The sequence below is a fragment of the Alligator mississippiensis genome, chromosome 4, assembly GCF_030867095.1.
Source record: "Alligator mississippiensis isolate rAllMis1 chromosome 4, rAllMis1, whole genome shotgun sequence".
In the NCBI taxonomy this organism is placed as follows: Eukaryota; Metazoa; Chordata; order Crocodylia; family Alligatoridae; genus Alligator; species Alligator mississippiensis.
Window position 1 is genome coordinate 253684867 of NC_081827.1, and position 267034 is coordinate 253951900.

Here is a 267034-nt window from a genome sequence, read left to right on the forward strand (position 1 = left end):
CCCTTGAGGAGCAACCGCTCGTCCTGAGCTCCCCTGCCCTGGGGTCGTGGTCCCTTAGGGCCTCACCGACAACCCTCCTGAGCTTGTCACAGTCGGCTTTCCTGAAGTCAAGGACTTCTGCATTGCTGACTGACTTGCCAGCTTTATGGCGGATGGTGAAGGTGATCAGCTCATGGTTGTTGTCACCCAGCTTCCCTTCGATCATTAGGTCACTGATTAAGTCATCCATTGCTGCCAGTACCAGGTCAAGCAGTGCTTTACCTCTCGTTGGCCCGTAGACTTTCTGCGTCAGATAGAGCTCGTCTACGTGCACGAGGAAGCTTTGCAACTGTTTGGATTTCGCCGAGCTCTGCTCCCACGAGACGTCCGGGTAGTTGAAGTCCCCCGTGACAACCGTGCACCGGGAGCATGCGGCCTCGGCCAATTCCCTGGTGAATTCCTGGTCAAGCTTTCGATCCTGGGTGGGAGGTCTGTAGTAGACCCCCACCATTGTGTCCCCTGTGCCATGTTCCCCACAGATTTTCACCCAGAGGGTCTCCAGTGGTCCACCCTGGGTGCTGGCTTGCAGGGACACGTAGCTCTCCTTCACATCGAGAGCTACCCCCCCCCTTTTGTCCCCTCGATCCCTCCTGTACAGGGTACAGCCATCTATACCCGTGGTCCAGCCATGGGTGGAGTTCCTCCAGGTCTCCGTTATCCGGGTGACCACCAGGATCTGGGGGAACGGCTGTTCACCAGAGCGCCCCAAGGGTTGACAAGATCAAACGGTCACAAACTCCTCCATGAGCGTTTCAGGCTGGACTTAAGGAAGAACTTCTTTACTGTCCGAGAGACCAGGGTCTGGAATAGCCTGCCGCCGGAGGCGGTTCAAGCACCCACTTTGAACGCCTTCAAGACACATTTGGATGCTTATCTTGCTGGGATCCCGTGACCCCAGCTGATTTCCTGCCCCTGGGGCAGGGGGCTGGACTCGATGATCCTCTGGGGTCCCTTCCAGCCCGAATGTCTATGAAATCTATGAAAAAGAGATAGTATCAAAGCGACAAGAAATGACAGAGAAGATTGGAAATGACACAAAAGCAGAGACATCTGAATAAGGGGCCCATCTATGCATGTGCTTTAATGTGCATTAGCCTATTTTAATGTACATTAAAGCATCACTTAAAAAAGGGCTATTTAGTTAATGTGCATTAAAATAGGCTAATGCGCATTAAGCATCACTTAAAAATCGTGCTATTTCATTCATCATATAAAGACAGGCTAACGTGCATTTTATTAGTACCACACAATGGAGGGACTAGATTTAATGTGCATTAGCTAAAGCACGTTAATGCACATGTAGACGTGACCAAGGGACCCAAACAAGAACTGAGCCAGTAAGGACTAAGAATGAAGAGAAACTAAGATCACTTAAGGCATTTTTACATGTGCTCGGGGATGTGGCAAGGGGTGCTTTAATTAGTGAGCCACTCTAATTAAAAGCACCCGTGTGCCTCGTGTATGAGCATCCCTGTGCATCCCCGCGCTGAAAAAATGGCAGTGGGGCGCTCATCGAACGTGTTTTATTTCAAAGTGCTCCACCGCCTTTTTTCAGCACGGGGACACTGATGCATGGGACGCTGATGCATAGGCGGCAGAAGGCAGGGGCTAATGAGACTCAGCCCCCCCAGAGTGCCAGCCTGCAAGGGGCTGCAGGGAGTGAGAGGAGGGTGGTCCGAGGCAAGGGGCACCACGGGCACGTGCGCGGGCACACTTGCACGTGGCAGCCAGGCAGCACGGTGGAGAGCACCTCCCTGCAGGCAAGTCTATGTGTGGGGGGCATAGGTGATGTTGGGGGGAGGCAGACTGAGGCGGTGGCGACTCGCACCATGGCCCCGTGGTGAGGGATGGAGTGAGGCAGGGTTGGGGGTGCTGCCTAGCTCGGTTGGTGCCTAGGGCCAGGGCAGCAATGTGTGACCAGGGGTCCAGCTGGGCAGGGGGATGGAGCCACGGGCGGCTCATCAGGTGGGGGGAGGCTAGCAAGGGGGGGTTTCCCCGCTGCCCCGCTCACTCCCAGGGAGGGGGTCAGTGGCCCTAGGCAAGGCTTCGGGAGGGCATGGGGGCAAGCCTGGCCGGTGCCCACCCCCACCCTTACTCCTCCCACTGCTGGCAGCATGGGGACAGCAGTGGGGACAGCCAAAAGGGCCAGGGGGAGCTCTGATTTCCTATGATGAAAAAAACAAAATATATAGGTAATTAGGATGTATATTGTACTGACTGAGGCACTGGTAGGCTTCCAAATTGCTTTAAACTCATAAACATATCAATAAAACATGGTATTCAACTGAAACCTATCTATATAGTGGGGTCTCACTTCAGTCATGGAAACAAAGTGGATTTTTAACTTTTACAATCTTTTCTCCAATGCCTGATGAAGGGTGTTGCATGCCAGCACCCAAAGCATTAAGCAGCACCTTGAACAGCACCAGGCCCAGGACAGACCCGTGGGACTCCGCTCAAAACCGCCTGCCATTCTGCCATGCACCCGCTAATAAATTACCATTTGCACACGCTCAGCCACCCCAAATCATTTTTTCTCCCTCTGCCTATGCACGGGAGGCTGCCGGAGCGCATCCATTTCCATGCTCCAGCAGACTTGATTAATCCCCCAGGTCGATTAATTGAGTCTGCTCCATGCACCCACCATGCTCCCCCCCAGCCCTGTGGAAATACAGACAAACTCAGGAATGAGCTTGTGCAGGAAGAGGAAAGGGAGGGGGAAGGCAACAATGCCCGGGTCAAGCGGGGGCCGTGCAAGCAGCGTCTCCATGAAAATCAGGCATGGACACCCCCTTCCACGGGCTCTGCCAGGCAGATGGGGCTGTGGGGGTCTCATGCAGACCCCACCCAGCCGCCTGCTCCCACCAGTTCCCCTGAGGGGACCTTGAGCCGGACAAAATCCTTTGGCAGCTGGATCCGGCCCCTGAGCCGCATTTTGCCCATCCTCTGCCTCAGGCCCTGCCCCAGTCCCAGCCTCCAGCCCTCCCCGAGCCCCAGGCAGGGCCTACATGTGGGGTCCAGCTCCTGGCTGCCTTGCACCTGGTCAGCCACCCACAGGTGGCTGCTCATCGCGCCGGGTGGGCAGAAGGCACCTGGACACCTGGGCTCCCCTGTGTGTCTAGGACGGCAGTGGACACTTGGACGCCTGGGCTCGCTCCCAGTTCTGGGCCCACGGCCTAACTCCCCCACTCCCAGTGGCCCATTCCTGATGAAGAAGCAGGATCAGGCCGCCTGGGCAGGTCTCTGCTTGACCCACGAAGCCTGCCAAGTAACACCCCCTCTGAAGCCTGCACGTTGCCGATAAGGAATATCCAGTTTTCCCCATGGACCGTAACCATTGTCAAACATGAAGAACAGCATCAGAAACTCCCATGGAGGGAAATCTGAATTTTTTTAATACATCACAAGCATGGGACTGAATTCGAGGACGGGGGGGGGACGGCACTTCAGGATTTGACTCCTTGGGTCAAGTTTAAACCATGTTAAAAATTACATGATGGTTCTTCCTCGTTGGTTTTTAATATGAGGAAGCGACGTGTTGGGGGACTGGGCAACAGCAGGGGTGGACAGCGGCACTGGTGCGCATCAGGCAGCAGCATGGGTTGGGAATTGGGTGGGGGGCAGGTGACTGGGGGGCTTGTAGCAGGTTGTGGATCAGGGGACAGGTGTCAGGGTGCAAGCATGGGGGCAAGTGTGGGGGAGCAAAGGGCAGCGGTCAGGGTACGTGCCTGCCCCCCCCACGGTGGAAGACAGATTTAGGACAGCCCTCCAATGATCTGATTCTATACATGGAAAATTACGGCAGATTCTAGAATTACAGATTGCTCTAATTGTCCATGTATGGAATCTACCCATTTGGGGTGGTCGGCCTACATTCAGAGTCATTGTGGAGTCAGGAGATACAGCATAGATTGCAAAAACAAATTATCCTTATCGAGGGGCAGCAGGGGAGGTCGTGCTCAGGGGCAACCAGCACGGGTTCACCAGAGGCAGGTCCTGTCAGACCAACCTGGTGCCTCCTACGACCAGGTCACAAACCCTTGGCCACGGATGTCGCGGTGGAAGCTGCAGGTGTGTCTGCCGGGCACAACCGCCTGGGCAGCACCACCGATCGTGCGGGCCCCGCTTGGCCCAGGAGCCGCCGAGGGAAGGAGCTCGGCCGTTAGCCCGTCCATCGGGGTGCGCTCCCGGCCCAGCTGTGGCCAGGGGTGACCAGCTGGGAGCAGGCACGGAGCGCACGGCAGGTCCCCCCCGTTTTGTGGCGTGTGCAGGACAGGCCGGGTGAGGGGAGCAGGACGGTTCTGGCACCGTAGGGCGCTCTCCACCCCACCCCGCGCGCGAGGCTGCAGTGCGGTTGTCCGTGTGGGGGCCCCTGCCACCCCCTGGGCTGTCTTCCTTCCTCCCAGCTTGGCATGGCTCTTCCTCAGGGCTGGCATCTCCCCACACCATCCTTCCCCGGGGGGCGAGGGAGGCAGGCACAGGCGCTGGCGCAGGGGGTCCTGGCCCCGGCCCCCATGTCCTCTACACCTTCATTACCCCCCCCCCCCCCAGGCCCGGGCTCGGCTGTTCCCCCGGGGCATCCCCGCCAGGGGCCGCTGCCCGCTGCGCCCGCTCCCATTGGCCAGGCCTGGGCCTCCGCTTTCCAAAGGGGCGTGGTTTCGCGTGGGATACACCGCGTTCCGAGGGGGCGTGGCCGGCGGCCCCCCACGGCGTTCTAAAGGGCTGATACATCGCGTTCCCACGGGGCGTGGCCGGCGCGGGATACATCGCGTTCCAAAGGGGCGTGGCCGGCGCGGGATAACCTGGGGGGGGCCATGGCGGGCCCGGGGCTGCGGGCGTTGCGCGCGCTGTGCGGGGCGGGCGCCGCGTGGCTGCGCTGGGGCCGGGGCCGGTGCGGGGCCGGCGGGCGCCTGGCGGCGCGGGCGCTCATGGCCCTGGCGGGGCCGCTGCTGTTCCGCCTCGGGTGAGTGCGGGGGCGCGGGCGGCGGTTCCCCCCTCCCCCGGTGCGGGGAGCCCGGCCCGGCCCCGCGGCGGCAGCGACCCCCGGAGGGAGGGGGCATTGCTCATCGCGGGGAAACTGAGGCTCCCTGCGGGACCTGCGCCGGGCAGCGAGGGGTTAACACGCCCCCCCCCCCCCCCCAGCCGCATCCACCTGCCCCTCCTCCCCCGGCCTGACCTGCTTATTGCAGCTTAATCAGGGAGCCCTAATTAGCTCGAATTACCAGGCTGGGCCCAGCCCCCGCCCTCCTCCTGCCACACACCAGAGCTCCCAGTTGGCAGTGGGGGGTCGGGGGGGCTTCGGTGTAGATGAGCCCCCTCCCCCCAGCTTGGCAGGGGCAAGGCCCAGTGCTTCCCTGGCAGGCTGGATGGTGCCCAGTGCTGGCATGGGGCCGGGCTGGACCGTGCCAGGCAGGGGTGCTCCTCCCTCCTTCCTGACCCACAGCCCTGCCGGAGCCCCTCACTCCTGACCCCCCAGCCCCTGGGGGCCCTCGAGAGGGGTCAACCCCCCCCAGGCCCTGGCGAGGGGACTTCAGGACACAGCAAAGCATTCCCGGGGCTTGTGCTGAGCTCTGCTCCAGGCCCGGAGTCCTGCCCCCGCCTGGCATGTGACCCCAGCGGGTCACGAGGTCGCTGGAGCTGGTCACCTGGGACATGGGAAGCACACGCAGGAGCGCACACACGTGTGCACCAGCCCTGGATGTACATATCCCCCCCACGCACACGAGTACCCCCCTGCAGTGGTCTAGCATGGTCCCCTCTGAAACCTGCCTGCTGGCTACCGGTCCCCCCAACCCAGTGCATTCTGGGATGTCTCCTCCACCAGGCCCTGCCTACTCCACCCACCCATTGCAGGGGAGACTGAGGCACAGAGAGAGTTGATAGAGGGGCTTTTCCTTAAGGCTGCAAAGCTGGGGCAGGGAACCCAGGAGTCCAGGCCTCCAGTCCAGCTCTAGGCCCCCAGTGAACCACAGCCCCAAGCACTGGGAGCTGCTGGGCAGAGCTGCTGGCTCGCTGGCATGGTTCCCTTTGTGGGAGGGGAGGGGCGGGGAGGGCCAGGACTCCTGGGTTCCCTCCCCTTGGGCCTCAGTTTCCCCTAAGCCTCCACCCAGGAGCAGCTGGAGATATGCAGATGGATCTTAATGTAGGCAAATGAGATGTAGCCAGGGGCTCCCTGCCAGCACCCTGAGCCAAGCCCCAGGCCGGGCAGGGAAGGAGTTAATGTAGCGTGACCTCCTTCCCCTTTTGGGAGGCCAGAGGGGAACTGAGGCCACTGGACCAGGCGGTGAAGGGGGAGGGGGTAGCCTGGTGTGCAAGAGACGCACAAATAGCATGTCACAAATAGCGTGTCCTCAGCAGAGAAGGGGCAGGGGGGATCCAGGGGTGGAAGCGGGGACCCAGGCGGTGCCCCTCACTCCCAACCCACAGCCCCTCCCCCTGCCCCCCCAGCCCTGGCAGCCCCCTCTGGCTGGGTAATGGGGGAGCTGCCCCCCCCCAGTGACACTGCTCTCCCCCCCCAGGTACACCCTCTATGCCCACACCCGCCTCGGCTACCTCTTCTACAAGCGCCAGGTGCGCAAGGCGCGGGAGCGCTACCCCCACGGCCACTCTGTGCCCCAGCCCGTGGCCTTCCCAGGTGAGTCCCACCCCCAGCCCCTCACCACCTTCCCAGGCGAGTCCTGAGCCCCCTCTGCTCCCTGCTGCCCAGGGGATAAAAGCCTCTTACTGCTACTGAGGGGGGAGCAGCTGGTGCCTGGACCCTGGATTCAACCCAGGGGCCCTGGGGTGGGCTTGGGGGTCTGGGTGCAGCCCCAGGTTGGAGGGGGCCTTGGCCTGTGGTGCCCTTCTGGGGGTGCAGGGCAGGGCCAGACTTGGGCAGGGGAAGAGGGGGGCATCTCAGGACTCCTGGATTTCCTGCCAGGTGTGAAGATCCTGCCGGTGCCAGTGCTGGCCAACAACTACAGCTACCTGGTCATCGACACGGGGTCTCGGTGTGCGGCCGTTGTGGACCCCGCTGACCCTCGCGCCGTGCAGGTGAGACCTGCCCAGCCCCAGGGCAGGGGCAGATCAGGGGGGTGGGGGTCCCCATCCCCCTGCTGCAGCTTTGATTCATGGGGGGGAGCTCTAGGCTGTTGCCCCTTCTCCAGGGGGGAGATAAGAAGGTGCCCAGATACCAGGGCGATGGAGTCCTCAGGAGGAATGGGCTGCATGGGGCAGGTATTTGCCCACGGGGGGTGGGTAGATCTACCTAGGGCCCCACCCAAGGGTCTTTTGTTAGGGGGGCTGGGTGGAGAAGGGGTATCAGGGCTAGGCCCCAGTCCCTGGAGGTTCCTCAGTGGTTGGCACCCAACCCCCTGCTGCCCCAGCAAAGGAGACTCCCCTTTGGCTTCAGCACTATAGGGCCTAGGACAAACAGCCACTATCCCAATCCCCCCCCCTCCCCTCCCCACTTCATGGGTGCAGGGTCCCTGAGGCCCCTTTGTGCCCAGCCCTGGGGAGGGGGGAGTCTGGCTTGTGGGGAAGGGACACTGGCTGGGTGCTGCCACCTCCCCCTGGGGCAAGGATTGCCCTTGCTCCCCTGACCCTGCCCCCTTTCCCTCCCGCAGGCTGCCATCGAGCAGGAGGGAGTGACCCTGGATGCCATCCTGTGCACCCACAAGCACTGGTGAGGGGCACCTGGGGGGCAGGGGGCTGCGGTTTGGGAGTCCGGGGCACAGACGGGAGTGGGAGGGGGCGCAAAAGCCACTGTTTTTGGTTGTGGTACATGGCAGATAAGGGCTGGGGGGGCAGGCAGAGCAACCTGCACAGGCAGTCCTGACAGTGGGGGTGGGGGGCTGATACAGCCCCAATCCTGCCCAGCCCCTGCCTGGCTGGGTGCCCCCTCTGGGGGTACAATACAGGCTGGGGGACACAGGTTGGCTGGGCAGAGCCAGCCTCGCCCCCATGGCCCTGAGGCAGTGGAGGTGGGGGTGAGGGGCAGAACAGGGCAGAAAGATCCCCTGGGAAATGGGAGCTGTGCCCTGAGCCAGGGGGTGATGTCACAGGTTGGGGATCGGGGCGGGGGGGCCAGGCACTGACTGTCAGGTCCGTCACCCGCAGGGACCACAGCGGGGGCAACGCGGAGCTGTGCCGGCGCCACGGCTCCTGCCGGGTCTATGGCAGCGCTGCTGACGCCGTGCCCCAGCTCACCCAGTGAGTGTTGGCAGGGGGGCGCAGGGGCTGGGTTTCAACCCCACCCTCCGTCTGAGGAGCAGAGCTGAGATCTGTCGGCCTCCTTGCATGTGTGGCCACAGGCAGCTTGGGGGGGGGGGGGGGTCAGGAGTGGGTTCACCCCCCTCACCCCCTTCCCCCCCCCTTTGCCCACCCAGCCCGGTGCTGGACGGGGCACGCATTGGTGTGGGTGAGCTGTGCTTCACAGCCCGGCACACACCTGGGCACACGGTGGGACACGTGATCTACGTGCTGGATGGCAACCCCCCTGCTGCTCCCCCCTGCCTCTTCTCCGGGGACCTGCTCTTCCTCTCCGGCTGTGGTGAGTCGGGGCCCTCAGACCCCCGGGAGCCTGTGGGCGCCCACAGCAGGGTGGGGGGGGCACCAGGTGTGCAGGGGACCCTGAAGACTATGACCCCCTTGGCAGGGCGCATCTTTGAGGGCACCCCGGAGACTATGCTGGCATCGCTGGACACGGCCGCTGCGCTGGGTGAGGACACGCTGCTGTGGCCCGGTGAGTCTGGGGGTGGGGGGGACAGAGGCCCCGGGCATCTGGGCTCCTGGGGGCCGGGGCAGGAGCCCAGGTGTCCGGACCACCCTGACGCCCGTGTGTGGCCAGGCCACGAGTACGCGCTGGAGTGCCTGGGCTTCGCCAGCCTGCTGGACGCTGACAACCCGCACCTGGAGCAGAAGCTGCGCTGGGCCGGGCAGCAGCGCCTGGAGCGCCGCAGCACGGTGAGGGGGGCCGGGGGGGCCAGAGGCTGCCAGGTTCCACCCCAGAGGCAGCCCCTGACCCTTGCCCCCTTTGACCCCACAGTGCCCATCCACACTGGGAGAGGAGTGCGCCTACAACCCCTTCCTGCGCACGCAGAGCCCCGAGGTGCAGGCGGCGCTGGGGCTGCGGCGCCGCGGGAGCGAGGACAGCACCGCCTTCCGCGCCCGGGTGCTGGGCGAGCTGCGGCGTCGCAAGGACCACTACCGGGCCCCCTAGCGCTGCTGTGGGGGGGGCAGGGGCAACCCCCCCTCCCCCTCCAGGCCTAGCTGCTTCCTGCAAGGACTCTGACCTTTGACCCTGCAGGCTGCCCCTTGGGAGACCCCCCCACAGCTGTGTGTGGGGTCTCCTGGGGGTTCCCCCCCCCAAACCAACCTGGCTGCTACAGGCCCAGCCCCCCTCTGTGCTGCTGGGCTCTGGGGCTCCATGTGGCAGCTAGGGGGGGTTTGGGCCGGGTGGGGGGGGGGGGGGGGGCTGATTGGCTCTACTCCGCTCCCCCTGCAGGGCTGCTGGGGGGGTGGATGGTGCTCATCCCTGGGGCGTTGCAATGCTAATAAACGGACAGGTTTTACGCCAGGCTCAGAGTGGTGCACAGGCCCCCGAGCCCCCCGCCCATGGGTGCCCCTCACTCCCACCCGAAGTCCAGGGTGGGAACTGGGGCAAAGACCCCCCCCCCCCCTTTGAAGCCTCCATGGGAGGCCCACGGTGCTGCCTGGGCTCAGGCGCCCCCGTTGTACCCCCCCCCCCGCCCACCTCTGTGTTTCGCGTGGGAGCGGCACAAGCTGCTTCGTTGCTCCTGGCCCTTTAAGAGGCGGGGCCCGCGCGGTTGCCAGGCGACGGTTGGATACACTGTTGCCGGCGGCTGTTAGGTGCGTGGGGCCGAGGCCACGTGGGCCGATCGCGGGGCCCGGGGTCTCGCGTGGGGGGGCTGTGGGGGGTGGGAGCAGCCCGGGCCTTTGGGGGTCTCGCGTGGAGTGCATTTCAGGGGCAGTGGAGGAGGGTGGTGGGCGTCTCGCGTGGGGCCCCGCGGCCCGGGCTGACCCCGCGTGTCCCGCAGGGATGGAGGCCGCGCCGGGCCCGGGGCAGAAGGTGGCCGCGCCGAGCCGGGCCGCCCTGGAGCTCCTGGCACTGCTCGGTGGGTGCCGCCCCACGCGTGACCCTGCCCCCGCGGGCTGCTGCGTCCTTGCCGGGTGTCGTCACGCAGATACACGTCACGGCAGCACCTTGTCCTGCAGGGCGACCCCCCCCCCTCGAAGAAGAGCATGCTGGGAGACAGGGTCTGGCAGGGGTGGGGGTGCCGGGAGGGGGCTAGGAGCTGGCCAAGCTGCCCCTCCTAGCATGCACCGCGGCAGCGTGGGAGTCTGGGGGGTGGGGTCTCTCAGGGGAAGGATTTTCCCACTGGGGAAACTGAGGCAGGGAGCAGGGTGGTGTGGCCAGGACAGGGACCCAGGAGACCACCCCCTGGCAATGGCAGAGCCTTCCAGTTCCCCGAGTAGAGCTGGGGGGGGGGTGTCTGGGCAACCCACCACCCCGGGGGGTCCCATGCCCAGGTCAGGGACCAGTTCCCCCTCCCCGCGCCGTGCCTCAGTTTCCCCGGGGGGTGCAGTGCCGTGAGCCCTTGGCGGGCCGGGCAGTGAGCAGGCCTCGGCCCCCCAGACCCGGCGGAGCTGGGGCCCTGCCTGTTCGCGGAGACGCTGGCACTGGTGGATCTGGGTGGGCGCCCGTGCGGGGAGCTGCAGCTCTCGGCCCAGCTGGGCTCCTACGGGCACCCGGACGGGCGGGACGAGGCCTGTGTGCTGGTGCGGGCCAGGAGCCAGGCCAGCGTGGACGGCGCGCCCTGCGGCACCTCCCTGCACGGTGGGTCTGCTCACGGGACCCCCGCCTTGGGCCTGGGATGTGCCCCCATCAGAGACACCCCATGCCCCTGGGGTCCCCCCCCAAAGGGCTGGCACAGCCAGCTGGTGCCCCTCTGGCCATCCCCTGGGCCCTGCACTGTGGTGGTGGAATTTCCCAGCATGCACCAGCCCTGTACCCCCCCAGTTTCCATCATGCACTATCCCCGTGCCCCCCAGACCCCAGCATCACAGCTGTGGAATTTCCCAGCATGCACCAGCCCTGTACCCCCCCAGTTCCCATCATGCACTATCCCCGTGCCCCCCAGACCCCAGCATCCTAGCTGTGGAATTTCCCAGCATGCACCAGCCCTGTACCCCTCCCAGATCTCGTGGCTGTGGCATTTCCTAGCATGCACCATCCCCGTGCCCCCCTAGTTCCCATCATGCACCATCCCCGTGCCCCCCAGGCCCCAGCATCACAGCTGCGGAGTTTCCCCCGTGCCTCCTTCCCCAGAGGGTCCTTTCTGCCCCCCGGGACCAGGAGCAAGAGGCTAGGCAGTTGGGTGGGGGTGGGGGGTACCCCGCCTGGTGCCCCTGCTTACTGCCCCAGGCACAGGCAGGCCGGGCCCCCCCTGACCGTGGCCCCGTCCCCCCCCAGCCTTCGTGTCCAAGAAGCTGGAGACCCTGGAGCAGCACCAGCACGAGTACGTGAAGGTGAGTGCCCCCCCTGCACCTCCTTCCTGACCCCGCTGCAGTGCCCAGAAGCATGCGGGTGGGGGAGAACCCCTGCCCCCCCACGGCTGTGCCCGGCCCCTTCACCCACTGTCCCCATGCAGCTGCCTGGGCACCCCATGGACAAGACGACGCAGCTGGTGCAGCGCGGGGGCAAGATCCTCATCAGCTGCACCACGGTGGAGGGAGAGGTGAGGGGACCCCCCGGTGCTGCCCCAGAGCGAGGAGCACTGGGGGTCCCCACTCAGCTCTGCCCCCCCAGCAGGAGCGGCAGAGCCAGCGCTGGGAGGAGCTGCCGGCTGCGCGGGGGCTGGTGTCGGAGGGCGCCGCCGTGCTTCTGGGGCGCGTGCTGGCTCGGCGCCGTGCCGTGCCCCCCAGCACCGTCTTCCTGGCTCTGGATCCTGAGGGCCACTTCTGCCCGGCTACCTATGTGAGTCCGGGCACCGGTGGGGGTGGGATTGGGGGGCCCCGGGGGCCTAGCCTGGCTCCGGACACCGGCACTGCCCTGCCCGATGCCCCCCCAGAGCGTGCTGGGCACACAGTGGCAGCAGGTGGGCGCGGAGGAAGCCGAGGTCTTCGTGCTGGAGCGCGCCGTGGGTGCCACCGTGCCCCTGACCTGGCAGGACAGCTTCCTCCCCGATGGGTATGTGCCCCCTCCCACAGGGAACCCAGGCAGCTGGGGCCTGCTGTGCCCCCAGGGGTGGGGGTCCCAGGAGGATTAACCCCTCACCCCCCAGGCATCTGGCCCGCCGCATCCAGGTGGGCTGCCCCACCACCGCCCTGCTGCTGGACAAGCTGCCGCCGCTGGAGCAGGGTGAGCCGCCCACGCGTCCTAGACCCCGTATTGCCAGCAGCGCGTCCCCTTTCCTGGAGGCAGCTAGGGAGGGGGGGAGCAATCCTGCCTGACCCCACTCTGGCCCCCAGAGCCCACCGAGGCCCCCCTGGCCTGGGGGAAGCAGCCCCTGGCATGGGAGGACGATGCACAGCTCCGCTCGCAGTTCCTGGACAGGAAGGTGAGCTTGAGCAGGCCCACCCCAGAGCCAGTCGCAGGGGCATGGGGAGGGGGCGGGGGGCAGGCTGGTGTGGAGCTGATGGCTGTGCACACGCAGGAGGAGCTGCAGGCCTCGCACGCCGCCTACGTGCGGCGCCACCCCGAGCTGCCCGCGCTGCTGGGGGACTTCCTGCAGGCCCTGCTGCTGCGCCAGCCCCCGGACCCCCCCACCTTTGCCGCCACCTTCTTCGCCCCCTTTGCCACCCGGCGCCCCCCATCACCCCCCTTCCGCAGCGCCTGCCCACCCAGCCCGCCCTAACGGGCTCGAGGACCCCAGTTCTGCTGCCCTGGTGCATTGTGGGTATGTCCCCCCCAGGGTATCCTGAGACCCTGGGGTGGAGGAGGGGGTAGAGGGGCCTGCTGGGCTGTCAGCGCCCCCCCCCCCCCCCCCACTTACTGCCTGGTTAATTAATAAAAGCCTTGAACTAATTTACAAGTGCCACTTTGTGTGCACCAGTGCCTGGTGGGCATAGGGGAAACTGAGGCAGGTGTGAGACCCAGGCATGGGCATGACCCCTGCTGCCTCTGCTGGGCACGGGGGAAACTGAGGCAGGCCTGAGGCCAAGCGTGGACCCAGAAGCATGTGGGGAGTGCTTTCCAGCCTGAAGCTTGAGCCCCCCTGGACATCTGCAGCCCCTCACTGCTGGAGATGGAGCCGGGGGGGGGGTGTTTGAGCCCCGCCTTACCCTGCTCAGGCCCCAGGGTTGAGGCCTGGGCCTGTTCCCCCACCCCCCCACCCCGGAGGAGCTCCCAGTTCCCGGAACATGTTGCAATAACGGACATCCCGGCGGGGGGGGAATGGCACTGCTCGGGTGCCTGTGCCTGGCCCCACCCCTAGGACTGGGACTGGGGTAAGGTGCACACCCCCCCTCCGCCAAGCCAGCCGGACACATGGAGAAACTGAGGCAGGAGTCAATGACCACTGGCTTCACCCCTCTTCCCCCATCCAAGCGTGGAGGCTCAGCCAAGGGACCCTGGACTGCAGGCTCAGGCAGGGCTGCTGCCTGTTGGGAGTGGGGGGGGTCACCAGGCCCAACTGCCCCTCCCACCTTGCTGCCTCTTCACAGCAGCTGCAATCGGGGAAACTGAGGCACGTGGCACACTGCCCCCAAGCCTGCGCCCTGCTGACTTCTGGGGCTGCCGCTGCCTCAGTTTCTCCACCAGGCTGGAGGGCAAAGCCCCCTGGGATTGGCTGCCCCCACTTCCCCGCCCCTGCTCCACACGCGGTGTCCCCCCCTGCACCCAAGCGGCACCACACGTGTCCTGGCTTGTCCTGTGTGGGCCCATTAGCGTCCCCGGGAGCGTCCAACACGGTGTCCTGGGCCTGGGCCCCATGCAGGGGGCCGCCTTGGCGTGTGCAGGGGGTGTGGGTGCAAGGGTGCACACATGAGCTGCTGTGTATGTGGGGGGGTTGTGCATGCATGTGAGCATGTGCAGGTGTGCACAGGCATGTCTGTGTGGGTGTGTGCATGTACAAATTCATGTACATTTTGTGTGCATGCAGATGCGTGTGCATGCACATGCAAACCTGTGTGCAAGTGTGTGTGTGCCTGCATGTGTGAAAGGATGTATGCACAAGTGTGTGTGCCTGTGCATGCAGATGGGTGTGAGTGCACGTGTGTGTGTGTGTGCGCCAAGCACATGCCAAGCTGTGCATGAGCCTGGGGGTGCACAGGTGTGTGTGCAACATATCTATGTGAACCTGTGCACAAGCGTGGGGTGTGAGCTCATGTGTGCATGCACGCCCAAGTGTGGACGTATGAGTCTGCATGTGCACGTCCAAGTGCATGCGAACATGAGGTCATCGTGCAGCTCTTATCCAGCCCCCCCTCCCACCCCCACCCCCAGCTTCCAGGGCCCCTCTGAGCCCCAATCCTACAGCTGGGCTGGGGCTGAGACCCCCCAAAACTCATTGTATGGGCAAGAGCCACCCAGGTGTGTCCCCCGCCCCCCCCCCCCCCCCGCCCCGCTGGAGAGATGGGGGGGCCCCTGTGGAGTCCAGGAAGGAGCACTTCCTCTTCGTGCTCCAGGCGGCCACAGGATCCCAGATCAAGGCCGGATCGGGTCCCGGAGCCCCCATGGCGACACCGCAGCCGGGTGAGACTCCCAGAGACCCTGCCCATGGGGATACACATGGGGGGGGTCTAATGCCCCCCACCCTGCCAGGGGGTCCCTGCCCCTGCCTAGACTCGCCCCCATTGAGGCCCCCCTGGCGCTGGTAATGGGGGGGCAGGACCCCTCCAGCCCAATGCCCCCCCAGCCCAATCCACAGGCCACAACGACTTCCTGTGACCACAAGTTCCTGTCTCCGGTGAGGGGCGGGGGGCAGGAGCCCTGGCACCCTCAGGCTGGGGGCCCGGGTCAACCCTTGACTGGCTGGGTGGGGGAGGGGAGACCTGTGACCCCCCCTCCACCAGGAGACAGCCAAGACACCTGGGTTCTTGTCCCCGCTTGCCCAGACGCCGCCTTGCCTCAGTTTCCCCGGCAGCGCAGGGCCCCCTAATACTGCCCCCCCCACCGCCCCGGACTTGGTTGGAGGCTCTGATCTGAGCCCAGCTTTGCCCCCCAGCCCAAGGCTGGCATTGGACAATGCCCCGGGACCCGGCACGGAGCTGCGAGGCCGGGGGCTGCCCTATCCCCCCTGAGGAGCGCGGGGCCGTGGGGGGCACCTACCTGGAGGAGCGGATCCCCATTCCTCGGGGGGACAAGGTGAGTCGGTGCTGGGCCAGGGGGGTGGGGGGCAGCTTCATCTCACAGGCCTCAGGGACACATGGGTTTTCGCCCTTCTCCTGCCTCAGTATTCCCTGGTGGGTAATGTAATGGGATCAGCCCAGGCTGCGCATTAGGGGCTGGAAGGTCCTGGCACTGGCGGGGGGGGGGGGGCAGACGCCCTATGAGGCCTACCCAGGGGCTTCCCGGCCCTGCCTGGGGAAACTGAGGCAGAGGGTGGGCTGCCCTAAATGCAGCTGGGGACCCTGCTCGGGGTCTGGGGGGGTCTCCCCCCTGGCTCTGCTCCATGCAGCTGGGGGGAGCAAAAGCCCCCTCTCCCCAGCTCCTGGGCTCCACCTCTGTTTTGCAACCCACCTGGGGAGGGGGGGATTTGAAACCAGCAGGGCCCTGGCACTTCCTGGGTGGGGGGCATGGAGGGCACCCCTGTCTGGGGCCGGGGGGGAGGTCCCCCTGCCCTTGCGGTCCGTGCTGCTGCCAGGACTCAGATCCAGGAGAAAGACCCTGGCTGGGGGGCATCTGCCCCCCCAGCCGCACCTTCCCACACATGGCCTGGGAGCTTCCTGGGGGGGAAAGGCTGGGGTGAGGGGTGCTGGGCCCTGGGGTTCCTCCCCCCGGCCCTCCTGGCAGGCTTAACCAGGGCGGGAAGGACTCAAGTGTGTGACAGGCGGGAAGGGGAAGTGGGCAGAGGGGCCCCTCCCGGGCTGGGGGGAAGGGAGGCCGGGGCCAGGGGGAGGGGGAGGTCACCCATGGAGCTGCCCCCCCAGTTTAGTATTGGGTGGGTTGCAGCCCCTGAGCTGGGCAGGGCTGGGGGTCTTCGTTGGCCCAGCCCTGCTCCTTGTAGCGGAGCAAGAAGAGGGGGCAAGAAAGTGGGGCAGGAGGAGAATTTACCCCTCTGATGCCCCCCGTGCCCCCCACCTCCAGCCCGGCTTCAGCCTGCGCAAGCTATGGGCCTTCACAGGCCCTGGGTTCCTCATGAGCATCGCCTACCTGGACCCCGGCAACATCGAGTCGGACCTGCAGTGCGGGGCCGTGGCCGGCTTCCAGGTAGGCACCGGGGCTGTGGGGGGGGGCCTAGAGGGACTGCGGGCACCAAGGATTGGGGGGCTGCAGGCTGTGGGTGCCATTGGGGGAGCTGTCTTGGGCGGGGGGTGGGCTGTGCTTGGCACTGGACAAACCACTGCCCGAGGCATGGGGGGAACGACTCCCCCCTGAGCTCTGCCCCCCCTGGCAGCTGCTGTGGGTGCTGCTGTGGGCCACGATCCTGGGCCTGTTGTGCCAGCGCCTGGCCATCCGCCTTGGCGTCGTCACTGGCAAGGACCTGGGCGAGATCTGCTACCTCTACTACCCCAAGGTGAGCTGGGGGGTGGGAGGCTGCCCCCCCACAGACCAGGGGGCACAGGGGTCTCAGGCATGATACTGGTGCATGCCCACAGGTGCCCCGCGTGCTGCTGTGGGTCACCATTGAGCTGGCCATCATCGGGTCTGACATGCAAGAGGTGATCGGGACGGCCATCGCATTCAGCCTGCTCTCGGCCGGACGGTAATGCACCCACCCTGTGGTGACACGCATGGACAGGGGGACACGCATGTCCAGGCCAGGCTGAACCCCACCTCTGCACCCTCTCCCTTCACAGCATCCCCCTCTGGGGTGGGGTCCTTATCACCATCATCGATACCCTCTTCTTCCTCTTCTTGGATAAATATGGTGAGTTCCCGGGGGGGTGCAGCTGGATCCAGCCCTCCACCTACTGCGGAGGGGGTCCCCAGACCCCCTCACGCTTCCCTGTATTGCACCCAGGCAGAGCCCCCAGTGGGGGCAGCCCATGGGACCATGGCTGCCCCTGGACTCCCCCCTGTTCCCCCCAGGTCTGCGGAAGTTGGAAGCCTTCTTTGGCCTCCTCATCACCATCATGGCTGTGACCTTCGGCTATGAGGTAAGTGACCCCCCCCCACCCCAGGCCTGTCCTCCCTGCTCCCCTTAGCCACGATCTGGGGCGCGAGTGGCTTCCAGGAGCTGGGTGGAGGGCATTCGGGGGTTCAGGGCTCCCAGGCTCACCTGTGCCCCTCCCCCTTCTGGCAGTATGTGGTGGTGCGACCGTCCCAGGAGGCCGTGCTCCGGGGCATCTTTGTGCCCTACTGCAGGGGCTGTGGGCGCGAGGAGCTGCTGCAGGCTGTGGGCATCGTAGGTGCCATCATCATGCCCCACAACATCTACCTGCACTCGTCCCTAGTCAAGGTGAGCCCCCAGCTCTGGTCAAGGTGAGCCCCTGTCCCAGTCCTAGTGATACCCTTGCCCTGGTCATGGTGAGACACCACCCTAGTCACTGTGAAACCCCTGCCCAGATCATGGTGAGACCCCTACCCTAGTCATGGTCAGACCCCTGTTCCAGTAATGGTGAGACCCCGGCCAGGGTCATGGTGAGACTCCTGCCTATGCCCCCCGGCCTGCAATGCAGTCTCCAGCCACTCTGAGGGCCACTGTGGTACCCCCGCTTCAGTCACTAAGGGCTACTGCCACAGCCCTGACCTAGCCAGCAAGAGGCACTGCCCCAGGCTTGTGGAAGACTAGTGCTGGCTGATGGTGCCTGCTCTGTGCCCCTCCAGTCCCGCACCGTGGACCGGACACAGCAACAGGAGGTGAGGGAGGCCAATGGGTACTTCCTGCTGGAGTCGTGCCTGGCGCTGGGCATCTCCTTCCTCATCAACCTCTTCGTCATGGCTGTCTTTGGCCAGGCCTTCTACCACCGCAGCAACCGCGATGTGGTGAGCACCAACCCCTGTCTGGCCTTGACACACTCTCCTAGGGGGTCCCAGCCCCCTCCTGACCTCCACCCTCTTCTGACCTGCCCCCACCCATTGCAGCACGACGTGTGCGTCAACAGTAGCGTCAGCCAATACGCCAATATCTTCCCTGCGGACAACAGCACCGTGTCTGTGGACCTCTACCAGGGGGTGAGTGCTGGGGGATGGGGTGGGGCAATAGGAAGGGCTTGCACTGACTCCTCCCTTCCACCCCAGGGCGTCATCCTGGGCTGCTACTTTGGGGCAGCCGCCCTCTACATCTGGGCCGTGGGGATCCTGGCAGCCGGGCAGAGCTCGACCATGACCGGTACCTACGCGGGGCAGTTTGTCATGGAGGTGAGCTGCAGGGGCGGGGGGTCCAGTGCCTGTACTTCCGCAGGGTTGTCCCAGCCCCATGGAGGCCTTGGGAGAGGTGGGAGCCCCAGTGGCAGTCAAGGAAAGCCTGGCAGAAGCATCAGCAGGGAGGCGGATAAACAAGATACATCATTAGGTTTCAGAGTCAACAGCCTGATGGTGGGGGCAGGTTAAGCCCTACTCATTGGGGCAGGTGGTGGGTGCCTGGATGGGCCTGCCTGAGCAAACCTGCCCCCCACCCCCAAGGGCTGAGTCACGTCAGGGCAGCCTCCCCCATGAGCCCCAGGGCATTAACTCTGGACTCTAATGATGGCTGCGGCCACAGACGAGAAAGGAGTTTGGGGCTGATCGTAGTGGCAGGTGGCAGCTGCTCTGGGGCTGGAGCCGGAGCTGAGGGGTTGTGAGCAGGGCTTGAGGCCACAACCCCTCCCTGGATCTTGCCCCCACCCCCGCAGAGGCAGCCACAACCCAATCATCGAACCGCTAAACCACGGGCTCCAGGGCCCTTGCACAAGGGAGCAGAGTTCATGCACTTCATTTACATAATTTGCATAACTGAATCTTGTAATGAGCGGTTCCCTGGGTCCCGCTGACACCTGGTGGCTGCTCAGTGCAGCTGCAGCCACCCAGTGCCCCCCACTCCTGACCCGCAGCCCCCGCCTCCCCCAGCCCTGGGCCTGGAAGATAAGTGGGCACCTGAACCGCCTGGTGGGGGCAGGGTGTCCAGGCCCCAATCCTGCCCCCAGACTTGGGCAGGGGGGGGTCCCAGCCTCGCCCTGACACCTGCCCCAACCCCGCAGGGCTTCCTGCAGCTGCGCTGGTCCCGCTTCACCCGCGTCCTCTTCACCCGCTCGTGCGCCATCGTCCCCACTGTGCTCGTCGCCGCCTTCCAGGACGTGCAGCATCTGACGGGCATGAACGACCTGCTCAACGTGCTGCAGAGCATCCTGGTGCGGGCAGCGCTGCCCCCCGCCCGCGCCCCTGGCCCCCCTGTGCCCCTCACTCCTGCCCCACAGCCCCCAGTGCCCCTCACTCCTGCCCTGCGGCTCCCAGTGCCCCTCACCCCCAGCCCACAGCGCCCCTCATTCCTGCCCCATGACCCCTGGTACTCCTCAGCCCTAACCTGCAGGCCCTGGCCCTGCCAGTGCCCCTCACCCCCAACCCGCAGCTCCCCAGCCCTGCTGGTGACCCTCACTTCTGCCACCGCAGTCCTGGTGCCTCTCACCCTGCCCTGTAGCCCATCCCCCCCAACCCTACCAGTGCCCCTCACCCTGTCCTGTGCCCCCAGCTGCCCTTCGCGGTGCTGCCCGTCCTGACCTTCACCAGCCTCCGGCCGCTCATGAACAACTTCACCAATGGCATGTGAGTGGGGGGCAAGGGGGGGACCCGAGCAGGGCCCTGGGAACACGTCCCTGCATCCCACCTGCATGCTCCCGGCCGGGGGTCCAGCAGGTTTGCAGGGGCGGGCCTCCCTTCCCTGCCCTTGACCCTGGCCCTGCCCTTGACCCCCACCAGGCCAGGGAAGCTGGTGATGGCACTGATCACACTGCTGGTCTGTGCCATCAACCTCTACTTCGTGGTGGATTTCCTGCCCTCGCTGGGCAGTGTCGCCTACTGGGTGCCCGCGGGTGTCGTGCTGGCCGCCTACGCCGCCTTCGTCATCTACCTGGTACAGGGGGGGCTGAGGGGGCGCAGCGGGGGGCACTGGGGGCCCGTCTCACTGCCTCCCCTTGCCCCCCCAGCTCTGGACCTGCTGCATCGCGCACGGAGCCTCCTGCCTGGCCCGCGGCCCCCACGCGCGCTTCGCCTACGGCCTCCACGATGGCCCCCCCCGCACTGCCAGCCCACGAGCCGCGGAGACAGCGGGCCGGCAAGGATGGGGTTAACAGCTGGGGTGCCACCCCCCCATGGAGTGACACCCCCCAGGCTGCCGGTGCCCCCCACTCCCGACCCACAGCCCCTGCCCCCCAGCCCCGGTGCCCCTCACTCCCGACCCACAGCCCCTGCCCCCCCCAGCCCCAGTGCCCCTCACTCCCGACCCACAGCCCCTACCCCCCCCAGCTCTGGTGCCCCCGCCCCCCCAGGCCTGGTGCCCCCCACTCCCGACCCGCAGCCCCTGCCCCCCAGCCCGGCCCGTGCCTGCAGGGCTGGATCCTGCCCCTGGGATCAGGTCCCTTGCACTCGGCGCTGGAGCAGCCGCAGCCTAAGTGAATTAGCGGCCCCGAGGGGGCAATTAGCGGCCCCGAGGGGGCAATTAGCAGCCCGGGACTCTCCCCGCGCCGGGCGGGGGCTGTGCAGGGCCCACGCGTGTGCAGCCCAGCGCGCTGTGAGCAAGCAGCGGAGGGGGGACCGGAGTCCGGCACGGCAATAAACCGGGTGAAACTGCCCCGCGGCCCCGAGTTTCCTGGGGGGGTCACGCGTGGGCCTGGCCCTGCCCCCTCCGCGCGGGGGGCACTTGGGAGACGCTCCCTAGGCACTTTCAAGGCCGCCTCTACCGCCCGGGGGGGGGGGGGTAAAGGGGCCCCTCCCGGAACCCGGGCCTTAAAGGAGCAATGCACGGGGTGGGCCCCACAGCGGCTGAGCCCCCCCAACCTGCCCCTAGCCCCCCCGGACCCGCGAGGGGCTCCCCGGGAAGTGCATCTGGGAGGGGAAACTGAGTCACGAGTGGCGGGAGATAGGGCTGCCCCGGCTCTAGATCTGGACCCTGACTGGGTGGGGGTCTGGTGCTGGGGGGGAAGGGGGTGCTGTTCTCACCCCGGGGCAGAAAGGGCAAGGTCTCTCCTGCAGCACTTGGGAGATGGATCCATATACATCCTGCACGGGGGGGGGGGGCGGGGGTCCAAGCCTCTGATGGGGGTCGCAGTGACCGGCTCGGGGCCAGGGAGGGCTTCCACCCAGGGTCTCCGTGGGCACATCTAGCACCGGGTTCCCGAGGGGATGCAGCCCCCAGGGGCGGACCTCGGGGGTGCAGCACATCCAGCAGCGGCTGCGCCGGCTCAGCCCCGGGTCCGTCCTGCCCCATCTCCCGTGCCCCGGGGCAGAGCGGAGCTGGCGGGCGAGTGCCCGGGGCCGAGCAGGGCTTTCCCCTGTTGCTCCAGCACGGAGGGTCCCGCAGGGCTGGTGCAGAGGCCGTGCCCCTCGCTCCCTGCCCCAGCGCTCCCCGTGCCCCTTTCCTCCCCACACGTGTCCAGTCCCCGGTGGATCCGGCTGCACTCTCAGCTCCGCCACGTCTGGGGCCACAAGTCCCCCTTGAACGCCCCGTGGGGGGACAGGACGGCCTGGGTCTGGTTGGCAGCTGCCCGTGCCGGGATCCCCGCTCTGTCTGGGCAGAGACGGGCAGGAATAAACCCCGGGGACTTTCTCCTCCCCGTTCAGTGCGGTGCAAACCCTGCTCCTGTCCCCTCCGGCGTCTCTCCTAGGCCTGGCCTCGGTCTCTGCTCCTAGCAAGCCCCTCTGCAGCCCCCGGCCTCCTTGCTGTCCTGCTCCGCACCTTCTCCAGCTCTCCTCTCTCCTCCCGGGGCCGCGGGCACCCGAGCCGGGCACCGGGTTCAAGGCGTCGATGCCCCGTGGGTTTCTGAAGGGACCTTGTGATGTTCCCGTTGTGTTTCCCCCCCAGTTTTCTCCTGTGGGAGGGGGGAGGCGCTGGCACCATGGTATTGTTTAAGATCAAAGCAAAACCAGTATAACTGGTGGCGTGTGCACCCTTGGCGGGACGACAGACTCAGAGACGACCAGGGCTGGCAGGGACCTCGGGAGTCACATCCAGTCCAGCCCCTGCTCCAAGCAGGACCAGCCCCAAATGCACCATCCCAGACAAGGTTGTGTCTACGCGGGTCTTCAACACCTCCCAGGATGGAGACTCCCCCACCGCTCTGGGGGCCCTGTCCCAGTGCTGCACCGCCCTCCTCGGGAGAGAGCTTTTCCCAATACCCAGCCTCAACGTCCCTTGCTGCAGCTGGAGCCCATTGCTCCACTGAGAGCAGCCCAGCTCCATGCTCTTTGCAGCCCCCCGGCAGGGAGGTGAAGGCTGCTGTTCACCCCCTCTCCCCTCCCCCCTCCCAGAGCTCCGCCGGGGGTTGCCAAACACCCTGGACTGAACGTAACCCGCGCCCCCCGTCCCACAGCCGACGGGGGCCTGAGCACACCGGGAGGACATGTGGCCCGCTGCCCCCAGCCCAGCAGCGCCAGGCCCTGCCCTCGCAGCTCACACACTAAGAGGCAGGGAAACTGAGGCACGGAGCAATGTGGCTTGCACCCCACAGGACCTGGCGGGGGCGGAGCCTGCGACTCCTGCCCCCGCCCCGCCTCGCCCCGCGTTGGACTACATCTCCCATGATGCACCAGGAGCGCGCGCCACGTGACCACCTCCCCGTGCATCATGGGAGATGGAGTTTGCACTGGTCGCACAGCGTGGTGGGGTGGGGGGCTAGAAAGCCCCGTTTTCCCCCCAGCAGCCGGGGGACCTCGGCCTGGGGCAAGGCATGGAGCTTGGGCTGCACCGGGCTCTGATGCGCCCCAGAAGCAGCTGCATGTCGGGCTGGGGCCCCTGTTACGCGCCGCTCCCCCCAGAAGCAGCTGCACGGAGGCATCGCCCTTTTAAGGGGCCCCGGGAAGCGGCGGCGGCTGCGGGGCTGGCTCCGGCCGCTCCATGTTGGAGCAAACTTTCCGCCGCCGCCCGGGCCCCACGCGCGACCCGAGCCCACGCGCGGCCGGGCCCATGGACGGCGCCGGGGTCATCGCCCAGCTCAGCCGCGACGAGCCCGGGCCCCGCCCGCCGCGCCGGGGTAGCGCCGCGCCCCCGACCCCCCCCACGCGCGTCCCGGGCCGGGAGCGGGGGCCCACGCGTGTCGCCGCCGGCGGGGCGGGGCGGGGCGGGGCGGGCGTGCCCCCGCGCGGGTGGCCCGCGGGCTCGGGGCGGGGGGCTGCGGGGTGGGAGTGCGGGGCACGAGTGGGCAGGGAGCGACGTGCGGCGGTCTGAGCCCGGAGGGGGCCGCCCGCGCCCGGGCAAGCGGGGACACGGAGCAGTGAGGGGAGCCCCCGGGCAGGGGGCTCGGGGGGGGTCCTAGCCCCTGCTGCCCCCGGTGTGGGGGGGCAGATGCAGCCCAGCCCCCGCCTGGGCTGCGGCCGCGGCTCCGCACCCACGGGGTGCTGAGTGTGCCCGGGCCCGGCGGGGGGCTGCGGGTCGGGAGTGGGGGCACGGGGCTGATGTTCCCCCCTTCCCCGCCGCAGGGGCCCCGGGGCTGGCGCTGGGGCAGAAGCCACGGGGCAGGGGGCTGCTGCGGTCGCTGTTCTGCTGCCTGTGCCAGGGGGACCCCGAGCCGCCGCCCCGCGCCCCCCTGCTGCCACCCGACGAGCCCGGCGCCAAGGTCAGGAGCGTGGGGCGGGGGCACAGGGCAGGGATGCCCCGGCCGCCTCTGGGACCCCGGCTGCCCCCAGCCCCCTGCGCCCAGCTCTGGGGCGCGGCGCAGGGCGGAAGGGGCCGTGGGGGGCAGGGGGCAGGCGGTGGAGCCCTGACCCCTGTCCCTGCCCCGCAGGCGGACGGCCGGACCCTGCTACCCGAGGTGCAGCCGCAGGACGCGGGGAAGCTCTGTGCCGTCATCGACCTGGATGAGACCTTGGTGCACAGCTCCTTCAAGGTGGGCGGCCAGGCCTAGACCCCCGGGGCCCTCCCTCGTGCAGGGACCTCCTCCCACCTCCCTGGGCCCCCCCAAGTCCAGCCCCTGCCCCCCAGACCTGGGATCACTCCCTCTTGCTCCATGACTGCTCCCAAAAACTACCCCCCCAACCCTCCAGGATCCTGGACCCCCTCCCACCTGCCCCGGGGCCCAGGACCTCCCTCGTGCAAGCCCAGGTACCCTCTGCCACTGCCCTGGGACCCCCCACTCAAGGCCCAGGACCCCAACCCCCGGCTCTAGGGCCCCCTAAGCCCTCCAGTAACTGGGGACCCCCCAAGACCCAGGCCCCCCCCTTTCCAAGCCCAGAGACCCCCTCCCCCTGCCTGCCTGGCCTCTGCCCCTGGCACTCCCCTGTGCGCCCCCCGCCCCCCCGGGATGCCTCAGGGGAGGGGGCTGGAGGCATCATAGCGGCTGGGGGGGGCTGTGACCTCCCCCCTGACCGCCCCCATCATCCTGCCCTGCAGCCCGTGAGCAACGCGGACTTCATCATCCCCGTGGAGATCGATGGCGTCATTCATCAGGTGAGGGGGGACACCCGAGGGGGGGGTACAGCCCCACACGCACACCCTTGGGGGCCAGTAGGGGGTGCTGTGAGCCTGAGCCCAGCTGCGGGGGTCCGGGGCTGTTCAGGGCAGGGGGGTCATGGGTGCACGGGGGTCTGGAGGCCGAGGGGGCTGCGGCTGTGGAGTGGGGGTCCAGGGGATGGAGGGTCCTGGGTGTGTGGGGGGTCTGGTGAGATGGGGGTGAATCCAGGCTGGGGGGACAGGTGGTGCCCGCGGGGGGGTCACGGTTCAAGTACTGCAGGACAGGCTGTGTGCCCTCGACTGCTTGGGCCCGGAGCTGCCCGCAGCAGCACATGGGCTGGGCCCACCCCTGGGGGTCCCAGCACAGCGCCTGCCCCACTGGGCTCAGTGTGGGGGTCCGTGCCCCCTGCTTACCCCCCTCCCCCCCCCGCCCCCAGGTCTACGTGCTCAAGCGGCCGCACGTGGACGAGTTCCTGCAGCGCATGGGGCAGCTCTTCGAGTGCGTGCTCTTCACCGCCAGCCTGGCCAAGGTGAGCCCCCGGGACCCCTCCCCAGCCCCCTGGTGCTACAGGGGGAAACTGAGGCACGGCGGGGCCCTCCTGCATGGACCCAGGCTCCTGCTTTAGGTCTAACCACTAACCTGCACTCCCTTCCCCAAGCCTGGGATAGGACCCAGGCATCCGGGCTCCCCCCGGCGCTAACTGCTAGACCTCGCTCCCCTCTGGTCAGCAATAGATCACACCCGCAGTGCCCCCAGACCTCCCCCAGGTTTCCCAGAATGCTTTGCTGCCGTTCCCACTGTTGGGGGGGGGGGTCCCAAGGGGTTGGGACCCCCTGCCCCGTGACCTCTGCCCCCGTGCCCTCTGCCCCCAGTACGCCGACCCCGTGGCCGACCTGCTGGACAAGCGCGGCGCCTTCCGGGCCCGGCTCTTCCGGGAGTCCTGCGTCTTCCACCGCGGCAACTACGTGAAGGACCTGAGCCGGCTCGGGCGCGACCTGCGGCGCGTGCTCATCGTGGACAACTCGCCCGCGTCCTACGTCTTCCACCCCAACAACGCCGTACGTGCGGGGGCTGCGGGGCGGGGGCGAGGGGCACTGGCAGGGCTGGGGGGAGCAGCTGGCCTGACCCGCCCCCCGTGGCCGTGCCCGCAGGTGCCCGTGGCTTCGTGGTTCGACAACATGGCAGACACGGAGCTCCTGGACCTGCTGCCGTTCTTCGAGGGGCTGAGCCGCGTGGACGACGTGTACTCCGTGCTGCGGCAGCACCGGACTAGCAGCTAGTGCCCGCGGGGCTGCGCCGGTGCCCCCCCAGCCCGTGTGCTAGGGCCAGGACATGCCCGGCCACGCGTGGCACCACGGACACGGACCAATGGACACAGCCTGGGCCTGAGGCCTGGCCCCCATCGTGGCCTGCAATGCATTCTGGGAGTGGAGCCTCCCCCCCAGCTCCCAGGGTCCTGCCAGTGGGGGGCTCTGGTCTGGTGCTGTGAGGAGCGCCCCCTGCTGCCTGCCCCGGTGCTGCCCCACGGGGGGGGTCTTTGCCCTCCCTCTGCCTCTATCAGTGCCTTCTCCCGCCCCCCGGACCCTCGTGCTGCCAAGACTGCCTTGGGTGCCAGCCCCCCTGCCCCATGGCGGGGCTTCTGGGGGGGCCTCATCTGCCTTATCCCCCCTTAATGCCCCCCTTGTCCTGCCCCCCTTAGGGGCTGTGGATGTCGTGCCTGGGGCGGGGGCGGGCGGGGGGGCCGGTCTGAGGCCCCCACCCTGGCCAGCCACCTCCGGTCCTGATCCTGATCCTGCCCCCCCTCTGCAAGCTCAGCACTTTGTAACAGGTTGGGGTGGGTATCCCAGCACGCAACAGCCTGCCTGGACCAGGAGCTGCTGAGCATGCTGGGAAATGCGGTCCCCGCCCCACGTCCTTGTATGTTGGCTGCGTCTGGGGGGAGACGTGGCCGAGCCCAAGTGCCTTTGTGCGAGCGCGTAACGGGGAGGGAAAGAAACCAGCCGAGAACCAGCCGAGCCGCGTGCCTTCCTTCGCCTCGTGTGTGAGAGCGTGTGCGTGTGAGAAAGCACATGTATGTAGGTGAGGGGGTGAGAGCATGTTTGTGATCATGCATGTGTGCAAGGAGCGAGCATGTTTGTGACTACATGCATGAGCGTAAGGGAGTGCATGTGTACGGTGTGAGTTGTGTGTGTGGCTACATGCATGAGTGAGCATGTATGTATGGGGGAGGGGGTTGAGCATGAGTGTGCATGTGCACATACCTGTGTCTGAGACTCCGTGCATGGGTGTGAGAGTGAGTGCAAGCGGGAGGAGGATGAGTGTGAGTGTCCACAAAAGTACATGGTCTCACACACGCGTGTGTGGCTACATACATGTGTGTGAGAGGAGTGAATGTGCATGACTACTTGCATGGGTGTGAGAGTGAGTGAACACATTGTGGGGTAAGTGTGCACATGTGAGACCATGCATGCATGTGAGAGGTGACTACATGATCACATGCACAGGCTTGAGCGTGCATGTGTGAGGGGGGACATACTGCATATGTGTCAGAGTATGTGTGCATGAGATGGGTGAGTGTATGTCCATACACGTATGTGTGTACGTGTGCAGAGCCCCTGCTGGCATGTCCACCCCCACACACGTGTGTGTGCCTGCCTGTGTGTGCAGGGCAGGACACTTGCATGCACCAATGGGGCCTGGGCCGGGCCCAGCCGCGCTGCAGCGAAGGAGGTGGCCGTGGCACTGGGGTGCAAACCCGGCCTGTGGCCTCCGAGGCTGTGTGAACACGCGTGTCCCTGGCTCTGCCTCGAGGGCCAGACCCTGGAGATGAGCAAGCATCGGGGAGATCCACCCGGCTGCAGCCAGTCCTGGGGCCAAGATGGAGCAGGCCGGTGTCACCCGTCTCTCCTCGAGGGGCTCTGGGTTGGCGACCCCACGAGCCACGCTGGAGCTGGCCCTGGCACCCGGCGTCGAAGCTGCCGCAGCCTCTCCTGCAGCCTGCTCTGGGTCCCGGGGCGCAGGAAGGACATGCGGAGACCGGACGATGCTAAGGGGTGGGGGGACCGGGGACAGGACGGGTGGTGATGGGGCTGCAGGAGAGGAGGCCGTGGGGGGAGTTGGTCCCAGGCACCGCGGCCCCACGGAGATGAGAGGACGGAGAAGGGGTTTTCTCGCTGGCCGCAGGGGAGAAATGGCCTCAGGATGCAGAAGGGGAAACTGAGGCAGGAGGCGAGCAGGGGACCGGGCTACAGGAGGTCGAGGAGGTAGGTCTTAGGCTGACAGCAAAGCCAGGCCGGTAGGGATGTGTGTGCATGTCTTGGGTGGGCTGCTGGTGGAGACGCTGCTTGTGTGTGTGTGTGTACAGCTGTATGGGTGAAAGAGTGTGTGTGTGAGAGTGTGTGGACGTGTACGTGTGGAGACGCTGCATATGTGTGACTGCATGGGTGAGTGTGTGTGTGCATGTGCATGTCTCAGGGCAGGCTGCTGACAGACTGTGTGCACATGTTTGTGTGTGTGCATGATGAGTGTGTGTGTGAGTGAATACATGTGTGGAGACACTACACGTGTGTGACTGCATGGGTTAGGGAGTGTGTGTGCATATGCATGTCTCAGGGCAGGCTGCTAGCCTGCTTGTGCATTTGTGTACACACACATGTATGTCTGTGTGCAAGCATGCAAATAGGGGTGAGTGTGTGTGTGTGGGGGGGGAGGAGTGCATGTGATACACATGGTGTGGAGACGCTGTGCACATGTGTATAACTGCATGGGTTAGGGAGTGTGTGCGCCTCTGTGTGGGAAGGGGGATGAGTGCAAACACGTGCAGGGAGACCGTGTGTGCACATGATCTGGGTGTGAGATGGCAAAGAGTGCATATGTGTGTGGAGTGGGGGGAAGGAGGGTGAGTCTGTGTGCAAACATGTCCATGTATGGAAGCACTGTGTGTGCACGTGTGTGGGGGGGGGGAAGGGGCAGTGAGTCTGTCTGAACATGCACGTGTCGAGGCACTGTATGTGACTGCACAGGTGCGAGTGAGTGAACGTACATGTATGTGCATGTGGGAAGTAGGGGTGAATGTGCAAACATACACGTGTGGGCACACTGCGTGCACAGGTGAGAGGGCCCGTGCATGTGGGAAGGAGGCTGAGCCTGTGTGTGAACACAGATGTAGCTCACGTGTGTACCTGCGTGTGCACAGACCCTGCGGCCCCCTTGTGGGGCATGTCCTGCCGGGGCTGGGGGAGGGCAGGACCTGCCCCCCCCGGCTGTAACCACTGGGCTCCCTGGTCTCTCTGAGCTGGGAGAGAAACCAGGGGGCCGGCTGGGCCCCCACCCCCACCCTGTCCCGCCACAGTGGGGTGCTGCACGCTGCAGCTGGGGAAACCGAGGCACAGGGACACAGAAAAGGGACCCAGGCATCCTGTTGGGGGCCCACCCCCCCTTCCAGCCCCCTGCACAGCCAGGGGCGGAACCCAGGTGGGGGGGGGCAGTCCAGACAGCCCCTTCCCTGGGGCTTTGGCCTGCTGCTACCTCCCCACCCCCCTGCAGCTTTGGCAGCTGCTTCCTCACTAATGAGCGCTGCCCTAATTGCTGGAAGCTCATTAGTGCAGGGGGAGTGGGCGCTGTGCAGTGGGGCAGGGATAATGCCTCCCCCCACCCACCCCAGGCAGTGCCCAGCTGCAGCCGCCAGCGCCCGGGCACCACGTCTGCGCCAGGTGAGGTTTGGGAGAGTGCTGGGGGGGCAGGGGGGGCGTGGCCCAGCTGGTTGGGGCAGGATGGGGTGGGGGGGCGGATCCAGCCCCTCACCCCAGGGGGCTGGCGGTGTTGCTGCATCCAGAGCTGCTTGGGTGCTGGGGGGGCACACTCGGGAGCACTGAAAACCTGGGACACGTGCACGTGTGCTTGGGTAGGCATACATGCGCATGCACGTGTGTGTGTGTGCGCGTGAGCGCATGGGCAGGCATGTGTGTGCTTGTGCCTGCGTGGGTGCTCGTGCCCACATGCCCATGTGTGAGAGCATGTGTGCGCATGTGCACGTGGGTGCCTGCATGTGAACGTGCAGCTCCGAGCTGGCACCTGGCGGATCCTGCCTGGAGCAGGGCGCTGGGACTCCCCCAGACTTTGGAGCCGTAGGGCAAGCGGCGCTGGCACTGCCCTGACACAGCAGCCCAGATAACACAAGGGCAGAGACTGGGGCTGCTGGGAGATAAGGGGAAACTGAGGCTGCGTGCAGGGGGTGCTGTGCAGCCCTCAACAGGGGCAAGAGCTTGGCCTTGGAGCCTGCAGCCGCCCTTGCTATTTGGAGGCGCTTTCCCAGGGTTTAGCTATGGTCGGTACCCTGTGGTCTCGCCACACATGCTAATTACATGCAAATGTTACTGGCATTGCCAGGGCATGGACAGAGCCCGGACTCGGGGAGTCGGGCATCCCCCAGAGCCTGCCCGTCTGTGCTGCGGGCGGTGCCAGGGCCGGGTGGGGCCGGGGGGTGGGGGGAGCAAAGGTTGTGCCTCGCACGAGCATCTAGTGCACGGCTGTGCCCGTCTCTGCGTGGCACCCGCGACCGCACAGCTGCACTCAGCCAGGTAGGAGTGGGACCCCCCAACGGCCACCCCCTGCCCGGGCACCTGATGCCAGGAGGGGGTGGGCATCGGGCTGAGGAGCTGCTGGACCCCCCTCCAGGAGCTGGGAGGGTGGATTTGGGGCTCCCCCCTGAACCATGGGGTAGGGGCCAGGTTGGTGGGGGCAGGTGCGTGACCCTCCGGGCATGGGTCACTAATTAAAGCGCCCTCCACGTGACCACATACGTGTGTGCCCATGGCAGTTTGCGTGGGTGAGGACCTGTGTGGGTCACAGGTGTGGACGGGCTGCACGGTTCTGCACACGGAAGAGGCACCGACATGTCTGCTCGGGGGCGGAGGGGCACACGCATGTGTTTGCGTGGGCATGCGTGGGCACTCCCGGCCGGGGCTAACGATGCTAATGGTCCCTGCAGGCCCCGTGCCCCCCGCTGCCCCCCACCATGGTGCAGCTGGACCCCAAGGTCACCCGCACCCTCGGCAAGACCAAGCCAGGCCTGCAGATCTGGAGGATTGAGGTGGGGTCTCGGGGGGTTGGGGTGAGGGTCTGGCCTTGCTGCCTGGGCTGGGGTCTCCCACTACTGGAGCCCAGGGCTGCAGCAGGGTTGGGGGGTCAGCCTGGGGGGGGGACGGACCATGGGGACCCCCCCAACTCAGCACCCCCTTCTCCCCCCAGAACATGAAGATGGTGCCGGTGCCGTCCCAGTCCTACGGCAGCTTCTACGAAGGCGACTGCTACGTGGTGCTCGCGGTAGGAGCCGGTGGGGGGGCTGGGACGTGGCCTCTCAGCCCAGAGGAAGGGGTCCCCCAGGGTTGGGGGATCCCCACAGAGCTGGGGGGCTGGAGGGGCCATGGCAGGGGCAGGCCGGGCGTGCGGGGGCACGAGGGGGTAATGGCACGCATCTCCCCTGACGGTGCCCCCCACCCCGGCAGACACGGGAGACAGGCGGGGTCCAGAGCCACGCGCTGCACTTCTGGCTGGGCCGCGCGGCATCGCTGGACGAGCAGGGCGCGGCCGCCATGTACACGGTGCAGCTGGACGAGGAGCTGGGCCGCACCGCCGTGCAGCACCGCCAGGCCCAGGGCGCCGAGAGCGAGGCCTTCCGCGCCTGCTTCCCCCGCGGCATCGTGTGCGTGGGGCGGGGGGACCCCTGCACCAGGGGCGTGGGAGGGGGGGTGGGGGTCTCCCCGGGGCTGCGGAAGGGATCGGTCCCCCCTGCAGCCCGAAGGGGGGGGGAGTTAACCCCTTGCTGGCCCTGGTCTAACGCCCCCACCCCGTGCAGGTACCGGAAGGGCGGCGTGGCCTCGGGCATGCGGCACGTGGAGACCAACACGCACCAGGTTCGGCGCCTGCTGCACGTCAAGGGCCAGAGGCGCGTGGCAGCCGGCGAGGTGGGTCCGGGGCGAGCTGGGCCCACGTGTCCTCAGCCCCGTTCTGCAGTGGCAGGAGGACCCGAGGGGAGTCCCCCCTCCCCTGCCCCCAGCCCAGGGTTTAACCCGCGGCCCGTGTCTCAGGTGGAGCTGAGCTGGGAGAGCTTCAACCTGGGCGATGTCTTCCTCCTCGACCTGGGCCAAGTCCTCGTGCAGTGGAACGGGCCCCAGAGCAACCGGCGCGAGCGCCTGCGGGTACTGCACCCCCCCGCCCCTCGGTCCTGCCCCGCAGCCCCTGCCGCGATGCCATACCCCCTCCCTGGGCTGACGAGACCCCTGGGCTTTCCCGTGGGGCAGGCAATGACCCTGGCCAAGGAGATCCGGGACCAGGAGCGTGGCGGCCGTGCCGTCGTGGGCGTCGTGGACGGCGAGGATGAGGCCGCGTCCCCGGATCTCATGCGGGTGATGACCGAGGTGCTGGGCGAGTGCAAGACACTCGCACCCGCCACCCCTGACACCATGGTTGACAAGGCCCTGGCCACCTCGCTCAAGCTCTATCAGTGAGTCCCAGGTCGGGAGTGGGGGTAATGGCAGGCGTGGGGGGCAGGGGGCTGCGGGTCGGGAGTGGGGGCAATGGCAGGTGTGGGGGGCAGGGGGCTGCAGGTCAGGAGTGGGGGGCAATGGCAGGCGTGTGGGGCAGGGGGCTGCGGGTCGGGAGTGGGGGCAATGGCAGGCGTGGGGGGGGCCTGGCTGCCAGACCGCTGGTCCACTCCACGGGTTGGGCAGCCCCCTCTTAAAGGGCCGGCGTCCCCTTGCTGCCAGACCCCTGGTCCACTCCACTGGGTGGGCAGCCCCCTCTTAAAGGGCCAGCGTCCCCTTGCTGCGCTGAGTGTGCCCCTCTCGCCTGGGCAGCGTGTCCGACGCCGAAGGGAACCTCCTGGTGCAGGAAGTCGCCGTCCGGCCCCTGACCCAAGACATGCTGAGCCATGACGTACGTGCCCCCCTAGTCCCTCTGAGAGCCCCCCACCCTTTCCCTGCCCGGGGCCTGATTCTGATGGTGCTAGGGTCTCTGCCCCCCAGGACTGCTACATCCTGGACCAGGGCGGCAGCAGGATCTTCGTGTGGAAGGGGAAGAACGCCAGCCAGCAGGAGCGGGAGCAGGCCATAAGCAGGGCTGTGGTAAGATGGGGGGAGGCCCTGGGGGGCCTGGAGCAAGGACCCTCCTTGTGCCCTCCTAGCATATGAGGGGGGCAGGTCCCCTCACTCCCGACCTGCAGCCCCTGCCCCACACCTGGCCGTGTCCCCCCCCCAGGGCTTCCTGAAGGCCAAGGGCTACCCAGAGACCACATCCGTGGAGATACAGAACGATGGGGCCGAGTCGCCCGTCTTCAAGCAGCTTTTCCAGGGCTGGACGGAGCCGCAGCAGAGCCGTGGCCTGGGCCAGACCCACGCCCGTGGCTCCGTGGGTAAGCAGGGGGCATGGGGGGGTCTCCTCTTTTCAGAGGGCACTGTGATAAGGGGAGGCACCCCTTGCTGGTGCCCCTCACTCCCGACCCGCAGCCCCTGGGGTCCCCCTGCCAAACCCCATCCCATGGTGGTCCAGCCAGCATTGGGGGGGGGGGGTCTGGAGGGTCCCCCCACCGCAGCCTCAGCCCCCTGCCCTGCCCCGCAGCCAAGGTGGAGCAGGTGAAGTTCGACGCCACGACACTGCACGCCCAGCCCCAGGTGGCCGCGCGGACCCGCATGGTGGATGACGGCTCCGGCGAGGTCCAGGTAGGTGCCGTGGGGCCCTTGCCCAGTGCCGGGGGGTCGGCTGGGGGTGCGGGGAGGCCCACGGGGATCTCACCCCATGCCCGGCCCCCCAGGTGTGGCGAGTGGAGGAGCGGGAGCTGGTGCCCGTGGAGCGGCGCTGGCTGGGCCACTTCTACGGCGCCGACTGCTACCTGGTGCTCTACACCTACCAGGCGGGCGGCCGCCCCCATCGCATCCTCTACATCTGGCAGGTGAGTGGCTGCCCCGAGACCCCCTGTTCCTGGCCGGCTACGGGGCACCGCGAGCCTTCCCTGGCTCTCTCACCGGGGAAACTGAGGCACCGTGCAACACTCTGTCCCCCCTGGGACCCCAAGTCCAGGCTGGCGCTGTGGGGGGCTGGAGGGGGCTGTGTGGCCATCCCAGCTCTGAGACACCCCCTTCTCCCAGGGCCGCCACGCCAGCCCGGACGAGCTGGCCGCCTCGGCGTACCAGGCGGTGATCCTGGACCAGGAGTACGGGGGGGAGCCCGTGCAAGTGCGCGTGCCCATGGGCAAGGAGCCCCTGCACCTGCTGGCCGTCTTCAAGGGCAAGATGGTCGTGTACGCCGTAAGTACGGAGCGGGCCGGCTCCCGGTGGGCTGCAAGGGGGTCCGGCTTGAGCCCACGTGGCTAACAAGATGCCTCGGCTGTGCCCTGGGGCGGGCAGCGGCAACCCCAAGGATGCCTGAGCATGGCAGTGCCCCTCTCTGGCTATGGGGAATATGGGGAAACTGAGGCACAGAGCGATGCTGAGGTGGTGAGGTCACCCAGAGAGCTGGTGGACGTGGAGGCTGGGACCCCGCAGTGCCGGGACCGGGAACCCCCCTCCGACCCCTCCATCCCCTCAGGGCGGCACCTCCCGGGCCGGAGGCACGGAGGCGGCGGCAGCCACGCGGCTCTTCCACGTGCACGGCGCCAGCGAGACCAGCACGAAAGCCATCGAGGTGCCCGCTCGCGCCGCTGCCCTCAACTCCAACGACGTCTTCGTGCTCAAGACCCCGGCCTGCTGCTACCTCTGGTACGGCAAGGTAGGTACAGCGAGACCCAGCGGGGCAAGGGGTCTTTGGGCAGCCGGTGTCCCCGCGGTGCCTGCAGCCGCCGCGCGCTCTGTCTCCGGCAGGGCTGCAGCGGGGACGAGCGGGAGATGGGCAAGATGGTGACCGACCTCATCACCAAGACGGAGAAGCTGGTGGTGGCCGAAGGGCAGGAGCCCCCCGCGTTCTGGGCCGCCCTGGGTGGGAAAGCCCCCTACGCCAGCAGCAAGAGGTACCCCCTGCCCTCCGTCCCTGGGACCCTGCCGGAGCCGCCCACCGTGCAGCCCAGAAAGACCCCACAGGGAGCGGCCGTTGGGAGGATTTTTTATGGTTACGGCGTCACGGCCATCCCGCCAGGCTCGGTCCAGCCAGGTGTGGGGCCGGGATGCAGGGGCAGAGGGTTGGAGTAGCATGGGACCGGGAGGGAGGTCTGGGGGTTACATCTAGTCCAGCTGTGCACCTGAGGCAGGATCAGGCCCGCCCCAACCATGCCAGACACATCCATAGTCGTAGGATCCCAGCGCCACCTTGATGGCACCTGCAATGCTTCACGGTCGGTCGTGTCTGCCCCCGAGTTCACAGGCCTGGACCGGTGTGCTGGTTTCTACCTAGACCTGGCGGGGCAGGAGGTAGAGGAGGGACGTCCCTGGGCTGGGCTGGCAGAGGAAAGGCGGAGGAACGTGGAGAGCTTGAACAAGGAGAGAGCGGCGTTCACGCCTGGGAGTGGAGAAAGATTAGCAGGAACCCGGGAGATGACACTGAGCCACCGAGTCAGTGCTGCCTGGATAGAAATGCAGCTGCGTCTAGGGGGGCAGGGATCAAAGCGGGGGTCCCCTGGGCAACGCAGCCGCAGGAGGGGGGTCCCCACGCCCCCTCCCCAACCCACCTCCCGGCAGGTTGCAGGAGGAGACACCGTCCGTCACCCCCCGCCTCTTTGAGTGCTCCAACCAGACGGGCACCTTCGTGGCCACGGAGATCATGGACTTCAACCAGGATGACCTGGAGGAGGACGACGTCTTCCTGCTGGACACCTGGGACCAGGTACGGAGCAGAGGGGCTAATTAAGCCTCCCTTAATGAGGTCCCCAGAGCAGCAAGAGGCTGGCCAGGGCAGGATGGGGACCCAGGCCCTCCCTGCATCTCCATGCCCCCAGCTGAGCCAGTAGCCTGAGCCATGGGGTCCCGTGTCCAGAAAGGCCCCGATCCTGCCCTGTGCCCAGCCCCCCGGCTCCGGGCAGGTCTGGAGAGCCTGTTTGTGGCGCAGGTTTTCTTCTGGATCGGGAAGGAGGCGAACGCGAGCGAGCAGGAGGCGGCAGCGGTGATGGCCCAGGAGTACCTGAGCTCCCACCCCAGTGGGCGCGACCCCCAGACCCCCATCGTGGTGGTGAGGCAGGGCCACGAGCCCCCCACCTTCACCGGCTGGTTCCTGGCCTGGGACCCCCTCAAGTGGCAGGTGAGTGATGGGCCGGGTAGGGGCCCCCCTCTCTGCCCGGCCCTGGCCCCGGCAGTGCACACCAGAGATTCAGAGTCCAGATGTTGAGGATCTTAAACCCCGATTCACCACCTGCCCCGGCTATTTAACCCCCCCTGGCAGCTCTGGAGGCAAGGGCCGGGTCCCGTGGGTGGGGTGGACAGGGGCGCCGACTCTCAGGTGGAGCCAGTGGTGGGGGGCAGCCTTGAGGGCAGGGGTGCCACAAATCTGCCCTGATCCCCTTCCCCACCCGATCCACTGCTCTGGGTTCTGCTACCTGCAGGGGCTCCCTGCCCCATCGGCTGCTCTGCTTTCTGCTCCCTACCCAATCTGTTGCTCAGCTTTCTTCTCCCTGCCTTGTGCTCCCTGCCCCATCCCCGGCTCTGCTTTCTGTTCCCCGCCCCACTGTCTATTCAATGTGCTGCTTGGCTTCCTGCTTCTTGCCCCCTGCCCCATCCTCTGCTCTACTTTCTGCCCCCTGTACTATCAGCTGCTCTGCTTTCTGCTCCCTGCCCTGCTCTTTCTCTTTAATCTTCTGCTCTTCTTTCTGCTCCCTGCCCTGTGCTTTCTACCCAATCTGCTCTTTGCTCTCTGCCCCCATGCCCAGCCTCGGGGCACTGCTGTGCTGGAAGGAGATGGATGAGCTCCTGGACCTCAGCTGCCCCTGAGCGCACCGGACGCGCCTGAGCCCTGGTCTCCGTCTCTCTCCCCGACAGGACAAGAAGTCGTATGAGGAGCTGAGGGCTGAGCTTCAAGACAACAAAAACTTTAGCCTTGTCACAGCGGTAAGTGCCCAGGTGCCCCGGGGCAGGTAGACAGCAGCACTACGGCACCGTGGGCTGATCGAGGAGTTTGCAAACCCATCGCCACTGCAACCACTGCCAAAGAGCAAACTTCATGGGCATCTGCCTGAATTGGCTGCATCACACCTTGCGCTTAAACTCACAACTCAGCAAAAAATGATCAAACGATGTGACCTCATTAGTCCTGGAGTCGTTAGAAGCAGACGGATGTCTCTCTTCAGATTCAGGAAACACCTTGTAGCCATCTGAAGCATCTGGGCAGGGCCTCGGTGCTCTGCAGAAAGTGGTTTCTGCGCCTGGGTTCAGGTTTCTAGCTGGGGTTCAAAGCAGTCTGCAGGGCTGTGGAAGAGGAGCTGCGGGACCAGGAGCTGCGAGCAGGCAGCGGGGGTGCAGAAGAAAGGGTAGCTTGATTAGTGGAACCGTTAATGAGGAGAGAGGGTTGTTAAAGTCTGTGGGGCGAAGAGGTTAGCAGGAATCGGGGAGAGAATGGCAAGAGAAAACGTACTTTGATTAGTGACATTGTTAACAAGGGAGATGGTCGTTAACGCCTGTGGGGTGAGGAGATGAGCAGGAACCAGGGAGCTGATAATGAGCTGCGAAGTCCATCGACTCCCTCTGCACTGCCTGAATAAAAATGCCCCTCTCCGCCAGGCAGCTGGTTTTAGATGATGGAGCAGTAGTCCAAGTGGGGGGGTGGGGGGATGCCCAGATGCCCCCAGCTGGGCCCAGCAGGGGCAGATCCAGGGGGGTGAAGTAGTGCAGTTACCCCCGCTTCTGCCTGCTTTGCTTCCTGCTCCATCCAAAGTTTTCTAACCAACTGCCTGGCAGTGGTAGTGGCACTTCTATTCAGGCAGCACCAAGGACCTCCATGGACTTTGCAGCTCATCTTAATAGACCCGATTCCTGCTAATCTCTTCACTCCCCAGGTGTTACCCACCCTCTCTCCTTGCGCGAGCCTTTTGGCTGCCCCGCTGGCTGCTGCTGGCAAGGGAGCTCCTATGTTGCAGTCAGGAGGGAGAAGCAAGAGCTCAGGGGTTGGACACGATGACCTCCCGAGGTCCTTCCAACCCACATTTTCTATGATCCTGCGGATGTAATAACTCACATCAGCTTTAACTTGGCAAGACAATTGGACACGGCTTTAATTGTCAAGAGGCTCAAGAAGGCAGGACATCGTCTTATGAACCTGCACGAGCTGCACGGCTGCTTCTAACCATCCCAGCCTATTGGTTTCTTTGTCCCTGGAGAAAAATAGGTGCCGGGGGGTGTGTGACGATGCCTCACATTAGCTGCACCCCCTGCTTTTCAGAGTCCTAGATCTGCCCATGCCTGGATGGGACCAGCCGTGCCCCTTGGGCGTGCTGGGGGGGTGGTCTGGGGAAGCCAAGCTGCAGCCTCATGTGACCCCCCTGCCTCTTCGCTGTCTCCCAGGGGCTCACGGGAAAGCAGGAGGTTTTCACGACCAAGACCACGCTGAACTCGGGGACCCTGCAGACCTTCCCCCTGGAGGACCTGCTGAACAAGGCCGTGGAGGATCTGCCCCGGGGAGTAGACCCCAGCAGGAAGGAGGTGAGAGGGGGGCTCAGGGGCCATGCCCACACGTGCGTGTGCGTGTGCATGTGTAGGAGGTGGTGAGGGGCTCACTGTGTGCAGGAGAAGGGGAGAGGGATGTGTGCACATATGTGGGCAATGCACCTAGGAGGTGAAGGGAGAGGGGGAACATGCACATGTGTGTGTACGGGGGCACATGCGTGCGTGTGTATGTGTGTGAGGAGAGAGGAGAGGGTCCTGGTGTGCATGCAGGAGGTGGATGTGGTAGGTAGTGAGGGAGGCACAGTGGGTGTGTGCACGTGCTCTGTGTGCACATGTAGGTGAGAGGGACTTAGGGGTGTGTATGTGGAAGATGGTGAGGGGTTGTGTGTGTTGGGGTGAGGTGGTGAGAGGAGCTTGGTGTGTGGGTACACACGTGTGTGTAAAAGGTGAGAGGCTCTGTGTGTGGGGGAGGGAAGGTGGAGAGAGGAGCTCATGGCATGTACACATGCATGCGTGTGTGTGTGTAGAAGGTGAGAGGGGCTTAGTATATGTGTGTGTAGAAGAGGGTGAGTGACTTGGTGTGTGGGTGTGTGCACACGTGCGTGTAGAAGGTGGTGAGGGGCTGTGTATGTGTTTGTGTGGGGAAAGTGGTGAGAGAAACTCAGTGTGCGTGTTCATACATATACACGTGTGTGTGTGTAGGTGGTGGTGAGACAGGCTCAGTGTACATGTACACGTGTGTGTGTGTGTAGAAAATGAGTGGAGCTTGCTGTGCATATACACGTGTGTGTGGGGGGGTGAGAAGGGCTTGGTGTGTATACACACATGTCTGCATAGAAGTGGGTGAGGGGCTTGGTGTGCATGCAGAAGGAGGTGAGAGAGGGCTTGGTGCGTGCACATGCACAGGCATGTGCATCGGACCCCGCCTCTCCCCTCCATCCCCTGGTACGAGCTCTGCAGCCTCCCGGCTCACACAGCCCCCAGCGCCCACCCTTAACCCCGCTCTGCCCGCAGGAGCACCTGAGTGACCGGGACTTCCAGGCCGTGTTCGGGATGTCCTGGGGCGCCTTCTCCCTGCTGCCGCTCTGGAAGAGGCAGAAGCTCAAGAAGGATAAGGGGCTCTTCTGAGGCGGTGCCAGCCCGAGCGCTTGGGGACACCGGCGTGGGGGGGCTCTGGCCTATGCCCCCCCCACGGCCCTCAGGGCAGCCACCACCTCGCCCAGGTGCTACCCAATAAATCCAGTGCACAGAGCACGGCTTCTGCCTCCTCGCTCCCGGTGATCTCAGCTGCTGCCCCCGGTCCCCATGATCTCAGCCATGTTCCTGCCCCCGTCCTGGTGATCTCCACGGTGTCGCACTAGTCCAGGTGATCTCAGCCGTGTCCCCCAGCTGTGAGACTTCAGGGGAGAAGTTTTGGCTTGCCCAGACTGCATTTGCACAGGACCCGCGGCTGGTGGGGGATCCTGGGTCGGGCAGAGGGGGGAGGGCTGGGCTGGGCTGGGCTGGGCAGGATGTCTGTGGTGGGGGCTGCTATGGCCTGTCCTGGGGGGCTTGCAGTGGCGCAGCTCGAAGCGCAGGGAAGGCGGGAGTGTGAATCCTCACCCCAGCCCCGTCCCCAAGGGGCTGCAGGATCTGCAGTGTCCACGTTTGCTTGTGCGGGTGTGCACGTCCCCGTCATGCGTGTACCCGTAAGTGGTTGTGTGTCCATGCATGTCTGTGCATGTCCATGTGTGGGGCTGTGTGCATTCGTGTCTGTGCTTGTCCATGTTCAGGCATGTCCACATCTGTGTGTGCATCCATACGTGCTCATCTCTGCGCGTGTCTGTGTCCACACATATAAATGTATTTGTGTAGGTGTCCATGCATGGGCACACATTTCTGTGTATGGATCCATGCACATCCAAGTGTGCCCATGCTTGTGTGCGTCCATACCGGTCTCACCACGTCTGTGAAACAGGTTTGAGAAGCTGCGCTGAGCGCCCTAGAAGCAAGCTCTGTGCTGTAGCAAGGTGCGGCGTGGGATAGGCCTGGGCCTGGCGAGGTGCCGCGGGTTCCCAGCTGCCCGTGCCAAAGGTCGGGGCCCCGTATGGCTGCTGCAATCGCTGTTATCTGCAGAGGCCTCATAAAAGCCCTGTGCAAATATTTGCGGGGCTGAAGGTGCTAGGCTGGGGGAGGAATCGGGGCAGGGGTTGAAGTGCAGCTGGTGCTTCCTCGCTGCCCTTGACCCCACTGTCCGATAGGCTGGTGGGGTGGGACCCAGGGCAGGCTGTGTGCTTGACCAGCACATACAAGAGGCCTGACCCTGCCCCAAGCAGCTTGTAGCTCCAGCCCTGCCAGCAGCTGCAAGAGGCTGAGCTGTCGCCTGGTACCCATGTGGGACAGGTACCGTGCCCCACGAGCATCAGACTAGCCCAGAGGGAAGGAAGGAGGCACCATGGCAGCTGGTGCGGATGGTTTCTCTTTCCCCAGTTGCACCACGTGTCAGTAAACAGCAGCTGGCAATCCCCATGTGGACGCCCCATGGGTTTAAGGGACCTTGTGATGCTTTTATTTTGTGTGTTCACAATTCCCTTCTTCACCCTTCACCTGCTCTTTGCCTTTTCGCTGGCTGCTGAGCACAGAGCTGATGCATTTAGTGATGCGGCCACCACAACTCCCTCATCTCTTGGCTAATGGCCAATGTAGAGCCCACGAGGAAGGGACCAGCTTTTCCATCCTAATGCTGAAATGGCAGGGGGGGCAGCAACAAGTGGAGCCTTAATGAACCCCCCCACCCAATGTCATAATTGGGCAACGAGAACAGGTACTGCAATAAAATCAGAGCATGAGGGTGGGAAAGGACCGCAGGTGATCACAGTCCAACCCCCTGCTCAAAGTCGGACCAGCCCCAAGTGGCTCCCAGCCAAGGCTTTGTCCAAACACATCCAAGGATGGAGAGTCCCCATCTCTCTGGGTCAGCTGCAACGGTTGCAGCTGTCAGGATTTCGGCACTGATGTAACAACAGCCGGCGGGTGCCAGGTGGGACTGGAGCGTGCCGTGGCTCTACCGCAGCTGGCACCCACGGCATTGCACCGAAGCTCGCTGAAAGATGCAGTAAGTTCATTCCCGGGTGACGGACTGACGATACCAGCCGCTTCCTCCAGGTCCCAGGCTAAGGAACAAGAGTGCACTGAGCACACAAGTGTTGGGGGCCCTGTTCTCCCAGCCCACCCCCACCACCTGCATGGGGCAGGGGAAATGGAGACGTGGGAGCATGGGAGGGTTAATAAAGAGGTTTTAATTCCACAAAAGAAATCTTATCTACACAGTTTAAAAACGGGGAGGAGAGGGCAAACCTCTAAAGATCCCAGTGGAACAGATCTGTTAAAACACAGAGAGAAGTGCTGCTCCACGGGAAGAAGGGAAGGGCCCCAACGGTGGTCACGTGGCCTCCCCTTGACACACGCACGTGGCCAGACATGTGCCCACAACCCTGAGAGCCACCGAGCCGGGTGGCAGGCAGGTTCTCTGGTAAGGCCCCCACTGGATCCTGTCTTTGGTGATTGGTTACTAGCCCCAATTAAATTGGTTTAGAAAAGGAAGTGATGAGCCCTGTTGCTCCCCTGGTCCTGCCCAGTGCCCCCGGCCTTGCCACGGGCCCTCAATGTCCGTACGAAGGTAACGCGGGCTAACCCGCCATTTCTCCCGTTAGCTGTAGCAGCCCTGTTAAACCCCTCGTGGGAAGGGAAAGGTCCTCTCCCCCGCTAGGTAGGATGGGATGAAAGCCCAGCTAGGGAAGACGCATTCTTCCAGCACAGACCGTATCTCTCTGGCCAGTCTTGCCCTGCACGCACCTCTCCGATGGGCCCAGCAGCAATTCTGCTTTTCCCACCCCGATACAAGCACAGCTATCGCACAAAGCAAATGTAAGGAAGAGGGGAAACTGAGATCAATGGAAAGCTGACAAAAGGTGAGGGGAAGGCAAGAGCCCCCGTGCTGCCCTTCCAGACTGAACTGTCGCTGGACCAAACCCACCAGGCTCTGGGGTGAGTAAGGGTCTGAGCGAGGACGCTCTGAGTGATGGGTAATGTGCCCTGCACTGGACCCTCGCTAGCCAGACACACCCATGAGCCCTACTGGCATCGCTGTATTACCCCACAAAAGTCTCCTGCTTCCCAGCTTGCTTGGCAAGAGCTTCTACTAAAAGCATGAGGCCGAGAGAATCGGAGCCGCCCCGTGGCATTGCTAGCTACAAACCAGACTGACTATAAGGCCACAGGGGGCTAAAGCTGAGCGATATCAAGTTACTGCAATGAGACAGGCAGCATGGGAGGCGCACGGTGAAGGATGCTGGGGACATCTGGGCGTCGATCGCACCAGCAAGCTCCAGAGGGCAAGGTCACCGGCTCACAGGAGCTTGTTCACTGCCTGCTACCGACAACACGGGTGAGCATGTAGTCTTCGCTCCAACAGGGAAACCTGGCCGCAAGCTCCCCCTTTGCACCAAGCCCAAGCTGTGCTCACTAGGGGGGCGTTTGGCTAGCACCGGGCTCCCCAGGGGTATTTACACATGGATGGATCCGGGGAGCTGCATGCTTAGACCCGAGGGAACTAAGTTCCCTGCTCAGTTCGTTGGTGGACCTGTTACTTCTAGCACCGCCGCCGGCTGTGACTGGGGGAAAACCCGGAGGAAGGGGTGAGTCACGGTGGAGAACAGTGACTGCTCTAACACTACGCTCCCCACCTTTTGCTCTGGGCCTCTACAACAAAGTCCTCTGGGAACTGCCCCCTCCCCAGTTCGATGCACCTTCATTTCAACAACAGAAAATGTGAACGGTTTATAACACGCTGTGCGCGGCCGGAACTGCATCGTCTTAAGGGCAAAGCTTTGCCATGCATGTCGCAGGTCCGCATCTAAGCCCACTTACTGCAAGACCAGCACCTAGCAAGACTTCCCGCTTCTTTGGTTGCGGTTAGCCTTCCACTCAGAAGCTCCGTGGACTCCGGATGATCCCTATCTGATGCCCACTGTCATCAGAGACACATCTGCTTAGCTCTAGGTATTTTATTCCTGAGAAACTCCTCATGGTAGTTTTAAAACAGAACATCCTTGATAGCAAAGAAAGGTGGAAAAAAATAAAACCCTTTCAACATCTGTAACCAGTTAATCCAATTGCAAAGAGGCAGAATTAGGGGCAAAACTCAATCAACTTCTCCAGTTGCTAATAACAATTCATTTGGGAGAAACCCCCCAAAAAAACAAACGGCAAACAAACAAAAAACCCAGCAGCTGAAGGAAAATCGGCCCAAGTTAAATAAAAGATGGTTTGAAGGTGCTAATAAGAATCAAATTGTGGGATGTTTTACTGAAACCGGCTATAAAACGAGCTTCGTGTTACTGAAGTCAACTAGGAAAATAGAAGAGGTAAAACACGTGTGCCCTGAAATCTCTTCTTAACCTTGAAGTTTCCAAAGCTTCTCAATGGAGCTGGGTTAAAGCAGCTGAATGCTCCAGACTCCTTAAAGCCCAATAGATTTATAGCTACCCTGAAAGCACATCTCTCTCTGGGCAGTTCTGGGGGTCTGGAAGGTCAGTTTGAAACCTTGGCTCAGTCTAACGGAGCGATCCAAGGATAATCTTGTCGACGGGCTTTCTTCACTCGTTCTGTTTGAGATGACACAAAGAGACAAAGCTTTGCGTGTGCAGACTCTGAAGGGGCCGGGCCAGAACGACAGTTCCTGGCGTGCGACGACACATGGCCGGGGTTCACTTCCGAACCTGCCGAAGGTCAAAGCTTACCTTCCACCCCCTGCCCCATCAGCTGCAGCTGTTGAAGTCAAAACAAGGCAACCCGACGTGGTTTGAAGCCAGAGAGAAACACGTATGTGGAGACAGATGCTTCCTCTGCGAGCTGCACCAAGCAACAATGCTATGGAAAGAGGCAGTCAGAGAATAAAACGTTCAAAACAAAACCAAACGTGTATAATAGCGTTAAACCAGGGGGGACGAGGAACTCTGGCAAGGTGATGGAACGCAGCTGGGTCTTAAACGCGTGCCACAGAACCTGCACTTTGTTTCCCAGCGCTGCAAAGAAACACCAGAGTGTCTACCATCCTGCCGACGTCAGGACACATTCAACTGGCACGGTGCGGACACCCCAGCTAGCAGGGCAGACTGGCCATAGGATACTCGGCGTCAGGGGGTTTCCAGTGAACGTTACTAACACGATACAGGCCGGGTTACAGAATCTATTGCTTCAGTTGCTCTTGGAAAAGAAAAAGAATAGAATGCCAAGTGATATGCAACTCTCCTCCCCACTTGCACGTCCTAGGCGAATGGGCCTGGAAGGTCTGGTCTCTTTGCACTACCGTGAGATCAGTTCATGAGCAGCTGTAGTCTGGTGATTCGGTGTCACTCTTTAAGGCTCCACGCTGACAAAGCTTTTCCCAGAACAATAAAAATCTTCCCCCTGCCGCCCCCCGCAAAAGGAGGCGCTCTCAGGGATGCCAAGGCTGATGACTGCGGCTCAGGCCCATGGTTCGGCAAGTCGAGAGTCCCGTGTTTCTCACGCTCCATCTCTCCCTGAGCGGTTTGTTCTCCTCCATGTCTGGCACAAGTTCAGAATTCCCCACAGTCAGGAGGAACGAGGTACCCTGCTCTTCACAGGGGCTGGCGCACAGACCTTCCCGCTTCCGTGCTCAGCGGCTGCGCGTTCTTCTCTGCTTCTAGCAGCTCCTCAAAGATATCCCTAGGAAGCCGGAGAAAGGCACATCGTGAGATCAACGACCAAAGAGCGGCTGGACAAGCTGAAGACAGGTGTGGTGAACAAGAAGTTGGATTGAGGCCTCAGAGAAATTCCAGATGCTGGGAGTTAAGTCAACAGAGATACCCCAAAGACCTCTATGCCCAGCCCCGTGAATTCATAAGCAGCTCAGGACTAAGTTTTTGGTTATTACAAAACAGTTTGACAACAATCACCGTTAAGACATGAGGGGAAGAGGGCAACAAAACTAGAATAATTAGCTGGTGCCAGTGAAACGGTTGGAGGGAACAAGGGCACTGACAAAGAGGATAAAACAAGGGGAAAACAGATGTGTGGGACTGACACAGATAATACTGCTGAGCTACCACACCTCCTCCTTTAAATGCATCTTTAATGCTAGGCTGGCATCTGATCGCAACCGGACGTATTCATGGTAGATTTGTGCACTATCACAGGACTTTCTCTCAGACTCTCAGGGCAGGAACAAAATTAAGATCCCCAGAGAAACCCTCAACTTTGAGGAAGGTGGTCAGGAGAAGGGAGATCATAGAGAAGTGGGGCTGGAAGGGAGCTCCAGAGGTCACATTAGCCCAACCCTTGCCCAAGTCAGCCCTGTCCAAACCATCCTATACAAATCTGACTAACCTCTTAGTACAACTACTGTCAGCCCTGACATGACACGACATCCAAACTTGCCACAGGGGAAGCAGAGGGACTGTGGCAGCTAATGTACTGCTGCTGCAAGGGTTATTCATATATGCTTGAGACAACCCGCCCATCTGTATCAATCTGACTATGGAATAAAATTCCTTTCTGACCCTGAGCAGAGGGGCAAGACCCCCTAGCTTGACGTCCCAGCAGGAGCACTGGCACAGCTGTCAAAATCCCCAGCCTGAGCTGCTGCCAACTCCAAAAGCCTCTAAGAAAAACCCCACATCTGACACATGTAGCAGAAAGGGGGTGACAGAGGGATTCCCTTTCAACCTCGTGTGGCAACGTGCAAAGCCCAGAAGCCTGGGACACCCCCACAGCAGATCACAAGCATTGCTGAGCCTAGATCATCCCCATCCAGTGGCTGGCCAACCTCTTCTTGAAAATCTCCAGTAATACAGAGTCTTCTCCTTCCCTGGTGCCTCTCCTATGGCCTCCCTGCTCAGACAGTGAAGAAGTGTTTCCTGAGATAAGCCTGCTTTGCTGCAACCTCTAGCCCTGGGTTTGCATCCTGTTCTCTGTGGCAAGAGAGAAAAGCCATTTTTTACACTTTTGCCTCAAGCTCCAAGTCTCTTACTTGTGCATGTAGAAGAAGATGTAGCCGCTTCGGTCTCGGTCACACTGTACAGTGCCCTCTTGAGTTCTGGACACTTCCAGGTCATTGTAGGTGAACCAGGACTGCTTCTTGATATCGAAGACGTCGCTGATGTAATGCCCTTCGAAAAGAGAAATGACACTGTTTTTTTCATGCACTAGGTCAAAAACCCATCAACTAATTGTTTGACACCTTGATGAGACTGCCTGGCCTCAAGCAACTTGGAAAGCCCTCATGACTTATGCAGCCCCTCCCAGCCCTCTTTTTCTTAGGCCCCTGCCACACATTACATATATTATGCAATAAATTGGTTAATCACGCAATAAATTTAGACCAGCCACATATGCAAAGTAATTGTCACACCATAGATTCATAGATGTTAGGGTCGGAAGGGACCTCAACAGATCGAGTCCGACCCCCAAACCATGTCCAACCATGAATGGGTTAATCACAATAAATTCAGACCAGCCACAAGTGCAAAGCAATTATCACACCATAAAAGTAGTGGCCATTCAGCTACAAAAAAGAACAGACCAGCTACAACGTTAGTGTTTGAAAGAAGTGCAACCACTTTATAGCTGGTTTCTATCCAGCTTCCATTTGAACGTGTGGTAGGGCCCTATGAAACAACATATTGTTCAGCTACTGGAAAAAGGTTTATTTTGGAAGCTCAATTACAAACCAGAAAGTTATTCTTACTAATTAACAGTGACCAAGTAAATGGATCTTAATGTTTCCCTGAACCTACGTACGATGCTGTTACAGTAACTCAACATTACGTATCTCTAACCAGTGCAAGAGCAGTTAAAAGACGATACCAAAGTGTATATTCCCTACCTGAAGATGATGTGCTTCCAATGTGGCTGACAACGCTGATGAGACGATAGGAATGAGGGAGTTCTCCTATCTGGAAAACAGAATTCAAAAGGATTTGCTTTTATTTCGGCACTGGATTCAGAACAAGTCCTATGGCTAGAATTTGGCCTTGGGTCCTGTGTCCACAGCAGCTGCCTGAATAAGAAATACACTCAGGTGCACAGAAACTGGACTGGACAACAAGAAAAGAGTATCCCTGGAGAACTGGAGGCACTTCTGAATTGTTTCCATGTCCCCGGTCACCAGTGGAACAGCACATCTCTCCCTTTTGGACCAGCTGGATGCCACGTGCTCTCCATTTTGCTTTGCACTGTCAAGCTAATTTCCCCAAGTAAATGATTTCCACGAATGTCAGTACTAAGTCCACAGAGATAAAGTTAAATAAACCACCCTGGGAGCCAGGTTGGTTACTATGGTGTTAAGAACACCTCTGATAAGCGGGGCGTGGAACTGGCAGTCCATGCCCAGATAGGTGGCACAGAGATTCTCCCCCATGGTGCTGCCAGTAATCAACACACTTTTCCTTATCCCTTTCATAGATTCATAGATGTTAGGGTCTGAAGGGACCTCAATAGATCATCAAGTCCGACCCCCTGCATAGGCAGGAAAGAGTGCTGGGTCTAGATGACCCCAGCTAGATACTCGTCTAACCTCCTCTTGAAGACCCCCAGGGTAGGGGAGAGCACCACCTCCCTTGGGAGCCCGTTCCACACCTTGGCCACTCGAACTGTGAAGAAGTTCTTCCTAATGTCCAGTCTAAATCTGCTCTCTGCTAGCTTGTGGCCATTGTTTCTTGTAACCCCCAGGGGCACCTTGGTGAGTAGAGCCTTACCAATTCCCTTCTGCGCCCCCATGATGAACTTATGGGGCTTTCTCCATGGCTGTAGCACATGTTCCTTCCAAAGAAGGAGACAAGCCGCTCTCAGGCAGGGCTGCTCCATGGGGCAGAGAGCATAACAGAGAGATGGGAGACAAGCAGTGTGACACTTGACCCAGAGCTCATGCACCTTCTCTCCCAACGCCTCTGAGCAACCACTGCATGGTCTAAAACACTTCCTTTCTTAACGGACCCATCACCCACTTTGTTTCATGCGTACACAAAAAACACTTGTAGCAGTAGTAATCACCCTTTCCTGGCTCCCCCTGCTACATCCCCCCCCTTCCCTTCAAAACTACACTCAGGGTTCCTTGGTAGGAATTCTTGCAGTGAGGAAAGCCCTTATTTCATTTTATCAGTCAAACAAAGAGGGCAGCTACTTAGCAGAATCAAAGTTCTTTTTCACCCCATTAAAGGGTGAAACTCGTTGTCACCAGAGGAGGTAGAAGTATAGACTTCAGCCAGATTCACCAAGGGACTGGGCCTGTTCTTGGAGGAAGGACGTATCAGGAGCTATTGAGCAGGGGAGTGAGGGGTACGGCTTCTGAATCAGGACATCTTAGACCTTAAATGCTGGAGGCTGTAAGTGGGAGGGGAAGAGGGGAAAAATACCCTGGTCAGACCCAGTTTACTCTCCCTTTCAGATCCACTCTCTGCTGCTGTGCGACAAGAGACGGGGCAAGGGTCTGCCCAGCACATGGCACCTCTTCTGTTCTTGTGTCTCTTAAAGCTTAACAGATGCGTTTGCTCCCAAACAGCAAGTGCTGAAAGGCTGAACGAGGGGCTCATTTCTCATTCAGCACCCAAAATCGCAGATCGCTACCTCAGCGTTTCTTTTCAGCTCTTCTGCTTCGGTGTCCGAGTACTCCATGTCAAGAACATCCTCGTTCCCAGAGTCCTCGTCAGAGCCAACGCTGTCCAGAAGAGAGCTGTTAAACTCTAAATGGCACAAAGACAACGATGCTGCATGAGAAAATGTGGCAGGAAGTGTACAGGAAAGCAAGCATGATCACACAAATCGCAGGGCCGTCCAACTCGACTGGTTGGCTCTAATGAAAATACTTTAAGTGTCAAGGCTCCTCATGGACAAAAGCAAGGGGCTCTGGGCACTCCAAAAACTTCTCTATTATCTTGTCAGACAAAGAAAGTGGAATAACTTATGCTGTATATTGGATTCAAGGAACAGAGCCTACCTATAGCATGCAGATCCATATACAAAGCTTCTACCATTTTATTCAGTAGGTCAGATAAAAAATGCAGAAAGTCTCTGCAATATGAAGGCTGCTTGGTAATTTTTTTTTTTTTTTTTTGCTCCCCTAGCTTAATTCGACTGCACAGTTATACACGCCATAAGCTCTGGGGGTCCCAGATCAAGTGAAACAATGGCCCCCCTCTTACTGGGCTGGCTGTAGTGTCAATGGAGAACAGCTACGAACTGTCATTTCAAACCAGGCGCTGCATTCACGGAGCGGCTTGCTCAGTTCAGACAGGCATCTGAGGCTGCTGTGCGTGGCTGTGCAAGAGCCAGAAGGGCAGCAGTGTCCCCCTGGACACAGCGTTCTCAGCTCAGTGCTCCTAGGAGGATTTAACTTTGTCCTAAACAAATCTACTTTGCGCAGCTCGGATGGACGAGAGCTTTCTGCTCTTTTGCTGCCCACGGCTAGCAGGGGGAACAAGCTCTCTTTTAAATTAGGATCATGCCAGCTATTGTGAAAATTCGTTGCCAAAGAGGTTCTTAAAGCCAGCCCTCCAAAAAAATAAACAAATAGATAAATAAAATAAAGCAGCAGCCGGTATTAATCTAACAGCATCCAGAAGTTTGTTCTCAAGTTGAACGGCTCTTAGCCAAGAAGGCTTTTCTGCCAGTGCTGATATATTTCATCACCAAAGAGAAAATTTGCCCTCTAAATAGGTCACATATGGAAACTCAGCGATAGATTAACTAAATCCCAGCCTGCTGCTAGCCTCTGGATTATGAGAATCCCATAAAGGGCCCTGGAAGAAAGTACTGCTGCCTGCTTGTTAAAACAGAACAGCTGCTCTGTAGAGAAAGGTTATTAGCAGATCCCTTTAGGCAGGTATCTACTGACACTTATGAATGATGCGGTAGCTCATTGAGAGGCATCTGACAAGGTTCAGGGCGTGAAAGAAAATTAAGTGATTGCAAATCAAGAGGATACTGAAATCCCAATGCCAAGTTCTCTCAGGCTACTAAGGACCGAGAGAGTGGTAGGGACAATGCACACAGCCTGCTGGAGAAGGTCTTTGTCTGGCTACAACTCCAAGGCTGGGGAGCGTGAAGTCGGGAAGCTGCCAACAACGCCCCAGGACACTGGCAGTAGAAACTGGCTGAATCTGAGCTAGGACACACTGCACTACTAAATCCCCAACCCTGGGGTGCCGTGAGATCCTTTTAAGGGTGCCACGGAGTGCCACGCAGCTGAGTGTTGGGTTGCAAACACTACAAGTGAATCACAAGATAAACCCAGAGATTTCGAACAGAAATCCAGGGGCCACAAGCATTCTCTCTTGTTGTGTCCATCCGAGTTCTCCACAACAGAATGGCTCTAGTATTTTCTACAGTCAAAAACCAAGCAAAAGCTCAGAGCTTTTCCAAGGGGTCCCTTGAATCCAGTGAGGAGTGCCTTGAGTCTAGAAAGGTTGAGAACTGCCATTTGATGAAATATAAAGCATTACTTATTTCTCCTGGATGAACAGGGGCACCCACATGTCAATCTAGCTAAGGTAACGCTCTTCAGATGCAGCCTGGCAGGTGTCTCTTGCCATAGGGAGCTGGCTTTCAGGGAATGGAGAGTTTCAAAACCCACGTGTCAAATGTTTGCCAATGTTACTTAAAAGAAAAAAAAAGAAAAAAGAAAAAAAGATGAATTAAAGGAATGAACCCCCCAACAAAAAAGCCTAGGGCAGTTTCCACTTGAGGGATTTTCCCTGGCCCTTGTTTCCATAATGGAACGGAAACAAGAAAGCCGACACAAGCAGAGCCAAGTCCCATCAAAGAGAAAAAGGACACAAACTCCCAGCTGCCTTTCAGAATCCCACGTGGATTCTGGGCCCCTGAAAAGCAGTGCTATGGAGGGAGTTAAATAAATTTCACCTTGCAGACTTAATTCAGTAGCTCGCTTGAGGTCGTCATCTTCTTTCTGTTCTCGTGCCTCCTGATGGGAAGAGAACAAAACTTAGTTCGCAGAAGTCCCCGGCTGTTTAAAATTCTCGTGGTGCGTGTTCCCGCTGACACTGCGCCGCTCTGGTTTCTACAACAAACCTGACATTGTCAATTAAAAGTTCCACGTGAAGGAATGTTTGCAACGAGCTAGAGTCCAGTGTTCCAGTGCAAAAGGCCCGGGGGATGGGTCTTAATTAAGACTCGTCAAAGCTGCTGACGGCTTGGTATGCAGCGGAGCACGTCCTGCTAACGCCATGCGCTGTCTTTGGGTTGTTGGTTTGAAAAGCATCATAGAGAGTTTGCAAGTCCTTTATCCAGCAAAACTTTCCCCAGTGCACAAAGCCCCTTGCGCTTTCAACCCCCCCCCCCAAAAACGGGGCTATTTGCGGTCTGAAACTGAGGACACAGCCCTTTAATCAAAACAGTAAAATGGCTACCATTTGTTTTAAAACTGCTTGGAGTAACTAAGCCATCGGCTTCACAAAACTCAGGGAAAACTCTTCCTCCTTTCCAACCCCAGGGGAAGATTTTGCAAACACTGGCATCAATGAGCAGTGATTGATGTTAGAATCAAAGCTTCTCACCTTTGATCATAAAGCACTTGGGAATCTGCATGTGCTCAGTGTCTGATAAAGTGAACTTGGGTTCAAGAACAGTTGGGAGCACTCTCTCTCTGTATGCATCTTATTTAGTCAGCCTATAAAGGTGCATATCTACCTTACCTCCTGACTGACTTCAGACTAACACAGCTAACTACCTCTCAGAGCCAAAGCTGGTCACTCCAAACCCTGCTAAAGTTTTAGATGCATGCCCCTATGTTCCTCCCATCACCCTTCAAAGGGTTCCTTATAGTCACATTTATTCCAGCTGAAGAACAGGGCTGTGATTACTTCCAAAGCCAATCAGCATTGCTCCCCACACGTACTACATAGCAGGGTGATTCATTTCAAACACTTCACAACTGCACCGGACCAGATGCCCCTTGAGGTCTCTTCCAATGCTGTGATTCTAAGTGGGCTCCTTAATTCAGGGCCTGAACACATCCCAGTGCCCTTGACCACAACCCTGTAACTGTACAATACAATCAAGTGTGCCAAGGGATTTGTGTTCCAGGCTGGGGACGCAGGAGAGAGCAGGCAGGAGATGTGATTATGGGATCGTGCATCAGATCCCATCACATCTTACTGCCAGCGCAGGGGCAACCCAAGATCACGATCCCGGACCGCCCCTACACCAGCAAGCAGCAAGGACACATTGGAGAGAGTCTAGCAGAGGGCAATGAAAATGGTTTGGGGGGCTGGAGCACATGACTTGTGAAGACATGCTGAGGGAACTGGGCTGATTCAGTCTGGAGAAGAGAAGCCTGGGGGTGGGGTGGGGATTTAATAGCAGCCTTCAGCTCCCTGCAGGGGGATTGCAAAGAGAATGGAGCTGGACTGTTCTCAGTGGGGGCAGATGACAGGACAAGGAGCAATGGGCTCAAGTTGCAGCAAGAGATGTTGAGGTTGGGTATTAGGAAAAACTCTCTCGCTAGGAGGGTAGCAAAGCACTGTAACAGATTACCCAGAGAGGTGGTGGAGTCTCCATCCCTGGAGGTTTTTTTGGACCTGGCTAGACAAAGTCTTGGCTGGGATGATGTAGCTGGGACTAGATGTGACCTCCAGAGGTACCTTCCAACTTTCATTTTCTAAGCCCCCACAGCTGGGAGCCCCATCAGCTGATCTGGGCTGCCAGCCACAGGGGCACCTGGCCACATGTTCAATTACTGGCATCATAGGAACCAGCTTCAAAAGTTATTCCACTTTTTTTGTGGAAAAACTGTGCGCCTTATTCCTTATTTTAGGATGCCACTAATTGCTTTAACGTGTGGCTGGGTTACAACGATGTGATAATTAGGAAAACTTTGCTGTTAGAATAGTGAGGCAGTGGAACAGACACCCAGGGAAGCTGGGGACTCTCCAACACTGGGAGGTGTTCAAGAAGAGGTTGGACAGCCACTGGGCAGGAATGATCTAGGCATAGAAGTGTGTGCTTTACTATAGGGATTGTCCAGGCTTCTGTACTTTGCTGGTTGCCCCATATCCCCTTTTCTGTTCCATGTGTCAGGGTGTTTTTAAACCTTCCTTAAAGACATTGGGTGTTGGCTTCAGCCCAGGCTAGGGCTGGGGACTGGGCTGTGCCAATGCTCCTACTAGGACCAACCCCGCAGGGTCCTTGCTAGATGGTCCTGGCTCCACTCAGGGTCAGACTGATCCCATATTTGGGGTCAGGAAGGAATTCTACCCCATGGTCAGACTGGTATGGACTGGGGGGCTTTGCTTTCCTCTGTAGCAGGGGCACAGCCTCTACCTGGGATCTCTTGGGTGCTCATTAGCAGCCTTTACAGAAGCAGGACACTGGCTGCTGTTGTTCACGTTTCACCTGCAGCAGGTTTGGGTCTGAGGTCTGGTGTTGTGTCAGGGTTGACAGCAGTCTTACGAAGGGTTTAGATTACGGATTAGTTTCGGGTGGTTTGGGCAGGGCTGATCCTACCTCATGCAGGGGGCTGGGCTAGATTTGACCTCTGGAGATCCCTTCCAGCCCCACTTCTCTAGGATTTCTACAAATTGATTAATTAAGTCTTAGGTGTAATGTGTGGCAGGGGTCTAAAGCACTTAGGAGTCTGCATCTGCCTGGCTGAAACAACGCTATGTCTGGCATGGAGTGCAACCATGTAAGAATGAATTTCCAGGAATATGACGAAGGGCGAGGAGATTGTCCCCTGGACCTTATGGCATAGCTAACCCCCAGATGGAGCACTGAAACATCAGCTCCAACATCAACACAAAGCAGACCCACTTTTCTGTTCGACCTTCACCCTTCTGTACGGTAGCAGCAGCGACTACATCAATGACGGACTAAGTTGACTCCAGGCTGTCTGAGCAAGTCTAGCCTGACACGCACACGCAACACTACAGGAATTCTCCACAACTCTAGACGCCCACATATGACCAAGGGCATTCCCCTTGTCCAATCTGCATCTGACTGGTAGGTCGATTCCTGGTTAAGGGATCCCTGCAGCACAGGCCTGGAGTACATGGTCTCACAGCTGGAAATATGTTAAGCTTCATCAGGTACAGAACGGGGCTGCTTATAGCACAGCACAATGCTCTTTCTGGCCCGTGGTTTGAACTGGGTCCCTGGGTGCTCTGCGCTGTAACTCACGGTGCTCGCTTTGGACTTATTTTCTGAGCAACCTGCCTGCGCACCTCATGGGATCTCACAGCCGTAGGGCGGCAGCTGATCACGGCCTGGTTTAAGTGAGGGTTGTGGCTGAAAGGACTCTCTTGGTGTGGTGGTCTGAGGCTGGGGACCCAGCTCCTTGCACTCTCGTCAGGCCTGGTTGCAAGGCCTTAATGGGACATGAATTAGAGGGAGGGAAAGGAAGTCAGTGCTTCCAAGATTCCTCCTAAATCGTGTTTAGTTTCAAGCCTGCTATTCGTTCATTAGACTAACCTGCTTCTCTGAGCCTACTCTCATCCAGACTGGCATCACAGGGAGACCATGAGCTGCCTGGGTAATGGGCCAGCTTGCTCTTGGGTTCCTGGGGAGAGATGCAGGGGCAGGAAAATGGGCTCTTACTTGCTCTTGAAGGCTCTGAGCCAGTGCCTGCTGCAGTTCCTGCTCCTCTCTCTCCCGCTCCATGTCGTACTGTTGCAGCCAGTCGACCTCCCCCTGGGAGCCTTCCGGAGTTTTGTTTTCTTTATTCTCATCAAAATCCTTCGTGAAGTTGGCAGGACCTGAGGAAGCCAAGAGGATAGTTAGGTTCTTTTCCCCCCACTCCATTCTTTGTTTGTTACCAGCTAAACCCTTTCCACACTATTCAACTCCTGAGACCACAGTGACGTCAACTGATGTGGGGCCAGTGTTGGTTAGCTCTGGGAATTCATAGAAATCATACAGAAGTTGGGCTGGAAGGGATCTCCAAAAGTGAATTCACAGAATCATAAAGAAGGGGGGTTGGAAGGGACCTCCAGAGGGGGACCATGCAGCTTATGTCTTGCTTCTATAAAAGGTTGTTAATATACTTTCAAGAGACTCCAGTCAGAGGCCATGCCCCCCACTACCACATCTGTACCAATTTGACCATGGGGTAAAATTCCTTCCTGACCCCAAATGTGGTGGTCTGACCCCCGAGCCCTAAAGGCTCAGGCTAAAGAGGTAAGACCCTCTAGGCAAGACCCTCCGGGTTTGAGTTTTAGCAAGAGCATGGGCACAGCCCAGTCACAGTCCCCAGTCTGGGCTGCAGCCAATACCCACTGCCTTAGAAAGACTTAAAAACCCATAGCCATGAAGCATTGGGCATTCCCACGAGAAGTCCAGCAGGGAACATCACAGGGATGCTAACGGCTGTGGGGACAAGCCAGGTTTTACTTGAAAGAACCTCTGCCCTTGTCCTCACACTGGATGCCATCCCTTAAAGTGCAGACTGACATTTACCAGAAGGAAGACTGAGCCAGGGTGGGGCTACTTAACAGGTGCTTGCCTTGATGGTGCCCCCTTGGAACGCAAAGAGGCAGCTCCACCCTCAGCATGCACATCTATTTTCCCTTAAAAATACAGAGGCCTCTAAGCCTGTCTTCGACAGAGATGCAGGGAAGCAGCAACATCTGAAATGCTGGGAGGGTTTCTTTTCAGCTTCCTAGGTCTCTTTGGGATTTCTAAGGGATTCTGAGAACAAGAAGGGCAAAAGCTTGCCATTTACCTGTAAGGTACATGCTGTGGACAGGATAAGTGGGCTTAATTGCAGAAGTTTGGGGGGGGGGGGGTGAATAGTGAGATCCATTATTGCAGGCAGCTCCCCACCACAGCACACAGGCTACACACAAGATGTGGTCAGGCTCCGCTATGAGAATGAGCAGTCTCAACACGCCAGCCCTAGTTTGACATCATGCTGGAAACACAGGCTTCAGCATCTGTTCTAGTAATCGCGAGGATTAGGGAAAGCAGAATTCCAGTCTCCGTGACCTCAAGTGCAGGCTTGCGATCCAGCCCCATCTAATCCTCTTAGATGAATAACGAAAGGCTGGATTCATTACAGAGCTGCTGATGGCTGCAAACTGAGACTTTTACTGGAAGCTGCAATGCTCCAGACCAGGGCTCCAAGTTGCACGGAAGAGGGGGCCGGGAACAGGCGCCCTCTATCAGACTTAACGCTAGCGGTCTCTCCCTGACTTTCTCTGAAAGCAAGAGGAGAGTGCGGTGTGTTTAACGTGCCTGTTCACGGCCACTGACAACAGACCAAGGCACAGATATACCTACATTAAAGGCGGGAGGTTTTTCTACACTTGTATTGCTCCCAAATCATGTGAGCATAGCAGCTTATATCAGCATGATTGACTAGCAATGCAATGATTACCTTGGCAATGTTTTTCGGGGTATAACCTCCCTGGTCTTGCTTGAGTCTCCATGCGACATTAGTCAGGATGCAGTTGGAGTACTGCGTCCAGTTCTGGGCGCTGCACTTTAAAAAGGATGTGGCCAGCCTGGAGAGGGTTCAGAGGAGGGCCACCTGCTTGGTAAGAGGGCAGCAGGACAGGGCCTATGAGGAGAGACTGAGGGACCTGAACCTGTTCAGCCTCAGCAAGAGGAGGCTGAGGGGGGACCTGGTGGCTGCCTACAAGCTCATCCGGGGAGATCATCAGCAAATAGGAAGAGCCCTTTTCTCCCCAGCACCACCTGGGGTGACGAGGAACAATGGTAATAAGATGATGGAGAACAGGTTTAGGTTAGAGATCAGAAAGCAATATTTTACAGTTCGGGTGGCCAAAATCTGGAACCAACTTCCCAGGGAAGTGGTCCTCACCCCTACCTTGGACAAATTCAAGAGGAGGTTGGATGATCACCTGTCTGGGGTCTTGTGAACCCAGCATCCATTCCTGTCTGTGGCAGGGGGTCAGGCTAGATGATCTGATCAGGTCGCTCCTGACCCTAGCTACTATGAAACTATGAAGCCAAGCGCATGGTCCCTCAGGCTTACCAGCTTTGCAGTGCTCGCTTCAGAGCACGCACTAGTTTCCCCCAAACCTTGAGCAAGGTCACGATGCCTTACTCTTGTCAGCCTCCCACAGTGCTTAGTGGTGGGCAGCAAACAGGGCAGGGTAGGACAAAAATTCACGTATCTGTCTCTAGTACTGCTTAGGAGAACAGAATTGCCTCCTACTGACTCAGCTATCCCCACTGAAATCCATGGGACCATCTGACAGTAGTAACATCTTCATTATCATTACTATTTAGGGTTGGATATTTGACCGGTCAAATAAAGTCTGGTCAACTGACTGGTCAAATATCAGACAAAAAACTGTAGAAAATTGCCAAAAGATCTAAATAATACATAGCAAAAGCACAAATTTTCCATTAAATGTGTCGCCAAAAAAAAAAAAAATGCGTCAGGAACATTTAAACGGCATGCAACTCTCTGGAGGGCGGCAGGGCATAATATGCAAAGGCACACTGGGGCCCCTTGTGCTGAAGTGTATGCGTGCATGTGGGGAGAGCAGCAGAGTGGGAGAGGTAGCGTTCTGGAAAGCAAACAAACATTCTCTCGTATGGACTGCAAGAACAAGTACATTTAAAAAATTAATATATATATATATATTAATTATTAATATTAATATATATATATATATATTAATATTATATATATATATCCTAGAGAAAAGGTCAAATTAAAGTATAAACCCACTTATTTTTCACTACGTAGGTGTTCTCAGCTTATCCTTTGGGGGGAAAAAAAATATCAATATGCACACAAAAGCCATCTTCAGACATTGCTGCTATACTGCTATGGGCTAATAGTTAGCTAGTCAGACAGTTTTTGGAAGCGAGCTGAACTCAACACAAAGCACTCGTTTTTTAATACTGTGACGTGATTTAACTCTGGGGTTAGGGGGCTGACTGGCATGTGTTAAACAGGAGCTGAAAAATTTGCTCAACATCTGTAGTGACCTTATATTATACTCTGTAAAACCTAAAGGCAACTGTTTCAAAGCTCAATAGAGCAAGTAGCAGAGAATCCAGATGCCTCTCTGTACTCGTGCATCAGATGCCGTATGTGTACTGCACTCATCCGTGTCATCCCCGTGCTGCTGTAAATGATCAGCTCTGTAGTCACTGAAGTTCTGGTTCAGCGGAGAGACGTTACTTGGCCCTACCTGATTCTGTAGCCGCTTTGGGCTTCTCTGCCTCCACCGATTCCAGATTTTCCGGCAGTTCCTGGACCTCGTCTTCTCCGAAGCCAGTGTCAGGGCTGCTGGTGGGCTTATCTTCGTCATGGCTCAGAGTCAGCGAAGCTTCCCTTTTGCTAATCTCCAAGACAGCTGCTAATAGCTCATCCTCACTCATTCCATCAAAGCCAGCACTTCCCAGGTCAGCAGATTTATCACACTCTGCTTTATTTCTTTTTGAACCCTAGGGATGGAAAAACCCAGGTGGGCCACTTTGGATTTACATGGATATGCACATTTTTCCCAGGTGAATCCTAAGTGGGAACCTGGGCCTGCCAAATACTACTCGCAGCTCAGATAGAAAAACATGCTGTCTTTTATACAATGCACTACACCTACAGCACACCACGTTCAAGTGATTATATAGCTTGGTATATGTATTCTGATTTTTAATGCAAGTCTTTCATATTGTTAAAAGCTGGTGAATAATGTATTTTTCCTCTTAGGAGATTTTAAGACAGATATTTTCAAGCTACAGTTTTGGAAGGAAACTGGAATTCAATTGGAAAGGCACAAAAATTTTATGTTATTATTACAAATACTATGGTTACTACAACTATTATTATTATTATTATTATTATTTATGGTTGGGTATTTGACCAGCCAGGTAAAGTTTGGTCAACTGACTGGGTAATATCAGTCAAAAACTAGAAAATTCCCAGTAGGTCCAAATAATACACAGAAAAAGCACAACTTGCCCCATTAAATGTGACAAAAAAACTATTACATAATGCATTTGTTAAGAAAACTACAAAAATGTAGGCTTTTTTTGTAAAATTGCTATTTTTTGACTGGTCAAAGATGATACGTGGTCAACTGACAACATTTAACTGGTCAATTGATTGGCCTGCCAACCCCATTATTACTTATTAGCTAAATATAGTGACAGTGCTTTGGATATGTAAAAATGTCTCAAAACATGTTTTGCAATTTGGAATAACTAATTGATTACAGAGAAAAAGTACTGTCCTACAGTTAGTGAATTTGGTTCTTATCACCACTTCCTCTAGACCAGGAGAGCTGGCAGATCCCATTTGCACACGCATCATCTTTATAGGTGGGTACGTGATGGAGCATGATTCCCAAGATAAACCTGGAGATTTCAGTGTTAAAAATATTTTGCCCTGATGTGGTCTGAGACCTTTCCCACAGAATTATTCTATTTCCCATGTGCAGCCTTGAGCCTAACAAGGTCGAGAACTGCTGATTTAAGCACTTGGCACACAGCAAAATTTTTCCTTGTCTATCAGCTATAATGGGACCAGAGTCCAAAAGATGTTGCTTAGCTCAAGTCCACAGAGCATCTAAACTGTATGCTGTACTCCCTGGATTGTGTGTCTCAGCCCCCAGTTAAACAAGGATATTTACTGGGTAATTTTACTAGTGATGACTCCCATCATTATGTTTCGGTCAGCGCACAGCTTTAGTAAGAAAGTCATTCAGATGCCCTAGGGACTGTCTGAACACCATGTCTTGTAGCTGGCACACCTGACGTAAACCCTTTTCTTCCAACAGGACCACAAGACAATTAAGGATGCTGGCTCAGGCTGGGAGTTATAGAGAAGTAGGACCTCCAGAGGTCATCTAGTCTAATTTTATGATTCTATGAACCGTACAGAGAAATCAATTAGCCAGCACAGTAAAAAGCACCCCCATTTAGCACTGCAGTGCCAATTATGAGCCAATAATGTATATGCATGTTTCACGCGGTTTGTGCTAGACAAGAGTTCACAGACACTAGGTTGCAAGGGATTTTGGAGGCTTTGAAGGGTTTGTTTGTGACTCTAAGGACCCTGCTACACGTTGAAATTACAGCTGGATAGAAACCAGCGCTAGAGTTGTTACACATTTTTAAAGCGCTGACTTTATAGCTGGTTGGGTTTTTTTTATCATTGGAAAGTCATTTTGATTGTATGATAATTACTTGCCACATGTGGCCAGTCTAAATTTATTGCGTGATTAAATCTGCAGAAAAGGACCTGGGAGTGACAGTGGACGATAAGCTAAATGAGAGCCAACAGTGTGTCCTTACTGTGAAGGCAGCTAATGGCATCCTGGGCTACATTAGTAGGAACATTGCCAGAAGATCGAGGGAAGAGATTATTCCCCTTTATTCAGCACTGGTGAGGACACATCTGGAGTCCTGTGTCCACTTTTGAGGCACCCACTACAGAAAGGATGTGGACAGGTTGGAGCGAGTCCAGTGGAGGGCAATGAAAATGGTTCAGGGGCTGGGACACACAATTCAAGGAGAGGCTGAGGGAACTGGGCTTATTCAGTCTGGAAAAGAGAAGACCTAGGGGGAACTGAATAGCAGCCTTCACCTCCCTGCAGGGGGGCTGCAAAGAGGATGGAGCTGGACTGTTCTCAGCGGTGGCAGATGGCAGGACAAGGAGCAATGGGCTCAAGCTGCAGCAAGGGAAATTGAAGTTAGATATTAGGGAAAAAATGTCTCACAAGCAGGGTAGTAAAAGCACTGGAACAGGCTTGCCAGAGAGGTGGTGGACTTTCCATCCTTGGAGGTGTTTAAGACATGAGTAGACAAAGCCTTGTCTGGGATGATGTAGGTGGGGCTGGTCCTGCTTTGAGCAGGGGGTTGGACTCTTCCAACCCTCATTTTCTATGATTAACCAGTCAATTGCATAATACATGTAACATGTAGCAAGGCCCAAGCTAATAGGAAACTGCCTGCATTGCAAATTGTATGGAGGGAAGCAGACCCTTACCTTTTCTGTATCTTCTGGTGGTGGCTGTTGCTGCTGAGGAAGCTCTCTGATGGGTACATCACACAACCTTTGACTGTGGGCCACAGAGCGCTTCAATGGTTCATCATCGCTGTCCGAATCCATGCAGAGCAGGGCCGAGCTCTTTGATTTGAAGGTGTACTTTCTGAAAATTAAAGATACAGCCAGGATTCCCCAGTGCTGGAGAAAAGTTTAACTCACAACCCCATCTTAAAAAAAAAAAATAAATAAAAATTCAGAGATTGGTGAAACAGGCTGCAAGGTCAAGCAGCTGTAAGACCCGACTGAAATCCGCTACATGGGAAAATCTATTAACTTAAGAACATAAGAGTTGCCATTTCCTGGGTCAGACCATAGGTCCATCTTGCCTAATCTCCTTTGTCACACAGTGGCAGAAAGAGGAGGCTGGAAAGGAGAGTGAACTGGACTGACTAGAGATTTTCCCCCATTCCTCTCTCCCTTGCAGCCTCCAGCATTTCATTTAATGTCCAGGAAGTTCTGATTCAGAGGCTGCGCCCCTCATCTCGTACTCAATAAACCGTCTATAAACTGACCAAGGGGGACCAGCAGGCAATGGGAGAGTCCCTGTGCCCCGGAGCACTACCGGGAGTAACAAGGAACAACGGCCATAAGTTGATGGAGAGTAGATTCAGGCTAGATATCAGGAGGCACTACTTCATAGCCAGGGCGGCTAGGATCTGGAACCAACTTCCAAGGGAAGTGGTGCTGGCTCCTACCCTGGGGGTCTTCAAAAGGAGGCTAGACAGACACCTAGCCGGGGTCATTTGACCCCAGCATTCTTTCCTGCCCAGGGCTGGGGGTCAGACTTGATAATCTGCTCAGGTCTCTTCTGACCCTACCAACTACAAAACTATGAATAGCTCCTGATGCCCCTTTTCTCCAAGAACGTGTCTGATCCCTTGGCGAATCTGGCTGAACTCTCAGCTTCCACCGCAGCTGGTGGCAACAAGTTCCACCCTTTAATTCCACACTGGGTGAAAAAGAACTTCCTTGCATTCATTTTAAACTTACCACCTATTAGTCTCATGTTGTGACCCCCTAGTTTTAGTCTGGTGAGAGAGAGTAAATAATAAAGTTTCTATTTACTTTCTCTTTGCTATTTAGTACTTCGTAAATCCTTCTCACGTTCCCCCAACCAGCAACTCTTTTCTAGACTGAACAGGCCTGGCCTCAGTAGTCTCTCCTCACATGGAAGCCCTTCCATAACACTCATCATCCTTGTTGCCCATTGCTCTTCTCTATCCTTTTGAAGGTGCAGGGACCAGAACTGGGCACAATATTCAAGATGTAGATGCACTTAAAGAGGATCGGTTCTCTCTCCTACATTACTTATTGGTGCACTTAAAGATTCTTTAGTTCTTTACCAGGTAGCCATTCATTACAAGGGTCAGGATTATCAGCCAGCCCCAAATGCGTGGCTATGTCAGTGACACACACAGCAAAAGCATAATCAAGCACACAGACCCTGGATTCATCTATCTAGATATTTAAAGTGCATGCATAGTACTTCATAGATGTCATTCATTTAAGTGGGCTTCACTATGATACAAAGGACCATTACAGGCTATTTATTTGTTAGCAATTATTTAAACGCTATTATTTGCAGGTAGCTATGGGGAAGACAAAAAACTGTCAGTAGCTCTGTTGAAAGACAATGGTCACAGCATCTGTTGCCTGTTTGGCCCTTCACAGGCATTAGTTACTTTTGGCTTAAATAAAAGCCAAGACAGGGACCCAGAGAGGTGAAAGGTAAGAGGACTTCATATAGGTTAAGAAGTCTGTGCTTTGTCTGCAACTTCTAGTGCGTCTCCACAGCCTACAAAATTATTACAACTTATCACTGTTAGTTAGAAAGTGGCTTCTGGAAATGAATAGCAGAAGCTATGCCCATTTTTACCACCCCATAAATAGGCTCTAGGATTAAACGTTTCTGTTAGATTCATAGATGCTTGGGGTGGAAGGAACCTAAACAGATCATCAAGTCCGACCCCCGACCTCCTGCCCTGGGCAGGAAAGTGAGGGTCAGAAGACCCCTGCTAGGTGCTTGTCCAGTCTCCTCTTGAAGACCCCCAGCATAGGGGAGAGCACCACCTCCCTTGGAAGCCCATTCAATTCTGGCCACCCTTACCATGAAGAAGTTCTTCCTGATATCTAGCCTAAATCTGCTTTCTGTCAAAATGCTCTGTGGTGTCAAGTACAAGGACAAAGAAAAGGGCTAAGTCTTAAACTAAAAGAACATTTTTGCTTCTATTCTACATAGCTCAAACCAGCTTGCTTGCAGAGCTGACTGTAAACAGCTCTTACATGACATTAGCAGGTAATCTGTACCAACTGAATTCAGGTTTCCTTGTTACCGTGTGTTTTCAGGTTTAAAAACTCATCTATGTTCATTTGTACTTGTGCTCTAGAAATGCGGAAAGATGTCAGTTGGGCTATGGGAACGTAACATAATATTTAACATGTTGGATGTGCCCTTTCACTAAAATTCTGAAATGCGAAGAACAGCAGCAGAGGCAGTAATTTAGTTAAAACAAAAAACATGAGAGGGGATTTGAATGGATATAAAGAAGATCCCACAGCATTAGAGAAAGGCAAGGAAAAAAACCCACAACCATGCTAGGAGCTTTTCAGAGAACTCCCTCACAGACAAAATTCTGGAACTGCAACTCACCTACAAGGTGTGGAAGTGCTTATGATGGTGCAGGAATTCACCATTTGAGAGGCTTTCAATGGTCGAGATCTATTAAAAAAGCAAAGCACTTATTGCCATATTTATACGCATAGAAGAAATCCTACAGAACTCACCTGCTACGTAGGTATGTTCAGGACCATGAAAACCATGACCTCCTCTGGCAGGTTGCATCAGTTATTCTAATTCAGCTTCTCCTCAAATTTCTCGTTCCACTGCAACCTCACCTGAGCACCCCCTAGTTCCTCACACCTACAGCTGTCAGGGGACTGCCACTGTTTCAGCCTAGTCCAAGCGACACAGACGACTGCCCCCCACACAAGACTGCTCTTCCAGGCTACTGATGATGAAACCAGATCCCATCTCTCCAGCTAAATGGGAGGAAACATTAGGCTTGAAAAATGTGAGTCCCATTAAAACCTACTAGAAATACCATCCTCCCAAAGATGCTTGAAGATATGTTTGTCCTGGTCAGTGGTTAGAGTTGCCAATTACTAAAACAGATGTTGAAAACCCTTCGTGTTAACCACAAGTGCTGCTCTCTATGTTCAAGACTACATCTGAAATAAACATGCCATGGCAGAGTGGATTAGCTACACTACCTCACTGTAGGGTTGAATAGGAGCCAGCAGCGTGCCCTTGATGCGAAGCAGGCTAACTGCATAACTGACGAATTATCCTGGGGCAACAGGCAAATGATTCCCACTTTTATAGGGTGACACTGAGGGCCAGGGATGCATATTCCCTGCTTCAGAGGTATCACGAGGACAAACCTGCTATGTAACGTGCCTGGATACTAGGATGACAAACACTGTGGAAAAGCTTTATAAATGAATAACCAACAGAAGAGGAGGGGTTGGGAAAGGCAGCAAAGACCGGACACTAAGTGACATCTCATGGCAAGAGCCAAGGCGTGCCCAACACAAAGCTAACTGCAACAGAGCATCTGCACTGCAGCTAATGCTGAATTACAGTGTGTACTGACAGCAGTTCCCTAGCACACAGACCATCCTCCAGAGCCTGGCCCAGCACCACTGCACAGGTTATTCTGCAGACAGCGTCCCATCCTAGCTTCAAGTCTCCAAAGCCAGCCCTCCTGCGTCACGAGATGTAATCCTCTCTGCCTCTATGGGGGCCTTCCACTGACAGTCTTCTGCAAGAGGGTGCCATGCAAAGGACTTGGATGGGGACTAGACCTGATACATAACTGCTCGGGGCAATTGACTTCTTGATGCCATGGGCACTTAATACCCTGGGATCTACCACTGTCACCAATTCAATGTTGCACACTTACATTGCAGAATGTGCACTCCAGCCCAAAGTAAGCGGTGGCCTGGTGCCTTCTGTGCAGTGCGATAACAAGGTCAAGTACCTTGGTATAACCACCTGCTGCCCAACTTTGTGATTGAGGGAGAGTGCTACATTGAAGCTGTATCGTTTTAGGTGAAGAATCAAGACCCTGAAAGATATAAAAGGGGAGGCATGATTAGCTCCATGAAGCTCAAGACCCGAGGGCAGGCAAGGTGGAAACAAAGAGATACCTGAACCCCAGTTTGCTCTTCTATAGAATATACTCACCTCAGTTTCAAATGTTTTAATTTTAGAGAAAAAAAAAAAATCTCTCAGCCTCTCATCTTTGTGATGAGATTCTGAGTGCCATGACTGACTGACTGTTATATACTAGGAAGGAAGTTTGAGATAGGTATAGTTGTCACCCCTACCCCCCAAGTCCCTGGACTTTGGGCTAGTTAGGACCTGAAAGTCTAGTAATATCATTAGGACAAAACAAGGAGCACAGATACAGTGTACTCAAAGCATGGAGGGGCAGTGTGATCACTACTGCTCTCTAGTGAGACACCAGTGCTGCAGACCAGGGAAATGCCCTGTGGTGATGAGGACAGGCAGACTTAACCAATGAGAGGATTCCTACTTCAAAAAATCAACATTTCACTCTAATCCAGACTGAACTGAAGCCAACTGGCTTTTATTCAGGCCCTTGTTTCTCCCAGAGAATGGCAGAGCTAGGAAACTGCTCTGAACAAAGCCAGGAGAAGACAGGCATGAGCATTGTCTTCTTCCCTAACACGTACCTTTGTCCTGTGGGAAATCTTTTGCCTTGCACAGGTCTTAGTGCTCTCTATTTAGACCAGGCAGCACCTATGCAGTGGTACTAGGATTTCTATTGCAACAGTGCCTTTACTGGGAGAATCTGTCAGGCTCTGACTTCCCAGACAGAAAGTGATTTAGGGGAAAGCTCTGCTCACTTCCTCAAAGCCCCAGTCACTATGAGATAAAAAAGTACAAGTGCCAAGGAGGAAAGGAGCTGCTGAGCTCAACTGGACAACTCTTCTCCTTGCGTGAGCATATGGAAAACAGCATCTTTTCAACGTCACTTCTGACAAATTCCAAAGTTTCAGCAAAACTTTCTAAAGGGGCCTGGAGAAAATCTTTGAGAACAGGCTTGTCAGGGGGTATTCAACATGGCAGTTGGGGGTGCAACCTCAATATCCATAGGCCTCTGAATGCTGGAAGCCGAAGGGGGATAGAGGTAGGGGACAGATACGTCTGGATATGTCCTAAATACTTTAATGCAAGAGTGATGTTGTAGCTGTGATGGTCCAGCCCTGATGAAGGATGTCTTACATTCTCGAAACCTTGTGTAACTTTATCCCAACTACACGGTAGGTCCAAGAAAAGATATCACCCTAAGAAATCCTTGCCTTTATATACATACTCTTCCTTAGCACCCGCTTTCTGCCACTGAGAGAGACTGGATACTGGGCTAGCTGGACCTGTGCTCAGACCCGATCTGGCATCTCTGATATTCTTACATCAATGGGCAAAACCTCTTCATTTTGCGGAAAATCAGAAATCCAGAAAGGGAACCTGAGGGAGGCAATCTGAGCTGTCTCTTCCCCAGTTCAGCCCACCAAGCCCAACAAGTTTTAAGTGTTAACACACAGAATAATTTACCTACCAGCTAGAAAGAAAAGAAATAATGGTATGAGGAATGGGAAAAATAAAACAGAGAACCTCTGGTGTCTTGGGAGACTGGGCAGGTTCGGGGAAGACTTGAATCGAAGGGGGATAACCAGAGTTATCCACTTACCTTGGAAGCCTGTTGAACTTGTGTGCGACAATGGCAGACTTTCCATTGCACTTCTCACAGGAATACTCAATCTCCTCTGCCTATTTAAGACAAGGCAAATCAAAGACCAGACAATGAATCAAACAAGCAGATGGCTTCTGAAGTCCACTATGTTTCTCTGAAGAGAGTAGTCATCTTTAAGGCTTATTAACACCCATCTTATTTCAACAAGACACACCAGAAAATGAATGACATAAGCTAGTGATTCTCAACCAGGGTTCTAGGGCACCCTGGGGTGCTGTGAGATCTTTTGAAGGAGGAGATACATGCAGGCTCATGCTCCTCCCTGCCTGGCTAGTGCCCTACCACTCTACAAGGGGGTAAACACTAACACTGTTGTAAAGTGTCAGGAGCACTGCAAAGATCAGATGTTGTCTATACAACACTTTGCACACAACTGATGTACAGGACTTCTCACTGCAATCTCCACAAAGGAGTGCAAGCTCGTGTATTTCATGCCAGCATCCCCCGTTAGAAAGGCCCAGTAAGAATGGTGCAAGAAACACCCTCTCTCTCATTTTTAGCAAAAATGCAGAATTGAGTCCTTTTAGTTTCAACTAAACAGTAGTGGGGGGTGTGGAAGCATGCACATATGTACTGAGATGCAGAACAGTAGTAAGTATTGTATACCCTAAAAAAGAGATCAAGGGAATCCTGAATGGACCGGGAAGGAAGCAACTTCTTTCTTCGAGGAAGGTCAATGGACAGATCGTTAAATTGTTCGCGTTTAGTGACCGTTTCACCACACCTGTAACAGAAAGAAATGCACATCATTCTAGTCTAAAGCAAGCCTGTAAGCTCTCAGAACTGACATGGTGTAACTAACCTTTCCCCAAAAGGATGTACTACCCCAATTCAACTACTCAGGACGATAGTGTGTCACTTATTTGTAAGAGCTTACTCTTGATTTGGGGAACTTGGCTTTGAAGTATAAAATATCACATGAGTAAGAGTTTGAGAACAAACACAAGGCCAGACCCCACAGAATTATTTTGGAGTAGCCCAGTGATCTGTCACATGGGAAATCAAAGCAGCTGGTGGCATAGTTGAAGAAAACCTCCACTTGTATTCATCCTTATTTCAGGGAAAAGCAGCAGCTCAATTTCAGAAGGAAGAGCAGGAAAAAATCCAGAAGACGCTTTTAGACTGGTTTTAAACATGAGTTTTCCTGCTATAAAATCTAGAACCCAATTCATTTGTCTGATGTCAAGTTGCATACGAGCCAGCCTGCAATTATCTTAAGTGCACGATTTAATACACCCAGTTCGACATAAACTGTACAACGTTGGCATATATGAAACCTCCATGAAGCACCCAACCAAGTGTCAAGCATGGATGGCATTGTCCAGGGACAGCAAATGACCAGGCAGATACGCAGATTTAACATACCCAACTGATCATCATAGAAGCCACAGGAAGGGTCCTTTCCCTGTAAAAACCCATGGGAAGAGAGAGAAAAAATATGGCCTTCCCTGTTCTGGAAGGAGATCTAGTTTCAGTGATCCCCTTGTTGTAAAGCCTTGATCTGGTGTAGGAGGCAGACTGGGAAGCAAGGAAGTTTTTACACCAAATTTGCATAAATAGAATTAAAAGCTAGAAGCCTGCTTCAAAAGAGTGTAATGGAAGACAGCAGTGTGGGAGACCAGGTTTATTCTCAAGTGTACTCACACTGGATATATTGCCCTATGCAGGCTGCATCAAGCACCTTGAAAGATCTTTATTTCTGTCCCTCTTGTATATGTGGGAAGGTAGAGGGGAAGCCTGCTTAGTTCTAGCCTTGGTTGTTGGTCTGCGGGCGACCAAAGAGGTCACAGAACGAGAACACTTTCCTCCTAAAATGAGAGACTTCTTAAAATCAACTTACACTTTACATATGATTGAATGCTGAACCTCAAACTCTAAGTTAGCGATAACTGGACAAGTGTAAACTTTGGTAGCCGAGAGGGCATCGGAAGCCCGTCCTGGGGAGTTATCTTCACTCAGCGCAGGCTCGCTCTTCCAAGTTTTATTTAGCTTTTCCATGTCTTCCTTCAACTGATCCAAGCACTGACTCAAGAACTCATGGGCATCCTGGAAATAGTACAAATGCATCCAGTCATTTAAGCCAATAAGTGTACACTCTCAAACTCTAATATATACATGTATAAATATGCACAAGAGAGAAAAAAAACAAAAACATACAGACTGCCACCAACTTGGATAGGATCAAGTGAGAGATCCAATACAACTACAAAGCGAACAGACAGCCATTTCTTTTAATTAACAACTAAAATCACAAGCAATAAGCTTCCAGGGGGCTCCAATTCGGTCAAAAGCAATTCCTAACTCAATGCACAATGCGTACAAATGATTCCTAGAAGATAGAGCACTTACATTCTGCATGTAACCAGAAAATCTCTCTGCGGTAGCTGAAATGGCACTTTTCACCTTCTTGAGCAGCTCTTTCTTTACCTCAGGGCTGCACACATCCTTTTTAGCAAGCAGATGGGCAAAGCGTCTGGAGAAATTAATGCAATGAAAGGTCGGTTGGCTTTCCAAAGTTTTGGACAGGTAGAGCAAACCTCAAGATTTCTAACCGTGAAAATGTTCATGCTGCCTGTTTTCTATTGGGGGGATAATAGGGGGGTTGGATGGTATAAAAATATCACAGGCACCCGGAAACAGATGCTCTCTTTGTGTTTCAGGTATTTTAAAATATAAGACCTCATGCCATGATTTCAGTGGGATTCAAAACAGTCTTCTAAGTAACCACCAACAGAAAAGAGCGTTATGTTAAATTACTTATGAAATCAGATGACATCAAAACAAGAAACCTGAGCAGTTAACCTTAACTCTCAGAGCCAATAAAAACTTTTGCAAATGTTAATTCCATTCAGTGCTATGTCTTATTTTTTGCATCAAGTTGCAACATACAGCAGTTATAAAACTAACGCAAGAGGCCAGAGAAACCCAAGAGTTTCTTCTTTCAATCTACATAAAATCATTCTTGGCAACCTTATTAATAAGCCACTGGTGAAACTGCTCTTTCCCCCTCCTGATTACCATAATCTAATCACTTTCACAATGGGAAGATTCCCTCAAGTGCAATGCTTTCAAAGTGAAAAAAATCTACTAACCATCACCCCTAGATAAGGAGAAAACCACCCCCCTCAGTCACATGCCCATTACTCCAATAAAGAAAGCAAGCTAGGACTTCTCATTTAACAAGGGATGTGGATACTTTGCATGAAACAAAGCAACATCACTAAAGACAAATGCTAGGGAGCAATTAGTGCGCTCTGATGTACTTAAGGACTAGATCAGCCTCCTCTACTCCCCACCCCCTTTGGAACAGCCAGTGGGTCACAAGATTCACCCAGAGTTGCCCAGACAATTAGCACCAGCTATAGAAGCCTTATTTCAAATAGTGAGAAGAGGATATTTCAAAAAGGCATATGGAACAACTTCCAAGTCTAAACAGTGTAGGAAGAGTTCACAGACTTCAAGAAAGATATACCCAGAAACAGAAAGAAACCAGAGACAGGAAACATATGTTCCATGCATGTGGCTTTTACGTGAGAGGCAAGGATTTCTTAGAGTGATCTATTTTCTTGGACCTACTGTACAGTTGCGAAAGAGTGAGACAAGCTTTTGAATGGAAGATATACACACATACATATACATATATGATGTAATGAAGAAAGCCTTGCTTTCAAAAGCTTGTTTCTCTCCCAACTATAAAAATGGTTCAATAAAAGGCATCACCCTAAGAAATCCTTTCTGGACCATCACAGTTACATCACTCTTTTGCTACCATCAGAAACAAACAATTTCCATGGAAAAAATGGTCAGAACTGTTTGATGACAGGAGAAAAGAAAGGCTGAAAGCAGAATACTGAGCAGGGCAGAGAAACTGAGGCAAGTGGCACTTGATCTCTCTGGTAAGAAAAATGGGCTAGGTAATGAAATCTGAAAGGCAATGGTAGGCAGCAGATAAGAGGAAACACTGTTTGACATAAGCATGTAAGCCTGCAGGACTCACTGTACTCAGTGTAGAAGCCAAGCAAGAACTCAGCAAAGTTTAAGAAGAGATCAGCTAAAAATCACTTCCAGTGACAGGAAGTAGAACGCAAAGGCATTAAAGCCTCTCGAGGCAGATCATAAACCATTCAGCACCTGCCTCAAGCAAATAGAAACTTTTTTTTTTTTTTTTTATAGGGAGGTTATCTAGAAAGGAGGAACCTGAAATCTTTGCTGAAGCATATGGGTTGGTCTGTGACCAGGGTAGGATACTCAGAGAGACCTCCCAGCTGCCTACAATTCCCTCACGTGTCCACCCACTTTAGGTTGTTAAAGTCTGACCCTCAATATAAATTGCCCAATGATGATGAATTTCAGAAAGATAACAGGAACCGTCCCCTAGTCTCTTCTTTCTATATTTCAGCTATGGTTTAAAAAGAGTCATCTGCCCATGCTCAACTGTCATGCTCTACAAACGTACCCCAGTGCCAAGGAATTAAGTTCGTTTTCCAGCAAGAGGAGAAACTAGCCAACCCCAGCAAATGAATTTTACCTGATAAGTGCATTGAGTGGAATCTTCTTCCATGGGATGCCCTGCTTAAGTAAATCATTAGCAAATGACTGAATTGAAAACAATGACTGCAAAATGGCATTCATGTAGCAGGTGTTCCCCAAGTTAGAAAACCTGAAAAGACAGACAAGGGATATTAGTGAAATAGGGAATTATGAACACGTCATTCACAGTCCCAGCTGTCTGTCAAAGGTGCCATGATTCTTCTTGTAACAGTCTAGTTTTTCATTCAGCCTGTATGCTATTCACAGCAGGGACTGTATCATAGTATGCATTTTGGATAGCATAGGTAGCTATTTCTACCAACTAGGTGTGCATGGCATTTTAACCTATTTGCCTATATTTGGTATGGAGAAAAGTTTTCAAAGCAGCACATTCCTTCAGTAAGTTGGTAGGATTCGCTGTGACACCGTCATATTATCATTTTCAATTCCCCAATAGGAGAGGGGTTCTCAAACTTTGTGATACCGTGACCTGAGTGCCGGATGGTGGCAGACGGGGAGCTCGCACGCAGCAGCCACTATCCACCACTCCACGCTGAGTGCCACTTCCCTGCACTGCCGTGGGTACCCCCCTGGAAGTTTGCAGCCCCCTTTTAAGTTGCTCATGGCCCCCTGGTGGGGGACCACAACTCATAGTATGAGAACCCCAATCTAGGAAATATTCCTTCTTTTGGCATAATTCTCATGGATTGCAGAAGGCTGCAGAATCATTTCTAGGGGAACCAGTATCCTTCACTTTGTGCACATCTCAATGACACAAAAATGTCCAACAACGACGCAGCTGAAACTCACCCTTGGAGCTGTTGCTGCGGATGGGTGGAAAGGGGCACTCGAAGTTTGTTCCAGCCTGTGTAGTCTTGGTTAGACCTCATTTTTTTCACAGAGAGAGGGGCTGGCTGAGAGAGAAAGCCCAGGCTTCTTTTGGCTGAGGGTGCCTGACTCGACATGCTGGACCTAAGTGAGGAAAAAGTGGAAAATGTCAATTTTCGAAGGCACCTCATTTCATTAGCAGTAGCCTGTGACACAGGATTCGCTTAACTGCTGGAAGAGCAGCATCTTTGCAGTGAAGTGAAGCTGTCAGGGGGACAAGTAAGACAGCATATTGCAAAACTGAGCTGTGGCTGGGAGGAAAAAACTCTGTCCAGGACACCAAGTAAACCCCTTTCTGATGGAAAAACTCTGAATCTCACATGTCCAGGCAGGACAAACATGCCCTTTGGTTTTACGGTCTCACTTGACCAGTTTGCTGTTTGAAGGAGCAGCAGTCTTGTGGTAAAAGCACTAGACCACAACTAAGGAGATCCGGTTTAATCTGATCGTGATCTAAAACTTTATGGCTCTGCTGCCTCTGTGACCTTTTCAGCAAGTAACAAGCTCTCCATACCTCGGTTTCTCATCCCAAGAACGGGGACAGTACTTTCCCTTCTTCCTGGCTTCTGTGTCTGCTCTATTAACAAAAAGGGTAACTGGACTTGTGCTTAGCACAGGACTACTAAACTGGATGCTGTTGAAACACGAGTCATTTGGTTATCAGGATAGGAAGGATGAAGGGCTGATATGACTGTGCTGGGATTCTGAATATTTCAAGCCTAACACTTGAACTGCCAAACCATTTCACTTCCTTGCAAATTTGCTTTGGACATCAGATTCTTCCCAACCCACACAAACAACGAAGTGGAAGTGGGTTCAAAGAAGCAAAATGCAGAAGGGGTGCCCACAAAGTTCCACTGATAAACTAATTCCTCCAGCAGAGCTCCCCAACACAGTGCATTGTACCCTTCACGTCCTATGTGAAAAATCTTCAAACAAATAGCTTCAGACATTTTAGGAAGTCTGCCTAGGCCAAGTTTCATTAAGGCCCATGTGGTCTATGAGGTCTGAGTGTATTATTATAGCACAGTGATGCTCAACCTTTTAGCCCTACTAGGCAGACGAGTGGCATGGGGTTGGTCTGCAGGCCAGCTCCACGTGCCAGGATTGAGTCCTGGAACCCCAGTGCCACCGTGTCCCAGACCCCCCACACCAGAAGTGGGCCTGGTGTTGCCTCCTCCTACACCAGGATTGGGCCCTGGGGCTGCTCCTCCATGCTGGGATTGGGTGCTGGGGCCTGGTGCTACCCAACCCAGCCTTGAATGTTGGGATCAGGTGCCTGATCTAGCGCAGTGGGCCCAGGGCTCTCCAAGGGTCTGGAAATTCACTGCCCTGCTACAAAACTGCCAGATCTGCGAGGGGCCTTGCAAGCTAAATGACAGTGTTCATAGATTCATAGATGTTAGGGTCGGAAGGGACCTCAATAGATCATCGAGTCCGACCCCCTGCATAAGCAGGAAAGAGTGCTGGGTCTAGATGACCCCAGCTAGATGCTCATCTAACCTCCTCTTGAAGACCCCCAGGGTAGGGGAGAGCACCACCTCCCTTGGGAGCCCGTTCCAGACCCTGGCCACTCAAACTGTGAAGAAGTTCTTCCTAATGTCCAGTCTAAATCTGCTGTCTGCTAGCTTGTGGCCATTATTTCTTGTAACCCCTGGGGGCGCCTTGGTGAATAAATACTCACCAATTCCCTTCTGTGCCCCCGTGATGAACTTATAGGCAGTTGCAGGCCAGATCTGGCCCGTGGGCTGAGTATCCCACTGTAGCAAGTTTTAGCACTTCTAGAGAGTCATTTGTATATTATTGTTAGGAAGAATGATAGTTTTCATCTGTAGAATATATACACTATTTGGGCATTATAATTCTTGTGCGTTTACCAAGATGATGCAATGCAGCTCTGTGTCATTTGTATAGGTTACAAAGCCATGCCTACCTGTCCAGGTTGGAATTGCTAGTGGAGTAATCCTTTGATGAGGACCTACTACCATAGAAGGAAGATGACTGTAGTGGTAAAACCCCTTGAAGAACAGAAACAAACACATGTCAGCTTGTTCTGAAAGGCTCTATTGTGCATGCTTGACTTGAGTAATGGAAATGAAAACGTTTAACATTTTTAAAAAAATACTTAGAGTCATTCTTTCCCCCAGAGCTGCTTTATGACTAAGTGTTAACTATTAATTACATGTAGTTTAGTATGTGTATTGAAATTCTAAAGCAAATAGGACTGGTACTGACACCTTGAAATCCCAGTTCTAATGGACAGTAGAATATAAAAAGGCCACTACAATGAAGAATAACTGAAATGGTATAATGGACATCTGACTACTGTTCAAGTCTGAGAAGGCAAACTGTTGGTAGCTGTGATTTCCAACAGGGTTACAAATTTCCAAAGAAACACTTTGCAATGAAAATACAATTTCTCAACCCACTTTCCGCTTAACAGTAAACCAATGTATATCTGGGGGCAAAATGGGGTGGCGGGGGGAAGGTTTCTACATTATAAATGCAGTAGCACTGAAAGTGATGAATATTAAAAGATTCAAGTGAAAAAAAACCTCCCTCTTGATGGGCTACAGCAAAATCTATCTTAGATTGTAGATTAGGGTGGAAAGAGACATTGCCTTCCACTGCCTTTGTGCCACCATCAAAAAAATTTGTGGTGACACAAAGTAACAATAAATAGATACGCATAACTTTTGGTGTGACATTGTGTGGCTGAGACAGGTTGCAATGAACTGGGCTGCTTAATTGTAGCGGACATATATTTGCTTTATGATGAGCGAATGTGAGCTGCTGGAGCTGCTTGCACTCTCCCGTTGCTCAGGGACAGGTGCTCCCAGGGCTGGAGGGGCCCGGTCCCATACACCTGGGGAATTCTTGCTCAGGTTCAGGCCCCTTAAGTCCCAGGAGCCCCTGCCTGGCTTCCCCGGCTTCCAGAGACCTGCCCCCAGCAATATCCAGGGCATGTCTTTGGCAGCAGGGAACACAACGCCCATTGTCTTGATAGATCAATGGGCTACATCTATGGCTAGCCTTACTCTTCATCCTTTATCACACCTGTAGGATTAAGTCCAAGATAACTGAACAATAGCATGAGGGTGTTTGTGCTGCTGTCACCTCAACCTGCAGATAAACAGAATTTCAGCTTCTCATTCCGATGCCTTTTAAAAGCCAAACTCTTCACAGTTAGCTCACATCTACCTCATTTGTTCCATCAGAGGAATATCTGCACAAACTGAGCTACAAAGCTGTGGGTATTTCTGCTGTTAATTCTGCACCACTATTCTTCACAAAGCCAGAGGTCTAGGTTACACTCCTCTTTGTGAATCATAGTACTCAACATTCAGGACTGCAGAAGAACTACATTTGTTAGCCTCCGGGCTGCCCAATTAAGATTAAATCGTTCGCTATTCAAGTCACTGTAATACGTAGGATCATTTGCCATGAACCAGGCTCCTAAATCTGGCTGGGACTGTACAAGCACCAACCAAAAAAGGCAATCCTCCACCCCAAAGAGTTTACTGATGAAACAGAAGACAAGAACCCACAGCTGGTCAGATAAATGGGAGTGGGGTAGGGGGGAGGGGGTGGGTGGGCGAAGGAAACAATCAGACAACAGTGACAGACAGTGGTATCAGCACATCAGTGATAAACAATGACAAGGTGTCTTGGTTTTCTGTAGGGACAGCAGCAAGGGGACAGTGTTGAGGAGCACGAGGGTAGTTTGTGGGATGTTTACCAGGTGTTCCTCTAAAGTATGAGGGCTGTAAGGGGGAAAACATGATGGCATTCAACAAGGCGACAAGCGGAGGCTGTCATTTTTGACTGACCAACGACACAAGTCAGCCACTCAATAGCCAGTGAAACAAGAGGGACTGGCTACAAAGGGCTTTGAAAATGAAGGTGAGAAGCTTATGTTTGATGCGAGATGGACAGGGAGCCAGTAGAGACAAAAAAAAAAGAGAAGTGACCTAGTCAAAGTGATAGGCCGGGAAAACAATTTTGCGGCAGCACTAAATGAATGCAAGCAGGATAAGACAGCCTTTTACTTGTGCCTGGCAAGTGCAGTCTTCCAGATATGAAGTGCTCGTTTACCTGACGTCCTGTTCTCCTCTGCCTGTTTCAGGCTCAGCTGCTTCTCTCGGCTACTACTTAAAAACTTCCAAGCTGGGTCATTCATAGCTTTGTTATTGCTAAAGGTAAAAGAGAGTTGAAGTCAGAGCAGCAGCAAGAAACCCAGGTGTATTCTGGTTCAGGTTTGTGCTTTTCATATATTTTTTAAATATTTAACTCTCATTGACTGTTAAAATGAACCATGGAGGAGGTGAACTGCAGCAGCTGCTAATTACACACGCCCCACCACTATCATGTTACCTATACAGCCCTCAGTTTTGCTGTATGAAATGCCCTCCCTGCTCCTTGTGCTATGACTTTTTTACAAGTCAAAGCTCAAGCTTGTCAAGCTACCCATTGCTTACCAAGTGCCGATTACTACTGAACAGCGAAGACCTAGGTAATATTCAGTGTTCAACAGCGTCATGGAAGATGTGTTCAGTTAGTGCTCAACTTACACGGCAGTCAAACATACTAACTGTACATACCAGATCGCCTTAGACAAGGCTGAATTTCATAGCCTTACTCATTTTTCCAGATGCATAAAACATCAGCAGTTTTATGAGGCTAACTTCAATTATGGTGCCATCCTGACAAAGGGATATACCTAGGTACTGTTTTTAGCAAGCCCTCTCTTCACATGGGGCAGTGGACAAGGGAAGGAAGAAGGCAAGTTGGACGCTGGGAAGAACTTACGTTGAAGAATCATTCTCTTTAGGATAATCTTCATTCATCTCTGAACCAGAAGGCTGTGCTCTTTTCCTCTTTTCACTAATAGAGTGGGGGGAAAACGTTTAAGGAACCGATACAAGATGGCAATCCTCTCCTCCACACACACGCCCTATGTATTCTCTGCACTTCCTGCCAATGGGCCACAACATTCAGCTTTGAAATACAACATATAGAGAAGGATTTTGTGCACAAAGCTCTTTCAGGCTGTTCCCAGAGCACAAATACCAGCAGCACCCATAAACTGGGAGACAAATTGCTGAACCTGCTTGCAAAGTTTATGGGGAAAAATGAAAATGGCTGGTACGCATTTATATGTGCAGGACATTAAGACAGTTCGTGGGACTAGTATCAAGTTTTGACGACTGCATGCGAAAAGGAATGTTAGCTCGTACCGATTTTCCAATAAACCTGTTCTGTGAGGCGTTGATGAGGTGGGAGATGCCGGAATGTTTACCCTGTTGCTGGGTGCTGCGCTTCCCAGGGAGCTCTTGACGGATGCCCTGCTGCCTGAAGTGCCCAGCATCTTCCGAAAGGAGTTTTCATCCTTGCTTTCCACAGTCACTCTCTTTGAAGGTGTCTGCCAAGTCCAAGGGAGCAAAACCCATCATCATCCAAAAGTACAGGACTTTACCTGTATTCTAGCGTAGCGTTTACATGCCCCCACCACTTTCAAACAGGGCACCTAAAAATAGACTGACGTAACAAGCAAGAACATAGACATTTCATGTTTCACCTATGTAAAAAAAAAAAAAAAATCTAAAACCGCCAGATTGTGCCCACCGAGTCCCCATGCCTCTCTAACCCAGGACCTCTCGAATATATATTAACAACATTTTTATTTATTTATTTATTTTTACAGAAGCAGGACACTGACTGTTGTGGTCTCCTTGCTTTCCCTGTGGCAGGTTCAGGTGCAACGTCTCGCGTTGCGTCAGGGGTGACGGTAGTTTTACAAAGAGTTTAGATAATGGATTTGTATGGGGTAGTTTTGACAGGGCTGATCCTGCCTCAGGCAGGGGTTTAGACTAGATGTCATAGGATCATAGAAAAGCAGGGACATCTACTCCTGTAGCCCTTTTCCCTTCTCCCTCCCCCTATTTTTTCAGCCTCACTCCTGTTGCTTCTACAAAAGCCTTAAAATTCTGTGGAACAGAAGCCTTGTCTCTGGTATTCTGGAGCACTTCTGGGGGCTATTAAGTAAAATGTAATCAATCAATAGCAGAACAGATGCTTTAGGGGCAGCATCCTGCAGCTTTTTTGCCAAGCAAACATCAAATATAATGCCATGAAAGGAGCTGCCATAGGTTGGCAGCACTTAAAAGTTTATTTAAAATTAATCTCAAAACATATTTCCATTAGAGGCTGCAAAAAAAAAAAGGGGGGGGGGGTGCATTGGCTTGGAACGTTCAGAATTACATAACCGAAAGCTGCTGGATCCACAGCGAATGTTTTATTCAGTGACAAGCAAAGGAACCCACAAATACTGGCCTCGAGAAAGGCTGGTGTTAGTGCAGGGAGGCTTAAACTTTATAACCTGAAAAGCCAAACAAAATTATGGATATTATATCATATTTATCTGAGACCAGAAATTAATACTTTTAATGCAATAGTCAGGCTGAAACCTGAGGGTGTATTAGCTGCAGGTGTATATCTAGCTACAGATATAAATGTCACTCCCCTGCTGTGTGCAGTCTCAGTATGAAAACTTCAAGCAACTTTCAGAACTATCCACAACAGATCCTCAGATATTTATTTCCCCCTTTACTTCCTTTCTTAGGCAGGCCCACATACTGTCCAACAAGGAATCACTGCTCCCTCTTCCAGGGTCAGCCAATAATTTCCCTTAATACAGAAGATTTTTTCACAAACAAAAAAAAACAAAACACACTATTCCCTCACATCTCTCTAAGGAATCAGGCAACAGCACACACCTCTATCCCAGCCCCTCCCAGTTCCAAAGGCTTTAAACAAACCTTAATTACCTGTCATGCTACCATTAGTTATTAATCAAAAACTTAAAAGGAACGGGCACGTGATTAAATGGAAGAGACAGAAAAAGATTTCAGTGAAATCAAATAGCTTAACAAACCTGGTTTTCAATATACGGGAACTGCCTGTTCGTTTCCTTCTGTTTCGCCCTGTTGCCCAGAACACCTCCAAAGCTACCAGATCCTTGGGAGGGTCTCACAGCTGACAATAAAAGCACACTCCATTTAACTCGGTTGCAGTTCTGTGTCCCGCGACTTTATTATAATAAATATTTCAGCATCAGTTTTCAAAACATGCACCATATACATGCATAAAAACCAGAACCTATATTCCGCAGACAGTACAGTATCCAGAATATAAGAGTTTAAACAAAGCACATGCTTACAGCTATCCCTCCTACTGGTTCTGGTCTCCAAACACAACGATAAACCATTAACAGAAAAAGAAGAGACAAGGAGACTGTGCTTGCACAAGAAAACCATAAGTTACAGGCAAGGATTTTTCAAATACCAACCTGCTTATGAAGCAAATACAACTAATGTTATGTGCATATGCTGTCTAGTTTGTTGCACTATGCAGAAAGACTCTACAGGGAAGTTACATACTGTTAAAGTAGAGTTTGGCTTGCTGGACTGAAGGAAAGCACTCAAAAGCAAAGAATAATTAAGCTCCAGACAGATAAGAAAGTTAAAAAGAAGGACAAAGCGGAAGTGACACAAGCTCATTCAACATGTCACTGCTGCTACTCAGGCTATTTGCAATGTTTTGGCCTTACCACCATGAACTCTGTCCTGAAGGATGGCATCTAGATACATCCTCATTTCATTTGCATCCTTAGATGGTACCTTATCAATTGTCAGGAAGCTGGCATCCTTTAGCGTTAGCATCAGGCAACACAGTTTTCCACCATTTTGTCGCAGGACCACAGTTTTAATGTTATGGCTTAGCTAAAAAGAAAATAAAAGCGACTGTAAGTGGGGATCAAAGAAATAACCATTTTAAAGCATCCTCATTTAGGAAAAAGAAAATCCCAAACCATTAGGAAAAAGAAAATCCCAAACTAGTTATCTTCTGCAAATGCACTTAAATACTAGTATTTTGTTTCCATTCCATGCTTGAACAATGGTCAAACACCCAAAATTAACACACACTTGAGGTTCACGGGACTACAAGAACACCACCATCACTCTTGCTAAATAGCCTCCGCTTTCAGGCATTCAGTATTTTCTGAAGCATGCTGTGCTGAAGTGACATCTCTCACACTTGTCAACCTTAAACAAAAGAATGCCTGGTGCCATGCTGTTTAAAAGCAACTTTTCCCCCACGTCCCTCCAGAAACTCAGGCCTTAGCAAACTTCTTCAGAACAAAATTCAGATCTGGAAAAGGTCTCAATTTCCATTGGCCCTCAAGGAGGACAAATTCCCAACACTGTGGAAGAAATGTGGCTAGGAAGCACGAGAGTGTGGATGTGCATTCAGTAAATATTTGACTTGGTTTAATTCTTTTTTAAAGACAAAAAAAGTAGCCGTGTTATGCTCAAACATGCATGTAATTCAAAAACCAGATCACTGCTCTAATTATTCCTCTGCTACTTTCTACTTTTTATACCTTGAGTTCTGAGTTACACCGAAAAAAATCATCTGTCTAGTAATTGTTCAGTTATATGTAGGTGGAGGTTAAATGTTTAAAAGAGATGAAGAAAAAAAAGAAAGATTATTCATGGTCTTCAGGAACCATCAAACTTGTGCAACAGTTACCTAACTGCATGTTACCATTTTAATTACCCTTATCCTTCCTCATTTCTCCCCTCCTTCTGTTACTCATTTAGTCTTGCCCTAGATTAAGGGCTTGCTTCACAATGTATTTAATAAAGGGTTTTCTTTATGCATACATGGAGGTCATTACAGAGTCAGGAACCAAAGGTTCTGAGTGCTCACAAGCACCAGATCTATCTGCCATGTATTCTGTATTTGTACTGCACCTAGCACATTAGACCCCTTACTCTGCTTTGGATACTATCCTAGTACAAACAACATAGATGGTGATGTTAGGCTAATACAGAAGCATGGCTCAGACTGCAACAAAAGTTTTACCATTTGAGACAGAAGCTGTTGCCTGTCTCTATCCAATAGAACTGTTTGATCTAGGAAGCTACAAATGGTAGAAACATGGTCCTGCCCCATTCTGATTATAAATTAAATTAGTGTTCAGTTCATCAGATAAGGATGAATGCTTAAGGGGCATGGGGGGAACTTATACTACAGCCACCTTTTCCTGTGTCTTTACTCCTTAGCTTTGAGAAGCCAATATAAGTAACACACAAGTCCATATATGAAGTATGTCAGGCAGTAAATGGGTGTTTTGACTGGTGAAATTACCCACCACCAATCTTTCCCAATTACCCAATGCACACTGAACTAAACATGTTCAGTCAGTAAGAATTCAAGAGGGTCTGCAAAACTTTGTTCCCTGATGGGTTTATTTCAGAAGAGAATGACTCTCCTTCATGTCACCATCCAAGTCCAAACCTCCAGCTGAAAAACTCTAATGAGTCAACAGTATTTATTATCCACCACAATCTGCATTTGTTTGCCATGCCTTATTTCAACTAGATTGTAAGGCCTTCATGGCATTTCCTATTGTGTTCCCGTATAGCACCTAAGTCAAACAAGTCTTTAAGCAGCAGTGTAACATAAGGAGTATGAAAAGCTGCTAAAATCCGGAAAGACAAGGTTCTTTAGGTAAACGTGATCTTATTAGACCACTAAATAGTTGGAAAAATTATTCTTCACAACCAATTATTTAGTTGGTCTAAAAAAAGATTATCACATTTACCTAAAGAACCTTGTCTGTCTATGCCTTTAGACCAACACGTCTACAGCCAACAACTCTACAGCATCTAGAAAGATTTTCTTCATTTCTTCTAGAAGTTGACTGCTTAATTCTCTGATGAATTTGAAACGGAAGATGAAAAAGGGCTGACACTTCTGCCAAAGCCTCATGTAAGAGGAACCACTATTGCAATGCATGTGTCACCTGACTGCTGAGAATTTAGTCACGTACATTTTAAATCACCACTGCAACAGCTTTCTGTCACTTGCGATAGATAAGGCGTTCAGCATTGTTTATCTGCATTTTTATATCAAAACGTTCACAGAACACATTGACAGCACAGGACAGAGTCTAGACAGCAAGCAGGTAACAAGGCTGATAAAAGGCTTAGAAAGCAAGTCACATGAGGAGAGGCTAGAGCTGGGCATGTTCAGTTTGTGGAAAAGGAGACATGACAGCAGCCTTCAAATAATCGAAGGACTGCCATAAAGAGGGAAAGCTTCTTTTTTCTCTTGTTGTAGAGAGGAGGGTGCAGACCCATGGCTTGAAGTTGCAGCAAAGTCAGTTTAGATTGGATCTCAGGATCTCACCACTACGCTGGGAAGGAGAGGATTACTGGAGGGTTCAAGGAAAGGCTGGATGTGCACTGGGTGGGAAGGATCTAGGTGCAGCGATGCCCGTGCTCTGCTGTGGGGGTGCTCCGGGCTGCGGGGCTTTGCTGGTTGCTCCCCCCCTCCCAAACTTTCTGCTGCATGTGTCAGTGGGTTTTTAAGCCTCCCTTCGTGGCACTGGGTGTTGGCTGCAACCCAGGCTGGAGATGGGGATTGGGCTGTGCCAGTGCACTTGCTAGGACTTCAAGCCTGACGTTCCCGCTTCCTGTCTCTCTCCCCCTCTCAGAGTCAGACCAACATCATATCTGGGGTGAACCTTCCTCTGTAGCAGGGGGATATGGTCTTCTTTCTGGGATCTCTTGAGCATATATTAATAACCTTTATAGAAGCAGGCTGCTAGCTGTCATAGTCCCCTTGCTTCACCCATGGCAGGTTTGGGTGTGACGCCTGGTGTTATGTCAGGGGTGACAATAGTTTTACAAAGAGTTTAGATCATGACTTGTACAGGATGGTTGGGATAGGGATGATCCTGCCTCAGGAAGTGGGTTGGACTAGATGACCTGGGAAGGCCCCTTCCAGTCCTACTTCTGCCCTCTATGATTTCTACAACAAGAAATTTAATCTTCCCATCAATTAAGCTAAAAATCTCTGCCAGCAGTGCAGTAGCTTGCTGCGCATCTAGGAAAACAGATGCAACAGGTACTTCCTGAACCAGTAAATCCTCCCAGTCCCTTCTAGGTACCACCACTGCCCAAGACTCATGAGGTCAGAAGGACCTTACCAAGTACACAGTAATACTTAAGGGAAGAACCACGCAGAATTACACTTTATCTTACATGGGTCCAGTCCATTACAGCAATTCCCAAGAGCTTTTAATGCTCTTTCCTTCAATTCTTTGTCTGTTTGGGATTTTTAGACAGTACGGGTTCTAAAGAGCTTACAATCTCCTCACGTAAGCTGGACAAAATGTACGTAGGGCACCACTGCATTAAAAATAATAAATTAAGAGAAACAAAAGGCAAATGAAAGGAGGAAAAATAAGGTTGACTATTGGAAGAGATTTCTCGACAGCAAGCACTCTCAAATCTCCAGAGAGAGATGGTGCAAGTCACACTGCTTGAAGCATTTAAAACTTAGTCAGGCCAACACTTTGAAGATGAGCCTCACATCAGTAAGCAGAAAGACTACCAGTAGATCCACACTGGAATTTTTCAGCATTTCAACTGGGAAAAGCACCAGAGTAGAAAAGGCCCCGAGGTCCCAGTAGACTTTCATCTCGATTGTGTAAGTGTATCAGGTGAAAGGGTTTGGATTTCCAACAAGCTGAGAGGCCAGGTGCTACACAGCTCTGTCTTCTTTTCGTGGTTTCTAGGTCTCATTTCTTCCCAATTAATGGTGCGCTCCCTGCCTGGTGTGGCAGTTCACCTACCAGAACACCTGAATAATTTACAGCAGGGTTAGACAAAAGGATTAGTGTGCTGGAAACGAGGAACAAGAAACAGTCTCAGAGGGAAGTCTGTGTGACACTTAATAGTCTCAGAGAGGACAGCTGGTCACAAAAGGGCACAATCTATGCACAACTCAGACAAAAAGCCTCGATAGTTGGTGTACCTGAAATGTCTTTGGAATTCCTCCAACATTGTAGTGAACCACTAGACTCACTTTGTTGTCCTTCTCCACTATTTCAAAGCTTCCTTCTTTCCATTTTGTAATCCCAGTCTGCATACTACGCATCCGGACGGGGCCGTGTACCTTCAGCGGAGCCATGTTGTCTTGCTATTAAACTTACAAGAGATTGCGTTGGCTCCACCTTGAAACCTGTCCAAGAGAGACGTACAATTGGCAAATAAAAATAGCTGTGGAAAGTGTAAAAAACATTTCTGGGAGGTACAGCAACAAACCGATTTCATGTTATTACCTCCAGATGCCTGCTGGACCAAAAAAACCCCAATTTTCAGAGCATTAATTATTTTACCCTCTGAAGATAAGCTGCACCAAAGGGTGTTGAATAGACACCAAAAAAAAATAACCTTGAAAAACCTCCGTGAAAACCCTACAGATTTTCCAAACAAGCCCGATTTTGGCTGAGACCAAATACGTCAAAAGAAAGTTTTCAAGGAAATCTATACCTGCAACTTCTGCAAAGTCCTGGTGAATTTACACAAGAAGCATTTTTTAGGGAGCACCTAACCTCTTTAAAAGACAAAAGTCACGCCGTCATCTACTCGTATTATCGTGACCCCGATCTCCTCTACCGGCTAACCCGCGCTGCGATCGGGATGACACCCAGCACCGCGGGATCCCCAGTGACGCAGGCGAGGAACAGAACGTGAAGAACGACGTCATTGTGCCGACAGTCCGTGACCTCACAGAGGGATGACCCGGACTGACCCGGCCCCGCGCTCGCTCCTGCCCAGGGCGCGGGCTCGGACTCGATGGTGTACTGGGGTCCCGTCCGACCCTAACAACTATGAAACCACGGAGAAAAAAGGGAACCGCTTCCCAAGGGAACCCACACGTAACCCCAAACGCAACCCGTACGATGCTATTCTGCGTTAAAACCCGAGCACGCCGACGGTGCCGTGACGCCAGGACGGCCGATCGGTTTAACGGAGCCGCCGGGCTCCAGAAACGTTTTATAAACGAGGGGGACCCTTTCGCTCTTGCTCATCGGTAGCGACCGACTCGCCTCGACGCCCTCGCAACGTGCCCGGTCCCGAACGCCGTCCGCCGCGGCTGCCCGGGAACAAGACACCATTGTTTAGCCGGTGTTAAAGGGGAGGGAGGGGGGCACGCACCCTCCCGCATTAAAGGGGAAAGGATGCTCTTGTATTAAAGGGGAGGGGGGCTGCACCCTCCCGCATTAAAGGGGAGGGGTGCACCCCCTCCAGCATTAAAGGGGGAAGGACCCTCTTGTATTAAAGGGGAGGGGGGTTGCACGCCCTCCAGCATTAAAGGGGAGGGGGTTGGGGGGCGCACTGTCCCCTAGCAAGCGTGGTGGCCGGCGGGGCGGGGCCGGGGTACGAGGGCCGCGGCCGGGCGGCGGTGAGGGAGCAGAAAGCGGAGCGGCAGACCGGGCAGGGAGCAGAGCAGTGAAGTGGGCAGGGGAAGGGGATCGGAGTGGCAGTCAGGGCGGATGAGGCCCATTTTAGAGGCGGGAGCACTGAGGCACGCAACAGGCAGGGCCTGCGTGTCCGTCCCCGAACGCACCGCCGCGGCCCCGTGTTTGCTGCTCCTCCCCGCAGGTCTGGGGGGGGGGACTCCCCACACCGGGGGGGCAGCTCCCCCCCGGGAGACACCCCGCTCCGTACCTGCGCGCGGCGGCGGCTCCTGAGGGGGCGGGGGGAGGGCTGAAGGCAAATGGCGGGAACCAGGCGACAGCGTGAGGCCGCACGCACGGCGTGCCGACGTCACCGCGCCGCCCCCAGCATGCCCCACGCGCGCTCACGCGCGCTGCCGCCGCCCGCCAGCCCCGCGCATGCGCATGGGGAGGGGTCAGAGGGCGCCGCGGGGGGAGGGCAGCGCGGCGCCATGGCGGCCTCCTGAGCGCGGCCCGAGCCCCGGCGGCGCCGCCATGCACAGCCTGGCCACGGCCGCGGTGAGCCCGCGCCGCCCTGCCCCGCGGGGGACCTCGCTGTCCTAGTACCGGGCGGGCGGGCGGGCCATGGTATTTTTTGTGGGGGCTGGCCGTAGTATTGGCGGGAGGACCTAGCAGCACTGTGGGGGGGTGGTCCATGGTGTTTTGGGGGGAGGGGGTCTGTCTGTGGTGTTTGGGGGGGTGGACCTGTAGTTTTGGGGGGAGGGGGGGCTGCCCGTGGTGTTTGGGGGGGCGGTCCCATAGTTTTGGGGGGAGGGGGGTCTGTCTGTGGTGTTTGGGGGGGCGGTTCTGTAGTTTTGGGGGGGAGGGGAGCTGTCTGTGGTGTTTGGGGGGCAGTCCTGTAGTTTTGGGGGGGGCTGGCCATGGTGTTTGGGGGCTGTCCCTTAGTTTTGAGGGGAGGGGGGGCTGGCCATGGTGTTTTGGGGGGAGGGGGGGCTGGCCATGGTGTTTGGGGGGCCATTCCCATAGTTTTGGGGGGGTGGTTGAGTCCACCTCCCTGCCTGAAGCAGGACCAGCCCTGTGCAAACCAGCCCAGACAAAGCGTCACCGAAAGTGTGTGTGAAACTCGTTGCAGTGCCAGGCCTCGCGGCCAGCCCTGCTCCGGGCAGAGCCGTGGGACCGCGGCTGCTGACCTCCTGCTCCTTTAACGGGTTGTTAACGTGCTCGGGAGATGCTGGGTGGAAGCCGTGCCCCCCCCCACCCCCCCGGTCTGTATTTAGAGGTGAGCGGCAGGCGGTTGCAGAGACGATGCCCTGTTGCGTCCGATGCTGCTTCCTCAAAGGCGTTGATCGGTCGCTGCGTACGAGACCCGCTGCCTTTTTGGATCAGTTTGTCTCTAAAGCAGCGATTCGGAGCCAGGTGCCGCAGCTCCTGGAGATCCTTTCGGGCCACGCAGCATTAGCGCTGTTTGGTGCGTGATCCTGATTCTCGAGATGAACCTGGAGATTTCAAAGAGGAATTCGTAGGCTTACAGCTACTCTGACGGACCTGCCGCGGGCTTTCTTTGCAGCCACAGAACCGCTCTGCTCTCTCTCTCTAGTCATAAATAGTGAGAAATAAGAGCTGGCATTTCCCAAGCATTTAAAAGGGTGAGACCTCCCCACCTTGCCCTGTCTTTTGCAGTACTGTTAGCAAGCACAGTGTCAATTATAGCAACTTTCACATCTTCCATATGTGTTAGAATATCACATTCAGATGGGATTTGCTGCTGTGGGTGTCAGTCAGTTGCTGAGCTAAATATTTAGGCTCAAAAGTGATGTTTGGTAGAGGACAAAACAGAAGTTTGGAGTTTAGTGCTCAGAACCATTGGCTGCAATCCCTACCGTGCTTTTCATCATATACGAGGGGCTGGTGGAGCTTCTTATTCTGTTTTCTAGTCTTCCCTCTGATGCAAAATCACTTTAAAGCAGCATTGATTAAAAAAAAACAAGCCAAAAACCCGCCTCTGGCTGCTACGAGGAGAGCAGGATATTGCAGTAGTTGATTTTAAATATTTGTAGTGGACGTGTGCTCTGGTCACAGCACCTGACAGAATTGTGTCCTCTTGAAGAGCTGCGCTGAAGGTACTCTAATACTGTACGTATATTGTATACTGTATATAGTATGCCTATATATCTGCTTTGGTTAGTCTGTGTGGTGCAAATTTACCCTTCTACTTGACTTTAGACCGACACGGGTAGCTACACCTTGATATTTTAATACTTTCAAGGGTACAGAGGCATAAATGGAGCCTAATTACACCCATCTCTGGAGGGAGCTAGTGGCTGCAACACATCCTGCTCTCCTCGAGGAAGGCCCTGGCTTAGTCCAGTGGGACTAAAGCGGGACAGTCTTATTTTAGGTTGAAAGAGCATTGCCTTTAGAAAGCTGCAGTAAGACAGTCCTGGCCTTTTATGTAGTGCCAGCATTTCGCTTTGAAAACTGAAAATAGCATAGCTCAGTACTGGGGGAGGTGTAGGGGGAGTAGAGATGAAAACAGCTAGCAAAGGGAAGCTTGAAGTAAAAGTAGGGGGTGTGAAAGCACCAAGCAAGCAGACCCAGGTTATTAACTAGAGAGATCGTTCTGGGGTTCTTGTGTTAATTATCTCACCAAAAATAGCTAGGACACAATATTGCCTGGCGGTGTGCCTTTCTCTAAGTGGTCAGTATTTTTAACTTGGATGTTTAGAAAGAGCTGCCTTTTTTATTTTCCCCTTAATTTCTTTTTTTCTTGTGGTTCCTAATTGTCTAAATGAATTTGTGTAACTCTCAGAGTTGTGGCTTGGCCCAAAAACCGGGGGAACACCTTTATTACTGCAAAAAGCGTCATGAGGCCTTTAACGCTCCAGAAGTGATCAGTCCTGGGTGTGGTAATGGATGTCCCAACTCTTGCATACTAAAGGTGCAACAGCAATCAGTCTGGGAAGATCCTAGATGCTCATCTGAATATTTGTGTGGAGTATTTGCATCTAACAATTGAAGTCCTCCCTGAATTTTAGGTAGAGAGTAGAAAAAATGTCTGGTAGTCTGGAAAGCAGCAGTTTGGGAATGTAAGAAATAACATTTCCTCGAGACTTTTAATTGAGTGTTTCAGGGACCGGTTAAATACGATGGGAGGCTGTAAAGCTCATGGAGACCAATTTGCTTCTAATTAACCAAGGTAGTGGACACCATGAACTTAATTGCCTGGAGAATGTATTTAGTATTCTCTGGAGATCTCTGGCCCAGGCTTACACTTCAAAAATTCAGCTTGAACTGAAACTTCCAGCAGGTCTGGCACAATTGGGCTGCACATTTGAGCTCAGCTAAAGGGCTTGCCGCTCAGTCATTCAAACCAAACTCTGCGGTGTTTGTAAGCCTCATTACTGGAGGTGCTAAGAGGATTAGTCTCCCAGCTCTTAACACAGAATGAATGTGTCACTATTCACCACACTAAAAAAAAAAAAGCCTGAAATGCCCCAAGACCAGGAGGAGATGAAGGAAGGATTAATATGGGGAAAGATAAAGGGAAGAATGACTTGGGAGCTCAGCAGGGCAGGGCTGTGAGTCTGGACAAACAACACATTTGTACTGGCATAATTTATCATTTAATTACGCTGGCATGTGGAGGGGACAGATGTGCAGCCGCCCTGGGATAGCTGCGTCCACTAAGCAGGTGTTTCAGCACCTTGAGCAAATGCCTGTTCCAAGATAACTTGGGGACAGATGACAACTACATGGGGGTAATTATACAGGCAGAGCTTTGCCTCTGATTTTTACAGGGGTTGTTCTGCACTGCACTGGGTGAAGGGTGTAGGAGTGTGTTATCCTGTCTTATATGTGATATATACGTGTTGTCTGTTCCGGCTGCGTATCTGGGACAGCTGCAAACGAGCCTGTTCGGTGCTGTCGCTGTGCAGAAGTGAGTGGAGAGTGGAAGGTAGCAATCAGAGTTTGTATTAACGAACTAGGGCATGCGTGGGGATATTCCCGAGGTCTGGGATGGAGTGAAGAGAGGAGAGAGGCAGACAAGGTTCCTTGGGTGAATCTGATATCTTTTATTAGACCAACCCAAATTGTTGGAAAATAATAAAACTATTTTTTAATAGTTTTATTAAAGAGAGAGAGGAGAGAGGGAAGTGACTGCTGAGGGCAGCAGAGTGTCCTCAAGGAGCTGTGAAGTATCTCATCCCAGACTTGTTAGGACAGATCCTCCCCAGAGCTTCATTCCTTGCTGTGATTGTTTTCACTGCCTGACCAGCCTGAAACATGTGAATTTTTGACACCTCAATGGAGCACGTTAAGGTCTCATTAGGTGCAAGGATTCTTTTTAGCTGGATTGCCAGCCTGTTTGGTGTACAGCTGCCATGCATAGTTTGACCCTATGAGTGCTCTTGCACCAGGACAGGCCTGGAGCTGAGGTTTTGATGTGGAAGTTTAGGTCCTGTGGACAGACGTTTGAAAGAATTTTAAAATCTGGAATCCCCACTGTGACTTTCCTTGTACCAGAAATATGGCAAGCCCTGATGTCACGCTTCCCTGTGTGCACGGGAGGGTGCAGCAATAGCTTTGAAAACTGTCCTGTGGAGTCTGAAAAACAGTTATGGACCTTAATGCATGTTTGTCCTTTTCTACCTTAATACAGAAAAGGTTTTTGTTGCAAAAACCAATTTTTCAAAGGATTTCCTTTAAGGTGTCTGTATACATTTACATGCACTCGTGTCTGCATGTAAATGCATGCACTTATGTACTGCACATGTGTGTGCATATATAGGCACTTGTGTATTGCACATGTATGTGCATGTATACACACATGTATGTATAGGTAGGTATATGTATGAATGTGTATATACGTATACATGTAGGTATATATAGATTCATAGATGCTAGGGTCAGAAGGGACCTCAATAGATCATCAAGTCCGACCCCCTGCATAGGCAGGAAAGAGTGCTGGGTCTAGATGACCCCAGCTAGATACTCATCCAACCTCCTCTTGAAGACCCCCAGGGTAGGGGAGAGCACCACCTCCCTTGGGAGCCCGTTCCAGATTTTGGCCACTCGAACTGTGAAGAAGTTCTTCCTAATGTCCAGTCTAAATCTGCTCTCTGCTAGCTTATGGCCATTATTTCTTGTAACCCCCAGGGGCACCTTGGTGAATAAAACCTCACCAATTCCCTTCTGTGCCCCCGTGATGAACTTATAGGCAGCCACAAGGTCGCCTCTCACCCTTCTCTTGCAGAGGCTGAAGAGGTCCATGTGCCCTAGTCTCTCCTTGTAGCGCTTAGCCTGCAAGCCCTTAGCCATACGAGTGGCCCTTCTCTGGACCCTCTCCAGGTTATCCACATCCCTCTTGAAGTGCGGTGCCCAGAATTGCACGCAGTACTCCAACTGCGGTCTGACCAGCGCCCGATAGAGGGGAAGTATCACCTCCTTGGCTCTGTTTGTCATGCACCTGCTGATGCATGATGAAGTGCCGTTAGCTTTGCTGATGACTTCATCACACTGCCGGCTCATGTTCATCTTGGAGTCCACTAGGACTCTGAGATCCCTTTCCGCTTCCATGCTACTGAGCAGGTCATTTCCTAGGCTGTAGGTGTGCTGGACATTTTTCCTCCCTAGGTGCAGCACTTTGCATTTCTCCTTGTTGAACTGCATCCTGTTGTTTTCTGCCCACTTGTCCAACCTGTCCAGGTCTGCTTGCAGCTGTTCCCTCCCCTCCGGCGTGTCCACTTCTCCCCACAGTTTTGTATCATCTGCAAACTTGGACAGAGTACACTTCACTCCCTCGTCCAAGTCACTGATGAAGACATTGAAGAGTATCGGTCCAAGGACCGAGCCCTGCGGGACCCCACTGCCCACGCCCTTCCAGGTTGATAGCGACCCGTCCACCACCACTCTGGCTACGACCCTGTAGCCAATTTGCCACCCACTGGACTGTGTAGTCATCCAAGTCACAGCCTCTTAACTTGTTCACCAGTATGGGGTGGGATACTGTATCAAAGGCCTTCCTGAAGTCTAAGTAAATGATTCCCGTACTCCTGCGTCCAGGTATTTTGTAACCTGGTCATAAAAAGAGACTAGATTAGTCAGGCATGATCTACCAGCTACGAACCCGTGCTGGTTTCCCCATGTGTATATGCATGTGTGTTTATATAGTAGAGGTTGTCAGAAACACAAGCAAGATAAACAGGATAGACTGCAACTAGTTAAGTGTTTAGTTGTAAAGTCAGTTTGCCCCACCGTACCACACAAATATTGGAATAATCTTGAATTTGTCCTCATTTGCATGGGCTTATTTTGGTGTAGTTTTAATGAGCTGAGAAGCTGACATTGAGTTTTTGGGAGATGACAAAAAGAGCAAAGTCTGCCCCAGAAGTCCCTTTTTTTTCTCTTTCTTCTGCCTTTTAAGTGTGCCATAAATGCCATTTTGTCATGTTCATGGCTTGAGCACTGCCACTACAGACACTTAGGCCAACTCATCTCCCCTGTGGACAGAGGATTTAAAACCCCACCTCCCCTAGATCCCTGCTAGGGCAAGCTGGAGACATGCAGCTTGCTGAAGGAAGTTACTAGACAACATTTATCAGGAGGTTCAAAGACACTGCGGTAACAAAAGATTGATCCTCGTCAGTGAAGGACCCTAACCCCGGGTCCTGCTACCTTTAAAAAAGCAATGTGGGCTTTGCCCTCCTCCCGCATCAAGGCTCTCTGCATGGCTACGCTAACGGCCCATCTCATATCTGTCTGTCCCGTGGAAAGAGCACGGTCTGAATTGGATAAGAAGGCAGCATGCTCACAGATTTTTTTTGTCTCCTATCTAGCCGGTGCCAACAGCGCTGGCTCAGGTGGATCGCGAGAAGATCTACCAGTGGATTAATGAGCTGTCCAGCCCCGAGACCCGTGAGAACGCCCTACTGGAGCTGAGCAAGAAGCGGGAGTCAGTGCCTGACCTGGCCCCAATGCTATGGCACTCATTCGGCACGATCGCAGCCCTCCTCCAGGTGTGTAGGGTTGTTGCGGGGGTGTTCCCAGCCAGCCAGCCTCCTGCTTGCTGTCACTCTCAGGGTTCAGGCTACTCATGTCTGTGGGCTCTCAGAGGCTGACATCTGCCACCAGCCTCCTGGAGCCTGGGTGTGATACAGAATAAATGACTTGAAGAAAAGAGATCTTGGAGTCCTTGTAGATAGTTGACTAAAAACATCAGCTCCATGCTTAGCAACCATCAAAAAGGCAAACGTGTTAAGGATGATTAAGAAGGAATTGTGAACAAAACTGGCAGTATCACGATGCCCCTGGTGCATCCACGCCTTGAATACTGTGCCCAGCTGTGGTCCCCACACCTCAAAAAGGAAACAGAGGAACTAGAGAAGGTCCAGAGAAGGGCAGCAAGGACAGCTAGTGCTGTGGAAGGGCATCAGTGTGAGGAGAGACTAGAGAGGCCAGGACTGGTCAGTTTGGAAAAGAGGTTGAGGCGGCACATGACAAGGGCTTACAAATTATTACATGGCAAAAAGAAAGTCACTAGGGATTTATTATGGACTGTCTCTCGCCAGACAAGAACAAGGGGTCACAGCATGGAACTAGTAGATAGTAAGTTTTACCTGGCAGTTCTTGTTCACCTAGCATGTCATTAAAGCGTGGGACTTGCTGCCAGCAGATCTGGTGGGAGCCGATGGTTTAGCTAGATTCACAAAGAAATTGGATATGTCCTCAAAGGAAAGGGGCATCCGGAGCTATTGAGTTTGGGAGTGAGTGTCACAGCCTCTGAATCAAAACTTTCTAATCCAGTAGTTTTCAATCTGTGGTCCACAGACCCTTGGGGTTCTGCAGCTTGTCTAAGGGATCTGCAAAAGATGACTTATCAATCAAAAGCATGTGAATACCCACAGTTACAATTCCAAGGGGTCTGCTCCTCCATTCGAAATTTCCAAAGGGGTCCGTAAATGATAAAAGGTTGAAAACCACTGGGCTGGACAAATGGTGAAAGCTGCAAGGGAGAGAGGAACAGTGGAAAAAACCTTTATTAGACCCAGGTCACTCTCCCTTTCAGTGTCTGCTGCCGTGTGACACCAGGGCGGGGGGACACAGGACTGGGCAGGATGGAACCAGGACATGGCAATTCTTATGTTTGGTGACAAAAGCATAGAGAGGTTTATTACCTCTTAGGACAATGCACTAGCAGGACTGTTTAGCCATCCTCTCAGCTCAGCGTAACTGTCTCTTGCCAACTGCAGCTGCCGGCTGCCACGTTCGGATATCTAGGGCTCGCTCCCTGCTGATTTGGGGTTCTCCAGCTTGTGTCCTGCTAAGTTTGGACTTTCCCAGCTCACTCCCTGCTGAATCCAGCTTGCCTCTTGTTATTTCTACTGTACTGGTCAAGCCTAACTTCTTATTCGTTGGGAAGCCAGCTACTCCCAAGGTCCTTTGCAGGTGCCATAGCTTACTTCAAGCTTCATATAACTACAGCCTGGTGTATCCAGAACCCCTACACATCTCCCTGGCTTCTCCACTCTCTCCCCCAGTTCCCTAGTAACACAGACTACGCCCTGGTTTGGGTGGCAGTTAGTTTGGCACTCCCCAACTGTATGGAGAGATGCTCCAGATAAACACACCCACATCCTTCCCTGCGCAGACACAGCTGTTTGCCTCTTCCCCAGGGCACTATATTCCATAGCAGCTCCTCTCAGTATCTAACACATGGCTGTCCTTGGAGGAAAGGAAGTCAGGGAGGCAGGCATGCAGAGTTAAACGTCTCTTTGGAAGGGACCAGGGGAGGAGGTGAGAAGCTGTTAAAAAATGAGCATGGGGTTGGGAAGAATTTTTTTTTTTCCCTTCCTGCTGCTACATGTCAGAGTTTTGGTTCTTTTTAAACCACTCTGAGGCATTGGGTGCTGGCTACAGCCCAGGGTGGAGGCTGGGACCAGGCTGTGCCAAAGTTGGAGTTTTCTGGCTAGAGGGTTTTGGCCCTCTGATGAGGGTCAGATTGATGCCAGATTTGGGGTCAGGAAGGAATTTTCCCTCGTGGTCAGATCTGTATGGACGAGTTGGGGTTGGGGGGAGGTGGTGTTTGTCTTTGCAGCCTCTACCTGGAGTCACTCAAGCATATATTAACTCCCTTTGCAGCAGCAGGAAGTTGGCAGCCGTGGCACCCCTGGGGCAGGGGTGGGGGTGATGCCTGGGGCTGTGTTGGGGGTGACTGTCATTTTGCTCAGAGGTTGGATAATAGATTTGTCTGGGGTGGTTTGGACAGGGCTGATCCTGCCTCGGGCAGGGATTAGATTAGATATGAACTCGGGAGGTTCCTTGCAGCCCCACTTCTTTATGACAGGGGTAGGTCAGAAGCCTTGTACTTCTCAAGACCTCTCTTGTACTCATGGGACCCTGTGATTTGGTCCTGTAGAGTCAGTTCAGGGAGAACAGAGGTCCCGGCACACAGCAGAGCTGGGCAGAGTTTTGCATTCTGGGATGGTTGGGCATGGTGTAGATGCTTTTCTCTGCAACTGTGTAAGTACCTGCAGGTGCTGGCTGGGGGTCTAAGAATCATAGACTCCTAGAGCCGTGGGGCTGGCAGGGAACTGAGGAGGTCACATTTAGTCCAAGCTGTGCCCAAGGCAGGATCTGCCCCATCCAAACCTGCCCAGACAAACCCTGTGTGCAACCTCTGAGCCGCACAACACAGTTGCCCCTGACACAGCCCCGGGCATTGCTCCCCCCCCCACCCCTGAGATACAGTGGGGCTACAGCCACCAACGTCCTGCTGCTGCCAGGAGGGTTGGTGGGCACTGGAGAAAGCCCAGGCGTAGGCAGTGCCCCACTGCAGAGGGAGGGGGAGCCCCCCAGCCGGGCCAGGCCGAGCAGGGGGCAAATCCCTGCCTGCCGCCCCAAAGCAGTGTGAGTGGGGGGGCAAGAGCCTCTAGCCAGGACCCTGCGGGTCAGTCTGCAGCCTGGGCTGCAGCCAACACCCAGTGCCTCTGAGGAGAGCTTAAACCCCACCAGCACATGTAGCAGAGGGAGGCGACTAGCAAATCCTTGCAGCCTGGGAAATCCCTATAGCAGAGCACAGGCATCGCTACACCTAGATCATCCCTGCCCAGCGCCTTTCCAGCTTCTTGAATCGTCCAGTGCTGAAGAGTCCCCCCACTGTCTCCCTGCTCTAACAGTGTAGTAGTGTTTCCTGAGATCTGATCTAAACCGACTTTCCTGCAACTTCAAGCCAGGGGTCTGCATCCTGCTCTCTGCTTCAAGAGAGAAATGGTGCTACAGCAGTCCTTCATGTATTTAGGATCGTAGAAAATGAGGGTGGCAGGGACCTTGGGAGGTCACATCTAGTCCAACCCCCTGCTCCAAGCAGGACCAGCCCCAACTACATCATCCCAACCAAAGCTTTGTCTAGCCGGATCTTAAACACCTCCAAGGATGGAGACTCCACCACCTCTCTGGGGAGCCTGCTCCAGTGCTTCACCACCCTCCTAGTGAGAGAGATTTTTTCCTAATATCTAACCTCAACTTCCCTTGCTGCAACTTGAGCCCATTGCTCCTTGTCCTGTCATCTGCCCCACTGAGACCAGCCCAGCTCCATCCTCTTTGCAGCCCCCCTGCAGGGAGGTGAAGGCTGCTATTCAATCCCCCTTGGTCTTCTCTTCTCCAGACTCAATCAGCCCAGTTCCCTCAGCCTCTCCTCACCAGTCCTGTCCCCCAGCCCCACCACCCATTTTCATTGCCCTCCACTGGACTTTCTCCAATGTGTCCACATCCCTTCTGTAGTGGGGCTCACAGCTAGACACAGCACTCCAGATGTGGCCTCCCCAGTGCTGAGTAGAGGGGAAGCATCGCCTCCCTCGATCTGCTGGCGACGCTCCTACCAATGCAGCCCAGGATGCCGGTCGCCTTCTTGGCACAAGGGCACACCGCTGGCTCCTATCCATCTTCTTGTCCCCTGTACCCCCAGGTCCTTTTCTGCAGAGCTGCTGCCCAGCCAGCCATCCCCAGCCTGCACCAGTGTATGGGATTGCTCCCTCCTAAGTGCCGGACTTTGCACTTGTTGAACCTCATGAGATTTCTTTTGGCCCAATTGTCCTCTCAAGCTGTTTTTCCGCAACTGGAACAGGCCCAGCTCCTTCAGCCTCTCCTCACGTGACTTGTCTTCCAAGCCCTTGATCATCTTTGTTGCCGCCTCTGGAGCAGTCCAGTGCAGCTGTCATCAGAAGAATTTCTTGCAGATTAGCTGCATCCCTTTGCCATCCCGGCCAGCTGCGCGGTGCAGACCTCCCCATGGCAGCGTTGGCTGCCTTCAGGGCTCCACTTCCTTTCAGACTGCTCTTGAATTGGTCACAGGAGGCGGCAGCTCTCACCCAGCTCCTCGCAGGCACTTGGCTTCCTTGTTCGAGCCTTGACCCTTACTGTTGCTTTAATTTCTTCCAGGAAATTGTAAATATTTACCCCTCCATAAACCCGCCAACCCTGACGGCTCATCAGTCCAACCGAGTCTGCAATGCCCTGGCGCTGCTGCAGTGCGTCGCCTCGCACCCAGAGACCAGGTAAGGGGTGCAAGGGGTGACAGCCAAGGGTGGGTGATCGACAGCTCGATGCTGCTTTCACTCGTGATCTCGGAGCACCTGTGCATGCCGCCTGGGAGAGGTTCCTGATGTGAGAGTGAAGTGTCAGAAGACACTGTCAGGCACTGGCAAAATCAGCCCAATGGCCTGGTCACCTTGTGTTTCCAGCATCTCTGAAGCAGCCTGCTGGAGTGATCAGGGAACAAGAGGTGATTCATAGCCCCTGCCACATGCTGTTCAACAGCCCCCCATGTTAGTGCCCAAGGAAAGAGCCTAGTGCTGGGTTTCTGTATCATCACAATTCCAGAGAGATCTCTGCTGGGGGAGGCTTTTAGCTGAGCCCACACAGGGTGAGCACCCTTTAGCTTCCTCCGTGAGCACAGTAATGGAGTAACCTTTACCCTGGCTCCCTGCAGTCTCCCTTCCTTGTTGTCCACTCTCAGGAGGGCTTGGAGCTGGCGGTGTTGGTTTTAGATACACAGATGCTGTTGTGTTCTCTACTGGGCTTGGGGCCATGCATGCAGCTAGTGGCTGGTAGTCTGTGCCATAGAGAGCCTGCTGTCTAGACGCAAGCAGGGACAGACCATGGGCAAGGGGGCGGCAGGACATTGAGGGTCAGTCCTGCCCAGCCAGAAGCTGTAATGGCAGGTGATCGCCTGCCCTGGCCTGGCACGTGGCCTGCAGCCAGTCGCTTCGCCCGCCTGCCTCCCTGTCACTGTCTTCAGTGAGGAGCGCTTGTGTTGGTGTCTGTGCAGACCCAGGCAGGAGAACACGTTCTTTGCCCGTGTCACGTGTTCTCATCTCCCCCCAGGGCTCTCAAGGATCGTGTCCTCTCTTGCAGGTCGGCCTTCCTGGCGGCCCACATCCCCCTCTTCCTCTACCCCTTCCTGCACACCGTCAGCAAGACCCGGCCCTTCGAGTACCTGAGGCTCACCAGCCTCGGTGTCATCGGTAAGCACCCGCTTGTTCCCTAACTGCTTTTCTGCAGCCCCTTATACTAGTGCAAACCGTCCGTGTCCCTGTCGCTGTCCTTCTCCATGTGATATCGGTGTTACCGCCGCCGGAGGCTGTCACTTTCCACTGCACCGAGCTTGCTGGCTTCGTTTCTTGTAGAATGAAGGTGTCTCTAAATGCTACGTGCTAGGGATGAAAAGCCCCCAGGAGCCCTGCGACCGTGGCTTCTGTGGGCAGAGGGGTTTGATGTCCAAGTGCATGCTCTAGCTTACGTCCCATCAGCCCATGCCAGAGAGGGTTTGCTGGGAGGTGCAGGCAGGAGAAATGGCCACAAACCCCTTCTTCACCCAGGGAGAGAAGGGTCTGCCCCAGCAGAGGGGCTGTGGGGGTGGGTCCTGTCTGCAGCTTCTGTTCAGTCCTCAGCCAGCCAAGACCAGTGACTGGAGGGTGCAAACCAGGGTTTCCCCTATGCTGTCCTGCCCTGGACGCATTTCCCCCCGGATGATGATCTCTCTGCCGAGGAGCTCTCTAACCTGGCCCGGGGAGGGGGTGGCCTCTGGGGTCGCTGGGTGGTACAGTACAGCACACCCCGTACTGCTCTCATGACCATAGCATGTGCTTGGAAAGGGCTTCCCAAAAGTTGTGAGCCTGTCTGAGGTATTGGTTCTTGGTCCTGGGTGGGGTGGACAGCTTTCTAAAAGTGCCTGCTTGGAAATCCAGGGGTTCAGCCCCCTCAATATTCACCTCTGGGGAAGGCTGACTGCTGAGTCCTCTCCCCACCGTGGAGGACCCATTCAGGCCTTTGGGTGTCCTGCTGGCACTCGGAGGTGCTTCTGCATGTGGGAGCCTGGGAGCAATGCTCGGTGTGCTCTAAAAACCAGGATTGTCTCAAAAGTCCTATCCATGGTTCCTCCCCCAGGAGCCCTGGTGAAGACAGACGAGCAGGAAGTCATCAACTTCCTCCTGACGACAGAGATTATCCCGCTGTGCCTGCGCATCATGGAGTCTGGTAGCGAGCTCTCCAAAACGGTACGTGCCCTGAGCCTTGTTCTCTGGGTCTGTGTTCGGTGCTTCCTTGGCCCCTTCCCCTCATGGCATCCTTCATGGCAGCTGGTATATCGTAGAATCCTAGAGACGTGGGGCTGGCAGGGACTTCCGGAGGGAACGTCTCATCCAACCTCTTGCCCAAGGCAGGATCAGCCCTGTCCAAACCATCCCAGACAAACCCATCATCTAAACTTTTCATAAAATTATCATCAATCCTGACAAGACCAGACATCACACCCGACCCTGCTGCAGGGAAAGCAGGGGGACCACAGCAGCCAACATCCTGCTTCTATACAAGGCTGTTAATACACACTCAAGAGATCCTAGGGAGAGGGCTATGACCCCCTGCTACAAAGGAAGGCAACCCCTCCTCTCCCTCCCCACCCCCAACCCAGTCCTTACCAGCCTGATCATGGGGTAAAATTCCCAATGCTAGACTGGGTCAGACCTATGGTCCATCCAGCCTGGTGTGTCGTCTCCAACACTGGTGGGGTCGATGCTGTATAGAGGATGAACACTAACCCGGATCTCTCTAGAGTGCTCTGTCCCCTATCCAGCACCCTCCCTGGCCTCCACCATCATTGGGTTGGAGGTGCCTGAGGAAACATTTCCACCCCGTCTGTTCAACACCCATGAATCCTCCATGAACATATCCATTCCCTTACTGACCCTGGCTCTGCTCTCAGCCTCCACTCCCTCCTGGGACAACAAATCCCATACCTTACTGGTTCTTTCCCTGGTTCATTTTAAACCCATCACCTGCTCCTTGCAGCCAGTGCCTCTGGTTCTAGGGTCTGGGACCGAGGGAACAAGAGCTCCCTGCTTGCTCGGTCCACAGCCTGTGTAATGTTATAGACCCCTGTCCTCTCCCTGCTCGGCCTGCTCCTTCCCAAGCTGAATTGTCCGGGCCCTTTTACTCTTTCACTAAAAGGCAGTGCTGGCTGTGCCCACTTGTCCTTCCCGAGGGATCCCACTAACGGGCTCTTTCCCCTCGCTGTCCAGAATAGAGCCGTAGCTCCATTTGTCCCAAGTCAGTAAACGCCATGACAGCCAGGCTGGAGCGTAGCTGGGACTCCTCCCTTGGTAGCTGCTGTCCTGCCGGCAGGGGTTGGGTCATCCTGCCACAAGTTATCAGTATGCCGGATTAAATCTGCCGTGTTCAGCCCACACATGTGGGGTGGAAGGGACTGTCGCACTGTATAGTCCTACTTCCCTCAGTACCGTAGGCCATAGGACTTGAGCGAGTTACTTAAGAGAGGCAACCTGGGCATGTAACAGCCCAGGTGAAAACCAAACCCTGAGACAGCGGGGCTGTGGGGGGCGTTCCCTCCCTGAGCAGCAAGGCCTACCCTGCTGGAGGTCTCTTGGATGGTGCCCTGGTGATTGTTAGCAAACACCTGACCAGGTTTCGTCCTTCGTTCACACCCAACTCCCTCCCCTGCTGTGCCCCTGCTCACTGCCAGTTCCACATGCGGGGCAACGTCCAGCTCTTCCTCGTGGGGTTCCCGTCACAGAACGGATGGGGCTGGATGTTCTCCGACTGGCGCGGATGCAGCTGAGCGCGCTCTCTCTCCTCCGTTCCAGGTCGCCACCTTTATTCTTCAGAAGATCCTCTTGGACGACACCGGGCTGGCTTACATCTGCCAGACCTACGAGCGGTTTTCTCACGTCGCCATGATATTGGTAGGACTGGCTGGCCCTTTCCCTTTGCTCACCTCTCTCTGCTCCAGCCACAGGGTGGTACGATTAGCCAAGTCCCTCAAGGGCAAGCCACCGCCATCGACTGGCTGGACGAAGTGTCAGAAGATCCATTATTTTTAGCAGGTTGCAAGTTGAGGTTGGGTATTAAGAAAAGCTTTCTCACGAGGAGGGTGGTGAAGCACTAGAACAAGCTACCCAGGGAGGTGGTGGAGTCTGCATCCTTGGAGGCTTTAAGACTTGGGTAGACAAAGCCCTGGCTGGGATGATGTAGTTGGGGCTGGTCCTGCTTGGAGCAGGGGTTGGACTAGATGTGACCTGAGGTCCCTTCCTACCCTCCTTGTCTGTGATTCTGAGATTGATTCTGAGAGCACAGACTGCCCTCCCCCGGGTCTGGCCTGGTGTGGGTCAGCAAAACTTGCCATGTCCAAGGTGACTGCGAAGGTGGCAGGTTTAGACTTTGCGAGGTGCTTGGCTTTCTGCCAGTCGTTTTCATTCAGTGCCAGCGCTTGGCAGGGTACGTGGGGTTTGAACTGGCTGCTGGAGCACCGAGGGGCTGTCAGCAGGCACTGGAGGAGGTGCATCTGGGTGTTGGTACCAGGCCGCAAGCTGCTTGGTGTTTCCAGCCTTGTACAGAATTCAGTTTCCCCGGGGAGAGAGTCCTGGTTTCTCCTGGGAGAGCAGTGAATGTCCTGGCATTCAGGCTTTTTCTCTCAGAGTAACAGTGCCTGCTCCAGGAGAGAAATAACCTGGGAACAGCCAGGGTTAAATCCCTCCCAGGAGAAATTCTCCCAGGAGGGCAAGCTGTCTGCACGTGCTGTCATTCGGCTCAAGGGAAGCTGGTGGGTCTGGGTGAGACACCAGGCCCAGGTGTGTAACGCAGCAGTGGGGGGGAATGATTAGGCCCTGGGTTGGGGAAACCTGGGGCTCCGTCCTTCAGAGCTGGCTGGTGCCTTTTGGGGAGATGTTTAACCAGGGGTGGATCTGGAGGCCCCCCTACCTCCCACCTTTCTGACCGTGCAGCTGGAGCAACAGCCAGGGATTTCAGTCTTAAAGGTGGCAAGAGCGTTTTCCCCCTGCTTTCCCCTCTGTGCTCAAAGGCACCTCCCTTGCCTGCTGCTGGGACAGGACCTGTGGGATGGGGAGCTCCTGCGTGCTCCAGCTGCACTGCACAGGGGCTGCGCTTGGCCCAGGACATGGCAGCTCCCCTCCCTGCCAGCCTGGGAGCAGGCACGGGGAGGGGGAATATGCCCCCTGGCCACTGCCTTGCTGAGCAGCGCAGCTGGCAGTGACAGGCAGGAGGGGGTGGTGGGAAGTGAAGGGAAGGGGCTCTGCCTCTGAGCCGAGGGACAGGGCAGTGCTTGCCGTCCCTGGCACTGGTGTCCTTGCCGGTTGTCTGCCCCAGTTGTGGGGGGCAAGGGAAGGAGGCTGGAAGCTGGGCATAACCCCTCCCTGCAAACCGCACTCTGCTTTGTAACACCCTGGATCCATTTTTGCCAATGCCCAAGCCTGCTACAGGGTCCAGGGTGAAAGGGAGGAGCCGGGCAGCCCCGTCCCGGCTGGCAGCCCCTGACAGCCCCTCTGCCTTCCGACCCGCAGGGCAAGATGGTGCTGCAGCTCTCCAAGGAGCCCTCGGCGCGGCTGCTGAAGCATGTGGTGCGCTGCTACCTGCGTCTCTCCGACAACCCCAGGTAAACATCTTAGGAGTTTGGGGGCTGGGGCCGTCTCTGCGCTGCTGGGCCTGGGGCCAGGGCCACACGTCTCCTTCCAAATCCACTTCCACCTTTCTGTGCCTGGGACCCCCCTGGACTCGCCCAGCTCTCCCGAGGGCATCGCTGCCTGTCCCGGCTCTGCACGGCGTGGCCCATCCCTGGAAGGCAGGTGCCAGGGCAGGACGCCAGCTCCCTCTGCTGCTGAGGTCCTGGCTCTGCTGGGCTCAGTCCCAGGCCCAAGAGTTGGGTGTTGTGTGTCCACGGCACGTTGCCAAGGGCCGGCGAGACAACTGCGTGTTCCAGGCAGCGCAGCAAGCATCCCGGGAGCGGGGTTGGTCCCCCCCTTCTCGCCAGTGCGGGTTTATTTGTTGGTCCCCCTGTTTCTCGTCTCCTGGTGTAGGGCACGTGAAGCCCTCAGGCAGTGCCTTCCCGACCAGCTGAAGGACACCACCTTCGCCCAGGTCCTCAAGGACGACACCACCACCAAGCGCTGGCTGGCTCAGCTGGTCAAGAACCTGCAGGAGGGGCAGGTCACCGACCCGCGGGGCATCCCTCTGCCCCCGCAGTGACCGCCGGGCGCCCGCGAGGAAACAGCTCAGGGTTCCACACCTCCAAGAACACGTGACCTCTTGCAGGGCTGCCGGCCACTGCCCCCTGCCCCGGGGCCGCCTCGGTAGCGCCCGCCCGCCCGCCTGCCCCCGGCGCTCCCGACACCAGCAGGCTCTGCGACACGGGGCGAGCGAGATCCCTTCCATGCCGGGGTACCCGGCGGGCTGCGGCGGCAGCCGTGGGCACAAGGCCTTCCCGCCCGGGCTGCGTCCCACCCTTGTCGCTCGCTGTTTACAGGCCTGAGAGATGAGCAAGCTCAATAAAAGCCCAGCTTGTTTTAGCCCCTCGTTGGCCTGCCTGTCTGCGCCGGGCCCAGGGTCTTGGCTCTGGGACGCCCTCCATGGAGACAGAGGTGGAGGGAGCTCTGTGCTGCTGCAGGGCCGCGTGTCCCTCTTAGCTTGGCATTGATCCACTTCCAGAGCCCCAGTCTCTAGCTCTGGCCCTCTCCACAGCTGTGGTCCAGGCATGGCTTGGGCAAGGGCCGCGAGGCGGGAGAGCGCAGCTCCAGGTGCTGTGGGGTGCTGGTCTCCCTCCGGCCCCGTTCCAGCCGGTCTCTGCCACCCGGTGCCTCCATCCCGCGGGGCAAACCTGCCCCTCGCCTGCTTCAGCCCAGCAGCCGCTCGCCACCACGGGAGCTGGGTGCAGGATGGGCCAGAGGCTGAGGCTGGGCCTCTGCCCCCGTGCAGCGGTTGGTGGCTGCCTGAGCCATCTGGCCCCTCCTCAGCCCTTCCCATGGCTCTCCTGCCCCTGGGTGCTGGGCTCCAGTGTGGCTGGACCTTGGTTCCCCTCATGCTGTCTGGGCCTGACGTGGCTCGGCTGTGGCCCCAGGGCTGTGATTCCACCCAGCCGTGGCCCTTGGGTCTGGGCCGTGGCAGTGACGTGGCCACTGCTCCCCAGTCTGTGACGCCGGGGTCTAGTGCTGTGCTGTTGGACTGGACCCCTTCCCCAGCAGCGCGCCCGGGCCCTGCGAGCTCGTATCCTTCTCCAAGGCCAAGGCCTGGAAGCTCAAGGAGGCGGCTGAGGAGTGAAGGGCAGGGGGGGAAGTCATAGACTGTGACCCAGTTTCCTGTGGGGGGGCTGGCAAGCTCAGTGCAGCCCTGGCCCTAGGGCAAGAAGGTGGTAAGTCTGCTCCAGCCCCCACCCTGTACTGTACATAAAGCTGGGGCTCTCGTGCCCCTAGGGACAACATGGGGGTGAGGGCAGCGAACGTGGCCAGTCTGAGCTGGCAGGGTGGGGGAGAGCTCTGGCCATGGGGGGTGCTGGGGCTGGGGTCCTGGGGGTGCTCAAGATGGGGCTGTGGGGAAACAGGTTCCAGGGAGGAGGGTCCTTGGAGGGAGATCTTGGTATGCAATTGCCCAGCTCCGGCAATGGGGTGGGTGTCACAGGGGGCTTGGGTAGAGCTGGGCTTCTGGGGTGGGGTGCGCTCTGAGCATGGGGCTAGGGGCGGGAGAACATCAGGGCCTGGCTCAGTGGGCACCCTGGGCCTTGCTGGGGGGGTCTCACTGGTGGGCTGGGCCCCCACCCCCTGGCTATCCTGCTGCCCTGCCCCAGGTGCTGGGCTCCCGGCAGCTCTGTTTAGCTAAGTGCGCTGTATGCAGTTGATGCTTGGATGAGACCAGCCAAGCAGGTGCTCTCCCTATGAAGTGGGAGCGGCGGGATTTAGGGAAGTGCCCTGCACCAGGGGGTGCTGGGTCCCTTGAGGCTCCTGGCATCACCCCACTGCCCTCCCTGTGCAGTGCAGGCATGGCCGTCTCCCCCGAGGCCCCTAGAGCCGTGGCTGGGGGTCAGCCTCTCCTTCCACCTGTGGGAGCACAAGCAGGGCAGAGGCAGCTCTAGGCTCCCTTGAACCCAAGCCAGTGGAGACGAGACACCGGGCTCCGTGATGTGGGTGCCAGAGCGGTGGACACGAGACCTTGTGCAACAACATTGTGGGCCGGTTCCCCATGCTCTTTGCCTGCCTCTGGCTTGGTGAGCACTGGGGCCCTGATCCTGGCTTGGGGTCGGGGATCGTTCCCCCCGTGCAGGGCAAGGGAGTGGGGGTGGCCAGGCTGCGTTTGGTGGGGCGGGGGGGTTGGAGAGAGCTCTGGGGGTGCCCAGATTGCCCTGGGGGTAACAGGGCAGGCTGTAGCTGGCATAGAGCAGTGAGAGCCCCCCAAGGCCCAGGGACCTGCAGGGCTGGCAGCTGGGCACAACCAAGCAAGGTGGCTGCAGCCGGCTCACCCCCACACTGGGCTACCTGCCCTGTCCCTCTGGGGCGCGGGGAGATCCCAGAACGCTTCTTTGGGGGTCTACAGCATGGACCCACCTGAGCAGAGGATCTCCTCATGGCTGTGCTACGACCCAGGGAGCTGCCTCAGGCCCCTAGTACAAGCGGGGGTGCTAGGCAGTGGGTCTGGGGATGGTCGGGGGGGTCTCCTGGGCATCTAGCATGGCACTGCCTTGCCACCCTGCCCTGGGGCCTGGCTGCCTGGAAGCTCTACTCAGTTAAGCAGGCTCAGGTGGGTTTGGTGCCTGCCTTGGAGACTAGGTTCCCCCCCCACACCCATGACCAGAGGTGGTTGGGGTACCCCCCCCCCCGGTGACCCCCAGAGCCAGGTTAGAAATGAGCACAGCTCCCATTTATGTTACATCCCATATACACATTGGCCTGTACATGCACGTGCACTTGATGCAGGGTGGAGGCTACCCCTGGGGCTCGGCCGGGGCCCCTCCGCCATCGTCCCGGGGCCGGCCATGCAGCTGGACATCGTGCAGGTGCAGGGTGGGGGCGCCTGGGTCCTTGCCCACACCCTGGGTGGGGTCGGTGGCGCTGGTGCGGTCGGGGTGGTGGCGCCGGACATGCTTGACCACCTGGAACTTCTGCTTGGCGCGGTAGGCACAAAAGCGGCAGAAGAAGGGGCGCAGGTCAGTGTGGGTGAGGAAATGGTGGCGCAGGCCGGCGGCCCAGCGGAAGGCGCGCCGGCACACGCCGCACACGTAGGGCCGAGCCTCGCTGTGGGCCCGCAGGTGCGTGCGCAGCAGGAACCGCGTCTTGAAGGCCTTGCCGCACTGCTCGCACATATGAGCCCGTGCCTCCCGGTGACGCGTGTCCCGGTGCACCCGCAGTGCGTCCGCCCGGTTCGTCCGGTACTCGCACTCCTCACAGCCGTACGGCTTCAAGCCTGTGTGACGGCAAAAAGGGGGTCAGCAGGGATGCAGGCCCCACCCTGAGGTCCCCAGGGGTGGATCCAGGGGCTGCAGCCCAGGTGAGGGCTGTTCCTCGTGCTGTGCCAATGCTCCTGCTGGGACTCAGCCCCGCAGGGTCCTGGCTAGAGGCTCAGCCCCCCGCTGCTTTGGGGGCAAGAAATGTGCCCTCCTGGGGCCCCTCTAGTCCCACCTGCAGCTTAAACCCAACAGCCTGGCATAGCAGCAGCACTTCTATTCAGGCAGCAGAGGGTAGTCAATTGATTTCATGGCTCATCATCACCTCCCCATTCCTGCCAATCTCTTCATGGCACAGGTGTTAACGACCCCCTTTTCTTTTTAAGTTTCAATGTTCCATCAATCAAGCTCGCCTCTCTGCCTTTCTGCTGGCTGCTCCTGGTCACGATGCTCCCATTTCACAGCCCGGCAGGTTGTTTTTAACCCGTTTCCGTGTCACTGTATCTGTTCTGCCTTCCATCATAAGTGCAACAACCCAGCCCCGGGCCCCTGGTGTGGTAGGAGAGCTTCTGGTTTCTTTCTAGCTGGAGATAAACACGTGTTGTTTCACACGTGATGATGCCCCTCTCTGCCTGCATCCCCCTTTGCAGAATCCTGGATCTGCCCATGGGGCCAGGTCAACCTCTGTTCCTCCAAGCTAGGGGCACTGGGCTGGCACTGCTCTGGTTGGCAGGGGTGAGGACAAGGGCCACAGTCTCCCACACAGCTCCGTCTTGGCCCTGCCCAGCTGGCTGAGGACAGCAACAGCCTTCTGTGTCCCCGGGCCTCCGCATGGCCCAGCCCCTTGTCCTACTGCTGCTGCCCAGCCCTTGCCTACAGGGAGGTAGGTGTATCCCAGTGCCCATCCCTATGGCCCCTGGGAGCAGGGGGCATGTCCCCCACCAGGAGCCAGCTTATGGCAGCCCGCAGTGTTTGCTCTTCCCAAGGAGACTGTCCGCTACCCCTTGGCCGGGCTGGCTGGGGACGGCCGGGGCAGTGCTTTGCCCAGCCCGGCTGTGCCCTGCAGCCTGCCCCCCGCGCGCCTGGCACTCACCTGTGTGCTTGGTCATGTGGTACTTGAGCTGGTTCACCCACTTGCACTTGTAGCCGCACTCGGGGCACAGGTATTTCCGCTCCTCCTTGTGGATTCGCATATGGTACTGGGTGGAGATGGGCAGGCAGGTCAGTGGCTGGTGGTTCCCCCCAGCACACCCCCAGCTGCCCATTGCTGTCTCCCCTGGGGCAGGTGCACCGCGGCACTTCCCCTGGGGCCAAGGCTGCGCCTGCCCCGTGTCTATTAGCAATGGAAAGGGCGAGTGTCCGTGATGTGGGGAGGCAGAATGTGAAGCTGATGCCGCGTGGCATCACAAGCAGCCCATGCTGAGCTGGTTTGGGCTCTGCTGGCCACAAGGACCAGTCCCTGGCAGAGCCCATGACTGGGATGGGCTTGCTTCAGTGCCCAGACACCTGCCTCAGACGGGCGAGGACGTCAGGACTGTACTCGTGGAGGGAGAGGCCAGGACCGGCTGCCCGCTGCCCAGCAGGGATGGTGAAGGACTTGGCCGTGGCTCCAGGAGAGCATGGGGCAGAGACTGGGTCAGAGCTTGTGGCCTAGGACCCACCTGCCTTCCCACACCCGGCTACACTGCTCATGTGCCTACAGCTACCAGGGGCTGGGCTTGTCCCTCCTGGTGCCCACTCCCACCCCTGGCTTCCCTCCCGGCCAAAACAATGCAGCAGGGCCCGGCTGCCTGCCAGGAGCTGCAGGGAAGCTAGAGCCACGCAGCTGGAGGTGCCACAGAGCCCTGCCTTTGCTGACCATACGCCGGGAGCTGCTGTCAACCCCCCGGGGTGTGAGCAGTGGCCTAGGGAAGCTCAGGGCTGAGGTGTCCAGCTCAGCAATCCCGGAGGCTGGCCCCATGGCCCTACCCAAAGGCCTCTTAGTCATAACAGACCCATGGGGTTGGGGTCCTGGCTGACGGATGCATGGGACCGGTGGGCCTGCAGCCACAAAGCAGTGGTTCCCAGACAGGCACAGCCCCAAGGGGCCCCCTCCTTGCTCCAGGGCACCTCTGGGCTCCCTATGCCAGCTCACCTTGAGGCGTGAGGGGTCGGCACACGTGTAGGTGCAGAGGTGGCACTTGTAAGGCTTCTCGCCCGTGTGGATGCGGATGTGCCACGTGATCTTCTGCTTGTTCTTGGTGGTGTAGGCACAGTCCGAGCACTTGTAGACACGGGTGCCGCCGTGGCCCTTGACGTGGTGCTCCAGGACCAGCTGGTGGCGGCAGGTGAAGTCGCAAGAGGGGCAGGCCAGGGGCCGGTCAGCAGCAGGGGCGGCAGCCGGTGGCTCATGGCTGTCCACGTAGTGCCGCACCAGCTGCTGGCGCTCGCGGGCAGCGAACCCGCAGAGTCCACAGCGGTGGCTGAAGTGCTGCTGCTGGCGATGCGTCTCCAAGTCGCGGCGGGTCGCGAAGGCCTCGTGGCAAGCCCCGCACTCGAGGCGAGGCGGGTGCTGGCGCCGGGCATGACCCCGCAGCGTGGCCCGGCTGCGGCACTGCAGACCGCAGTGGGGGCAGCGGCAGGCGGCGGGCTCGGCGTGGCGGCGCAGCGCGTGCTGCTTGAGGGCGGTGGGCGAGCTGAAACGGGCGTCGCAACGGGCGCAGGGGTAGAGCGGCTCACCCCGATGGCAGCTGTTGATGTGGCGGGTGATGTCGTTCTGCAGGTAGCCGCTGTAGTCGCAGAGCGGGCAGAAGTGTGTGGGCGTCTTCTCGTGCACTCGCAGCCGGTGCAGCCGCAGCTTGGAGTTGGTGCCGAAGGTCTGGCTGCAGCTACCGCAGGCGATGCGCCCCACGCCCGTGTGCAGCGACTGGTGCGCCTCCAGGCGGTAGCGTCGCGTGGTGCTGAATTCGCAGTAGGGGCACTGGTGCGGCTTGAGGCCCTCGTGCTTCACACGCACGTGCTGCCCCAGGCACCGGGCCTGCTTGCAGGTGAACTCGCACTGCCTGCACTGCAGCGCCGGGCGCTGGCTGTAGCGCCCACGGGGGGGGCGCCGGTGCCGCCGCAGCGGGGGCGCGGCAGAGGAGGGGGGCTGGGGGGCAGTGCCACGCCGTGTCCCACAGCCCCGCTGCGCGTGCGTCCGCAGGGCCCGTTCCTGCTGGCAGGTGAAGGGGCAGCTGGGGCAGGACAGGCGGCGCCGGGGGCGCAGCCCGGCATTCCCAGGCCCCTCAGCCTCTTGGGGCTGGCCGTGCTGCTGGGCGCGGTGGCTCTCGAGCGCCCGCCGGGAGCGGAAGGCCTGGGGGCACAGGGCACAGCGGAGCCGCGCAGGGCCCCGGCAGCCGTCCGCCACGTGCGAGGTGATGGTGGACAGGCGGGAGCAGCTGAAGGCGCAGGTGTTGCAGCGCAGCTTGCCTTGCTCCACTCGGTACTTCTCCGACGGCGACGTGGGGGCACCGGCGCCTTCCGGTGCCGTCTCGCTCATGGCTGGAGGGGCCGGGAGCACTGCGGCTGGACTGGCTCCCGGAAGCACGGCCTCAGGGAGGGGGCTGCCTGGGTCCACGGGCACCGGCTCCGCTTCCAAGGGAGGCTCCGGGACCTGGCTCCCCCCTGCCCCTTCCGTGCCATCCTCTGTAGCCCCAGGCTCGGGGCTCCCCTCTGCTGCCTCCAGGACACCCGTGCTGTCCTCCATGACCGCAGACTGGGGGTCCTGCGGGGGATTCCTGGGCTGCTCCAGCCCCACCAGCTTGGGCGTCCGGCCCTTCTTGAGGAGGACAGGGCACTTCTTAAGCAGGTGGGTGTTGAGGCCACGCTGCTGCTTGAAGCTGGCACCGCAACCGTGGCACAGGAGGGGGGCGCGCCGGGCCTGGCAGCCAGCTTTGGCATGCAGGGCCAGCGCGCGCTCCTTGCGTGTGACGTAGGGGCAGGCACGGCAGGTGAACACCTGGCGCTCCGTCTGCACCACCAGCATCTGCACGCGCCCCTCCAGCACCAGTGTCTCCGCTTGCTCCTTGTCTTGCTGCCGCAGCGCCCGCAACTCCCACTCTGCCGTGGGCTCGTCCCCAGGCTTGCCGCCACCCTCCTCTGTCCCTGCTGTCATGGTCTGGCCGCTCTCTCCCATCCCAGCGGCCGTGGGTGAAGCAGGGTCCTGCCCTGCACTGGGATCTCCAGGACCCTCCAACAGGTCCTGGCTTGGCCTCCCCTCCACGCCAGGGCTGCCCACATTGCCCTCAGGTGCCCCAGCCACATCCGGCTCTTCCTCAAAGTCAGCGATGTCCTCCAGCCCAGGGGTGCTGTCCTCTAGTGCCAAGGCCTCGGTGGCACTCAGGATGCCGTACCCAGGCCCAGGGTCCTTGCAGCCCAGAGCCTCTGCAGGGGCCGTGCCCTCCAGCACCACCTGCGCCGAGACCTCCAGTGTCTCCAAGTGCAGTGTGCAGCCATCCATGGCCTCACTGGATGTCTCGCCCTCCTCCGTCGCCACGTTCGTGCCGCCTTCCTGCTGCCCTGCGGCTAGCTCCGGCAGTGGCTCTGCACCGGCTGGTTCACCATCTTCCTCTTCCTCTGGGGCCTCCGAGCTGGCCCCCTGCCACGGCTCCTCCCCAGCGTGACATCCTGTGGCCTCATGGGGTGCACCGGCTTCCTGCTCCTTGCTGGCGTAGTGCTGCAGCCAGTCCTTGTCGCCGGGCACGTAGCCATGGGCCTTGCGCTTGTGGAAGAAGAGGCTGGTGTTGCTGAAGGTGCAGTAGGCGCAGAGGGCGCAGCGGAACTCGCGCTGCTGCGTGTGCTTGCAGTTCTCGTGGCTGCGCAGCGCCTGCTTGTACTTGCTCTGGTAGCTGCAGTAGCGGCACTGGAAGACGGGTGCCTGGTAGCCCTGTGCGTGCTTGGCCTGCGCGTGCTTCTGCAGCTCGTATTTGCGCTTGCAGGCGAAGCCGCACACCTCGCACATCAGGCTCTTGCCCTGGTGCCGCAGCTTGTGGCTGCTCAGCTGGTCGGCCCGGTGGCACCGGTATGAGCACTGGTTGCACTGGTACCTGCCGGGAGTGGAAGGGGGGAAAGAAATGGCCAGAGCTGGGTCACAGCAGCCCCTCTGCCCCTCCCTGGATCCCCTCAGGATTGGGCCCAGCTCTGCCTTTCAGTGTGCTTCCCCAGTCCCTCCCGCGTGCCTCTGTGCTGCCCCGTCCATGCAGGGAGCCAGGCACCAGGCACCGGGCCTCAAAAGGCCCATCCAGCTGCTGGCTGTGAGGCCTGGGTAGCCCATGTGGCCCTGAACACCTCTGTGCTGCCCCCACATCAGGGGCCTGGAGTCACCCCCCAGGGCCAGACCCACGCAAGTGACCCCAAAACAAGGCTGGCATGTATCAAGGTGCTGGCCGCCCCACCTGGTGCCCCCCTGGGCTCCGCTACCCGGCTCAGCCCTCCCCCCAGCTGCTCCGGGCGGTACCTGAGGTCCCCAGTGTGCTTGCGCATGTGCACGTTGAGGTAGTGCTTCCACTTGGTGACGTAGCCGCACTCCGTGCACATGAAGTCCTTGGCGCTGGAGTGGGTCAGCATGTGTTTGGACAGGTAGCTCACGTCCCGGCACGTGAAGTCGCACTGCTCGCACTTGTGAGGTTTCTCCCCTGTGGGAGGGAGCCTGTTACCAGAGGGGCAGGATGGCCTGGCCCAGCCTTGCTGGGGAAGGGGCAGCCGGCATGGGGCACTGGTGTCCCAGGACAGAGACCCTCTGAGGCACGGGGGAGAGGAAGCCCTAGAGCAGCCGCGGCTGCTGGGATCAGAAGCCTTGGACCCCTGAGCTGTCCCCAGGGCAGGCTTCTCTGCCACGGGCAAGACAGACCCATGGTCTGACCCAGGACCATCCCGGTGTCCCCACTGACCGGCACCCAGCGATGCAGACACCCCCCAAGAGGAGGCAGGAAGGTGCCAGGCCCTGGCTGCAATGTGCTGGGTTCCTGGGTTGTGCCAAAGCCCCTGTGACCCTCTGTTCAGGTCAGAGGCGCGCAAATGCTGGTGCCCACGTGCGCTGGCCCCATGGGATGGAGCAGGCTGGGCTGCATACTGCTAGAGAGCTAGACACGGCAACCATCCACTTGCACCACGACTGACCCACAGGCCCCATGGCAGGTCGGTGCCAGCCCCAAGAGCCCTGGCACAAAAGCCTTTGACCCCCCGCACTGGGGAGGGCACCCCCTTTCCTCCTGGCTTACCACAGCCTGCACCCCTCCTAGTGCCAGGGGTGGAACCCAGGAGTCCGGCTGTCGGTGTGGCCCTGGCAGTGGCAGGACACTGGAGAAGCCCGATTCCCACCTCCCCTCCCTGCCGGCCGGGGCCACGCACCGGTATGCAGGAGCGCGTGGCGCATCAGCACCCTCTTGTGCGCCGTGGCGAAGCCGCACTCGCCACACTTGTGGATCTTCTCGTGGGCGTGCATCTTGCCCAGGTGGTCGTGGAACTCCACGGGGTTGAAGGTGGTGTAGGGGCAGAAGCCGCACTGCAGCCGCTCGCTGCCGGGGTGGCCCTGGCGCTTGTGCTTGCGGAAGACGTGCTTGTTGGAGCAGATGAAGTCGCACTGCTGGCAGTGGAAGGCGTAGTGGGTTTTGCGGTGAGTCTCCATGGCCTCGGCCGTGCCGAAGAGCAGCGAGCAGGCGTGGTACGTGCACTCCACTGCCTTGAGGCCGTGGGCCTCCTTGAGGTGCCGCATGAAGTCCTTGCGGTCCTCGGTGCCGTAGTTGCAGCTACCCTCGAAGCAGCTAAGCCGCTTGGACTCGGTCTGGTGGCTCTTGAGGTGCTCCTTGAGGGCCTGGCTGAGCTTGAAGGGCTCCTGGCACACGGGGCAGGCGTAGACGTCTGAGTAGAAGTTGGAGATGCCCTCATGCATGCTGGCCATGTGGCGGTTGAGGGCATTCCTCTCCACTGAGCGGTACTGGCACAGAGGGCACCGGTGGGCCTTCTCGCCCGTCTCCCGCAGCAGGTGGATCTTCAGCTTGCTCTTGCTGGTGAAGAACTTCCCGCAGTTGGGGCACTGCAGGCTGGGGTCAGGGAAGTGCAGGTGCAAGTGCTCCACCAGGTGCGTCCGCTTCTTGAAGCAGCGCTTGCACTCGGGGCACATGTGGGTCTTGAACAGGGACTCCGAACCCTCCGCCACATCCCCTGCAAAGTAAATGGGCATCAGCCTGCACCCGGGGGAAGCCCAGGGCCTGCCCATGACTCCCCAGCTAGGAGATCCCAAGGATTGCTGTGCCACCTGGAGCAGCGGGAGATGGGAGAGGACCATGCCCAGGTGCGAGAGAGGGAAGCAAAGTGCCACGCCAGCTTGGAAACAGAAGATTAAAGAGGCCGAGATAAAGTGTCACAATCTCCCTTTACAACTCCACGGGGCATCTACACCTTGAATCCGGTGCCCAGCCCTGGTCCCACGCCTTCAACTGCAGAACTAGGGAAGGTGCAGAGAAGGGCAACACGGATGATCAGTGGTAGGAAGCGCTTCCACAGACTGCGAGGGTGGGAAGGGACCTCGGGAGGTCACACCTAGTCCAACCCCTGGCTCCAGGCAGGACCAGCCCCAACTACATCATCCCAGACAAGGCTTTGTCTACCTGGAGCTTGAACACCCCTGTAATAGTAAGGGCTTTGCTAGTTTTGTATGCCAACTCCATAGTAGGCCAGCGAAACAGCACGTAGCTTCTTGCCCTGCAAGCATGACTGAACCGTGAACCTGGATAGCAGACTGTTGTAATACAGGGGAATGTGGTAAACACCAGGTGTGCTGGATCATGACTCATCCCCAAATTCTTAGCCTGAGATAACCAGATCCCTAGTTTGAGATAACGTTATTTCCTCCAGACTATATAAGCTGTACGTTCTTAAGGTATGAGGAGTTCCTCCACTCTGGCAAGAGTTTTGACTTGTGCAGAGCCCCGGCACAGGCTATCGCATCCCCGGGATCGGGACGCGCCGGGGCCAGGGGAACTATGCGGGGTGGCGGCTGCTGCCTAGAGCCGATGTGAACTGACCATCCTCTCTGCTCTGTCCTATTGCCTGCCTCTGCGAGTATCCTTCAATAAAGCTTTGCAAGGGCGAGAACAACCGTGAGTTCGTCTTTTGTTCAAGCGCGGGGAATCTTCTGAACCCAGCAGTTCATCCTAAGACAACCCCCAAGGCTGGAGACTCCGCCACCCTCTGGGGAGCCTGCTCCAGTGCTTTGCCGCCCTCCTAGTGAGAAAGCTTTTCCTAATATCCTACCTCAACTTTTCTTGCTGCAACTTGAGCCCATTGCTCCTTGTCCTGTCATCTGCCCCCACTGAGAGCAGTCCAGCTCCATCCTCTTTGCAGCCCCTGCAGGGAGGTGAAGGCTGCTATCAAATCACCCCTCAGTCTTTTCTTTTCCAGACTCAATCAACCCAGTTCCCTCAGCCTCTCCCCACCAGTCCCGTCCCCCAGACCCTGAACCATTTTTGTTGCCCCCGCTGGACTTTCTCCGTGTCCACATCCTTTCTGTAGTGGGGCCCACAGCTGGACACCAGACTCCAGATGTGGCCTCCCCAGTGCTGAATAGAGGGGAAGAATCACTGCCCTCCATCTGCTGGCACCGCTCCTGCCAATGCGTCTAGGTTGCCGTTTGCCTTCTTGGCAACAAGGGCACGCTGCTGGCTCCTGTTCAGCATTGGGGACAAGTCACTAAACACATCAGGTCCATGCTCAGCAGTCAGTGAACAGGCAAACAGGTTTGGGACAATGAAGAAAGGAACTGTGAGCACAACAGGAAGCATCATGAGCCCCCTTTATAAGTCCATAAGGCATCCACACCTTGAATTGGTGCCCGGCTCTGGTCCCTACAGCCCCGGGAGAGTGAAGAGCTGCAGAAGGTGCGGAGCAGGGCAGCAAGGAGGCCAAGGGCTGCGGAGGGGCTTCCCTAGGAGCAGAGACTGAGGCCAGGCCTAGGAGGGATGCTGGAGGGGACAGGAGCAGGATCTGCACTGCACTGAAGGGGGAGGAGAAAGTCCCTGGGGATTTATTCCTGCCTGTCTCTGCCCAGACAGAGCTGGGTCCCGGCACGGGACAAGCAGGCTGGCAGCTGCCAACCAGGCCCAGGTCGTCCTGTCCCCCCATGGGACATTCAAGGGGGGACTCGTGGCCCCGGACATAGTGGAGCTGAGAGCACAGCCGGATCCACCAGGGACTGGATGCTTGCTGGAAGAAAAGGGGCACGGGGAGCGCTGGGGCAGGGAGCGAGGGGCACGGTCTCTGCACCAGCCCTGCGGGACCCTCCGTGCTGGAGCAACAGGGGAAAGCCCTGCTCGGCCCCAGGCACTCGCCCGCCAGCTCCGCTCTGCCCTGGGACACAGGAGATGGGGCAGAGCCAGGATGTGGCAGCTCAGTTGTTCTTAATTCATGCAGGGGGCACAGAAGGGCCCTTCTGACCGCCCAGTCAGAGGGTGCAACACCCTGAGCTGTGTTTGCTGTCTTCAGGCTGCCAGGCAGTCGAGGGCCCTGGGGTCTTCCAGGCTTCTGGGCTTTGCTGTTGCCATGTGTGGCCAGGAAGGGATTTCTCCCCCTCCTGTTGCTGCAGGTATTGGTTTTTCCGTCCCTCAGCAGCGCTGGGTGCTGGCTGCAGCCCAGGTTGGGGCTGTGCCAATGCTCCTGCTGGGACTCAGTCCCGCAGGCTACAGGCTCTTGCCCTCCACGCACACTGCCTTGGGGAGGAGGCAGGCAAGGGATCTGTCCGCTGCTCAACCTGGGGGGTTCCCCTCCCTCTGCAGCGGGGACACGGCCTGGGCCTGGGCTCTCTGCACCACCCACCAAGCCCCTGGCAGCAGCAGGATGTTGGCGGCCCTGGTCCCCCCACTTTCTCAGGGACAGGGGCATCGTGCGGCTCTGAGGTTGCACATGGGGTTGGTCTGGGTGGGTTTGGACAGGGCTGATCCTGCCCCGGGTTGGGGGTTGGACTCCACGTGACCTATGGAGATCCCTTCCAGCCTCACTGCTCCGATTGTGATCAGCCTGCGGGGAGAGCTCCACGTGAGTGGCTGTTCACTGTGGCCGTTTGGCTGCCAGGGACCCAGTGAACTGAGACGCAGCCGGGCAGGGCACCAAGCTCCCAGTCTGGCTCTCTGGAGACAACCCCCAGAGGTAACAGCTCAAGCATGGCCAGCAAGGACAGGGTGCTACTCCGAGCAAGACCAGCAGCGTAGGAGCGAGATGAGTGACCAGAGGAAACCCTCCCACTGCTAGCGCTTGACCGCACTGCACTGGCAGATGCCTGGCTTGACTTCGGCTCCCACTCCGGTAACCACTTGTACAGGCGTGATCCACTTCGACCAACCACCAATGCTCCAGTCCGCACTGAGGGGGCAGGAGCCGAGACCGGCCCCGAGCATGCTGGTGTGGGCTTTATAATTGGACCAGTGCTGGCTTTGACGGCTCTGTGAAAGCCCTCTGGCTGCTCCCACCACACACGTGTGGCCCTGTGGTCATCGTGTCAAGCTGCACGGGGTTGTAGGGGCTCAGGGAGCTGGCATGCCAGAGCCCTGGAGTCACTCCCCCTCCAGATCCTGAGGCATCAGAGCTTGGACCAGGCTGCCTACTCTGAGCACCAGCTGGTTGTCCCCAAGGCAGGAGTGCCTATCTACATGGGCAACCTGGACTCACGGTGCCAGGACCCCAGGGCACCTTGCAGGCCAAAGGCGCCTGGCCCTCCCTGGGCACAGGACCAGGTAGCTTAGGTCAGACCTCGTGGCCCTTCAAACACAGGACCGGGTGGCCTGAGACCTTCCAGGAAAACTGATAGAATAGCAAGGCAGCAGAAGAGACTTCCTGGGGCGGAGGGACTCTGCAGCACAGGAGGGTCCAAGGAGAGGCTAGATGGGCGCTGGGCAGGGAGGGTTGAGGTGCAGCGATGCCTGTGCTCTGCTGGGGGTGTCCAGGCTGGGGCTGTGCTGGCTGCTTGCCCCTTGCTGTTCCATGTGCCAGGAGGGTTTTAAGCCTCCCTCAGAGGTGCTGGGTGCTGCTGCAGCCCAGGCTGGGGATGGGGATGGGGACTGGGTTGTGCCAGCGCTCCTGCTGGGATCAAAGCCAGAGGGTCCTGGCTAGAGTGTCTTGCTCCTCCGCTCAGGGTCAGACTTATCACCACATTTGGGGGCAGGAAGGGATTTTCCCCCTGGTCGGTCTGGGGCCCTGGAGTGGGTATTAACACCCTTTTATAGAAGCAGGGGGGTGGCGGCCGTGGTGCCCTGCTTTCCTGGGTGCAGGGTTGGGTGTGAGGTCTGTGCTGCGCCAGGGCTGACGGTCGTCTTACGTAGAGTTTAGTTTATGGTTAGATTACGGCCCGGGCTGGTCTGGACAGGGCTGGTCCTGCTTCAGGCAGGGGTTGGGCTAGATGTGAGCGATGGGGGCGTTCCTTCTCTATCATTCTATGATGGTCACCTTACGTATAGGTTAGAGGACAAATTTGTCTGAGCTGGTTTGGATGGGGCTGATCCTGCCTCAGGCAGGGCTTGGACTGGATGTGGCCCCACAGGTCCCTGCCAGCCCCACGGCTCTGGGATTCTACAAGTCCAGCGCCGTGTTGGGGCCGGGTGCCTCAAGCCCTGTGCAGCTCGTGCCCTCAGCAGGCACCAGGGCAGCAGGCAGGTGAAGCTGCCCCCAGGCAGCCTCAAATCGCATAGTGGCCTAACGATGGCCCCAGCTGCCTGCTCAGCGCCTATCAGAGGCCTCTGGCCGCCCTGGGCTCCTTCTTCTTCTGTCCCATCCTGTCGCTTTCTGGCGTCCTGGCCCCTGGGTCCTTCCTACCAGCTTCATCCTGGCGCTCAGGTCGTCTGCGACTCCTTGCTCCCGAGTCCAGTGCAGACACAACACCTGCCCTCTGACAGCGGCTGCTGGCTCTGGTGTGGTCACTGTCCACGTCCCAGTGCTGTACAGCTAAAGCTGCCTACTCTGGCCCCCCTAGCCAGTGACTCCAGGCTGAAACCCCTCTCCTGTCCTTGACCCCCCCCCCCCCCCCCTCGCTCATGCCTCTCACAGGTGACTGCCTATGTCCTGGGCCCTGCCTCCTGGCTCTAGCTGGCCCCTAACCCCTAACAGCTCCTGCTACCCAGGATGGAGACCTTGTAGGGTCAAGCTCCAACTGCCCCCCACCAAGTACCTGAGGCCTGCTCATCCCCACATCAGGCCATGCAGCCAGGTGCCGCAGCTCATGCCACCGTCCTACCCTGCCAGCTGGGCCAAGACAACCGGGATTTCACGGTGCTGGCCACAAGCAATGTGGTCTTATGCTCAAGCCAGCATGGCACGAAACGGTGGGACCAAGGGACTCCCGCCTTCCCCACCAGGCCTCATCAGCTGCGTTTTCCAGCCCCCATCTCACACGAGCTGCTGTCGGGGGGAGCCTGAACACCAACTCGGCTGCCCACAGGGCCATCCTGGAGGCACCCAGCGGGGCACTGGGGGACTCTACCTTTGAACCGCTGGGCCCGAGGGGCCTTGGCCTTCCTGGTGGCTGCCTCACCGGTGCTCTCGCCCTCCTCCTCGTCCAGAGACTCGTCCCCGCTGCTCTCAGAATCGTCCTCCCCAGCCGACGCCTGTCCATCTTCATGGGAAGTGTCCTCGGGGGCGCTGTGGCTGCCATCCCAGGCTGGTGGGTCAAGGGAACATGCCACCTCCCCGGAGGCCTTGTCATCGGCTGCAGGAAGAAGAGTGCGTTGGCTGTCTGACTCAGGGAACCACCCCCTACCCTGCTCCCAGAGATCTCGTTTCCCCATCCCACAAAGCAGAAACACCTGCTGGGGACCGACCCCTGGCTCAGCTCAACAGCAGCCCTGATCCCTCCTCTCTCTCCACCTGGCGCATTTCTAACCCCAACTTGCAAGACAAGCCCAGAAAGGGAGAGACCAGCAAGGCACGTGCAGAGAGCCCCAGGCCCACAATAGATCCCACTGTCTCCACCCAGCCCAGCAGACCCAGTACCTCCTGGGCTTTCCCTAGCCCCATCAGCACAGAGCAGCAAGACCCATCGTGAGCCCTAAGGCCAGAGGACTGAGCTGGGAGAGTCAACCCTAGTTCACCCCTCAACGAGTCTGGCACACCTCTCCCTGGCAGGCAGGGGTGGGTTGGGAGGCTGCGACCAGTGCTGGGTCACCACGGCCAACGTCGAAGCCAGCCCCTCTCCCTGCTGCGTCTGCTCGCATGCCACTTCCCAGCTGTCCTGCCCCCCCAACAGATACTAGGGGTCCAGCAGGAGGCACTCACGTGGGACTTCTCCAGTCCCAGTGGCAAAGTCACGCGTGCCACGGCTGTGGGGCTCCCCAGCCTCCGCTGACTCTGGGAGGGTCTCCCTGACCCCTGCCATGTCCAGGAAGATCTCTGTAGCACCCGCTGGCTCGGGGCAGTGGCTCTTCGCATGCTGCCGGAAGAGCTTGATGTTGGCACTGACGAATGGGCAGTGGGCGCAGTGGAAGGGGAAGTGGCTGCGGTGATGCTCCTCCATAGCTGGGCGGCTCAGGAAGAGCAGGGGGCAGGCACGGTAGACGCAAGAGATGGGTATTGCTTGGTGCACACGGCGCACGTGCCCGCGCAGCTGCCTGCGGTCCCCAGGCAGGAAGGGGCAGCCTGGCGCGGGGCATGCCGGGGTGACCGTGGAATTGCGGTGCGTCTTGAAGTGCTCTTTGAGTTCGCCGGGGAGCGCAAAATCCGCCTGGCAGATGGGGCACAGCAGGTGCTCACCCGCGCAGTTGAGGTCTCTGCCCTGCCTGCCTGTTTCCGGCAACCTCTGGGGCGGTTCCTGGCAGAGACCTGGCCCCGCTCCGGGTCCCTTGGTGGTGGATGCTGCCAGCTGGGGCACGCTGGGCAGTTCCAGGGACTCAGGGGCTGCCAGTGTGAGGCACTGGTGCTGGGTGAGCTGGCCAGGGTCGGAGAAGCTCTGGCCGCACCGCTCACAGAAGTACAGCTCCACCACCTTGACCAAGACCTCTGCAGGGGCGAGACGGAGAGCGGGAGCGCGTTACCACTGCTGCGGCCCAGACCGGGAGCATGTCACCTCTGGGCTGTGAGCTGAGGATGAGGAGGACGATGAGCTCTGGAGACTGGGCGGGGTGGGCCAGCTTTGGCCCTGTGCCCAGCAGACCCATATCCCCGCTATGAAGGCTGCTGCTAGGCAGACCCAAGCACAGCATGCCGGCTGGCGCTGAGCAGAGCAGTGAAAGGCTCAGGGCAGTTACAAGCCCCATCTACATCAGAGGGACCAGTCTGCCCCCCCAAAAGGAGACCAGGGCAACCAGCCTGGCTTCTCTGCAGCGCTCCCCCAGCAGAAGGGACCCTGGGGAAGGCACGGCGCATTTGCAGCCCATCCTGCCACAGCCACTGATTTAATGCAGGGGGTTCTACCTATCTGGCTCTATCAGTCCACAGGCTGGATCCAACCTGGCATGGCTCCACGGCCCCGTGTCATCCAGCCTGTGAGGCTCCTTGCGAGTCCCCACGGTTGCTGGCAGGGAGAAGCAGTGGCTGCTTGAATGGCTGGGAATGGCTGCCCCATCGCCTGATATCCAGACCCCTAGGGAGCCCCACAGGCTGGATCCAAAGGCAGCTTCCCCTGCCTCCTTGTAGCCAGCTGCTGAGACACCAGCCCTGGTTATGTTGCAAGTTCCCCACCCCACGAGGTGCTGGCTGCAGCCCAGGCTGGGGCTGTGCCAATGCTCTTGCTGGGACTCAGTCCCGCAGGGTCCTGGCTGGAGGTTCTTGCCTCCCACACTCACGCTGCCTTCGTGGGGCAGGCAGGGATTTCCCCCTGCTCAGCCTGGCCCGACCAGGCAGGATTTCCCCTCCCTCTGCAGTGGGGGAAAAGCCTGGGCCCTCTCCTGCACCCAACAACACCCCTGGCTGCAGCAGGATGATGGCGGCTACAGCCCCCCTGCTTTCCCAGGGGCAGGGGTGGAGGCAATGCCCGAGGCTGCGTCAGGGACGACTGTGTCGTGCAGCTCCGAGGTCGCCCACAGGGTTTGTCTGGGCGGATCCTGCCTCAGGCTGGGCTGGGACTAGGTGACCTCCGCAGATCCCTGCCGGCCCCCCGGCTCTGCGATTCTGTGCTCCAGACCCTGGGGTAACTCGCATCTATGTACAAAGCCGTGGTCTGCTCAGTGCGAGTTCATGTGTCCGGCTCCTGCTGACAGCCCACGGTCTGCGGGCTCAGGTCGGCCCCCAGACGGTTCCTGCCTGCTCTGTGAATGCCTGGGCCGGCCCCTTGCCCTGGTTCTAGCTGCCCAAGGAGCGCCGAGATGCAAAGCCACCGGGAACACAGCCCACACATGCCTCCGCCCGCCCGTACCTGTGGCACTGCCCGGGTTGCTCAGCGCCACATTGCCCGCCATGGCCTCCACGAAGATTTCCACGTCCTGCACTCCCGTGGGCGCCCCCTCCGCCAGCAGCAGGCTCTGCCTCACAGCCAGCGCCGACGGCCCCGCCACGCCGGCATCGGGGCCTCTGCTGCGCCCCGTGTCCGCCGGGGCAGGGAGCAGTAGCTCGGGGCACAGGGCGTCCATGTCTGCAGCCACCGTCTCCGCGCTCATCTCCCGGCGCTCGTGCTCAGGCCGCCGCGCTGTGCCGGGGAGGGGCCGAGCTCTGCAAGGGAGACACCAGGCACCTCTGAGTCCCCTCCACCCCCACGCCACGCAGGGACTCTCAGGACACGGGGACCTGCGGGTAAGCGGCACCGAGACGGCCGAGGCTCTCACGGGCTCGTTATTTGGGGCGCTCCCTCGCTACAGCTCGGGCAGGCCCCGATCTCAGGGGCTCTGGGGGCAGAAACCCCAGGGCTGGAGGGGACCCGAGGACCCGTGACTGTCAGCCTCCCCGGGCTCACGGGGGAGGCTCTGAAGCTGCCGAGCACCCCGCGCCCCGGGGCCACGAGCTGCCACCCGCAGCTGACGGAGCAGCGGCCCCCCGAGCCCCGGCAGCGCTGCGGGGACAGCGGGGGAACCCTCGCCCGCTCGCCGGCGTCTCCCGCTGGCCGGCGAAGGCAGGGACGGGGAGAGGCGATGCATGCGGGGGGCGAGGGCTGCACACGCAGCTGCCAGCACGGGGGCGACACCCCGATCCCTCGCGGGGGCCGCTCCCCACGGGCGAGTCCTGCAGCACCCACGGGACGACAGCCCCGGACCCCCCCAGGAAGGTCCAGCTCCCCATAACAGGGCTTGCCCCCCCCTTGGGGTCTCAGCCCCCCCATAACAGCCCCCGCCAGGAAGGTCCACCCCCCATAATGGGGTTTGCCCCCCCCTTGGGGTCTCAGCCCCCCTATAACAGGCCTGAACCCCCCCCAGGAAGGTCCACCCCCCATAATGGGGCTTGCCCCCGCTTGGCGGTCTCAGCCCCCCTATAACAGGCCAGGGACCTTATGGGATGGGGGGCACGTGCTGCCTGCCCCCGCACCCCCCATATGGGGGGGGTCTCATGTGTCGCCTCTGGGCTCCCCACCCCAGCCTGGGGGTCCCTGGGGGGGTACCCACCCCCCAGCTGTGCCCACCTCCAGCCGCAGGGGCCTGCAGCTCCTGGGGGGGCGGGACCCCCAAGCCTCCCCCAGGCCCTTCCTCCGAGCACGGCCCGCCCTGACCTGCGGGGCGCGGCCCGCTCTGCCCGCCGGGCGGCCCATCTCTATGGTGCCCGCGCAGCGCCCGCCGCTCTGCCCCGACTCGCGCCTCTCTATGGTACCGCCGCCCGTCGGGCAGGAGGGGGCGGAGCCGGAACCCGGAAGCCGGACGCCGGGAGAGGGGGTGGGGCGGGAGAACCATGGAGTGCACCGGAAGTGGAGGCCTAGAGCGGCGCCGCGTGGAGGTGGGGGCGGCTCCTGGTCGGTGGGGGAGGGGCCCGGGTCTCTAATGCGGGGGCTGAAGCCCTGCTGTGGGGGGCTGAGACCCCCAAGGGGGGGAAAGCCCTTTTATGGGGGGGGCTGGGCCTGTTATGGTGGGGGGGAGCTGACACCCCAAGGGGGGGCAAGCCCTGTTATGGGAGGGCTGAGACCCCCAAGGGGGGGCAAGCCCTGTTATGGGGGGGCTGGGCCTTCCTGGGGGGGGCTCTGGCCTGTTATGGGGGGGCTGAGACCCCAAGGGGGGGGCAAGCCCTGTTATGGGGGGGCTGGGCCTTCCTGGGGGGGGGCTCTGGCCTGTTATGGGGGGGCTGAGACCCCCAAGGGGGGGGGCAAGCCTTGTTATGGGGGGGATGGGCCTTCCTTGGGGGGGGGCTCTGGCCTGTTATGGGGGGGCTGAGACCCCCAAGGGGGGGGCAGGCCCTGTTATGGGGGGGATGGGCCTTCCTTGGGGGGGGCTCTGGCCTGTTATGGGGGGGTGGAGACCCCAAGGGGGGGGCAGGCCCTGTTATGGGGGTCTGGCCTATTATGAGCGTTGATCGCGGGGACAAGGGAGCCAGGGCCTGAGACCGCCGCGTCCCGTGTCTGCAGGGGGCTCTCGCTGTCAAGTGAACCCCGAGAGGCATCAGGGAGTTGCTTTGGGGGGTCCCCCCTGCTCCCAGCACTGGGGCGGGCGGCAGCTGCACGTCTGGGCGCCTGCAGATGTGGAGGCCGGGTGCGGGCTGGGCTCGAGACCCAGCTGCCCCGTCCGTGCCCGTGCCCTGGGCTCACCGCTTCCCTCCTCTCTTCCCCAGCAGTCTCAGCTCTGGACCGCGATGCTTCTGCAGGCCGCGGCCTAGCCCCCGCCATGCCTTTCTCCGACTTTGTGGCAGCCCTCAAGGACAACCCCTACTTCGGCGCAGGCTTTGGCCTGGTAGGGGTGGGCACGGCCCTGGCGCTGGCCCGCAAAGGGGCCCAAGTGGGGCTGGTGGCTTTCCGGCGCCACTACATGATCACGCTGGAGGTGCCCAGCAAGGACAAGAGCTACCAGTGGCTGCTGAGCTGGATCTCGCACCACGCCCGGCGCACCCAGCACCTCAGCGTGGAGACCTCCTACCAGCAGCATGAGAGCGGCCGTGTCACCACCAGGTTCGACTTTGTGCCCAGTCCAGGGAACCACTTCATCTGGTAAGGGCAGGGCTGCAGCTTGGGGGCAGGGTGGATTTTCTTCATGCAATGGGTTGTTAATGTGGGATTTATTGCTGTAGGAGCAGGCGGAGGCTGAAAGCAGAGCCGAGCAGCAGTAGGAGTAGAAAAGGATGTAAAAGAATTCGAAAAGGTCTAGAGAAAGGCACCCAAATGAGCAGAGGCCTCGAGCTGTTGCTGGACCGGGAGAGCATAAAAAGACTGGGACTCTTCAGCTTGGAAAGGGGGAGGCTGAGGGGAAGGAGGACGAGGGTCTCTAACATCGTGCAGGCTGTGGACCAAAGGGGCAGAGAGCTGTTGTTCCCCCCGTCCCAGACACCAGAGCCGGGGGCACCGGTTGCAATGAGCAGGGGACGGGTTTAAAATGAACAAGGGACAGGACTTTTTGACATAACACACCACTCAGGCGTAGGGTTCGTTCCCCTAGGCAGGTTTGGAGGCCGAGGGCAGAGCCGGGGTCAGCAAGAGGCTGGGTACATCCATGGAGGATCCATCTATTCGTGGCTGTAGGGCAGAGATGTTTCCAACCCAATGACGGAGGCCAGGGAGGGTGTTGGACTGGGGAGAGAGCTCTAGGGAGATCTGGGTTAATGTTCATATAGCATCCACCCTGGCAGTGCCAGAGATGGGACACGGGGCTGGATGGACCCCGGGTCTGTCCAGTCAGGCCCTGCCCATGTTCATAGAAATCATGGAGAAATGGGGCTGGAAAGGACTCCCCATACGTCATCTAATCCAACCCCCTGCCTGAGGCAGGATCATCCCATAGTGCCCATATTTAAGAAAGGGAAAAAGGGGGATCCAGGGATCTACAGACCAGTCAGCCTCACCTCAGTCCCTGGAAAAATCATGGAGCAGGTACTCAGGGAATCCATTTCTAAACACTCAGAGGAGAAATGGGCGGTTAGGAACAGTCGGCATGGATTCACTAACAGCAAGTTACGCCTGAACAACCTGATGCCTCCTATGACGAGAAGACTGGCTCTGTGGATGTGGGGAGACTGTTGGATGTGGTGTACTTTGATTTTAGCAAGGTTTTTGATACGGTCTCCCACAGCATTCTCACAGGCAAGCTAAGGAAGTACGAGCTCGAGGAACGGACTGTAAGGGGGATAGAAAACCTGCTGGAGCATCAGGCTCATAGATTTCATAGACATTAGGGCTTTAAGAGACCTCACGAGATCATTGGGTCGAGCTCCTGCCCAAGGAGCAGGAAGTCACCTGGGGTCAGATCACCCCAGCGAGATGAGCATGCAGGTCTTTCTTAAAGGTATCCAGAGTAGGTGCCTGCACCACTTCTCAGGGGAGTCTCTTCTAGACTCTGGAGACTCGGGCAGTAAAGAAGTGTTTCCTTATATCCAGTCTAAAACAGTCTTCCAGCAGTTTGTGACCATTAAACCTTATCTTGCCTTGGGGTGCCCTGGTGAACAGATGTTCTCCCAGTTCCTGATACACACATCTTATATACTTATAGGCTGCCACCAGGTCACCTGCGAGCCCGTGCATCTCCAGGCTGAACAGTCCCATGCCTCTCAGCTGCTCCTCATAAGGCCTGTTGTCTTGCTGTCTGATCATGCCTGTGGCTCTCCTCTGGACTCTTTCAAACTTCTCCACATCCTTTCTAAAGTATGTAGCCCAGAGTTGGATGCAGTGCTCCAGCTGCAGCCTCACCAAGGAGAGTAGTAATTATAGATTCATAGATGTTAGGGTCGGAAGGGACCTCAATAGATCATCGAGTCCGACCCCCTGCATAGGCAGGAAAGAGTGCTGGGTCTAGATGACCCCAGCTAGATACTCATCTAACCTCCTCTTGAAGACCCCCAGGGTAGGGGAGAGCACCACCTCCCTTGGGAGCCCGTTCCAGACCTTGGCCACTCGAACTGTGAAGAAGTTCTTCCTAATGTCCAGTCTAAATCTGCTCTCTGCTAGCTTGTGGCCATTGTTTCTTGTAACCCCCGGGGGCGCCTTGGTGAATAAATCCTCACCAATTCCCTTCTGTGCCCCCGTGATGAACTTATAGCCAGCCACAAGGTCGCCTCTCACCCTTCTCTTGCGGAGGCTGAAAAGGTCCAGTTTCTCTAGTCTCTCCTCGTAGGGCTTGGTCTGCAGGCCCTTAACCATACGAGTTGCCCTTCTCTGGACCCTCTCCAGGTTTTCTGCATCCTTCTTGAAGTGTGGCGCCCAGAATTGCACGCAGTACTCCAACTGCGGTCTGACCAGCGCCCGATAGAGGGGAAGTATCACCTCCTTGGACCTATTCGTCATGCATCTGCTGATGCACGATAACGTGCCATTGGCTTTTCTGATGGCTTCGTCACACTGCCGGCTCATGTTCATCTTGGAGTCTGCTAGGACTCCAAGATCCCTTTCCACCTCCGTGCCACCCAGCAGGTCATTCCCTAGGCTGTAGGTGTGCTGGACATTTTTCCTCCCTAGGTGCAGCACTTTGCATTTCTCCTTGTTGAACTGCATCCTGTTGTTTTCTGCCCACTTGTCCAACCTGTCCAGGTCTGCCTGCAACTGTTCCCTGCCCTCTGACGTGTCCACTTCTCCCCATAGCTTTGTGTCATCCACAAACTTGCACAGAGTACATTTGACTCCCTCGTCCAAGTCGCTGATGAAGACATTAAAGAGTATCGGTCCAAGGACCAAGCCCTGCGGGACCCCACTGCCCACACCCTTCCAGGTCGAGACCGACCCATCCACCACGACTCTTTGGGTGCGGCCCTGTAGCCAATTCGCCACCTACCGGACTGTGCAGTCATCCACATCACAGCCTCTTAGCTTGTTCACCAGTATGGGGTGGGATACCGTATTGAAGGCCTTCCTGAAGTCTAAGTATACGACATCCACCCCTCCTGTGGATTAAGTGGCTCAAGGTCTAGTTGGCAGCTGGTATCAAGTGGAGTGCCCCAGGGGTCGGTCCTGGGGCCGGTTTTGTTCAATGTCTTCATCAACGACCTGGAAGATGGGACGCAGTGCACCTTCAGCAAGTCTGCAGATGACACCAAGGTAGGGGGGGTCATAGATACACTGGAGGTTAGGGCTAGGATTCAGAGTGACCTGGACAAATTGGAGGATTGGGTCAAAAGAAATCAGGTTCAACAAGGACAAGTGCAAAGTCCTGCACTGAGGAGGGAGCAATCCCCTGCACCGGTGCAGGCTGGGGGTGACGGGCTGGGCAGCAGCTCTGCAGGAAAGGACCTGGGGAGACAGAGGACAAGAAGCTGAACAGGAGCCAGCAGTGTGTCCTTGGTGCCCAGAAAGCCAATGGCATCCTGGGCTGCATGGGTCGGAGCGTTGCCGGCAGATCGAGGGCAGTGATTCTTCCCCCTCTATTCAGCACTGGGGGGCCTCTCCTGAGGTTCAACAAAGACAAGTGCAGAGTCCTGCACTTAGGAGGGAGCAATCCCATGCACCAGTTCAGAGTGGGGCTGACTGAGCTAGCAGGGGTTATTGCAGGGCCCTTGGCATGGCTTTACGAGTGCTCGTGGTGCTCGGGCCAGGTGCCAGATGATTGGAAGATAGCCAATGTGGTCCCCATCTTTAAAAAAGGGAGGAGGGAGGACCCGGGCAACTATAGGCCCGTCAGTCTTACCTCAATCCTGGGGAAGCTCTTTTGAGAAGATCATCAAGGAGCACATCTGTGACGGGCCGGCATCGGGGATGATGCTCAAGGGCAACCAGCACGGGTTCATTAGGGGCAGGTCATGTCAGACCAACCTGATTGCCTTTTACAATCAGGTCACAAAAGCATTGGATGCAGTGTCGCCGTGGATGTAGTCTTTCTGGACTTCAGCAAGGCCTTTGACACTGTCTCCCACCCCATCCTCATTAGAAAACTAGGCGACTGTGGCATCGATGCCTACAAGGTCAGAAGGATTGTGAATTGGCTGAAGGGTCGTACTCAGAGGGTGGTGGTGGACAGGTCATATTCGGCCTGGGGGGAAGTGGGCAGAGGAGTCCCCCAGGGCTCGGTCCTTGGGCCCGCACTGTTCAATTTCTTTGTCAGCGATTTGGACGATGGGGTGAAAAGCAACCTGTTCAAATTTGCTGATGATACCAAGATTTGGGGTGAGGTGGGCACGCTAGTAGGGAGGGAAAGACTGCAGCAAGACCTGGATAGGTTGCAGGGGTGGGCTAACAAAAACAGGATGTGTTCAATACGGACAAGTGCAGGGTGCTGCACATCTTCTGTGACCAGGTGAGGTATCACCTGAAGAAGGGAGAAGAGATTGACATCATATATCTGGACTTTAAAAAAAGCCTTCGATCTGGTGTCCCATGACCTCCTCATGGAAAAATTGGCCAAGTGTGGCCTTGCTACACCACAGTCCGATGGCTGGGAAATTGGCTCTGAGGTTGGACCCAGAGAGGTAGTGATCAATGGTAGCGAATCATCATGGCGCTCTGTGACCAGTGGCGTCACCCAAGGCTCTGTCCTTGGACCCATTCTCTTTAACATCTTTATCAGCAGTGTGGACATTGGTGTCAGAAGCGCACTGGCTAAGTTCGCCGACGATGCTAAACTTTGGGGCATAGCGTCCGCACCTGAGGACAGGCTAGTGAGCCAGGATGACCTGGATAAACTTAGTAAGTGGGCGGACACGAACCTGATGACGTTCAAGATCGATAAATGCAAGGTACTCCACCTCGGGAGAAAAAACCCACAGCATGCTTATAGGCTCAGCAGTGCTACACTCACTAGCACCATGGCTGAAAGAGACTTGGGGGTCATGATTGACCACAAGATGAATATGAGTCCACCAGTGTGATGTCGCAGCTGGTAAAGCAAACAATACTCTGGCTTGCATCCATAGATGCTTCTCGGGTAAATCCCAGGATGTCATCCTCCCACTGTACTCGGCCTTGGTGAGGCCGCAGCTGGAGTACTGCGTCCAGTTCTGGGCTCCACAATTCAAGAAGGATGTGGAGAAGCTCGAGAGAGTGCAGAGAAACCACGTACGTGCATGATCAGAGGGCAGGAGAACAGGCCTTATGAAGAGAGGCTGAGAGCCACGGGACTCTTCCGCCTGGAAAAGCGCAGGCTCAGAGGGGACCTGGTGGCTGCCTATAAGTACACAAGGGGTGTGCATCAGGATCTGGGGGAACGCCTGTTCACCAGAGCGCCCCAAGGAAAAACAAGGACCAATGGTCATAAACTCCTCCAAGACTGTTTTAGGCTGGACATAAGGAAAAATTTCTTTACTGTCTGAGCCCCCAAGGTCTGGAATAGACTCCCTCCAGAAGTGGTTCAGGCACCTACTCTGGACTCATTCTGAGGTCCCTCTCCCGTGGGAATTGGTGAGGATTTATTCACCAAGGCGCCCCCAGGGGTTACAAGAAATAACGGCCACAAGCTAGCAGAGAGCAGATTTGGACTGGACATTAGGAAGAACTTCTTCACAGTTCGAGTGGCCAAGGTGTGGAACGGGCTCCCAAGGGAGGTGGTGCTCTCCCCTACCCTGGGGGTCTTCAAGAGGAGGTTAGATGAGTATCTAGCTGGGGTCATCTAGACCCAGCACTCTTTCCTGCTTGCGCAGGGGGTCGGACTCGATGATCTATTGAGGTCCCTTCCAACCCTAACATCTATGAATCAAGAAACGTTTGGATGTTTATCTTGCTGGGATCCTTTGACCCCAGCTGACTTCCTGCCCCTGGGCAGGACTCGGTGATCCTCGGGGTCCCTTCCAGCCCGAATGTCTATGAATCTATGAAATCAGGAAGAATTTTCTCATTAGGAGGGTAGTAAAACACTGGAACAGGTTACCCAGAGCGGTGGTGGAGTTGCCATCCTTGGAGGTTTTTAAGACCCAGGTAGACAAAGCCTTGGCTGGGATGCTGTAGTTGGGGCTGGTCCTGCTTGGAGCAGGGGTTGGACTGGAAGTGACCTTCTGAGGTCCCTCTCCCGTGCCCACCAACGCCCCTGGCAGCAACAGGGCATTGGTGGCTACAGCCCCCTGCTTTCCCAGGGGCAGGGTTGGGGGCGATGCCTAGGGCTGTGTCAGAGACGATGGTGTCATGTGGTGCCGAGGTTGCACATGGGGTTTGTCTGGGCAGGCTTGTCTGGGGCTGATCCTGCCTTGGGCTGGATGTGACCCCGCTGCTTCCTGCCAGCCCCGTGGCTGTGGGGGTTGGGCTGGAGGGTTCCCAGGGGGGAGGATGCCCTCCATGCTCAGAGCTGCTTGTGCCCCAGGGTCTGAACCTTCTGCCTGGCAATATGGTGAGTGGGAGCGAGAGACCCAGCAGCACTGTGAGGGGAAGCGCACTCAGACCAAGCAGGCTGGGAGTGACTCAGAGCTGACTCAGCTTCCCAGGAAAGCCCTGGCCTGCCCCCACCCTGTTAACACCACTGTCCACCACATAGTGCTTAGGGATCGTTAAAGCACAATTAACCCTTAAACAGAACGTGAAATACGAACACAGACAACTCAGTGTCCTAAAGTCAGTCGAACTTTATTAGTACAACAAGTATTATCTTAGCAGTTTCTATATTCAGAGAGAGAAAAAGCACTCGGTACAATGATGTCACTCAATCCCAGATGTCACTTTGCTCGACAGAAAAGACGGCCACTGAGTTTCTGAAGCAAAGGGTGCGTCGGTGGCTGGGACACTCCAGGCAGGTGTTGAAGGCTGGATTTACGATGACAGTGATGACGACAACGCACTTCACTTTCTTGCTGCCCCCTTTTATGCTTTGCTTTAACTTCACTCCTTTGACAACTGTTTGCTTTTGGATTAGTCTCTGCAGTCAGCATATTGTCCATATTTTATTCTGTCAGCATATTCCTCTGTTCAACAGACCCATCATGAGCACACCTCTTAATCTGGCCTTTTTCTGGTGGCCTACTTCGGACATTGTCCGTTGGTCTCCCCTCTCACCTTTCACTAACATCCAATCATTTCATCCCTCTGATTCAGCTGGTTAGTGCCAAGTTCAGTTCTTTTGAGCTAGTAACATAGTAATAGTTTTGTTGTGTTAGAAAAACTTCTCACAGTGATAGAAAAGGAAAGAAACACCGTGCGAGCCAACTCAAAGCCGCGAGCTGCTTGCAAGAGGCAAGGCCAGCTGATCTTGCTGACACCAGCAAAATGACAAGTGCAGATAACAAGGAGGCTGTTCAGAGCCTTAGGCTGAATATAAAAGAAAACTTTAAACAGTGCTGCGATTCACCACTCTAGCAACAGATGCAATTTTAAAGCATGAAATGAGACAAGCTACCCTAACAATCCCCCTCTTCGCTCCGCCCTGGGTTGTGACTCTTCAGTGGCCACAACTGGGCATTGGTGACAGGACCCAGCTTTGGGGCCTGGGGCCATGGGCTGGGCGGGTCCCCAGGGAGTTACCCAGAGCCTGGAGGCACCATAGCCCTCTCTGTGTCTGGGCTTTGGGCTGGGCAGGTTGTGCCAGCACCAGCCCGGTGGGACATGAGCACCAGGAATTGGGTCCTCGCCCTTGAAGTGGCCAAGAAGCCATGGGCAGGCATCCTTTATAAGGCCCTGAGACCCCTAGCAGTCAGGTCCCAGCTCCCCTCTTACACCCCTGTAGTCTCATCCCCTGTCCCCTCTTCCCCCCCAACCAGGTACGGAAGAAAGTGGATCCGCGTGGAGCGCAACCGCGAGAAACAGATGATCGACCTGCACACGGGGACACCCTGGGAGTCGGTCACCTTCACTGCGCTGGGCACCAACCGTGACATCTTCTTCAGCATCCTTCAGGAAGGCAAGGGGCCCTACCTGCCCCTGCCTGCTCCTTTCCTGCTGCCCCCTGTCACCACCAACCCTCTCTCTCTCCCTCCCCACAGCCCGGGAGCTGGCTCTGCGGCAGCAAGAGGGGAAGACGGTGATGTACACGGCAATGGGCGCCGAGTGGCGGCCGTTCGGGTTCCCACGCCGGCGCCGCCCGCTCGCCTCGGTGGTGCTAGATGAGGGCATTGCGGAGCGGATCGTGCAGGATGTGCAGGAGTTCATCACCAGCCCCCAGTGGTACAGTGACCGAGGCAAGGCACCGCCCACCCCTGCCTCACCTCTCAGGGCTCCAAGAGCTCCCAACACCCCCGAGCTGGTCATGGCTTGGCTCTGCTCTTTTCTGGCCCCAGGTCTCCCAGGATGGGATGCTCTGGGGTGCTGTGCATTTGCCCTCCTGACTCCTGCCATGGATGTCCCCTATCCCGGTTTCCTAGGCCCCTTCCCCAGAGAGCACTGCCCCTAACAGCTCCTGCCGTAGTGCTAGAGTCGCATAGTCGGCCCCCTCCCTGGAGCATGAGGCTGTGGGGAGTGGTGCCATCCTTGTCCATCGGGTGCGACTGCGGCGGGGTCAGGGCTGCTTGGGGCCTGGCTCCAGCTCCTAAATCCCTTCCACACCCCACCAGGGATCCCCTACAGACGCGGCTACCTGCTCTACGGGCCTCCAGGCTGCGGGAAGAGCAGCTTCATGTAAGTCACTTGCTCCCTCTGGCTTCCAAGTGTGGGGGGATGCTGCTGAGAGGTCCCCTCACGCCTGTAGAGGAAGGGGGTTTGAGGGGCTTCACAACAGCTTGGTGAGGGGGGTTGGAAAGGCCAGAGGCTGGCCCTCTGCCTGCTGCTGGGCATATGAGGTGCCTCCGGGCTGCGGGGGGTGGGGATCCCTGGCACGTGTCTCACCCTGTGCACGTCCCCTGCGCAGCACAGCCCTGGCCGGGGAGCTGCAATACAGCATCTGCCTGCTGAGCCTGAGCGACCGGAGTCTGTCCGACGACCGCCTCAACCACCTGCTTAGCGCAGCCCCACAGCAGAGCATCGTGCTGCTGGAGGACGTGGATGCTGCCTTCGTCAGCCGGGACCTGGCTGCTGAGAGTGAGGGGCTGCTGCAGGCGCTGGGCGTTGCTCCGGGCAGAGGGCGAGTGCATGTGTCCAGGCTGCTGGGCCCAAAACCCTGGGTGATCCCGGCGCCTGTGTGGTCTGAGGCTGCCTCTAGGTCCCTGGTCCGGCCTGTTGTGACCTGAGGCCACCAGGCACCTCTGGGTGCACGAACCCATCTGGATGCCAGCCTGGCTTCCTGCCCTGCCTCCTCCATGGAAAGCACCTGGGCCCCCTGTGTGGCCTGCATAGAAGGAGACCCAGTGCCAGACATACAGGAGGGAAGACACTCGCCCTCCTTACCCCAGGCAGGGGCATGGGTGGCTGCAGCCGAGGGCAGGGTGGGGAAATAGGGGTACTGCAGGGGGGTCTGGCCCCAGTCTGAGTTGTCCTCTCCCCCAGACCCGACGGCATACCAGGGCATGGGCCGCCTCACCTTCAGCGGCCTCCTCAACGCACTGGACGGCGTGGCCTCCACCGAGGCCAGGATCGTCTTCATGACCACAAACCATGTCGACAGGTCAGAGCTGAGGAGAGGGAGGGGGACGGGGGTCCGAGGTCGTTGGGGAAGGAAGGCCAAGCGCCTAGAAAGCTCTTGGGTGAGGCAGCACCTGCTGGGTCCCCTGCTCCTCCCCACAGCGGGTTCCAGGCTGTTGCCTGGTCCGGTGCCCACTGCTACTAGCCGTGGGGTGGCACTGTCCTTCCCATGTCCATGCGGCATCGCACGGGTAGCTGTGTCTGCACCAGTGCCATGGCTGCCTGGACACATGTCTCCATGGGCATCCCACCCCAGCAGGAGCAGCTCATCCCCTGGGCTGCAAAGCGGGTGGGGTGAAGCCATCACCTCTTCCCTCCAGGGTCTCACCAGCTCTGCAGAACCGCCTCTTCCCCTCAAGCCAGGACCCCTGGGAGCAAGAGTCCCCCTTTCTTCCCTGCCATGTGTTGCAGGGGAGAGGGCTGACCAGGGTGGGGCACAGCTGGGCTCTGTGGGCACCTGCTTTGCCTTGGGGAAGGGACTACAGAGTCTTTGCCTATGGCTGGGGTAGGAGGCTGCGCCCGTGCCACCCTCGTGACAGCCCCCCCTCCCCCATGCCCATCTTCTTCCACAGGCTGGACCCGGCGCTGGTGCGGCCGGGGCGCGTGGACCTGAAGCAGTACGTGGGACCCTGCTCGCGCTGGCAGCTCACCCACATGTTCCAGCGCTTCTACCCCGAGCAGTCATGGGCAGCAGCCGAGCGCTTCGCCGACCAGGCCCTGGCCATCTCAGACCAGCTCAGTGCTGCGCAGGTGCAGGGGCACTTCATGCTGCACAAGGCGGATCCCCCCGGGGCCATCACGGATGTCGGGGCCTTGGCACCGTGAGCTGCAGCCAGCCCTGGGGAACTGGCGTGACCGTGGGCATGGGCCCAGGCCCAGATCTCTTCTCTTCCTACCTCCACGTGGCCTCAAGCTCCTGCTAACCAGGACATGCCAAATCCAGGGCCCACCCCAGCCTGCCAGGGTTGCAAGCTGCGCCCCCCGAAAAGCCAGCTGCTGGCCTGCGGGACCTACCTCTGCCCAGAGCCAGCTGCCAAGCCCTGGGCTGGATGACCTGAAGGGAGCTTGAGCCTGTGAGTTCAGCACAAGTCTTTGCCTTTGGCATGGAAGAGCCTGGCACAGAGGGAGCTGCGGACACATCCCTGGAGTAACTTCACCCCCTGCCTGAGCCCATGGGCCAAGGGGCAGTGCTGCCTGCGGGGGGTGTGGAAGGGACCAGGCGCATCTTGCGCAGCCTGGGGGTCCCGGCAGGGCTCGGAGGGGAGCTGCTGAGGAGCTTGAGGGTGAATCTGAGCCCCACGCCTGCCAGTTTAAACCGTTTTCCAGTGTCCATGCGCTTGTGTGGATGCTTGGGCAGGGGGTCTGGACTGGGGGAACCCTCTGTTGACCTGGCTCTGCCTCTGGGGCCAAGGCTGGTGGGATTGTGTCCCGTGGTCTTCTGGGCAGCTCTGAACCGGGATCCCGTGGTTCTGGCCCAAGCGGCTGTGCCCTGGGCAAGTGCTGGAGTGGGACCCGGGGAGGGGGGTCAGGGCCTTGATGCCCCCCATAGAGCCCTCCATGCAGTTGGGCCTCAGCCTGCATTATCTCCCCATTTGGGGGGCTCTGGTCCTTGTCCTGGCCTCTGCACTGGGGCTCTGGGATGCAGCTGGGACGGGCCCTGGCTGGGCTCCCTTGGGGTACAAAGCCCGTCCTCCCAGAGCCAGCCTGAACACGGGCCAGGGGCCAAACAGACCTGCCGTGTGGGTTTTTCCCTGATCTGGGCAGTGTCAAGAAGTCACCTTGACCCAGGGGGAGGCACTTCTGCCTCCGCTGCTGATCTCCCCCCCCCCCATGCTCTGTGGGGTCTCTGATACTCCCCACTTGTGGAGGGGCCCCCTCCCTCTCCCGCCCCCTGCACCGCCCTGCATTACCAGTGAGAGCCTAGCACCCTCCCACACTGGCTCCCCTCCTGCCCGGGCGCACGGCCAGGACAGGGCCAGCCAAGGGAAGTTGGCAATAGCTGGGAGGAGCCTGTCTTGTGTCCAGGCTTGTGGGGAGCAGGCTCCAGGCAGCAGCCATGAGGTCCCTGCAACGGCAGCTCTGTGCCTTCAGGTGGGCCAAAGCCTGGGGACCCGGCCCGGTCCGGGCCAAGGCCACAGTGAGTGCCACAGTGCCTGGGAGGCTGAAGTCCCTGGAGGAGCTGCCCGGACCCAGTGTCCTGAGGTGCCTGTACTGGTACCTGCTGCGGGGGTACCTGCTGCACATGCATGATTTGCAGGTGAGCAGGGGCTGTCCTGGGCTCTGGGGGCAGAGGGGCTGGGGGCTGCCTCACAGCCCTCGCTCCCCCAAGACTGCTCGCTTGCTGGGGAAAAGCAACCAGCTTTGGAGTGGGACGAAGCACGAGGCTGACAGCTGGAGGGGTCACAGCACTTAGCTTCTGGCCCCAGCTGGCCCAAGAGGAGGACGTGGGAACCATGGACACAGCCAGCCTCACCGCTGTGCCCAGGTAGCCGCTGGCACGTCCCTGGAGAGAGACCTGGAGGAGGAAAGTCCCCTGAGCAGCCACAAACCATGTGGCACCGGCTCCACCTCTATCTCTGATGCCGGTTGGGAGCCGAGTCCCGCCAGGGGACTCCTGTTTGGAGAAAGTTCGCAGCAATGTCCCAAAAAGGCTGGGGAATGCGCTGGAGGACAGAGCAGGATGCAGGAGTCAGAGGGCTGGGAAGCTGGGCTGGGGCTTACAGGATGCAAGCGAGGAAGCATCGTTGAGCATCCAAACAGAGCAGTGCCCCCGGGGGGTTGGCACCAGGGAGAAGGACCTCGGAGGCCTGCCTGGGGCATCACGGGCTCGCCGGGGGCCGGCGGGAGGCCGCCGTGTGCAAGGCCCGTGTGCTTCTGGGGCCCCGTGATAGAAGCAGGAGGTGCGGGACACGGGGGTGATGGCAGAGACTGCTCGGTGCTGGCCAGGCCTCGCCTGCAGGCAGCTCCAGGCTCTACGTGGTAAAAACCCTGTGGAGATGTTGGAGGGGGCAGAGGCAGTGACGGGGGGGGGTCAAGGGCAAGTCGTGCAGGGAGAGGCCGAGGGGCCCGGGCATGTTCTGCTGGGGGGACGGGGCTGGGGGGAATGTGGGGAGCAGCCAGCAGGGGCGTGGGGGCTGCGCAGAGAGCGAGAGCAGCTTCTCTCCTGCTGCCCAGGGCAGGGGGTGCCCACAAAGGTGCCCGGAGGGGGCAGGGCTGGAGGCTGCAGCCAGGCAGGTTAAGGTTGGATTTGGGAAGACCCCTCCGCACGGCCCAAACAGAGCGGTGGCAAGGCGACGCTGGGGCCAGGCAACGCTGCAGCACGGGAGGGTGCAAGGAGAGGCCGGGTGGGAGGGTCAAGGAGCAGCAATCCCTGTGCTCTCCTGGGGGTGTCCTGGGCTGGGCTGGGCTGTGCTGGCTGCCCCCCCCCCCCCAGGATCAGGGGGTTGAAGCTCCCCCATCTCCCCGCGGAGACGCTGGGGCTGGGCTCCCGCACCAGAGGCTCCCAGTCCGATCCCCAGCTGAGGCACCCAACGCCCACCTCCCCCAGGGGATCTTCAAGCAGCGCTACGGCAGCCTGTGGAAGCAGCACACGGGCCCCTACATGACCGTGAACGTGGCCTGCCCCGAGCTGCTGGAGCAAATCTTGCGGCAGGAGGGGCGCTTCCCCACCCGCTGCGACATGGCGCTGTGGAAGGAGCACCGGGACCTGCGGGGCCAGGCCTATGGCCCGCTCACCGAGTGAGTGCCGTGGCTCCCCTCCACCCCCCAGCCCACGCAGGCTGCCTAGGTGGGGAGGGAGCCTCTCTGCTGGCTCCCAGCCCCCCAGCTGTGGGTGGGCATGGGGTGCCCAGGCCTTGTCTACACTATGGCCCTGGGCGCGGTGATAAACCCCACTGCTGCAGACGCAGTGCGCATCACCTGCAGCGGAGCCCCGTCTACACTAGGGCTCATCTCAGTCCAGGCGCGGGGGGCTGCCGTGGGTGCAGCTCAGTCTGATGCTCGTGCCCCGTGCAGGGATGGGGAGCGCTGGCACCGGCTGCGCCAGGTGCTGAACCGGCGGATGCTGAAGCCGACGGAGGCCGTGCTCTACACCGGGACTATCAACGCCGTGACGTCCGACCTGCTGGGGCGGCTGGAGGCCGAGCGGCGTGGCAGCCCTTCAGGCCGGGGCGTGGGCGACGTGGCCAGCCTGCTCTACCGCTTCGCCTTGGAGGGTGGGTGCGGGGCCAGGGCGGGGGCCAAGGCCGGGGGGCCCTGCTGGCCATCAGCCCCGTGGCCCTGCCCGTCCCAGCCCCTCCCTTCTCCCCCCAGGCATCGCCAGCATCCTGTTCGAGACCCGCATCGGGTGCCTGGAGCCGCAGGTGCCGCCCGAGACCCAGCGCTTCATCGCCGCCATCGGCTGCATGTTCCGCGACTCCGTCTTCGTCACGGCCCTGCCCGCCTGGACCCGGGCGCTGCTGCCCTTCTGGGACCGCTACCTGCGCAGCTGGGACACCATCTTCGCCTTCGGTCCGTGCCAGCGCGGGGGAGGCTGGGTCATAGGCCCAGAGGCAAAGGGAGCGGCGAGGTCGCATCCAGCCCGAGGCAGGATCAGCCCCATCCAAACCCTAACCCAGGCCCAGGCCGTGGACCCGCTGCAGGGGGAGGGGAAACCCCCCAGGCCAGGGGTGGGGGCTTGGGGACTCCTGGGATCTGGCTGTGCCTGGGGGGGTCCTGGCTGGACGGGACCGGTGCGAGTAGGGTAGGGGGGATTGCTCCCAGCTGGGCCCTGCCTGCCCCTGCCTCAGTTTCCTTCGTGCCCCTGCCTCAGTTTCCCTCCTGCTGCTCCCCCCGGGCCCACAGGCAAGAAGCTGATCGACCGCAGGATGGAGGAGCTGGCGGCGCAGCTGGAGCAGGGCCAGGAGGCCTCCGGCTACCTGAGCTACCTGCTGGCCTGCGGCCACCTCGCGCCCACACAGGTCTACGGCAGCGTGGCTGAGCTGCTGCTGGCCGGCGTGGACACGGTGCGGCCCCGGGGACCCCCGTGACCCCCTCCCCAAGCCAGGCTGGGCCCAGCGGGGATGGGGGACCCCTGGGGCCCGGGCTCCAGGGACCCGACCTTGGCCCTGCTGCCCAGGGAGGGCTGGAGGGGACTGGTCCTGGCTGGGCTGCATTTTGTGGAGGGTCTGCTCCTAGCTGGGCCTGCCTGCCCCTGCCTCAGTTTCCCTCCTGCTCTGCGCTGTCTCAAGTATCCAGGGGGAGGGAGATGGGGGTCAGGACAGGGCACCCCTGACCTCTCTCCCCCCCAGACATCCAACACGCTGTCGTGGGCTCTGTACCACCTGGCGCGGGACCCGCAGGCCCAGGCCGACCTTCACCGCGAGGTGACGGGCATCGTGGGGGGGCAGGTCCCCGATGCCCCCCACCTGGCGCAGATGCCGCTGCTCAAGGCCATCATCAAGGAGACGCTCAGGTGGGGCTGGATGCCCTCGGCCAGGGCTGGCAGGGCGCGGGTTCGAGTGCCCGGTCGGTCCATGCCCAGGGCCCCGATCCCCTAGTGATAGGCGGGGTGGGAGGCTGTGGCGTGAGCCCTGCGGGTGCCCTGTTGCCACGGCTGTGCCCACGGCCTCCTCTCCAAGACCTGACGGGCTGGAGGCCCAGCTCCCTCCTCTCCCCCAGGCTCTACCCCGTGGTCCAGGTCAACTCCCGCGTGGCTGTGGAGAAGGACATCATCGTCAGGGACTATCTTTTCCCTAAGGGGGTGAGTGAACAGCGCTGGGACCACGTCCATGAGGTTGGAGGGCACTGCTGTAGTGGGGGGCAGCTGATTTCGTTGGGGGCAGGGGCTGCGGCCCCGCAGAGAGCTCATGTCACTCTGTTGAGAGCCTCCTGGGCTGGGGTTTCCCCCGGGCTGTTGCTTGTCCCTATCCCCCCTCCTGCCCCATGGGTCACGGGGTTGAAGTCCTCCCCAGAGGCGCTGGCTGCAGCCCAGGCTGGGGCTGTGCCAGTGCTCCTGGGGTGGGCCCAGGCCTGGAGGGCAGGAGTAGGGGTCACTGAGGACACCCTGCCGGTTCTGTGTCCCTCCAGACGCTCTTCAGCTTCGCCCACTTCGCCTTGTCCCGGGACGAGCGCAGCTTCCCGGAGCCTGGACGCTTCCTGCCCCAGCGCTGGCTCCGGGCCGGGGCCGCCCCCCACCACCCCTTCAGCTCCATCCCCTTTGGCTACGGCATCCGCGGCTGCGTCGGCCGCCGCATCGCTGAGCTGGAGATGCACCTGGCCCTGGCACGGGTGAGTGGGGTGGGGGTGTGCATCCACCTATACATTTGTGGTGGCATGTGTGCGCATGTGAATGTGTTGGCATGCACGTGTGTGTGTCTGCATGTGTGCACGTGTGCATTCACATATGCCTCTGGACTCTCTGAAGCTTCTCCGCATCCTTTTTGAATTGTGGAGCCCAAAACTGGACGCAGCACTCCAGCTTCGGCCTCACTAAGGACGAGTACAAGGGGAGAATGACGTCCCGGGATTTGCTTGAGAAGATCTATGGATGCAAGCCAGCGTTTTGCTTACTTTACTAGCTGCAGCATTGCATTGAAGGCACGAGATGAACATGAGCCTGCAATGCGATGCTGCGGCTAGTAAAGCAAGCAAAACGCTGGCTTGCATGCATAGATACTTCTCAAGCAAATCCCGGGACGTCATTCTCCCCCTGTACTCGGCCTTGGTGAGGCCGCAGCTGGAGTACTGCGTCCAGTTTTGGGCTCCACAATTCAAAAAGGATGTGGAGAAGCTTGAGAGAGTCCAGAGAAGAGCCACGCGCATGATCAGAGGTCAGGGAAGCAGACCCTACGAAGACAGGCTGAGAGCCCTGGGACTCTTTAGCCTGGAAAAGCGCAGGCTCAGGGGTGATCTGATGGCCACCTACAAGTTTATCAGGGGTGACCACCAGTATCTGGGGGCACGTTTGTTCACCAGAGCGCCCCAAGGGATGACAACTAGGTCGAATGGTCATAAACTACAACAAGACCGTTTCAGGCTGGACATAAGGAAGAATTTCTTTCCTGTCCGAGCCCCCAAGGTCTGGAACAGCCTGCCACCGGAGGTGGTTCAAGCGCCTTCATTGAACATCTTCAAGATGAAACTGGATGCTTATCTTGCTGGGATCCTATGACCCCAGCTGACGTCCTGCCCTTTGGGCGGGGGGGCTGGACTCGATGATCTTCCACAATGCCTTCCAGCCCGAATGTCTATGAAATCTATGAATGCTTGCCTGTGTGCACGCATTCGCATAAGGATGTGTGCATGTGCTTGTATACGTGTGTGCCTTCACACAGGCATGTGAATGGTTGTGTGCGTGTGCATTCACATGTGTGTGTGCATGTGAATGCGCTCACATATGTCCGGGGCCATCCCTAGGGGGGTGAATTGGGATGACTGCCCCACGCTTTGGTGGGCCCCATGGAACCGGGCCAGCTTCGCATCAGGCCAGTCACCCCCCTCCCGTCCCTCACCACCACCACCGCTGTGTCTGGGCCCCACACCTCCTGATTTGCCCCAGGCCCTGCACCCTGCTATGGTCGTCTCTGCGTATGTCTGTGCATTCACATGTGTCCATGCATGTACATGCATTTGCATGCATGCGTGTGCATTCAGATGCACCCAGGAATGGTCACGTGCATGTCTGCACATTCACATGTGTATGAATGTGCTTGCACATGTGTGGTGTTTACACATGCGTGTGTGCATGAGAATGTGTTCAGATGCATGTGTGTGTTCACATGTACAGGTGTGCATGTGTGTGTGCAAGGGAATCTGTTCACATGTGTACACAGGTATGGGTGTGTGCACGTGAATGTATTTGCATGCATGCCTGAACATTCACGTGTGTCCGTGAACAGTCACACGCATATGTGCGCATTCACAAGTGGACACATGAATGCAAATGTGCTTGTGTATGTGTGTGTTCACGTTTGTGTGCATGTGTGAATGCCTTTGTATGCGTGTGTGTGTGTTCACACATCCCTGTGAATGGTGGCACACGTGTGTGCATTCACAGCTGCCAACGGGCTGGGCATAGGGACAGGCGGGGATGGCAGAGCTGTGGTGACGGGCACTGGGGGAGGGCAGAGCCTGGGGCTGGTTTGGGGGGATGGGGGGCACAGACCGCCCCCCCCCCCCCAATCCTCCAGCCTTCCCAGTGACCTGGGTCTTAACCCTTCACCCCCAGATCATCCAGCGCTACGAGGTGCACCCAGACCCCCGCGGCAGGGAGGTGCAGCCCATGTCCCGCATTGTGCTGGTGCCCGGCAAGTCCATTGATCTGGAGCTTGTGGCCCGGACGCCGTGAGCACCTGAACCTGCCGCCTCCCCCTTGCCCCTCAGGCTGGGTGCTCCGGGGCTGCCTAGCTTGGGTGCCGGGATCCAGGCCTGCTTCCGGGGCTCTGAGCTGGCTGCTTCGTGCAGGTTTGGGCCGTGGCTGCCTGCTCCCCCCACCCTTTTCTCTAGCATCTCCCCGGGCACCACGCACAATAAAATCCTTCTCTGCCACCCTTGAGAGCATCCCGTGGGCACCGTGTGGCTGTGGGGGTCACGGAAGGGGATCCCCCATCCTCCCTGCCACAATCCTGGCTATAAAGCAGTGGTGATGGCACCACGCTCGGGGGAGGCGGCTGCCCGCGCTGGCTTGCAGCCCAGGGGCCAGGGGGTGCCCGCCCTCCAGGGACCTGCAGCCTGGGCTGAGCCCAGACTCAGGGAGGCTGCGAGCAATGGAAGGGAGCTGATGAGCAGAGCTTGGCCCCAGCCCTGAGAGAGTCCAGCCTGCTCGTCCATCTGCCCTAGGCCTCGAGATTCCTCGTCCTAGCCCTGATCCCCCTCCTCGGGGAGGAAGTCAATCCTCCACGCCTGCCTCAGTTTCCCCTGTGTCCTGCCCCTGTCCCCCTTTGAACCCACACCAGGGCCCTGCAGGCTCTGATCTACCCCCACAACCCCCCATCACCGGGTCAAACAACAGCTCTGGCACAGCACAGCCGTGGCTGGCTCGTGGCCCGGGCTCTCTGGTCTCATTCTGTTCCTAGCGTGTTCCCCCCTCTTCCGGGACCCGGGTCAGCCTCCCGCGCTCTCTTTGGACTGCTTCTGGATTCCCTGGTGGCTCCGGGCCCAGGGTCCCCGATTAGATGGGGCCTGCCCTTCCACGCTGATCTAACCACTACAGCCCGGTGCCTTAGAGCCACAGATGTGGTCACCGGCTGGCCAGGCACACGCGATGGAGTCCGTGGCCCGGTGAATGTAGGTCTACTAGGGGCAGCAATCCCCTCCCAGCAAGTGATGCCAGTCTGCCTTGCCAGAGAGACTCGCTGTCACCAATGGGTACAGGACACGTGGAGAGGGGCATGGGGGTCCCTGGCCCTCGGGGGCATGACACTGGGGAACAGAGGGCCCAGGTACTAACAGCAGGGAAACTGAGTCAGCTTCAACTGGGCTGCCACACGCCAACTGGCCCAGCAGTGTCTGAACTGAGGACGACTTTTATCCCTCAGACACATGCGTGGGCTGGACGAGGCGACAGGGCACCGTGGAGCCTTGGCTACAACCCCGATACCTGCAAACTCTATACGTACGAGGGCAACCTGCCTTGCAGCCCGTGGCCCCGTAGGCTGAGGCCGGAAGCTGTGCGCGGGGGGACCACGGGTGTGCTATGCAGCTGGAGGTTGGGGATCAGGGCTGCCACAGATGGCTTTGGTGCTGCTCCAGCCACGAAGCTGATGGCAGGCTTAGGACACCACGACCCCACTCCTGCTGCTGTGCCCTGGCCCAGCCACCTATGCACAGAGGACATGAGGCTGCCGGTCACTCCACTTACTTTTAATACTATTAATTGTGGGCACAGCACCGGTGCGCTCAGCCTCCCCCAGCCCTGTGAGGTAGGTCAGTACAGTTAGGCCCATTTGGCAACTGGGGAAATCAAGGCAAAGACCAAAAGCCTGGTCTCAGGGTGCAGGAGGTTGAAATGGAGTTGATGCGGGTCCCAGCCACTGCGGGAAGGCTTCATCCTTCAGCTGCTGTGTCCCAGGTCCTGCCGGCTGCTGCCTTCGAGCACCCAAGGGGGGACTTTAATCTTCATGCCCAGCCCTCCAGGACTGAAACCAGATCCTGCACTAGATCTGGCTGGGGCTCTGGCACCAAATGGCTCAGCTCCAAGCTGGCTGTGATGGCTTCAGCCTCGTCCCCAGGCCACAAAGGAGCTGTGACAGAGCACGAGATCCAATGCCCAGTGGCAGATCACGTACATCCAGGTGCAGGAAGGAAAGCTCAGCCGGTGCCAGGGCAGCAGGGATCCTGTGGGAATCTCCTTCCAGCTCAGGCAGCAGCAAATCAGGATGAGAAGTGAAGGGCCAGGCAGGTGCCCAGGCTTGCCCACTGTCCCTGGGGCTGAAAGCCAAGCGTGTGCTGACACAGGGGTGATGGAGGACCGTGCTGAAGAGGAGCACTGCCACGCTGGCACTGGGCTAAGATGGGCCCATGCGTTACCTAGAAGCTGAGACAGGGGGCTAGGTTGGGGGGCAAAGGTGCGAGGTGTTAATGGGGAAGGCGAGGCTAATGGTAATTAGCCTTGTGCAGCGTGGAGCTATTGCTGCGCCAGGAAAACAATGCCGCCCTCTCCAGGGAGCCCGAGACAGCAGGGGCTCCAGCAGGAACGCGGCAGCATCGGAGTCTCTGCCCCAGCTCCAGGCTGGCCACGAGCTCACGGCTGAAGAGATGCTCCTGGCTCCAGGTAACCAGTGCACCAGAGAAGCGCTAGCACCAGCAAAGTCGGCCAGGACCCTGGGGAAGGCCCCAGCCCTGCTTCAGTGCTCTCATCCAGGGGGCCTGTGGGCATGGCTGCTGCAGCTCAGCAGGGCTGGGCAGGGAGGCCAGTGCGCTAGCTGGCACCCGCAGGAATCAGCCTGGCAAAGGGCTGCAGGTCGGACCAGGGTGCTGCATCAGCACCAGCCCCTTGCTGACAGCAGTGATCCAGCAGCCCCCAGCTCCTTGAGACAAAGACGGTCCCACGATCAGCCCCAGACCCTGCCAGGCACTGGTGCTGTCCCCCAGAGAGCTCCGGGCTGCCCCCACTTCTCTACGGGGGCGAAGCTGGGTGCTGCTAGGCCAACAGAACCTTTATTAGTCTCCCCCACCCTTGCCCCGGCCCCTGGCCACTCCTGCTAGGAGCCGCTCTCGGTCTCCAGGACCCGGGGCTCACGCCTGCTGCCGGGCCGGAAGGCCCCCCTCCCTCGAGGCCCACGGGGGTGGGCGCCGCGCTCCCGGGCCTTCCCCCACCTCCCGCAGTCCCATGTCGGGGAGGGGCCCTGCCAGCTGGGGGAGGGCCGGGGCTTGGAGTGGTTCAGCGTCAGATTCTCCTTCTCTTGGCTTCGGGTGCTGGGTGCCTGCTCTGGCATCCAGGCCCCTTCGCTACTGCTCTCCTCCTTCACAACTGTCGCCCCTGGGGCGCTGTCCTGGCATGGCTCTTCCTTGTTGGCACAGACAGACGCTTGGGCTCTGGCATGCAGCCGGGGGTGCTCCTGGCTGCAGCGCCCGGTGGCCCTCTGGCTCCTGTCCTCCCACCGCTCCGGTCTCCGGCCAAACCCTCGGGCTCGGTAGTAAGTATCTGAGGCGCTGCCTGCAGGCCTGGGCTGGCCCCTGGACCCTGGTCGCCGCTCTCTCCTGTTCTGCTGCTCCATAGGCACAGACGTGGTGTCTGGGGGCCTGGCTTCTCCCTTCAGCACAGGGGCTCCAGAGGGATCAGGTGGGTCTGACACACCACCTGTGAGTTGGCAGGGCAGCTCAGGAGCCCCTGGGGTTGGCAGCTCGAGTGGGGGGACAGGGCCTGGTTCAGAGGCAGCTGGAGGCTGAAAAAGGGAAGCTGGCAATGAAGAGGGGGTATGGCTGCCAGGCTGACCCCAGGCTCCTGGGGAGAGCAGCCCATGACTAGCGCCTGCTCTTCAGGCTCTGCTGGCTGCTCCAGTCTCACAGCCAGGGCCTCCAAGGCTGCCTGGAGCCCTCGGGTTGCGGTGAAAAGCCTCCTTGGCCTGGGGCAGCCAAAAGCCCCAGCGAGAGTCAGACAGGACTGTGCCAACCCCTCCTCCCACCACCACGGCCAGGGCCTGTAGCCACCCGCATGCCTGTCCCCACCACCTACTGCCTGCAGGCTGATGAAGTAGCGGTTCCTCTCAGCCTCTGGGTCGATGATGCCCCCCTTCCTCTGCTGCCGCTTGTAGATGAGGTGCAGCTCCGCCTGCTGCCGCAGTGCCTCTGCATCGGGCCTGTATTGCTCCTGCGGGCAGAGAGCAGGTGCATCAGCCCCTGCCCATGCCCCCAGGGCATCTGGACACTGGTGCAACCAGCCCGTGTTTCCCATACGTCAGCTAATGGGCTGCGGCAACCCAGAGACATACAGCCAGAGCCAAGGCTGCCTTGTGTTCCTGTGTCAGTGGTCTAGAGACCAATGTGTTCCCTGTAACTGCTGCCCCTGGTGCCTGGCGGCTTTAAGGCCAGGTACAGGGGATGGATCAGGCAAACCCTGTGCAGACCCCAAGCAAGGCAAGGACTATTAAAATGTACACGAGGGGCCTGTAAAACATCCTGGATTGGGCAGCAGGGGCAGGACCATGCCTCACACTGTCCTCAGAGCAGCTGGGCTGGACTGCCAGAGAGGAGAGTCCCAGGTAGGTGCCACTTACCAAGGGGTGCTGTGGGGGCGGTGCAGCCTGCAGCGCTGAGAGGTCATAGATTAGCGTCTCCCGGCACACGGGGCACTGCACTCCAGGTCCCTGCAGGGGCAAAAGGGACATGGTGCCCAGTCACAGGACAGCCCCTCAGTGCCCATCTCCACGTGGCTGCCCCCAGGAGTCAGGGAATCCCCACTCTGCTTCCTCGTGCCCAGAGAGCCCCCACTGCTGGGAGGTTTGTAGTGTCTGAGGCACTGCAGAGGTGGGGAGGGGCTGCAGGCACATGTGTGGAGGGAAGGGTCTCCAGTTTGTCTTCTGGGCAGCTGAGCAATGAGCTGTGTGGTTTTCCACCTCTGCCCGAGTGTCTGGAGCTTGGCTCGAGGGCTGAAGAGGTTGAGAAGGGTTTGAGACAACTTGGTGCTGCTAATTCTGCCAGTTACGTAAGAAACCTAGAATAGCCTGGGTATCAAGTCCAGGCCCTGGGTCACATGGCTAAAGAGGAGCTCCGCTTGCGGAAAACAAGGTATTCCAGGGAAAGGTTACAGCCGTGAGCACCAGCCTCGCAGCGGCTCCAAAACCAAGGGAAAACACAGCGAGCCACTCCCGTGGTCTCTAATGCTTGGAGCTGGCATGGAGCCTATCACCCAGCCCACGGTTCTGGGATGGAGCTGCTGGGCAGGGCTCATGGGGCCTGGGTATGCTGGGTGAGGGCAAAGCCTGCTGTTGGCGTCGCGGGGAGGGCCAGGGCTGGTTACCTGCTCAGGCAGCGGTGCCAGGTGTGGTTCCTGCTGGCCCTGCTGGGCGCGGAGCTCCTGCTCCATGTGCTGGGCATAGCGGGCGAGGCAGTGCGAGTGGAAGTAGTGGTAGCAATGGGTCTTTGTGAATGCTTCTCGCTCCTGCCAGGCAGACAAGGCATTGGGCAGGACTCCAGTGGCCCCCAGAGCCCACCCCCCCACCCCCAGCCAGCTGGAGCCAGACGCTCCCCTTCCCAGCCCTCAAACCCCGCTCGGCCTTCCCTGCCCCCAGCCTGCCCCAGACCCCTATAACTCCCACCCCGTGGTCTGATGCCAGGTTGGGGGCTGTGATGAGACTGTGCCAATGCTCCTGCTGGGACTTGGCCCTGCAGGGTCTTGGGGAAAGGCTCTTGCCCCCGTGCTCAGGCTCAGCTTCACGCTGCATTTGCAACAGGAAGGAATTTCCCCGGGGGGGGTTTCCCCTCCCCCTGCAGTGGGGTCGTGGCCTCGGCCTGTATCCGGTCAGGGCACTGAACCCCCTGGCAGCAGCAAGGCACTGCCAGCCTTCGACCCCCAGGGCAGGGCTGGGGGATGTCAGAGTCCAGGGCAACGGGCCTCGTCGTTGTGCGCGGGGGCGCTACCTGGAAGCCGTAGAGGCAGATCACGCACTGGCCGTGAGGGATGTTGTTGTTGGTGAGAATCTCCTTCCCTTTCTGTGGAGGGAGAGAGAAGAGCGAGCACTTCACCGCACAGCCCCCGCGACAACCGCGGCTCGGGCCTCCCCTGCCCACAGGAAGGGCTCACGCGAGCACGTGGCAGCCTCTGCCTTACCCTAGCGCCTCACGCCAGGCCCCGGCTCCCCCTCTCACCTCGATCAGCTCGTACAGCACCGCCGTCCCCAACCCGGCCTCCGCCACCTGCCCCAGCGTCTGCGAGATCCTGGAACGAAGAGGCGGAAACAGTCGCTGAGGGGACAGACGCACCGGCCGCGCCGCGAGGAGACGGCTACGGGAACAGCCGGACACGCCAGCGGCAGAGCCGAGCCGGACGCGGGAACGGCTCCGCTGAGGCTCGACTCTGGAGCTCCCGCACGCCCCGGCGGGCAGAGCGGGAGGAGCGATCCTACCTGTCCCCGTCGAGAGCCAGCCCTCCCCCGGCACTCACTTGTGGATCTGCTCGTCCGACAGCCCCCGCGGGTTGCGGATGGAGATCTTCGGCGCCTCGTCGGGGTACTGCGGAGCGAGCGAGCGGGGGGGGGGGGTGAGCAGGGCCCGCGGCGCGGCACGGCCCCCACCCTGTCCCTGTCCGCGTCCCCGTCCCTACCTGCGGGGGCACGGCGAGCCCGAGGGTGAAGCGCACGTACTGCGAGTCCTGGTCCTCGGCGGTGGCCGGGTGCAGGGTGATGCAGATCTCCCAGGGCTCGGACCTGGAGGGCGGGCGCCGGTGAGCGACGCGGTCCCGTCCCGCGGGGGGGGTGCGGGGCACCGGAGACGCCCAGGCGGAGGGCAGCAGTGTCTCGCCCCCCCGCCGTGGGGCAGGGCAGGGCAGGGGGGTGACCGCGGGGCCCGTGCCGTACCTGCTGCGTCCCCTCGACACCTGCAGCTCGTCCAGGTAGATGGACTCCAGCACCTCCACCTCGCACGGCAGCGCCCTGCGGGCCCACAGCGCGTTACGGCGGGGCTCCTCCTCCTCCTCCCCGGCCAGCCCCGCTCCGCGGCCCAGCGCCATGCTGCTGCCGGGAACCCAGGCCGCGCCCCCACCGGCGGGGGGGGGGGTTCCTGCCCCCCACCTCCAAGGCAACGTGAGCGAAGGTGGGGCAGTCACCATGGTTACCTACCCCTCCACCACCGCCGCCTCCTCCGCACTGTCGCCGGCCGCCGCCATCTTGCCTCGCCTCACCCGGAAGCGGAAGTGCGCCGCGACCTGGCCCCTTCCGCCGCTAAGTGCAGGCAGGCGGCCGTTGCTAAGCAGCGCCGACGCGGCGGGGTCCTGAGGGGGCCTAGCTAGCGGGGGCGTCCGCGGCGGTGCCTGAGCGGGGGGAAGGGGCGCGGGCGGGTCGGCGGTCTGATGGGGGGGGGGGAAGGGAGCAGGGAGGGCTGGGTGATGTGACCAAGGCCGCACGGGACACCCGTGGCAGGGCGGAGGGACAGGCCCGACCCTTGTGCCGCGGCAGGTGCGGCCATGGAGCGCTACCACGTGCTGGAGGTCATCGGCGAGGGCTCCTTCGGGCGCGTGTACAAGGGGCGCCGCAAGCACAGCGCCCAGGTGAGCGCTCGCCCCTCCACGGTGCCCCGGGGGGCGGGGGGGGGGCAGGAAGGGACTGACCCCCGCGTGGCGTGACGTGGCGTGGCGTGGCGTGGCGTGGCGTGCTCACGGCGGCGCCGGCGGGGCAGGTGGTGGCCCTGAAGTTCATCCCCAAGCTGGGGCGCTCGGACAAGGAGCTGAGGAACCTGCAGCGGGAGATCGAGATCATGCGGGGGCTGCACCACCCCAACATCATCCAGATGCTGGACAGCTTCGACACCGACAAGGAGGTGGTGGTGGTGACCGACTACGCGGAGGGCGAGCTCTTCCAGATCCTGGAGGACGACGGCAGCCTGCCCGAGGAGCAGGTAGCGGGCGGGGGCACGGCGCCGGCGGGGTAAACCGAGGCACGGACAGGGCCGGCGCAGGGCGGGGGGGCTCAGCGCCGCATCTCGCAGGTGCAGGCCATTGCGGCCCAGCTGGTCTCGGCGCTCTACTACCTGCACTCCCACCGCATCCTGCACCGCGACATGAAGCCCCAGAACATCCTGCTCGGCAAAGGCGGCGTTATTAAGCTCTGCGACTTCGGGTAACGCGGGGCGGGGGGGGGCGACGACGTGCCCCTTGGAGTGGGGGTTGGGGGGGGGGGAACATCCCTTGGTTTGGGGGACAGGTTTGAGGCCCCCTTCCCCCCCGGCGCGCATCTGGCAGGTTCGCCCGGGCCATGAGCATCCACACGCTGGTGCTGACGTCCATCAAGGGCACGCCGCTGTACATGGCGCCTGAGCTGGTGCAGGAGCAGCCCTACGACCACGCGGCCGACCTGTGGTCCATGGGCTGCATCCTGTACGAGCTGCTGGCCGGCGCGCCCCCCTTCTACACCACCAGCATCTTCCAGCTCGTCAGCCTCATCGTCAGCGACCCCGTCAGGTGGCCCAAGAGCATGAGCCCCCCCTGCAAGGTGCCGGCGCGGGATGGAGGGGGCTTGCGGGGCGGGTGTCCGCGGGGCTCGCAAGGGCACGGCAGCTGTCCCTGATTGATGCGCCTGTGCTGGCTCCTAACCCCGCTCCCCCGGCTCTAGCCACTCTCCCACGCTTCCCGGGTGCTCTAATCGCTGCTGCCCGCTCCTCGTCTCCCGGGGCTGGCAGTGGGGGGTGGGGGGCAGCTTTGCGGGGAGGGTGACGGCGTGTGCCTGGTGCTGCGCAGAGCTTCCTGCAGGGCCTGCTGATGAAGGACCCTCGCCAGCGCCTGTCGTGGCCGGAGCTGCTGGGCCACCCCTTCCTCGCCGGACACGTCACCAGTGAGTACCTGCCACGCTGCCATCGCTACCTCCCGCCTCTGCCCTGGGACTGTGGCCCCAAGCCCCTCCAGGGGCTGCCAGTCTTCCAGGCCCTGCCGCCACCTCCCCTCACAGCCTGAGGAGACTGGGGCTGACTGGCCTTAACACCCCCCATCCCCTTCCCAGTCATCGAGGACACAGAGGAGCGGGGGATCCCCAACCCCTTCACCAGCAAGCTGCCTCCGGAGCTGCAGGCACTGAAGGAGAGGCAAGCCCACTCCCTGGCCCCTCGGCGAGGCCAGTCCAAGATCCTGCGGAAGGCGAGGCAGAGGATGGCCGAGGAGACCAGGAGAAAGGTGCGGCCATTGGTTGGGTTGGGACGGGTTGGGGGCGGCAGCGGGAAGGTGCTGGGACCGGTGGGCTCTAAGGGGTGGTTGGAGCATGGCATGGTCTGGGCCAGCTCTCACGGCTCCCAGGTTTGCCAGCGGTTCTGGGCACCCATGCCCTGGGCTTGGGCGGGCAGAGAGCAGCTGTCCTGGGTAGCATCTTGCCCCAGCAGGTGAGGGTCAGGAGGGATGGGTCAGCTGGGCCCTGGGTTGTTTGACTGCAGATGGGCTGAAATTACCCATGGGAGGCAGTTGTGCCACCATGCCCCTGGCTCCCACAGCAGCAGGACACTGTTGTACTGGTGCGAGACCTGTGTGTGTCTGTGATTCCCCTTATGCCACCGTGAGAGCCCTGTGTGCCCGTGCTCTCGCTAGGGCTGGGTGAGGTCCCTGTACAGCTGGATGGGGTTGGGCAGGGAGCACTGGGCTTGGCTGGTCCAGTGCAGCTGTGACCCTCCCGGCCGGCTTCCCAGCAGCAGGCGAAGACAGAGTCAACAGGCAGACAGGACCCCAGCGGCAAAGGGGGGCCAGGCCCCAGGCCTAGAGCAGCCGCCGTGGACGGGCCCCGCACCACCCAGGGACTGGAGCCGAACAGGACGGAGCGGGAGGTGGATGAGCCCCCCCCAACGCCAGGGTGAGGGCTGATTCGTAGGTTGTAAGGTCGGAAGGGACGTTGGAAGATCAAGCAGGAAAGATAACTGGGGGTCAGGTAACCCCAGTAAGGTGACCGTCCAGTCTTGCCTTGAAGATAGGAGAGAGCGTGGGGGGGCATGTGTGGGGAGACATGCGTGCAGCCCCTAACAGCACCGTTGCCCTGGGCAGGGAGCACTGCATCACCCAGGACTGTGAGCGGGAGTTCTCAGAGCCAGGGGCCCCCCCACCACTGGGGACAGGCAAAGCGGGGCCCCGTGGCCGCCGCAGCATCGAAGCTGTAGCCCTGGAGAACGAGGTGAGCCACCTGCCGGACCCCACCCAGGCTGTGGAGACAGGGAGCCCACTGGGGGCACAAACTGGGGGCAGTGCTAACCAGTCCCCCATGCCCTGCTCACATCTGACCCAGGAGCTGGACAGCGACGAGGAGTGGCAGCACCTGGTGGAGGCCACAGAGCCGTCCCGGCTGCAGCTGAGCGCGCCCCTAAGCCTGCTGGGGGACCCTGGGTTCCTGCCACGCCTGCATGCCCGCCTGGACCATGCCAGCCAGCAGGTAAGCGTGGGGCGCAGGGCTTCAGTGTTTCTGTCCGGCGGAGGGGGCCCTTTGAGGCGACGGAGAGCAATGTCTCTTCTGCAGAGAGCAGGACGGAGGTTGCTGTCCTCTGTAAAACCAGGGATGGAAGTTGCAGCCAGGCAGGTTGTGGCTGGATCTCAGGAAACACTTCTTCACTGCCCAAGTAGGGCGGCCACAGGGAGATGCCAGAGCTGGGGGGCGCTGCAGCATGGGAGGGTCCCAGGCGAGGCTGGACGGGCACTGGGCAGGAGGGTCGAGGCGCAGCTATGCCTGTGCTCTGCTGGGGGGTGTCCCAGGCTGGGGCTGTGCTGGCTGCCCCCCACCCCCACCGGTTCGGGGTTGAAGCCCTCTCAGAGGTGCTGGGTGCTGGCTGCAGCCAAGGCTGGGGCTGTGCCAACACTTCTGCTGTGATGCAGCCCTGTAGGGTCTTGGCTACAGGCTCTTGCCCCTTACTCAGGCTGCCTTTGGGCGGGGGGGGCAGGCATGGATTTGCCCCCTGCTCAGCCTGGCCTGGCCCCGGGGGGGGTTTCCTCTCCTTCTGCAATGGGGGCACGGCCTGGGCCTGGGCTCTGTCCAGTGCCCACCAACTCCCCTGGAAGCAGCAGGACGTTGGCAGCGACAGCACCCTTGTATCCCAGGAGCAGGGGTGGGGGTGGGGGTGATGCCCAGGCCTGTATCGGGGGTGCTGGTGTTGTGTGGCTCTGTGGTTGCACACGGGGGTTGTCTAGGTGGTTTTGGATGGGGCTGATTCTGCCTCGGGCTGGATGTGACCATGCAACTCCCTGCTGGCCCCACGGCTCTAGAATGCCCGGCACCTGGTGACTCCAGTCTCAGCGCCCTCGATCTGCCTTGTCTCTCCCCTCCCAGGTGCTGGAGGGGATGCTGGAGGGGGCGTCCAAGCTGCGCCCCACACTGCGTGTCATAGGGAACCTGCTGTCCACCCGCTGCGACGCTGCCCGGCTTTACCACCTCTGCCGGGAGCTGGAGCTGCCGCGTGTCCTGCTGGGCCTGGCGGGGCAGGTCCTGGACAGCGCTGGCACCATGCAGGTGAGCAGGCACAGCCATGGGCCAGGGGCTGGCGTGGCATGGCATGGTCACTGTCTCTGGGGGAGGGTCGTGCCTTTGCCAGAACATGGTGCCTGGTCAGGAGGGTCCCTGTTCTCGCTGGCCCCTCGGCCTGGCCCACCAGGCACCGGGCGGCTCATGGGCACCTTCTGCTCCCACAGCAGCCCTGGAGCATTACAGTGCTGACGGACCTTGTTGCTGTGACGACGGGTTATTTTACCAGCGATTTCAACCAGGAGAGGAGCATAGCAAGGGGAAGGTGCAGGGGGTGCGGCAGGCAGGGGAGAGACTCAGAGGGACATGGACATCACTGCTGGGACCCCGGCTCCTGGTTCTTGGTGGCCTGGGGGCTGGGCAGGGGACAGGAGCCTGGGGATGTGGTCTGGGGGCCCTGGCCCTCCCTGCGGGCTGCCCAGGCTTGCTTCTGCTCCCCTGCCAGTCCCACGGGGCTCTGCCTAGGCCCCCACTGACCCCTTTTCTCCCCCCAGCCTGGAGATCTTTGCTGAGGCCGCCCGCCTTTTCCTGGCCCTGCTGCCCCGGCTGCTTGCTCAGCCCATGGATGGCGAGAGGCGGCTCCAGCAGCAAAGTGTCGTGGTGATTATGCGCCCCCCGCCCCCACTGGCTCTCAGCCCCTCCACACCTTGCTTAGCTCCGTCTGGTGCCTTGGGGAGTCAGGGACCCCTGGGATTGTCCCACTGGTCTCCCTTCACCCACCCCCTAGCACTAGGGCTACCCTGGGGGGCCTGCTCCTGCAGGCTGCTGTATGGCCTAGGCCGCGCAGCACCAGGTAGTTGGTCCACCAGGTCCCTCCCCACTTGGTGACAACTCCCCCCTCCTTCCAGGGCTTCACCTTGCTGTGTGAGAGCATGGACGGTAGCTGCTCCTCTGTCGCTGGCCCCTTCTACGCGGGGCTGTGTGCTGAGCACCACCTCCTCCTGGACACGCTCCTCCAAGGGGCTTCTGGTGAGTGGCCCGTCCCAGCAGGTATGTGCTGTGTTGCCCTTCTTCTCCACTCCAGGCTGGCCCAGCCCCGTCTTCCTTCCCTCAGCCTGGCTCCCATCCCCCCGCTTAGTGGGGCCTGAGGGCTGGGCTTCCCGCTTCCTTCTTGCTGGGAGGTCATTGGGGAAGCTCCTGAGATTGGCATTCACTGCCTCCGCTACACTGCAGGGTTCTGCTGTGGCACCAGCTCCCCAGGGACTGCTGCTCTGGTGCCTCCTCAAAATCAGTGCCCTGGGCTGAGCCCTGGGCAAAGTCAGAAATGGGCAGCGGCTGGGATGGATTCCTCCCATGCCTGCCATCTTGGTGCCCCTGACCCATAGCCCCTGCCTCCCCCGCTAGCCCTGCCAGGGCCCTGCACTCCCAACCTACAGCCCTCTCCTCCCCCCAAGCCCTGCTGGTGCCCCTCACTCCTGACCCACAGCCCCCTGGGCTTTCCAGCCTCTGGCTCCTCTCCACAGCCTTGCCAGTGCTCCTTGCTCCCCACTGGCAGCGTTATCTGCCCCTGTCTTGTTTCTCCTCATGTCTGAGTCTCCCTTGATTCCTTCCCATCCCAGGCTCAGTGAAGGAGGCCAAGACCACACAGGAGCAGAGCGAGCGCTTGGCTGACATCTTCATGGCAGCGCTGGCTTCGGCCTGCAGCATCCCTCTGGGGCGTGGCGGGTGCCGGGAGGCCAAGAAGCAGGTCAGGCCAGGCCTCTTCCCGCAGCTGTTCTGGTCAGAGGTCCCTGGGGGGTGCGGCAGGGACATCCCTTTCCAACAGAGGAGCTGAGAGTGGAGATCACATCAGGCTGATCTATGGCCAGGGTCCCTCAAGACTTGACAGACGCTCGTAGCCACCTCTGGGGTGGGAAGTGGCTGGGGTATAATAGGGCACAGCTTGGAGGGGATGGGCAGAAATCTGACCCCAGGGGGAACTCGGGGAGGGAGAGCGTGACCATCTCAGCCAGGGCATTGTGGAGGCAGAGAATCGGTTCCAGGGACCAAAAGGGCAGTGGGGCCGGGGACAGCACCCCTTGCTGGGCCCTGCCAGCACCAGTGCGGCGACAGGGGTGAATTGAGGAGTCTGAAAAGGGGGTGCAGGTAGTGCAGCCTGTCACTGCAGGTAGCGCAACACGTATTTTTCAGTTAGAGAGAAACTAGAAACTTTACTAATAGGCCCCAGGGGCTGGCCCTGTATTATTGTGTTTTAAGATCAAACCAAAACCACACAGAACTACTGGGACATGCGCTCAGGTGGGATCTCAAATTTAAAAAACCCAGGAAACCTAGGCAAGAAAATAGCTAAAATAGCAGAAGGCAGCATGTCACTGGCCTGTCACCATCACCGTTCAGATTCACAAAAGAAAATCTCACCATGAGCACCTTGGCAGCGCTTCCAGGACTTCACCATCAGTCATTTCTACACCTGAGCTCACGCTGTTCCACAAGAGCTGAGGGGTTTTGGCTACCACTAGACCCAGTCTGCAGGGCTGGGAGTAGGAGGAAGATGTGAGCAGAAGTGGGGATCAAGCTGTAGATTGCAGGGGAGAGGCTGCTTTGAGCAGGGGAACATGGAGATCTTTCGCACCTGGGAGTGGAGAGAGATGAGCAGGAATCGAGGAGATGACACTGAGCCCTGAGGTCGATTGACTCTTTCAGCCTCGCCTTGTCCCTCTCAACAGTTGGGTTTAAACTTTGGGTGGAACAGGAATCAAAGAGGGGTGCAGGTGCCCTCCACCCCTGCCTGGGGGTCTCCAGAGGGCATGGGGTCACCAGGCTCTTGGCTTACCCCCTGCAGGTTGCCCAGCACGTGGCCCAGATGCTGGCCGAGACTCCCCAGGTCCTGGGGCAGCTCCTGGAGAAGCTGGTGCGCCCAACCTGCTCCCTGAATGGGCTCAAGGTGATGGCCAACCCGGGTCCCTCTGTCTGTCCTCTCCTTGGGCATCGGTGCCCCATGAAGTGGGGCGTGGGGCATCCGTCTGTGATGCCGCAGCTGATAGAGCCCAGCCCTGGTGCTCGGGGCTCTTGTACCCACATGCTGGGAGCAGTCCCTGCCGGGCTGTGCCAGCACCATCCTCTCCCAGGGAGGTCCCCCTGGCTCTGCCCCCTGTCTCCTCCAGGGCACCCCTTTCCATGCCAGGCTGCTAGCTGGTAGCACCCCTGCCCTACTCTACCCTTCCCCCAGCTGGTCTTGGGGAAAGCCAGTTCCCATTGACAAGTCCCTGCTGCCTACCCTGTGCCAGCCAGGAGGGACTGGGGCATCCTGCAACTCCCATGTGAGCAGGCTGCAGAGCAGTGTGTTTTCAGGGGTCCCTTAGCCCGCTACTGGGGCCTGCCAAGGAGCTGGGGATGGGTCCAGACAGTGGTCCTGGGGGCCCCACATAAGAATATCTGAGCTGCCCTGTGCTGCTTCAGGCCCCAGGTCCGTCTTGCCCTGTTTCCTGTATCCCAGGCGCAGAGAGTGGAGCTAGAAGGTGAGTGCCTGGGTCTGAGCAGAGATTTCCTGTTCCTCTCTCCCTGGTCTAGGGCCACAAGTTCCCCCTTGAACACCCCATGGGGGGGACAGGACGGCCTGGGTTTGGTTGGTGGCTGCCGGCCTGCTTGTCCTGTGCCGTGACCCCTGCTCTGTCTGGGCAGAGGCAGGCAGGAATAAATCCCCAGGGACTTTCTCTTCCTCATTCAGTGTGTTGCAAACTTTGCTCCTGTCCCCTCCAACATCTCTCCTAGGTCTGGCCTCAGTATTTTCTCCTAGGGAAGCCCCTCCGCAGCCCCCAACCTCCTTGCTGCCCTGCTCTGCAGCTTCTCTAGCTCCTCTCCTTCTGGGGCTGCAGGGACGAGAGCTAGGCACTGGATTCAAGATACGGACACCGCGGGGGCTTATAAAGGGCAGCACAATCCTCTCTGTCTTGAGTTCGCTCCTTCCTAACATGTTCTTTGTCTTTTTGACCTCCCACCCCTGCTGTGGGGCTGGGGTCAAGGCCAGTGTCCTCCCCCCCCAGATCCTATATGCTGCCTGCCACGTCAGCCAGAGCCTGTGCCACCTCTTGGAGATGGGGCCACAAGTGCCAGGGGCCTTGGCACAACTGCTGAAGGGAGAGGTAGGTCCCGGCACCCCCTGGGGCAGGTGGGCACTGCAGGGGAAGGGGAACGGGGGACCCACGGCTGTACTGGGGGGTGATGGAGACACTGTGCGGAGCTCAGGGAAGGAGCAGAGAGATGGCCTGGGCTCATACTGGCCAAGGTTGGGAGGGTGCCAAGGGGACAGGTTGCCCAGGGCCTGTCCCCTTTCACTGCCCCACACCACGCACTGTTCCCCTGGTAGATCCCGATGCCGGAGCCAGTGCGGGGACAGGCTCAGGAGGCCACCCTGCACCTCCTGTCTCTGCTCACCCTGCAGCTCCAGGCACCCCCACCCGGGTAAGTGCTCCCTTACCTCCACCCTGCAACCTGGTATGTACCCCCTGCCCCAGGGGGCTCAGGTCAGCCTGCCTGTGCTGTGCTGTTGAGAGCAACATGCCCCTGAGGGGTCAGGGGGACGTTACTGTGTGCTGCGGTTGCTCTCCAGAGGTGGCCGCATTCTGGGGTTGTGGGGGGCAATGGCTGGAACTTTTCAGCCTCTCCTCACCCCTCCTTCCAGGCTAGACGTGGTGGCACTTGAGGCTGGCGAGCTCTTCACCCGTTCGGCTATTGTCTCCCTTGTGGTGAGTGCGTCGTCCCCTCCTGCCCCCATCCCCGCATCTGTTGCCCCTCCTGCCCTGACTCCAGTGCTGGCGGGGTCTGGCTTGGCTTGATACAGCCCAGTCCGGGGGTGGGGGCCGGTCTGACTTCCTGCTCTGTGGGGGGAGGTGCTTGACACTGTTGGGGGGCGGCCATGTGGGGCTGCAGGGCAGCTGCGGCTGCCTCTTGGGGAAGCTGGTCCTGAGCCCTCCATTTGGCCCCAGAGTGCTGCGGGATTCCTGCTGACTCAGCTCCGCCAGCACGGGGTGGCCGTCGATCTCGGCGGGGAGGAAGCCACGGCAGCTCTAACCAACGCTCTCACCGCCCGTGCCCAGGTACTGGTCACGGGCACTTCTCTCCCTTCATTTAACTCCGGGGTGTCCAACTCCCTTGGGCCAGGGCCACACCCAGCCCAGGGCACGGGGCAGCCACGGTGTCCAGGGGAGAGGTCTGGGGGTGGTCGTGAGGGTCCCAGATTTTACATTAGGCCATGACCGCTGTAAGACGCTGCCGGTGCCCTGCGTGGGGTCGAGTGTTGTTGGTCTCATCAGGCTGCCTCGGGGTGACAAAGCACAGAACTGTCCATAGACAAGCCTGCACAGAGCACCCACCCACCCACCAGCTGGTCTGTGGCAGCGGCTGGGGATTTTCTAGGCACGGTATGGGCAGGAACAGCTCGGTACAAAGTATTTGGGGTTCCCAGGTCCCTGTTCGTGCCCTGATCACAACTGATCCTGGTTCTTACCAGTCACTAGAACAGCTTGAGGTGACAGTCTTAGAGAATGGGGCTGGCAGGGAGCTGAGGGGTCACATCCAGCCTGAGGCAGGATCAGCCCCGTCTGGACCCCATGTGTGACCTCAGAGGTGCACGACACAGTCACCCCTGACACAGCCCTGGGCATCGACCCTGCCCTTGCCCCCAGGAAAGCAGAGGGGCTGTGGAGGTTGTATAGGTCCAGCTCCCACCCCCTCCCTTCTCTTACAGCTGTGTCTCCCGCCGCCGCTGGGCACTGGGCTCTATGATGGACTCCTCTTCTTCCTGCTGGAGCTCCTGGCCCAGGTACCTCCCTCCTCTGCCTGGGCCAGGGTGGATGGGATCAAGCCAGGCCATTCATGACCAGCAGGGTCTTTTTGGATAGCCCCCCACACTGCTCTGCTAGGTCCCTGGTTGGAGCCAGTAGCTTGCATGGGGTGGGGGGGTTGGTTACTGGGGTCCACACCCAGCCGCTGCCAGGGCTCAAAGGTGTTGGGGAATCCCACAGAGAAGGCATCTCTGTCGTGACGTGGCTTGGAGGAGTCTGAGCCCTGATCTGGACCTGGCATCTGGGCTCTCCCCCTGCCAGGAGGAGGGTGTGGGCACGTGGGGCTTCGCTGGCTCGGAGCTATGGGACATCACGTGGCACCGGGTCGCTGCGGCCCTTGGCTTGGCCCGTGGAGAGCCTGAGATGGAGAGTGAGACACCTCGGCCTGGCCAGCCCACCCCGGAGCCAGACTGGAACCTCATCTCCCCTCAAGGTAGGTGGCCAGGCCTCTGGGACCCTCTGTGATCCCTGCCGACCAGTTGTGGCCTGGACCAGGGCTCCAGCTCCTCTTGCTGGGGAGGGGGGCTCACAGTCTCCATGGGCCTGCTCTGAGCTGGGAGTGGCTGGATGAGCCTTGGCTTTGGCTCCAGCAGACCTTTGTGGATGGGTCTGGGCAGCTGGGAGCTCTGCTCCTGTTGGCTTGTGGGTTTGGCTCCGGAGAGGGCGGTTCCCTGGGGTCTGGAGGCCTCCAGCTTGTGCCTGTGCCCGGCTGCAGCTGTACCGGGGCCTTGACAGGAGCTGGGGGAGGTGGGGAGCAGGTGTGGCAGCTCCCTGCTTGTCACAGACCCTGCATACGCCCCTGGGTCTGTCACTGACTCTGGGCCGGAGCTCCTGACTGGCCCGTGGGGCTTCGGCTGCAGGCTCCTGTCACTGAGGATCCCACCAGGTGCCCCGTGCTGTCTGCCCCAGTGCCTTGCACCCTGCACCTTCCCCTCTGGGACCAGATCAGCCTACTGCTGGCTCCTCAGCCCCATACAAATCCTGCCACCTCCGCCAGGGCTTTGGGGGCTTCGTGCAGCCCACCCTACTTGCTTGCAGGATGTGGAAAGCTAGCGTGCCCCTGGCCATGCTGGGAGGAGGATTTCTGAGCCGCTTGTGGGGCAGGTTCAACACGTCCCAGCCCCTGGGCCGTGGACCCAGGTGGAGTCTACTACGGGAACCCATGACCATGACCTTGCTTGCGGAGCTGGCTCTAGCTGATGCTGCTCTGATATGGTAGACAGATGCCTGAGACACCCCTCCCCTCCCTCCATACACATCTGTACTGCTGGGGGGGCTGGCGTCTGCTGTGGGAGAAATCATAAAAATCACAGACAAGTGGGGCTGGCAGGGAGCTGCAGGGTCACGTCCAGCCCGAGGCAGGATCAGCCCTGTCCAAACCCACCCAGACCAACCCCGTGTGCAGTCTCGGAGCCGCACAACAGTCACCCCGACACAACCCTGAGCATCGCCCCCACCCCTGCCCCTGGGATACAGGGGCCCGTGGCCCAACGTCCTGTTGTTGCCAGCGGGTGTTGGTGAGCGTGGGAGAGAGCCCAGGCCCAGGCTGTGCCCCCGCTGCAGAGGGAAACCCCGCAAGCCAGGCTGACCTGAGCGGGGGGCAAATCCTTTCCTGCCCTCCCCAAGGCAGCATGAGTGGGGCCAGGGTCCTCCAGCCGGGACCCTGCACGGCTGAGTCCCGGCAGGTGCATTGGCACAGCCCGGGCTCAGCCCCAGCTTGGGCTGCAGCCAGCACCCAATGCCTCTGTGGGGGGCTTCAACCCCCTGACACATGGAGCTGAATGGCGGGGGGCAGCTCAGTGCAATGGCAGCCGACTGCCTGGTCTTGGAGCTACCAACTCCCTGGTCGATTTGCTGGAATCGCAGTGGCCGCGGTGGGTTTGGGGCTGGCGCGGAGTTGGGGCCCAGATGGTGCTAGCCGGCCCTCCGTGCCAACCCGTGCCTGCAGGGACCCTGCTCTTCCTCAACCTGGCACTCCTCGTCTTCACCCGGGAGCCTCACCTCTGCCTCGGGCAGCTGGCCCAGCCCAGCAGCCTTACCCTAGCCACCCTGCGCAAGCTGCTGTCTCCCGACTTCCTGCTTCACTTGACCCAGACGTGAGTTGGGCACAGGGGTGGCCGGGGCAGGGTAGGGCACCAGTGGCATTCAAGGGCACTGGAACATGCATGGAGCAGCTGACGGTGCCCCGCTGCTGGAGCTGGACTCCCTGCGGGCCCCCGTGGACCTCTCCCACCCCAGTGCGGCCTCTGCTAAGCTGTGTGCTCTGTCATGGCTGCAGGCAGGCAGGTGAGGACGGAGACCCTGGGCTGGTCCCTGCTGTAGTGCTCCATACTTGCCAGCTGTTGTGTTTCCCCTTCGCCGTGGAGGTGGATGAGGAAACCTTGGCGCGGATGGTGGAGGCCGCAAGCGAGGCTGAGATCCCTGCCCATCTGCTGCAGGTATCTGGGCCCCCCTTCCCCTCTCCCCACTGTCCCGTGCTCTTTCCTTCTGTTTCCCAGGCAGGACCCTGGGCCGCCCCCTTCCCTTCTCATTTCCTACCTGCAGTGCCTGGTGCCCACATCTGGCTGTGCCCGCACTGCAGGCTTCTGCCGAGGCACAGTGGGGCATGTGGGCAAAGCCAGTAAGACCAGGGGCAGAACTGGTTTCTCCCTGCAGCTCCATAAGGAGAGAGGAGAGCTGGAGAAGGTGCGGAGCAGGGCAGCAAGGAGGCCGGGGGCTTTGGAGGGGCTTCCCTAGGAGCAGAGACTGAGGCCAGGCCTAGGAGGGACACTGGAGGGGACAGGAGCAGGGTTTGCACCGCTCTGAATGGGGAAGAGAAAGTCCCTGGGGTTTATTCCTGCCTGTCTCCGCCCAGACAGAGCAGGGGTCCAGGCATGGGATGAGCAGGCCGGCAGCTGCCAACCAAGCCCAGGCCATCCTGTCCCCCACATGGGGCATTCAAGGCGGGATTCATGGCCCCAGACGTGCCAGAGCTGAGAGCATAGCCAGATGCACTGGGGCTGGACATATGCGGGGAGCAAAGGGGCACAGGGAGCTCTGGGGCAGGGAGCGAGGGGCACGGTCTCTGCACCAGCCCTGCCGGGACCCTCCGTGTTGGAGGAACAGGGGAAAGCCCTGCTCAGACCTGGTCACTCGCCCGCCAGCTCCGCTCTGCCCTGGGACACGGGAGATGGGGCAGGACGGACCTGAGCCAAATGTTTGCTTTGTGGTGAGTGGGGTTGGCCTTGCTGGACCGGTGCTGGTCAAGATGTCCCAGTGCCAGGAGCAAGAGCCAGTTCAGCCCTACCCAGTGGCTCCAGGACAGGTGTGTAGTGGCTCTACCATGGCCCTGCTGAGCTGGTTCCCCCCTCTCTCTGTCCCCGCCAGGCTTGCTGCCACCACCTGCCTCTGCCAGCCACGGAGCTGCCACTGAGCCTCCTCTGCCACCTGGCTCTGCGCGACGAGCGGGCAGCGGGGCAGTTTGTGGCCGTGGCATCGGAACCGGCCGTCACCTTCCTGTCATCCGTCCTGCTCGGCACCCATGCCCAGCCCACATACCAGCTGCTGGCCTTACTGGCCCAGGTGGCGCGGGCTAGTTCTGCACACCTGCCTTTCCTCCACGGCCTGCTGGGTGGCTCCGACGGCGCTGGCCAGGCCCTGAGCCAGCTGCTGGGCCACCCGGAGCCCCTGGTGCGTGCCGGCTCCTGCAGCCTTGTGGGCAACCTGCTGCGGCACAGGTTGGGGCTCCCCGGGGGCCTGGCCGGGCTGCTGGAACGGCTGCTGGAGCTCCTGGGTGACCCCGATGGGGCTGTGCGCAGGGCGGCTATCTTCGCTGTGGGCAACGCGGCCTACCAGGCTGGCGGGCTGGCGCAGGGCTTGGCCCAGGCCATGCCCTGCGTGGTGCGGCTGCTGGGAGACCCCCAGGCCAGGACCCGCAGCAACGCTGCCTCGGCCCTGGGCAACCTGGGGCGCAACTCAGCCGAGCTAGCAGATGTGCTCATCCGGAACGAGGTCCCCCGGCTCCTGCTGCACTGCGCCTGCCACGACTCCCAGCCCGCGGTGAGGGAGGCTGCCCTCATCGCCCTGCGGGCCCTCAGCCGCCAGCCTGGGATACGCCAGGTACCGCCCGTGGCCTCCGCGCCTCCCTCTGCCCCATCCGCTGCTCTGCTTTCTGCTCCCTGCCCCGTGCTCCCTACCAAAGCAGCTGCTCTGCTTTCTGCTCCCTGTCTGATCCCCTGCTCTGCTTTCTGCTCCCTGTCCTCTCTTCCATCTATCGCATGCCACACGCAGGCTGCCTGCGCCACTCTTGGTACCGGTGCAGCAGGGTGCCCACTCTTGCAGGTCACCTAGCTCAGGGGCTGGTAACCTCCAGTCCATGGCCTGGATTTGGCCTGTGAAGAGACAAGATTAGGCCCTGTGGTGGGGTCAGTGGCACAGCAGAGAAGTGCCCCTCATCCCCCCCAGTTGCATCCGGCTCCATGCCAGGCCTGCTCTCCCCCCACGGCTGCAGCCTGCACGTACTCTCACTGCCATAGTTTGGGGTTGCCCTTGTTTGGCAATCAGTGGCGACTGAGGGCAAGGCAGCAGCAGGGGATATAGGGATGGGCCAGGGGCCTCCCCCCCGCCAAGGGTGGTTAGCTGGGAGGGAAGGTGGTGGCTGGGGGTGGGGGGCGCAGGGTGACTGGCGCGGCTTCCCATTCCTCTCGCAGGTGCTGGTGTCTCTCAAGGCAAGCGAGAAGCTGGGGTCCGCATCCCTCAATGGGTCCCAGGCCAGTCTCTCCCGCAGCCCCCGCCCCGCCTCGGCTCGGCACTGCGAGAAACTCATCCACCTCCTCCGGCCCACGCACAGCGCCTGAGGGGGCCGGACCTGCCCGCTCCGGAGAGACACTCCAGAGCCTGCCCAGACTCGGAGCTGCCACCTCGCTCATCTCCTGAGGATGCCTGGAGCGCTGAGCCAGCAAGAACTGATGGAGAGGGAGGACTGGAGACACCCAGGGCATGGAGAAGGACCTGAAACGCCTCCTTTCCATCGTGGTACCAAGAGGCAGGGAGATCCTGGCCCTGAGCAGGTCCCCACTCACAGCTTTGTCCTCCCAAGAGGCCTTGTGGCCCCAGGATGTGCCTTAATGTCCCCTAGTCCGGCCAGGGTGGCATCCAGCTAGGGTCTCCTTGGTCTCTGTCCCTCACAGAAGTGCCCAGTCCTGTGGGCTGAGCACGGGGAGTCGAGGTTTCACTCAGCAGGGATGAGCCCAAGCCATTGTGAGGCAGGGAGCGTGCTCCACACGTGTCCTGCCCCATTTTTGGGGTCTCACAGTGGCCTGGACAAGTCAGGAGCCGCTGTCAACGGCGGTGGGGGTGGGGGAGGCTGGGTCTCATTCCCACTGCAGCTGAGCTGGGGATGGTCTCCCTGGCTCAGCTGGGACGGCGGGTGCGGAGCTGCTGGGCAGGACAGGGACGGACCCTGGACAGTCAAGTGCTGCTGGGGGAACCTCTTTATTCCCCAACCGGGAGCAATAATGGTGCTTAAGTAACACAGCCCAGCTCCCCTCCCCTTAGACCCCTGTGCCACATCCTGCTGACGGGAGTGTGGGGGGGTCCAATATGGGGCTCTGCCTTTGCCTGGACCTTTCCACCCCCACATTTTCAGCTATTTCTCTGGTTTGTTTTATTCCAATAAATGACTTTTGCCTGGCTGGGCGGTTTCCTGCTCTCTGCCTGGGGCCACAAAAGACACCCCCAGCCCCAAGGCTGGGTCCAGGCACCGTTGCCCCCGGGGGCCTGAAGAGCTCGAGAACATGGTCAGGAACCAGGGCTGTGCGTCAGCGACGGAGCAAGCGCACGGACGGACGTGACCCCGGGCGGACGCGGATGCGTCGGTGCCAGGCATCGCCAGAGACACAGCGCCCAGTTTCCTCCCGTTCAACGGAGGCTGCGCTAGCACGCTGCAGCAGTTCCTGTGGGATCACAGAGCTGCGGCAGGGTTGCCCGCTGGCTGCAGTATGTATCCAAGTTTTAAAAAACCCGATCGGGACTCGTAGGGCAGGTGCTATCTCTTATTAGACCAACACGATTTTTGCAGAATTAAATCAATTGCAAGCTTTGTGCGCACGCACCCTTCAGCTGGTTTTTGTGCAAAAATCTTGGTGGTCGAACAGGAGAGATCGGCTCTGCTACGAGTCCCGATGCCTTGCCCCCCGAGCCTAACCCGGCAGCGGCCGCGGCACCCCTGCCACGTGGGGCAGCACCTGCGAGCACGTGGCCGCCGGCGCGCGGGGCATGCCGGGAGGCGGAGTCCTGGCCGGGCGCGGGGCGTGACGGGAAGTGCAGTGCGGGCGGGAGGGCGCGCGAGGCACGCCGGGAGCGGTAACGCGGGCGGGGCACGCCGTCCCAGCTGGGGCGCGGAGCCTGATGGGAGATGTAGTCCCACGCGGCAGGGGCGCGGGGAACGCCGGGAGCGCGCGGGGTACGCCGGGAGCGGCCCCGCCCCGGGTCTCTATGGGAACGCGGCCGTTCGGTGCCGGCGCGCGGGAGCGTCCGGGTTGCGCGTCCCCCCGCGGTGAGTGCCCCTCCCCCCCACTCCCGGGACGGGGTAAAGCGGGGGGGGGGGGCACATCTGGAGCGCGGTGTCCAGATGTGCGCAGGAGAGGCCGAGGGAAATGGGCCGGTGGAGCCTGCAGATGGGAAGACTGAGGGGCCTGTCGCGGCCGCGGGGAAGCGCCGCGACACCCGGGCCTGCCCGCGAGCCTGTCTGCGGGGCCGGGACCGGGACCGGGACCGACGTGGGGGGCCGCAGGGAGGGGCTCAGCCCTTTGGAAGGGCTCGGCTGGGGCAGGGGGCTGCTGGCCGCGAGTCGTCCGAGGCGGCTCCTGGCTGTCGTCGGCGCGTGGCCCTCGCGTCGGGTGCCACGCGTGTCGTCGTTGCTGTCGTCCGTGTGTCGGGCGTTCCTGGCGTGTGGTCGGCGCTGAGGTCTCGGGAGCCGCGGCGTCGGAGATCCCGACCCCCGCGTGTCTGGGAGGATGACCGTAGGCTCCGCTCGTGGCAAAGATTCGGCCTGGTGTCTCGTCTACGAGCGCGGGACTGACACGATTTGGCCTAACGAGCGCGTCGCACCAGGAGCTACGGCGTTCGTACCTACGACGTGGCAGTCGACGTGGCGCCACATGGCTCCCGCGCTCGCCGACCCGCCTGTTCTGCAGCGATCAAATGGATTACGCCCGAGTATCTCGAATATCTTTAGCTGTCCCGTGCTACGGGTTTGTTTCACGTCCTGGCCCAGCCTGATCACTGTGCCGCTGGCCCATCCGTCTCGTGGTGAGACCGGACGTCTGGCACCATCCTGGCCACGTTTGCACCGTGCCGCTTGTTCGTGCGTGGCTGGGTTTGCTGCTCTGTCGAGAGCTTTGTGCAGACAGCGCACGTGCATCGCTGTTCCTGTCTGAGCGTACCCTGTGTCCAGCCCTGCGCTGGGCGCCTTGTGCCTCCGCAGTGACGATCCCGGTTGCGGGTCTGTGGCTGCCGTGTCAGCTGGGATGGAGTCCCAGCGCCGCTGTGTCCTGCAAAGGTGGCCAGGCCAGGGAAGATGGGAGTCGCCGCAGATGCTGTAACAAGCGCCCGGGAGGCGCAGGGCGGTGAAGTTAAAGTCAGGACTCGCTCTGGAAGAAGCCAGGCGGGGGCTAGGCCCAGCCCACGCAGGAAGCAAGGCAGTGACCCCCCCCAGGACAGCTGCTTGCCCCAGTGTGGGTCGGTCAGTCAGTCTGCGTCTCAGTCCCTGTTCTCCCACCCCCTTGACGCACCAGCTTCAAGAGCAGGACATGGACCCATGGCTGAAAGCTGCAGCCGGGCAGGTTTAGGTTGGATCTTAGGAAACGCGTCTTTGCTGCCCGAGCAGGGCGGCCGCACGGGAGACGCCAGCGCCGGGGGGCTCTGCAGCACAGGAGGGTCCAAGGAGAGGCTGGACAGGTGCTGGGCAGGAGGATCGAGGCTCCCCAATGCCTGCAACCCCCTGACAGCAGCAGGACGTTGGTGGCCTTGGCTGCCCTGCTTTCCCAGGGGCAGGGGTGATGCCCAGGGCTGTGTTGGGGGCGACTGTGTTATACAGCTCTGAGTTCACACGCAAGGTTTGTCTGGGTGGGTTTGGACGGGGCTGATCCTGTTTGGGCTGGATGTGACCCCGCAGCTCCCTGCTGGCCCCACAGCTCAAGAATTTAGCGTCCTTCCTCCATCCGTCCCCGTGTCGTGTGCCCCAGCTATGGACATTGCAGCCACCTGCCCCAGCACGTTGCCGTGCCCCAGGACACTGTTGCTTGGGACCAGTCACGCAGTAGCCTTCTCGCTTCTCTCCCATGGGAGGCGAGTGACATTTCACACTGTGCTTCCTTTGGTTCTTCAGCCCCAGTCTCCTGGATCAGTGTCCCCGTAGCACTATCGGTACCCCTCGTTGCCGGGCTGTCTCCCCACATTGCTGAGGCCCAAGGTGCTGGCTGGGGCCCTGAAGAGTGGGTGGGTGGGGGTCTGCCAGGAGGTTATGGAGAAAGTGCGCTAATTATCCCTGGGTTTGAAAGCCCCTTTTCCTGGCTGGGAGCTGCCTCAACGGCCCAGACAGAACTCCTGTCTCCCTCGCGTTCACCTTGATCCAAGTGGAGCTGGCCTGGCCTGTCCTCTCTGGCTGCAGTGTGTGTGTAAACCCTCTTGCCAGGGACACCTGAGCCAGGGAACCGTGTCCCTTTGTCCCGTGCTAATTGGTTTGGCTAATCGGTCTGGCTGTCACAACAGCACAGATCTGCCTCTGGGTGTGAGCGGGGTCACCAGCCCTGTCCGCCTCCCGCTGCGGCTCAGGTTCCCTCTGCCGCAGGCTGGCTGCAGCGCAACCTGATAGGACTCGATATTCCCGGGACCTCAATGTTTCTGCTGCGAGGCTGAGCAGGAAGCGAACTCCTGTCCTTCTCCTTCTCCACGTGCCCCGTGGCAGTAGGGGGCATGGCATCTGCCGTCCTCCGTCAGCCGTGCCCACGGGGGTGTGGAAATGCTGCATTGTGCAGCATGACCTGCTGGGCCTGGTTTCTCGAGCAGGTGTGTGGAACGGGCTGGCTTCGTGCTCACCTCTGTTGACGGTGTGTTGCAGTTCCTGCCCCCATAGCAGGGCCACTTGAGCAGGGGTGGGCAGTCCTGGCCAGGCCCTGCGGGTCCTGCTGGGCTTGGCAGAGAGCTCTTTCCAGACATGGGCATACAGTGCCTTGCTGGGAGACCTCACAGGCTGGCAGTTGCTGTGGACATGCGCTGGGGACTCATTCAACTCGTGGGCACCTAGTGCTATGGCCGTAAAGGTCATTCAGGGTGGCGGGAGCTGCTCTGTGCTGCATGCCCCTGGTCAGGCTTGGCACCTGGTCAGGGGTGTCCCAATGAGTCAGCATGGGCAGGTGTTGGCCTGCCTTGTCTCTTCAGTGCTGGCAGCTTCTTGCTCTGTGTGTATGTGCGGCTCCCCTGACCCTTCCTTGGCAGTGTCCTCTTCCCAGCAGGGGCCACGGCTGGCTGGGCACAGGGCTCTTCTCATGGGTGGCATAGCTGGTCGCTCTGGGGCTAGCAGAGTCCATGCCTCTTCCACTTGCTGGGCATTGCAGCGGGGTGGGGAGTGGACACACCCAGTGATGGGGTTTTTGGTTTGCAGGGACGCCCAGCCTCACGGGCGCACAGCGCCTATGGCACATGGCATGCACCAGGGGCTATAGGTAGCATCAGAGCCATGTTGTAGTCACAGTGTCCCAGGGAACACGCCAGAGGCAGGGACTTCTGTGGGGCTGCATCTCTCATGGGCCCGGCTTCCTGGGCAGCAGAGACCTAGACAGCCCTCCAAATGCGGGGCCTCTCTTGTTGGTCTCAGGCTCTGGGCAGGCTCAGGGCTGGAGGGCAGAAATGAGCCGGGCACCAGGGCTGGGACAGGAGGGCTGTTTTGGAGGCTGGCTCACGCCCCACTCAGCCCTTGCCTGGCTACCTGCACCCGGCAGGGACCTGCCCCTGGGGTGCAGCAAGCACCTTCCTGGGATGTTCACCATGTCTGTTCCTGTCTCCATGGCTGCCTCCTTCCTCCCGGCTGGCTCCACGCTGGGGGCATGGGGCTGCCCTCCAAAGGAAGGAGAGCATTGGCGGGGGTTTCCAGCAGATGGAGCCCTGCCCTGCTCTCCAACTCCGGCTGGGCATGCTCTAACCTGGCGTCTCCGCTCTGTGTCCTTCCTGCAGGCTGCCAGACCCGCTGAGGATGCCGCAGTGAGGGGGTGCCTGCTGCCCACCCGCCTGCCGTGCTATGGCCGCCCATGGGCTCAGCTGGGCCGCAGCACTATAGCTGTAGCGCCGGGCTCACGCTCAGCGCCCCACAGCCGGCCTGCGAGAGCCGGGCCTGGCCCCCGGTCCCGCAGCACATCAAGCCCATCTGGAGGCTGGAGAGGAAGCATGTGAGGGCTCCACCCGTCCCCAGCCTGCTCCACCCGGGGCCCCCCGGCTTCCCGCCCCTGCCTGTGCCATGCCCTGGTGACGCTGCCCACTCTGGCCTGCCCCTGCCCTTCCCCAGCTCCCCAGGGAGCACGCTGCTCTACCGCCGATCCTACGCCCGGCAGAGACCCTACCAGCGGCTTGAGTCCATCTGTCTACGCTCGAGCACTCTCAAGCGCTGGTCGGTCCCTCTCCCTCCCCAGGGCCCCCCAGCCAGCAACTTCGCCCAGGGCCCTGGCATGCTGTCAGCCGCCCCAGAGCTGGCCCCGCTGCCGCGGGCGCCTAAAGACCGCCCCCCTCCACCTAAAGGCTCCCCCCTGGGCTCGGGGCAGCCAGCTCCCGGTCCCTACAGACCCGTGCTGAACAACAACGCCTTCCTGCGGCCAAGCAGTGCCCAAGTGCCTTCGCCCCCATCCCCCGAGAGCAAGAGAGGGAAGAGTTCCCTGCGGCCACTCGCCACGTCCTGGGCCTGCACTGGGGGCACCGGAGACAGCTCCACTGCAGACCTTGAGAACAGACCCATGAAGGGGCCCCAGCTGGCTGTCCTGGCCCGCCGGCCCCCCGGCCCTGAGGGCCCAGCCTCGTGGTGCCTGGAAGACGCGGAGAGTCGGCTGCGGAGCCTGCAGACCAGGGAGCACAAGATCCTGCTGACGGAGGCTGTAAGGCAGCTGAGGGGGAAGGTGAGCACCTGCCAAGACTACAGCTGGCACCTCAACGCTGTCTGTCCAGCTGCCAGCGGCCTCTGCTGCGATGTACTCCCTGTGGCTGGGCGCTGGAGACCGCACCTCCTCACCCAGCTGAGCCCCCAGGCCGCCCTGGCCCCCCAGAGCTCTGAGCCGAGGCGTGGCAGCCTCCCTGGGGGCCGGAGCCCTCCCAGTGCCAGTGCCTGCACAAAGCGCATCAGCGTTCAGCTCCTGGCCCCCAGCACCGAAGCACCCGCCCCTCCGTCCTGTCGTGGGCTGGACCTCCTGTCGCTGAGCGATGGGGACACAGCTAGGCCCATGCACCTCACCGCTGTGTCCAGAGTCGCTGCCCAGATCCCCACCGTCCAGCTAGACGAGGACAAGTGCAAGGCCATGGGCGTGCCAAGGGTATCCCCGCAGCTCCCGGAGTAAGTGTTGGGGGAAGGGGCCTCTCCACCGTTCCCCGCAGGGTGAGGGCTGGGAACTCGGCTACCCTTGGGGGTGTCAGTCTCTGCTCCACGTTTCCCCTCTCGGGCAGGTCCGAACATGGGTGGCAAGGGGAAGCGGGACCCACAGGAAACCATGGTCCTCTCTCACCTCCCACTCTCTGTTCCAGTGCTGCCCCCAGTGAGCCTGAGAACGAGGCAGAAGAGGAGCTTCCGGATGGGCTGGATGATGAGAGCCAGGATGGGGAGGAGGAAGAGGAGGACGGTGAGATGGCGGGGCAGGGTGCAGAGGGGGACACTGAAATGGCAGCACCCACAGAATTGTGTGCACAAAGTCACAGAGTGGCCAGGCTGGCCAAGCCCCTGCTCCGGGCAGGACCAGGCCAGCGTGTGTCCCTCCTGCTCTGGAAAATTCCTGAGGATCATAGAGTCCTGCAGCCACGAGGCCAGCAGGGAGTTGTGGGGTCACATCCAGTCTTGAGGCAGGAGCATCCAAACCATTCCAGACAAACCCCATGTGTAACCTCGGAGCTGCATGACACTGTCGCCCCCCAACACAGCCCCGGGCATTGCCCCCACCCCTGCCTCCGGGAGAGCAGAGGGGCCACAGCTGCCAATGTCCTGCTGCTGCCAGGGGGCTTAGTGAGTGCTGGAGAGAGCCTAGGCCCAGGCCGTGCTCCCATTGCAGAGGGAGGGGAAACCCCCCAGGCTGAGCATGGAGCAAGTCCCTGCCTGACCCCCACCAGTGCAGTGCGGGGAGTGGGGGGGCAAGAAACTCCAGCCAGGACCCTACAGGGCTGAGTCCTGGCTGGAGCATTGGCACAGCTCAGGCACAACCCCAGCCTGGGCTGCAGCCAGCACCCAGAATCCCTGGGGGGGGGGGGCTTCAGCCCTTGACGTTGTGGGGGGTGGGGGGGAGTCAGCCAGTATAGCCCAGCAGCCTAGGACCCCCCCGCCCCCAGCAGAGTACAGGCGTTGCTGCGCTTTGATCCTCCCTGCCTGGCGCCCATCCAGCCTCTCCTTGGACCCTCCCATGCTGCAGAGTACCCCAGCCCTGGTGTCTCCCCGTGGCCTCCCTGCTCGGACAGTGAAGAAGTGTTTCCTGAGACCTGATGGATGGAAATTCCCCCCACGTTAGAGGCAGGGGGCTCTTCCTAATCTCCACCCTCCATCTCCCCCACTACAGTCTCAGTCCCTCATTCCATGTCCTATCCCCTGCAGCCACAGAGAAGTCTGTCCCCATCCTCCATGCACCTCCCATCAGGGAGCTGCAGTCTGGGGTCACCTCCATGCAGCTGGCCTGGCTTGTGGTGAGCAGGCAAACAGACATGCTCCCATCCCCGCGTGTGTGAGACAAGTGAGGTGATAGCGCCTGGCCAGGACTCAGCTGAACACTGTGAACAGTGCTGGGTGCCAGAAGGGAGCAGAGGGTTGCCTGGACTGGCTTGGGCAGGGCTGGTGGTTTGGAAGAGGAGACCAGGCCTCGTCCAACCTTGTGATTCCAGCTGCACAAAGACATGTTGAAGTCCCTGGGCCCGGGGGTGCCCGAGCACCTGTGGACTTTTAGGCATCACATGAGGGTCTCATGCAGCCCTTGGGGCATGTTGCAGGTGGCTGGTCCTGGGCAGCGGGGAGGGAGCGAGGGCACCACCTTTCTTCCTGCTGTCCCAGGCCCCCTGGGAGGCAGCAGCTGGAGCCTGAAAGCCTAATGCTGTCTTTTGTCTCCAGCAGGCGAGTCAGACAGCTCATCTGTCATGGGCCTGTCACCCAGCGGGTCGGTGGCGCTCATATCCAGGTAAGTTGCTGGGCAGGTGACATCCCCCGGGCAACTGGGCCCCTCTGGGACCTGGGGTCTTTGGGCTGCAGCCAGCTGCACCCGGCGCTCAGACCAAGCTCTGTCATCCCAGGCACTGAGGCAGCCTGGGCCTGAATGGCCTGTCGGGTCTCCAGCTCCAAAGGCAGGGGCAGGTGCTGGCCTCCGTGCTCGGGGTCACGGGTGCGCATTGGCTGCAGCTCTGGTCAGCCAGGCTCTAGCACCCTTATGGGAACACCCAGAGCTGCCCCATGATGCTCCCCTGAGGACAGGGACACACGGAGGATGTGCTGGGCGAGTACATGGGCTTTACCCCTCAGCAAGCATGGGGCAGGTGCTTCCCCAGCCTGGCGCTAGGAGTTCTGTCCCAGGACACTGGAGAGCAAGAGGGAACCATGTGCCCCCCTCCAGCTAGCCAGGTGGTGCGATAGGGCCTACTGGGAGTGGGCGGGAGGAGCCGGCTGGGGGTCGGCTGAGTGCAGCCCTGGGGTAATTGTGTCGTGTGTCTGCACTTTAATGGGCCTTTTGTCCCCAGCTGCTGTGAGCCTAGGGTGGGCAGGCCACGGAGGGGGCTCTCTCTGAGGGGGTCCTGCGGGGTAGCACTGCCCCTGGTGGGGCGTGAGAGGTGTGTAGGTGTGGGTGTTTGTGTGTGCAGGTGTGTTTGTCCGCAAGTGTGTACGCAAGGGGCGTGTGGGTGTGTACATGTAGGTGTGGGGGTGTACATGTGCAAGCATGTACATGGGGTATGGGTGTGTATGTGCGGGTGCACGTGTGTGTGTGTGGTTGTATACACGTGTGGGTGTGGGCATGTACATGTGTGGGTGTGGGCATGTGCAGGTGTAGCTGTAAACATAAGTTTGTGTGTACATGTGAGTGTACATGTGGGTGTGAGTGCATGCAAACATATAGATGTGTATATTCGGGTATGGGTGTGTACACATGCAGGCAGGTGCATGTATCCCTATGCACATGCTGGTGTGTATGTGCAGGGTGCAAGTGTGTAGGTGTAAACGTGTGTACAGCTGGGGGTGAGTGTGCATACATGTAGATGTGGGCATGTACGTGTGGGTGCATATGTGTGTATGTATGTGGGTAGAAGCATGTACATGTGCGGGTGTGTAATGTGCATGTGTTGGGTGCGGGTGTACTTGTAGGTGCATGTGTGTACGTGCGGGTACGTTGCTGCATACATGCAGGTGTAGGTGTGTACGTGTGCATGTGCGGCCCCGTAGTGCCCTTGACCCCGGGGCCGGGTGTGCCTGCATGGCAGGAGCAGCTGCCAGGGGTATGGAGCGCTTTGCACCAGCGCCCTGGGGCAGCCATGGCCCCTCGTTGCTGGCAGCCAAACATCCTTGGGGGCCAGCCTGGTGGTTTCTGACCTTGGGGCCCTGCCATGTCCCTACACCCGTGAGCACAGCCCATGGGCAATGTGCGCAACCACCACACCCGCTCGCTTCTCGCAGAGCTGTGTGGCGCCCTGGCTTGGGGCCGTGGCAGGCGGGTGCCAGGCAAGCGGCTCTCATGCCTCATCGCCCTCCCCACAGAAGCTGCCAGGAGGGCCTGGCACAGCAGGTGGAAGCCCAGGAGCGGGTGCTCAGACCAGCCCTCTTGGGCAGCCTCTTCCCCAACATGCCCCCCACCATCTACTTCGGGACCTGCGACGAGAGAGGTAAAGAAGGGGGGCAGCTGGAATCCAGGCTCTGAAGGCTCCTCTCCCCCTTGTCCCCATCCCTCCCAGGCAGTCGCGGCCCCTTCGTGCCCTGAAAGGAACCAACTAAAGTCACCGTCTGCCCTCTTCCATGCTGGGACGCCTGCCCTGGGCCCAGGCGAGGCCATGCCACCGATGACCATGCCACAGCCCTGGCCTCTCGGGGCATTGGCTGCTCACGGGAGAGATGGGGCAAAGAAGCATTTCCACCCAACCTGCCTGGCTGCCTGGTGGGGGATCAGGCTGGCCCTATGGGAGGACAGGAGATGCTGGGCACTGGCTGTATGGAGGCAGAGGCAGCTGGTGCCCACTCACGTGTGCTGCCCTCTTGTAGCCCTGTGTGGTGGGATCCTAGAGACGGGCTTTCCTGGGGCTCAGACTGGGTCACCATTCAGCTGGCAGGCTCCTTCCCCACCCCCCCAGCTGTCCTAGGGTTGCCAGGGCCCAGTCAGGCTCTCCATCTCCCTCGCACCCTTTGCCACCTCTTCCCCCTGCCAGTGGAGAAGCTGCCCTGGGAACAGCGGCGCCTGCTGCGGTGGAAGATGAGTTCAGTCACCCCCAATGTCGTGAAGCAGACAGTCGCCCGCTCACACTTCAGAGTCAGCAGAAGTGAGTCTGCCTGAGCTGCGGTGCCCTGCTGGGCTCCCGTCGCCCTGCCCAGACCCTGTGGGGCTTGAGCCAGGGTCTCGCTGCCCCGGGGCAACGGGGCTGGTGGCCAGCAGCCCCCGAGCAGGTTGGGTCAGGCATAGAGCAGCTGGGCCCAGGGGGCTGTCCCCAGAGGCTGCTGCGCCATTCACAGCAGCTTGAACTATCCCAAAAGGAAGGCTCCAGGCCCGGACTGCCTGAGCCAGCATCTTTACAGGTGTCAGTACCTGTAGCACCCCCCCTACCCCTCCAGCACAGCTGGAGCTGGGTCGTGTGAGTGTGCAGGGAGCTGAGAGGGCCTGGGGAGCCCTCATGCCTGCTTTGGGAGGGTGATTCTCAGCTCAGCCCTGGGGCTGGGGGGAGCCATAGTTTTGAACTCCCCCATCCCAGCCTGGCCAGGACACTTGAGGCACCCCTGGGTGAATGGGGTGGTAATGGCTGGTGCCGAGGGCATGCTAGGCACTCTTGGGGAAGCAGCCACAGTCGCCTTGGCAGCATCTGCTGTGCTGCAGGGTTCACATAGCACCGGGGCCCAGCGCCCACTCGGGCCTTCTGGGGATGGGAGCTGGAGGGGGCTGCGGAGCCATGTGCTCTGGGCTCTCTGAGCTGGTGAGGGCTGGGGCTCCCACACCTCCTCATTCCCCTCAGGGAACAGCGACTGGCTGGGCTGCTGGGGCCACCACATGAAGTCTCCAGCCTTCCGCATCATCAAGGAGCACCAGAAGGTAAGGAGAGCTGGGGGGTGCCCATGGTGGGAGGTAGCAGGGTTGGTGCCTCGGGGTAGTCACGTACTGCTCTGTAGCACTGGGGAGCCCCATGGGACTTGTGGCTTGGCCTGTGTGGGCTCTTTCTGCAGCCCTGGCACCCCCATGCCCCCACCAGGGCTGCAGGGTGATGGGAGGGACCACAAGGAACCTGGGAGCTTGTTCCAGCATGAGCTGCCCCCCTCACCCTCGCTGGTGACACTTCCAAACCTGCTCACACTCAGGTCTGAGCCTGGTTAGCAGAGGTGACGGCTTCCTTCACCACTGGCATCTCCCCACCCCTGTCAGTCTGGTCTCCCTGGGCAGAGCCCAGAGCTTGGCTGCCAGGCAAACCCCTTGGCTTGGCTCTGACTGTAGGCGTGTGGGGCACTGCACCTCCCCCAGAGGTACTGGGCACTGACTGCAGCCCAGGCTGGGGCTATGCCAATGCTCCTGCTGGGCCTCAGCCCTGCAGGGTCCTGGCTACAGGCTCTTGCCCCCCACTCACGCTGCCTGGAGGGGGAGGGAAGGCAGGCAGGCAGGGATTTACCCCCTGCTCAGTCTGGCCCGGGTGAGGGGGTTCCCTTCCGTTTGCAGTGAGGGCACGGCCTGGGCCTGTGCCTGGGCTCTCCAGTACCCTCCAACCCCCCTGGCAGCAGCAGGATGTTGGCAGCCCCAGCACCCCGCTTTCCCAGGGGTGGGGATGATGCCCGGGGCTGTCAGGGGCAACGGTGTCGTGCGGCTCCAAGGTTGCTCACGGGGTTTGTCTGGTGGGGGGTTGGACTGGGCGGATCCTGCGTCAGGCTGGACGTGACCCCGCAGCTCCCTGCCGGCCCCATGGCTCTGGGACTCTACGATTTGACAATGGACCCTGCCCTAGGCATACTTAGCCCTGCCAGTACAGTGCCCTAGCCATACAGGCAAAGCTGGCCTCTCTGCAGTGGTGGCCTGTCCCTGCCTGGGACTAGGAGGCCGGAGGTGGCTGCCTCAGCTCACTCGATCCTTCTTCCAGATCAACCACTTCCCCGGCTCATTCCAAATCGGGCGCAAGGACCGGCTGTGGCGGAACCTGGCCAAGATGCAGACACGCTGCGGCAAGCGGGACTTCAACTTCTTCCCCCAGTCCTTCATTCTGCCCCAAGACATCCGGGGGCTGCGCCAGGCCTGGGAGGAGGGTGGCACCCGCCAGAAGTGGATCGTGAAGCCGGTGCGCTGTGGGGCAGGGTTCAGTGGGGAGCACAGGGCAGCTGGTGGGGCTCAGGGCTTGAGACTGGGCCAGGCAGCCTGGGCCTGGGCATTTGTGGGGGCTGGCTCCAGGGAGTTTGGGGGGGATATTGAAGCATCGGACCTAGTACCAAGGCACTGGTAGGGAACCTAATCCCCTCTTCTGTGTGTGACCCCTTTTCCAGCCGGCGTCGGCAAGAGGCATTGGCATCCAGGTCGTCCACAAATGGAGCCAGCTGCCCAAGCGCCGGCCGCTGCTGGTGCAGAGGTGACTGGGCATGGGGGGTCGGGCAGGCAGGCAGGCTGCCCCTCTCCCTTGCAGGCCAGGTTGCCTTTCAAAGGCTGCCCAGGAGCAAGGGTCCTACCCAGGGAAATAACCCAGTTCTGAAAACCCTTTTGTGCCCCACGTCAAAACAGAGGTGCCAAGTGCCTGCAGACTAACAGGAGTGGGTTGGGGAAAAGGTGGTATCGTATTGATAGGCAAGTGAGTAGAGTAGAGTAGGTGTCCCCAGCAATGCCCAAGGGGGGCACTGGGATGGAGCTGGGAGACCCCAGCTGCCTCCCTGCAACAGGGAAGGCAGAGCCAATGTCCTGCCGCTGCTAGTGGGGTTGGTGGGCATTGGAGAGAGCCCAGGCCCTGGCCGTGCCTCTGCTGCAGAGGGAGGGGAAACCCCACCGACCAAGCTGAGCAGGGGGCAAATCCCTGCCTGCCCCCCAAAGGCAGCATGAGCAGGAGGCAAGAGCCTGTAGCCAGGACCTTGCGTGGCTGAGTCCCAGCAGGAGCATTGGCACAGCTGGGCACAGCCCCAGACTTGGCTGCAGCCAGCACCTGATGCCCTGGATCCCTGGGAAGGGGCAGTGACCTGGGCTAGGATGAGTCTGTCTCAGGGCACAGGAGCCTTCCTCTGGGCTGCGTGCTGAGGCTGGACGAGGCACCTCCAAGCCTCCCCGTGTTATCCACCAACCTAGCACCCATGGTGCCCTGGGCCAGGCCGCCTAGGAGGGCGTGGGGTTTCCATCCCTGCAGGCTTAGGAGTGTTGGCTGGGCTGGGCTGGTTTGGACCAGAGCTGCGGGCATGGGGGCCCTGGGTGCAACTCAGGAGCCTGGACCCTCACAGCCATGCCCCTCCCCACCCTCATGCCCCCCTCGTTGTCTGCAGGTACCTGCATAAGCCCTACCTCATCGGAGGCAGCAAATTTGACCTGCGCATCTATGTCTACGTCACGTGCTATGACCCGCTGCGCATTTACCTCTTCAGGGATGGGCTTGTGCGCTTTGCCAGCTGCAAGTAAGTCTTCAGGGGCAGCTCAGAGCAGGTACAGGCCAGCTGTGCTGCTATCTGGGCACAGTAGGGGGCTGATGTTGTGGCAGGGCACCAGTCTTCTCTGTAGCAGAGTAGTCTGGTGCTCCCAGAGCGGAGGTTAAGACAGAGCCCCCTCCCTGCCACTGTCTGGGCACCCCATTACCCACATGCTGATCCCTGTCTACCCCCCTGCTCCCGGCCCAGGTACTCATCCTCTATGAAGAGCCTTGGCAACAAGTTCATGCACCTGACCAACTACAGCGTGAACAAGAAGAACACAGAGTACAAGGCCAATGCCGACGAGACCGCCTGCCAGGGCCACAAGTGGTAAGGCCGGGGCTGGCTCCTCTCTATCGCTGTGGAGAAGAGGGGGGTTCCTGCCAGGGCTCTACCACCGCAGAGCTCCAAGCACTTTCCAGAAGCAGCCCAGTGTTGTCCCATGTCCGGCAAGGAAACTGAGACATGGGCAGGGCCAGTGGCAGAGCTAAGGATGGTATTTGCCAGACAGCTCCGCCCCTGCCAAGCTGCCCTCTGCTCTGGCAACCTCAGTTGCTGGGATGCACCAGGCACAGCTGCCAGTGACCCGGGTATCGGAGTTATCCCTGTTGCTGCTCCCAGGAGCTGGGCCAGGCCTCACCGTGCTCAGCGCTGTCCTTTCCAAGGATGATTCTGCCTGGAGTTACCCCTGGCTGCCCACAGGTGCAGGGTGGTGATGGGGGGCCAGGACATGCTTGGGTCATAGTCACATCCAGGCCAGGCAGGCTGCAGGGCCCCCCTCTGGCTCCATGGGACCTGCAGGGTACAGAGCAGCTGACACCGCTGCCCATGCTGGGGGTTGTGTGGGGGGAGGCCCTGCCCTTCCCTGCCCCCTTCCTGGCGTAATGCCCCTGTTACATAGCGCTGTCCGATCCTTCTGATTCCTGTGCGGGACCTGGGAGCAGTGGTGACCTCCTGGCCCATGCAGTCCTGACTGGTTGTGTGGGAGGTTCACTGTCCCGGGGGTGGGGTGGGGGGACAGAGCTATCTATCCCAGCCCACCCTGGCTGCTGCAGCACTGGCTGTCCGTAGTAGAGAAGTCTGGCCACAGAAGAGCATGCTCCGTGACTCTGCCCACTGTGGCTCCCTTCCCCTCCCTGCATGCACCTGGGGTGGGGCAGGCACCTGGTGCTGTGACCTCCCATTATCTGGCTCCCCAGGGCACTGAAAGCACTTTGGAGCTACCTGAGCCAGAAGGGGGTGAACAGCGAGGCCATCTGGGAGAAGATCAAGGACATTGTCGTCAAGACCATCATCGCGTGAGTCTCAGGGGCCCCCTGCCAGCTTCCCTAGTATTGCCACAGCCCTGAGCTGTCCTGTTCCCTGGTCATGTAGTGACAGCAGCTGCTGGGCTTGGCCGTCACCTGCAGCCTGGGAGGAGTCGGTGTCCAGCGAGCTGGGGTGGGATGGACAGTTGTGTGCTCCTAACCCAGGATAACTGCCAGGTGTGACTCCTCTGGCCAGAGCTGGGGGCAGAATGCTCCCAGCATGGGTCACAGCAGCATAGTGGGCTGGCATCTGCGGCCATCCTAGTGCCTTGACCCCTGCCCCCAGCCACCCTGTGATAGCTGCCCCTTGCATGAGCTTCTGCTGCATTACCTATGACTGTTATCAGAGCTGGGGGGGGGTTACCCCAGGGCAGAGGGGTCTGGGGCCATCTGTCCTGTCTCCTGGGACTCGGGTCCTAGGCAGCTCGTGTCCATATGCTCTGCCCAAGATCCTTTCTGCACCCCTATCCTTCCCCCCCCCCCCCCGCACCTATCCAGCACTGGCTGTGCCTGATGTCTGGGCCGCAGGGATCTAGTTGCAGCCCCAGGGCGGCCAGGAACTTTGTCTCCTTCCCATGGTGATGGCTGTGAGGTGCCCAGGCCTCCGCTTGGGCACCCTCTGAGGCCTGGCTGAGCATCTGCCCTCACCTAGGCCTCAGGACCCTGGTCTCTGGCTGGAGCATGCCCTGTGGGGCCAGGGCAGGAATGGCAGGTCTCCAGTGCTATGGAGGCCTGTTCTCAAAGGCCAGTTTCCCTTGCCAAAGGCCCCCACAGATCCCACCAAGGCTTGGCTAGGGCAGGTCACTTGGGACCTGAGTTCAGGTTCATAGAGCCACGGCCAGCAGGGAGCTGTGGGGTCACATCCAGCCCGAGGCAGGATCAGCCCCAGACAAACCCCATGTGCAACCTTGGAGCTGCACGACACAGTCATCCCTGACACAGCCCCAGGCGTCACCCCTGCCCCTGGGATACATGGGGCTGTGGGCATCAATGTCCTGGGAGTTGGGCGCTGGAGAGATCCCAGGCCCAGGCTGTGCCCCAGCTGCAGAAGGAGGGAAAACCCCCCAGGCCAGGCCATGCTGAGCAGGGGGCAAATCCTTCCCTGCCTGCCTTGCAGCCAAGGCAGCCTGAGGCTCTAGCCAGGACCCTGTGGGGCTGAGTCTCGGCACAAGCGTTGGCACAACCCGGGCCCAGCATCCAGCACCTCTGGGGGCAGCTTAAAACCCACCTGACACGTGGAGCAGAGACTCGGGGGGAGCACAACTAGCAAAGATTTGTTCAGCAAGAGTCTGTGCTGCTATGCCCAGGACTGGCCTGTTGGGAGAGCTGTGGGAGCACTTCTGCCTGTTGGGAGAGCTGTGGGAGCACTTCTGCATGAGGTGTGGTGTGGCGTGGCTAGCTGCTGCCCAGCTCCCCAAGCTAGCATGCCTCCCCTTGGCTGACAGGTCGGAGCCCTACGTGACGAGCCTGGTGAAGATGTACGTGCGGCGCCCATATTGCTGCCACGAGCTCTTTGGCTTCGATGTCATGCTGGACGAGAACCTCAAGCCCTGGATCCTGGAAGTCAACATCTCCCCAAGGTGGGCACCCAGGGGACCCTCGGCCCTACTGCCCGGCACGTCGGTTTGGGCCCCTCCCTCTCTCTCCCCTACCGAAGCGGGGCACAAAGGCTCCCTGCCCTTTCTCTATTTCAGCGTCTCTGCACATTCCCCCGGATGAGCTGGTCGACAGCCGGGCGCTCAGCTGTGCTCTTGGCAGGGTAGGGTGGGTGTACTGGGTCCGGGGCCTGCATGAGAGCTGCCCATCATTGTGGGAGGCATTCGCCCTCACAGAGTTCCTTAACTATCACTCCCACAGCCCTTGTGGGTGGGGAGAGGGGCCAGGCACCTCCGGGATCTCCGGCCACGGCAGACTCATTCCTTCCCTGCTCCCCACAGCCTCCATTCCAACTCGCCGCTGGACATGAGCATCAAGGGCCAGATGGTCCGCGACCTGCTGAACCTGGCTGGCTTCATCCTGCCACCTGCCGATGACATGGCCTCAGGCACCACCAGTGGCAGGAGCTCCGCCACCAGGTGAGTCGGGGACTGGGCCCGGCCCAATCCTCCTCCCGCGGCTGGTCCCTGCCTTCAGCTCCCAGCTACGTTGTGAACAGGGCAGAGATCCTGAGCTTTGTTATGGACCCTCACCCCTTCCCGCAGGCCCCTGAGGCCTCATGGGTTAGAGTTATAGGAGAAGCGTAAGGCCCTGACTGCCCGTGGCTGTGCAGGGGGCTTTGACCTGGCCGTTGTGCCTCGTCCAGTGTCTAGTTGCTTCCCTCCTTGCCCAGTGTGGCACCAGCTCCATGCAGCTCAGGAGAGCAGAGGGGGGCTCTGTGTTCTCATGACTGCCAGCAGGGTTTGGAGTAGGTGTCCGGCAGCACCCGTGGCCTTCATGGGGCCTGCGCAGTGCCCAGAAGAGCGGCTGCTTCCCAGGTCAGACCCTAGGTCCGTCCTGCCTCGACTCCAGTGTCACAGGGCATCAGAGAGCCCATGAATCAGTCTGGAGCAGCTTGGCTTCTCTCAGCTGCTAGCCCTGCCCCACTGCAAGATGACACCAATCCTGTCTGCTGCCAGTGCCCCAAGCAGAGGCCTGGAGCAGCCTCTCTGCCTGCCCTGCCCTGCCCTGCCCATCTGCCCTGAGGCACTTTCTAACCTGGCCTTGGAGCAGCACCATCCCCTTAATGGGATCCAGAACAACCATCCTGCATCCAGGGGCGGCCTGTCAGGCTGGGACCTGTCCAGGGCAGAGCTGGGCAGTTAGTTGGAGACGGGCACGATTCCATGCGTTCCCCAGTGCTGCCAGGAATAGCTCGGGCAGGGCTGGCCCAGTGAGTCCAGGACAGCATGGGGGGAGGAGGGACATGTTGCAGCCATGTCTGTGACAAACCCATGGCTACAGCCAAGAGCCAGGGTGGGGGGGCCTGGATCTGTGCTGCCAGACAGAGGCCCTGGGATCCTGGCAGATGAGCAATGGGGTGTCACCGGGGATCCAGCCTGTGGTTTCATGCAGGCTGCGGTGGTTCTGTCTCGGCTGCAGCCACCCCTCCCTGGAGCCTGCGGGGGCCCTGGGCCGGGAGGCTGCCGACGGGCAGAGCCGTAACCGCGCCGTCCTCCGCACAGCCTGAGCAGCACCGCAAGGGAGAAGCCCCGGCCGGCCCCGGAGCAGGTGGTGGCCGAGAAGATGAAGAGGGCATATTACCTGACGCAGAAGGTGCCCAACCAGGTACGAGGCGCATATGTGCGTGTCCCCCTCCCTTGCAGGCCCCTGTGCCCCCCTGGCTGCAGCTCTGAGGCCTCAGCCCTGCCACGGCCCTCCTTTTCTCCTGGACCTCCTCAGCAAGCAGGCAACACCTCTGTGCCTCAGTTTCCACATCCTACAGGTTGCTTGGGGCTCAGGGAGCTCTGCTGAGAGCCACTGAGTGAGAAGTGGGGTGGAAGGGACCTCTGGAGGTCACATCTAGTGTAACAAACTGGAAGACAGCAAATACAGATTGGACATCAGGAAAAAATTCTTTACCATGAGGGTTGCCCGGATATAGAATATGCTTCCAAGGGAGGTGGTGCTGTCCCGTTCCTTGGAGGTGTTTAAAAGGAAATTAGATGCACACCTGGCTGGGATCATCTGACCCCAGCACTCATTCCCGCCCAGGGCAGGGGATCCAACTCGATCTCATAAGTCCCTTCCGACCCTACTTCTATGAAACTGAGATCCAACCTAAACCCACTGGGTTGCAAGCCCCAGCCCTGGGTCCACATCCTCGGCAGCAGTGGGGAGGGCTGGGGTGCAGGACCGAGCCAAGAGCTGGCCCCAGGGGCTGCGGCCCCCTATGCCATCCTCTCGACCCACACCTGCTGCTCCCGGGTGCAGGATTTCTACACCTCGGTGCTGGATGTGCTGACGCCGGATGATGTGCGGGTGTTGGCAGAGACGGAGGATGAGCTCTCGCGGCGCGGGCAGTTCGAGCGAGTCTTCCCTGGGCCTGGCGCCTCCCGCTACCTGCGCTTCTTTGAGCAGCCACGCTACTTCAACATCCTCACGGCCCAGTGGGAGCTCCGTTACCACCTGTGCAAGGGTAAAGGTAAGTCCCCTCCGCACCCCTTGGAAACCTCACGGTTCCTCCCCCAGCGCCCTTGGCTGTCCGGGGAGGGGCTGGCCCAGCATGGGCCTTGAAGCAGGTCTGGCTCCCAGCACTCTGTCTTAGAGGGCTGCATTTGGGCATTAACCCCTCCAGGACTCTGCCATCACCCCCCCCAGGTCCTTGGTGCAGTGGGTCGTAGGGAAGTCAGGCTGGAAGGGACCACAGGAGGTCCCCTCTGGGCCAGCCCCCTGCGCAAGGCAGGAGCACCCGCATCCAAACCACCCCAGATGCGCATCCGTCCAGCCTGGTCTGGTTTCCAAGCTTGGAGGTTCCACCCACGGCTCTCTTGGTCCAGGTCCTCTTGGTCTCCTGCCTCGGTTTCCCTTGCTGCAGCTCGAGGCTGTTGTTCCTCGTCCTGTCCCCTGCGGGCCAGAGAAAAGCCCGTCTCCATCCTCGATTGGCCCTTTGGGGATCTGAAGCCTGGGGTCCTGCCCTCATCCCCCTGGTCTTCTCTTCTGCAGGCTGAATAACCCCAGTTCTTTCAGCCACAGTCGCCACTGGCCCCCTCACACCCTGGGTCTAGAGCTGAGGCCAGTGTCGGCTGCCCCTGCCTGGTGCTGGGGGAGACTGTGGTGGGGTTTGTCCCCTGCTCCGTGGCCTGGGCGCTACTCTGGGCGAAAGCCGAGGGTTGCCTCTTGGCACCGGCGCTGGCTCGTTCCCCTCCAGCATCATCCCAGGGACTCCTGCTCACAGAGGGAGCAGGCAGGCTGGCTCCAGGCAGGCGCCAGGGCCCCAGAGATGCTCCGGGCTCCTCCATCCAGTTCAACATGGAGTTCATTGCTGCTCTGGTGCCCACCTGCATCCTGGGAGCTTGGCAGGGCCCTGGACCCGTCCAGGCTGAACTGAGCAAGCCCATCTTCTCCTTGTGGCGTTTGCCCAGGGCCCAGCTGCCCCCCTCCTCACCCAGCAGCTTCCCTTGCAGGCTTGGAGCTGCTGCGGAGCTGGTGCCGCCAGGGCTTCCATGCGGGGGTAGCAACGGATGTACTGCTGGTGAGAGACCGCCCGTGCCCTCCTCTCCCACCACAGTCCCTGGGGCTCTGGTCCTGGGACCCCAGCTGTGGCCTCAGCACCTCATGATGCCCCTGCCCCTTTCCTCTCCCCCTGCAGTGGTCTCTGCCCAGGTCCCATCTCCTCCAGAAGAGCAACCCCCACCTCAATGGCTTCAGCAAGCTGGACCCCAGCCGCATCAGGTAAGTGATGGCTGCAGGGCGCAGGCCCTTGTCCAGAGGAGGGGGCTGGCACGTGTTCTCGGTCACTCACCCACCCCCTTCCCTTCCCCTGCCCTCCCCTGCAGCAAGACTCTCCCAGCGCAGGAGCCCAAGGATGCCACCCGGGCACCAGAGCCCAGCCCTGGAGCCCAGAGCTCGTCCCTGCTGCCTTGCAGTGGCGGAGCCAGCAAGAAGCCTGGAGCCCCCCTGGCCGAGCCCACCCCGGCCTTGTGACTGAGCCGCCAACGCCCCCTTTGCCCCCACCCCAAGCTGAAAGTTTTGGGGGGGGGACCTGGAACCTACCTCACCGGAAGCTGCAAGTGCCAGCACAGGAGCCCTGGAACCTGCCCCGCCGCCCGCGTGCCACGGTGCCGGAGCCAGGCCGATGGACACTGGGATGTTTCAATAATGATCTCTGGAAGGCGAGGCCGGGGCTTGGCGCCGTTCTTTGGGCAGGGGGGAGGCGCTGGGGGTAGAGCCGCAGCCCCTGTGCCATGGGGGCTGGGTCCAGCTTCCCCCACCCCACAATTCTGCCCGCAGGAAAGTTCGTCTTGCCCAGGGATGTGGAGCAATGGCCACTAAGGGGACTTGGGCACTAGCACCGCTGCCCTCTCTGCCCCCAGGCTCTGACCCTGCCCCCTTCTCCCCCTCCCGGGCACCGACCCTTGCCTGCCCCCAAAGGAGCCAGGCTGTCACACGGTGCCCCCAGTGTGGGGCAGGAGCTGGCGCTGCTCCAGGGACGGGGGTCCCCTTCCCACCTGCTCTGCCTGGGCTAGAGACCGTGGCCCCGAGGCTTGGCTGGGCCAGGGCAGCCGGCAGCCCTGGACCTGCGTGTCTGCCTGTGGCGTGCAAGTGCCCAGAGCCCTGGGCCTTGCCCCCAGTCTGCCCAGTTCCCCCCAGCAGGAGAAGGCAGTGCCCTCCTCCCTCTGCTTGCCCCAGTCCGGCATTCCCGAGTGACCGAAAATAGCCGCGGGCGGCAGTGAAAGCGGAGAGCCCCGTGTGGGTGTCCAAGGCCCGGCTGTGTGTGTCGTGTGTGTCCCCACCCTGGCCATGGGGCTGGCACCTGGCTCAGCTTTGTGGCTTGGACCCTACAGGCCCCTGTCCCGTTCTCCCCCGCCCCCGCCTGGCACCTGCTGCCCCCTCCGTGCCTTGCCCGCTGCCCCCTCTCCCTGCCATGTGCCTGCCAAAAGGGAGACCCAGTGCCAAGCCCCGGCCCCTGGAGCCCTCTGGCAAGACCAGGGGCTGCCCCGGGGATGTGCGTGGCCCCCACTCCCCAGTTCCTGGTGCCAGGGTGTCCCCCAGGCTGGGGGTGGGGTCAGGCTTTGTACGGGGCAACACTGGCCCCAGCGGGTTTTCTAATAAAGTCTGTGAGTGCCGAGGGCTGGGCCTCGCTGATCTCTGCTCGTCGCCCCGCACCGCCAGCCCTGCCACTGCTGGAGGTGTGGGGAAACCGAGGCAGGCTCGGGGTTGGGCAGAGGGGGGGTGTTGCCTGGCCTCCACCCCCCGCAGCCATGCAGAGGGCCGAGCCGCCTGGCCTGTGATCCGAGAGGTTACGTGAGCTGCCCGGGCAGCTGTCCCGAAATCGGAGCCAGGCCTTGTGGGGCGGGGGAGCAGCTGGGGGGGACCTCAATTGTGCCAGCTCCCGGGGGCCTGATGTGATGTGGGACTGAGCCCCCTCCCCCAGCGGCTGGGCACACTCGGCCGTGCGTCTGCCTGGGCATCCCCCGTCTGTCCGTGCATCCATCAGCGCTGCTGGGGTCACGGTGCCAGGGCTCTGGCCTAGCAACCCCTCGCGCCCCCCCGCAGCTCAGACAGCTGGACCCCCCCGGCAGGGCGCAGGGCCTGCGACACTCAATCTGCCCGCAGCCGGCTCAGAATAGCAGCGCCGGGGCGGCTGCATGGAGCTGCCCGTCGCCACCCAGCAGGTACTGGCGGGGCATGGGGGGCTGGGGGGCCAGGGGCAGCCCCCGCTGGGGGGACAGGGCCCAGGGGTGGGCCAAGGGCCAAGGTGGCTGCCTGCACCCTCGGCCCAGTTGCACCAGTTCCTTGGCCCCTCCTGCCCCAGGGCCCTGGCACTTGCCAGCCTGGGAGTGCACCCCGCTGTGGTCTGGGATCCCCCCCTGCCCAGAGCGGGTCCCATGGGGGGGCTCAGACCCCCTGCAGGGTGAGGCTGGGCCCAGGCCTTAGGCTGCCCTGCTGGTGCCTCCCCAGTAGCAGGTGCAAGGCCCCGGTCACGGCAGTGCCCGCCTCGCTCTGCTTTCCGCCCTGCCAGGTCCGGCCGCTGGACGCCCGGCTGCCCTCGCACCAGGCAGGTGGGTCGGGGCGGCTGTGCAGCGAGCGTTGGTCCTTGGCCCCGCCGGCGCCCCTCACTTCCAACCTGCAGCTCCCTGCTCCCATCTCCAGCCCTGCCGGTGCTGGTCCTGACCCACAGCTCCAGTTCCTTGCCCCAGCCCCCCGGTGCTCCTCACTCTCAACCCAGGGCTCCCCCCAGTCTCCTCCATCCTGTCCCCGTCTCTGCTATCTTGGGGACCCCCTCCCAGTCTGTCCTTGCCAGCTGAGCTGTCCCCTCCAGCCCTGGAGATAGGAGTGAGGGGCACTGGCAGGGCTGAAGGGTTGGAAATGAGACTGCTCCCTGTAATCCCCACGGGGGGCAAAACAGTGGGGTCCCTGCCCCCAGCCAGAGGGTTGGGGGGGTTGCCAGTTTGTCCTACTCCCCAATGCCCCCCACCCCTGGTCCAGTGTGCAGAGGCCGGGGCTGGGGATGGGCTGGGATGGGACTGCCCCCGGTTCACGGGGCTCCTGCTCGTCCCTCCAGGCTCCCACGTGGCCCCACGGGCCCCGTGCTGGGAGGCTGGGGCCCAGGATGTGGGGCTGGGCCTGGGGGACGCAGGAGCCGACGTGCAGGGCATGGAGGTTGAGGCCACGGAGCCGGAGCCCCAGGCCACGAGCTCGGGCGAGCCGGAGCCGGTGCCGGTGCCGGACGCGGAGCTGCTGGGGCTGGGCCCGGAGGTGGAGTTCCAGGCGCCGGACGCCGAGGCGTACATGCGCTTCATGATGAGCCACTGCTGCTACGACGCCATGCCCACCAGCTCCAAGCTCGTCGTCTTCGAGACTTCGCTTGAGGTGCGGCCCGTGGCCGGGGCTCGTAGGGGCCGGAGCCTGCGGCTCTAGGGCCGGGCCTGGCGCTGCGGGGGTCTGGGCTGTCAAGGGGCAGGGGCTGGGAGTCCACGGACTCGGGTGGGGGCTGTGGCCTCAGGGGCAGCCGTGGTCTCCGAGAAGGGCTGTGGCTTCGGGGGGGGGCATAGTCTCTAGGGAAGGGGCTGTTCCCCCAGGGGGTTGGCCGTTGTCTCGGGGGCCAGCTCTGGTCTTGGAGAGTGACCTGGGTCTTTGGCAGTGACCGTGGCCCCGGAGGGATCGGCTGTGGCCTGGTGCCTGCCCCCCCCCGATGCCTTCCCCCCCTGCCCCCTCCCCAGATCAAGAAGGCCTTCCTGGCCATGGTGGCGAACGGCGTGCGGGCGGCACCGCTGTGGGACAGCCGGCAGCAGTGCTTCGTGGGTGAGTGCAGGGCCGTGGCCTCGGGGCAGCTGTGGCCCTTGGCTGAGGTTGGGGGGAGGGGGGCTATGGGTTGTGGGGTCTGGGGGGCTGCCGTGATCTCTAGGGGAGGGACTGTGGCCCCTTGGGGGTGGCCGCACTCTCCAGGGCCTGACCTCAGGGCCCCCCTGATGATTCCTCCCCCTGCCCCCCGGTAGGCATGCTCACAATCACCGACTTCATCAACATCCTGCACCGCTACTACCGGTCACCCTTGGTGAGTCATGGCCCCAGGCGGTGTGGGGGGAAGTGTGCCAGGTGGGACCCCCCCCCACCCATGGGTGCTGTGGGCCCCATGCAGAGACCCTTCCCCCCTGGTGCTCACCCCTCCCCACCATACTCTGCAGGTGCAGATCTATGAGATCGAGCAGCACAAGATTGAGACCTGGCGAGGTGAGAGCATGTGTGCACATGTGTGCAGGTGGGAGACTGCATGCACGTGTGTGTGCCTGTGAGCATGTGTGTGGATGTGGGGAGGGAGAGCGGGGGGAAGAGTCTGGGGGTTTGGAGGGGGCTGTGTGCAGGGTCAGGGCGCACGGGCCTGACACAGGCCACTACTGTGAGACGTCCAAGGCACGTCGTGGATGTGTGTGTGTGTGTGTGTGTGTGTGTGTGTGTGTGTGTGTGTGTGTGTGTGCCTGCCTGTGTACATAGGTGGGTGTGCGTGTGCCTACTTGTGCATATGCATGTACGTGGGTGCATGTGCATGCCTACTTCCATGTGCATATGCATGTGCATTTGCACGTATGTGCTTGTGCATGTGTACTTGTTTATATGTGGGCATGTGTGCATCTGTGTGCATGTGCACACCTACATGTATGGACATGTGCTGCCTTTACCCCCCGCCTCACGGTCTCTGCTTCCCTGCAGAGGTTTACCTGCAAGGCTCCTGCAAACCCCTCGTCTTCATCTCCCCCAACAACAGGTAACTGCCCCCTCCGCCAGGCAGGGAATGCTGGGGAGGCAGGGGCAGCTCTGAGCCAATCCCCCAGGTAGCTGGGACCCCCACCAGGGTCTTTCCCAGCACTCGGGGGGGCTGGGCACTAGGGTGGTGGGGGCAATGAAGATGGGAGAGACAGGAGTGGGACCCAGGAGTCTGGGCCCCTGAGCTATGTGTGATGGGGGGGCAGGCTTGGCAGGCTGGAGCCAGCCCAGGTGCCCCCCGCATGGTCAGAACCAAGGACCTAGAGCTGGGCAGGGGGGGCCCAGCCACCCTCCTCCCCCCATGCTACCCCTGGGCCTTGCTCCCCCCAGCCTCTTTGATGCTGTCTACTCGCTGATCAAGCACAAGATCCACCGGCTGCCCGTGATCGAGCCGGTGTCGGGCGACGTCCTGCACATCCTCACGCACAAGCGCCTGCTCAAGTTCCTCCACATCTTCGTGAGTGGGGCGCGGGGGGGGGACCCTGCCTTGCCCCTGTCTGTGGCAGCAGGAGGTGTGTGTGGCGGGGGCCATGCCCAAAACATGCCTGGCAGGGTGGGGAGGTGTGCTGGGGTACCTGGAGGCTGAGCTGGGTGCAGAGGTCCTGGTGTGTGCGAGCCACGTGTGTGTGGAGAGGAGATGGGCACACGTTGCATATGGGCAGCAGGCGTGTGAGCTGAGAGATGAGCACACATATGCAGTGCCAGTGGGTGTGTGTCTGCATGCAGGGGTTATGTGCTTGTGTGTGGTTGTGAGTGCATATGTGGAAACGTGTGTGCACATGTGTGTGTTTGTACAAGCCTGCTGGGGGTATATATGTAGCAGGGTGAGCACATGTGCTATGTGCATACGGACGTGCATGCATACATGTGTGCAGAGGGTGAACATGTGTGCGAGCACGTGTGCAGTGTATGGGTGGGAGTATACATGCAGGAGGCATACATGTAGTGGGGCGAGCACACCTGCTGTGTGCACATGGGTGTGCATGCATGCAGAGGACAAGTGTGTGTAGAAGGGTGAGCACACATGTGCAGCATATGTTTGGGTAGAGGTGAGCAAGCATGCAGGGGGCATGCTCTTCCTTAAGGAGAGGATTGTCCGAGCCCGAGGGGTGACAATCCCAACGTGAGTCAAAGGAAGCAAGAGTGCTCAAAAGCCCCCTTGGCTCGCCAAAGGCATTCAGGAACTCTTGAAAGCCAAAAAGAAGGCATACATCCAGTGGAAGGGGGGGAGCTACCACCAAAGAGAAGTATACCTCCTTCGCTCGGGTCCGTACGGGGACTGTTAGGAAGGCTAAGGCGGAGACGGAAGTAGAGCTAGCATCAAGGACAACAAAAAGTCCTTTTTTAAATACATGGGGAGTAAAAAGAAGGCACCAGGCAACGTGTGGCCCCTGCAGGATACGCCTGGCAATCTGGTGGTTGCACCAGAGGAAAAGGCAGACCTTGTTAACAAATTCTTTGCCTCCATTTTTCTGAGCAGGGAGCGGGATGTCCCCCCCGGGACTCAGGAGAGACTCCGCCAGGCCTAGGGTCAGGGAGGACCAAGTCAGGGAACTTCTGGAGGGGCTGGATGTGTTCAAATCAGCAGGTCCAGATGCTCTCCACCCCAGGGTGTTGAGGGAATTAGGAGAGGTCATCGCGAGGCTCCTGGCACAGCTTTACAAGCACTTGTGGTGCTCTGGCCAGGTGGCAGAAGGCTGGAAGAAGGCCAAAGTGGTTCTCATTTTCAAAAAAGGGAGGAAAGAGGACCCAGGAAATTATAGGCCCGCTAGTCTTACTTCAGTCCTGGGGAAGCTCTTTGAGAAGATTATCCAGGAGCACATCTGGGAAGGAGTGGCAGGTGGGACGAAGCTCAAGGGCAACCAGCACGGGTTCATTAGGGGCAGGTCCTGTCAGACCAACCTGGTGCCTTCTACGACTAGGTCACAAAATCCTTGGACGCAGGTGTTGCGGTGGATGTAGTCTTTCTGGACTTCAGGAAGGCCTTTGACACTGTCTCCCATCCCATCCTCATTGAAAAGCTAGATGACTGTGGCATCGATGCCTACACAGTCAGATAGATTGCGAATTGGCTGAGGGGTCGCACTGAGAGTGGTGGTGGACAGGTCACATTCGACCTGGAGGGCTGTGGGCAGTGGGGTTCCCCAGGGCTCGGTCCTCGGGCCCACACTGTTCAACATCTTCATCAGTGACTTGGACGAGGGGGTGAAAAGCACCCTGTTCAAGTTTGCTGACAACACCAAGATTTGGGGCGAGGTGGGCACACTAGAAGGGAGGGACAGGATACAACTGGACCTGGACAGGTTACAGAGGTGGGCGGATGAGAACAGGATGGGTTCAATACTGACAAGTGCAAGGTGCTGCACCTGGGGAGGAAGAGCCAGCAGCACACCTACAGGCTGGGGAACTCCCTTCTCGTCAGCGCAGAGGCAGAAAAGGATCTGGGAGTCGTCATTGATTCCAAAATGAACATGGGCCGACAGTGCGGGGACGCTGTCAGGAAGGTCAACCACACCTTGTCGTGCATCCACAGATGCATCTCGAGCAGGTCCAAGGAGGTGATCCTCCCCCTCTACGCAACACTGGTCAGGCCGCAGTCGGAGTACTGCGTCCAGGTCTGGGCACCGCACTTCAGGAGGGATGTGGGCAGCATGGAGAGGGTCCAGAGGAGGCCACTCGCATGATCGGGGGCAGCAGGGCAGGCCCTACGAGGAGAGGCGACGGGACCTGGACCTGCTCAGCCTCCACAAGAGAAGGCTGAGGGGGATCTGGTGCCCATCTATAAACTGTCCAGGGGGGACCAGCGGGGAATGGGGGAGTCCCTGTTCCCCTGAGTGCTACCGGGAGTAACAAGGAATAATGGCTACAAGTTGTTGGAGAGTAGGTTCAGACTAGACATCAGGAGGCGCTACTTCACAGTCAGGGTGGCTAGGATCTGGAACCAACTTCCAAGGGAAGTGGTGCTGGCTCCTACCCTGGGGGGCTTTAAAAGGAGGCTGGATAATTCCTAGCTGGGGTCATATGAGCTTAAACTTACCAGGGGTCATATGAGCCCAGTATTCACTCCTGCCCAGGGCAGGGGTCGGACTTGATGATCTGCTCAGGTCCCTTCCGATCCGACCAACTATGAACATACGTGTGCGGGTATGCAAGCGAGCTGGATGCATGAGAACATGCATGCTGCGTATATGCGTGTGTGCAGGATCATGTCTGCAGCATGTACAGCATTTGCATGTGCAGGCAGCAGTGTGCGTGGGTCAACCTGAGTGCAGGGGGGTGTGCGATCACACGTGCAGGTGTGTGCAGCTGGGCTGCTTGCAGGGCACGACTATCCCGAAGCCGCGGTTTCTGCAGAAAACCATCCAGGAGCTGGGCATCGGCACCTTCCGCGACGTGGCCATGGTGCACGAGGCAGCGCCCGTCTATGACGCCCTCGAGATCTTTGTCGACCGCCGGGTCTCTGCCCTGCCAGTCGTCAATGAAGCTGGTACGGGTGCACACCCGCCCCCCACCCCACCCCACCCCGAGCCTGGGTTGCTCCCAGTGCCCACTCATTGCGGGTCTGTAGGGTCCCATCCCTGCTGCCCGTGGCCCTGACACTTCTCTCCCATGTCCCCGCAGGGAAGGTCGTGGGGCTGTACTCCCGCTTTGATGTCATTGTGAGTGCCAGGGGCGGGCATGGCGGGGAGGGGGGCTCTGTCCACGTTGCCTCGTGGTTTGGGGGTGGGGGGGGAAGGAGCTGCTCCGCAACCCTGGAGCTGCTTCGGGGCCTACTGTGGGGCAGGGACCAACCCCGATTGCCATGGGGAGGTTGTGCATGTGTGTGCAGGGGTGAGCGTGTGTGTGTGTGTGTGTGTGTGTGTGTTTGTGCATGCGTGCAGTGGTTGTGCATGTGTGTGCATGGAGATGAGCGCACGTATGCATTGTGTGTTCTTGTGTATGTATGCAGGGGTTGTACACGTGTGTGCCAGAGTGAACGTACCTGTGCACTATGCGTGTATTGTGCATGCATGCAGGGGTTGTGCACGTGTGTGCGCACCTGCAGGGGGTGTATCCATGTGTGCATTGGGGTAAGCACGTATGCAGTGGGTATGTGCATGTGTGTCAGGGTTGTGCATGTGTGTGAGTGGAGATGAGCACCCATTTGCAGCATGTGTGTTCTTGTGTATGTATGCAGGCGTTGTACATGTGGGGGTGAGCACATGTATGCAGTGTGTGTGTGTATTCTTGTGCAGGGGTTGTGGCATGTGTGTGGATGGAGATGAGCACACATATGCAGCATGTGTGTGGACATGCCCGCAGGGGACATGTGCCTGGGTGTCGGGGTGAGCATGTGTGCAGTGTGTGTATGCTTGCAGGGGTTATGTGTGTCTGTGTGTGTGTGTGTGGGAGATCAGTACGTATGTGCAACGTGCGTACGAGGGGAGTGTGCGCACATGTGCAGGGGGTGGATGGGAGACTTCTGAGGTGACCCCCGGGGCAATGGGGGCTGGTACCAAGTGCAGTGCCCCAGCGTGGCACCAGGGGGTGGCAGGGTGAGGCCCCCCCCCATGCACACGTGTGTGTGTGTGCTTGCACACATGCTTCCTGCATGCATGTACTGTCTTGGTATGCTCACCCCCCCACACAGACATGCCCAGCCCCCACAGGCATGCCTACCCATACACACATTGCACATGTAGGCTCATATTCACATATGCACAACTCCTGCAGACATGCACACCCACACGCTGCACATGTGCACACCCCCTCATACATGCACACAACCCCTGCAGGTATACACACGCTGCACCCACATGCTCATCCCTGCCCACTTAGCCAGCGAGAGCTCTTCCTCCACCCCCAGGCTGGGCCGGGGACTCCTCCATGTCCGAGAGCTGCAGCCTTTGGCCAGGGCCCTGCTGGTGGGGTTGGGGGGATGTCCTGGCTGGGACCCAGCTCCGGGTGCAACCCCTGGGCCTCTCCCCGCAGCACCTGGCGGCACAGAAGACCTACAACAACCTGGACGTGAGCGTGGGCGAGGCCCTGCGGCAGCGCAGCCTCTGCCTGGAGGGTGTCCTCACCTGCTACCCCCACGAGACCATGGAGGCCGTCATCGACCGCATCACCAGCGAGCAGGTCGGTCTCCGGTCCCCTCAGCCCAAACACCCCTGTCTGGGCCCTTTACCCCCTCACCGGGCTCTGGACCCGGTCCCGGGCTCCAGAACATGAACAGCCTGTCAGTGCACGAAGCGCTGCAGAGACGAGACAGAGCAGCTTCTCCCCCCTGCTGCCCGGAGCAGGTGCCCAGAGAGAGCAGGGGTGCCCACAAAGGTGCCCAGAGCAGGGAGGGCCTTGAGGTCCTTGCCCAGGGCTGGAGGTTGCAGCCAGGCAGGCTAGATCTGGGCAGACGCCTCTGCAGGGATTTGCCCCCTGCTCAGCCTGGCCCAGCTGGGGGGTTTCCCCTCCTTCTTCAGCGGGGCACAGCCTGGGCCTGGGCTCTCTCCAGATCCCACCAACCCCCCTGGCAGCAGCAGGGCATTGGCGGCTGCAGTCCCTCTGCTTTCCTGGGGGCAGGGGCGGAGGCGATGCCAAGGACTTTGTCCGGAGCAACTGTCGTGCAGCTCCGAGGTCACACATGGGGTTTGTCTGGGAGGGTTTGGATGGGGCAGATCCTGCCTCGGGCTGCCTCAGCTCCCGGCCATCCCCGCGACGCTGGGATTCCTGTCTGTGCCCAGCTCCGCACCTCTGGCCAGGCTGAGCTCTGACCTGCCCCGTCCCCCCGACAGGTCCATCGCCTGGTTCTGGTGGACGAGCAGCACTTCCCGCGGGGCATCATCTCGCTGTCCGACATCCTCCAGGCACTGGTGCTCACGCCCGCAGGTATCGATGCTCTTAACTCTTAAGCCTGCGATGCTCCATCTTTTCTCCATTACCACCCTCCATTTCCTCCGCTTCTCTCTCCGGCTCAGGTAGGCTCTGCCCCCCAATCACCCCCACCCCCACCGCATGCCCCTGCCTGGCTGCCCTGGGGCTGGGAGGGCCCTGTGCCTGCCTCGCGCTCAGGTCTGTATCCCGTGCCGGCAAATCCCTTGGCATCTCCGCATGCCATGAACGGGCACCCCCATGCACCCAGCCTCCACTCCCTGGCCGCAGCTGTCCTGTCAGCCCCGACCCCCCACCCCCACCAGTCCTTGTGCCCCTGGCAGAGGAGCCCCTGAAATGCAGCAGGTGGAGATCAGTGGGCAGGCGGGGGGAGGATGGGGTGTTTCCATCACCCCCTGGTTCAGGTCTGGTGCAGCTAGGATCTGGAACCAGCTTCCAAAAAAGGGAGGACGGAGGGAGGACCCGGGCAACTATAGGCCCGTTAGTCTTACTTTGATCCTGGGGAAGCTCTTTGAGAAAATTATCCAGGAGCACAACTGTGAGGGACAAGCAGCAGGGACGATGCTCAGGGGCAACCAACATGGGTTCATTAGGGGCAGGTCCTGTCAGACCAACCCGGGGGCCTTCTATGACCAGGTCACAAAATCCTTGGATGCAGGGGTAGCAGTGGACCTTTAATAAAGATAAATGCAAGGTACTCCACCTGGGAAGGAGGAACCCCCAGCACACCTATAGGTTAGGGAGCGTCCTTCTCAGCAGCTCGGAGGCAGAGAGGGATCTGGGAGTCATAATTGACTCCAAGATGAACATGAGCCGGCAGTGTAACGAGGCCGTCAACAAGGCCAATCACACCTTGCCGTGCATTAGCAGGTGCACGACTAATAGATCAAAGGAGGTGATGCTCCCCCTCTATGCGGCACTGGTCAGGCCCCAGTTGGAGTACTGTGTCCAGTTTTGGGCGCCGCACTTCAAGAGGGACGCGGAGAATCCCGAGAGGGTCCAGAGGAGGGTCACTTGCATGCTTAGTGGCCTTCATGATAGACCCTACGGGGGGAGGTTGAGAGAGCTGAATCTCTTCAGCCTTCACAAGAGACGGCTGAGGGGAGATATTGTGGCTGCCTATAAATTTATTAGGGGAGGTCAACGGGGAACAGGGGAAGCGCTGTTTACTAAGGCACCCCAGGGAGTGACTAGGAATAATGGGTGCAAACTAGTGGAGAGTAGATTCAGGTTAGACATTAGGAAGAAATTTTTCACAGTAAGGGTGGCCAGGATCTGGAATGGGCTTCCAAGAGAGGTGGTGCTGTCACCTAGCTTGGAGGTCTTCAAGAGAAGGCTAGACAGTCACCTGGCTGGCGTCATCTGACCTCGGTCCTCTTTCCTGCCAGGGGCAGGGGGCCGGACACGATGATCCATTGTGGTCCCTTCCGACTTGACAGTCTATGAATCTATGGATGTAGTCTTTCTGGACTTCAGGAAGGCCTTTGACACTGTCTCTCACCCCATTCTCATTAAAAAGCTAGGCGACTGTGGCCTACACAGTCAGATGGGTCGCTAGTTGGCTGAGGGGTTGCACCCAGATAGTGGTGGTGGACGGGTCATTTTCGACCTGGAGGGCTGTGGGCAATGGGGTCCCCCAGGGCTCGGTCCTCGGGCCTGTGCTGTTCAACATCTTCATCAGCGACTTGGACGAGGGGGTGAAAAACACCCTGTTCAAATTCAGAGACGACACTAAGATGTGGGGAGAAGTGGGCATGCTGAAAGGGAGGGACAGGCTGCAACTAGATCTGGACAGGTTCCAGGGGTGGGCGGATGAGAACAGGATGGGGTTCAACACTGACCAGTGCAAGGTGCTGCACCTGGGGAGGAAGAGCCAGCAGCAGACGTAGATGCCGGGGAACTGCCTTCTCGTCAGTGCAGAGGCAGAAAAGGATCTTGGAGTCATTATTGATGCCACAGTGAACATGGGCCGACAGTGTGGAGACACGGTCAGGAACGCCAACCGCACCTTGTCGTGCATCCACAGATGCATCTCGAGCAGGGCCAAGGAGGTGATCCTCCCCCTCTATGCGGCACTGGTCAGGCCGCAGCTGGAGTACTGCGTCCAGTTCAGGAGGGATGTGGACAGCATGGAGAGGGTCCAGAGGAGGTCACCCCCATGATCCGGGGACAGCAGGGCAGGCCCTACGAGGAGAGGCGACGGGACCTGAACCTGTGCAGCCTTCGCAAGAGAAGGCTGAGGGGGGACCTGGTGGCCATTTACAAACTAGTCAAGGGGGACCAGCAGGCATTGGGGGAGTCCCTGTTCCCCCGAGCACCTCCCAGAGTAACAAGGAATCAGCCATAAATTGACCGAGCGTAGGTTCAGACTAGATATCAGGAGGCGCTACTGCACGGTCAGGGTGCCTAGGACCTGGAACCAGCTTCCAAAGGAAATGGTGCTCGCCCTTACCCTGGGGGGCTTCAAAAGGAGACTTGATAATTACCTGGCTGGGGTCATACGAGCCCAGTTTTCTCTCCTGCCCAGGGCAAGGGTCAGACTTGATGATCTACTTAGGTCCCTTCCGACCCTACATCTATGAACCTATGAATCTGTCTGCAAGCCAGTCTTGGCCCTTTGTTTCTCCCTAACCCTGGCAGGGCTTCACTGGGTTGGGGACAGATGGGCAATATCCCCTGGGGGGCACGGCCTCAGCTGGCCAGCGTGCAAGACTGACGCAGCCTGGCATGAGCAGAGGCCCCCCTCTATTAGGGGCATCTCCCCCCCACCAACATGGCACTGAGGGGGCAAAGACTGCCAGCTGCCATGGATCCTGCAGGGCTGGGGCCACGCACATGCTTGCTGCGGCATGGGGCAGCTTGCAGCCGTCACTGTCCACAGGCCTTGAGGGCCCTGAGCCCCCCACCAGCCACGTGGTGCCTGTGCTCTGTGTCCCCCACACCCTCCCGCCAGCTGTGCTCCACGTGGCCACGGGTGTGGGGTGATGTCTGTCGGGTGTCAGGGGTGGGGCAGCCCGGAGCTACCCCCACCCCACTCCAGTGCCTGCCTTTGGCCACTGTCCTCAGCCCAGGGGCCAGGTGTAGTGCCACAGCCCCAGGGGTGGTTCGGCACATGGCACTGGCTGCCACTGGGGGTAACAGGGGCAGGGGTGGGTTTGGAGTGGTGGGCGCTGCAGCACGGGAGGGTGCAAGGCGAGGCAGGACGGGTGCTGGGCAGGAGGGTCGAGGCGCAGCGATGCCCATGCTCTGCAGGGGGGGGGTGTCCCAGGCTGGGGTTGCCCCCCACCCCCGGGGTCAGGGGGTTGAAGCCCCCCCCCAGAGGCACTGAGTGCTGGGGACTGTGCCAATGCTCCTGCTGGGATTCAGCCCCGCAGGGTCCTGACTGGAGGCTCTTGCCCCCCCGCTCACGCTGCATGGGGGAGGGCAGGGGGCAAGCAGGGATTTGCCCCCTGCTCAGCCTGGCCTGGCCTGGGGGATTTCCCCTCCCTCTGCAGCGGGGTACAGCCTGGGCCTGGGCTCTCCCCAGTGCCCACCAACCCCCCTGGCAGCAGCAGGACGTTGGGGCCGTGGCCCTCTGTATCCTGGGGGTGGAGGCAATGCCTAGGCTGTGTCGGGGCAATGGTGTCATGCGGCTCCGAGGTCTCACACGGGGTTTGTCAGGGGAGGTTGGACGGGGCTGACCCTCCCTCGGGCTGGATGCGGCCCTGCAGCTCCCTGCCAGGGGCTCTGGGACTCTGCAATGCCTCAGTGGGGGGCTGGGAAAAGGGTGGGAGGGGGGATGTGACCCCCTGCCCCTTTCTCCGCAGGCATCGACCGGAGCTCGCTCTGAAGAGCTGCTGCCCCCCGGGAAGAGCCGCAGCTCTGGCAAGGGACCCGACCTGCTTGCGCCGCTGGGCGGGGAGGAGTGAAGCTGTCTTGGCATCACCTTCCCTGGGACCTGAGACGACGCCTGCCTGGTACCCGATGCCCTGCCCGTGGTGCGAGGCTCTGACCTTCGCATGGCCCGGTTGCAGGCGGCCAGACCCGGCCCTGGCACCCGTGCCCAGGGGGAGACTCATGGGGAATGGGTTTGCTGGCGTGGGGCTGGGGGGGGCACGGCCATGCTCAGCCGGTCTGGTCCTGTCTGTGCTTCTCATGCTCGGCCAGACGTGGGGCTGCTTGCCCCCTCGCTTCTCCCTGCAAGGCCCCGGACCCCTGGGTCCCCTAACTGGGACACAGACGGTGCCAGAGGGCCCTGGGCTTGTGCCAAGGCCTAGGCACATTTGACTTTTAGGCACCTGGAGCTGGGCTAGAGTGGGAGCAGGCGCCTGGCTGATGCTGCCCCTGGCCCAGCGCTTGCTTGGGGTAGGGGTGGGCACTGGGGGCTGTTGCTTGCCCCTGGCTGCCCCCCGCCCTCCTCCTGCTGCTTGGAGCTGTGAAATAAACCTTGGGACTGCACTGGCTCCGTGTGGCTCCGTGACCAGGGCAGGGAGGTTGTCGCCCCCCACCCCCCCCCGGGGCTCACACCAGGCCTGGGGCTGCCTCGAAGGCACATGCCAGCCCCGAGACCCCTCCCCTGCCCCTTCCCAGAGCATCGCACACACTCGGCGGGCCTCGGGCACTGGTGGTTTACTGCTGTTGGGCTGAATCCTGCAGGGTCTGGCAGTGCCCTCTCCCCACGGCTTGCACACGGGGGCTAGCGGCACTGCTGGCCAACAGGGAAACTGAGACCCAGAGCTGCCCAGGGTTGCATGGGGTCAGCCCATCTGGGGTAGAGCTGGAGGAGAACCCAGGCATCGGGGCTCCCAGCTGGTAGTACCCCCTGCCCCCCACCCTGGGCACAGCAGGGCCCTATGGGGCACATAGCGCCCAGGTCACGTGTAGGGCTCGGCTGGAGGACTTGCAAAGCCCAGCCCTGTCCCGGTGCCAGCTGGGGCCCCTCTGGGTCTGGGAGAGGGTCGGAGCCCTCCACAGCAGCGGGCATAGGGTTGGGGGGTGAGGGGGTGCACAGGTAACCTCCAGCTTGGTCCTGAAGGGTTAAAATGACCCTTTGACACTGCCCTGGAGGCAGGGTCTGTCCCCTGGGCCAGGACAGGACCCCCAGGGTCCCAGGCAAGGCTGGCTGCACTCAGGGGACTGGCGCCCGGGCCACGAGCTCCAGGTTGATGGGTTTGTCGGGCACCAGCACAATGCGGGAGAGGGGGTGCACCTCCCCGCCGCGGGGGTCCGGGTGCAGCTCGTAGTTCTGGATGATCTGTGGGGGGAGAGATGCCCATCAGTGCCCTCCTCGCACCTCCAGCATGGGCACTGCCAAGCTGCCCTGCGCCGGCTCAGCCCCGGGTCCGTCCTGCCCCGTCTCCCGTGTCCCAGGGCAGAGCGGAGCTGGCGGGCGAGTGCCCGGGGCCGAGCAGGGCTTTCCCCTGTTCTTCCAGCACGGAGGGTCCCGCAGGGCTGGTGCAGAGGCCGTGCCCCTCGCTCCCTGCCCCAGCGCTCCCCCTGCCCCTTTCCTCCCCACACATGTCCAGTCCCTGGTGGATCCGGCTGCACTCCCAGCTCTGCCACGTCTGGGACGAGTCCCCCCTTGTCCCCTCCACGTAGCATTCAGGACGGCCTGGGCTCGGTTTGCAACTGCTGGCCCACTTGTCCTGTGCAAGGACCCCCGCTCGCTCTGGGCAGAGACAGGCAGGAATGAATCCCCGGGGACTTTCTCCTCCCCCATTCAGTGCAATGCAAACCCTGCTCCTGTCCCCTCCAGTGTCTCTCCTAGGCCTGGCCTCAGTCTCTGCTCCTAGGGAAGCCCCTTCGCAGCCCCCAGCCTCCTTCTCCAGCTCTTCTCTCCTCCTGGGGCTGCGGGGACCAGAGCTGGGCACCGGGTTCAAGGTGTGAACGCCCTATGGGTTTATGAAGGGGCCTCATGATGCTTTCTATTGTGTTCATAAGTTCCCTTCTTCATTGTCCCAAACCTTTTTGCCTCTTTGCTGACTGCTAAGCACGGAGTTGATGCACTCAGTAACCTGTCCCCAATGCTGGACAGGAGCCAGCAGTGGTGCCGAGAAGGCTACCGGCTTCCGGGACTGCATTGATAGGAGCATTGCTAGGTCAGGGGAAGTGATTCCTTCCCTCTATTCAGCACTGGGGAGGCCACATCTGGAGTGCTGTGTCCAGCTGTGGGCCCCCATGACAGAAAGGATGTGAACACAGTGGAGAGACTCCAGATGAGGGCAATGAAAATGATTTGGGAGCTGGAGGACATGACATGCGAGGAGAGGCTGAGGGAAATGGGCTGATTGAGTCTGCAGAAGAGAAGACTGAGGGGGGTTGAATAGCAGCCTTCACCTCCCTGCAGGGGGGCTGCGAAGAGGATGGAGCTGGGCTGGTCTTGGTGGGGGCAGATGGCAGGACAAGGAGCAATTGGCTCCAGTTGCAGCAAGGAAAAGAGGTTGGATATTAGGAAAAACTCTCGCCAGGAGGGCGGCAAAGCACTGGAGCAGGCTCCCCAGAGAAGTGGTGCAGTCTCCATCCTTGGAGGTGTTTAAGACCCAGGTAGACAAAGCCTTGGCTGGGATGATGGAGTTGGGGCTGGTCCTGCTTGGAGCAGGGGATGGACTAGATGTGACCTCCCAAGGTCCCTTCCAGTCCTCGTCTGTGAGTCTATAGTCTCTGAGCCTGCAATTCCCAGATTTCCTCCGCGTGAGCTAACAGCTAATATAGAGCACACCCCCACCTGCACTTCATTTGGGGCCATGGGCAGCAGCAGGTCTCAGCCATGAGGCAGCCAGCTCCCACCTAGTGTCCACTGCCAGGGGGATGAAGTGGGGGTCACAGCAAGGCCCAGCTGGCTAGAGCCTCGGAAGGGTCACACCCCAGCCCGGCTGACCCAGAGGAGAGGATGCAGAGCCAGGGGTTGAGGCAGATTGAGGTTGGCTTTGGGGAGACACCTCCGCATGGCCCAAGCAGGGAGACACCAGGGCTGGGGGACACTGCAGCACAGGAGGGTGCAAGGAGAGGCTGGACGGGCGCTGGGCGGGAGGGCCAAGGTGCAGCGATGCCCGTGCTCTGCTGGGGGGTGTCCCAGGCTGGGCTGTGCTGGCTGCCTCCTGGGTCAGGGGGGTGAAGCCCCCCAAGAGGCTCTGGCTGCTGGCTGTAGCCCAGGCTGGGGCTGCGCCAATGCTCCTGCTGGGACTCAGCCCCGCAGGGTCCTGGCTACAGGCTGTTGCCCCCCACCCCCCCCTGCTCATGCTGCCTTTTGAGGGGGTGGGGGCAGCCTGGGGTTTGCCCCCTGCTCAGCTTGGCCCTCCCTCTGCAGCAGGGGCACGGCCTGGGCTCTTTCCAGCGCCCACCAACCTACTGCTGCCAAGGGGATGTTGGTGGCTGCAGCCCCACTGTATCCCGGGGCAGGGGTGATGCCCCGGGCTGTCGGGGGTGTTGTGCAGCTCCGAGGTCACGCCCAGGGTTTGTCTGGGGGGTTTGGATGGCGTGGCTCCTGCTTCGGGCTGGATGCAACCCCAAAGCTCCCCCCACCCCGCAGCACTGGGGCTCTGACCCCGCTCCTCCGCTCTGCCTGGCAGCCTGGGGAGGTCAAGCTGGACCTCCTGGAGCCAGAAGGTGCCAGGCTCTTCCACAAGCAGATCCCAGCCCCATCCACCTCCTTTCCTAACCCAGCTGGGGCTGAGCTCTGGTCCTGTCCCCAGAGACGGGTCCTCTCCCCTCCTGCAACTCCCGCCTGCAGGGCTCTTCTCCCAGCCACCAGCTCTGTCCAGGCCGCGGCCACTGCAGGGGCCTGTGTCAGGGCTGGATGTGGCCACACACACACATGCACCCGGACAGACCCACAGATGGACACACACGTGTGAACGCAGAAATGTGCACACGTGCACATGCAAACACCAGCATAGAGGAGCACATTCAAACAGGAATGTGTGCACATGCACCTGAACACACACATACGCAGATGCACAAGTGCACGCAGGAACACACACCTGCACAAATGTATTCCTGTGCACAGACAATCTCACGTGTGTGAAAGCACACACATGCACACAAAGGCATTCACATGCCTGCGCACAACCACCCATGCACAAGTGCACATGTGAACACCCACACATGCCCAGGCACACATGCACCTGTGAACATGCGCATGCACACAAGTGCCTTCCCAGGCACAATTGCACATATACATTTGAATGCACTTGTGCACACCAGTACATTCACATGCACATACATATGCATCACACACATACTTGTGCATGCACATGCAAGTAGAGGCCCCCCCACTCACCCGTGTCAGGGCCAGGTGCATCTCCAGCTCGGCGATGCGGCGGCCAACACAGGCGCGGACGCCGTAGCCGAAGGGGATGGAGCTGAAGGGGTGGTGGGGGGCGGCCCCGGCCCGGAGCCAGCGCTGGGGCAGGAAGCGCTCTGGCTCTGGAAAGCTGCGCTCATCATGAGCCATTGCGTAGTGCGCCAGGACGAACAGCGTCTGCAGGGCAGCAGGGCACCGTGACATCGGGACAGCTCCCAGCCCTCGATGCCCCTCGCTCCTGACCCACAGCCCCTTCTACCCCAGTCCTTCCTCCTCCACCCCCAGGTTCAGCCCTGGCCTGTCCACGCTGGGACACTCTATGGTGCCAAACAGGTGTCATGTCCATGCACAGTCCTCCCTCCCCCTTCCTGTTTCAAGGCCCAGCCCACACTCACGTCCTTGGGGAAGAGATAGTCCCCCACCACGACATCCTTCTCCACAATGATCCGTGCATTGGTGGGCACGACGGGGTAGAGCCTGTGGGAATGGGGGTGTTAACATGGCAGGGGGAGCCCAGAGCACCCCAACCTGAGCATCCCTGGGCATGTTCCTACCTGCCTCTTCTTCCCCTGCCCCTTATCTGCCAGTTATCCTGGGGGTGTCATGATGCAATTGTGGCCCCTGCCACGATTCCAGCTCCACCCAAAGTTTAACCCCAGCTGCTGGCAGAGGCAGCCACATTTCTATCCAGGCAGCAGCAAGGGCCTCACCCAGCCTCACGGCTCACTGCTAACCAATCTCCGCTCCCAGGTGTGAACGCCTCTCTCTCCTTGTTCAAGCTCTTTGTGTTCTCCTGCCCCAACCAGCCTTTCCTCTGCTGGCTGCCACCTCCCAGCCCGGTCCACCAGCTTTAGCTAGAAACGTTCACTCAGGTGTGATATAACAAGTCGGCAACCCTGGGCCGGTCAGTCGTTGGCCTGCCCGCTTGTCTCTGGGCTAACCGCCCGCCTTCCTCGCCTGCCATGCCTTTGATGATACCGATTAAGATGTCAATCAGGCGGGAGGCTGCCCATTTACTTGCCCTCATGCCAAGGGTCTATACATGGGTCCGAACCTTCCCTTATACCATGTCCCATGCCTCGCAGATGGCATCCATGGCCTAACACCTAGCCCAAGTTTGTTTGGCCTGACAGCTCAGCATGGCCTGACACCCCCCTATAGCCTGTCCAGCCTGAAACCCAGCCTTAACTTGCTTGACCTAACACCTGGCTCATGAGCCTGTGCCCTCGCACTGGGACCCATGCTCCAGAGTCTCACATGGGACTCCCACTCCTCACTGGAGCTTGCAATCCCTATGCCCTCACACTGGGCTCTTGATCACACCATTCAGGGCTCCCAGCCCCACTTGGGACCCTCGTGGTCTTTTCATGCTCACACTGGGGCCTCACATCCAGCTCTCTTATTGAAACCTCAGAGCTCACAGGGAGCCTGGTCCCCTGCTGGGACCTGAGCTGTGGGGGCCGGGGTTACAAGGTGCCCGGTACTTGCTTTTCACTGGGAAGACGACTGGCCTGGCATTTCCAGGGACCACCCCACCATGGGCAGCCCCACCAGACTATCCTACCCCAGCAGGGTGTAGTTGTATGTCATGCTCCAGAACAGGGAAACTCCTACCATCCCCATAGTCCCCCCCAGACCTCCAAGGGTGTTCATAAGCAGCAGCTTCAGCCGGGTGGTGTCCTCCGGTTGCTGGCAGCAGGATGCCGGCTGCACTGCTCAGGGCCCTGCTCTTATAGGAAACAGTTGGGCCCTATTTCCAATCAGGCGGTTCTGCCTAATTGGGATTGCAGCTGCAGGCTGCTTTGCTGCTGCCTGCGCCCCCGTGAGTAACAGAGCGCACCCCCAGCTCTGTTACACGTGGGCCTGCGAACCTGGGGGCAGACACGACCCGCGGTGAAGTGCTGCAGGTGCCGTCAGGGCACGCATGAAGGCGACGTGTGTTATGAACTAAAGAAGAGACGTCCATTTGCCTCTAATGACTGCGGGACTCGGGCCACCAGCTATCTCGACTCTTTTTGGCCTGGTGTGTTGGGGTTTTTTAAACTTTATGTATAATCTAGCAAATCATATACTTAGCAATAATATAGAGCAAAATATATATGATATAACAAATGTAATCCTGCAATTATACATATGATCTAACATATATAATCTAGCAAATAACATATAGCAATAGCATACCATATATATAACTATATGTTACTTCTATATGTTATTTGCGAGATTATATATGGCATACCATATGTATAGCTATGTGTCATATATAATCTCGCAAATAATATATATAGTAATATACATACTATGCTATATCTAATGTAACAAAGAATATATACAGCAATATATTTAATATAAGCAATCCAGCAAGTGATACATAGCTATACATATATATGCATACTAGAATATATAATCTAGAAAATAAGATATATAGCAATTATATTAGGCAATATATATATATATATGCTATGATATATATCATCTAGCAAATAAAATAGATGGGAATAATATATAGCAATATGTATATATGCTACTATATCATCTAGCAAATAAAATATCTAACAAGCATATTTAGCAATATATATATATGATATACTATATATAATCTAGCAAATAATATATAGCAATATATATGCTATAATATATATAATCTAGCAAATAATACACCCAGCAGTAATATGTAGCAGTGTGTAGATCTGCTATAATGTATCTAACATAGCAAACAGGATGTATGGCAATAACAGAGCTGTGCGTGTCTGCTCGGAGAGACGTGACCTAGGACATGACACGCGTGGCAATCGCACGGACGCCGTAGCGAGGCGGGCACCCACCAGCGGGTCACTCTGGTCTGGTTTGACGCTAAGGGGGTGACCCCGGGGCCGGGCCGGGCCAGGCCGGTCACTACAGTGCCTGTTTTTCCTGGGGTCTGGAGGAAGGTGAGTGGCAGGGCCGTGCCAGGCTGCTCGGGGGTGGCAGGGGCTTGACCCCCAACCCTGGTACTGGAGCCGCATGGGAGATGCAGGGAGCAGCCTCTGTTTCCCTCCTGCTTCCCCTGCCTCAGTTTCCCTCCCAGGCAGCATGTGAAGGCCACCCCCTGTGCGCTCGTGGTCCCTGGGGGTTGGACAGGTCCAGAGCATCCCAGCCCCTACCTGAGCGTCTCTTTGACGATGGCCTTGAGCAGCGGCATCTGCGCCAGGTGGGGGGCATCGGGGACCTGCCCCCCCACGATGCCCGTCACCTCGCGGTGAAGGTCGGCCTGGGCCTGCGGGTCCCGCGCCAGGTGGTACAGAGCCCACGACAGCGTGTTGGATGTCTGGGGGGGAGAGAGGTCAGGGGTGCCCTGTCCTGACCCCCATCTCCCTCCCCCTGGATACTTGAGACAGCGCAGAGCAGGAGGGAAACTGAGGCAGGGGCAGGCAGGCCCAGCTAGGAGCAGACCCTCCACAAAATGCAGCCCAGCCAGGACCAGTCCCCTCCAGCCCTCCCTGGGCAGCAGGGCCAAGGTCGGGTCCCTGGAGCCCGGGCCCCAGGGGTCCCCCATCCCCGCTGGGCCCAGCCTGGCTTGGGGAGGGGGTCACGGGGGTCCCCGGGGCCGCACCGTGTCCACGCCGGCCAGCAGCAGCTCAGCCACGCTGCCGTAGACCTGTGTGGGTGCGAGGTGGCCGCAGGCCAGCAGGTAGCTCAGGTAGCCGGAGGCCTCCTGGCCCTGCTCCAGCTGCGCCGCCAGCTCCTCCATCCTGCGGTCGATCAGCTTCTTGCCTGTGGGCCCGGGGGGAGCAGCAGGAGGGAAACTGAGGCAGGGGCACGAGGGAAACTGAGGCAGGGGCAGGCAGGGCCCAGCTGGGAGCAATCCCCCCTACCCTACTCGCACCGGTCCCGTCCAGCCAGGACCCCCCCAGGCACAGCCAGATCCCAGGAGTCCCCAAGCCCCCACCCCTGGCCTGGGGGGTTTCCCCTCCCCCTGCAGCGGGTCCACGGCCTGGGCCTGGGTTAGGGTTTGGATGGGGCTGATCCTGCCTCGGGCTGGATGCGACCCCGCCGCTCCCTTTGCCTCTGGGCCTATGACCCAGCCTCCCCCGCGCTGGCACGGACCGAAGGCGAAGATGGTGTCCCAGCTGCGCAGGTAGCGGTCCCAGAAGGGCAGCAGCGCCCGGGTCCAGGCGGGCAGGGCCGTGACGAAGACGGAGTCGCGGAACATGCAGCCGATGGCGGCGATGAAGCGCTGGGTCTCGGGCGGCACCTGCGGCTCCAGGCACCCGATGCGGGTCTCGAACAGGATGCTGGCGATGCCTGGGGGGAGAAGGGAGGGGCTGGGACGGGCAGGGCCACGGGGCTGATGGCCAGCAGGGCCCCCCGGCCTTGGCCCCCGCCCTGGCCCCGCACCCACCCTCCAAGGCGAAGCGGTAGAGCAGGCTGGCCACGTCGCCCACGCCCCGGCCTGAAGGGCTGCCACGCCGCTCGGCCTCCAGCCGCCCCAGCAGGTCGGACGTCACGGCGTTGATAGTCCCGGTGTAGAGCACGGCCTCCGTCGGCTTCAGCATCCGCCGGTTCAGCACCTGGCGCAGCCGGTGCCAGCGCTCCCCATCCCTGCACGGGGCACGAGCATCAGACTGAGCTGCACCCACGGCAGCCCCCCGCGCCTGGACTGAGATGAGCCCTAGTGTAGACGGGGCTCCGCTGCAGGTGATGCGCACTGCGTCTGCAGCAGTGGGGTTTATCACCGCGCCCAGGGCCATAGTGTAGACAAGGCCTGGGCACCCTGCATCCACCATCCCCCTGGTTCAGGACCTGGTACTGCCCGTGCCCGCAGGGAGAAGCAGGAGCCAGACTCCCTGAGAGAAGTTGGGGGCCCCGTCCCTGTTCCCCAAGCCTGGAGCCGAGCAGCCAGGGCCAGACCAGGCCGCCACGCGCCGGACTCACTCAGTGAACGGGCCGTAGGGCAGGCCCCGGGCATCGCGGTGCTCCTTCCACAGCGCCATATCGCTCCTCACCGGGTACTTGCCCTCCTGCCGCAGCACTTGCTCCAGCAGCTCAGGGCAGGCCACGTTGATGTTGGTGTAAGGCCCCAGGGACGACTTCCACAGGGGCCCATACGCCCGCTTGGAGATCAGCTGCAAGGCAGAGGGACTGATACGGACCGGCTGCACCGGACCGATGGCGCAGGGCAGGGCGGGCGCTCCAGGGTGCCAGGCATCGCAGGCTCAGGCTGCCAAGGAGACCCAGGCGCAGGCGTGAAGCCCAGACAGGTTCGGCTCCACCCGGCGTGGGGGGAGACGGGGCCAGGAGCTCAACCCCTACATGCGGCCGTGCCCAGCCCCATGGCTCAGGTTCCTGCAGACCTGCCTTGCCTGGCCGGTGCCTCCCCTACCCCCAGCTCCGGCTGCAATTCTAGCGCCAGGGAAAAAACACATCCAGAGCCACAGGAACCAGTTTTGCAGCCTCAGCGGAGCTGGCTGGGCCCCCGCGCCAGGCCTTGCCTGGGCCGTCGGGGGGGTGCGGGGCATGAGTCTTCCCTCGTCTTGCTCTGAGGACAGGGCCCACAGGGAGCAGCAGGATCTGGCCCTGCCTCCAGCATCCAGCCCCTAGCACCCGGCTGAGCAGAAGAGACGAGGGCTGGATGTGACCCTGCAGGTCTCTGCCAGCCCCATGGCCGTGACCTGCAGCTGCCCCTGGGCCAGGACGGGGCTGGCATGCCGCCCCCCTGTCCACCCGCCAAGCCGGTCTGACTGGGGCTTTATGGCTCCCTGAAGCCTCTTTGTTCCAGAAGAAAACAAGGGGTTCAGTTTCCCACGGGCGCCCGGTGCCCCCCACAGCCAGGGAGACTGGGCAGCCTCCCTGTGCCCCCCTGCGGAAACTGAGGCAGGGGCCCCTAACCAGGCTGACGGAGGTCCCAGCCCAGTGCTCGGGGGGCCCCAGGATGGGGCTCCTGGCCCAGGGCAAAGAGAGTGCCTGGGCTGGAGGGCATGGGGAGGGGTCCCAGGGTGGGCAGTGCCCAGGCTGGAGGGTACAGGCAGGGGGTCTCAGGGTGGCAGGAGGGTGCCCGGGCTGGAGGGCATGGGCAGGGGGTCCCGGGGTGGCAGGAGGGTGCCCGGGCTGGAGGGCATGGGGAGGTGTCCCAGGGTGGCAGGGGGTTGCCCGGGCTGGAGGTCATGGGGAAGGATCCCGGGTTGCCAGGGGGGTGCTTGGGCTGGAGGGCATGGAGAGGTGTCCCAGGGTGGTATAGGGGTGCCCGGGCTGGAGGGCACGGGGAAGGATCCTGGGATGGCAGGGGGTGCCCAGGGTGGAGGGCACAGACAGGGGGTCCTGGGGTACCAGGGCAGTGCCTGGGCTGGAGGGCACGGGGAAGGATCCCAGGGCGCCAGGGGGTGCCTGGGCTGGAGGGCATGGGGAGGGGTCCTGGGGTGCCAGGGGGTGCCTGGGCCAGAGGGCACAGGGAGGGGTCCCGGGATCCTGGGGTGCCCGGGCTGGAGGGCACAGGGAGGGCCCCAGGGTGCCAGGGGGTGCCCAGGGTGGAGGGCACGGGCAGGGGGTCCTGGGGTACCAGGGCAGTGCCTGGGCTGGAGGGCACGGGGAAGGATCCCAGGGTGCCAGGGGGTGCCTGGGCTGAAAGGCATGGGGAGGGGTCCTGGGGTGCCAGGGGGTGCCTGGGCTGGAGGGCACAGGCAGAGGGTCCCAGGGTCCTGGAGTGCCCAGGCTGGAGGGCATGGGGAGGGTCCCAGGCTGGCAGGGGGTGCCCAGGGTGGAGGGCACGGGCAAGGGGTCCTGGGGTACAAGGGCAGTGCCTGGTCTGGAGGGCACGGGGAGGGTCCCAGGGTGCCAGGGGGTGCCCAGGGTGGAGGGTATGGGCAGGGGGTCCTGGGGTACCAGGGCAGTGCCTAGGCTGGAGGGCATGGGGAGTGGTCCTGAGGTGCCAGGGGGTGCCCGGTCTGGAGGGCATGTGGAGGATCGCGGGGTGCCTGGGCTGGAGGGCACGGGGAGGGTCGCGGGGTGCCCAGGCTGAAGGGCATGGGGAGGGTCCCGGGGTGGCATGGGGGTGCCCAGGCTGGAGGGCACAGGGAGGATCCCAGGGTGCCCAGGCTGGAGGGCATGGGGAGGGTCCCGTGGTGCCTGGGCTGGAGGGCATGAGGAGTGGTCCCAGGGTGGCATGGGGGTGCCGGGGCTGGAGGGCACGGGGAGGGTTGCAGGGTGCCCGGGCTGGAGGGTACGGGGAGGGTCGTGGGGTGCCCGGGCTGGAGGGTACGGGGAGGGTCGTGGGGTGCCCGGGCTGGAGGGCACGGGGAGGGTTGCAGGGTGCCCAGGCTGGAGGGCACGGGGAGGGTCGCAGGGTGCCCGGGCTGGAGGGCACGGGGAGGGTCACAGGGTGCCCGGGCTGGAGGGCACAGGGAGGGTTGTGGGGTGCCCGGGCTGGAGGGCACGGGGAGGGTTGCAGGGTGCCCGGGCTGGAGGGCACGGGGAGGGTCTTGGGGTGCCCGGGCTGGAGGGCACGGGGAGGGTCGCGGGGTGCCCGGGCTGGAGGGCACGGGGAGGGTCGCGGGGTGCCCGGGCTGGAGGGCACGGGGAGGGTGCCAGGGTGCCCAGGCTGGAGGGCATGGGGAGGGTTGCGGGGTGCCCGGGCTGGAGGGCACGGGGAGGGGTCTTGGGGTGCCCGGGCTGGAGGGCACGGGGAGGGTCGCGGGGTGCCCGGGCTGGAGGGCACGGGGAGGGTGCCAGGGGCCCGCCCGCGCCCACCTGCAGCCGGTGCGTGTGCAGGAGGTATCCGCGCACGAAGAGCCAGTACAGCCCGGCCAGCAGCCCCGAGCCCGGCAGGTCCTCGGGGCCCTTCAGCCGCCGCTCGGCCCCGGCCCCGGCCCCGGCCCCGGCCCCCACCGCGCTGCTCCTCCGCCCCGGCCCCGGGGCCCGCAGCGCCGCGCAGCCCCGGTCCCGGCCCCGGCCCCGGCCCCGGCCCCAGCCCCAGACCAAGCCGCGGCCCCGCAGCGCCATGGCCCGAGCGGGAGGAGCGCGGCGGGGCGGGGCGGGGCGGGGCGGAGCCGCATCCCGGGGCCGCGGGGCCAGGTCCAGCCCGCGGCAGGATCCTCCCCTGCACACCGACCCGGTGCCCTGCGCGGGGGGCAGGCGCGGGCGCCGGCGCCCCGGGCGGGAGGATGGCAGAGCCCGGGCACCTGGAGGCTGGAGCACAAGAAATGCCCTGGCCTGGGGGCCCGGCGGGACAAGGGAAAGGACCCGGCTGCTTTTTGCAGAGCTGATGCCGGTGCAGAGATGATACCTTTCCTTCGCCCAACTACGAAATTGCAAAAGTATCTTTTTCTGCCAGCTTTCCGGCTCAAACGCCCTTCATCATCAGGCGCAGTCCACACACACACAGCTGACTGCGCAGTAACTGATTGGGCGTTGATTTGATACTTGCAGGACACGGGGATCGCATTTACACACGAGTCAGTGGAAGTTGCCGTATTTACCGTGCAGTAATGGTGTGCATGTGTAGACACGCACCCATACAGCACAGTCATTTTGGTTACTGTGCAGTAAGCGTGCACGTGTAGATGCGCCCAGGGTATTAGAAATAGCAACACGATTTGAAGCCAGCATTGAGCCCTAGCACGGAGGGGATATGTCGGGACCTATCCACAGTAGTGAAGAGAGAGGAACACGCACAGGGAACAAATTATAATAGCACAGATACGATTGATTGCAGACTAACAGGATGCTTGAGGCAGCATAAATTTAGGACATGGTCGGGGGTCACGTGGAGGTCTGGGCTGGCCACAAAAGAAGGAAATATCTCTATCTGGAATAGGACAAGTCTTGGCTGACTGCAGCCTGACCTGGAAATATAATCATTTAATTTTCCTGTGTTTCATCGGTCAGTAAATCAATGCATCCTGTACGGCTGCAACGGTCATTGCTGTGGCCCAGCTACCTCCAACCTACCTGCAGCTCAGGTGTACCAGTGATGTGGGAGGACCGGCTGAGGGAAATGGGCTGACTGAGTCTGCAGAAGAGCAGACCGAGGGGAACTGAATCGCAGCCTTCACCTCCCTGCAGGGGGGCTGCAAAGAGGATGGAGCTGGGCTGCTCTCAGCGGGGGCAGATGGCAGGACAAGGTGCAAAGCCTTGTCTGGGATGATGTAGCTTGGAGCAGAGGCTTGGACTAGATGCGACCTCCTGAGCTCCCTCCCAACCCTTATTTTGCATCAGCTTATGACATGCCGGCTCATTATCATCTCCCCGTTCCTGCTCGTATCTCCTATTCCGCTGGCGTGAGCAGCCCTCTCTCCTTTTTAACGCTCTTGATATTCCACCCTCCAAACTACCCTTTCTGCTGGAGGCGCCTGTCCCAGCCCTCCCTGCTCTTCTCTCTGCCAGCCCCGTAGACTCTAGCCAACAAGCGCCAGTCGGGAGAAGCAATGACTCACTTGGCGTGTTTGCAGTCATTAATGCATCGTAGTTACCGCACATTACGTTTAGTACTTGGAGAACCGAGTTCGAGGTCAACGGGCAGTAACTCACACTACCACGCAGTAGCGCCGGCACATGGGTTTTTAGTGACGTTTACAGCGCAGTAGCTGAATACTACTGCACAGTGGCAGATTAGCGTGATATTTGTCCCGCACGTTCCTGCAGAGTGTTATGAGGCTACTCCGCAGTTCGCGTCTCATGTAGATGCACCCACAGTGAAGTATTAGGGGCCTTATCAAGAAAGCTAGATTTTGCCTTACGGATTTGAATAAGAGATGTACATGGAGCTGTAGACTACAGGGCTAATCACACCAGATCTTGGGACTCTTTCGACTTTTTTTTGTTCTTAAAGGTAATATTTTAGCAAATAAGTGCGTGTGCCAATAAAGTTCGACTTGTTTTTTGCTTTGGTCTCCAATGCCGAGCCCCTGACCTGTTAGGAAAGCTTCTGGGTTCTCTTTGACAGGAGAAAACCGTGCCTCCTGTTCTGTGCACCCTGCTTCTTGAAATCCCAGATCTGCCCAGCGTGCCAGACCTCTGCAGGGCCCGGTGCCGGCTCCATGCATTTCCTGCTGCTTTGATGTGAGGCACGCAGGTCCCGTGGGAGTGTCCCCCCACCCTCCTCTGTGCTGCGTCTCTGGGTTCAGGCAGGTCCCTGGGCTCCGTTGTCTGCCACTTGGCTCCTGCAGCTCGGGTGAGATGCAGAAAGAACGATTGCAAGCGTATTTGGTGGGAAAAGCTCCAAAATGTTCATTGTCTCTTAGGCCAGGGGCAGGGCGCTAGCGAGGCTCTCTAGCCATTGGCCCGGCTCAGCGAAAACACCCAGACAACAGTAACGGCACAGGACGTGCAACCCACACTACCAGCGCCCCAGCTTTTGGAGTCGGGGTGCCCCTCGCTACAGCTTGCCTCTTGTTATCCCTGCTTTCCAAGCCATGTCTTTGTCCTTCTCCATTTGTACAGCTCCTGGGTTGTTTTTTCCCCTGTTCTCTCTGAACCAGTGTTTTTGCAAACTGCCTTTTTTGTTAGGTCATTCAGCCATCAGGGAAGCCTGCTCCTGCCAAGGTCCTTTGCGGTAGGTCCGGAGGGTTCAAGGACAGGCTGGGCCGTCACTGGATGTGGGGTAAACTAGGTGTTGCAATGCCTGTGCTCTGCTATGCAGTTGTCCCAGCTGCTGGGTTGTGCTGGTTGCACCTTCCTCTTCCTCTCTGCTCCATGCGCCATGGAGATATTTGCTCAATATCTTCATCAACAATGTGGAAGGTGGGGTGGAGCGCACCCACAGCAAGTTTGCAGATGACCCCAAGCCGGGGGGAGTAGTAGATATGCTGGAGGGAAGGGCTGAGATTCAGAGAGACCTGGACAAATTGGAGGATTGGGCCAAAAGAAATCTCCTGAGGTTCAACAAGGACAAGTGCAAAGTGCTGCACTGAGGAGGAGCAATCCCCTGCACCGGGGCAGGCTGGGGGTGACGGGCTGGGCAGCAGCTCTGCAGGAAAGGACCTGGGTGGACAGGGGACAAGAAGCTGAACAGGAGCCAGCAGTGTGTCCGTGGTGCCCAGAAGGCGACTGGCATCCTGGGCTGCATTGGCAGGAGCACTGCCAGTAGATCAAGGGCAGTGATTCTTCCCCTCTATTCAGCACTGGGGAGGCCACATCTGGAGTGCTGTGTCCAGCTGTGGCCCCCACGACAGAAAGGATGTGGACACGTTGGAGACAGTCCAGTGGGGGGTGATGAAAATGGTTGGGGACTGGGGGACAGGACTGGTGAGGAGAGGCTGAGGGACCTGGGCTGATTTAGTTGCAGAAGAGAAGACCGAGGGGGATTGAACAGCAGACTTCACCTCCCTGCAGGGGGGCTGCAAAGAGGACGGAGCTGGGCTGTTCTCAGTGGGGGCAGATACAGGACAAGGAGCAGCAAGGGAAGTTGAGGTTGGATATTAGGAAAAAAAATCTTACTAGAGGGTAGTGAAGCACTGGAGCAGGTTACCCAGAGAGGTGGTGCAGTCTCCATCCTTGGAGGTGTTTAAGACCCAGGTAGACAAAGCCCTGGCTGGGTTGATGTAGTTGGGGCTGGTCCTGCTTGGAGCAGGGGTTGGACCAGATGTGACCTCCCGAGGTCCCTTCTCAACCTCGTTTCTATGACTCTGGACGGCTGCTTGCACTCCCGAACTGCCTCTTTCTGTGCTTCTCAAGCAGCGTGGCCCGACCAGGCCCTCTCAAGTTCAGGGCTGCTCGTAGGTGCTCTGGAAAAGGAGGTGATGAGCTGTCGTGAAGCGCAGGAAGGTTGGAAGAGGCCGTGCCTGCAGCCATGGTATGTTGGCATGGATCTGAGGCTCGTGTATGAGCTTTTCCGGCCCCAAGACTTGCCCAGGGAATGGGCACGTGGTGTACCAGGGGAGGCACCTCCTCCGGCAGCAGAGAACACAGGAAATCTTGGCAAGGGCTGAAATCCAGAGGGAGATCTCACCTGCAATAGGCCCAGCCTTGCTTGTGAAACCAAGAGGGAGGGTTGGCATGTGGCCAGCGCTGCATCTAATCTGTCCAGGAAGAATAAAGCAGGAGAAAGGGCCCCGGGAGCAGGGCACCTTCCAAAGACCTGTGCCCTGCCGACTCCGGCCCCAGAATGGCTGTGGGTCAATGTGCATGTAGTGGCACTGGAAGCTTTGGGTGTCTCCGAACCCAAGCAGGAGGCAGCAGCGTTACCCCCTTGGCCCATCCAGAAGCAGGGAAGGGAGAGCTGTGTTGTCCTGCAGACGTCTGCTGAGCTGAGCTGAGCTGAGCTGAGCTGGGGGCACCTGCGGGAAGGGAAACTTTGGGTTTCAAGAGCCCCAGACAGGGAATATTTACCAAGAGACACCTCTGCATGGCCCAAGCAGGGCAGCCACGAGGAGACGCCCAGGCCAGGGGACCCTGCAGCACGGGAGGGTGCAAGGAGAGGCTGGAAGGGTGCTGTGCAGGAGGGTCGAGGCGCAGCGATGGGTTTGCATGGGGCCAATCCTGCCTTAGGACTGGATGCGACACCGCAGCTCCCTGCAGGCCCTGTGGCTCTAGGATCCTATGATTGTTTAGGTGAACAAGGTCTCTGCTTCTCTCCCGCTTCCCTCTGCCTCCTGGAAGAGAGCACCAGAGATGGGTTGCCCCAAATACAAGGAGCAGAGAGGATCCAGGCTGGTGGAGATGCACCTGATACGACTTCCAGGGAGGTTTGAAGGGAGGAGGAACAAGGACTGGACAAGTCGGCGATGCAGAAACCAGAGCAGGGCAACAGGGTCCGGGGCAGGGGGCTCTGCGGTGACCAGGGGTTGGGTTTTTGGGGTGATCCTTGGAATCCCCTGGGTTTCTCCAGCAGCTTGGCGGATGGCAGCAGTACCACCATAGAAATCATTGAGCTGCTGGGCTGGGAGGGACCAGGACCTGCAGAGACTGCAGAAACAGTCCATGGGCACTGAGAAGAGAGTCAACAAGGTGAAGTGCAATGTCCTGCACATGGGACACAAGAAGTATCAGAGCTGCCATTTCCTGGGGGACACCTCAGGCCTGTCCTGCCCCATCTCCCATGTCCCGGGGCAGAGAGCGGAGCCGGAGGGCGAGTGCCCGGGTCGGAGGAGGGTTTTCCCCTGTTCCTCCAGCACGGAGGGTCCCGGCAGGGCTGGTGCTGGAGATGTGGGCCGCAAAGCCTTGGAAGAGGCACTTAGAGACGCTGTGGAGTCTCCATCACCGGAAACGTTGAAGAGCAGGAGCATTGGCCCAGCTGTTCCCAGCCCCTCGTCTGTGCCGGGGACAGTGACCTTGTGCATCCGCAGCGCTTCGCGGTCCTTCCTCCACTCCCCGCCGTGTTTCTTTCAGCCTCGTGTGCTGCCAACCTGGAGCGAAGCCAACGCAGGAGGCCGAGACCGGCTGGCCCGGTCGCCTGGCTGCATGGAGCTGCCCCCTCCCCTCCCCTCCGCCGGCTCCGTGCCCAGCCCGAACGCTGCCCAGGCAGCCTTTGTTTCCCTTGTCGCTACTTCTGGGGGATCGGAGGAGGAGAAGGCAGCGTCCCTGCTCTCCGAACTGAGCCCACGGGCTCCGCTACCGGTGAACAACAGCTGAAGTGTCTGAGCCCTGTGGGTCTCCACCTCCTTCTTCTCCAGGCCATGTTGGGACCCCGGGCTCGGAGCTACCCCCTGCTCCTTCAGCTTGGAAAGGAGTTGGCCGAGGGGGGAGAGGATAGAGGTCTATAACATCTCGCAGGCTACAGACCAAGGGAGAGGGAGCTGTTGTTCCCCCCAGGCCCAGAACAGGAAAACGAAATGGTCCCAGCTCTGCCACTGCCTTCCCAGATGTCCCTGGGCAAGTCCCTTAACCCCAGCATCCTGCTTGTCTGTTGTAGCCTGGCCTCCCCCCCTGTTCTGCATTGCCCCCTATTCCCTTGGGGGGGGGTGCACGTACATGTGTGTACATGGGGGACTCAGGCACACAGCCTGTGTCTCACTCAGGGGTAGGTTTCAAGCCACCAAGTGCAGGGTCATCCAGGTACTGACTTGAGCCTGGAGGGAGCCAAGGAGGAGACAGCAACGAGGAAGAGGGGGATGGGGGGGGCTGCTGTCAGGCCACGGCAGCCCTGGGCCACCCCAACATGGGGGAAGGAGGTTGGGTGCAGGAAGCCGGGTGCGGGATGGAGCCAGCGCGCCCGGTCCTGTGGGGTGCAGCAGCCCAGGCCTTGCCCCAGCCATGTGCCACCGTGCCCGGGCTGCCTGCGCGGAGCAGGCGGCAGTGTGGCGGGGGTGGCGTTCCCTCGCGCTGATCATTAACTCCCCTTATCAGACAGACAGGTTCAAGGGCTCGCAGCAGGGACCTTTGTCCCCAGTGCGGGCAGAGCCTCCGTGGCCATGACCATGGGCAGTGCTGGCCGGTGCTGGAGGTTGGGTGGGGGAAGGAGGCTGCGGGTCCTTTGTGCCTGGCAGCGTGGGGCTGCGACATGCAACCGGGACTGCCCAGGCCCTGCGCCACCTCCGTGGTACAGCACGCGTGCCAGCCAGCTCCAGCTCCCCCGGCCGCGTGAGAGCAGCTTGTGGCACCACAGCCCACGTGGCAATGGCTCTACGGACCCTGCCTGCAGCACCCCTGCCAGGATGCTTCACCGCCGTCATTGCCGCAGCCCCCCCTGCTTTCTGAGGGGTGGGGGCGATGCCCGGGGCTGTTGTGGCGATAGTGTCATGCACCTCCGAGGTCTGCGCGACACAGGCATTGCCCCTGCACCTCATCTCGGGATACAGGGCGTCCTGCTGCTGCCGGGGGGTTGGTGGGCTCTGGGGAGAGCCCAGGCCCACGCCATGCCCCCGCTGCAGAGGGAAGGGAAACCCCCTAGGCCGCCACGCTGAGCAGGGGGCAACTCCCTGCCTCCCCCCCCCCCGCACAAGGCAGAGAGAGCAGGGGCAAGAGCCTGTAGCCAGGACCCTGCAGGGCCGAGTCCCAACAGGAGCATCAGCACAGCTGGGCACAGCCCCAGCACCCAGCACCTCTGGAGGGGCTTGAACCCCCAACCGCAGGGGAGGGCAGCCAGCACAGCCCCAGCCTGGGACACTCCCAGCAGAGCACAAGCATCGACCCTCCCGCTCAGCCTCTCCGTGGCCCCCCCGTGCTGCAGCGTCCCCCCAGCCCTGGCGTCTCCCGCGGGCACCCTGCTCTGGCTCTGAAGCGTCTCCCGGGGTCCCTGCCCTGCCCGGCTGCTTTGGGTGTTCATTCCCGGGACCCATCTCTTGACACACGGTGCCATCACGTGGCCGGTTGATTCTCTGTCGCTCTGGAGAAGTTCCTGCCGCTTCCCCAGCCGCCTGCTCCCTCCTCTCCCCATCGCTGGGGCCTGGAGTGCCCCCCACGTATCCCCCTGCCAATGCCGGGGCACGGCTGTCTGCCAGGCTGGGTGAGGATGGGCAGGAATTTGGGGGAGTTTGGCAGGGGGTAGGTGGGGGCTGCACTGGGGGCACACGTCCCCCAGGCTCAGCGTGGAGCTGGGCTCCTTTGCACGGTGCCACACAGCCACGGGAAGCAGTGCCAGGCCAGGCTGCTGCCCTCCCAGGTCCCCCCTGGTGCCAGTGCCCCAACCCCCTGGGGTGGCAGTCGTTAAGGATCCAGGCACGGTCTTCATTAGCCCCCCGCAGCCTCGGCTCCGGCATTCACATCCTCAGGGTCCCAGAGCCGTGGGGCTGGCGGGGAGCTGCGGGGTCACATCCAGCCTGACCCAGGGTGTGCGAGCGAGAGGGCAGCTAGCGGTGACAGTGCTGGGATCATGGTGCTCTCCCGGGAACTAGGCAGAGACCTGGCAAACTCGTGCTCCAAGCAGTGGTCTGGGGGGCAGAGTGAAGCCAGAGACATGACTGTACTTCCCGTGGCAACTGGTCCCCCCGTCTGTGCCCACGACTGTACCCGCCCCATGCCCCAGCCTCCAGGGACTATAACCCCCATTCACCCGGGGACGGTGGTTCACGGCTGTCACCAGGCCCTGGCATCTCCACCAAAGCCAGCCGGCTCCTCTATTGCAACAGGGTGTGCGGCGAGGGTCAGGAACAGGCCCTCTGCTAGCTGGAGCGAGAATGGCTCTATCATGTGTCATGGGCCCTGTAGTGCTGGCACAGAATGGGGATTCTCCCTTGGCTTCTGGGGTTTCTTCCAGAAGGAGGGTGCAGGGGCTGGGTGGATAGGTCCCTGCGGGCAGCGCGGGCACTAGAGGAGCTGCTGCCCCGGTGAATGGTTGCAGGACCCGTGTCTGGGGGGGAGCTGTGCAGGGGCTCAGCTGCAGCGGGTGTAAATCCAGAGGAGGGTCCCTTGGCCCCGTGCGCCTTGCTGCAGGCTGCTGACAGCAAGGGAAGAGCAGATCAAAGGCCCGTCTGTCAGTCGGGGAGATTAGCCTGGGCCGGGAAGGGTGGGGGGGCATTGCCTGCCAGGTCGGGGGCGGGGGCCAGGCGCTGACAGCGGCTCTCGGCACCCCGGGGTCCCTCTGGGTGCCGGGGAGGGGCAGAATTAGGGATGTTCCCACCCCACACAGGGAGCACCGTCACGAGCCCCGTGTTGTGCAGGGCTGAGCCCCTGTGGCTGTGTGCCTCAGTTTCCCCTGGAGCCCTTGCGGAAGGGAGGGGAGTGCAATACAGGAGAGGGGGGACATGAGTGCTGAGCCAATGCACGGGGGCATTTCCTGGCCCTGCCCTTGTTGGCTGGGTTTCCCTGCCCAGCCCGTTCCCGTCTGAAGCAGGAGCTGGGACCCCCACCTCCCCTTGGGGTACCTGGGGTAGCCGAGGCCGGGCAGGGCTGGGGGACAGGGAGGGAAGGGGCACGGAGAAGATGGGCACTCACCCAAGGCAGCGCTGGGGGGGCAATGGCAGGGTCGGGCTGGGATCCCCACTCCCCCCAGCCTGCAGCACAAAGGCGCCTTGTTGCCGCTGCCTCGGTGGGGCTCTGCCAGCTGCACAGGTGGGCGCTGGGGAGATAAGGCTGAGGATGACGGGGCCACGTGGCAGGGTGGAGGCATCTCTGTGGTGGGGGGGGGTGGAAATACCCACGGCAGGGGGGACTGTGGTTGCCCCATCTCACCTGACCCCTTGCCTGGAGCCCCCCGTTCTGGCTGTGACCCCCCCAGCTCCCTGTCCCCATGGGGGGCCCCAGAGCCCTCCTGGAAGCTGCTCCAAGCAGAGTCCCTCCAGCTAGGTCTGCCCCCCGCCCCCCCAACCCCCTGCCTTGGTGCTCCTGGGGCAGCGGTGGCAGCAGGGCCATGCCCTGCATGACGGTAGCTCCTGTCGGGGGCACAGACCCCCAGCGCTGCCCCGGTGGGGTGCACTGGCCACCCCTGCACCCCTGGCTGCTGCCCCATGCAGTGCCCAGAGCTGGCCACAGGGGGGCAGCCTTGTCCTTCTCATGCCCCCCCCCCCAGCCACACTGCGGTCCCCGCACCACTAGGCTGCACAGCCCAGGGGCTGGCTGGCATTTGCAATGCTGATCCCTTCCCCTCCCTGCCGCACCCTGCACCCCTTCCCCTCTGGGCTGAGTGCCCCAAGCCCCTGGGACCCCCAGGCTGCAATCCCAGCTCTCGCTAAAGAGGGGCTCCCCATGGAGGCAGAGAGGAGGCTGCCTGCTGCCCTGCTTGTAGGGGCAGACGGACACAGCCGGAGCCTGCAGGCACCTGGGATGGTCCCCTGGCAGAGCCACCGCCTCCTCCCCGGGGCACGGGATGTTGACTCTGAAACCCGCTGATGGCGACTCACACGGCAGTGACCTCAGCTCGACACCGGCTCCTCCTCCGACCCGGGGGCCAGCAGGGCTTCTCCACGCTGCTCAGCACCGAATCTCTCCTGTCCCCACATGTTCCCCGTTTCCCAGTCCCGGGCCCTGATGGCTTCCCCTTCCCGGGCACGACAGCTCTGGCCTCACGTGGATATCGTGCTGCGCCAATGCTCCTGCTGGGACTCAGCGCTGCAGGGTGCTGGCTGGCAGCTCTTGCCCCCCCACTTACACTGCCTTGGGGGGGGCAGGCAGGGATTTGCCCCCTGCTCAGCTTGACTCAGCCTGGGGGGTTTCCCCTCCCTCTGCAGGGGGGCACGGCCTGGGCCTGGCACCCGTGCCGTTGGTGCCCAGTGCCCTCTGGCAACCCAGCCCTGCCCAGCGCGGCTGCAGCCGGGAGCAACCTTTGCTCCCTGGTGATTTATGCCCAGACTTCTACCGAAAAGTGGGTGATTTGTGGGGCCTTTGAAGTGGGGAGGAATGTGACCAGGGCACCCATCGCTGCAGTGTCCCTGCGAGGTAGAGGGGAGAGGAGGGGAGGGGAAGACCCCCTGGCTGGTCTGGGCTGCCCACCCTGCCCCATGCCTGGCAGGGGTCCCCACCTGGCACCCAGGAGGATGGAGGGGGACAGGAGCAGGGTTTGCACCGCACTGAACGGGAAAGAGAAAGTTCCCGGGGTTCATTCCTGCCCGTCTCTGCCCAGACAGAGCAGGGGTCCCGGCACGGGACAAGCAGGCCAGCAGCTGCAAACCAAGCCCAGGCTGTGCTGTCCCTGCCGTGGGGCACCTGATGGGTGCTGGGGTGCCCTAGTGCATTCTGGGATAGTGCACACAGCCCATGGGGCATCCTAGGGAACCTCTGCAGGGGGTTGGCATGGCGACAGCATCCTGTTGTCACAGTGACCGGGCGCTGGCCAATGGGATTGGAGAGCATCCAAGCAGAGCAAGTTGTGGAGAGAACCTCAGCTGCCCGCCCTGCACCCTGCACCGGGGCCTGGGGAGGAAGAGGGGTCATCCCGGCCCCCGGCTGCTTCTTGCCCCTGTCCAGGAGCACGCACGTCCCCTGGCATGCCCCCTGCCCATGCATGCACACGTGCCACACTCAGCACATGCACATCCAGCAGCAGTGCATGCATGCCCAGGCCCACCATGCAATGCAAGGCAGACACACCTGTTCACACACGTGGACACACAAACGCACACATGGATAACGCACATGGTAAACACGCATGGTGGCATGTGCTGAGACAGTGTGTGGAATCCCCACCACAGGCGTGTAAGCACACACACACACACACACACACACACACAGGACCTGTGTGTCTGTGTGGTGACACGGTGCACCTGTGATACTAGTGCACACGCAGGCTACAGGCCTGCTTGCCCACATGCAGAGCATGGGACATGCAGGCATGACACACACATGTGTGCACCCTGGGCACAGCACATGCCAAGTCCTGCTGTACCGACACTGCTCCCTGGGAGAATGCATCTCCGTGTACTAGCAAAGCCACACGCATGGACACACATGCACATGCCTGCTCCAGCCAGGCCTCATCCCGTGTCCACAGCCTGGAGACAGGCTTTCCATGGCAGGCTTAGCCACCCCATCCCACAGCCCTGGGCACAGCAGGGGCAGAGCTGCTGCAATCCTGCTCCCAGGCTCCACGTGGGCTGTGCCCGGCTGTGCCAAAGCTCCCGCTGGGACTCAGCTCCACAGGGGACTCCAAAAGGATGTCATTGAACTGGAAAAAATCCAGAGAAGGGCAGCCAGCGTGAGCAGGGTCCTAGAGCTGTTGTCAGACCAGGAGAGACTAAAAAAGGCCAGGAGTCTTCAGCGTGGATAGGAGTTGGCCAAGGGGGAGAGGACAGGGGCCTATAACATCAGGAAGGGTGAAGACCACGGGAGCAGGGAGCTGTTGTTCCCCCTGTGCCAGGGGCACCGCTGCAATGAGCAGGGGACGGGGTTAAAAACAAGCAAGTGCAAATACTTTTTAATGCAACATGTTGTGAACAAGTGGGATTCACTGGTCCAGGATAGGATGGAGGCCGAAAGCAGAGCTGGGGTCAGCAAGGGTCTGGATACATCCATGGAGGATCCATCTACTCATGGCTCGTGGGCAGAGATATTTCCTTGGGCAGCTTCAACCCAGTGACAGTGGAGGCTGGGAGGGTGCTGGGCAGGGGACAGAGTACCCTAGAGAGACCAGTTCGCTGCTCTCCCCCCTCTACCACCCACCCCTGCCAGTGCCAGAGATGGGACACAGGGCTGGATGGACCTGGGTCTGCCCAGTCTGGCCTGGCTCCTGGTCTCGTGTCCTCATGTGATGTGCCAGGCGTTGGTGCCCAAGCCCCCTGTGAGCGGTACCGGGGCCCGTGTGTGCTGGGAATGAAGCCCTGAGCACTGGGCAGCACTGGGGCCATGGGTCAGCTGAGGCAGCCCATCCGCACATGAGCCTTGGGAATCGGATCCCAGGAGCATGCATGTGCATGCGTGGACACGTGTGTGCAGCAGGGTGGAGGTCCCCCATGGAGCCCACTGTGGGGCAGGCCTGGCATCGTCCCCCAGCTGAACTGGGTGTGCTAGAGGGGGCCCCTGGATTGGCTGGGAGGTTTTAGGAGGCAAGTCTGACCCTTGACCCCTGACCAGAGCCAGATTTCCAAAGGACCTCAGTGCATGGGGTGCACATTGGGTGCTGAGCTCTGTGCAGTGTGGGTGCAGTGGGTGCTAAGCCCCGTGCAGTGTGGGTGCAGTGGGTGCTACACCCTGTGCAGCACGGATGGAGGAGGTGCTGAGCTCTGTGCCGTGTGGGTGCAGTGGGTGCTAAGCCCTGTGCAGCAGGGATGGAGGAGGTGCTGAGCCCTGTGCAGTGTGGGTGCAGTGGGTGCTAAGCCCTGTACAGCACGGATGGAGGAGGTGCTGAGCCCTGTGCAGTGTGGGTGCAGTGGGTGCTAAGCCCTGTGCAGCACGGATGGAGGAGGTGCTGAGCCCTGTGCAGTGTGGGTGCAGTGGGTGCTAAGCCCTGTGCAGCACGGATGGAGGAGGTGCTGAGCCCTGTGCAGTGTGGGTGCAGTGGGTGCTAAGCCCTGTGCAGCACGGATGGAGGAGGTGCTGAGCTCTGTGCAGTGTGGGTGCTAAGCCCTGTACAGCACGGATGGAAGAGGTGCTGAGCTCTGTGCAGTGTGGGTGCAGTGGGTGCTAAGCCCTGTGCAGCAGGGATGGAGGAGGTGCTGAGCCCTGTGCAGTGTGGGTGCAGTGGGTGCTAAGCCCTGTGCAGCACAGATACAGTGGGTGCTGAACCCTGTGCAATGCGGGTGCAGTGCGGGCTGAGCCCCTGTGAAGCACTGATGCAGTGTGGGCTGAGCCCCTGGGCAGCTGTGCTAAGCCCTGTGTGCAGCACGGATGCAGTAGATGCTGAGCCCTGTGCAGCATGGGTGCGGTGGGTGCTGGGCCCCCTGAGCTCCTGGTGCAGACGTGCTCCCTTCCCCCTGCTCCCCCCACGCTCCAGGGTCCCCGGCAGAGGGCACGGCTCCCTCCAGCTGCAGCCGCCCGCAGCCCCCGCTGCTCTCACACCTGCTCGCCAGATGTGAGCAAGGAAGCGAGCCGTCCCGGCCTCCACCGAGGCTTCCCCACAGCTCTGGTGCTGCCCACGGGCACCCAGCTGCTCCCTTCCCTGGGCACCCAGAGACCCCCCAGCACAGGGGAGCTGCCCTGGCTGAGCTGGCCCAGGCGGACCCAGGGCCAGGAGGGCTCTGTGGGCCAGCTCCAGCCTCCCCCAGCAAAGAAGCCAGGGGCTGAGCAGCTGCACAGGGAGGAGCCCAGCCCGTGCCATGGCTCCGGTGGGAGGTCTCAGGGGGTCTCTCCAGGGCCCCTATTGCAGCCTCGACACATCTTCCCAGCTCCAAGGCACCTCATGCCCAACCTGAGACCCCAGGGAGACTCTGGGTCTGCAGTACGGGGCGTAGGACACATGGATGGACCAGGCCGACTCTGCCCAAAGGCAGCTTCTCCCTGCATTGCCTTGTCATCAGGGCCAGGATCCTGCAGCCCCCAGCTCCAGGGGGGCAGGCCCAGCCTGTCCCCTCCTGCCCCATCCCCCTGCCAGCTGTGCCGGCCCTGGTGCAGCCGTGGCCAGATGTGGCGGGGCGCTGTGCACGGGCCGAGGCCATCGCAGGGGCTCTGGGCCTGTACTTATCCACCCACGGAATGTCAGGGAAGAGCGGCTGCCGGCGTCACCCTGTCATTATCGCCCCCAGCCGCGGCCGCAGGAGGGTGTCCCCCCCCCTACCCCCCCGTGGGGCTGGCCGGGGGGGACCGTCTCCCCCTCCCCAGCTGCAGAAGGGGCGCGAGCCTGTTGTGCAGCCTGGAGGGACCGCAACCGTCCCCTGTCCACCCAGGCGTGGGCATATCTGCCTCTGCCGCAGGTGGGGGGTTGCAAGGCACCTAGGCCCAGCTTGGAGGAGTGGGGCTTGGGGGGCTCCTGTCAGCTCCCCCCACCCCCAGGACACATCATGAGAGCAGCCGCAGCCACGCATGTAACCCAGGCCTCCGGACACTGTGCAGGTCCCTGGACCACAGGGTCTGGAGCTATTGGCTCCCCGGTTGGAGCAGTAGGGGCTGGGGGATCTCAGGGGAGGGGGCTGGAAACCCTGGGGGCCCCCCATCCCATCTGCAAGAGATGTGGTAACCCGGGGAACACGCCAACACACATGTGACCTCCAGGGGCTGAGGAGGGGGAGACAGGACGAGGGGAGGCCAAGGCAGCTGGACACCAAGCATGGCACGTCTGGCCCTGACGTGGCATTAGTGGGGCACAGAATCTCCCTGGTTCCTACCCGCATGCACACACGTACTGGTATGCAGTACAGGCATGCAGGCACACACGCATGCACATCCATGTACACATACATGCATGCACACATATGGATGCACACGCGTTTTCACCCATGTATGCATGCAGGAACACACAGGTCTATGCTTGCAGCACACATGTACACGCAGGTGCATGCACACACATGTAAGCACACATGCTTCGATGGAGTACACACATGTCTATGTGTGCGCACAGATGGGGATGCATGCTCACACACGTACAGAGGCACATGCATGCATGCATACACACATACAGAGGCATGTACACATGCACACGTATCCACACGCGCGCTCACAGACACACAAGCACGCACGTACACAGGCACACACACTTATTTCCACTCCCTCAGCTAATTGGGGGTTGCACTGCGTGTAATTGCCGTGTGCTGCGGAACGAGGCTGAACTGTACTGTTAATCACAGGCCTGGCGCTGCCACGCGGCTCCGGCGACGGGGGTGCTCGGGGCAGCGGGGGGCTGCCCCTCCAGCTCTTGCCCTCTGGGGTTGGGATAAGGGGGTCTCCGTGACCCTGCCGGGGAGGTCAGGGCTGGACCAGGCCAGGCCGCACCCCAGAGTGCAAGAGGGGCAGGGGCCTCAAGGTGCCCAGACACCTCGGTATCTCCCCCATGGTGCCTCGGGGCACACAGGGCCAGCCCAGCACCCCCAGCACCAGGGCAGTGTGTGTGGGAGCACGGGGACCCCGCTGGACTGGAAGTGGGGGTCACGGAGCCCTGGAGCTGGTCATGGCCCCACTGATCCTTGCCTTTCCCCAGGGCCGGGCAACAGCTGCCAGCTCCCAGACACCCCCGTGCTTCTCCACTTGGGGGGCTCCCCCAGTGCCGAGGGCTCTGGCTGAGCTGGGCTTGTCCTGCCTGCTCCCCTGAGCCCTCCTCAAAGCTGGGGTGCAGGTAGGGCCGCGGCCCCCCTTTATCCCAGGGGCGGGGGCGATGCCGGGGGCTGTCAGAGGCGACGGTGTTGTCTGGCTCCAAGGTGGCACACGGGGTTTGTCTTGGGCTGATCCTACCTCGGGCTGGATGTGACCCTGCCGCTCCCTGCCGGCCCCGCGGCGCTGGGAGTCTGGGATTTCTATGGTTGCCTGAGCATGTCTGCTCCAAGCGCCTGCCGCTCAGTGCCATCCTGGGCACCACGGCAGGGGTGGGGGGCTCCTCATCTTGCAGTCTGTGTCACCTGGGGGGCATCCAGAGCAGCGAGTGCAGCTGGGGGTCCCGGATCAGGGCCCTTGCGGGACGGCTGGAAGGGACACGGTGGGAGTCAGCCTGGAGGAGAGGCAGGGGGGGATTGCAGCCATCGCCCAGGGAGGACTGGCATGGTCCCCTTGCCCCTGGCACCCTGGCCAGGCTCCTTGTCCCCGGCCCAGGCGCCTGGGCCCCATAGCAGCCCCCACTCCCCATGTTCCCCCTGCGTTGCCGGCGCTCGTTATGCAAAGCTGGCGTGAATCCCTGACATGAAAGCGCCGGCGAGATGCCGAGCAGGGCCCGGCGTGTGGGAGCAGAGCCGGCCTGGGAGCCAGCCCGCGGCCCCCCCGGTGCAGCGCCTACCCTATCCCGTCCCGCCTTAAATAATTAGCGCCTCTCTGCAATGCTCCCCAGCTGCTCCGGCCCCGCAGGCCCCGGCAGTGCAGGGGCTGACGCACGTCCAGGCCCAGCCTGAGATGCAGCCACCTCTGGGGTGCGGCATGGGCACGACGCAGCCTCGCCCGGATGGGAGGCTGGAATTAGCCCTGGGCGCCGGAGCTGGGGCTGGGGTGCGGGAAGCAGGGCCAGGCGGGCAGGCATTTCCCCGTGGCTCCAGGGGGAGGCCACAGGGTGCCCCTGGCCTGCCCAGCTTGGGGGGACCTTGTGCCCCCCCAGCTCCAGGAAGGGACGTGCCAGGGCGGGTGCTGCACTCAGCTGCCAGGAGCCAGGAAGCTTCCTCCAGGCCTGCACCCGGCTCTGCCTCCCCTCCAGCCCGTCTGCACCCAGGGAAGGGCCCTGGGGCCGGGCTGGGGAGTCCCGGAGGGCTGACGGGGCTGGGTACAAGACCCATGGGCTGTGCCCCTTGTGTGGGCAGGAGCTTCCAGGAAAGCCCGTGGGTGTCCGAGGGGCTCCCCCATCTCAGGAGAAGGCCCCGAGCCCGGTGCCCACCGCAGCTGTCTGGCCGAAGGCTGAAGTGCCCCTTAGAGACAAACTGAATCAGAGACAGCAGGGAGCTGTGGGGTCGAGGCTGGATCAGACCCGCCCAGATAAACCCGTGTGCAAGCTCAGAGTCGCACAACACCGTCGCCCCGACACAGCCCCGGGCATCGCCCCCGCCCCCGGGACACACCGGGGTCCGCAGCCCAGCGTCCTGCTGCTGCCGGGGGGTGGGCGCTGCAGAGAGCCCAGGCCCAGGCCGTGCTGCAGGAGGGGAAACCCCCGCAAGGCTGGGCCAGGCTGAGCAGGGGGCAAAACCCTGCCTTCCCCCACAAGGCAGCGTGAGTGTGGGCCAAGAGCCTGTAGCCAGGACCCTGCGGGGCTGCGTCCCAACAGGAGCATTGGCACAGCCGGGCACAGCCCCAGCACCCAGCGCCTCTGTGGGGGGCTTCAACCCCCGGACATATGGAGCAGCAATGGGAGGTGGGGCTGAGCCTGAGAAATGGGGCAAAGGGGGAGCCAGCAGGGACGGGTGAAGGGCGCTGAGCACGGCAGGGCTGAGCCACCCCTGAGCCAGGAGGTTTGATGGGGTTGACGGGCTGCAAGTGGCCCGGTGTCCCCTGTCCCCGGCGGCACCCAGCGCACGGCCACGTGCTCCCGCCCCAGCTTACGTGCCCGGGTGCCTCTGGCTGCGGGAGCGACGGGAGCTGCTGGCACCTGGGGTGGGGCTGCTGTGGGGCCCTGCCAGCTTCTGGCTTCCCTCGGGGCCAGGCCGGGATACGGCCCCCATCACCCAGCGTGCACACTGGCCCCGGGGTGGGGTGGGTTTTGCAGCCAGGGGTGGAGCGAGGCTCAGGTCCAGCCCTGGCTGCAGAGGGGGAGCCGGTGGCCCCGGTATCTGGTGAGGGGGGAAGCCCCATTTGGGGCTCTCGAGGTTTGCACTTGAAGCCTGATGCCACCAGACAGGGGGGGCAAAGAGCAAGGGGGTTGCAGCCTGGATACCCCCCACTGCCAGGCTTAGGGCTCAGCTGCCCTCTTCCCTTTATCCTGGGCATCATGCACCCCCCGGCTGTGGGATGCCCCCCCCCCCCCAGCTCTGCCGGTGCCCCTCACTCCCGACCTGCAGCCCCCCCCAGAGGGGCTCCCCGCTCCCCTGGGGTCTCCGTGGCCCTGCACGTGCTCCATGCCCGCCGCCCCCTGTGCGGTGATTACAGGGCGCTGGCGGGCACCTCCCAGGCTGTCATTAAGTCCCCCCCTCTCCCCCCAGCTGGAAAGTCCCTGCGCGGAGCGGAGCAGCGGGGCTGGGGCGACCGCAGGCAGCTGCAGGCAACCACATGAGAGCAGGCAGCGTGGGGATTACAGGGCTCCCAGCTCCACCCGGCCCCTTGAAGTGCACCCCGGGCAGGGGCGCGGGGCCTTTCATCCGCCCTGCCTCGCTGCGCTTTCATGTCGGCGCCTCCCGGCCCGGCCTCCTTCTCCCCCCACCTTTGCTCCCCCCGTGGCCCCGATCCTGATTCTGCTCTAGCTGGAGGTGGCTCCCCGGCCCTGGCCCTCCCGTGCTGGGATCAGGCCCCTTCGGGGGCTCCCCAGACCAGACTGGCCTCACCGCTGGCTGGGCTTTATTGCCCCAATAACGACCTGGACACGCCCACGCCTATAGGGGGTGGGAGCGCGGCACCTCTCAGCCAATGGCAACCCCAAAAACCCCCCAAGGCTGCCACCTTCAATGAACCACCGACCAATTGGGGAGCAGACGTGATGCCACTTGACAGGGGGGTCGGCCAATGGCACCACAGCGGGAGTCGGGGGCTGGCGTGAGAGCACCCCCTGCAGGTGAGCCTGGCCATGCAAGCGCTGGGGTGAAGGGGCCGGAGCCCTGCCAGCCTGGGACACGGGTATCATTGTGGGGGGGCAGGGGCCAGTCTGCTCCAGTCCGTCCACGTGCCCCACTGGGAGGGAGGTCCCAGGACTCCTGGGTTCTCTGCCCAGACAGCCCGGGATCCATGCCCCCACAAAGCAAGCAGGGCCATGCAGCTTGAGGGCATCTTGGGGCAGCTGCCCCACGTCAGCCCCCTGTCCCCAGGGTGGGGGGTCACCAGGGTGCAGCCCCCTGGCCACACTTGGGCCCAGGGACCGAACGGAGCGGACCGGGGCTGGGCGTTCCCTGCCTGTGCCCGGGGGCACGAGCGCGGTGAGCAGGCTTGGAGCGTGCAAGCGGGGAGCGAATACCAGAGCAGTTACTCACACCCGGCCGCCCTCCTCTCCGGGGAAAGTCCCATCCCAGGGGAGAGCTCCCCACCCAGGAGCAGGGGAGGCACGGGCCCCCCCAGACTGGGGCTAGGGGAAACCGGGGACTCTCCAGGCTGAGGATCAGGCCCACGACATTGTCTTGAACCCCATTGGGGGGCTCCATCCAGCTGCTGCTTCAGGCCCTGAAGCCTCCAGTGCAGCCACGAAGGTCAAGGGCGTGTGGGCTGCTCAGGAAGGTGGAAGCCGTGAGACCCAGCCCCAGGCCGTGCGGGTGCAGGGGGCTCCAGGACCCCGCGATGCTCCCAGCAAAGCAACTTGCTGCTCTGCAGAGGCAGCTGGCGGGGAATGCCAGCGGGGCGCTGATCACCGGGCCCGGAGACCAGGCATCAGGGTGCAGGCAGGGACCGGACAGCGTGCCCACACCGATGATGCCCACCCCTGTTCCAGGACCGGTGCACGTCACGCAAGGCAACATGCTTGCTTTGGAGCCAGGCTGCCAGAGGTGCCTGTCTCCGGGGCCCGAGCCCTCGGTGGACCTGAGTGGGGGGCTGCAGACGTGCCCGGGGCAGCAGCCGGGCAGCAGTGGCTCCTGGGTACCCAACCTGCCAGCACCACTGTTCGGGGTCCCCACGGCAGCCCCTGGCGATGGCTCAGCCCCTCATCTCCTGTGTGGCCCCGTGGTTCAGGTGGTCTCCTGCCCCCACAACCTGCTGGGAGACCCGGGGGGCTGGTCCGTGCCCGGTGGAGCAGGTGCCCATGCTCCGGGTCTGCCCGCAGGGGTTCGGCTGTGGCCCCCCAGCCCAGACAAGACAAGTGTGGTAGAGCCCGGGCAGACGGGGCCACGGCCCTGCCTCTCCCTGCCGCTTTGCTTTGCTTTTCATAGCCCAGGGGCGAAGCCGGGGAGGGGCAGGGAGATGCCAGCTGCATGATTCACGCTGCGTGGGCCGCGCCGCAGCGGGCACCAGCTCCTCCCCGTCTGGCACCTGCCCCTGGCCAGAGGGCCCGGGCCCCCGCTGTGCCCGGTCCTGAGCCCCGCTGGGGGCAGGCCTGGCCCCCCAGACACGCACCGCGCTGTCTCCGCTCCACTTTTATTCACAATAATAAAATAACTTATGGCATTGTCCCCCCCCCCCAGCCTGCCCCCAACCCCTGCTGTGCTCCCTCCCCACTCCCCCCTCCCCGCAGCCGGGGTGGGGCAGGGAGCCCCTACCAGCTCCGCTCCCCCTCCTGGCCTATGGCACGTGGCGGCGTGGCCGGGGGGGTTTCCGTGCATGGAGGGGGGGCGCTACTTGCAGACGTTGACCCACTCGGTGACGCGGCACTCGTCGCAGGCCACGAAGCAGCACCAGTGGAACTTGCAATGGCAGCGCTCGCTGCGCGTCTGGCGCAGGATGTTGTGCCCGCGCCCGCAGCACAGGCTCTCGCAGTTGTCCATGCCCGGGCTGGTCTTGTTGCAGAGGCGCCCGCGGGTGCCCAGCGAGTCCAGCGCTGGCTCCCGCTCACAGAAGTCGGGCGACTTCTCGAAGTAGACCAGGTCTCCCACACCGGCGCGGCGCCGGTGCCGCACGTGGCCGGGCTCTAGCTGCCCCGCGTTGCGGTTGTGCGGGCGGATGAGCGTGGCCCCGAAGAAGCGGTCCCTGAGCAGCGTGCCCACACGCCGGAACTCGGGGGTCACCTGCCAGCACGTCTTCAGCTGGCAGCTGCCCGACGTGCCGTGGCACTTGCACTTCCGCCGCATGTTGTCCAGCACCACCTGCGGGCGCGAGCGGACACGGGTGTTGGCATGGCATGGCACGGCACATGGCATGACGTGATGTGGCGCAACATGTCATAGCATGGTAGGGCGTGGCACAGCATGACAATACAGTATGGCATGGCATAGCACACTGCAGCATGGCATGACATGGTAGGGCATGGCACCGCTTGTCATAGCATGGTATAGCTTGGCATCGCAGGGAGCGGCATAACACAGCATGATACTTCACAACATGGCATGTCCTAGTATGGTATGGCATGGCAAAGCATGCACAGCATGGCACATCATAGCATGATATGGTAGGGCATGGCACAGCATAGCATCATAGTGCATGGCATCACAGGTCACAGCATGGTATGACTTGACACCGCATGGAACAGCATATCACAGCATGACACTACACAGCATGGCATGGCCTAGCATGGCATGGCACGGCACGGCACATCATAGCATGGCACAACACAGTGTGACATAGCACAGCAAAGCATGTTATGACACAGCACAGCATGGCACAACACAACATGGCATGGCACAACATGTCATAGCACAGCACAGAACAGCATAACACAGCATAACATGGAACAGCACAGCGTGACACAGCACAGCACAGAATGGCATACCATGGTATGGCACAGCACAGCATGGCACAGCACAACATGGCATAGCATGGCATAGCACAGCATGACACCCCATGGCAAAGCATGTCATAGCACGATAGGGCATGGCACAGCATGGCATGGCATAACACAGCATAGCATGGCATAGCACAGCATGATGCAATGTGGCACAGCATGCTATAGCATGGTAGGGCATGGCAAAGCATATAGCATGGCATGTCATGAAACAACATGGCACAGCATGTCATAGCACGGTAGGGCATGGCACAGCACAGCATGACATGGCACATTGTAGCATGGCGGGGCACAGCATGACACGTGGCACAGCACAGCATGGCATGGCACTGCAAGCCAGCCTGGCACAGTACAGACTGACAAAACATGATGCAGCACAGCACGGCACACAGCATGGCACAGCTCAGCATGGCAGGACACAGCAAAGCACACTGTAGCATGGCATGGCATGGCACGGCATGGCATGGCACACCACAGCCTGGCATGGTCTGAACTACCCACAGTGGAGCCAGCACCCAGCACCCCTTCTTCCAGCACCCGCTGCAGGCGAGGCGGCCCCGGCATGGGGCTAAGCCTCAGAGGCTACCGGGTAAAACCCAGGGCAGCGACGCCAGGGTCCCAGTGGGTTGCGCTGGTGAGGCCAGGATGGCGCGTGCATGCGTGTGCACATGCAATGTGGCCCAGGGCACAACCCTGCGGCAGGGACCCTGGTGTCACCAGTCACAGCGATCTGCCCCCGGGCCGGACTCAGGCGAGGGGACGATGTAGCTCACAGAGCGCGGGCACCTGCGGGGGGAAGGACAGGCCTGGCGGGGGGCAGAGTCAGGACTCAAGAGGGGCCTCGATCCCTGGCGGACCTCGGCCAGGATGAAACGCTCGGCCCTGGGGGCTCTGGACCCAGCCGCTCTCCTCTCCCTGCAGAGGCTGGACGTTGTCTGGGTCCCCAGGGCCGGAGACCCCCACCCAGCTCTGCCACTTGACCATGCCAAGCCCCAGCCCGTCCCTTCCCGTGTGATGTCCACGGGGACCCGGAAGGCACGGAGCCCGCCCCCCCGCCCCCGTTTTCTCCGCAGGAACAGCCACCGGCAGCCGATGCGTGGGCGCTGGAGGCTTCCAGCTGGCAACCGCGGCGCTGCGGGCTCCCCCAGTGAGCAGGGCCGTGGCCCAGTTTGGGGGTGTCCGGTGCAGGGCGGGCCGGCTGTGGCCAGGCCTGGTGGCAGGGGCATGCTCCCGGGGGCTGGTGTCCGTGGGGTGGGGGTCACAGGAGACGGCCCTTGGTGGAGGGAGAATATTTGCAGAATAGAGGCTGCACCCTCCCTCCCCTGCCTCCTGTCTGATGCTATCACCCCTCTCTCTGCTGCCCCATTACCTCCTGCCCTTGGGCTTGGGAAGCCTGGCCAAGACCTCCGACCCCTTCATCCCACCCTGGACTCCTGCCCGCTCAGGGGGCCTGGCACCACGGCAGCATGCCCAGGGGCTGCACTGTGCCATGCCATGCCATGCCATGCCATGCCGTCTGCACATTAGCACCGTCAGAGGAGTCCTCGAGCTGTGGGGCCCGCAGGGAGCTGCACGGTCACATCCAACCTGGGGCAGGATCAGCCCCGTCCAAGGCAAACCCCGCGTGCCACCTCAGAGCCACACAACACCGTCGCCCCGACACAGCCTCGGGCATCGCCCCCACCCCGGGATACAGAGAAGCTGCAGCCGCCAACATCCTGCTGCTGCCAGGGGGTTAGTGGGGGGGGGCTTCAACCCCCTGACCCATGGAGCAGCAATGGCGGGGGGATTCCCTCCCAGCCCCGTGTGCAGGATGGGGGAGAGGGGCAGGGCAGGGCTTGTCTGAGCAGGGAGTGACCCCTCCAGAGCCCGCAGGGCAGAGCCCAGGCCCATGGAGGTGACCGATACCCGGGCTCTGGGGGCATCAGGGCTGGGGCTGGGGGGCTGCAGGTCTGCTGTGCTGCTCAGTGGGCCCTGGCCCACGCCGGGGACCCCCCAGGCCAGCGCAGCGCCCACCACATGGCCATTCTCCCCCGGGGCTGCCGTGGTGCTTTCCCAAACAGGCCTGTTGCTACGTGCTCCTGCAGGGGGTGTGTCGGGGGGGCGGGCGGGCGGGGGGGGTGCAGGGAGGCACCCACTGGGGCAGGAAGGGGGGGCCAGGCTCTTGATCCCCAGGGAGAGCTCACTTCCCGCCCCCCAACCTGGGACCCCCTGTCTCCTGGCACGGCCCCTTCTGACTGCCCATCCTCAGTGCCGGGCTCTAGGCAGGCCAGTGGGGCACCCACGCTGGATCAGGTCCGTCGGACTCCCCACCCCCCCGGAGACGACACCCCTGCTCGCCCCCACGGCCTGGCCAGGGCCATGCATGCCTGTCGTAGGTGGTCAAGCCCCTGGGGCCCCCCACCCATGCTCCCAGGTGCACACGAGTGACCGCACGGATGGGCGCCCGGCCCAGCACCCCCAGGCTCCAGCCTGACCGAGCAACCTGTCGCTGCACCCCGCTCCTCTCCCATCCCTGGGGGAGATAGGGCAGGGGGCATGGGGGGGATGCAGTGGGGTGGGGGGGGCAGTGGTGCAACCGCCAACTTTAACCCCAGCTTTAACCAAACTTTAACCCCAGCTGAGGCAGCCGCATTTCTATGCAGTGAGGGTCTCAGTTCAGTGTCATCTCTGGGATTCCTGCTAATCTCTCTCCACTTGCAGGCGTGAACGACCCTCTCTCCTTGCTAATGCGCTCCATGTTACACTGCTCGAGCTATCTTTTCTCCTGCCACCTTGCTGTTAGCAGTTCCTGGTCACGTCCCTCTTCTACCTCCCAGCCAAGCGGCTAGCTTTGGCTCTCACTAGAAACCTTCAATCGGATGTGGGCCTGCAAACTCAGGGGTAGACGTGACCGGCAGGGAAGCATTGTTGGAGCCGTCAGGATGCTCAAGAAGACAAGATGTTGTGTTATCAACTGAATAAGAGGTGTCCATTGAGCTCTAATGACTACCTCCATGGGCCCTGCCCCGTGCTGGGGCACCCCCCAGGCCTGTGCAGCGCTTGCCACGTGCCCAGGCTCTCTCCGGGCCGTGCGGGCTGCGCATGGCGGGCTCTGCCACCCCAGTCCTGAAACCCCCCAGTCCCTGCCAGGCCCTGCCCTGCTACCTCCAGGGCCCTGGCACCGCTTAGCTCCAGGGGGTGCGGCCGCCGCACGGCCTCGGCTCTGCCCTGCGGGCTCCAGACCGGTCTTGCCAACTGGGGTCACTCACAGTGGGGTCCAGGCACCCCCTGCTCAGACACCCCCAGCCCTGCCTGTCTCCAAAGGCCAAACAGATCTTTGGACTATCCTTTTGCCTGGTGCATTGGGGTTTTTACACATTATATATCATCTAGCAATCGGTGCACGTGCCAGGAGCTCTATTTGCTTTGATCTGCAACTGAACACTACAGCACCGGGACCCTGGCATAAAGCCTCTATCATAGACTCATCAAGTCCTAGAGCCGCGGGGCTGGAGGGGACCTCCAGAGGTCACATCGAGTCCGACCGCCTGCCCCAGGCAGGATCAGTCCTGTGCAAACCACCCCAGACAACCCCCATGTCCGAGCTCCCTGTACAACGACCTGACACAACACCAGACATCACACCCGTCCCTGCCCTGGGCGCACTGCGGTGGCCAACGATCTGCTTTTATAAAAGGTTAATAGATGCAGAGACCCCAGGCTGAGGTCCCAGAGGAAGATTAAATGCCCCCCAGCTCCTGGGGGGAAATCCCTTCCTGACCCCAAATGCAGCATGAGGTTGACCCTGAGCAGAGGGGAAGATCCTCTGGCTTTGGTCCCAGCAGGAGCGTTGGCACAGCCCAGTCCCCATCCCCAGCCTGGGCTGCAGCCAGCACCCCGGGAGGTTTGAAAACCCCCGACACGTGTAGCAGCAGGAGAGGTGGAATTCCCTGCCGGCCCCATGCAGCAGCCTGGGAAACCCCCGCAGCAGAGCGCTACACCTCCATCCGCCCCACCCAGCGCCGGTCCAGCCTCTCCTTGCCCCCTCCCCTGCTGCAGCATCCCCCAGCCCTGGTTCTTCCCTGCTCGGGCAGTGCAGAGCTGTCTCCCGGCATCCAACCTCAACCTGCAACCCCCAGCAAACCTGCAATCTCTTGCCCTGGCCCTGGTGGAGACACTCCAGAGCCACGAGGGGAGAGGACCCAGGAGATCCTGGCCCTGGGGCGGCTCCACACCTGGGCCACGGGTCGGGGAGGGCAGAGGGCAGGATTGAAGTGCAAAGGAGCCAGTAGCTGGAGGGAGACGAGAGCATGTGAGCACGTGTGCCCTGGGTGTGTGTCACTGCAGGATCGCACAGCGTGTGCACATTGCAAGTGTGGGTGTACTGGATGCACGCATGCATGCTAGACACAGGTGGGGGAGGAGCGTGTGCCAGGGGTGGCTCTACAAGCACACATCATAGGCGTGTGCTTTTGGCGCGTGCATGCACACTGGAGGTGTGTGCAGGGCATGTGGCCGAAGGAGTGTGCATGAGTGTGGGTGTCTGGCGGGGCTGCCCCTATGCTGCAGGCGTGTATGTGTGCCCCCAGGGCGCGTGTCCCGTGGGCGGTGCATGCCTGCATGGTACCCTGGAGCAGCCTGGGGGTGCATGGGGCACTGCGTGGCCTCTGCCCCTCATTGCACGGCCTGGGCGGCGCAGGGAAGGGATGTGCCACAGCCACCAGCCGAGTCAGGCCGAGGAAGGCGCCATGCCCACGCCCTCTTGTGTGCCGCCAAGGCTGCAAGAGCCACTAATTAGCGCCTCTGACGAACCCTGGCAGCATGAGAACAGGAGGGGAGCGAGGGCACACTGCACACGTCATCCACCCCCTCTCGCCAGTCACCGGCCCCTGCCCATGAACACAGGATCTCCTTAGCCAAGGGGCTTTGCATGCAGGGAGACGCACTGGGCACATGGTTTGGGGGGGCTTGCTATCACGGGGGAGAAGCAGCTCAGCAGCTCCTGTGGCAGTTTTGTTCTTGAAAGGGGCAGATTCAACCCTCTGCGGGGCCTGGGGATGCCCCAATTGCCCCCCAGCCCAGCTAGCCTGGGGGGCTGAGCCCTGCCATCCTCCTGCAAGGCTGCTAGCCGGTGCCCCCCGTCCCCCATCCCGCGGCGCCCGGGGCAGCACTGCCCGGCTCACCTGGCGGCCCACGCGGTTGTTGTGCAGGCGCGTGCGGGAGTGGATGTCCCGGTAGGTCTCCCGTGAGTCCAGGAAGTCCTTGGAGAACTTCTCCCCGAAGTCGACGTCGGGGCTGCAGCCGCCCCACTCCCAGGCGTCGGCGGGGCCCGGCGGCTCAGCCGGCGTGGGCTCCACATGCACGCCATGCACCATGCCCTTGCCACGGTGCATGGCCTCCAGCTGCAGCCGGTGCAGCTTGCTGCGGAACGCCTCCTCGTCCCCGCGCCGCGTCTGGTCGCAGCCGCAGGCCTGCAGCTTGCCCAGGGCACAGGCGTTGGCCACGGCATGCAGCACGCCGGCCGCTGCAATGGCGTAGGCGAAGGCGCTCTCCCGGAAGCCTGCGGGGAGCGGACGGAGAGCAGGGGTGAGTCCCTGGGGCTGGGATCTCGGGACTCCCGGCCTCCCGCCGGCTCTGCCCAGGTGGCAGCCCCCTCCGCCCTCCCTCGGCCAGGGGCCCAGGCCTTGGCACCAAGCTTATGGGCTCCAAGGGAACCTCCTAGCTGGGAAGGGGATGCATCGGGGGGTCCCTTGCATCAAAGCTCTTTGAGCCCATATGGCCTCGAAGTGAAGTCAGCCGTGCCCGCAGCCAGAGCTGGGCAGGGCGGGATGGGCAGTGGGTGCAGTGCCCACGTGGGCAGGCAACACACGTGCATCTCTATGTCTCCTGTCACCATCGCCTGTGCCCCTAGGTTAACCCAGCACCTTCAGTGTCCCTCGAGGCCTGGCTTTGCTGTGAGAAGCCAGAGAGGGGTCCTGGGTAAGCCAACCCCATGCCCCTAAAACCTGCTGCAGCCACCCAGTTTGGGGGCAAACAAACTGTGGGGCCAAACCTGGGGCAGAAGCCAGGGTGGAGAGCTCCCTGCCAAGGCAGGAGGGGCCCCGGCCGGCTGGGGCACCCCCGTGCTGCACCCCGCAGCGCTCAGAGCTGCCCCCCAGCTGGGCCGTGTGCGCTGAGGCTGGGCCCGGTGAATAACGACCTCTGTGCAAACCCTGATGTCTTCAATGATTCATCGCTGGTCCCCGCGATGATCTGATGGGGCCGCGGCTGGTGGCACTAATTGCACACAGGCGCACGTTAAATATTGACGAGGCGCTGATGGAAAGAGGGAAGGAGCTGGCTCCAGCCCCAGCCCCGCACGGCTGCACCCAGCGCCGGCCAACAGCATCCTCCTGCCGGGGACTGCGGGCACTCATCACACTGGTGCATAGATCAGAGACCCCAGCCCAAACCCACCCAGCCCCTCCCAGACAAACCCCATGTGTGACCTCGGAGCCGCACAACACCATCACACCCGATACAGCCCCGGGCATTGCCCCCACCCCTGCCCCCGGGATACAGGGGGGTCGCGGCCGCCAACGTCCTGCTGCTGCCAGGGGGGTTGGTGGGTGCTGGGGAGAGCCCAGGCCCAGGCCATGCCCCCCTGCAGAGGGAAGGGAACCCCCCCCAGGCCGAGCCAACTGAGCAGGGGGCAAATCTCTGACTGCCCCCCCAAGGCAGCGTGAGCAGGGGGCAAGAGCCTGTCGCCAGGACCCTGCGGGGCTGAGTCCCATCAAGATCACTGGCACAGCCAGGCACAGCACCTCTGGAGGGGGCTTCAACCCCCTGACGCCGGGGGGAGGCAACCAGCACAGCCCCAGCCTAGGACACCCCCCAGCAGATCACGGCGGGTTGGGGCAGGGGGCAGAGAACAAGGCAAACGGGGAGCTCAGAGCCCGGCCCCATCACACCCGGGGGGGTTAACCTGGGATCGAACCTGCCTCCATTCAGCCCAAGGGTGGGTGCGCTGGAGCAGGGAACGGTCCCTCCCTGGGGTCCTGACCGCCCGTGTCCCCCCTCCCTCGGCCCAGTCACCCTCCTCTGCCCCTGTTCATCTCACGGGCGTCAAGCCAGGCCTCCCCGCGGCCCAGCGCATCGCACCATCCTCCCCCAGGCTGCCCCGCATCTGCCCGCGTCCACCTGCCCCGCGGGCACCCGCTGCAGGCTCTTGGGGGACCTAAGGACTGGGTCAGACCCAGGGTCCATCCAGCCCCACGTCCTGTCTCCGGCACATGCTAGAGAGGGTGAACATTAACCCGGATCTCTGTCCCCTCTCCATCACCCTCCCCGCCTCCCCCATCACTGGGTTGAAGCTGCTCAAGGGTTAGGGTCAGGGGTGGGGTCCAAGAGCCATGAATAGACAGATCCTTCAAGGACATATCCAGTCCCTCTGCTCTCCGCCTCCACCCCCTCCCGGGGCAACGAATCCCTCTCATTAACAACATGTTGCACGAAAAAGCTCTTCCCTTTGTTTTAAACCCGTCCCCTGCTCATTGGAGCGGTGCCCCGGCTCGAGTGTCTGGGACAAGGGAACAACAGCTCCCTGCCCCTTTGGTCCACAGACTGCATGATGCTGCAGGCCCCGTCCTCTGCCCCTTTTCCAGATGGAAAAGTCCAGGCCTTTTTAGCCTCTCCTTGTCTGGCAACAGCTCCAGGCCCCTGCTCATGCTGGCTGCCCTTCTCTGGGCCTTTTCTAATCCTTTTGGACACGCAGGGACCAGCCGTGCATGTGCATGGGCACCCCAGGGGTTTGCACAGAGACAGGACAGCGTTTTCCTTTCTTCCAGACACCCGACATGCTATCACTTTTTTGGGTGGCTGCCGTGCACGGAGCCACCCGATACACCCCTTTACCCCCAGCCCCAGCGGGCAGTAGAGCCGGGGGTCCTTGCTCTCTGCTGCAGGGACCTGGCCAGGATCGAGGCATCTGGAGCCCGGAGGGTCCTGCCCAAATGGCATTTCCCAATCCCACCCGTCCCCGCTCCCGGCACTCAGTGCAACCTGCAAGGCCCCGAATCCCCGCGCTGCTGGGAGCTGCGTGGGAGCCGGAAGCTGGGGCAGGCCTGGCGTCCCTGGGTGGGCACCAGGACGTGCTGGGCCAGGCTGGGGGGACTCAGAAGCAGCCAGACTCTAACGAGGCCGACCCACCTCGTTAGCCGGCCAGCTCCATGGCTGTGCCCAGCCCCCAGCCCACGGCTGCCTGGTCCCCAGCCAGGCCCAGGCAGATGGGAGAGAACTTCCCCTGCCCGGTTCCTCCGGGCCCTTGGAGACAGCCGGTTGCAACACGTCCGTCCTCCCCCCCACCCCCTTCACTCCCTAATTAAACTGCAGGTGAACCCGCCAGGGGCTGGCCCCGAGCCAGGCAGGGCAGATCCCGACCTGCCCCCGTCCCCTCCCGAGCACGCGGGACCCTGCTCCAAGCTCGTGGCTCCTCTCGGCCGCGGATGGGGCACGAGCCACCCTCCTGGGACATGGGGGACTGGGTTCAAATCCTGCCGCAGCCCCCATGGGTCGCGGGGAGCCTGTTTCCCCAAGGCAAGGGCTCAGGGCTGGACAGTGCAAGGGTCTCAGCAGCCAGGAGGGACAAGAGCCTGGTGCCTTCTCCGGGCACTGCCAGGCTGCTACCCGCCGGGTGCCTGAGGTCTGTGCCTCCCACGGGCCCTTCCCGCCCTGCTCTGCCTCTCCTGTCCGCTCGCCCCCGGGCCGGGGACAGAGAGGCGAGCGGCTGCAGAGGAGCTGCCCGGTCCCCTCGGAGGGCTGGCAGGAGGGGGCTGAGTGAGAAGCAGCAGGGCCGGGGGTTGGGCAGACAGGGGGGACCTACAAATAATTTACAGGCCGCGCACGCACGGCTGAGCTGATGGCCGTGGCAGCGGGAAGGGAATGAAAGATTAACGGGCGCTGTCACTTCGAATGATCTGAGCGCGCACGGCGGCTCCGCTGGGAGCGTCAGCCACCGCCCCCACCTGGGACAGGAGCAGCCCCGCGGCCGGGGCTCTGTCTGCTCCGGGCTGGGGCACGCGGCTGGCTCTTCTTCTGGGCCTGGGGTGTGCGGAAAGCCCCTGCCTTGCTGGAGCTGCCGTGGGGTCCCCAGTTGTTCCTCTCTCCCCCCCCCACCGGCCCTGAGGCTGGGCCCGGTCTGTCCCGACAGCGTGGCACACCCCTGCCTTGCATCTGCCAACCTGCTGCGGGCTTGGCAGAGGCAGGTATGGTGCTCCACGGTGCCTCGTTAGGGTACAGAGACCCCGGGATCGGCCCCCGGCCACCCCCTTGGAGATGACGACTCTACCCTCTCGCGGTCGTGATGATGCCAGGCTGGGCGTCCACCCCCACTGCGTAGCTGCCCCGCAGTGGGTCCAGGAGGGACCTGAAATGGCCTTGCCACTGCCAAGGTTCAAGTTCCCTGGGCCCAACGGGAGGGGGATGAATGCGTGGACCCTCTGCCCCCTGGCCCTGCAGGGCTTCTGGGTGGCATCCGCTTCACAGCTTCCAGGTGCCCCCGGCCCCCAAAACAGCTAGAGGGGTGGGCTCCGGGTACACAGGCACCGGGTCTGGCCTTGTCCCCAGACACAGAGATGCCATGAGTGAGGCCAGGGGGCGGAGATTTATCTCTGCTGTGGCCCCCAGAGCTGGCTGCATTGCAGGGGAAAGGGGAACGCCTCCAAAGCAAAGCCACTGCCAGGAGTGTTTGGCCTGGGGGCCACGGGAGCACGCAGACCCTGGTGCTCTCCTTCCAGTCTGTGGTGCCTGGCACCCCATACCCCAGGCAGCACGGAGGAGCTGGGGGCTGGTGCCAACGGCAAGGGGCTCCGCGATGTCTCCAGGCTGGGGACGGAGAGGGGAGTCCTTACCACGGCTGAAGATGATGCTCTCGTAGGGGATCTTGTTCTTGGTCTCCAGGCTGGAGCAGTTCCAGCGCTGGTCCCGGAACTGGTGCTGGCACTCGTGGATGGCGATCTGGATGCCCTGGATGGCCGAGGCCGTGACGTCAGGGTGGCGCACGCACACCTCCAGCTGCCGCCGCGTCAGCCCCGGCAGGGTCAGGCACACCGTGTTGGCGTTCAGCACCGGCTCCGACGGCAGCCTCAGGCCCAGGATCTCGTTGGAGACGGAGCTGGGGGGGACACAGAGATGCGGGCGTTCAGTGCCAGAGTCCAGACATCCTGGGCAGGGACTGGGGCATGGCTTTGGCCCCTCCATTGTGGAGCTGACATAGGGCAGCAAGTCCATGGACAGCGCCAGCTCCATCCAGCCCCTGGCACCAGAAGCACCTTCCCTCCCAGAGCCACCGGGCAGGGACACAGGGACGGAAGTGATGGGACAGATGGACACACAGACAGAGATGCCACACGTCCGGGGCCTGAAGGGGCAGGGAATGGATCCAGAGGCTCAGGGGGGTGGAGGGGGTGTGTAGAGTTGAGAGGAGGAAGGAAGAGATGTCCATGGGTGCAGGATGGACGGACAGAGGGGACAGAAGGACATGGGCTTGCAGGGTAAGTAGGGACAGGGGTGTCTGGAGGGCTGAGGAATGAGGAGGCAGGTGGATGGGGGGATGAATAGAGTGGGGTCTGCACACAGGAGGGATGGGGGAGATGGATGGATGGATGGGTGGATGGATGGATGGATGCTGGGCAGATAGATCAAGACCTAGATGGAGAGATGGATCCATGGATGGGGTAGATGGATGGATGGACTGGTTCATTGGATGGATGGATGGATGCTGGGCAGATGGATCAAGACCTAGATGGATGGATGGACGGACAGATGGATGGATGTAAAGGGGCTGGAGGGAGAAAGGAGTGGACAGACAGAGACGGATGGATGGATGGATGGATGGATGGATGGATGGATGGATGGATGGATGTAGTGGGGGCTGAGGGAGAGATAGGCGGACGGACAGATGGACATGAGGGGGCTGGAAGGAAAGATGGGTGGACGAAGGGGTGGATGATGTGGAGGGATGGATGGATAGATGGTCAGCCAGCTGGACAGACATGATGGGGCCTGGCTGCATGGACAGATGGACAGAGGAAGGATGGCTGGACCGCTGGACAGATGGATAGATGGAGGGATGGACAAACAGATACGAGGGGGCTTTAGGGAGAGATGGATGGACAGACCATGCGGGGGGCAGAGGGACGACCCGGCCAGACAACAGGATGCAAGCGTGCATGCGGGGACGGCGGTGCGGCCCGGACAGATGTGGAGCTGCGGGACCGGGGAAGAGCAGACGAGAGGCAGGGGTGACAGCCCACGGCCAGGGCTCCCGGGGCCCAGCCCCCACCTCCCCCTGCATCCCGGAGCGCCCAAGCCAGTCCCCGCCACCCAGGGGCTGGCACCGAGCCGGGTGCAGGGATCCCAAGGCCGCCCCTGCCCTGTCCCATGCCCAGGTAACCCCTCACTGCTGGAGCAGGGGCTTCAAGGGCGGGCAGAGGGGTGACCCATCCCTGGCACCAGCAGCGGGTCCCGAGGCAGTGCCACCCCGGTCCTCATGGGGTCTGATCCCAGGGCCCGACCCCCGTCTGGGGAAACTGAGGCAGGCCCCGGGCCGGGCCGGGCCGGGTCGGGTCGGGCCGGGCTCGTGCCCAGGACTCACCCGGGACCGCGTCTCCGGCCGGGCGCGGGGCGCGGGGCGCGGGGCGGGGAGCCCAGGCGTGCGGGCGCGGCGGGGAGAAGCCGGGGTGGGGTGGGGTGGGGGGGGTCCCGCTTACCTGCGCGCCGCCAGGCCGAGCAGCAGGGCGCAGAGCCCCGCCGGGCCCATGGTGCGGGGCCCCGAGCCGCCTCCGCCCGGCCCGAGCCGCCCGCAGCGCCGAGCAGGGCGCGGGGTCCTGCCCGCCCCGCCCGGGCCCCGCCCCGCCCCGCCCGCACCCGCACCCGCCTCGCACCGCCCTGCGCCGCCCCGCCGGGCCCGCACCCGCACCCGCACCCACTCCCGCTCCGCACCCGCACCCGCTCCGCACCGCACCGCCCCGCGCGGCCGGGCACGGGGGTGTGCGCGGCGGTGCGGGGGGGTGTTGCCAGACCCGCCTCGGTTCCTCCCCGTGCCCGGGATGCCCAGCTGGGCTCCCCCGGGCCGGCTTCCTCGCTGTTTCCGCCTGTAGAATGGGCCCATTCTGCCGCCTGGCACGGGCGGGGGGCAGGGGTCTCAGCTCAGCTCCTCCCCGTGCCCGGGATGCCTGGCTGGGCCGCTCCTTGCCGGGGTCCTCGGTGTTTCCGTCTGAAGAATGGGCCCGTTCTGCAGCCTGGCTCAGGCCAGGGGTAAGCAGGGGTCTGGGCTCAGCTCCTCACTGCGCCCAGGGTGCCTTGCTGGGCTGCTCCTTGCTGGCGTCCTTGCTGTTTCCGCCTGTAGAATGGGCCCATTCTGCACCTGGGGTGGGCGGAGGAGGTCTCCGCTCAGCTTCTCCCTGGACCCAGGATGCCCAGCTGGGCTCCTGCGTGCCAGCATCCTCAGTGTTTCCGCCTGTAGAACAGTCCTATTTCTGCAGCCGGGTGCTGGGAAAGGGGAGGGCCTCAGGAGGTGGGGAGGGGTCTTGGTTCAGCACTTCCCAATGCCCAGGATGCCCAGCGGGGCTCCTCTGTGCCAGCATCCTCAGTGTTTCGACCTGTTGAATGGGCCCATTCTGCAGCCCAGCACTGAGTGCACATGCAACACCTAGTGCTGGCTTCACTGGAGGCCTCTAGCCGCACTCCCGAATTGGCCAGCCTAGGCGTGCCCAGCCCCAGCCTAGCCCCAGCCCCGCTCCCCCTTGTCTTGCCAGGTCCTGGGCAGACCTCCCCCCCGCACCTCTGCTCAGGGGACCTGGCAAGACAAGGGGGAGCAGGGCTGGGGGGCACATGGGGGAGATACAGGGGAGGGAAGAGGGACATGCAGCAGAGGGGGTTTCACCCCCCACCCCATGCACACAGGGGTCCCTTCTGTCCCCCCACCCTGTGGACGGGAGAACCAGGTGCCCGCCACAGTGAAGGGACTGGACCAGGGCCAGGCACAGAGTTGGTGGCAGAGTCAGGATGAGACTCCTGCAGCCCCAGCGCCGTGGGGCCTATGGGGTCACATCCAGCACCCCCCTGACACTGCAGGGTCCAGAAGCCCAGCGCCGTATTTGGGTTCCTGGTGGGCATCACACGGGTACAACAGGGCCTTTAGGCTGGAGGAGACACAGGGGGCTCAGGGGGCTTGAGCCCAGGGCAGCTTTTGGGGTTGGGTCTTTCGGGGGGGGGGGGCTGTCTCTGGGAGGACACAGGCAAGGGGGAGCAGGGAAGAGCTTTGCACTTCAGCCCCGTCCCCTGCTGTAACCCCCCCACGACCGCGGTGGCTGTGGGGTGGATGCAGGACCCGAGGCTGGAGCTGGGGAGCAGCAGTGGCAGGTTGTTATCCTCAGAACTGGGAGCTGTTGCCTGTGGATATTGCTTCCTCGCCCCCTGAGAGGAAGGGCCTGGCCCTGGGGGTGCTGGGAGCCCTGGCACTCAGGGCATCCTGGAGAATCCCAGGACCTGTGGGGTCATATCCAGTCCCAGCCTGGCCCCAGGCAGGATCAGCCCCGTCCAGACCCTCCCAGACCAACCCACTGCACCGTGAGCCAGCGAATTGTGTGGCAATCACGTTGCCCATGTGGCTAGTCTCCACTGACTGTGTGGTTTGCCCATCAGCTGCGTCATATATGTAACGTGTGGCCGGGCCTGCTCCGCGCTTACCTGGCTCAGGACCCATCGCCTGCTCTCCAGCACCAGCGTTTTGTAGCTGGACAACCACTTTTGCCACATGATAATCAGGCATGGACGTCCTGCATTCATTGCATGGTTTACTGCGTCATATATGTAATGTGGTCCCTGGCAGCACCTGTGAGGTCAGGCCATGTCCTGGCTGCCCCACCCCTGCTCTAACCACTGCACTGCACAGCCCCCTCTGGCATGGGGCACCCCGCTGCCCAGGTCCAGGCCAGCGCTCAGCACCAGGTCGTCCTTTGCTCCCCATGATGAGGACACCTGGTGCCCCCAGGCAGATGCAGCCACCTCTGGGGTGGGACCTTCTCTGCTGTTTGGGACAGGAAGTGCAGGACCTGCCGGGGTCCCAGGGGCCCTGTGGAGATGAGGGAGATGCGGCAGCTTGGTCCGGGTCATGGCGGGCCCAGCTCCCCAGACCTGCCTTGTGCAGCTGGGAGGCTGGGGGCAGCTGGGCTCGCAGACCCTGACCAGGCATGGACCGGGCTGCGGAAGGATGGGAGACCTCCCGGACACCTGGGTGCATCTGCCCAGAGCCCTGGGGGTGGAAGCCAGGTGCCCGGGGTGGGCTGGGGGCACCAAACACCATGCCTCCGTCTCCCTGCGGGGTTTCCAGGCTGGGGGGTGGAGCCAGGTCCTGGGACCCCTGCGGCACCAGAGGGGCTGGGGCGTGATGCGGGGAGAGGTCTCTGTGATGCCCTGGACTGTGGCAGGGGGGCTCCAAAGGGTTAATGGAGGCAGGAGCAAGGGGGCAGGAGGGAGCGGGACACAGCTCAGGGCACACAGCCGCGTGTCCCCAGCCTCCCCCCTCCGCTACAGTTCACGGGGCCGTGACGGCTCTGAGTCAGGCCCTGAGTCACGGCGACGTCGGCTCTCGTGCCAGAGCTGACCCCAGGGCTAGGCCCGGGACCGGGAGCCCCCCAGCCCCTCGCGGCCCCCCTGTCCCGACCCAGCCCCGCTCCGGCCTGCTTCATGCTCCTCACTCCCGACCCACGGCCCCCCCTCTGCAGCCCTGCCCAGTGCCCAGTGGCACTGCATCCCCGGCCTCAGCCAGCCCGCGGGGGCCATTCGTTATTCAGACCCCCCACCCCGTGCCCGGGCTCCACGCGGAGCTGGATTATTGATGGGCGCTGCATGAGCGGGGTGCCCTCCCAGTCCCCACCCTATGCCAGCACCCTGGGGGGTTAACCCCTTGGGTGCCAGCTCGGCCCAGCCCTGCCCCCAGGAGCTGCCCTGGGCACGCATGGCCTGCGCATCCTCGGGGGGGGGGGTGCGTGTGTATGTGTACATGTGTGTGGTCTCTGCCTTTGCTCTGTGTGTGTGCATGTGCTTATGGATGTGCACGTGTGGGCCCTGCTCTTGGCCTCCTGTGTGCATGTCTGCATATGTGTGTGTGTGTGTATGCACACTCATGTGTAGTCCCTACCCTCACCCTCTCTGTGTGTGCACACGTGTGTATGTGTGCACATGTGTATGGTCCTTCCCCCCACCCTCCTCTGTGTATGGGTGTGCGCATGTGTGTGCATGTGTGTGGTTCCTGCCCTCACCCTCCTGTGTGCATGTGTGTGTGTGTGTTTACACGTGTGGACCCTGCTCTGCTCTTGGCTGGTGGGCGGGGCTTCAAGGAGCCCCGCCCCATCTGTGCCCCTGGAAGTGTGGGTGTGCATACATGTGCATTTCTGCATGTGAAACAGGTGCCAGTGTGCCATGGCTGTGTGTGCCTGGGGCTGTGTAGGCCGCGGTCCCCTCCATGCTGCCACACACACACACGCATGTGGGCATGCTGGTGTGTCTGTTTGGGTGTCCCCAGGGGCAGGGCCAGGCCTGTCTCCTCTCGCGCGCGCACAGTTCTGCCTCTGTGCATGTGGGTGGTGGTGTGTGTGCGCGCACATCCACGTGGACACCTGCGCACGTGAGTGAGTGTGTTTGCATGTGCCTCTGTGTGTGTTGTGTGTGTGCAGCTCTGGATGTAGGCTTGCACATGTGTGTACACACACACACTTATGCAAATGTGCACACACACACAAACATGTTCACACACTGCATGGGCATGCACACACATACACACACATATGCGCACACACACTGGCACACACGTGTTCATCAACATGTGCATGCACACACAGAGATGTGTTTCCACAATGCACCAGTGCACACACCTTTGCACATGCTCACACACATGTACACAAATATGTGCGCCTGCCCACACATGTTCTTATGCTGTGCTGATGCACACAGACACACATACACCCCCTTAGATGCACAAACACACATGTACACACACAAGTACAGCCACCCACCCTTACACACATGCACACATCCTTGCAGGCACACACGTGTGTACAACCCCCCTTACACACACTTACATGTATACACATACACCCTTACGTGCACACCCATGTGTACACACACTCACCTTTACATTTGCCCCCACACATCCTTACACACGTGTATGTACACACATACCTTTATGCGCGCACACACGTGTACACCCATTCCCTTACACACACACACGTGTGTACACACACACGGGCCAGCAGGGTGCCCTGGCGGGGCTCAGCAGGCCCGGGGCTCCCCCTGGTGGCGGGAGGGGGAAGCGCAGGGGAGCGGACTCCCGTTCCCTGTCCACCCGCCAGGGGGCAGCACCCAGCTGGGGGGCGCGTTACCGTGGCAATGCCCAAGGGGCATCTCCCTCCCCTCCCCCCCCCCCAGCCTGGCTGCACGGAGAAGGGCCCAGTGTGTGTGTGTGTGTGTGTGTGTGTGTGTGTGTGTGTGTGCGCGCGTGCGTGCGCGTGCACCTGGTAGTCCCTGTCCTTGCCCTCCAGTGTGTGGGCACACACATGTGGTCCCTGCCCATGCCCTTGTGTGTGTGGGTGTGTGTGTGTGCACGTGCATGTGAGCAGGGGTGTGCGTGTGGGGAGGGTGCTGGTTGCACGGCATCACCCCTCAGTCTGCCCCAGGGTGGGGGGCGAGGGCTGCAGCCCCTCACCGGCCCCATGGCCAGGCTCTGTCAGAGCAAGGCCAAGGGGAAACCGAGGCATGGAGGCAGGCAGGGACCCAGCAAGTATGTGGCAGGGCCAGACCAGACCCCTCCCCCCTGGCTTCAAACTTCAGGTGGGTACGTGTGCCTGCAATCCCCCCCCCCCCCCACACACACACCCTGGGGCCCCACTATGGGGCCAGGCAGGGGTGGGGAGGAGAATCCCCTTTCACTGGCGCAGTACAGGGCACATGACAGAAAAAGTAGGCAGATGTACGGTCTTCTAGAAGAGAAGCAGAGTGCTCTGTCACTCTCCCACCTATGTGCAGACATGACCGTGCACACACATGTGCATTCACACGAGAACATCCCCCCCTTGCCACGCTTATGCGTGCACTTCCTGTTGCCTTGGCACTGGATCCAGATGTGCCCAGGTGGCAGGCAGGTGGCAGGCAGGGGGCTACACAGCTGGCATGAAGTAGAGCTTGATAGGTTGGGACCATGGGCCACATGCCAGGGTGGCAGGAGGCTGAAGGGAGGGACTACATGCATGTGCACACATATGCACATGCAAGTACATAAGCACACACGCAGAGGAGGAGGATGGCAGGGACCTCACATGGGTGCACACACACATACATGTGCACACCAACACCCACACTGGGGTGAGGGTGGCAACCACACATGTGGGTGCACACACACACACCCGTATCTTCACACAAGCATGCACATGGGAGGTCAAGGGTGAGGGCAAAGACCACACACGTGGACACATGCACGCATATGGGAGGGTGAGGACAGGGATCACACCCATGTGAACACAAACACATGCACATGAACATGCACACACACAGGAAGGCAAGGGCAGGGACCACACACATGTGGACACACACATGCACACACACAGAAGGCAAGGGATCACACACACATGTGAACACACACACATGCACACAAACACAGAGGAGGTGAGGGGAGGGACCCCACATATGTGCACACACACACACACACACACCAGCCCATATCTATGTACACAAACATAGATGTGGGAGGGCGAGGCCAGGGCCCACGCACATGTGAACACACTCACACATGCCTGTTGCCAAACCCATGCACAGGAAGGTGACAGCAGGGTTCCCACACACATTTGCACACACATTTGGGTGCACATGTATGCGCACACACACACACAGTAGCACATGGACATGTGCAACTGCACCCTTAGATACAACTGTGTACATGTGCACAAACACAGGTGTATGTGGCAACCCAACCCTTAGACATAACTATGCACACGTGTCTGCACATGGGTACACACAAACACACAAACATGGGCATACCTGCCCCTGCACACTGCCGCCCCCCCCCCCGGCCTGTCCCCACATCTACCCCTCCCCCTGCCTGGGAGCTGCCTGGCACACGGGGGGGTGGGGGGGAGAGGTCCAGCCCAGTGCAGACCCCAGCCTATCGCCTGCCAGACCCCAGCGACCCCCAAGGCTCAGCAGTGCCCATCCCCCGCTGGTGTTTAAATAGCTTTATTAGCCTAATGAGCAGGTCCCCCCCTTGCCATCAGAGCCCTTGGGGTGGGGGGAACCTGGCACCCCTCTGAGTCTGTGCACCCCCATCCCTGTGCCAGCCTGGGCACAGGGCGCAGAGCCTGGCTCCCAGTGTCCAGTCTTGGGCGTCCCTGGGTGGGTCGTCGTATCCCCGGGTGGGACTCAACATCCCCAGGTGGGCTGCGACATCCCTGGATGGGTGTCCCCAGGTGGGTTTGGGTATCCCCAAGTGGGTCACGGCGTCCTTGGGCAGGCACCCCCAGTTGGGTTTGGGCATCCCCAAATGGGTCTTGGCGTCCCTGGGTGGTCTCGGCATCCCCTGTGGGTTGCAGCATCCCCAGAGGGTCGTGGCGTCCCTGGGGCGTCAGGCGCAGAGGCTGAGCTCCTTGCGCACGGCGCACTTGCGGCACTGCACCACACAGCACCAGTGGAAGCGGCACAGGCAGTTCTCCTCCAGCACCACGGCCTCGTCGCGGTGCCCCCGGCCGCAGCACAGCAGGTCGCAGCCGCCCGTGCCCAGCCCCGTGCTGTTGCAGAGGCGCCCACGGGTGCCTGGCGAGCCCGTCTTGCGGTTGGCCAGGCAGAAGTCAGGCGAGTCAGCCGAGTACACCAGGTCCTGCCCGTCAGGCGGCTTGATGCTGGCGCCCAGGGGCAGCAGTGTGCGCCCATCATTGGCGCCCATCACGCGCACGGCGCCGTTGAAGCGCTCGAGGAGGCGGTCGCCCACCTCCCGGAAGGGCGGCATCTTCTTCCAGCAGGTGCGGAGGGCACACGAACCCGAAAGCCCATGGCACTTGCACTCCAGGCGCGTGTACTTCAGCACCGCCTGCAAGATGGGGGTGCAGCTTAGAGCTGGGGGGCTGGGGTGCAGGGTGCTATGCCCCCAGCTCCTCCCCATGCGTGGTCCCACCCCCCGGGGACTTCCAGTTGCTAGCAGAGGAAGTGCATTTCTATCCGGGACTGGATGGGACCCCACAGCTCCATGCCACGCCCTCCTGCCTGCACAGGCTCAGATCCACACTACCTTGGGGGCAGGCAGGGATTTGCCCCCTGCTCACCTTGGCCTGTCTCCAGCAGCAGCAGCAGCAGCAGCAGCAGCAGCTAGGGTTTCAGCTTTAGTTCAGCTGTATGCATCAGTGGGTTTTGAAGCCCCGCCCCCCCAAGGTGCTGTGCTCAGGCTGTGCCAATGCTCCTGCTGACTCACTGCCACAGGGTCCTGGCTGGAGGCTCTTGCCCCCCAGCTCATGCTGCCTTGGGGCGGCAGCCCAGGATTTGCCCCCTGCTCAGCCTGGCCCAGCTTGGGGGGCTTCCCCTCCCTCTGCAGTGTGGCCCCATCAGAGGTGGCGCTTGAAGGGTGCCCACCCCTTGCATAGGGACCTTGGAGGCCCTGACACGCACCTGGCTCTGGGGTGGGACACTGGCTATGTATAACACTGCCGGGGGCACAGGCTCTGAAGAAGCAGGGGTAGGGGCTGGGGGGGCTCACCAGGCGCCCGGCCTCATTGTTGTGCAGGTCCACGAGGGCACGGATGTCGGCCTTGCCCCGCTTGCGCCGTGCGTCCATGAAGAGCTGCGACTTCTCGTAGCCGAAGCGTACATTGTCGCCGCAGCCACCCCACTCCCAGGCAGCACCATCAGGCGCGGGGCCGGCCGTGGGCTGGGGAGGGGGCAGGGGCCGGGGCCGGGGCCGGGGCACGGGCGGCGCTCGGCTTCGCGTGGCCTCGCAGCCGCACTGCAGCAGCTCGCCCATGCTGCAGGCCTGCGTGATGGCGTGGCTCACGCCCGCCGCCGTAATGGCATGCACAAAGGCTGTCTCCCGGATATCTGCAGGGGGAAAAGGGAGAGAAAACAGGCATGTCAGCAGTGCCTCCATTAGGCTGGCACAGCCGCCCACTTGAGACCCCCTGCAAACCCCTGGAGGGGAGGAGACTCCCCACCAGTGCCCTGCACTACAGGGGCTTGGACCCCTCACGTGCAGCCAGCAGGGGGCAGCAGGGACCCACCCCCCCACCCTGCCCCGGAGCCTGCAGGGGAGTGCCATGCAGGGGACAACTCCAGACGACCCCCCTGTTTTGGGGGGCACCAGGTGGGGGCACAACCAGGCACCCCCCCTCCCCCCTGCATCACGGGGTGATGCCCTGCCCCCAGCCCGGCCCAGCCCCCGCCCCCGCCCCGCTGGAGCACGCGTTTGCTGCTCGGGGACACGAATTCCAGGCATCCTTCCCCTGCCCAGGCCTGCCGCGGCACCCCAGCCGCCGGGCATGGCAGCCGCATGGGAGCATCGCCCGCTGGGCCCTGCTGGCTCTGCCCCCCCCCGGCCCTTGGAGGGGGGTGGGGGGCTCTGCTGCCATGGGAGCTGGGGGGCCTGGAAGCTGCCCCACCTCCTGGGACCTAGAGGCTTTTCCCATGCCCCACTTGCCCCTTGCACGCACCTGGCACCCAGGGCTGCACACCCTCCTGCCTGGCCCCAAGCCCCCCAGGCTGGAGGAGCACCAGCAGGATCGGGGCCTCATGGTGCAGGGAGCTGGACAGGCCGCTTGGGCAGGCTCTGCACCGCACCGACCCAGACTGGGAACAAACTCCCTCGCACATACACACACATACATGAGCACACCTGTGCAAACATACGCATTCATGCACGCCCATATATTCATACACACTCATGCACACACATGGTTGGGCACACACTCATGCACATGCCCGCACTTGTGCACAATGCCCTCCTGAACGCACGTACTTGGACACCCACTCGCGGGCACCTGTGCACTCACACACACACGGGTGCATGTGCACATATGCTTGCACACATGCACTTGCATGTGTATGCCCACCCATGGGCATGCACACAAACACATGCACGGTTCTACACACATAGTCATGCACACATGTGCATATGTACATGCACACACACACAGAGTCCCGCTCTCTGTGCCAGGAGCCCTCTGTATGTGGCTGAGATGCTATGAGCGGGTACAGGGCGGTGCAGGGTCCTCCCCAGCACCCTCCATCTCTGCTACCGCGGGGTCAGTGGGGGGCGCTGCCCCAGGAAGGTGGCTGGGCAGTCCCACATCTTCGCTGTGTGCCCATCACCCTGGCCTCTGGGTGCCAGGACCCTCATCCCCAAAGGCCTCCTGATGCCGGATGCCCCCAGGTCTTACTGATGCCTCTGGGAACTGGGACCCCCAGGCTGACCCTCCTACCCCCGCTGTCCAAGCCCTGGCCTACCCCAGGCAGCTCTGGGATCTACCCTGCCCGGACAGCAGAGCCCCTGCCTGCCCCGCCAGAGGTCCCAGAGCCCCCGTGACTCCGGTGCTGTCCTGCCCAGGGCTCAGCACCAGGCCTGCCAGGCTCTGCCGGGCTCCTGGGGCCTCGCCCAGCACTGGAGTGAGCTGGAGGAGGTGGGGGGAGAAGAGTGTCACGGTGCTCCCGGGGAGCTCCTCCATCCCCAAGACCTGGTGCCCAGCAGGAGCTCACCCTGGCATGGTCTCATGGGCAGGGAGTCACTGAGAATGATAAAGCCCCAGTGCAGCGGGACTGGCAGGGAGCTGGGGGGTCACGTCCAGCCTGAGGCAGGATCAGCCCCCTCCGCAACCCCAAATGAACCCCGTGTGCGACCTTGGAGCCACACGACACAATCGTGTCTGACACAGCCCGGGGCATCGCCCCCGCCCCGGGAAACGGGGGATGTGGCCGGCAAGTCCTGCTGCTGCAGGGGGGGGTTGGTGGGCACTGGGGAGAGCCCAGGCCCAGGCCGTGCCCCACTGCAGAGGGAGGGGAAACCCACCCTGGCTGGGCCAGGCTGAGCAGGGGGCAAAACCCTGCCTGCCCCCACCAAGGCCGTGTGAGGAGGGGGCAAGAGTTTCTAGGCAAGACCCTGCAGGGCTGAGTCCCAGTGGGAGCATTGGCACATCCGGGCACACCCTGACTCCTGGGGCAGGGGGGTGGCAGCCAGCACAGCCCCAGCCTGGAACACCCCCAGCAGAGCACGGGCATCGCTGCGCCTTGACCCTCCTGCCCAGCGCCCGTCCAGCCTTGCCTTGCACCCTCCTATGCTGCAGCGTCCCCCGGCTCTGGCGTCTCCCTGCTCGGGCCATGCAGAGGTGTCCCCCGGATCCAACCTCAACCTGCCTGGCCTCGAGCCCTGCCCGCTCCGGGCACCTTTGTGGGCACCCCCTGCTCTGTCTCTGGGCACCTGCTCTGGCTGCAGGAGAGAAGCTGGTCTCGCTCCTCTCCGCGCAGCCCCCAGGTCCCTGCCATCTGCTCCCACGTCCCCCTGCAGCCCTTTCCCCCCAGCAGAGCATGCCCAGCTCCCCTGCGGGATGCCCTTGACCCCCGTTACTACCTCTGCCCCCCTCCAGCTTCCCCACTGGCTCATTACCGTGCAGAGCTGGAGCTGCCCCCAGGCCTGAAGCTCATGGCAGTGCCCCCATGACCCTGGACAGACGCCCGGCTCTCAGCAGCACCCGGCCGCGGCACAGACCAGCTCCCATGCAAGCCCCCTCGCCTGGTGCCAGCTGCGCCCACCTCTCCGGGGACGATGCCCTCAGCGCAGGGGATGGATACAGTTGAGGGTCTCAGGACCTGCCATTACCCCAGGTCTCCAGATGGATGGGCTTGTCCGGGCTGGGATAACCCCCAGCTTGGCCCTGCCAGCCCCATGCCCTCCAGGCTGGGGAGCTGGTGGTATTGGGGCTGGAATGGGAGCCACGTATGAGGCCCAGAGATGCCAATCTCCTTTTGGTGCCCTGCTCTGGCCCCCATGGCAGGGATCCCCCCAGTGTCCAGGCCTCCAGACCCGGGCTGGCCAGGCAACCAGGGGACCCCCCTCGCAGCCCCCCAGCCCCTGGGGCGCCATCAATCGCGGCGAGACGCGGGTGCATTCTTGGGCGTCATTAAGTCCCGCGTCGTCTGGGAGCATCAGTAATTGCTCCATTCCCGCGCGGGAGGCATGTCCCAGCAGTGACCCCCCTGCCCCCGTGCAGCAGGCCCGGGGGATCACACTGGCTTCCCCCATGCTCGCACGCACACCTGAGCACAGGTCTGTGTGGGCACACTTGCACCCTACACGTGTGAACATGGAGAGGCACACGCCTAACTGTATGGCCACCTGTGCTTTCACACGCATACACATAGCGGGGAGCACACACCTGTGGGTGCATGCATGTGCACGCACATGGCAACACACACACATGCCTGTAGGTGGGCACCCGCAAACATGCACACACAGACATGGATGTGCACATGCCTGCCCAAATGCACATCTTTGGGTGCATGCGTATGTATACACATGGAAACACATGCACATGCTGGCTTATGAGCACTTCCAAACTCTCACACACATACAGGGATGTGCACACGCCTGCCCAAGTGCACACCTGTGGGTGCACACACACATGCAAGTACATGGCAATACACATGCCTGTAGGTCAGCACCCACAAACACCCACGCATGCACACATCCAGGCAGGCACATGCCTGCCCAAGCACACACCTGCAGGTCCACACGCATGCATGTTCACAGCAACACACACATACCTAGACATGAGCACCCCTAAACACACAAGCACACACACATCCAGGCATGCACACACCTGCACGAGTACGTGCACATGCTGGTGTGCACTGATGGCTCTCAGGAACATGGTGCCCCCAACCACCCCCTCCTTCACCCCTGTCTCCAGGACCCCACTCCTTTCCTTTGCTCCCAAGCAGACCCTCAGCTCCCCCTTCCCTCCCTGGGGGCCGGCTGCTCCGTACCCCACCAGGCCCAGGCCCAGCTGCACCCAGCCCCGGGGCTTACCCTGCTGCAGGATGCGGCCGAAGTACTTGCTGTGGCTGGTGCAGTTCCAGCGCCGGAAACGAAACTGGTGCTGGCACTCTCGCACGCCCAGCCGGGCACCGCGCGCCGCCTCCTGCACGATCTCGGGCTCCGTCTGGCACAGCTCGGCCTGCTTCCCCGCCAGCCGGCGCGCCTTGCGGCAGATGCTGTTGGGGTCCATGACCAGCGGGCTGCCCACCGCCCTGCAGGGAGACAGCAGCACGGCCGGGCAGTGCGGGGGCACCCCCCGTGCCGCCACCCCCCAGGGTTGTGCCCTTTCCTGGGCACACAGCCATCTTGGCTCTGCCTTGATGGCACCGGAGATACCTGATGCAGGCCTCTGAGGGCAGCCGTGGCTGGACAGGCTGCCGGGATCCCCCACCCCACGGCCCCCATGAGCACGAGCTGCTCTGCACCTCTCACCAGCTCCACCCCAGAGGCAGTTGCATTTCCTGGCTGAGGCTTGGAAGCAGGGGCTGGGCTTGGGCACTGCAAGCTGCCAGGGACCTGTGCTCCCATCAGAGCCTCCCTCGAGGCAGCTAGAGACCGGGGCAGTGAGAGTGGCGGGCAGGGGGACCAGGAGCAAAGCTGGCTGCTCCCTGCCTGGGCACCAATGCATCGCCCTGGCCCGGGGCACTGGCAGGTCCTGCCCGCGGGTGCCCAGTCTGTCTGGGGGGCAGTCAGGGTGGTCAGTGCCCAGGGCATTCCTGGGATGTCTCCTTCACGTGGGCGAGACACACTAGGTGACTTGGCTGCAGATACAGGCCCAGGAGCCCCCTGGCCATGCTCCAGAGCCTGCCTGGGCTCCGAGTAGGGCGCAGGAACAGCCAGACTCCGTGTGTGAGTGGTGTGTTGTGTGCAGATGTGTGCATGTATCCATGTGGGATGGACATGCATGAGTCTGTGGATATGCATGTTTGTGCATGAATGTATGTGTATGGGTGTGTGCATGTGTGTCTGGGCATGCGTGTGTATCCATGTGGGTGCACATGCATAGGTGTACGTGGGTGTGCATCTCTGTGGGTATGCAGGGTTTTGTCCGTGCTTTTATGCATATTGCACGTATCTTTGTGTGCATGCGTGTGCATTTGCTCATGTGGGCATGTCCATATGTGGGCATCTGTGTGACAAGTATGTGTGTGTGTGCAGGTACCTGTGTGTGCATGCATGGGTGTGTGCACATCTGTGTGTGCATGCATGTGTGTGCATCAATGTGGATGGGTCCATGCATGTGCATCTGTCGGCATGCATGTGTGTACATGCGTATACGTGTGTGCTCATGCCTGTGCATGTGTCCATGTGGGGATGTACTTGTGTGCATGTACACGTATCTATGTGGGCATGATGTGTGTGCATGAATATCTGTGTGTGGGCATGCATGTAAATGTGTGCTTGCATGTGCTAGTGTCCATGTGGGCACGTGCATATGTATGCGTTTGTGTGCCCATTCATGTATGTGTGTGGGTGTGCACATATGTGTGGGAGACCTGGATTCTGCAGCTTCTTTGCCAGTCGGGGCCCTGCAATCCCCGCACAGAGCTGGCCTGGTACTGGGGACACTGGCATTCGAAGGCTGCAGCAGGGGGCTGGCCGAGCCGGGGGCATTGCGCCAGGCCAGTGGGTATCATGGCGATGCCCCCTGCCACCCAGACACGGAGGCATAGACCAACCCGCTCTCATCCAATCCTCGTGGTGCTCCCATGCGCTTAGAGACTCCAGGACCTGGGGCTTTCCTCGCCACCCCCTTGCCACGTGTCAGGGCCACGCTGGGCTCCCCGGAGAGCCTGGCTAGGGGTTGGGACAGCAGAAGCCTTTGGGAGTCGGAGAGGACAGACCCCTGCCTCCCCCCCAGCACAGACCCCCTGCCCCCTCCTCTCCAAGCACACATGCACACACACACAGGGCTCCTTTAAGAGAGCAGCCGGCTCCAGCCCTGGGGCATTCTGGGGGATGTAGTGCAGAGGCCTGGGAGGCGCGGCTGGACAGTCACATGACCACACACCTATATAAGCCGAGACATGGCCTGGGGGGCAGGGCAGTCCTGTGTGGGGGCGAGGGTGGCTGCAAGCCCAGGGCCTGTTGCATCGCAGGGCCCATGGGGTGGGGGCCTGGAAGGGGCAGCGGGGTCCTAGGGGGGCTGAAGTGACAAGGCACAGCACAGGGGTACATGCAGGGTGGCAAGTGCCACCCTAGGGCTGGCTGGGGGGTGTGTGTAGGAGGGGGGCAGGATCTGGGCAGGGGGTCTTGGGTCCAGGCTGAGCATGGAGGGGGAGTAAGCTCAGCTAATCCAGTGCCTGGGACCCCTCTCGCGTCGTTCCACGGGTCCTAGGGCCGCAGCGCTGTGATGATATCCCAGCAGCTTCTCCTGGGAGGGATGCTTGGGGATTGCAGTGTATGGGGGGAAACTGAGGCACGGGGGTATAGGCCTGCCATGAGAGTATCACTGCCCACAGCATATGGGGGAAACTGAGGCACGAGGGGTAGGCCTGCCATGAGGGTAGTGCTGCCTATGGTGTATGGGGGAAACTGAGGCAGGGGGGTACGGGCTTTCCATGAAGGTACCACTCCCCACAACATATGGGGAAACTGAGGCTCAGGGGGACGAGCCTGCTATGAGAGTATTGCTGTCCACAGCATATGAGGGAAGCTGAGGCACGGGGGGCGCAGGCCTGCAATGAGGGTAGCACTGCCCACGGTGTTTGGGGGAAACTGAGGCACGGAGGTACGGGCCTGCTGTGGGGGTATCATTACCCGCAACGTGTGAAGAAACTGAGGCACAGGGGGTATAGGCCTGCCGTGAGGGTGTTGCTGCTCACAGTGTCTGGGGGAAACTGAGGCACAAGGGTATGGGCCTGCCGTGAGGACACTGCTGCCCACGCCGTATGGGGAAACCGAGGCATGGGGGTACAGGTCTGCCGTGTGGGCATCCCAAGACCCTCTGTGCCTGGCCCTCCACCTGCATCTCCCCACCCCGCGCCACCAGTGCTCTGCGTGGAGGGGGGCTGCTGGGGGCCTGTGTTTTGTGGGGGGAGGGACAGCCGTAGCTCTGGGCCTGCCCCCCCAAAACAGCACCCCCCCAGGCCCCGCCTCTGCTGCACGGCCCCGCCGGCCCCACGGGCCCGGGTGGGGCAGGGCGGGCGCCTGGAGCGGCTTCCCTTCGGAGGGCGAGAAAAATGCTGCCGAACGGCTAGGGCTGCGCCGCGGCTGCGCCGTGAGATGTGCCCCGGCTTGTCCCCCTCCCGGCCCTGCGCAGGCTGTAATTACTGCGCCCCTCCCCCTGCTCCGGGGCCAGCCCTGCCCGAGACCCTCCCCGGGCTGGGGGTCTCCGGCTTCCCTTGGGCAAGCGCCCCCACCTGTGGGGTCTCTGGGTGGGAGCCAAAATGTGACTGGCTCTGTGGTGGAGCCATGCCCCATGGGGGTCTTTGCCCTGGGGGAGCGTGGCTCTCCCTTGTGCTGGGGAGAAACTGAGGCACAGAAGCTCTGCATCTTCCAGCAGCCCCTGTGTGCCCCCCCTCCATGCTGCACTTGACCTGACTCAGAGGCCTTGCAAGTGCCAGCTGGGCCGCGGGGCGCAGGAAGCATCCTTCCTGCTCCTAATCCCACGGCCCCCTCAGAGCCCCGCGTCCCTGCAACGACTGCAGCTGCCCCTCCGCCCCGGGGCCGGACACCAGCCACGCACCCCCCCCCCTTGGCATGGTTCCCTGCAGCTCCGAGCGCCCAGGCCCGTCCCCAGCTGCGTGGGGGGCGCGGGGCCGGAACAACAGAGGAGCAGCTGCAGGATGGAGGGGCTGGGGGGGTCCTTTCCTGAGCCCTAAAGCCCCTGCAAGCCCATGCCAGAGCCCGCTCCCAAGGTCGAATCCTGCACATGTGTGGGAACGTGGACCTGTAAGCACACGGGGCAGGGGAGGCAGAATGGCTATGGTGCGTGGTCAGCGCACGTGTGGGACAGCCAGAGTCAGGCATGGGCACTAGCATGCCACGGAGCCATGCGTGTCCCCACAGCCCTCCCCCCAGGGTGCCCTGTCCCCCAGCCAGCCGTGTTCTGGATGCAGTCGTGGCCCCTGGGGCTAGGGCAGCACCAGGGCAGGAAGAGGGCAGGCTATTCCCCCCAGCCCCTGTCTTGGCCCCCTCTACCCGGCCGCCCTCCCCAGCACGGCTCAGCCCCCATGGCCCAGGGCTGGAGCAGGCCCAGTGAGGCTGGTCTGAGCACACTCAGTGTGGATGCAGCCCCTTCACAGCATCTCATTAGTGGTGATGATTAGGGAAGATGTTAATTGGCAGGTGGATTGTTTGCACACTGTTGCACCATTGGCTGGTGAGCCCTGCTGGCCCCATTTCACAGAAAGGAAAAGAGAGGACCAGGAAACTCCAGATGTCACCTAAATGCAGCAGGATCCCCCCCACTTGAGCAGCCCAGGGACCCCATCTCCAGCTCCATCGAGGGACAGACCCCAGGTGTCCCGGTCCCCAGCCTACCCCGCTCTCACTCCCCCATTGCAATGGACGTTGGGGAGGAAAAGCTGCCCAGGGGCTGAGGGCGAAGCAGTGCTGCCTTCCTGGGCGCAGGGGCCCATCTCACGCCCGCTCTCAGCTCTCGGTGCACCCGGCAGGGTCATTGCTGCAGCCCGCATGCTACAGGCATGCAATGGAGCGCCCGGCTGGAAGCAGGGCCCCACGGCCCCGGGGGCAGGCCGGACGTGGCATGTGTCCGTGGCTGAGGGTGAGGGAGCCTACGAGCTGCCCCTGCCTGGGACTGGGTGTCACGGGGTAAAGCAAGCACTGGGGTGACAGTGGGGGAGATGCCAGGGCTGGGGGACGCAGTTGTGGGGGGGTCGCAGGAGAGGCTGGGTGGGAGGGTCGAGGTGCAGCGATGCCTGTGCTCTGCTGGGGGTGTCCCAGGTTGGGGCTGTGCTGGCTGCCCTTCCCCGGGGTCAGGGGGTTGAAGCCCCCCCAGAGGCACTGGCTGCGGGACCCCCATGCCCCTTCACCCCCTGCAGCCCCCATTGCCCAGAGCTCGTTGCCAGGCCCCATCGGCCTTTACCCTGCCCCAGAGAGGAGCCCTGCGTGCCCCCGCCATCTGCGGAGCGAAGCGCGGAGCCGGGCGGCAGTTGCATCCACCACGCTGGGAAGCAGCAAAGAGCAGGAGCCGCCTGGGCCGTGGCCGCCTGTAGGTGACTCATCCGGGCCGGCCCAGCCCTTGGAGGCCTGGCGACCCTCCAGTGCCGCGCCTGCCCCCCAGGGATGCCCCCTCGCCCTGGCTCTGGGGTAACAATGCTATTGCCTCGGCTCACCCCCTGCCCCTGCTGCATTGCTCCGTGCCCGGGGAAGAGGCAACTAGCCTGGGATCTGTGTCGAAGCCGAGAGGAACGCCCCCCCAACCATGCCCGGAGAACCTCCCAGGCTGCGCCTGTAGCTATGATGTCACCCAATGCCCTGATGACATCAGCGAGATGGTTTTGCAGCCCTCCAGTAGCCCGGCCTCAACCACAAGGCCACAGGCCTGGGTCAGGCATGAGGTGGGATTGGGGGGCGGGGGGTGCGGATGTCTCAAAGCCCGTGGCCCCTTCTGGCTCTCATGTGTGACCTGGCTTGTTCCCGGGGCCCTGGAGCCCCCAGCCGGGATGCATCCCCTGTGCTGTAGGCCGGGGCTTCTCAACCGGGGGTGGCTGCACGGTCCTTGGGCGTTGCAGGCTGTGACGCCGGTGGGTCTCCTGACCCCACGTGAGTTCCTAAGACGAACCCAGAGCTCAGCACAGGGATCCTGAAAGCTGCTGCCCCTGGGGCTCTGGGTGGAGACGAGGGTGGAAGGAGAAACAGGCTGGGACCGGTGAAGGGATTTGCCTAGGGGCACTGGACTGAGCAGTGGCGGAGCCAGGAGCTGGATGTGGCGCTGGGGCTTTGTCTTCCTCCTGGGGGGATACCCCGGACTCACCCCAAAAGGCACGTGTGCAGCCAGCCAGGCAATAGAGCCGCCGGTCCCAACGTCCTTCCTGCCACGTCCCTGCGTCGCCCCCGCAAGGGCTCTGGGCCCGGGGAAAGCAGAGTGACTCCTCCGTGGGTGGGCGGGTTTCTCTAGGCCAGGCCCAATCCTTAGTGGGTGCAAAGGATCCTTTGTGCCCACAGAGGCACTGGGCCGTGGGGTTTTGCCCTGTTGCTTGGAGGGGCGACTTCCTCGGATGAACACGATCCCTCCCGGGGCAAGAGGCAGAGCCTGCAGGAGGTGCCCAGGCCTGGATTGAGCCGGGCACCCCTGTTCCTCCCCAGAGCTGGCTGCATCATCACTTTGGGGTGCAGGGCATGACCAGCACCTCCAGGCCCGTGAGCCTGAGGGTGGCATGAAGGCAGGGAGCAAGTCAAGAGCCCCCTACCATGTGAAGCCACAAGCTGATACAAACCCGGCGGAGGGCAGGGGGAAGCTACAGCACCTCCCCGCAGGAGACCGGAGCTGCTGTGCAAGAGGGACTCGGTGCCAGCACCACCCTCCGGCCCCAGGAGATGAAGGCACCTGTCCCCGGGGGCACAGCCCGGATCTCAGGCCCCGCCACCTGCCCCCCTCTCCCCCTCCGGAGCCCCCCTGGCGCGGCGGGCCTGGCCCAGACGCTGGCCTGGGGGGGATGAACGGCGGGGAGCTTAGGCAGAGGGGTCAGGGGAGTGTGACAAGGCGGAGACGTGGGGCCGGAGATAATGAATGACGCCCCAGACCGCGCGCCGGGAGCTGGAATCCAAGCACTTAAAAGCGGATAAAGACGGGCTGGGTGGAATTCTTCATAGATTTAAATAGTTCATGTTTCGACAGATACCTGGGCTCGCACAGGCTGGGCCCGGCGAGGGCGCGGGTAATGCCTCCCCCACCCCCGACCCCCCCAGCGGGACCCTGCCTCCACCCTGGATGGAGGCACCAGCACAGACGGGGGTTTGTCGGCCCGGGGCAGGGGGGAGAAGGGGGGGTTCGGAAGCGCCCGCGCTGACGCGCCAGCTTTTAATTAAAGTTGACTTATTGGAGGGGGATGGGAGGAGGAAGCCCCTGCCCCCCCCCCAGCTGTGGGGCCGCTGAGAGGTGGCATGAGAGGCCGGATCCCGGAGGCTTTGCTTATGCTGAGCTGGGACCCCCGGTCCCGACACGAGGGGCCTGGGTGGGACAGAGCTCATTAGGGTGCCCGCAGTGCTGTACGGACCGGAGTGACTCTCCCAGGGCAGTGGAAAGGGGAGGGACACCGTCAGCACTGGACAAACCAGAGTGACACCGCAAACGTTGTATAAGCCTCCCTGCGCAGGGTAAACTGGAGTTTAGCGCTGGATAAATTGGAGTGAAACCACCAGCGCTGGACAAAACCCTCAGGGCAGGGTAAACCAGAGTAATGCTGCCAGTACTATACAACCCCCCCAGGGCAGTGTAAATTCGTGTGACACTGCTAGTGCTGTACAACCTCCCAGTGCAAGGTTTTAAACACAAGCGGCTCCCAGTGCAGGGTCAACCAGAGTGACCACCAGTGCTGGACAACCCCCCCAGTGCAGGGTAAACCCAAGTGAGTCCCTCAATGCAGTGTGACCTGGAGTGACACCAACACTGTGCAAACCCCCAAGGCAGGGCAGACTGGGCATGACACCAATACTGTGCAAAGCCCCAGAGCAGCACAAGCCAGAGCGACACCAACACTGTGCAAACCCCTAGGGCAGTGCAAACTGGAGTGACACCAACACCGAGCAAACCCCCAGGGCATGATGAACTGGGGTGACACCAACAGTGTGCAAAGCCCCAGGGCAGTGCGAGTCGGAGTGACACGAACAACGAGCGAATCCCCAGGGCAGCGCGAGCCGGAGCGACACCTCCACCCTCCACAGTCCGCAGCGACTTCCCCGTGTGTGCCAACGGGACCCCGCGCAGGGCACGGACCCCCCCCCCCCGGGGTGCCAGGAGCCGCGGCCGCCGTGCCCGCCGTGCCCGCGGGCACCTGCCGCTCGCACTCACCACCAGAGCCCGATGATGTTGGCCGGGCAGAGCAGGATGAAGAAGAGCCCGAGCTGCGTGCGGGACGGGGGCAGCATCCTGCCGCCCCGCGGAGCGCAGCCCGGCCCCGGCGGCAGGGGAGGCTGGAGGAGCCGGGGGCCGGGGCCGGGGCCGGGCCGGGCCGGGCTGGGCGGGTCGGAGCGGAGCGGAGCGGAGCGGAGCGGAGCGGCGGGAGGAGGAGGAGGAGGAGGAGGAGGAGGAGGGCTCCGAGCGCATCTGCCTCCGCCGGGAGAGCGGAGCCCGGGGGCCGGGCCGGGCCGGGCCGGGGGCGGGGAGCCGCGGTGCCGCCTGCATGGGGCTGCCCTGCCCGCCCGGGCACTGCCCCGGTGCCCCCTCCGGGACCCCCAGCCCTGGCACCGAGGGTCCCCAGCCCCTGCGCGCTGTGCATGGCCTGGGGGCCCCATCCTGCTCAGGGCACAGCCAGGCCAGGGGGCAGTGCCAACCAGCCAGGATCCCCGCGGCTGCCCGAAGCCTCCGGCTGCCAAGTTCAAGGCCTCCGTCCTTATCTTCCAGGCTGGCCCGAGACCAGGAGCTGCGGGAGCTGGATGTTCCCCAGGGAAGGGCTTCCTGGGGCTGCTGGGAGACAGGCAGGGCGGCCCGGGCAGGGTTGCGGGGTCCCGGGCACCGCGGGGATGGGCAGAGACACTGACGGATGGGAATAGCCCGTCCCCCTCAAAACGGGGGTGAGGGACCCTCTTCTCCCACCTCCCCGGGGTGCAGCCCAGCCCCAGTCACATGCGTGGATTCCCAGCACTGCCGGGCTTGCCGGGCGCCCCTCCAGCCTGGCCCAGCCCCATGCCGTCCCCGCAGACCTGGGCCTGACACCCCCCGGCCCCAGGCACAGTGACGAAGTCCAGAGACGCCGAGAGCCCCAGGTCCTGCAGCTGCTGGGGGGGCGTTGCTGGGGAGAGCCCTGGCCCAGGTGCCCCCGCTGCAGAGAGAGGGGAAACCCCCCAGGCCAGGCCAGGCCAGGCCAGGCTGAGCAGGGGGCAAACCCCTGCCTGCCCCACAACAAGGCAGCGTGAGCGGGAGGGGGGGCAAGAACTTGTAGCCAGGATCCTGTGGGGTTGAGTCCCAAAAGGAGCGCTGGCCCAGCCCAGGCACAGCCCCAACCTGGGCTGCAGCTGGCACCCATTGCCTCGTGGGGGGTGGGGAGGGTTTCAATTCCCTGACCCCGGTGAGGGGCAACCAGCACAGCCCCAGCCTGGGACCCCCCCCAGCAGAGCACAGGCATCACTGCACCTCCACCCTCCCGCCCAGCGTCCGTCCAGTGCTGCAGAGCCCCCCGGCCCTGGGGTCTCCCCCATGGCCGCCCTGCTCGGGCAGTGCAGAGGGGGTTCCTGATGTCCAGCCTGTGCTGGAGACCCCGGGGAGGGCAGCCGGGGTGAAAGGTCCCTCCTCTGATTAACCATCTGCCCCTGGGCCAGCGGGGCTCAAGGCTGCAGGGGCTTCCCCCCTGCTCTCTGCTGGATCCCTGGGACAGGGGTGGGTTTGTGACACCCAGGATTGCTTGAAGATCAAGGCCATGTCCCCTTTTCTGCATTGCTCTGGCTGGTGGGGCCCAGCAGAGTTGGGGACTGCCGGCCCTGGGGGGCAGAGCTCCAAGCTCCCAGCCGCATGAGACTGCGAAGGACCCCAGCTCAATGGCCTGGGTCCCCTGGGGTCCTCCTCCAGCTTGGGGCTATCCCCCTTCCTCTGCCATCCAGCCCCAAGGTGCCCGCTGGCCCCTGAGCTCCCAGC

The 267034-nt window shown here is 60.5% G+C and overlaps 17 protein-coding genes and 1 long non-coding RNA gene across 36 annotated transcripts; 11 read left to right on the forward strand and 7 right to left on the reverse strand.

Annotated features, from left to right (window-relative positions):
* Nucleotides 1–4729: 4729 nt before the first annotated feature.
* Nucleotides 4730–9590, forward strand: LOC102575972 (probable hydrolase PNKD). The gene is made up of 9 exons (XM_059727520.1): nucleotides 4730–5002; nucleotides 6558–6673; nucleotides 6959–7071; nucleotides 7644–7702; nucleotides 8137–8229; nucleotides 8406–8569; nucleotides 8675–8761; nucleotides 8867–8982; nucleotides 9065–9590. The coding sequence occupies exons 1-9, from the start codon at nucleotides 4854–4856 to the stop codon at nucleotides 9236–9238; spliced, it is 1071 nt and encodes a 356-aa protein (XP_059583503.1). The 5' UTR covers nucleotides 4730–4853; the 3' UTR covers nucleotides 9239–9590.
* Nucleotides 9591–9835: 245 nt separating this feature from the next.
* CATIP (ciliogenesis associated TTC17 interacting protein) lies at nucleotides 9836–13231 on the forward strand. The gene is made up of 10 exons (XM_019495564.2): nucleotides 9836–9888; nucleotides 10077–10154; nucleotides 10676–10876; nucleotides 11513–11568; nucleotides 11691–11777; nucleotides 11852–12016; nucleotides 12111–12229; nucleotides 12324–12400; nucleotides 12511–12599; nucleotides 12696–13231. Exons 2-10 carry the CDS (start codon nucleotides 10079–10081, stop codon nucleotides 12894–12896), a joined length of 1071 nt encoding a protein of 356 aa, XP_019351109.2. The 5' UTR covers nucleotides 9836–9888; nucleotides 10077–10078; the 3' UTR covers nucleotides 12897–13231.
* A 1378-nt stretch (nucleotides 13232–14609) lies between these two features.
* On the forward strand, nucleotides 14610–21019 carry SLC11A1 (solute carrier family 11 member 1). 2 transcript variants are annotated; one of them, XM_006261502.4, is made up of 15 exons: nucleotides 14620–14734; nucleotides 15207–15346; nucleotides 16289–16411; nucleotides 16599–16718; nucleotides 16801–16907; nucleotides 17002–17072; nucleotides 17234–17301; nucleotides 17448–17603; nucleotides 17972–18130; nucleotides 18230–18319; nucleotides 18386–18505; nucleotides 19324–19473; nucleotides 19812–19885; nucleotides 20039–20192; nucleotides 20266–20494. In XM_006261502.4, exons 1-15 carry the CDS (start codon nucleotides 14716–14718, stop codon nucleotides 20407–20409), a joined length of 1695 nt encoding a protein of 564 aa, XP_006261564.2. In that variant the 5' UTR covers nucleotides 14620–14715; the 3' UTR covers nucleotides 20410–20494. The 2 variants fall into 2 exon arrangements, with proteins under 2 accessions (XP_059583502.1, XP_006261564.2); XM_059727519.1 differs by having other exon boundaries at nucleotides 14610–14734; nucleotides 20039–21019.
* Nucleotides 19030–19881, reverse strand: LOC132250423 (uncharacterized). The gene is made up of 2 exons (XR_009462155.1): nucleotides 19794–19881; nucleotides 19030–19428 (listed from the first exon to the last, which is right to left on the reverse strand). It is a non-coding gene; the product is annotated as an uncharacterized LOC132250423 (long non-coding RNA).
* A 1887-nt stretch (nucleotides 21020–22906) lies between the features above and the next one.
* On the forward strand, nucleotides 22907–26733 carry CTDSP1 (CTD small phosphatase 1). 2 transcript variants are annotated; one of them, XM_059727526.1, is made up of 7 exons: nucleotides 23224–23307; nucleotides 23753–23889; nucleotides 24058–24159; nucleotides 24663–24719; nucleotides 25160–25252; nucleotides 25596–25781; nucleotides 25875–26733. In XM_059727526.1, the coding sequence occupies exons 1-7, from the start codon at nucleotides 23241–23243 to the stop codon at nucleotides 26001–26003; spliced, it is 771 nt and encodes a 256-aa protein (XP_059583509.1). In that variant the 5' UTR covers nucleotides 23224–23240; the 3' UTR covers nucleotides 26004–26733. The 2 variants fall into 2 exon arrangements, with proteins under 2 accessions (XP_059583508.1, XP_059583509.1); XM_059727525.1 differs by lacking the exon at nucleotides 23753–23889 and having other exon boundaries at nucleotides 22907–23307.
* A 3488-nt stretch (nucleotides 26734–30221) lies between these two features.
* Nucleotides 30222–39560, forward strand: VIL1 (villin 1). Its single transcript, XM_006261497.4, has 19 exons — nucleotides 30222–30814; nucleotides 30973–31047; nucleotides 31230–31426; nucleotides 31580–31688; nucleotides 31812–31922; nucleotides 32025–32227; nucleotides 32580–32658; nucleotides 32748–32846; nucleotides 32980–33133; nucleotides 33340–33440; nucleotides 33533–33670; nucleotides 33867–34025; nucleotides 34306–34485; nucleotides 34578–34723; nucleotides 35388–35532; nucleotides 35755–35943; nucleotides 36678–36746; nucleotides 38196–38333; nucleotides 39312–39560. Exons 1-19 carry the CDS (start codon nucleotides 30740–30742, stop codon nucleotides 39423–39425), a joined length of 2481 nt encoding a protein of 826 aa, XP_006261559.3. The 5' UTR covers nucleotides 30222–30739; the 3' UTR covers nucleotides 39426–39560.
* A 3767-nt stretch (nucleotides 39561–43327) lies between these two features.
* Nucleotides 43328–86281, reverse strand: USP37 (ubiquitin specific peptidase 37). Of its 2 annotated transcripts, none has more exons than XM_019492444.2 (24): nucleotides 86183–86281; nucleotides 84534–84689; nucleotides 80203–80374; nucleotides 79528–79628; nucleotides 77831–78015; nucleotides 77403–77477; nucleotides 76689–76786; nucleotides 74527–74611; nucleotides 72516–72677; nucleotides 71704–71835; nucleotides 69525–69648; nucleotides 69016–69221; nucleotides 67782–67899; nucleotides 67113–67192; nucleotides 65298–65462; nucleotides 63986–64054; nucleotides 61276–61438; nucleotides 58478–58733; nucleotides 54906–55063; nucleotides 51216–51276; nucleotides 48924–49039; nucleotides 47185–47254; nucleotides 46330–46468; nucleotides 43328–45026 (listed from the first exon to the last, which is right to left on the reverse strand). In XM_019492444.2, exons 2-24 carry the CDS (start codon nucleotides 84636–84638, stop codon nucleotides 44939–44941), a joined length of 2928 nt encoding a protein of 975 aa, XP_019347989.1. In that variant the 5' UTR covers nucleotides 84639–84689; nucleotides 86183–86281; the 3' UTR covers nucleotides 43328–44938. The 2 variants fall into 2 exon arrangements, with proteins under 2 accessions (XP_019347989.1, XP_006261558.2); XM_006261496.4 differs by having other exon boundaries at nucleotides 84483–84689.
* CNOT9 (CCR4-NOT transcription complex subunit 9) lies at nucleotides 58629–103781 on the forward strand. Of its 5 annotated transcripts, none has more exons than XM_059727533.1 (8): nucleotides 58629–58691; nucleotides 92748–92927; nucleotides 97348–97463; nucleotides 98293–98432; nucleotides 99355–99464; nucleotides 101067–101165; nucleotides 102780–102870; nucleotides 103286–103781. In XM_059727533.1, exons 2-8 carry the CDS (start codon nucleotides 92886–92888, stop codon nucleotides 103459–103461), a joined length of 774 nt encoding a protein of 257 aa, XP_059583516.1. In that variant the 5' UTR covers nucleotides 58629–58691; nucleotides 92748–92885; the 3' UTR covers nucleotides 103462–103781. The 5 variants fall into 5 exon arrangements, with proteins under 5 accessions (XP_059583516.1, XP_014453793.1, XP_059583514.1 ...); XM_014598307.3 differs by lacking the exon at nucleotides 58629–58691 and adding an exon at nucleotides 86360–86469 and having other exon boundaries at nucleotides 102780–102871; nucleotides 103293–103781; XM_059727531.1 differs by lacking the exon at nucleotides 58629–58691 and adding an exon at nucleotides 86360–86469.
* Nucleotides 103782–106097: 2316 nt separating this feature from the next.
* On the reverse strand, nucleotides 106098–123394 carry ZNF142 (zinc finger protein 142). Of its 4 annotated transcripts, none has more exons than XM_019492440.2 (9): nucleotides 123270–123394; nucleotides 121989–122281; nucleotides 119915–120634; nucleotides 119124–119348; nucleotides 113009–113821; nucleotides 112116–112293; nucleotides 108777–111705; nucleotides 107736–107841; nucleotides 106098–106662 (listed from the first exon to the last, which is right to left on the reverse strand). In XM_019492440.2, exons 2-9 carry the CDS (start codon nucleotides 122227–122229, stop codon nucleotides 106184–106186), a joined length of 5691 nt encoding a protein of 1896 aa, XP_019347985.2. In that variant the 5' UTR covers nucleotides 122230–122281; nucleotides 123270–123394; the 3' UTR covers nucleotides 106098–106183. The 4 variants fall into 4 exon arrangements, with proteins under 4 accessions (XP_019347985.2, XP_019347984.2, XP_019347987.2 ...); XM_019492439.2 differs by having other exon boundaries at nucleotides 123183–123394; XM_019492442.2 differs by lacking the exon at nucleotides 119915–120634 and having other exon boundaries at nucleotides 123183–123394.
* A 13-nt stretch (nucleotides 123395–123407) lies between these two features.
* On the forward strand, nucleotides 123408–135409 carry LOC102570697 (mitochondrial chaperone BCS1). Of its 2 annotated transcripts, none has more exons than XM_059727529.1 (8): nucleotides 123408–123490; nucleotides 124316–124688; nucleotides 132290–132429; nucleotides 132512–132706; nucleotides 133079–133142; nucleotides 133372–133541; nucleotides 133947–134064; nucleotides 134654–135409. In XM_059727529.1, exons 2-8 carry the CDS (start codon nucleotides 124369–124371, stop codon nucleotides 134904–134906), a joined length of 1260 nt encoding a protein of 419 aa, XP_059583512.1. In that variant the 5' UTR covers nucleotides 123408–123490; nucleotides 124316–124368; the 3' UTR covers nucleotides 134907–135409. The 2 variants fall into 2 exon arrangements, with proteins under 2 accessions (XP_059583512.1, XP_059583513.1); XM_059727530.1 differs by lacking the exon at nucleotides 123408–123490 and adding an exon at nucleotides 131268–131325 and having other exon boundaries at nucleotides 124538–124688.
* Nucleotides 135410–135490: 81 nt separating this feature from the next.
* Nucleotides 135491–142612, forward strand: LOC106737418 (sterol 26-hydroxylase, mitochondrial). Its single transcript, XM_059727528.1, has 9 exons — nucleotides 135491–136338; nucleotides 137629–137819; nucleotides 138096–138295; nucleotides 138393–138590; nucleotides 138924–139084; nucleotides 139370–139533; nucleotides 139740–139821; nucleotides 140148–140348; nucleotides 142288–142612. Exons 1-9 carry the CDS (start codon nucleotides 136138–136140, stop codon nucleotides 142405–142407), a joined length of 1518 nt encoding a protein of 505 aa, XP_059583511.1. The 5' UTR covers nucleotides 135491–136137; the 3' UTR covers nucleotides 142408–142612.
* Nucleotides 142613–143905: 1293 nt separating this feature from the next.
* On the reverse strand, nucleotides 143906–149416 carry RNF25 (ring finger protein 25). The gene is made up of 10 exons (XM_014599626.3): nucleotides 149336–149416; nucleotides 149075–149149; nucleotides 148822–148924; nucleotides 148663–148730; nucleotides 148368–148437; nucleotides 148140–148211; nucleotides 147520–147660; nucleotides 146777–146866; nucleotides 146236–146370; nucleotides 143906–145945 (listed from the first exon to the last, which is right to left on the reverse strand). The coding sequence occupies exons 1-10, from the start codon at nucleotides 149380–149382 to the stop codon at nucleotides 145262–145264; spliced, it is 1485 nt and encodes a 494-aa protein (XP_014455112.2). The 5' UTR covers nucleotides 149383–149416; the 3' UTR covers nucleotides 143906–145261.
* A 159-nt stretch (nucleotides 149417–149575) lies between these two features.
* STK36 (serine/threonine kinase 36) lies at nucleotides 149576–165146 on the forward strand. 5 transcript variants are annotated; one of them, XM_059727534.1, is made up of 25 exons: nucleotides 149576–149763; nucleotides 149892–150110; nucleotides 150201–150331; nucleotides 150454–150703; nucleotides 150949–151042; nucleotides 151208–151377; nucleotides 151881–152041; nucleotides 152230–152356; nucleotides 152468–152611; nucleotides 153500–153679; nucleotides 153859–153965; nucleotides 154186–154291; nucleotides 154540–154660; nucleotides 155251–155378; nucleotides 156474–156575; nucleotides 157675–157773; nucleotides 157998–158092; nucleotides 158313–158376; nucleotides 158617–158727; nucleotides 159378–159452; nucleotides 159736–159907; nucleotides 161423–161570; nucleotides 161753–161912; nucleotides 162841–163572; nucleotides 164163–165146. In XM_059727534.1, exons 1-25 carry the CDS (start codon nucleotides 149680–149682, stop codon nucleotides 164307–164309), a joined length of 3927 nt encoding a protein of 1308 aa, XP_059583517.1. In that variant the 5' UTR covers nucleotides 149576–149679; the 3' UTR covers nucleotides 164310–165146. The 5 variants fall into 5 exon arrangements, with proteins under 5 accessions (XP_059583517.1, XP_059583520.1, XP_059583519.1 ...); XM_059727537.1 differs by having other exon boundaries at nucleotides 153859–153956; XM_059727536.1 differs by having other exon boundaries at nucleotides 153862–153965.
* A 755-nt stretch (nucleotides 165147–165901) lies between these two features.
* Nucleotides 165902–186571, forward strand: TTLL4 (tubulin tyrosine ligase like 4). Of its 4 annotated transcripts, none has more exons than XM_059727539.1 (19): nucleotides 165902–166009; nucleotides 169687–171046; nucleotides 171235–171329; nucleotides 172793–172859; nucleotides 174341–174546; nucleotides 175084–175194; nucleotides 175879–175955; nucleotides 176986–177180; nucleotides 177383–177465; nucleotides 178358–178486; nucleotides 178706–178828; nucleotides 179698–179796; nucleotides 181251–181385; nucleotides 181743–181880; nucleotides 182967–183069; nucleotides 183715–183925; nucleotides 184908–184975; nucleotides 185093–185175; nucleotides 185280–186571. In XM_059727539.1, exons 2-19 carry the CDS (start codon nucleotides 169761–169763, stop codon nucleotides 185425–185427), a joined length of 3357 nt encoding a protein of 1118 aa, XP_059583522.1. In that variant the 5' UTR covers nucleotides 165902–166009; nucleotides 169687–169760; the 3' UTR covers nucleotides 185428–186571. The 4 variants fall into 4 exon arrangements, with proteins under 4 accessions (XP_059583522.1, XP_059583524.1, XP_059583523.1 ...); XM_059727541.1 differs by having other exon boundaries at nucleotides 174422–174546; XM_059727540.1 differs by having other exon boundaries at nucleotides 172796–172859.
* Nucleotides 186572–186608: 37 nt separating this feature from the next.
* PRKAG3 (protein kinase AMP-activated non-catalytic subunit gamma 3) lies at nucleotides 186609–200010 on the forward strand. Its single transcript, XM_059727543.1, has 10 exons — nucleotides 186609–188316; nucleotides 188667–188748; nucleotides 188943–189001; nucleotides 189132–189177; nucleotides 189655–189709; nucleotides 190039–190165; nucleotides 193030–193195; nucleotides 193330–193367; nucleotides 194680–194826; nucleotides 195477–200010. The coding sequence occupies exons 1-10, from the start codon at nucleotides 187813–187815 to the stop codon at nucleotides 195591–195593; spliced, it is 1341 nt and encodes a 446-aa protein (XP_059583526.1). The 5' UTR covers nucleotides 186609–187812; the 3' UTR covers nucleotides 195594–200010.
* Nucleotides 200011–200165: 155 nt separating this feature from the next.
* LOC102562954 (sterol 26-hydroxylase, mitochondrial) lies at nucleotides 200166–211828 on the reverse strand. Its single transcript, XM_059726308.1, has 9 exons — nucleotides 211577–211828; nucleotides 208769–208959; nucleotides 208236–208435; nucleotides 207941–208138; nucleotides 207447–207607; nucleotides 206998–207161; nucleotides 204250–204331; nucleotides 203831–204031; nucleotides 200166–200806 (listed from the first exon to the last, which is right to left on the reverse strand). The coding sequence occupies exons 1-9, from the start codon at nucleotides 211826–211828 to the stop codon at nucleotides 200681–200683; spliced, it is 1575 nt and encodes a 524-aa protein (XP_059582291.1). The 3' UTR covers nucleotides 200166–200680.
* A 20054-nt stretch (nucleotides 211829–231882) lies between these two features.
* WNT10A (Wnt family member 10A) lies at nucleotides 231883–245058 on the reverse strand. Its single transcript, XM_059727544.1, has 4 exons — nucleotides 244928–245058; nucleotides 243068–243330; nucleotides 238364–238740; nucleotides 231883–232563 (listed from the first exon to the last, which is right to left on the reverse strand). Exons 1-4 carry the CDS (start codon nucleotides 244975–244977, stop codon nucleotides 232096–232098), a joined length of 1158 nt encoding a protein of 385 aa, XP_059583527.1. The 5' UTR covers nucleotides 244978–245058; the 3' UTR covers nucleotides 231883–232095.
* Nucleotides 245059–251431: 6373 nt separating this feature from the next.
* Nucleotides 251432–265474, reverse strand: WNT6 (Wnt family member 6). The gene is made up of 4 exons (XM_059727545.1): nucleotides 265256–265474; nucleotides 257269–257489; nucleotides 252955–253292; nucleotides 251432–252294 (listed from the first exon to the last, which is right to left on the reverse strand). Exons 1-4 carry the CDS (start codon nucleotides 265330–265332, stop codon nucleotides 251833–251835), a joined length of 1098 nt encoding a protein of 365 aa, XP_059583528.1. The 5' UTR covers nucleotides 265333–265474; the 3' UTR covers nucleotides 251432–251832.
* Nucleotides 265475–267034: the final 1560 nt, after the last annotated feature.

What these genes read in the sequence shown, in the direction of transcription:
- LOC102575972 (XM_059727520.1), top strand. Translation starts at nt 4,854, where the DNA reads ATGGCGGGCCCGGGGCTGCGGGCGTTGCGCGCGCTGTGCGGGGCGGGC. An exon ending in CCAGCCCGTGGCCTTCCCAG is followed by an intron (nt 6,674 to 6,958) that starts GTGAGTCCCACC and finishes ATTTCCTGCCAG; the next exon opens with GTGTGAAGATCCTGCCGGTG. An exon ending in GCTCTTCCTCTCCGGCTGTG is followed by an intron (nt 8,570 to 8,674) that starts GTGAGTCGGGGC and finishes CCCCCTTGGCAG; the next exon opens with GGCGCATCTTTGAGGGCACC.
- CATIP (XM_019495564.2), top strand. Translation starts at nt 10,079, where the DNA reads ATGGAGGCCGCGCCGGGCCCGGGGCAGAAGGTGGCCGCGCCGAGCCGG. An exon ending in CTGCGGCACCTCCCTGCACG is followed by an intron (nt 10,877 to 11,512) that starts GTGGGTCTGCTC and finishes GTCCCCCCCCAG; the next exon opens with CCTTCGTGTCCAAGAAGCTG. An exon ending in GACAGCTTCCTCCCCGATGG is followed by an intron (nt 12,230 to 12,323) that starts GTATGTGCCCCC and finishes CTCACCCCCCAG; the next exon opens with GCATCTGGCCCGCCGCATCC.
- SLC11A1 (XM_059727519.1), top strand. An exon ending in CTGTGACCTTCGGCTATGAG is followed by an intron (nt 17,302 to 17,447) that starts GTAAGTGACCCC and finishes CCCTTCTGGCAG; the next exon opens with TATGTGGTGGTGCGACCGTC. An exon ending in CTGTGGACCTCTACCAGGGG is followed by an intron (nt 18,320 to 18,385) that starts GTGAGTGCTGGG and finishes CTTCCACCCCAG; the next exon opens with GGCGTCATCCTGGGCTGCTA.
- CTDSP1 (XM_059727525.1), top strand. Translation starts at nt 23,005, where the DNA reads ATGGAGCTTGGGCTGCACCGGGCTCTGATGCGCCCCAGAAGCAGCTGC. An exon ending in TGGTGCACAGCTCCTTCAAG is followed by an intron (nt 24,160 to 24,662) that starts GTGGGCGGCCAG and finishes CCTGCCCTGCAG; the next exon opens with CCCGTGAGCAACGCGGACTT. An exon ending in TCTTCCACCCCAACAACGCC is followed by an intron (nt 25,782 to 25,874) that starts GTACGTGCGGGG and finishes CCGTGCCCGCAG; the next exon opens with GTGCCCGTGGCTTCGTGGTT.
- VIL1 (XM_006261497.4), top strand. Translation starts at nt 30,740, where the DNA reads ATGGTGCAGCTGGACCCCAAGGTCACCCGCACCCTCGGCAAGACCAAG. An exon ending in GCAAGATGGTCGTGTACGCC is followed by an intron (nt 34,026 to 34,305) that starts GTAAGTACGGAG and finishes CCATCCCCTCAG; the next exon opens with GGCGGCACCTCCCGGGCCGG. An exon ending in GGGACCCCCTCAAGTGGCAG is followed by an intron (nt 35,944 to 36,677) that starts GTGAGTGATGGG and finishes TCTCCCCGACAG; the next exon opens with GACAAGAAGTCGTATGAGGA.
- USP37 (XM_006261496.4), bottom strand. Translation starts at nt 84,638, where the DNA reads ATGGCTCCGCTGAAGGTACACGGCCCCGTCCGGATGCGTAGTATGCAG. An exon ending in TCCCGTATATTGAAAACCAG is followed by an intron (nt 78,016 to 79,527) that starts GTTTGTTAAGCT and finishes TGGACTTGGCAG; the next exon opens with ACACCTTCAAAGAGAGTGAC. An exon ending in TACTGAATTAAGTCTGCAAG is followed by an intron (nt 49,040 to 51,215) that starts GTGAAATTTATT and finishes TGTGCCATTTAG; the next exon opens with AGTTTAACAGCTCTCTTCTG.
- CNOT9 (XM_059727531.1), top strand. Translation starts at nt 86,446, where the DNA reads ATGCACAGCCTGGCCACGGCCGCG. An exon ending in GCCTCGCACCCAGAGACCAG is followed by an intron (nt 97,464 to 98,292) that starts GTAAGGGGTGCA and finishes ATCTCCCCCCAG; the next exon opens with GGCTCTCAAGGATCGTGTCC. An exon ending in GCGTCTCTCCGACAACCCCA is followed by an intron (nt 102,871 to 103,285) that starts GGTAAACATCTT and finishes TTCTCGTCTCCT; the next exon opens with GGTGTAGGGCACGTGAAGCC.
- ZNF142 (XM_019492440.2), bottom strand. Translation starts at nt 122,229, where the DNA reads ATGAGCGCGGAGACGGTGGCTGCAGACATGGACGCCCTGTGCCCCGAG. An exon ending in CCACGCGCTCCTGCATACCG is followed by an intron (nt 112,294 to 113,008) that starts GTGCGTGGCCCC and finishes TCCCTCCCACAG; the next exon opens with GGGAGAAACCTCACAAGTGC. An exon ending in AAGCACACTGGGGACCTCAG is followed by an intron (nt 111,706 to 112,115) that starts GTACCGCCCGGA and finishes CACTCCCGGCAG; the next exon opens with GTACCAGTGCAACCAGTGCT.
- LOC102570697 (XM_059727529.1), top strand. Translation starts at nt 124,369, where the DNA reads ATGCCTTTCTCCGACTTTGTGGCAGCCCTCAAGGACAACCCCTACTTC. An exon ending in CCAGTGGTACAGTGACCGAG is followed by an intron (nt 132,707 to 133,078) that starts GCAAGGCACCGC and finishes ACACCCCACCAG; the next exon opens with GGATCCCCTACAGACGCGGC. An exon ending in TGCGGGAAGAGCAGCTTCAT is followed by an intron (nt 133,143 to 133,371) that starts GTAAGTCACTTG and finishes TCCCCTGCGCAG; the next exon opens with CACAGCCCTGGCCGGGGAGC.
- LOC106737418 (XM_059727528.1), top strand. Translation starts at nt 136,138, where the DNA reads ATGAGGTCCCTGCAACGGCAGCTCTGTGCCTTCAGGTGGGCCAAAGCC. An exon ending in ATCATCAAGGAGACGCTCAG is followed by an intron (nt 139,534 to 139,739) that starts GTGGGGCTGGAT and finishes CCTCTCCCCCAG; the next exon opens with GCTCTACCCCGTGGTCCAGG. An exon ending in TGCACCTGGCCCTGGCACGG is followed by an intron (nt 140,349 to 142,287) that starts GTGAGTGGGGTG and finishes CTTCACCCCCAG; the next exon opens with ATCATCCAGCGCTACGAGGT.
- RNF25 (XM_014599626.3), bottom strand. Translation starts at nt 149,382, where the DNA reads ATGGCGGCGGCCGGCGACAGTGCGGAGGAGGCGGCGGTGGTGGAGGG. An exon ending in GGCTCGCCGTGCCCCCGCAG is followed by an intron (nt 148,731 to 148,821) that starts GTAGGGACGGGG and finishes CTCGCTCCGCAG; the next exon opens with TACCCCGACGAGGCGCCGAA. An exon ending in CGCCCCCACAGCACCCCTTG is followed by an intron (nt 146,371 to 146,776) that starts GTAAGTGGCACC and finishes CTCTGCCCGCAG; the next exon opens with GAGCAATACAGGCCCGATGC.
- STK36 (XM_059727534.1), top strand. Translation starts at nt 149,680, where the DNA reads ATGGAGCGCTACCACGTGCTGGAGGTCATCGGCGAGGGCTCCTTCGGG. An exon ending in CCTCGCCGGACACGTCACCA is followed by an intron (nt 151,043 to 151,207) that starts GTGAGTACCTGC and finishes TCCCCTTCCCAG; the next exon opens with TCATCGAGGACACAGAGGAG. An exon ending in CACAACTGCTGAAGGGAGAG is followed by an intron (nt 157,774 to 157,997) that starts GTAGGTCCCGGC and finishes TTCCCCTGGTAG; the next exon opens with ATCCCGATGCCGGAGCCAGT.
- TTLL4 (XM_059727539.1), top strand. Translation starts at nt 169,761, where the DNA reads ATGGGCTCAGCTGGGCCGCAGCACTATAGCTGTAGCGCCGGGCTCACG. An exon ending in GTCGTCAAGACCATCATCGC is followed by an intron (nt 179,797 to 181,250) that starts GTGAGTCTCAGG and finishes CTTGGCTGACAG; the next exon opens with GTCGGAGCCCTACGTGACGA. An exon ending in GAAGTCAACATCTCCCCAAG is followed by an intron (nt 181,386 to 181,742) that starts GTGGGCACCCAG and finishes TGCTCCCCACAG; the next exon opens with CCTCCATTCCAACTCGCCGC.
- PRKAG3 (XM_059727543.1), top strand. Translation starts at nt 187,813, where the DNA reads ATGAGACTGCTCCCTGTAATCCCCACGGGGGGCAAAACAGTGGGGTCC. An exon ending in GCCAGTCGTCAATGAAGCTG is followed by an intron (nt 193,196 to 193,329) that starts GTACGGGTGCAC and finishes ATGTCCCCGCAG; the next exon opens with GGAAGGTCGTGGGGCTGTAC. An exon ending in ACCGCATCACCAGCGAGCAG is followed by an intron (nt 194,827 to 195,476) that starts GTCGGTCTCCGG and finishes TCCCCCCGACAG; the next exon opens with GTCCATCGCCTGGTTCTGGT.
- LOC102562954 (XM_059726308.1), bottom strand. Translation starts at nt 211,828, where the DNA reads ATGGCGCTGCGGGGCCGCGGCTTGGTCTGGGGCTGGGGCCGGGGCCGG. An exon ending in TGCACACGCACCGGCTGCAG is followed by an intron (nt 208,960 to 211,576) that starts GTGGGCGCGGGC and finishes TCTGCCTTGCAG; the next exon opens with CTGATCTCCAAGCGGGCGTA. An exon ending in TGCTGGCCGGCGTGGACACG is followed by an intron (nt 207,162 to 207,446) that starts GTGCGGCCCCGG and finishes TCTCCCCCCCAG; the next exon opens with ACATCCAACACGCTGTCGTG.
- WNT10A (XM_059727544.1), bottom strand. Translation starts at nt 244,977, where the DNA reads ATGGGCCCGGCGGGGCTCTGCGCCCTGCTGCTCGGCCTGGCGGCGCGC. An exon ending in CTCGGCCTGGCGGCGCGCAG is followed by an intron (nt 243,331 to 244,927) that starts GTAAGCGGGACC and finishes TGTCCCCCCCAG; the next exon opens with CTCCGTCTCCAACGAGATCC. An exon ending in GAGCATCATCTTCAGCCGTG is followed by an intron (nt 238,741 to 243,067) that starts GTAAGGACTCCC and finishes CGCTCCCCGCAG; the next exon opens with GCTTCCGGGAGAGCGCCTTC.
- WNT6 (XM_059727545.1), bottom strand. Translation starts at nt 265,332, where the DNA reads ATGCTGCCCCCGTCCCGCACGCAGCTCGGGCTCTTCTTCATCCTGCTC. An exon ending in CGGCCGCATCCTGCAGCAGG is followed by an intron (nt 253,293 to 257,268) that starts GTAAGCCCCGGG and finishes TTCCCCCTGCAG; the next exon opens with ATATCCGGGAGACAGCCTTT. An exon ending in ACAATGAGGCCGGGCGCCTG is followed by an intron (nt 252,295 to 252,954) that starts GTGAGCCCCCCC and finishes CCCATCTTGCAG; the next exon opens with GCGGTGCTGAAGTACACGCG.